This window comes from Plectropomus leopardus, chromosome 19, assembly GCF_008729295.1.
Source record: "Plectropomus leopardus isolate mb chromosome 19, YSFRI_Pleo_2.0, whole genome shotgun sequence".
NCBI classification, from domain to species: domain Eukaryota; kingdom Metazoa; phylum Chordata; class Actinopteri; order Perciformes; family Serranidae; genus Plectropomus; species Plectropomus leopardus.
The window spans coordinates 13,161,382-13,376,971 of record NC_056481.1 but is presented as its reverse complement, the minus strand read 5'-3'; the positions used below and the strand labels follow the sequence as shown (position 1 = coordinate 13,376,971).

The 215,590-nt window shown below is 39.0% G+C and overlaps 6 protein-coding genes across 9 annotated transcripts; 2 read left to right on the top strand and 4 right to left on the bottom strand.

Moving 5' to 3' along the window:
* Positions 1–705: 705 nt before the first annotated feature.
* On the bottom strand, positions 706–85,667 carry atrnl1b (attractin-like 1b). Its single transcript, XM_042507654.1, has 29 exons — positions 84,557–85,667; positions 78,633–78,716; positions 77,848–77,961; positions 76,556–76,684; positions 75,854–76,062; positions 73,804–73,978; positions 71,237–71,324; positions 70,478–70,739; positions 69,174–69,357; positions 68,915–69,069; positions 68,659–68,743; positions 67,753–67,967; positions 67,268–67,386; positions 66,756–66,888; positions 65,090–65,277; positions 62,752–62,965; positions 61,647–61,838; positions 55,894–56,127; positions 52,949–53,086; positions 49,337–49,430; positions 40,053–40,105; positions 37,901–37,995; positions 37,561–37,639; positions 34,063–34,220; positions 29,762–29,823; positions 23,246–23,324; positions 11,552–11,659; positions 3,933–4,047; positions 706–2,817 (listed from the first exon to the last, which is right to left on the bottom strand). The coding sequence occupies exons 1-29, from the start codon at positions 84,805–84,807 to the stop codon at positions 2,693–2,695; spliced, it is 4,137 nt and encodes a 1,378-aa protein (XP_042363588.1). The 5' UTR covers positions 84,808–85,667; the 3' UTR covers positions 706–2,692.
* Positions 85,668–92,347: 6,680 nt separating this feature from the next.
* afap1l2 (actin filament associated protein 1-like 2) lies at positions 92,348–139,065 on the top strand. 2 transcript variants are annotated; one of them, XM_042507638.1, is made up of 20 exons: positions 92,348–93,121; positions 108,363–108,491; positions 114,363–114,428; positions 117,518–117,609; positions 127,872–127,983; positions 129,578–129,658; positions 130,099–130,310; positions 131,614–131,793; positions 131,936–132,022; positions 132,209–132,293; positions 132,438–132,542; positions 133,058–133,269; positions 134,716–134,861; positions 134,973–135,084; positions 135,498–135,752; positions 135,840–136,125; positions 137,291–137,464; positions 137,541–137,728; positions 137,849–138,031; positions 138,479–139,065. In XM_042507638.1, the coding sequence occupies exons 1-20, from the start codon at positions 93,106–93,108 to the stop codon at positions 138,503–138,505; spliced, it is 2,748 nt and encodes a 915-aa protein (XP_042363572.1). In that variant the 5' UTR covers positions 92,348–93,105; the 3' UTR covers positions 138,506–139,065. The 2 variants fall into 2 exon arrangements, with proteins under 2 accessions (XP_042363572.1, XP_042363573.1); XM_042507639.1 differs by lacking the exon at positions 129,578–129,658 and having other exon boundaries at positions 92,349–93,121.
* On the bottom strand, positions 118,064–120,246 carry LOC121958601 (kelch repeat and BTB domain-containing protein 13). Its single transcript, XM_042507640.1, has one exon. It carries the CDS (start codon positions 119,913–119,915, stop codon positions 118,395–118,397), a length of 1,521 nt encoding a protein of 506 aa, XP_042363574.1. The 5' UTR covers positions 119,916–120,246; the 3' UTR covers positions 118,064–118,394.
* Positions 139,066–139,706: 641 nt separating the features above from the next.
* vwa2 (von Willebrand factor A domain containing 2) lies at positions 139,707–153,018 on the bottom strand. The gene is made up of 13 exons (XM_042508119.1): positions 152,964–153,018; positions 149,354–149,428; positions 147,905–148,038; positions 147,700–147,809; positions 145,209–145,406; positions 144,998–145,131; positions 144,723–144,852; positions 143,784–143,839; positions 143,129–143,236; positions 142,473–143,051; positions 141,589–142,140; positions 140,272–140,394; positions 139,707–140,101 (listed from the first exon to the last, which is right to left on the bottom strand). Exons 1-13 carry the CDS (start codon positions 153,013–153,015, stop codon positions 139,971–139,973), a joined length of 2,382 nt encoding a protein of 793 aa, XP_042364053.1. The 5' UTR covers positions 153,016–153,018; the 3' UTR covers positions 139,707–139,970.
* A 6,479-nt stretch (positions 153,019–159,497) lies between these two features.
* On the bottom strand, positions 159,498–175,263 carry tdrd1 (tudor domain containing 1). 2 transcript variants are annotated; one of them, XM_042508650.1, is made up of 27 exons: positions 175,242–175,263; positions 174,300–174,356; positions 173,849–174,016; positions 172,392–172,429; positions 172,211–172,271; positions 171,339–171,453; positions 171,105–171,171; positions 170,448–170,528; positions 170,173–170,352; positions 169,925–170,068; positions 169,635–169,800; positions 169,414–169,497; positions 168,348–168,524; positions 168,156–168,263; positions 167,633–167,803; positions 166,654–166,920; positions 166,245–166,376; positions 165,936–166,043; positions 165,568–165,732; positions 164,372–164,692; positions 164,170–164,286; positions 163,949–164,080; positions 161,700–161,867; positions 161,166–161,582; positions 160,402–160,464; positions 160,242–160,285; positions 159,498–160,074 (listed from the first exon to the last, which is right to left on the bottom strand). In XM_042508650.1, exons 3-27 carry the CDS (start codon positions 174,006–174,008, stop codon positions 160,003–160,005), a joined length of 3,558 nt encoding a protein of 1,185 aa, XP_042364584.1. In that variant the 5' UTR covers positions 174,009–174,016; positions 174,300–174,356; positions 175,242–175,263; the 3' UTR covers positions 159,498–160,002. The 2 variants fall into 2 exon arrangements, with proteins under 2 accessions (XP_042364584.1, XP_042364583.1); XM_042508649.1 differs by lacking the exon at positions 175,242–175,263 and having other exon boundaries at positions 174,300–174,397.
* Positions 175,264–175,837: 574 nt separating this feature from the next.
* ccdc186 (coiled-coil domain-containing protein 186) lies at positions 175,838–214,149 on the top strand. Of its 2 annotated transcripts, none has more exons than XM_042507513.1 (16): positions 175,838–175,938; positions 178,084–179,059; positions 179,482–179,608; positions 181,153–181,281; positions 184,014–184,226; positions 184,573–184,692; positions 185,763–185,867; positions 187,497–187,595; positions 189,655–189,741; positions 189,832–189,974; positions 191,959–192,214; positions 192,510–192,699; positions 195,048–195,128; positions 195,389–195,617; positions 204,430–204,649; positions 209,377–214,149. In XM_042507513.1, exons 2-16 carry the CDS (start codon positions 178,119–178,121, stop codon positions 209,458–209,460), a joined length of 3,024 nt encoding a protein of 1,007 aa, XP_042363447.1. In that variant the 5' UTR covers positions 175,838–175,938; positions 178,084–178,118; the 3' UTR covers positions 209,461–214,149. The 2 variants fall into 2 exon arrangements, with proteins under 2 accessions (XP_042363447.1, XP_042363446.1); XM_042507512.1 differs by having other exon boundaries at positions 195,048–195,146.
* The last annotated feature ends 1,441 nt before the right edge of the window (positions 214,150–215,590 follow it).

Sequence of the window (215,590 nt, the reverse complement as noted above, 5' to 3'; positions counted from 1 at the left end):
GACTAAAAAGACAAAATAACCACAAAAAAATGTGTGAGGACTACAAAGAAATGCAAAACCACCGCAACCACCTGTGTCTTGCACCTAGGTAAGAGAGATAGTGGTGCCCATTGCATATGTGTAATCAGGGGTCCTTTGTCTCATAATACGCCCGTGGTTGTCACGCTTTGACGTGTTGTGCTTGCGATCCACTGCTGGGAGATATAAAAGGCAGTTTGCAGCAGTTAGCAGCTAACTCAAAGAAGAATAACAGTTACCGAAAAAGTCCGCAAATGGGGTGACAATGAGGTCCGGGAGCGTCCTACCCTCTGAGCTGGGGACAAGATCAGAAGATTCTCCCCTTTAAATAACAACTTCATCAAAATACCAGCCATTAGATCATTTCAACACATACATTCATACAAATTTTAAAAGATAAGACAGTTTATCATACTGTGTAGAGGTCTTTCTTTTTTTTTGCAACTTCTTGCACAGGCAAAAATACAAAAATTCAGGTCTGGGTTCTCTCTCAGATACTTTCAGGGGGAATAATTATCTTTAGCTGAGGCAGTCAACCAGTGTTGAGCAGTCGGCTATAGAACACAATTACAAATTGTAGGTTTAAGCTTCAGAGACAAAAACACCAGACAAGCAGACGGAGAAGCATAGAATTCAATGTCTGTATTATATGTCCTACTATGTGAAAAGACTTGAGTACACAAAAGATTTTCAGGTCTGTTTTTCTTTTTATTTTCTGGCATGTTGTCCATCTTTAAAATACACTGAAGATTACTGATATGCAGTTTATCATCTTTTTTCACGGTACAGTGAGACCCTGATTCCTGTGTAATGACACTGTTATAGGATTATTCTACAAACACAAAATAAAAACACATTAGCTGGCATACTAGCCTTATGAAATGCATCGTAACGACCACTTTGCAACAAAAAAGCAAGACAATGCCCATACAGTCCTTAAAGATGCACGATTCAAAAGGAGTTTGACATTAAAACAACTGATTTAATTCAACAACATAATCAAGTTAAATGCTATTACACAGGAATCTGTTAAATATCAAAACAAAAAAATATTAACAGAAATGCTCTTTTCACAAGTGTAGCAAAAGACTTACAATTTATCGTAGATGAAATAGTAACAAGTGACAAGGCCTAAAATAAATGATAATCTCTTGCCATTCTGTCATAAAAACCTGACAAACACAGGAAATCTCAAGAGATAAGAGTGACGAAGACTCACATTTGTTCCAACAAGACACTGTACAGCTCAGGGTGGAGGTTTCAGGGCTAAAAATGGTCGACAGCTTTTAAAATTCTGCAGATCAACATGTCCTCCTCCTTCCATGGAAAGCCAAGGCATTATAAAAAGGTAACGGAAATCCTTGTACTCAAAGATGGAAATAAAGTCATAGCATCAGAGGGCTCTTAAAAAAACTTACAAAACAAATTAGTAAACAGCCAGGGGAGCATGGTGTCCCTGGTCTGATTTCATTAAGCAGATGTCTTTCTCCAAAATCTATCCACCACACCAATCCAAGGGCAAGTTAAAAAACCTAATGTCCAAGTTGCACAGCAAATGACACAATAACAGACTACAGTAAAGAATCGACCAGAACTTCAGTGTTTCTCTGCATCATTCAACGTCTTGTTGTGAGCACACTGAAAGAACTGATCTTGTAACAAATGAAACTTCCAGTTCGCTAATAAAAAATGCATTTAAGTGTTCTAGAGTTTTGGAGTTTTCCATGCTTTAGTTTGATGACTGATGCGTTGTTCGTGCCGCCTCCAGTTTGCACCCCTATGCTGCTGGTAGTAATTGCAGTCTCATGTCTGCAGCATTTTGTATATGTACTCCACAGAAAATACAGACTTTAGCTTCAGCTGGGTGGATGATACATATGTACAGTAAATGCTATAACAGATAATTGGCAGAAGTGGTGTGACAAAATACTCTAGCTGTGAAAACACTGTGTGTGGTCACGGGGTGTTAAAAAGAGTCCTGGCCTAGCGCATAGCTTCCCCCATGAAAAAGGCAGAATGATTTCAGTCCATACAGCAAAGGCTTCGCATAAGAACTAAATGCTTTAGCACCATAGAATACCACTTGTTGGCAAGCAAAAAGAAGAACAAAAACCCCATAGGCAGCATGTGCTGGATGTCTACCAGCCTTTAAAAAAAAAAATCATCTCTTGTATTTCCAACACGTAAGGGAAATTGATTAAACTTTGATACGACGTAACGTACAGATACGTTTGCTTTTCCCACTTGCTGGGCAAATGGATGATGAGGTGTGGCAAAATCTCTACAACTGAAGCTTCAGTGGGTGCAGATCCTCCTGACTTATCTGTCTCTGATGTCACTGATGGCAGGTCCCCTTTAAGCGCAGACAAGTTTTGTCATGATGTCTGCCAAAGCTTATTTGGGCCCAGTAAGGTGGAGGAAAAGTTGTTCCAGAGATTGGAGAAGGATTCATGTGACCAGAGATTGATTTATGCAGATTTGAGCAAAGGGGCAGAAAAGGTAAGCAGGGTTGTGCTCTTGTGGACTCGCGGTAGCAGCCAGATGTAATCTTTTACATGTAGCCATGGGTTGTCTCTGGAAAGGCCTCCAACTGGGACCTGTGGTATATTGGAACAATATGACCTCAGATGGTATAAAAAAGTGACCCAAATGGATTGACGGGTTTGGGTTAGACTCAGACGCAGGTGCCTTGGTGTGCAGGAGGAAGGGCTTTTCGGTTCTTTAAACCCTGGGACTTGTCCTTAAAATCTGTTGGTTTCTGCTGTGAAATGTCTATCAGCGCACTGGCAACGATGAGTCCTAAAGAGAAAGAAAAATGTGAGGATGGTGAAACAAAAAATCTCAAGAACCCAATTTTATATAGAACATATTGCAGCCTCTAAGAACAAATGTTTCTTTTTCTTCCTGTTACGATCTTACATTAGGAATGGTTGTTTTTTATGTTAGCTTATGGTTTAAGCCATTTGCTGTATGTGACATATATTCAGTATAATTCTGGTGGTATACAAGATGACTGTATTTTATGTTTGAAATATTGTATTTTAAATGTGGATATGCTTTTTGAAAAAGGTAATTATTGAATTCATTTACTGGGTCTTGTGACCTGCTGACTCTTATGATATGAAATTATGAACACCAACAGATTTGGGTCACTGAACCGAGCTAAGCATATAGCTGGTAATATACACTGCATTTTTGACTGTGAAAACAGTCTGTTGGTTTTAAAATTATTTATCAAACAGATGATGGTATGTCCAGGCTAAAGGCATGACCTCTAGCTCTCCTTATGTAATAAAGGGTATGCCCCAGGGTTCAATCCCAGGACCACTCTTATTCACAATTTATATACACAGTATTTGTCAAAATGTGCCCCATGTAACTTTTCACTTGTATGCAGATGCTACTGTTACTACTCTGCTCCAACAAAGTGTAATGCTCTTTGTCAGTTCTGAAAGGCTTCTGAGTCTGTACCACAAGCTTTTTTTGAGTTGAAATCTATTTTGAATCCCCAAAAAACAAAAGTCATGTTTATAAAATGAACCTTCTATCTACATACACACACATCCAGAGCAAAAAGGTTAAAAAGTAGTTTATTTGTCAACTAATAATGTGCAACCCAAAGCCAATCAAAGTTTATCGAGAAAAATGAAAAATGAGTGTGGTAAGCATCACTCACTGCAGTAATGTGCTGTTTTTATTGTTTTACCACATTTCACCTTACAGACACACAAACAATATACCTGTGTTAGGTACACCTTAGGTGTGCCTAATTGAAAAATTGAAATCACTTAAGTTTTATAATTCAAACAAAAGTTCCAATATAGAATATATATACATATATTTTTTTTTTTATAAATGTGATAGTTTTGGGGCATATAATTTACCAGTGATGACATGGTTAATGTGTGTGTTACCTGACTGTCCTGGAGGAGGTAAGTCTGACGGTCCAGAGGGCAGACGCATGAGGACAGTCAACACAGCAGCTTTCCCTCCTGAACATGGTTCCATTGCAACAGGTTTAGGTGCACCCTGAGATGAGAGACAAACAAACAAACAAAAAACACACATGTGAAACACAATTTCAAGAAACTAAACTTTTAAAATCAGAAAAATGTTCACTGGTTTATTCAGTTTATTCAGATCTGTATCCTGCGTCCTTCACAGATGACATCAATAATAGTAACTTGTGTTAAGGTGTGACAGAAAGACGCATGATAGAAGTACTTTATTGACTTGATTGGTACAGAAACCCAGTGTCTCTTTGGCAACTAAGCTTAAATCAAAGTGATGTTGAAGTCACACTCGGAAAGTCTTGATAATTGTTTTCTACAACATCTTGTCGAATTTTCTCTTTTGGGGACCAGCAGGCCAACACTCACTGATATTAGCTGCTGGAGTTGTAGCATTTAAGACAAGACGCCCTCCTCCTGAGACAAATGGTTTGATTGGTCACACAACAAAAACACTTGTGTGTGTCCCTGTCAGACAGTCCATGTGTTGAGACAATGACCTACCCTCTCAGTTAATGGCCAAAACTGCTTGTCTCAAGCGTGAAAAACATGTCATCCTGATAATGAATGTCAGGGGTTTCACAGCATGTTTTGGATGAGGGGATAGAAATTGGGGAATAATAACATGTCTGAATAGAATTGACTTTTTTTCCTCAGTGTCTGGCTGAATTTAAAATGGAGATGGAGTCTGCAGAGACAAAATGGTAGAAAGGCAGAGACGCACAAGCACATGCATTAAAACATGAGAGCATCAGGAGTGGGATGTGCTAATTTGTACTACCATGTTCCTCTGGAATATGTTGTATATTGCAGCCGCGCAAACAGGAAAAAAAAAGATGCTAATTTGAGTATTCTGAATGAGGATTAACTCTAAAAGCCTTGATATACTGAATATGAATAAACTGAATGATACAGTCAAATATGCAGATTTCCTTTGATCAAAAGTCAGTGCAATCTTGTTTCCTATAAGGCATGCAGTGTAATTTTCCATGAAACTTTCAATTAATTTTGGCATTTTTTGATGCCATAGTTAATAACAACAGTATGTTTATTAGTTATATGGTGATACTGAAGGTGTTAAAATTGAGCATTAAGGCAACTGAGCATTGTAAATTTACATCCACTAAAAGAGCTTGTTTTTGCCACTGACAGGCTAAGATCATCATTCTAAGTGACTGAAACATTGTGGAAAGGAGCTCTACTGAGACAGACGTTTAGTTAAAGGGTAAGATCCCTTTTTGTTTAACCAGAAACAGCCCTCCCCAAAATTGCCACGGCTAAACTCCCCAGACTCCATTTAAATGAGCAGTTATTAAAACTTGGCAAAACGTACTTCATTCTAAGTCTACAGAAACAAAATTAAATTCATAAGAACTGTCGAGGTTTGTCTTTGCATCGTTCTAGCAATCACCAACTCTAATTTGACTGAAATGAACCTGTAATGCACAATGTGCTGACTCTATATTTGCAGAAATGACTGTTTATTTCAATGGGGTCTGGTGGCTTTGGAAAATACAATTTCAGGGTGGTTTCTGGTTAAACAAAAGGATCTTACTCTAACAAAAAAAAAATCTATCTCTGTAGGGATCCACTCTGTACGTTCAGATACTTAAAATGTGAATCCTGGACTTTCAGTGGCAAAAATAAGTACATTTTGTGAACGTTAGCAGCAGAGATTACATTGCTGCCTGTTTTGCTGCTGCTGGTTTTAGCTCTCTCGTGCAGTACTGCACCAATTTTTCAAACTGTTGTTCACATTGGTCAAGTGGACACAAAAAAAAGTTTCCCTTTATATGAGGAACCTCCTAATACAAAGCTAACCATGGATAATCATTTTATAGTACATGATGAATAAGATGAGAACACTTTAAATGAGAAATGTCATATGTCTTGACAACTTCGATCAACTGAAAGAAACTATTGAAGGATGATTCTTCAAGCTAATGGATTTGTCCTTTCTCAAAAAATAAACCTCTTTGCAGACTTCGAATCATTTGAGGTTATGAATGCTGTCAACATTGGCCCAGGTTATTTTCCATTTGTCTGTACTACTAATCAGCCGGAACTAATACAGAAGGACAGAAAGATGAGGAGAATGGAGAGCGGGACAAAGGTGAACCAAAGTACAAAAAGAAAGTACATTAAATGTGACAGACACAAACTCTAATTGTCAATCAGTTGCTAAACTGTTCGAAGAAGCCCAACATTTAAAACGCTTTTCTCAGGCCATAAAACCTAATGAGAGCACACATTACAAGGCCTAATTTGAAACTACCCTTTCACTAAATACAGTGTATACTTAGCTTTAAAAAAATTTCCATGCAACCCTGGATCAAGGACGACCTAGGTACATTAATTAGTCTTGTTGCCTCTAACCTATGATAACAATAAAAGTAATGCTCTGAGTGACTCAAAACTTTCTAAGGCACCATATGAAAGTGACACGAGGCTATGAGAGTCATACTGCACATACGAGACATGTTTCTATATTGCAGGCAGGCTTGAGAGTGACAGCTTGTTTACTGTGCATGCATCGTTCTCAACCCAATTAGACCACATGATCAGAACACAATATTCTCGTGCATCTTTTTAAGCACAGCAGACCTACATTTGATCTACAGCTGACATACAAGGGCAATTAAACTGCTAGCCATTTCATGACCATTAGAGTGATCCTGCTAATGAATAGCTATATAAGCAATATTCATGCAAGGGAGCTAATTTAACCCTATGCTGAGTTTTGATTAAGGCAGATTCCCCTGCAAGCTACATGGACCACTGGGTAAAACATCATTACACTGTTACAAACAAATTAGTAACACTGAGACCAAATTCTGGTTTGTAAGACAGAAGCCACGATAATGCTGTATAGCATATGTAGAAGTCTTCATCTTAACATTAATCAGTGCAAGGTCAGTTGCTAAGTTATGAAATGGAAACGTCTGATTTAAATACATGGTAAGTAGGACTCTAGGGATAGCCATGATGGTTTGTCAGTCCACCACTTTGGCCCAGACTGAAATATCTCAACACCTACGGAACAGCTTGAGATGAAATTTGGTTAAAATGTTAATGGTCCCCAAAGGACGATTGCCATCAACATCTCTTGACTTTTCCTCTAGTGCCACAAGCAAATGGAAACTTTTGGCTTTTACTGAAATATCTCAACAATTCTTGGATTGACTGCCTTGAAACATAATGTATGAAAATGGTTTGATGTTTGACACATATTCAATCAGACATTTGCTCTTTGTTGACATAAAAAGCAAAAAGAGAGAGCGCAATGTTTGCCATTAAAAATATAAATTACAAATTTTTGTTTGTGTGAAAGGCAGCAATAATAGCGAAGGCAAACTGCCTTCTTTCTTCTTGCTTTTTCTCATTTTCTCGGTGAAATGCTCTTATTAATCTCTGATAATGGAATGATTCCCTAAAATGCAAAAGAGAATAGAAACATTAATAAACCATTTCATTCTATTTCAATCATAGAGTTGCTTTTTTAAAATTGCGTCTCCATTTTAATATCTTCCAAAGGTTTAAACTACCTGTATTTATACAATATGCATTAATCGAGCTGTATTATGCTCATTCATAACCATCCAAGCAACATAAGCATGTGCACGTGCACAAACACACACACACACACACACAAACACGCACACACACACACACACACACACACACACACACACACACACACACACAAAATGTATCCGTTTTCCTCTTCCCTGCTGACAGGTGTCATCCATCATACTCGCTGTCTGTTAGTGGTTCCATATGTTAAATGCCGGCCATAGTGAGTAGAGACATCTGTGGCACCGAGGCCTGGGCCTGCAGTGTTTGGGCCCCGACTGGCTCTCTGTATAACAGCTGCTGACATCTTGGTCACTAAATGTAATGTCCATCTCTTATGGGGTTTAAACTGACCAAAAATGGAGGAAATGGGCACAAAAGCTGTTGTAATTTTCTCTCAGACCAGCTGGAGGGTCTGCAAAGACTTAGCGACAGAGAGCTGGTACTAATTAATGCAGTGAGATCAGCGCTGACAGTAGAATCGGAGAATAGGGTCTTAAATGTTGTGTTGGAATGGGTGTGAGGGGTCATTTTGATACTGCAGCCCCTGTTTCCTGTGTGAGCTGGACCATGTTTTAGTGTGGTTATAATATTCTAAAGCTTAATCCAAACTTTGTCCCTGACATTTTAAACCAACCTCAGACTTCTGAATGTACATATACAGCACTGCAGTTCATGTGTCTGTATATATGCTTATATCATTTATACACTTAATCTTGTGATGAGTGGGTCTGAGTTTAAAGTACAAACAGAGCTGGTGAAACAAATGGGAAACCAGTGATGCTAGCGTGACATCGGTGTCCTCTTTGACATCAAAAATCATTTCCAATAGCTAAGTGGTGCCAGATGCCGACCAATTAACCTTTATAAAAGAGAATTAGGCTTGTTTTATACAGTTCACCTTCAGCTGGAGCCAAGGCATGTAATGGAGCAGTATGCAGTCCAACATATGCATTTGCACATTTGAAACCATGCAGATTTTTCTTATGGGCTCATACACTGACATATTTAAAAGCTGGCAAAAGGCTACAGTGTGCTGTGGCTGAATAACACTCTGTGTTTCTATAGATACAAAGATTTCAGTTATAGATGTAGCTTCCTCATGCAAATCATTTTAACAGCTGGAGACTTAATAATTAAACTTAATTAAAAAAAAAACAAAAACATCACAGTGAGCAAACTGCAGCAAATGCAGCAGCAACTACATGACCTCTGAAAAACACATTTTCAACACAGTTGAGTGTTTGTTTTGCTTTTGTCTCCCTGTAAGGTACGCTTTATGACCTTTCAGTGTATATAAGATATTCATGTTCTATTTGGCTACTTCACATCTAGAATCAACACTCTGCCTACAGTAACACAGGCGTCAGGCATCGTTGAATGTCATTCAGTACCATTCCTGTCCCTCTGGAAGTGAATGGGGAATCTAGCATATATGATTAACCAACACCTAAAAGGAATACTTCACCTCCTAAATGATCATTTGGTAATCAGATACAATTCCCATTTTGTGTTGAATTCTTGAAGAAAACATTTTTCCCACCTGCCTCCAGTGAATTAGGAATACAAAAAAAGAGAAAATTCTAGATAAATTGAAGTCTAACAGGGGTCTGCACTTTATAACTGCAGAACTATATTGAAACATCTGTTAACAAACTCTCATTTAATCTGTCACATGCTCAGTACTTCCCAAACAGACAGCTCTTTCTGACAGGGATGTAAACTAAAGGTGAAGCTTATTTATGCTCTCTGAAATGCCAGAGACCACTGACAAAAACAGTAAATTTACCTCCTTTGACACAGAAGCTGCTGGTCTCCTGTAGCCTTGATCAGGAAGTTTGTTTGTAAAGGGTTAGTTCAGATTTACCAAAGTCACAAAATAACACAAACTAATTAAACGAGGCAGTGGTTGACCAGCAGCTCCTGTGTTTAGGGAGTTAAAATTACAGATTTTTTCAATGAAGTCTGGCTGCGAGTTCCACTTTCAGTTGAGTCCACTGTCGTAAAGGGGTGTCTGTTTAGGAGGTACTGACTTTTACCTGGTCAAATAAAGGATATATATATATGTATGTATATGTAAATCCTAAAACATGGGGTGACTTATTAATAAACAAATTTTCATGTTGGGGGTTGAAGTATTCCTTTAGTTAGGAGCTGCTTGTTGAATTAGATGTAAGGCTGTCTACAGGTTTTTAAAAAGTCTACAATTTTAAAAACCCATCTAGGCAATATACTGGGCAGGAAAATTGTTTGCTTGTATGCTGAATTTACTACTTCATGAGGTGTTACTGAAAAGCATTCAGCATGCAAACATCTGTGAAATCAATTTAGGACACATGTAAATCACGTTTCTCAGGTGCTTTCTGTCACAAAACTTTTATAGTAACTTCTTAAAAAACTGTGCGGACATCTAAGTGAAACTGAAAGTCAAGCATTTGTAGGTTCATTCTGCATCTTGAAAGGGTCAAGAAACAGAAGACTGAAGAGCGTTTTTTTCCAGTTATCATTTCCAAAACAGCTTGGGATATTGTTTACAGCAATATTCTCCAGTGGATGCAAAGTCTCTGCCTTAATGCGCCTTATAACAAGAACACTGCATTTGGATTTTTTGCAGAAATGGGGGGGGCACTACTGGAATAAATTACGAAATTACAGATTGACACACGTGTCCAAATGACAAGTATGTAATTAACATTTTACCTAAATCAAGGCAAAGCAGTAGTCTCCAGAACAATTCAGATTCAGACTGCACCTCCCCTGCTTTAAAAGTACACTCAGAGAGCTGAGAAGCATTTGTTTTTCTCCTCTTTTGCTCTTTACATTGCCCTTCACAACACCATAATGCATGGTGAGTACCACTCAGTATTAGACATTAATAGCTAATGTAATACCTCTTTCCCGGTTGCCACAGTGATTTTATTTCTTTCAGCAGCAGGTGACACAGAGGTGGCTCTGGCTAAGGAAACACTGCTGGTCCTCCGATGTCAATTTGAGAATGTAGCTCCCCATATTGCTCCAAGCTATGCTTTTATCCTGTGTGTCATAGAGCCCTAGACAGTGCTTAGCACCAGACTTCTTCTCTATTTTCTATTTGTATGGGAGGTATTCACACCATAGGAATAAAGAGGCAACTGGACAGATCGTTTCAGATGTGCGAAAACACATGAGCATTCGGGGTTTAATAACAAATGAATACAAATTTGAGTTCAAAATCAACATGAAGCATGTTTCTAGTAAACAACCCAGGAGGACAAATTAGGCTAAATGAAAATATGCACACCGCAGAACAAAGAATAATAAAATGTTCCACGCACGATGTTGACATCATCATTTTACCATCAGAACAACAATCAATTTTAATCTAAATTGGCATCATGACATTACTTTGCTTAAAAGATGTTTCTTTTTTTATAACAATGACCGAAAAATGTAAGCAAGTCTGTAGCCCTGATTGCAGAGGACAATTCATATAAAGAAGAGGGACACAGGAAGAAAAGACCATCACTGGGAGATTTCTTATTGATGTGGGCAGCGGATAAAAGGCTGATATATTGTGGAGCGGAGGGCATGAGCCGGTTGAGTACATCACAATGAGGTTCAATTATGTGGCACTACAAAACTATTGTATGTATGTCAGTAAAAGCACTCACAAATCTAAGGTTGATTGTATCAGATGCCTGTGCAAAGATGACAAGACTTCAGTTTGGTGAAAACATATCTTGCTGCTATTTAGGAACACTGCAGTAGTTAAGATGAAAGAATACTGAGGCATCATTATTAGACATCAGTATAAAAGACTCTTGCAAGATGTTACAGGAATACAGTTGTAGTTACACTGCAACTACATGTTATTGCACACATTATATTGGCATTCATCTGAGAATATTTTGTGTGTGTGTGTGTGTGTGTGTGTGTGTGTGTGTGTGTGTGTGTATTTGTGTAGGACTCACATCAAGCACAGGCTGCAACAGTTCTGTTTCTTCTGTGTTGGCATCCAGTGCAACTGCAACTGAGGCAAATGGACGACTGGCCATCTGCTGACGCTCTCTCATCAGTTGCTGTAAAATCAAGCAAAACATAGAACGCAGTCCAATTAAATAACAGATACATAAAGAAACAAGAGAGACATATGCTCTACTGAAATAATAATATATGAATACATACAAAGTGCTAAATTATTTACATGCAATATACAACATGAATTTATGAATCCTCAAACGTGCTATATTCATAGTGAAGCTGAAAATACAAAATCCACATTTTTAATATCAGCCTATAATAATGAAAAATTTAAAGGAAGTCAGTATCATCCTAAACCACCTCCATTAGATTATTATCATTATTTAGAATTATTATGTGGCCAACTTTACTCACTGAGCTCAAACTCAGGATTTCCAGTTGTGTGATCTTTTATTTTGAATCAACATCTAATAGATTTTAACACAAATATATGTTTGTTTTTTTCTTTTTGAAACTTGAAATTTTTTGTCCATTCACATAAACAATGTATTTAAATTATTCCAAACATGTTTTAATATTGTGCACACTACAGTAATATGACCTCAATGTAAACCAGCACTTCTACAAATACTAGGATTAGATACAGACAAATGTTTTTCAGACTAACATTAAAAACAAAAAACTGGAAATTCATTCATCTTTATTGATCTGATAAAGCAGCCGGCAGTACAATGTTATCTGTAATTTCTTTTCCACGTGCAGCACACCACCACAGAGACATATAAAAACGATTATTTCTGCACAGAAATGCCATGTTTAGCTTACTGCCCCAGAGTGACACTATTTCTGTTTCCCAGACTGAAGGGAAAATAGCCTCTCTTGTTCCATGCTAATCAATATTGTAAAACAACTAGCGCCATACTTTCATCAGCAACGCAGTGTCTAATCAATATCTAAACAGGCCGCCATTTTAGAGCCAAGGACATCACTGATTGGTATTGGATTTGTGATGAGCTTAAGTGTGCTGCATTAGGATCTAATTGTACTTCAGATTACTAAGCACATCAGGGAATGTGATGATCGGCCTCCTGACCTGCCCTTCCTTTGCACTTCTCTGAAGTTCAACAAATATGGCTCTATATGTGCACAAACATACAATTTAATACTAGAGCAATACATTATATCTACATTTTATAGGGTACAGTTCATTTTCTTGATGTTTTGGCGTTGTAACTTTCAGAACTTGATGTTAAAGCTATTGCAAATAGAAATGGTAAACACAAAAAGTTAGCAATTGTCCAACCATAGTTCAGCAACTGTAACGAAACGAGGCAAACATGTAAAGCTTTGGATTTCTCCACATGCCATTTAAAGGGTTCGTTCTCAAGTATTACTCTGAGGATGTAGTGACAGTTTTGGCAAATGTGACAAAGAGTTTTTTTTTTTTTTTTTTTTTTTTTTAAATAATACCTACCAATTACAGCTTTAAAAAGTCAGTCTGAGGCAGTGATTTCAACTCAGCTGGAGCTAATGATGGTCAATTACCCCAACAACACGTGAAGCTTACCTACAGATAAAATCAAACACTACAATAGTAATAAGTTAAATCCACTTTGTCAAATAAAATAACAAATAAATAAAAAATCCAAGTATTAATTTCACTACCCAAGTCTTCAGACAATCCTTTAAAGAAGAAAATAAATCTATGATTTTCAAGTACACTAGACTGTTAAAGCACTTTCCAATTATCTGATGTTCTCCTTCTAATCAAACCTGTGTGTCTGTTGTTTGGGTCAGCTGCATGAAAAAAACTTTGGTGGTCCCAAGCCTGAATAGAAATTTGTCCTTGGTATTGTATTGAACCCTTATATTCTTGTGTCCAGACCCCCCACCCTCACTCATTCTGAATTTAATTAAGTATTCATTAGTCTGGCTATTAATTGGTAAAATTCAGATGAGGTCTGGAGAGGTTGATAGCATTGTTTGAGCGAACAAGTGGGAAAAACAATTCTGTAGACACTTTAAATTAAGGGAATCAATGACTCCATCTAATGTGACGGGTGTAGAGAAAGAGTACGTCACAGCTGTGTTCAGTCTCTCAAATTGTTAGTCCTGTTGCGAGTGTACACAGGAAAACATCAAATTGATGGAAACGTTGGTATTCAATTAACATGTCAAAAACCTTGATTAGATATTTAAAAAAACTAGAAGAGACTCATTACTAGTACTTCCACAGGCAGTTCTTCAACCAGCCTCAATCATCTGTGGCTTTTTATAAAGATTAAATTAAAGAAAGACCCCATACAGGCTCACAAAACAACAAATCAAAACAGCATGTCCTCAAATCCAGACGATATTTAATAGACCTTTTACATAAATGCACTCTGACCTGTCTGAAACTGGCTGAGTCACTTTAACTACAACAAATGCATCTAATTTTAAAGATGATTTTTTGGGGGCTTTGCCTTTATTAGACATGACAGTTTAAGTGTCACTTCCCAACTCCCATCAAACAATAAAACTAGGCAGTGCTGATTGAATATATGCTGAATCGCCTATTTCTTGCCTAAAATGTCTTTAGAAACATGTTTTAGTGCACTGTTTAACATAACAGGATATGGGTGACATATCATTTCCTGTGTTGTGAAAAATGAAGGTTAAAGATTGAATGATAAAACTAAGCAGTGCTGATAAATTATCAACCGAGACTGCATTTTTTCCATAAACATGTTTTCATTAACCATTTAATTGTAATAGTGCAGTTAACTGTATTGATATTATTACTGAAGATATAATATTGCAAACAAAAATGTAATGTTTTTCCTTTTTATTTAAGCCTAAATGTTCAACAGTGATCATTGTAACTATGACACAAGTATCATAAAATGTCTCCTGTTTTAAGGAAGATGCTTTATTTGTCAATCGACACAAAGCATATGTACGCAAGACAGTTTAAACGTAACTCTTCACATTTAACATGTATTTTTGAGAGAGGGAGCAGGGGGCCTAATTTTATGTAATATTTAAAGTGTTAAGAATTTGTTTTTACAGTAGGTCGTGAGACACATGTAAAGCCAAACTGAAGCATTAATCTGTTCATACCGTAAAAGTTTTACATATATTGTATAACATATCTAATAATATTAAGGGCCAGTCATAAGTTATGAGTCATGTCTTTCAAATAAAAGCAACAAAAGGCTAAAATCAGAAATCTGGTGTGTGTGTGTTTTATATGTTCTGTGTTTTATAAATAATGCATTATTTGTGCTGATGATTTTGAACACTCAATCATTCTTTTACAGACTAGTTGTGCAGACTCACTGATGTGAAGTGAGTGAGAAAAAGTTGAGGTCAGTCCTGTGTAAGAACTCTTTTGTCGAATCACTCTGAAAACATTCCCCGGAGGAGGTCAAGCCGAGAAAAAAACAAAAAACAACAGCCATATGAAATTGAGATTGATCACCTGATTGATTTTTCTTCTTCCAGCTCTGATTTTTAAACTTTAAATCTGAGAGCCCTGGTGTTAGATTGTAGTACATCTCTACTATTAAACATCAAAACCTGCAACACCAAAGCGATAGATTTGAGCTGCTGGGCCGCTGCAGGTCAAAATGAGAAATTTTGCCCTTTTCGAAAAGATAAAAGCAGGATGGAGGGCCTGGTGGGGTTGTTGCAAAACAAGAAAACAGCTCACGGCTTATTATGGTTTCCAACACAAGAGCTCCAAGTCCAACAACATTCATCCTAAATGTCAGATAGCAGTAATGTTATTTATCATGTTGCAGAATTCATTTAAAGCAACAAAGCATAAGAGGAGAGCAGAGGCAAAGTCAGGGAATGGTAGCACTTTGCTTTGTGTCCGCCACAGACATTAAAAAAAAAAAGTGTCATCAAAGGGCCAGTATAATACTAAATTAATAACAAAAGGCAAGAGTGAACTCTGCAAAAGCAAGCAACGTTTGTGCAATGACAGACTGATTTTGTCAAGAATACAAGCTGGAGCCATTCACAGTTGTGATAAGGGTGGGCATGCAGTACATTGCTATGCAATTTGATTAATTTGGCAAGTGAGTGCATGAATTATCTGTCTTGTGAATGCAGCATTTCATTCCCTTCACTGGATTCTATAAAAGGGTAAGTGTCACCCCGCCTCTGAGCATATTTTACACCTAAGCAGGTCACTTTGTCCTTTTCAAAGATTGCTGCCTGTCCCCACAAGCCCTGCAGAATAAAATAAATAACTGAAAAAAAACATTATAAAATAGAAAATAAGAGATGTCAAAATCTACTCACGTGCTGGGATTAATGGAGTGAAAATGGCTAAATGAAGATATCCTGTCTTGTAGACTGCCACAGCGTACAACACTGATATGATGTCGGTGAGGTTGAGTTGTTTTGTGTAGGCTGAAGTACCAAGAACTCATTAAAAAATGTAGTATTATTGCAGTAATAAGATAAGTAATGAGGTTAAATTCTAACATAAAATAATCATGAAATGTTACCTTGCTGTATTGCTATAGTTCTGTTTTTGTCATTAGTGGGACAGCTTCTCAGCTTCCAAGGGTAAGCTATATCCTAGACTGAACTTCTAATCAAAGGTACGCTCAATCAACTGTAACTTTAGAGGAAATTATTAGAGTCCAAACTTTAAACTGAACAAGGGACAATCAAGGTGACCAGGGGCTTAAGAGTAGGATAATCTTATTATAGCAATCGATGACTGCTGATTGAGCTCTTCAAGGGAAAAGCAGAACGTGAGACTACACGAGTCTGCAGTGAGACATGAGGATTAGGTGGTTGGTAATGTGCTGCTTTTAGTTTTGTCAATGAAAGCATAATAGAAAATTAGATAATTGACTTGTCTTAATCAAAATGGGTTGTTTACAGTGATAATTTTTAAGTAGAGGCTCACGCTGCCAGCATAAAAAAAAATGTTTTTTTTTAAAAGAAAACACGCCTAAAGCCCATTTGCACACAAGGGGACCATGCTATTTTAGATTTTACAAGAATTTCTGCACCATAGCTGCAATGATCAATTGTTTAAGTTGTCGAAAATTAAATTAATTGGCAATTGATCTGATAATCGATTATTTGGCTTGAGTAATTTTTTGAAGAGAAAAAAAAAGTCTGAGTTCTCAGATTGATTCTAGCTTTTTAAATGTGAATATATTCCGGTTTCTTTATTCCTTTCTGACAGCAAACAAAATATCTTTGAGTTGTTGACCAAACAGAACACTTCATGACATCATCTTGGGCTTTGGGGAAACACTGACATTGACATTCGTCATTACTTTCTGACATTTATTGACCAAAAACACTAATTGACTAATCAAGAAAATAATCAACGGATTAATCTTCAACAAAAATAATTCCTCAATTGCAACCCTTTTTTTTCACAAAACTTATTGGGAATCAGTCCATAAGATGTTGAATGTCACAGGAAAACAGAAATCTCCTGCTGGTGAAGGAGGAAAAATCAGAGGAATACCAAAGTCAGTAGCATTCATCATAGAGGCACCACAAAGGTCTCTACAATCCTTCCGTCAGCTGGTGTGATATTTTAGTTTGGATCAAAAGTATTGGACAGACCAACAAACATCAGCTCGAGAGCCATACTGCTAACAATTGAACTATATCATTATATCAATGATACAAAAGCAGCGACCTCCAAGGCTGAAAAATGCTAAAAACTGCAGTTCCAGTTCTAGCTGCAAACAGACTAATCCCCATAGACCCCCATGTTAACAACTATACAGGAGGTTAATTTTCATAGATGTCACTCTTTTAAATGTTTTTAAGGCTCAAAGTAATGCATATGTCTGTGAGGAGTGAGCACCATCTATGAGTCAAACCTTTGCTCCTCCACAGCTCCACCCTCTTGTCCAAATAACTTTGCCCCCAATAAATCAAGACGGCAAATGCTCATCTTGGGGCTTCAAAACAGGAGTCCACAAACCAATGGGTGACGTTATGGTAGCTATGTGCATTATTTTCCATACAGTTTAGGGTAATACACCATTATAGAAAACACGACTCATCCCAGCCTTTACATCAATGTCTTGTCTACAACTGACACAACAGGCAGATTTAAAGCCATCAGTTACAAACAATTACCAGTGGACGTCTTTGGACTGACAATAGCTTTAAATAAACAGATGCTAATTAGTTACTGGTGAACTCAGTAAATGGCATGCTTAAACTGCCGCTGCTCAATAATAGATTTGAGTGCTTTTAGAGTGCTGGTAAAACATGACAGCTCCACATGCATCCAGTTCATATGTAGTGAGTGTGTATTAATTGTGTATCAGTGCCTGTCTGTATAAGTGTGTGAGAGAGATAAAGAATGAGGCGCTGCATTAGATACATCTACATGTTTGTGTGTAAAACATCTTCCGTGTTGCAGTCTTGTGAAATGTCAGCGCCCCCTCCCTCCCGTTCCCCCCACAGGTAGCTTCAAAGAGGTCAGCCCTCGTCCTCCTCCGTGGCATTTACAGCTGCCGTCATTTCATCCCTTTGTCCTCCCCACTCACGATCCAAGTCTCATCACCTATTCTCAATGGAAATTATTCAAATACAACAGCTGCACCTTTGGATCCAAGTCCTTTCAACTCACAAAAAAGAAAGCCTTTATCCAATTAGTGCATTAGTGTGGTAAAAGATCAGCTTTGTAAGATTAAGTCAATACCAGGAATTACACACTCACCACCTTATGGCTCCCAGTTTCGGATAGGCTGTTAGTGGTTATTATCATATCCTCCAGCCACAGCTAATTTTCAAAATAACAAACAAACAATGCCAACTCGGTATACTCATAGCAAATGTGCTAGTAAAAATCCAAAATTACACAGAAAATGGTTTCATATAAACACATTTTTTATATCTAGCAAAACCGAGAAGTACTAACACAGATCCCACTCCAGGAAGCCAATGAAAAACATCCAAAAGTTCATTCAGTATCAGACATCCATATGTCACTTGGTTGGATCAGTGTCTCATTAAAGTCTCTGCTATCTCTCGTGGCCTCATTAAGACTCGTTTATTCCATGTACTTATGTTAAACGGAGGCTTGTGAGCATTAGATGGCTTTCCGCCCAAATCCTTACAGTCCACATTTGGACGAGCCTTGCCAGTCTATGGTCTGTTTATGAGCCCTTTCAAATGAACCGGACACAGTGCTCAGTGAAGAGCCGATCAGTTCATCAATGGACAAGGTTAGCAGAACCAAATCAGTTTATCTAATATCATACAAGACATAATCACACTCTCATCACGGTAACTTCAGTTGCTATGTAACCTAAAATGCCTACTATTGTAAGCAGTGAGGCAAGTAATTTATTATGACAGCCATCAAAATCTTGCCTTTAAATTATTTGTATTAAAAATGGTTGGCAGATACTGGATAATTAAAGTCTGCTTGTGCTGCTTTGAAAATATTCCATAAACATAAAAGAGTACTCCGCTGATTTAGCATTGCAGTCGTATAATGTCATGGGACTAAGTTTTTATAAAAATTACCAGCAAAGCCAGAGATATCGTCTTTTATATTTCACACATTCTTCTTCCTTGCAGAAATTAACTACATTACAAGGCTAAAGCAACATAAAGGAATAGCATCTTGTAAACCCTGATGAAGTAACTGCTGAAAATCTGAAGTTTGGACTTTCAGCACAAATCTGTTTTGTTTTTGCATATCTAGAATGTATCCAGATTGATTTTAGAAAGTCTACACTGTCTGAATTTGAATTACTACAAAATTACCTCAACTTTTCTTCTCTAATTCAGTCAACTTAAAATTTTAAGGTAGCTCAGACACTAACTTTTTTAAAGATAAAACAAATAGTTTCTTCTTAAAGTGCACATTTACATGATTTTTATTTTATTTTTTTAACATTTATATAGACTTTTGTTCTTTGCATTTTGATCCGCTATTACATCATTTCATTCAAAACAACTGCTGTCATGGTTTTGTTAGCAACCACATCATGTGTTTAAAAATGAGTGCCCACTTTAAAATGGAATATTTTTAACGTCCAGTCTTGTTTGAGAAAAAAAAAACAAAGTAAAGAGATGCTAGAGATGCTATAGAAAGGAGATATTGGTTTCTGAGTAGTTTTTTAAGAGATTAATGATGTCTGCATCTGTCAGACACTGATAATAGCGTTTATCATCAAACAAACGAGTAAAAATTCAAGTTAGGGGTTCAAAGAATGGTTTCACCAGCTATGATTATATGAAATCTATACTAAAAGGTTTTTGGGGATTGTGACCCTGAATGGGTAATTTTCTACCTGATAAATAGTGGCAATGGGAGGCTTGGACCAACATGAAAAGCTTACATTGATTGCTTTATGAGGTGTGCAAACTAAAAGCACTTCTTAGCTGTTTGACCTTATAGCTTCAGCATTTTCAGACACAAGCACTTCTGTAAGTGATTGCGATGAACGCCCCATTTTACACGTCGTACTATTTACTCTACAGAATATAAGACAGACCTTAACTACTTCAGAAATAATCACTACAAATGATTTTACTAATTTGGCCATTATAGAAATGTGGCCGAGAGAAACGCCACATGAGAAGCAGTAAAAGACTACTGGCAGAGCTGAAGCACCCACAACAGCACCGGAGAACACCCTCAGGACTGTCACAGCTTTCAGGAAAAGGTGACCAACGCACAGCTTCTCTGTAAGACTTCTCTTCAAAAGTAGGGCAGCTGAAAATGCCACAACAGGAACCTTAAGGTATGTTTTTCTCAGGTTTATAATGCCATGTGGCAGAAACGTTGATTTTTTTTATGTTGATTTTCAGTATTCCTTTTTGAAATAAAACATGAATAGGGAGTGAAAAACCTTTTGTTTCAACTGCATAAATGAGCAAAATTTCACACTTTACGCTGGTCAGACCTGAGGCTGTATTTACAGGTTTTGAGCATTCTGCACATCAAACCTGTAATAATTTTAATGTTGCAGCCAACAAAGCTGGTAACAGAATCCGGTGGGATTTTAGATTGCATGGTGGATTCAGAAAAATAAGCATAGTAAGGAATGTATGGTTCATGTTTCAAAGAGAAAACAATATTATATCTTTCTACTCCACGAGATAAACTACTTTAACTCAACTTTACACTGGAAAGGAAAGATTTCAGGGAATGTGCATTCAAGCGCAGGGCAATAACTGGAAAAGTACACTGGAAAGGTAGAGTGCCAATCTCAGCCAGGTGGTCATCTGGACGGTTGCAATTCCTTCAAAACAATTCCAGCAGACACGCTGCAACGCGTTTAAAGCACAATAAAGAAGGAAATAACAATAAACCAAACAGGCCTAACCATTTCACTTTGTAGTCTGCATTCTTATGGTAGAAGCACAAATATTAAGGAAAAATGACTAACTCTAAAAATCAGGTAGGCAAACACTCCGCGGTCACAGTGTATTATGATGCCGTGTGGCAGACTGAACAAAACCGGGTCGCAGCTGAAACATGGCACAGCTGCACCTGGTTTGTCACTCCCAGCTCCCTTACAGTTAGGATGGAGGCAAACATGACTAAAACGGTTGACTTGTTCATCTTCATATGTGCCTAACTTTGGTGGATCATAACATATTAGGTATGGAATGAATCTGCACATGCTCCAGTTCAAAATACGACCAACCTTTTCTATATATGTCAGTGTTTGATCCATGACAAAGACAAAAATGTCAACTGCAACAGATGGGAAGGCTTGTTGTTTTAAGCCGAGCTGATTTCAGAAAAAAATGGGCCTCCTATCAGCCAGTTACAAGGAGTGAGGAGTCAGCAGTCAATGGCAGTATTAAACAGTCAGTAAAATATTTTGAATTATCGTAACCATGAGAGGTTCTTGAGCATACAGTCGTTAATGTGCACATAAAATGTAAGGCTGATTGGTCCGGTAGTGTTTAGGATTAACTGCAGACAGACAGATACACACACACACACACACACACACACACACACACACACACACGAACAAACGAACACATGATCCCCTCCAGACTTACACTTTCGGGAGATAAAGATATACAGATAACATATATATATTAGAATGAGTAATTCATTAATTCAAAGACACAAACTGATATGTCATCTGCAAACAAAACTTCTCACAGAATAAAAAGTATTTTGTTTCTCGGGTGACAAAACTTTTCAATCACCTGAAATTAAGAGATGAGAGAGATTTTTATTTAACTATTTATCTATTTTCATGTGGCAGCTGAAGGGCAGCGACAAACAGATGACGGGAATGCCAAGAGCAGACAGGAAAAGTGAGCAGAATTTTAATGACGTGAGCCCATCTGCCTGCATTAATTTTTATTGACTTTAATTCTTTGGATAGGCACGATTCGGAGTCACGGTAGCTATCATTCTTGTTTATTTTCATATATCAATTAGAGGATATAAAATTTGGATCTTATGATTATCAATGTCATCCCCAAAGGGGAAATAAATTGTGGGAGCTTTATTAGTAGACTGCAGGTCATAAGGCTGGATGTGCACCAAATTAAACTTCCTGCTATTGACTATCAAACAGCATCTAGGAGAGTATAGGGTTCAGTCTGAAGAGATGGAAATGATGGTTGCTCGTACAGAAACCAGTAACCAGCCAATGCAGTTTGGGTTATGGGGCAGTGAGATGAATTTACATACATTTGCTCTCTTCCTCAATTTCCTGCACTGTATCTTTTTTTACTCTCTTTTTAATTCATACTGCCAATGATCTCATCTTTCACCCCTTTTCATCCCCATCTTTATTCAACCACATCTTTCATACTGGCACTGAATATTAATGTTTCAATCTATTCCCTTTTCCTTAAGTCATCCACAGCATCTCGACTCACTTCCCACACATTTTTTTCACTCGTCCACTTCACCTAAAGCTACAGTTTTTTCTGAATTATCATTCTCATCTTTTCTTTCTGACAAAATAATCAAACTCTGGGACGTTTTACTTCTTAAAGAAGCATGTGCCATCTGTATAGATGAGGACTTATCTGTCAATATGCATTTTTCTTCAGGTTTCAAGAGTGTTTCAAGCAAATGCATGATAAGCATTGTTTCCATCAAGCAGTCCCGCTCAGTTCTGTTCAGTGGTTACACATTAGAATGATTGTTTTTTATGCTTTCAACGTCAAAGTTGTGGATGGTACCAATATAACCTCTCCATATTGTCCTGTTTTCCGTTATCCCTCTATGGTGGTACATAGCACACTGATTTGATACTAAAATGTGGAGCTAGAAACTCTTCAGTCTGTTAATTGGTTTATAGAGAACTGACACTTTTGTTTGACAAGGACTTAATGCACAAAGCTGTTTTTTTAAATATCCCATGGATTGCGACAGAGTCTGTAAAACAGGGGTGTAATGTTAGTGCTGTAGTTCAAGTAGGGCACCTACGTTAACCATATATGTGCATAGTTAATTTGCTACTCATTTCGAAAGTTTTGCAACCATTATCGTACATAGGCCAGTTTACATGCATCTATAACTATAACCCACTACAGACAGGTTATGAAAGTGTTGTTGAAAACATGGCTGTAATGTTGAACTATGATGTTTGAAGATTTGTAGGCACTTCCGATACTTTTGGAATCATACTGCCGAAGCTGAGAAGTAACTATTTTCCACAGAGGGATGTCAGATGTCAGAAGAATGTGTTTTCTGGACTTACTTCTCTCCGTCGTGAAGCCCAGCAAGTCTGTTTGATCTTCCACACCACTGCCGCCACCAGGAGGAGTGACAGAAAGCAACTGGAATGAAAGAGAGGAAACATTATCAAGTGACATGACTTTAAGTAACAACAGCTGTCACTCAGGAAATGCATACATAGTGTAGTCACTGCATACAGGGAGTAGTCAAACCCTTGGGAATTTAAAGCAACAGTAGATACTGAATATAAACGTATGCAACTGAACCCCCAGGAGAGTTTCATGTTGCAAGAATCCCTATCTTTACATTAGCTCCTTCACCAGCTGCAATTCAATAGTTCTACATACTGTCTCCAGACTTGGTACATGTAATCGAATATATGTCCCGTTTTTTTGCCTGGGATTGGCTTTAACAAAGCATTTATTTAGATTCATGTTATTTAATCAAATATTTGTGTGTTTTCACTTTATTTTCTTGCTATAATAAAATAACTGTATTGAAACAGGGTGGTATTAAATATTCATAGTTTCTCTCTGACATAAAAAAAAGACAAAACGGGAGATAATATGAAGCGGTAGCACATTCATTTCTTCGCAGACTGAATATTTTGGCCGATTACTTCAATTAATAACCCAACAGTAAAATCATTAGTCAAGGGAAATTCAACAAGGCCCGAGCTCTGCTGGGATAGAAAAACATGACTGATTGAGAGCTTCCACTTCATTATCCTGGTGACAGATGAAAGCGTTGAGATTATTATGTGCTGTAGAGACATTCTGCACTTTCTATTAGCTTGTTGGAGCAACATGTGGGACACTGAGCATTGTGGTTAGGTAAAATTAATGACCACCATTAAAAACTTTGGTATCTGTGTCAATTTAACTTCAACCGATTCGTCAGTCATAAAAAGGTGCGTGTAGTATTTTCTAACCTGGATCCTATTTTCTCATGTTTTTGTGTTTACATGACTGATGGGCATAACAATTTTTGAAGTTGTTCCAGTATTGAGCGAGAAGGCTGCAGCTCACAGAAGCGAAACATGTACTAGTGTAACCACTCAAGGCAATTATGCACCATCCATTTGCGTCCAATAAAACAGTTTGTTTTTTTTTGCAACAGACTGGCTCACACTCAGTGTCTTGTCGAAGAGTAAGATCCTTTTGTTTAACCAGAAACAGCCCTGAAATTGCCAACGACACCACTCAGATAAACAGTAATTTTCACATGTACAGAGCAGCATATTTTCACATCTAAATGGGTAATTTGAGGGTTTATTTCAACCAAAAAGTTGGTGATTGTTGGAATAGTGGACAAACCAAGTCATTGTTGTATGTTTTATTTTGTTTCTGTTCAATTTTAATAAAGTGACTTTTACAAAGATAAAATTACAGCTTTTTTAAATGGAATCTGGTGAGTTTTGAGGCTGTTTCTGGTTTTAAAAAAAGGATCTTTGGCTTTTACAAAACGGTCCATCTCTGTAGAGATCGTTTTCAGCTGTTGCCATATACTGACAATAACAATCTGAGCCTGTCAGTGGTCAAAAAAACAATCTCATTTTGGTTATGTATACTGATGTTGCATAATTGCCCCATGTGGTTACACTGCAGCCTGTTTTGCATGTTCTGGCTGTAGCCCCCTCGCTCAATACTAGATGTTGTTCCCATTAGTCACTTAGCCATAAAAATAAGGGCTGAAAAATACCAAACTATCAAACGTGTAATCATTCCCCTCTAATTATTCTCTACTCACAGAATAAGAGGGAAACATGAACCTGTTCCTGATGTCCAGGAACAAAGACGATCATCTTTGGATTTGAAACCCATGCTGTAACATGATCAATGAGCCCTTGTCTTCAGGGACGTGCAACATCTCTAAAATGGTCAGCCTGGTCCAATAAGCACATTTCACCAGAGACACATGACTAGCTCTGATTTCAGAGGCCCGTTTGTTTGATATTTTAACTTGGCTTTCAATTTGCCAGCCACACCTGTTAGATCTATTGGCCAGGAGGATCTTTGAAGAAGGCGATAGCGTCTGTGTGATAACACTTGGAAAAAACAGCTTCTCAAAAAAAGCAAAGAGGGGGCTACCGAGTCGGATTAGAGCGTTGAGTGATGGGAAACTGTGCTTCAAACATCTCGCCGTTGCACATGGAATTTCTTTTAGAGGTGCACGAGCTGGAAACCCTTTCATTCTTTTAGAAATACTTGCACCATCTTAGAAACCTTTGAAGATAACAGTGAATAGAGGGGGGTGTTATGGGGGCTTCAATGACATTTCCATGTGGCAGAAGTGACAAAAATCCCTAGACAGATGTTTGGCTTTCATCATCACTATTTTAGACAGCAAAGAAGCTTAAATCTTCTTTGCTGTTCTTACTACTACAAAAGAAGTTCTGCAATCAGTCTAACGCCCCAAGGTACTGAAGGACAAATATAAAATTTTTTACACAAAGATGCACTCAAGTTTTCTACAAGTAGATGCTGATATGGGATAGGCTGATGTGTAGTTTTAGTAACTGCAGGTGTGAACTTTCACTCACAATAACATACTTGTGACAAAAACAGACAAATGGAAGATGAGTTTACTAATCTTATTGTCATGTGTTTTAATGGTAGACAGCCAAATACATCCATTATTTGATGGTGATAATGTCACGTAATGTGAAACACAAGAAACTTAGCCTTTCACAGAGAAGAAACTCAACTAAACACTGCTTTCTTTTAATTACATGCTCGTTTCTGTAAGCAAAAGGCTACAGTTTCCACAAGGGAAAGAAATCAATGATATCTAATACCTGGTTTCTGCAGGCTCTTTACGCTGCTAAAAAAGAAGCTCTGTATAAAGCACCCTATAACTCTACCACAATGTGGGGACGCTGGCATTTTTGGCTGTAGTGTGCAGAGCTTTAAAGCAAAATTAGGCTTAATTGGCTTAATTAATTTGGTAAGGGAATGCTGGCATGGTCATATTCACAGGGGCCCCTTGACCTTTTAGCTCAAAATATCTAAAATATCTGTAAAAATATCTGTAAATGTTTACACACAAGTCCCCTTTTACAGACATACCCACTTCATACTAGTCCTATGAAGTTTCAGTACAAATGTGTTGCCTATTGTATTTGAATATTTCTGCACATAAATCTGGAGGGGATAAAAAATGCTACCTCACCAAAACACAATGTTTACTATGTATTTGTGATTAGAACAACTTGACACACAATACTGAGCTGCAGCTAAGATTAATCTTCAGGTTCAGGCATATGCCGTTAAGATCCCCTGTCCTTTGTTGGGAGAAGTGGAGTAGAAGAGGCTAAAATATGAAATAATAAGACAGCATTATTTCTTGTTGGATTGACACACTTTTTTTAAAAAAAATATAGTCGGTGATATCTAAATAATGAGCACATGCATGGTTATTAATAAGTGTACTGCTTGCATATATATGGTGTAAACAGTGGGTGACAGCAATGTTCTTGTGTATACACTTACATATTCTCTATACACACACACACACACACACACACACACACACACACACACACACACACACACAGATACACACAAACACACAGATGTGACTGAAAAGACACTTGTTAATTAGTATAAATTAGACCCTGGGGTTCCACTGCAAGTATGGCGAAGCATCCTATTAGAGTTTCTACAGTGTCTAATCAGAACGCATAAAACAATGAGACTCTAATTAGATTACAACTAAGCCAGTGCTGTGCAAGTAAATGTTGTTTATGAAGTCACTAAGATGAAGGCGCAATGTAGAAAATAAGGGAAAAAAATACTTTTGAACAGCTTGTAGTGGAAAAGGTGAGCGATATTTGAATAAACTCAGAGGAGAAAACAACAGTAGGAGAAATTGTTCAGCGCCATGCCGTCATTTCTCCACCCTCTATCTTGCATACAAGGAGGTCTAGAAACCCTGTGGGGTGATATGACATTTAGTCATCAGGCTGATTATGTTTCCCGCAGGTTCATACCCTCAAAACCTCTCTCACACACCGACACACAACTGATTGTGACTGCATCAGGGCCTTTTGCTTTTTCCTGAGTTTATGGGTCAGTGAGAACGGACAACAAGGCTGCAGAAGAGACTCAAAAGAATTAGTAAACCTGCAGGACAGTGAAAAAAAAAAAAAAGAAACAAAAAATACAATGCACACTGATGAAAAAAAAAGATGCGCAACATTAGGCTGGAAAACAGGGAAAGCTATATGCTGTGTAATGGTTTGCTGGGGTTGATCTCTATTGGATTTAAAAAGCAGAAACTTGCGTAAGAATTTGATAAATTGAGAAATGAATTACTAAAGGAAGTAGTGTTTTGTCAACACTGTGCAAACAACAGTTTCCAAGAGAAAGCAGTACAATGTTATGGGAAATAGGTATAGATTTTGGGGAGGATGCGGTAAACATTTCCCTCTCAATATTTTCAACATGTGCATTTGTCTCCCCCAAATAAAAACAAAAAGGTGGCAGAGAACTTTAAATGCTGACAATCTGCAAGAATGACACTCATAAAGGCAAAATTGCCACCTCAAGATGCAACCTCGAGAGCAATTATTGCAATCTGCTATAAAACAGAAAGAAGATGAAGTAACTATGCCTGGCTAAGGCCGGAAATATCGTTACATATCCACCATAAACTGACAAAGAAAAGGCACAAATTGATGCTGAAAAATTCAACAGAATACAGGAAATTTTGTTTGAAATAAAACATTTCTAGGGGGAGGATTCCCAGACCACTCGCTAAGTATGAGTCAAATAAAAAAACCTACGCCCTCATTAAGGACACATAGAAACTGCTCACACATTTCTTGTTTTGAACCAAAACTTTTAGATAAAATGAGCTCCGCACTTCTCCCCTTTCCTTCCAAGAATTCCCGAATTCGGCTATTCAACTGTAATTTGATCGGATGGAGGCAGAAGATTACTGATTGTGTGACAGCTTTGCAGGGAAGTTATTGTGGGCTGGGCAATGATGGGCAGGTGCCTCGGGCTAAGGCTGTCTTCTATTCCCACCTTGACAGCTACACAGATAATATGTTAGTCCATCCAGCTACTATGAGGAGCATGACTTGGAATAATATGAACACAACATATACACAGAAACTGCACCGCCGTTGGTAACTATCAGTGTTAGGTGTGAAAAAAGTTGTCCCCGCCTGTCACAGGGATTTAATGATATAAACAAACTTAAAGCGACAGTTCAACCCAAATAAAAAATACACATTTTCCCTTTTACCTTTGCTATTTATCAAGCTATATTGTGTTGGTATGAGTTGCAGAGTGTTTGAGTTAGTGGCCATAGAGATGTCTACCATCTCTCCAATATAATGGAACTAGATGGCACTCAGCTTGTGATGTTCAAAGTGCCAAAAAAAAAGACATTTAAAAAACTCAACAGCAATTTCTCTTTTCAGGAATTATTAGTCCATTATTCAAGATAATCCACAGACCTTGTTGTGAGCAGTTTCCTTGAGGAAATATTTTCTTTCTACCAAACTACACCTGCCAACTGTATTTCCACTAAAAAGGAAGCACGCATCTATTCATGGACGAGAGGCTCGTTCTTGTGATAGCATGAGATGTAAACATTAATGGAGTCCTCCTTTGCTGAGCTGTAACATCTGCTAGTGCTTTGTGAGCTCACAGCAGTAGATGCAGGCTTCCCTCTCCGTGGTGATATGATAGCGGGTGTAGTTCGGTAGAAAGAAAATAGTTCCTACGTCTAACTGCAAACAAGGTCTGTGGATTACCTTGAGTAATCAGCTCTTGATTTCTGGAAAAAGCCATTGCTGTTGTGCTTTTTAAAAGTATTTTTGCCGCTTTCAGCACCATAAGCCGAGTGCCATCTAGTTCCACCAACACAATCTAAATTGATAAATAGCACAGCAGGTAAGAAGAAAAATATGTATTTGTGTTTGGGGCTGAACTGTGCCTTTAACTTATCCAATTGTGATTTGACTGATTTGGCATGACTACAGTAACTAAAGCTTTGTGCAGAAACTTCTTTAAGAGGGTCGGCATCAAAGCTAATCTTTTGAAGCTTTTTAAAAATGCCAGTATCTAACTTAAGGCATACATTTTTGAATTATACTCTCATCCTCTTAATGTATTCAGACTTTGCAGTGCTTTTGAGAGAACTCAATTGACTCATTTTAAACATTTCAATGAAAAAGATTTCCATCGCAGCTCTCAGGATGAAAAAATCATTAAGAGCCCCTCATATCTTGATCGCCTATGCCTTCTCTTTAGATGGCACTCGCAGAGAAATATGCACCTATTTAAATGGTTACTGGCTGCTTTATTTGCCACTTGAAAAAGGAAAATTGCTGCCTTGAAGACACAAGAAGCATTTACATGTACTCAGTTAACAGGCTCAAGTAACTCAATAAGCCCCAAGAGGCGGGGGCGGAGAATGAAGAGGTGGTGGGCCAAATTCCGGAGGATGCTGTTTGACTGCTGAACAGCTGAATCAAATGACTGAGTGTGTATATTTAAGTCATTTTTATATTTGACTCGCTTACCTGAAAAATGTCACAAAGAACTGGACCAGGTCCATGATACTGTTGTGTTGGGAGAAGGCAATCTATGTGAGAAAAAGGAGAGAAGGACAAATTACGACAACTGTGACAAATAACATGGCAATAATATTGAAAATTAACATTTTACAGTCAAAATGATATGAACATGGGTACGAGGCTTTAGCAGCATTATCAGTCACTACATTTATCTGTAACTCTAACCCTTTAAAAATATTTTCATAGAACCAAAAAATCTGTTAACATTTTTTTGAATTCAAAGAAGAAAACACTTTGACTTCATTCTGATTGAGTTCTCCCAGCTGATCTGTGACAGTGTGAAGGGGTTAACGCAATTTGGTGTCGACAGTTCAAGTTCGCAGTTAAAGCAGAATGGACCGGCTAAAAGGTCACTAACGAGATTTGGTCTGTAAAAGCCTCTGCTTGTGGCGAGAAATGTCTGTTTCAATAAAGTGGAAAAAGATAAAAGCAGGACAGAAAGCTTTCTGTTTGCAGACAATTCACAGCTTCTGAAAAAAAATTGTTTTTCTGAAATGTTTCAGAACATTAATCTATTGATACATCTATTGATTTTGAGTTGCCTCAAATATGTCTAACATAATGCTTTCTGAGCCAACAACAGGCTTTTCTTTAAAGCAGAAACAGACAGGGTTAGGGTTTTTTCAACTTATCAGTATGAAGTAAATGTTGATTGCAAAATGTAATTAGTATAGAATAATGACACCATCAGCATTTAGACTGGTTCCCTATAACAGGGATCCTACAGCTTAATGCAAGTCAGATTTATGGCTTTTTAATACTTTTTTAATGCCAATCAGAATGAAATTTAAGAACAATTTTACACCTACAAAACACGAAGGACAAAACAACGTGAGCTGACATAAGTTACTTAAAGGGCAGTCTTACATCATCAACTACGGCAAGTATATTAGGACCAAATTAAGGGAAAATCAAACTTGCAAAGGGGCATGACAACAATTATAATGACACTGACAACAGTAGACTTTCCTACCAGGACTGTTCCCTGTGTAGATATAAACTGCTCATTCTCAGGGAACGAAAACACAATGATTTTAAGTTTTAGGTGATTATACAGTAATAAAAACATAATAATGAATACTAGAATCAATTTCTACCAATACATCCCCTAAATCCCACATGCTGCTCCTTTTAAATAAAACAACCAATCTGCTGTTGAAGTAAATAACATATAGCGTATTTCTTGAATATCTGATTAGTGTATTTACGTCAGCAACATGGCCAGTGAATAATAGATCAGAAATAATGTTTTACTTTCATTAAAAGAGGCATTACACACAGTCCCAGCAGCTAAATCATATCTGATAGGTCGCATCACAGTGACACACGATATCTACTGTAGATGCTCTGAAGGCATTTTTTCCTGCATGCATTTAGGCACACAAACACGTCATCTGCAGCAGCACTGAGCCCCCTCCGGTTGATAGCACGTAGGGTCGGGTAATAGGGCACAAATTGTGCTGTTAGAGGTAGATTATTTGCGTCATGTTTGATGCTTTGAATGCTGATGAGGCAGAAATTCAAAAAGGTACTTATTTTGGTGAGTCAGTATATCAGTGGCAGCTGATGTATCCGTTCTATATATAGATAAAAGAAGAAGAAAAGTATCTCTCTATTTCCACTAAATTATGTGCAATTTTCAGGCTACGCAGCTGAATATTTGGCTTCAGCAGAATGTTTTAGGGTTATATGTGTTGGAGGACACAGTCTTCACTGAACTGATATTTTCATTGACAACTCCATCATTCTTGCAAACGTCTCCCACCTTTGACTTTTTCAACTTTCGTAAGTAAAAAATGAGAACCACTGATCTGAAATGAGATGCTCACTGACATGACTAACATGACACAAAGCACATATCATATAGATGTTTTGCTGGCTTTTTTAGTATGTGGGCCTTTTCTATTTAGTGTGAACGACCCTGCTTTTCACATAAAATGAGGTCAAAGCAATATGTTTGGGGTTAATTTAATTTCAACTCATCTATCTGAGCCGATCAATGGCATCATTTGAGAATGTACTTCCATTACAAGTGGACTTTTATTACATAGAACAGCCCTTTAGTAACAATTATGCCAACACATGATAATGTAAAGAAAAATCATAGCTTCCTTTTGCTATCTTTACCCCCATTAAAAGCTTATTTTATGGGCTCAGACCCTAAACACAAAGGCTCATAAGTGCATTCTCAAATTCTGCTTTATCTCATCCAGGTCTACACTCTCGCCCCTGCATCATAAAGGCAAGCACGTGAAAGAGAGACCTTATCCTGTTACAAAAGCTATTTGCTGTAACAGCTAGAGCCAGTCCATAATAAATAAGTGACTGTTGGCTGGGAAATCTAATAGAAAACTATTACTGGGCCACCTCCACAGATGGACTGACCCCCAGAGATATTATCACCGGCCTGGTCCAATCATCTACCTTATGAAAGGAAGGCAAAGAACAAATATAAAAATCAATACTTGGAAGTGGACTAATTAGCAAAAAGGTAATTTTGTGCTATCATTAGGAATGATAATTGTATCCACGATGTTTCTCAGTAAAAGTGCATCGCATAAAGGTCCAGTGAGTAGGCTTTAGGGGGATATATTGGCAGAAATTTAATATAACAAGTGTATATTCTTAAGTTTATTTTCACCTAAAACTAAGAATATTGTTTTCTTTACCTTAGAATGAGCTGTTTATATCTACAACTCAAATTCCACCATTGATGCTGAAAGGTACATACAGGTTTTAGAGCAACATATGCTGCCATCCAGATGCTGTCTTTTTCAGGGACGTCACAGCTTATTCCAGCAAGACAATGCTGAGCCACATTCTGCATGGGTTACTACAGAGTGGTTTCAAAGTAAAGGACTGCAGACACTAGACTGGTCTACCAACAGTCCAGACGTGTATCTGTTTGAAAAGGTGAAGCCCATTATGAAGTACAAACACAACAAAGGAGACCCTGGTCTGTCAGGCAACTGAGTTGTATATCAAGTAAGAATAGGAATGAATTTTACTTTCAAAACTTCAACAGTTAGTGTCCTCAGTTCCCAAATGTTTACTGAGTTTTGTTAAAAGGAAAGGTGATGTAACACAGTGGTAAACATGCACCTATCCTAACTTTTTTTTGGAATGTGTTGCAGGCATCAAATTCAGAATGAGAGTATTTTTCATACAAAAAAAACATTTTTAAGTTTGAACATTAAATATCTTGTCATAGTAATGTATTCAATTAAATAAAGGTCAAAAAGGATTTGCAAATCATTGCATTTTGTTTTTCTTAATGTTTCACACAGAGTTCCAATGTTTTCTGGCACTGGGGTTGTACATAGAGAACAGGTCCTCATCCACAGAGACCACCATGTTGTACTTCCATGTTTAACCAGAATCCCAAAATAGGGTAACCAAACACTGGCACTAGACAGGGTCATTCACATTTTCACGTTGGTAACCATATTTAGCAGCCCCTCCACGATGAGCTGAACAGCATTAAAAAAAATAATACTGACTTTAAGAATACTGGTTAGGATTTCTAACTGGGAGTTCACGCTTGGCACACAGGAGAAGTTTCAGCTTATTGTAATCTGCAGTCCTGACGATTAGACACTATTAAATCCTACAAACTGTCCCTTTAAACATAATTGTTGTATACTAAATGTCTTCTATTTAATTTCTGGCATAAATATATTATCACATTTTAGGTGAATATCAAGTTGTTAGCAAATTGTTGCATAATTTACTCATCCAGCAGATATGGAGCAACATTATCATTCATTTTGTTTCCTGGAACGTTTTTTGACAATAGCTTAATTGTTGTTTTCCTGCAAACCCCTAATAACTGATGGCAAATGGTGTTTACTTTTCTATCTGTTGTATTATCACACTGTGCACCACATCAGGGTGAAGGTTATGGAAAGGTTAAATGATGCTTTGCTTTTGCCCGCTTAATAAAAAAAAAAAAAAAAAGAGCTGAGCACCTATGCAAGCTAACCATCGCTCATTAAATCTGTAATTAGAATAAAGTGCACTTGAAATCACCCTTAGCGACAACAACAACAAGCTCTGCATTTGTACACACTGCTCCTGCTCTCTTTACGCATGGTATGTAGGAACAGTTGTTTATCAGTGGGACGGCTATAAACATTCTGTATATCATTTGTTTAAGAGGGCAATTTGAAACAAAGGGCAGAGAGAGGATTAGATCCCTATGTTATCTACTTCATAAGTCAATCCAAGGTCATAAACATAGTCCTTACCTGGATCTTGATGGGCCATGAGAAGTTACTGACGTAGACATAAAAGGTAATATTTGGGTTGCTCCTGAAAGTGAACTTCTCACAGGAGAAACTGTCTCTGTATTCCTTGATGTTAGTTTTGGACACAATGGGCACCTCCTCTCCAGAGATGGTTCCAGCTGTTGGGAGCAAACAGTTCATGTTCAGCATGCTGCCATTTCAGATATCTCATACAGACACAAAGGTGGACTGACTGCAACATATCATTATGAATCCATTAATGGCTTTATCAAGCCATTTGTTACTGGAAGGTTCACATAAGTAATTATTATTATTATATATTAAGTGCATTGAACATCTTTTTGGTTTATAGGCAGCTTGAAGGAGGGACTGCTGTCCATAGGTTATGACATAGTCATTGCTTGAATACATGTCACCACTATCAGCTAATGCATTTAGTATATCTAAGACCTTGAATATAGCAGTTTATGCCCTTGGGACAGATGCAGTGGAGCAACAGAAATCTGCACAAATCTATTAATTCAGCCCAGTCGCCAGAAGAAAATGTTGACATTATACATTTCTGCACCCTGCGAGTATGTTACATTTGCACATTTCATACATACTATATCTACATTTCTAATGGTATCACATACTGTATGAACTGACTTTGCCATCAGGAGGAGAGAGGATGGTGGATGGCATGACAACTAGATGGCTGCCAAGCTGCAGACCACTGTTTGAGAACAACAAACACAAAAAGGTTGTGTTTTCATGAGTTATTGCTGTGTTTCCAGCAGCTTTTAGGCTCCAAACATGAGTGTTTTGTGGTGACCGATCGGTGCGTTTCCATCGACTTTTAGACTCTAAATGTGGGTGTTTTGTCACAACCAGTTGGTGTGTGTCCATCAGGGTTTTGGCTCGAAATGTGGGTGTTTTGTAGCAAACTATCAGTGTGTTTCCATCAGCTTTTTAGGGTCCAAACGTGAGTGTTTTGTAACGACCCATCTGCAGATATAGTGCCATGAAAAATATTGAGTATTTTAGGATCTCTTTTTCTAACCATAACCATAGTGTTGTTAAAATGTAAAATTGCTGTTAAAATGTAAATTGCCACGATATCTGCTATGTAATAACATGTAAATGTAATGTGGTTTGCAGAAATGTACAATGCCAAAATCATTTTCTGGCTATGAGAATGATTATTGATCGTAAATACTTGTTTGGGTCCATTTATATTCAGTTTTCATGAGCAAGGTGTCTATTACTAATACTATTTTACAACAGCCCAAATCTGGTAGTTTATTTCAATGAAATTCAATATGGTCAAGTATAAACTTTAGTGTCTTGCTTATATAAGACTCTAAAAACACATCATAAAAAAAAACTAATTCATTCCCAACAAAAGCTCTTGAAAATTTAAGTCCATTTTCCATTAATCTAAATGCTTTGAGTCATTTCTTATTCTTTCTCGTGTTAGTGGGTCCTCAACATTGACATTCCAACCCACAGCTCTGAAACAAAAGAAGTGAAAATGACAGCTTGAGTGTGTCTACGTGAGCACGTTTATCTTAATTGAAATCACCCTCATCCTCCCACCCAAAGGCGCTTCAACGCTCTTGTCGATTGTGAAGAGGCTACCCTTCCTTCTGAGACACAATATCTTTGCGGGGGGAAAGGGGACCCAACTTCAAATATTAATGATGGTGCTCCGAAAAAGGTTAAGGTGGTGTGTGTGGGGTGGGCGCAGGAGGTTAACGTGTTTTAGTGGTTGGAAAATGTCAGTGTTGTGGGGAGGGAGAATGTGGCAGACGACTTGAGAGGAGGGGAGGGCAGGAGATAAACGGTGGTACTGGACGACTGCAGTGTCCTTGGGTGTCTTTCCTTAGGGGACCTATAATACCCACTCAACAGTGACATAATACACACTAACAAGAGAGGGGACATTATTGTTCTTGTTATAGCCATCATATCAACTGACTAAATTATTTTTTTTCATTATAAAAAAAAAATATATATATATACATAAAACAAAAAAAAATTAGATACATTAGAAACTCAATTTGTGAGGCCTCACACCTCTGAAAAGGGCTCTTAATAAATGAGTTGGCAACCAAATTATATGATATTAACAGTATCATGCAGAAGTGTTTTGTCATTACGTACAAGAAAATGAATGGAAACAATGAAAGGGTCTTTGACACTTGTTTGAATTCATGTCATGTCACAGGTCTTTTTGAAAAGTGTACTATATTATTTTAGTGATTACTGTGGATGATCCAGTTTGCTAATTAATTTTTTTGGCAATGACATTTTAGAAAGTGGGCACCATTTAAACGATCAATAGTGCATGGTCTGAAGTGCACAGCACAAATGCATTTAGGCTGTGTCCAACTCCAACTTTTGTTGCTAAGAGATGCATAATTTGGGAGCTAAGTAAGGTGCAAGGGGCAAAGGTGTTGTATTTAGTTCCTTAATTAATCATGGGTGTTTTTTTGAGCGGATCTCAAATTTAAAAGCCAGGTGCACCTGCAGTAAATATCTTGGGACATTTAACCAGCAGAACATAAAAAAGGAAGTAATAAAGTTGACAGAGGAAACCGATCTCAATTTATAGCTTCTGAAATAATGAAGTTATGATGTTTCTTGTGCATAAATGCTCACAGTGTGTCTTTTAATGGGGGGTTGGACAGCAGCTCTACTCTATTCTCTGCTATGTTCACATTTTGGAAAATGCTATTTCAGCCATCTGTACGTCCCTGTATGTGTAACTAAAGTGCGTAGTGCGTAAACTGCACTCTTTAAATGCGCCAACAAAAACACTCCACCACACTTAGACCTTAGACCTACACACCCATGGGCACAAAGATGGGCGAGAGAACATTTGTTAATCACACAGTGTGGGTGCTGCCGAAAATAACAACTGTGTCAGTCTGAAACTAGAAATAACAGTTGTGCTGTGTACAGCTTTGCACCAGGTGTAGGCTACATTCTGGTAAGTCTTATTAGTCTCCGTCTGAGTTTCACCCGTTGGTATGAATCCCTGTGTGGATAAAAAAAGCTTCTCATTGATGTTTAGGACAAAATGAGAGCACATCATTTTGAGTGATAGTGGCAAATTATGCAGTAGGAGGGTGATCATTTGCAAAAGATAATTCATAACATCCAAATACGACTTGAATTTTACAATTCCACCTTTCGAACCGAATCTCTAATAGCATTTGTGACCTCAGGCATTTCTTAGGTGTAGAATAAAACATTTACTGCATAATTATTTTGCTCTTTGCAGAAATTCGTGCAGAAGACGGTAATGTGTACTTTTACAGACTAGTAGATTAATTTACAACACAGTGAGAAGAGGAAAAGAAAATTAACCAATGAGATGCTGACAGTTTGAAAAATTCATCTACTCAATTTAAATCTGAACTTTCTTAGAAAAGAACTGAATATTCAATGGGGAGAGCACAAAAATATGTTTCTACTTCAAAATAAATGAACTGCTAAGTGAAGTAAAAGTACCTGTTGATCCCACCGACCAGGTGATGTTGAGGTTAAAGTTGTTGGATGCATTAATGGACATGTCCAAGTTCTTGTTTGCCTGACAACATAAAACATGAATGCAGTTAAATATAAAATAAAATGAGAATATCACACACACACACACAAAAAAAAATGCAAGAGTCTCATTACAGTAAAGTACATCATAAAATCAGAAATATTATAAAAAGGTAATTAAATTCAACAAGGATTCAGGGAGCCTTTAAACAATTTATGGGCTGTTCCAGACTTCCTGTTCACTTCTCTGGTGTCGTGATAGAAAAATGATCACCAATGTCGTAGTGTGTGACTGTGTAGTTACCTGCTCAGGTGAGGCCATAAAGTTGATGGCAGTGTAGTGATTATCATCTTCTTGGATGAGACTGAAGGTGAACTGGTAGTCGATCAGGAGGTTGTCTATGTAGAAAATTAGAAATAAAGATAGGAAAGGTTTATACTCATTTGACAGAACAATGTACAGAATAAGGAGTGGAAACTCAGAAGAACTGGAAAGCCTTGGGTTACACTACTAGAGACTACTATGACAGCATAACTATATGTATAAATATGTGCGCTATGTGTAAAGGTTCCAAAGAAACTTACAAGGGATAGACTGACTCATGGAGACTAGAAGTGAAATCAAAATGTCTAGAATCAAATCCAGTGATGGTAATCAGGGTGTACAATTTTCTCATCAAGCTGAGAGCGAGTGGGAATATCTGACCCTGGAAGCAAGCTCTAAAAAATCCCCCTGCAGTGCTTTAAGAAATACTGACAGTGGTCACATATAAATGCAATACATTCTAAGTGAGCATAAAGTAAAAATACACGTAATGTAAATTGGTGATAACATTATTTATTTTATTTATTTATTACTATTATTATTTATTATATTTATTTTCCGTTTGCAAATAATGGGGCAGTAGATGATTAAAGATCTAGTGGGCATAGTTATTTACAATAAATAAAGAATTATAATTTTACAACCTGAGTCTGACCTGTTTGTACAATTCAAACTATTTTGATTAAAATTATATTTTTACTGATGCTCAGGTCAAATTGGGTGTGCACCATTTTGTCTTTGTGTAAAAAACTGCACAGTAGAAGGGTGGGTCCAAACACGTTCCTATTTCAAATTTTAAATATTAGTGATCTAGACAGTCTGTATTGTTGACACCTTAATGTTAAAGAAACAGGTCACCCTAAAATCAAAATACTTATTTTCCCTTTACTTGTAGTACACAGGAAACTGTGAAAAAAACTAATAAAATGACAATATTTCAAATTTGGATTGAGGCTAATGTCTGATCATTTTTGATGCTTTTTATTATGCATGTAAGATCCCAAATTACATATTAAAAAAAGTGTTTTTAATGATTTGGGTTCCCAGAGGCTTTAAAAATAGTGCTACAGGTAAGAGAAACAATATGTATTTTTCATTTGGGGGTAAACTGCCACTTCAAATATCATAATGGATATCTGTGTGTAAGTGGTTGTGACATTCACAAACAAAATTGCAACACATAAACTGTGATTTTTCAGTATTGAAATCAAACTTCAGTTTACTGTTTGATTGGATGCTTATGGTGTATGATGTGTATGTGATAGTCAAAGGGTTTTTATTGAACAAACAGTTTGTGAGATAGCAGAAGCGAGAGGTCAAAATAACACAAACTGCAAAGTAGCTCACACTGAGTGCAGCATGTTAATCCATGCTCAATGGCCTTTCAGATAGTCAGGGGTGTCATGTTTACAATACTGCGTAACAGAGCTCGAGAGAAAGTCCCAGTGGTGTGCAGAGGTTAAAGCGAGCTGCAGGCTTTCAGTTCCTGTCTTCCCCTCATTGAGCCGGGTGTCAGGCTGTGGCATTTCAAAAAGGGACAAAACCTTGGCAAAGGCTCTGTTGTCAGTGGCAGAGCGTTGAAAGAGAGATGTACCGCAGCACCGTGAAGGACACCACATCATGCAAATAAACACACCAAGCACAAACATGTACAGTATACACAGGAATACTGGGCACTGTGGTGTATGTATTTTTTTTTCATGATGCAGCTCTTTGCATCACTCACCTTGATATATTATATTCCTTGTACTTCATGTTCAAATCAAACTAACATTTAGTCAACTTTCTAAATTAATGAATGAGTAGGTGGGTGATTGAGGGAGTGAGGAGACAAGTGGAGAGTTTTTACTCCTCCGTCTCCTTGATTAGCTCAATCACTCACTCCTTCTGATGCACTTGACATTTTCACGACAAGTCATTCTGTCACTGAACAAGCGCCCCTGGTGCCAAAGTGCTAAAATGCTCCATCTGCCCTGAGCGGAAGAGTGGAAGTGGAGAGAGAGAGAGAAAGAAAAGCAGAGACAGAATAGCCAAGAATAATCAAGTGTGTGTGTGTGTGTGTGTGTGTGTGTGTGTGTGTGCATATGAGCTGTCTCTACAGCAAGAAGCAGTCCGGTGCAGAATTACTCACAGTAACAGGTTCCTCTGAGTGGATTGCCAAGGTAACGGTTTTCTGAGTCACATCTGCAGCGAAGAAAACAGAGAGGAGAGAACAAGATGAAGAAGAGCGCTAACAGATTGAGAGCAAGAATGCCTCCTTATCGAGAGTAGTGGATGCCAAGTGCCAGCGCATTAGCTCCTGCTGTTGGCGCCTCATCAAGTCTCTTACTTCTGACAAAGAAGAAATAATCTGATAGTTTGCAAAAGTTAATTAGTTTTTTTTTTTTTTAACTTTTGTTTATCAAAGCAACACAGTGCCATGTAACAAACTTTATGTACCACCTGATCGCAGAGAGTGGCATCTGAAAGTAAATGTAGTAAGTTTAATCCCTGGAAGTCCTTGGAGCAAACAGCACAACTTATGTAAATTAATTCCTACTTGATTATTTCAGATGTGAAAGCCAAATCAAGAAAAAGCACCAATCAAGGTGAATCCTTTTTAAAGAATGCATCAGATAAGGCTGTGCTCAGCTTCAAGTTTCAAGTCAGGAAGCCCAGGGTGAATTTAACTTTGTTTCACACCCATGTTTATCAAGTCAGAGCTTTAGGATTTAGACTTTATAATCAGAGCTAACAGTAAACATCGTCACAACACTTACAGCACATGACTTGTTTACTGTCGACTGGAAAAATGATTGTCCAATTACTTAATTACTTAATTCTCCCTTCAATTAACAGATTATTTTCCTTCAAGAAAATTTGTTGTCAGTCTATACAGGGCCTCACTTAAGTACATAGGTACATAAACACATTATACACAACAACATAAGATACCTTCACATTTTTACACATAACATACCTATACATGTGGCACCTATAGTGCTGTAGCAGCTGGGACAAAACTCCTGTCATAGCATGCTTGTTTCAAGGCCAGACGAATTAAAGGTGGTTTAAGAACCTGTATGGTTTACAGTTTAGTGCCCACAGCCCTGAAGTGCAGAACATCTCTAAAAGGAATACTTCAACTCCACAATGACCATTTGTTTCAATTACTCAATTTGTGTTACATTCAGTTCATGAAAACTTTGGTTTTCCCACATGCCTCTGCTGAACAAAGAATCCAAAAATTGCAAAAATTCCTGTTGAACTAAACCTTTAAAACACCAAAGCCACACAATAACACAAGCAAACTAATGAACAAGGCAGTGGTGGACCTGCAGCTCCTGGCTTGAAAGAAAGCATAGATTAAGTTTCACTCTCGCTAAAATTCTCTGTGGGAAAAATTGCTGTTTGATTGGAGAAGTACTGAGAATACGAACTGGATAAATGACACTTGAATCATACTGCACAAGTAGTGTGAGAGTATTTAAATGTATATTATATATAGTTTAGCTGTTGTTAAAGCTGACCCTTATGACTTCCATTTGTCAAGAATTCGCTCATTTTTTTAAATCTTTGTTCAAAATTCAACAGAATACAGTCACTGAAAAACCAATGGCAATTTGGGGGTGAAGTTCTCCTTTAACAAGTATCAGAATCACTATAAACAATTAGCATGAAAACAAAACCTAAATCAAAAAAACAAATCCTTGTAAAAAATCAACTGAAAAGACAATAAAATGCAATGATGCAAAAGATCAAAAATTAAACCTTAAAAAGAACTTGAACTATTTAAAATACTATAAAATAATCTTGATCAACACATTTGGTCGATGACTTTAGGTTTAAGACCAAAGCACTTCAACAAACACCTTGTACAGCAGCTTGTGATCACGATATTCATGCACACAGGAGGAGGAGTGACAAACATCAGCAGGAAATGAGGCAGGCCACTCTGTACTGTTCTGGGTAAAATTATATGCCATGGCTTTCTTTCACTAAAAATGTGCTTCACAATGATGCACCCCTGCATTTTTAATTATGCCATTCAGTCTGTTAGAGTTACATGCATACAAAAACTAGCAAATTAAAAAAAAAAAATTGTTTTCCTGTTGCATGTATTAATTCATACATGAAGCACTCACTAATAAAGGGCACTAATGGTCTTTAGAAATACAGTTTAATTTGCTGTTTAAAGGCCCAGTGAGGCAAAAAATAAAAATAAAAAGTTTTCAATTCTTATGAAAACACAAATATAAAACTGTGACAAATAAGAAGCAAACAAAAGTAGTAATTTCCAGAAAAAATATATAGATACGGACTATAATTACCCTGTGCTTAACCCATGGATTGTGTTTGTTGCAAGTGTGAAATGACTGTAAGCCCAGGGCCAATGAATCTATAACTCCAGCTAATGAGGGTCCAAACCCAAGGCTAAACATGGTGTGAAAATTGGACAATTACCAGGTTCCATTTGCCTCCGATCCATTGTTGTTAGCTGACAAACACTCTAATTTTAAAGCCTCGAACATCGCCACTGTCCTCACAAATACAAACACTGGCTGATTATTGACAATGAAAATATGCACAACTTTAAACCTTGCCATGATTCACTGCTTTACATCTGGGTTTGTAACCATGATTAATATAATTCTGAACAGCCATAATCAGACTTTTCCCTCTACACTTGTCAAACAAAAGGATGTGAACAGTTTTTTTAGGGTCCTATAAGTTAATGTAGTTTGCTCAAACCCTTGCAGTTTAACACCATATACAAATTTCACACAAATATCATAGCATCAGCCAAAACAGTGTAATTTTTAAATGGAGTGATGCCAAAGAAAATCATTTCACATCCACAGAGTGCCATCAACTGTTCTGAGTGTGTGTGTGTGTGTGTGTGTGTGTGTGTGTGTGTGTGTGTGTGTGTGTGCGCATGAGTGTGTTTAATCAGGCTCAAAGAGGCTTTTAATGAGGAGAAACATATTGCAGCACTATTCATTGTATTACAGTATTCTTTATCTCCCTTTAAATGCATCTCTGTGCAATCTTTAATTGTCTACAATTCACTTTGAACTATCATCCTTCTGCACACATGAGCACTAGAACTGCACTAATACAGTCAAAATGACATTAAACATATGGGATATCTATTATCAAGCTGATTTCATTTCAGAGTTGTTTTATCTCACAGACAGCCAATTAGAGTTGTTAAAATGTGAATATCAGAGGCGGTGTCGAAGAGTCAGAGAGGACACCCAGGGAGGGAGGGGACGGAGGAGTGAACCAGCTGAGAGACACGAATGCCACTGAGGAGGTAGTGGCTGATAGTGATGCTGCTGCGTATGACTCTGCCTCTAAAAATAATGCAACATCAGTTGTTTTGTAGCATTTCGGATTCACAAGACAGACAGTATCACTAGCGACGGCATTACACACACAAAAAAATGTCAGTCAGATGTGGGTGGAGATGTGTTCCAACACCTCAAATATCACCAGGGAGTAATACAGCCAGAAAACAGAGTGAAAAAGTTATATCTTGAGCTCATATTTTAGCTGTTTTCTTTTCCAAAGTGACTTTTGAATTACCAATATTGTTCATGCTTTTATATCTTAAATACTGTCTCTTGTCCCCCACAGCTGTTTCACAGAGAGGCATGCACAGTGAATACATGCTTTATTAATATTAAAGGGTCACGTCTGTATTTTTCAACGTGGGCCTATTTTTCTATGTTTCATGGCTAGGTGACTAGTTAGAACAACAATTTTTTAAATTGGTTCAGTATTGTGCAAAAGTGCTGTGGCAGGCAGCGGAGATACAAGGCTACAATGTAACCAATTATCTGTGATCTATTAACATCCACTAAAAGTGTTTGTTTTGCCACAGACAGACTCAAATTGTTATTCTAGGTATCTGTCGACATTTTTGAAAGGATCTCTACAGAGAAAGAGAGTTTTTCAGTTTTTTTTTCATCATAAAACACACTGAATTTAAAGTCAGCAGAAACTACATATAACTCACAAAAGCCACCAAAGTTTGTCTCTCCACATTTCTGACAATTGCAAACTCTGGTATAGTTGAAATAAATCCTTAACTCACCAAGTTAGATGTGAAAAAATTCTGGCTCTACTCATACTAAAATCACTGTTTTATAAGTTTCAATTCATATGGAGTTTGGCAGGTTTGTTGATAGCAATTTTTTGGGATGTTTCTGGTTAAACTAAAGATCTGTCTCTGTAGGGTCCTTTCCATAATGTTGCTCGACGCTCATAATTACAATGTGAGCCTGTCAGTGGCAAAAACAAGCTCTTTTTAGTGGATTTACATTGATATTGCATAATTGCCCAAAGTGGTTACATTGTAGCCCTCTTGCTTAATACTGGACCAATTTCCAAATTGTAGTCTCCATTATTCACTTACACACAAAAACATGAGGAAAATAGGGTCCAGGTTGAAAAATATGGAAGTTAGCCTTTAACTAACCTCATTAAGAGGGATTCTGACTGTATCTAACCTGAAGGACAAGCATCAGCGCTCTCAATGATCTAATGGGGGCAAGACACTGAGCTGTGGGAAGAGCCAGCTCTGTTGCTCTCACTGTTAATATTAAATAGGTAAGGACAGGGTAGAGTGCTCTTTTACCACGGTACAAAGGATGGAGGACAAATGCTGCCATAGGCTTTTTGAACCTTACCGAACATCACTCCTGGGGCGTTTCAGCCTCTTGGCATTTGCAGATGGCAAAACACACACGCACCCACACGCTCATCGTGAGGTGTATAATGCAACTTCCCTGCACTGTATCTTAATTTAATCTATACCTGCATGCATGCGTGCACACATTTGAACTTGAGGCAATCCCCCTCCACTGTATCTTAATTTGATCTACACTCAACTTGGAACCTTTGTCTGATTTAACAGGCAAAACACACACACACACACACACACACACACACACACACACACACACACAGGGGAAATGTGTTATTACCATATACAATGTCCTTCACACATGTGCCAGCTGGAGCAAGCACACATGTATACAAACTCAGGGCTACTCTGTTACCTCCAGCACAAGAAGAATCCTGAAAAATGTATGCATCTAAATGAGCGCTTTAATAAGAAATATTTCTCTAACTGCTCCTGTTTGACTCATCGCTGTAACGCAGCGTGGACCTCATCAATTGTTTTCAAAAACAATTCCATTCCGCACCGATGTACCCCTCACTTCATTACTGCAGTTATTATTCTGAGGTCCTAATGGCGTCGGTGTTTGCGGTGCATGCATGTGTGAAAGCGTGCATGTGTGTACTGTTGTGTACATTGCGGAAAAGACAGAGTACCCTTGTGTAGAGGTCTTTGTTTAAGGGTTACTGCTGGGGATAGTGCGAGTGAAGTGGCTGACAAGGGGTTGGGGGAGACGCTGATTTCATGTAATGAGATACCAGAAATTACATTACAACAAGGGGGACAGCAAAAACCCCAACTGTTGTACACACACTAATTAAATTACACTTGGAAAATAATGATTAAATGCTGTTTGATTGTGGAAATGCATCTTGATTTTGAGATTAAACACTAAAATGGCAGTTGTTTACAATGATAATCGAATCACAGTCTGTAAATGGGGCTGAATTAGCAGCATATTCTGGCAGTTTATGTCGCTGGCTAAATTTTAAGCTGACAATCAGCAATGGGCTGCAGAAAATCCTTCCCAAAACTGGCTCCGGAGCTGTGCGGGCACATCCTCCCTCTAAATGGTAGATGATGATCGGCCTGCTGGTGCCTGGCCCTGTTCTGATGCACCACTCTGATTTCGTAGACTCTGAGTCGTTTGTGTCAACTGTTAGCCACCTGCTATCTGAGTGTGGCTCCGCAATGTACTGCACTGCGTTCCATCTGGTAGCAGAAATTAATGTGACATTTTGTCATTTGTGCAAAGTGTCATTTATATACTGTCAAAGTCAACAGAAAAGCACCGAGGGCTTTTTAAGAGGTCTCACCGTCCTCTCTATTTCCAATGCTTTGACGTCAACTCCCTGGATTTATCTAAGGGATAAACTTTGTTGATAAACTTTGAGTATCTGTAGGTGATGTACTCGCTTTCTTCTGTTCAAGCATGGTGGTCGTCAGCACTCAGAAAAACTAGAAAGTTTCAGTTCTATTGGCTCCAGTGAAAAAAAACTGCTCCTGACACAAACAGTGTAACAGGTATTGATCCTTGTGCACTTGATTTCTCTGAGAAAAAAAACAGTATCGGCAGACACAGAGTGTTTAGAAGAGCAAATTCATGACACCTGAATACAGCTTAGATACAGCAGTCTATATTGACCATCACAGAGTATAAAAATGTGACCATATGTAAATTCTGTGTATGTTTTTCATGTGACAAGCACATGAGCAGGCTGTAAAAACAAATGACCCTCTGAAACACCAACTTTAAAGTTCCTGTCCACTGAAAATGTGTTTTTCTTTCTTATGTGTTTAACCTAGATTATACGACTTCTGTCTGTGCAAAGTTTTTCACTAGAGATTTTTTCACACTTACTTTCATAAAATCTGAGATTCAAACGTACACTGGGCAAACTAGATTAGATATGTCACTAATACAAAAGCCAATTGCTGTCTAAAGCAGGAAAAACATATATGTTTTTGGATGTAAACAGGATCCTGGAGATTCTACTAAAAAACATAGCAGATTTTATTGTATGCTGCACAACCACCAACACTGTCAGCCACTGCCAGTTAGCCTATAGACCAATAAGCTGACAAACAACTAATGCTAACCATGTTCATCCACAGTGCTCTTACCAGTAGTCACCAGTTTTGCCCTGATATTATTACACTTACTGGTATTTTTTCATATATAAAAACATGTCTGGAGGGGAAGTTTTGCAATTTGCACAGTGTTGACAAAACATATGGTTAGGTTGCTCCTTATGTACATTCATTTTCAGGACTTTCAAGTTTGGTATTCATACAACATTATTTAACCCAAACCAAGGTTGAAGGTACCCAAACAAACACTTTGGGTACCTTTAACAAACAAACACAGTAAAGTTTTTAAACCACCAGTGGTGCTGTGGAGTGATGTTTCTATGAGTGGGTGTTTAGCAAAAGCATGTAGAGAAGCAATCCACAACAGAGTAGCCATATGCCAACAAAAGCAGGGCAGAAGAAGGTTAGCTGTTCTAAAAAAAACAACAAAAAATCAACTTGACAAATGCTTCATGAGGACAGAGATGGATTTAAGATGTGTAAGACCTCAAGGATACACATTGTGTTTTAGTGAGAAACAACGACGTAAACAGAACATTTGTTTGTTTGTAGAAAAACTCTACAAGGGCCCTTTAAAGCAAACATGACTGTGCGTGATTTCTGCCGACTAAAATGTTGTCATCGTACTCAGAGAGGAGATGCCTCGATAGAATCAATAGAACGTCCAAAATCTGACAACTTTAAATGATTTCAATCATAAGACTTCAAATTTATTTCAGTAGTGGGAAGTGTGTAACTGAACAAGTAGAGATGACAGAACCTGAACACAGAGAAAGTGAATACATGAATTGAATCTAGAGATTTGGAGGACATGTGATTTTAGAGACAAAGGGAGCAAGAGAGAAACCTCAAGGCATGGTGTGTGGGTGTGTACGTGCATCCATGCTTGCCAGTGACCCCTCTATAACTCTTACTGCATTAGGGGTATTAAAAACATCAGAGTCCATTCTGCTTACGACTGGGAAAGCAGACAGCTAAGTGGAGATGGTCCTCCCACACCAGGAGGGAATCCACCGCGTCAGCAGAAATCATGCTGGAGGTGGAGTTTCTGGCCAATAATGCCAACTGATGGTTTTCTGTTTTTACACCGCCGAATCATCACAACGTCAAAGCCTCCACATGAGAGAGAAGAGGGCTGCTTTCATGATCAGAAACCGATGCACATCAACTGTGACCTTACAGTCCATGAATCCCATTACTCTGTATAATTTGAACTAAAAGTTTCTGAAAGTCAGAATCTTAATAGCTATTTGATGCGTATAGACTTATGTCACTTTATTGACTCATCCATGATATAGGCTTGGGTGGTGTCAAGGTATTACTGTATATCAGGATATTAGGAAATCCTGCAGGTCTGATTTCAATACCATCCAAAACACAGACTGATGTGGAGATGCTGTATTAAGGCACTGTATTGTATTACACAGGATGCACCACCACAGGTCAGTCTCAGTAGTGTGGATAACTTTACAGAAGAAGACAAAAAAAAGAAAAATGCCTCTGCCCCTGTTTGGTAGTATGGGAATAGTCTCAATGATAAAGGTGAACCAGCAACACCATAAAGCAGTGTGCACTATTTGCCTCATTAAGTTCTGGCAAGCCCCATGATTTTTATTTAGGATTTAAACCCAGCTATCTTGTCAAAGTAAGCTAATTGACCCAGCTCCTTGGACGTAGACTGGCCAATCATAGCGTAATATCAGCCGACTCCATAGACTCTCATGCAATCGTTAGAGTTCTTTATTTTCCAGCTGGTTTTATTGATTTTGAGCCAAACTGTCATACAGGCTGCACTGACTTTAGCACCTCAGCTTTTATATATGCACATATCGTATGTACATATACCATATACCCTGGTGAAATGCCAGGGAGCTATGAATAAATAGATAATGTCCAAGCCTCCTCAAATGCCAAATAAATTAAATACTCTGATATGACAGAATTATAAATGCACTGATCCACTCAGAGGAAAAACAAATCTTATTTAATACTTGTACAATATTAAGGATTTGTTTTGTAAACGTTACCATCTGGTACAAAGAAAAAACTCCTCTGGTTACCTGCCTTTCATTATAATGTATTGTAATTTCTTTCAATGCCATGTTATCATTCATTTTCACAAAATCACAAGCAAATGGCTGACCGATTTTACTCAAGCTCTCTGTTTCGATGCTCTTGAAAATCTCAAGTATTTAACTCTGTGTCATTAACAGATGCTCTGCTCATAAAAGTGTTGAAATCTCAGAACCAATATTCATTTTAAATGGGCAAAATTTAACAAACAGTGCACAACGCCCTCCCATATGTATCTGTCTCACTTGTCAAAATGGGTTTCCTTTAAAATAGCTCCGAGCATTTCATCATGGCTGCATCCCAAGTGATTACTGGCCCAGTGACAGGAAGCCCAGAGACTCAGATTTGATTGACATTACCTCAAGTCAGTAAATTTATGTTGGAACATTAACAGCTTATCTCTCATTTGACCTCTGTATTGCAGATATGAACTTTTGGATACAGGTTGGATCAAACTGACCATGACCTAATGAACTATTAATAAAAAGCTATACTCTGAAATGCTGGAAAATGCAACAATTCAAACGGCTGCGTGGCAATTTGGTTTTTTTTCATGTGTGTAAGCATGTGGTTGGAGTACTCACAGCTGGCACTGGTCTCCTTTGATCCCCTTGGTGGTACAGAAGCACTTGCCAGTTAACACCTGGCACACACTTGCGTGACCATTACACTTACAGGCTGGAAGGGGCGACACAACACAGATGGAAAATAGGAGGAAAAAAGGGAAAACAAGGGGAAGAGAGACATTATTGATTAGCATCAAACAAACCTGAAAACATGGGTAAAGTACAGGTTTGGTTGTGCTTTTACACACGCACATGTTCAGTTTTGGATTTTCAAAATGACTTTAAAGCTTTGAGTTCAGGATCTCCTGAGGGCACAATAAACCTACAAGTCCTGCAACCTGTACCATAATAGTTCTTTTTCTCCCCAACTTTAAAGCAACAGGCTAGAAATTCCCCCACTGCTTGCCGTATTTGTGCTAAGCTAAGCTACCCACATCTTTTCTGCTGTACTGAACACGCAGAGATGAAATTGATATCGATCTGGGTGAAACGGTAAACAAGTGTATTTCCCAAAAGATTGGCTGAACTTCAAAGATCTGAGACATGATGGGGAAAATATGCCCCCCCTAGATAGGACACCGTGATACCTGCTAGGCATGTGTGTGTGGAATATAAACAGTGCAGCCAGAGATGTGTGAATTGGCTCCTTAAGTGCCTCCAGTGTGGCAGCCTTTCAGGTTTGCACTTCTCAGTTGACTGAGCTTTAAAACAGTGAGAAGGTGTATTACAGAGGGGTCAGTGGACACAGTTCTAAACCTCCTCCTTAGCACATTTCCCAAGATGGAACATATGAATATTTCAGGTGACGGAGTTGCTCTTAACAGAGTGTCTCAGCACTTTCTCCTATACTTGTTGTTATTGACAGCTGGTGATACAGGGTTTTATAGCTGTACTGTGTGGAGGTCATGCTGGGACAGGAGGGTTTGCTGTATGTCCACTGTACGAAAACAAACTGTCTTTACATATGAGCACTGTTCCATCTGCAGGCAGCAAACGTGGGACCAAGTCCTAAACAAGTCCAAATGTGCTCTTAACCAAATGTAATGCAATTTTAACAAGAGTAATGATATATCACATTCACAAAAATCATAAATGCTTTAAAAAACATATATTCATATGTTGAAACAGTTGTAATGAACCTGTGCAGTGCTAAAATTGCATTTTCATATAATAAAGTCAATATAAGGAGGGATTTTGAGAACTGGTTCCAGTTCAGAACCGGTTCCATATTGACCGATATATCGAAATCATATACGTGAACTTATAATATTTTTCATATATTATATTGGCAGTTTCAGGCAGTTGTGAATCGTAAAACAATGACGTTAAACTCATGCCCTGCTGAAAACTTACAACGAGAAGGAGTCATGGCGGAGAGGGAGAAACAGTCCAAAAAGCGATTTCGTTTTAAGAAGAAAAATGAAAACAATGCTTTTGTAACATCTGTTAAATGATCATTTTAAGTAAGGGTGCAAACACCAGCAATATGCTGGAACATATTTCCACGCAAAATGGGCTTAAATTCCAGGAATGCTATGTACTTGACAACATGCAAGTGCTACTGCGTCCCTACAGGAGCAGCAAATCCATTACAGAGGGCAAATACACACACAGGCTTAGTGCATTTTTTGGAACTACAAAAAAAAAAAAAAAAAACTAAATAAAAATAAATGTAATACAAATTGTCATCATCTAGATGGATGAAATTAGACTGACTGTTTATGCATTGTGTTCAGACAGAGATAATTGAACAGTTGCACTGATTTTGCATAGCTGTCTACGCCTACTTATTTCACACGGAAAACTGATCAGGAATCAATAAGGAAATCAATAAAGAATCTGACTGATAAGCAGAATTAATATTGATTTTGGTATCAATAAAATCTCATCAATTTCCATCCCTAAGCATATGACACTATTAACCAGGACTACAACAGAAGGGATTCTGTATATGTCTGTCCTACGTTCCTTTTGTATGTTCTCCTGCAACGTGACAGGATGCTGTCTAACTGTTTCAAACAAAGATTATTGGATTATCTGGGAAATCCAGCGTCAACTTGCTGCGTGATGTGATTCAGGAAATGAAGAGAAATAAATAGATTCATAGCACACTTCTTAAATACCATATTTCCTAATCCTGGGGGGAGGGGTATCAAGTGTTTTCAAATTAAAAAGTCTCAGGTCTAAGTAAAGTAATGAGTCATTGGTCGAGGCAAATCTGTGACTCATGTCTGACTCGAGTCCACATCATGTGACTTGAGTCCACACTTCTGGCATGTAGTTAATGGCACATAATGACTTTAAGCCATTTCATCCTTGGGCTCTGAAAAAATAAGAAGAATTTTCCCTTCACAGATGCTCACCTGTGTAGTTTCACTTTACAGGTTAAAGCTCCAGCCTTTGCATTAACAGATGGTATCTGAGACCATAAAGCTCCCAGGTGTGTTTGTGTGTGTGTATGTGGCTCGCTGTCTGGCAATTCAAACAATAAACTTCATGTAATTTCTCAGGAATGTTATTCATGTCTCATAAGGGACAGGGGGTGAAGTTAAATCTCTTCTAATACCGGTTTTCAGTCATTTATTTAATAACAATCTGAGACTGTTATCACATGAACATACAGTCATTTTAGATTTGCTCAAATGGCCATTCCTATGCTAACCGCCTAATGTTTATTCTGCACATTAAATTCAGTGAGCATTATGTGCTTTTGCACTGAAAACAAGAATGCTGTATAAATTATGGGCTGCAGTCACTCCAGAAAATTTATTCTGCATTGAGCAGAAGATAAATAAATCTGCATCATGTGCGACTCAAAAACTCAATCAAACAGTTTTATATGCAGAGGAAGAAAACGGAATACCACACCCTGAATTAGTAAAACATTTAAATCATTTCAGATAGTTTTGTTAGCATCATGGGTTTATGACATCAATGTTTGACGAGGCTGTGTGTATATGCCTACATCTGAAATCAAGACAGATGATGTATTTCTATTTTCAAAGCAGAGCTTTAAGGTGAATAAAAAAGCCACAGTAACACAGAAGTCAGTATTTGACCTTCAGCTTCACCTGCTCTTCCCACATCTGCTCTAACACTCACTCTAATGTCAGGAAAACACAGTTAATCTTGACATTTCACTGTCTTTAGTGAGAGTGCTATTTTTTTCAGCACAGCAAAAACAAACCAACAGAGACCAGATGTCTGTTTTACCTTTACTTGTTTATCTTTTCGCACTTTATGAAACCAGCAGATGGAGGAGTGTTTTCATTAATCACACAGGAAAGGCAAATTGTCTCCAGTTCTAATCGACACACAACAGTGCCCTCCGTTGGTCAAAATGCTGAATTACTTTATCACGCAAGGCACTGATTAGAAGTCATTAAGTACATGATGTTCCCCTTTAATTATCATTTACACACAGCAGGTCTTGTCCAAATAAAAGAGAACGTAATGTGTGTATTTTTTTTAACCTGATGTTGATTGTTAACTGTAGTGAAATGTGTGCAGATGATTAAGAACGTTAGGGTTTACAGTGCATTAATTGACTCAGACAAAATGAAAGCAAGCAAATCTATGAAGTCCTATGTGCGCAGAATAGTTAAATATCTGTGGCGGTGCGGCACTCACCCTGGCATTTGCCGCCATTGGTTGGATCTCCATGGTAACCAGGCATGCAGGTCTGGCAGTGAGGGCCAGTGGTGAGGTTACGGCACTGTTCACACACACTGCCGTTCACACATGTGCTGTGGCCATTGCACTGGCATGCTGAAAAAGAAACAGACTGTAAATTTCACTAATTTAACTTCCTGCCTTTTGGCCACATATTGAGGAAAAAAGTGAATCTTAAAGGGATAGTTTGGAGTTTTTTAAGTGGGGTTGTATGAGGTTCTTACATATCCATAGTCAATGTGTTACTAACGGTGGATGTTAGACAGCTCACCCCCAGTTTGGAGAAGCAGGCTGAAGTGCAACACAGGAGCTAAGCACTTTTCTGCTATTGATGGGGGTCAGAAACAAAATTTATCTTAGTCACCTAAAAAAAAGTTCCACTTAAAAAAATTACATCAGTTTAAGAGTTTGCTTTACTGAGAGTATTTTTACTGCTTTACCTTTCCATCAGAAAGGTGCCACCAAACTCCACTGAGAAAAACAGTCCTTTTTGTCTGCTAAACATGCGAGTTGCTCTACAGTTCATTTGTTAGTTTTTGTTATTGTGTAAATTTGGTATATCAGAACTAAAATTTTAATTGCCAAAGTAACACAATGACACAACAAAGTAACTGTTCGTTGCAGCAGTACACCAGCAGCTCCTGTGTTCAGCCAGGTTAAATCACTGTTTTCCTCAAAGGAGTCTGGCTTTTCAGAGAGCGAAATAACGGCGTCACTTTCCTGAAAATCACAGTCTGACACTAAAGTAAAGCAAAGAAAATACTCTCAATACAGTGTGCACCTAAACTGATATTGATTTTTTTTGAATGGGATTTTTTAGGTGGCTAAAATGCATTTTGTTGGTGACTCCTCCACAGCAGAAGATCGCTTAGCTTCCATATTGGACTGAGATGTGCTGACAGACATGTACTGTTTGTAGTAAACTGTCTATGGATAAGCACCCCATACAACCCCACTTCAAAAAATCTGAACTATCCCTTTAACACTCCGTGCAACTCACGGTTACCACAGTAAATGTAATCTCATTGTGGGTTACACTGGGGGGCAGAGAGCGAGCCAACACAAGGTGCAACTAGCATGGATTTTTAATGATTAGGAGCAGGAAGGGTGAATTTCTGCCAACATGCTGGCAGTCACAATCTCCATCTGTCTGCAAGTCCCACAGGACCCTGTTTTACAGAGCAATATCTGAATAGTTTGTGTCTAAGTCACACAATCGTGTTGATCGTGCTCCCTGTAGCTAATAAACAGCGAGGATTTGACACGGGCCCAACAAAACTTACACCTAGGGTTGTTGTTATTGCTTCCTGGAAAAGCAACAGACCCATTAGAGCTGTCAGTGGCTGGCATCTGGCATGTCATATTAATTACTATTTAATCAGGCTTCCCTTTTAAAATATGCTTTGCAACTTTTAATGAATCTGCATCTATGTGTCCGATTGGAAAATACAAATTAGACATATAATGAAAAAGAATATTAGGAAAATGCTAGCGGTAATATATAGCGATCTATATAGAGAAAGCTGATCACCAGGATTTATTCATAAAAAATGGAAAAGGGTATTTCCAACATGTATGTTAAATCACGGTGGCAAAGAGCAGCTAACATGGAGTTAACCAAATATAACTGGTTAAACATCTGTAGGACACCTCAAGCTCAGATCTGTGGAGGGAATTCATCTGGAAAACACTTTGTTCATCCATTCATTATAACTGCCGATGTAACTGTAGCTGCATTCAGAGACAAATCCCAGTGCAGTGGTGGAGTAAACCATTTTGTGCCTTTAGGGGGTGAGAAGGCCCTCAGAGATTTTTCACTATTTTTCTTACACGAAGTTCAGTCTTACAACCAATTTAATCAGCCAATTTTACTTTGGTTTTGGCACTCATTACTTGGAAATAAGAATACCAAAGCAACAATATCAAACTTTTTATGACAGGCTTTTCAGGGGCCCTAGGTAAATAGCCTCCCCCTGTAAGTGTCCTTACATTTCCTCTTACTGGATAGAAATGGTTACAGACATTAGATCAATTTCAGTATTATGCATTGGGAAAATGTGCCAACTGGAAATGGTCGAGTAAAGACACTCCAAAAACCCCTCAATGGGTAGAATTAATGTATCGCGAAACTTCAATTAAGGAACCATTGACTTTTTTCTCAGACATGTCACTAAAATGTGAAAAATATTGGAAAAACTAGAAACCTTACTTGAATTTAAATCACCTCTCTTTTTGTGGGCATAAAAGACCCAGTCTTTGACACTACATTGTAACCAATGCATTTTTTTTCATTTCTTCTTTTACATACAATTATGTCTGTTTTTCCTTGGTTTGTCTGATCTTGACAAAAACAATCAAAATATCAAATCAAAATAATGTTATAAAAAGATTAGTGAATAAATCTTCTTAATACTGATTTGTTTTTTCCATCCACAGTAAGTATTTCAATAATTCAATAATAACCTTTGAGAATGAAAAACTAATCAAAGACACTGAGATTCACACCTAAAGGCTTAAACCAAGAATATCAAACAAAATATCTCCCAAAACCCCTTTACATGTCACTTTCTCACTGTTGTTACACATTATTGACAACACTGAGGCCCTGAGCATGCCTCACATTCTCACATTCCAGCTAGCACTGAGCACATCATCGTCTTACATGACGTGGCGATATGGACTGGGGCTTGATGACAGCATTATATGGCCCGTGAGCATAAGGTTGCATAGAGTCAGCAGGGAGGGATTAGTTGCATAGGGAAGCTGTAACAGGAATCCTTGATAAGAACATCTTTTAAATTTAAGACGCGACAGTCGATAGGTAATAACAGCCGCTCAAGAAGATACACTTATGACGCATGATGTGTAATTTCAGTAAGCCGGACAGGAAGTGGATCCCTTACCGGGGCAGTGAATGAAGGCCCACTCGTAGCCCTTGTCTTTGGGGCAGCTTCCCGGCTCCAGGATCATGTCCTGGGACTGGACCTGCTGGCCCTGCTTCGCTGGTCTCTTCATTGGCCCCCGGTAGGAGCCCTCCATGCACAGGCCCTTCCCTGTGCTGCTGGGGTCTCCACACCAGCCGCACTCAGGCTGCTCCAGGCATTGGGAACACGTCCGCAGGCCCGAGCAGTTCTGGGCTAAAGGAGAGACGAAGGGTTAGAGATTCGGGTTGCTCTTGTGCATACACACACACACACAGACATGCACACACAGATAGAGGAAGAAATACACATTGATAAACATACATACACACATCCATGAAATCATTCGACAATCATTCCACAATAAAAATGTTTAATCAAAACAAATAACATGAACAGAACTGTACAGTACACTTTACTCTAAATGTTAAATAAACGGAGAAACCTAACCAGGGACAGGGGGCACAAATTGACCTCGGCTATGAATCAAACCTAACCTGTTAATCCATTCAAATCTTGATTGTCATCGCTTTTCTTGTGCTGTGTTGAGATGCCTTTCACAGGCTTTTAAACATTTTAAACACTAAAAAAAACTAAACTAAACTATTTCTTTCAGAAATATGGGAAAAGGGCAAAGAGGAACTTAGCATGAGGTGTCCCACAAATTGAAAGAAATTAGTTGATTTAGATTTTTTTTTTTTGAAAAACAGTAGAAGAAACATTATATATTTATTTTTTAATGAATCGTTATCATTTTTAAGCAGTTTTCCAGGTAATTTCCTTTATTTATTTAACTTTCCCGTTTTGTGTTTTGTTTTGCTAATTTTCAAGTTGCTCATGGCCTTTTTTCCATGTATTTGAAAGAAATCAAGCAGGTATGCATAGGCTTTAAAGGGTTGAAATGTTTGGGGATTTTCTGCATTGAACCTGACGGATACCCTTATACATGAACAAATAAATTCTTACCAGTATCATATTGGAAACGTTTCTACTACTGTTGCACTCCTCTGTTCTTAGTGTAGTGATTTAAACTACAAAATAGTTTGTTGCTTTTATTTATATTTCTTAGCTACATTTGTCCATTTTTTTTTTCATTTTACCATTTGTTTACCGGGGTAGTCACCTTGAAACAAGTAGCAGTGCAAATTGTGAGAAACTGCAAAGCACTAAAAACAAGGCCCAATGTTGTCACAAACAAAAATCTTGCAGGAATTTGCTTTCAGGCTTTTATTTTGTAGGACTGAACCTTTTTTAACAGAAAATTTCAGTAATTTCTTCACCTTTAACAGGCCCTACAGCTTAATGAGCATTAATGTGCTTTGCACTGAAAACACAAGCTGGTTATCCAGCAAGCTGTCAGGACGACAGATCTGAGAGCACATAAGAAGATAAGCAAGTGTTGAGCATTTAACAGTTGATAGAGGGGGAGGGGGGCTATAGAATGACACAGAAAATGTGTCAGCAAGCCGGGGCCAGTGAAAAGTTTTTGATTTGAGCCAAGTTCAATGAAAGGTTTAAATGTGATGTGTGAAGTGGCAGGTCGCTCTAAACTCAGAAACCCAGGGGAGCGAGGGAGCGCTGCTGTTTTGTCAGCTGGGGGACGAACTTTCAGGCCACTAAATTGCTTGACAAGTTTCAGTGCCGCCACTTGCCTGCCAGACAGACACTTCAGAGGGGGAGGGGGGGAATGCCACTACTATTTTAAGGAGACAAACATTGAGTGCTTTTACCTCAGTTTATGTCAAACAAATCTCCAGCTATTCTGCTAATGGATGTGAAACCATGACAACACAAGAACAATCAGCACAAAGTAAGGCCATTTAAGTTTGTTTTGACGGCAGGAGGCGAGTGGCAGATTTCTCACTAACATACCATTTTGAGAAAAGAAGCAGCTGGACGAGGACTTTTGTCTAGCCACAACACAAAAGCATGTTGAAATACAAAATCTGCCATACAAACAAAATCCACATTTATGGCATGGATTTTGACAGATAAATCAATATGTGTGAGCGTGAACGACTCAATCTAATGCCTGGAGCTGTTACATCAGTTGGACAGTGATTATGACTGGGATGCACAGCAAAACACAGTCGCTTCATCCAGTGTTAACAGTTTTCACCAGCCAAGCAAACACAACCTGTAATCCTGGCCCGGATCCTCTCCACGGGTCTGAATTTACTTATGGAAGCTTTTGAGTCCATTTCAAAAAACGAGTTTAACTTCAGTATTTAGTCACAACTGACATCAAAATGTTTTTTTCAAACTAAAACTCTAAAAGCTCAGATTTTATAAGAACAGTTTCTTGTACATCCACTTTGCTGTCGAACGTCTCTGGCGTTTACATTTACTTTAATCTGTGTCTGCAGGCTGTTTCACTGCTTGTGATGTGTTCCTACTGGATTTCTCCAGGATTACAAATATAATTGATCAAATGGTGACTTTACCACTTCAGCATCTGTTTTTTTCCTCTATGTTTTTACATAGGGCCAACAGATGACAGATGTTGCTTTAAGTAAAGTATCCTGACGAGTAAGTGGACTTGTAGAGCCATATGCAACGAATTTTACTCTATCCTAACTGCTCTCCACATCTTAATAAATCTCCTCTCTACTTTTACTGTTGCAACACTGAGGATGTAGTCAAGCTAAGGCGTCTTAAAATATGATGGAATTATTTTTTTTAAGAGTGATGCATACTTGTGAATGTCGTGATGGCAGAGATGCAGAATGATTATTTGCCAGTGCTTGCTAATGACTTAATGTATTTTGCCCCTTTTAAAATTAGCAGAAAAATGTGAGTTACAAATTATTAATTGCCAGAGGTGACATATTGAAATTGCTGAATCTCTCCAATCTACATTTCAAAACACATTGATTTAATTTATTATCATATATGACACAAAAAATATTTGTTTCTGTCTTTATTTTATGTGTATTTTTTATTTTATTTTTTACATTTATGGAGTTGTTGGTACATTTAATGGTATATTAATTTATTTATCGAGACATTTTTTTGTTTCATTTTTATTTTGGCAGGTTCCGTCCTCCATACTAGTCACCTGCAGCAAAACTGCAGGAACTAAAACCACAAGCCAGTCCTTTTATAAAAAATCAAATCAAGGACCTAGAAAATGCTATGAGGAAAAAAGTGAAAGTCAACTTGACCTTGCATGTTTACAATTCTGTCTGAAGTAAATGGAGCTTCGGGGGATTCACTTTTTCTGACCCATGTTGATGACAAAGATAGACAGTGTGTTCATAGCAGATATGTGATGTTGGTGCATTTGGTCTGACTGATTGATCTGATGAGATATGGCTACACAGACACTGAGGAGGTATTTTGGATCGCTGCCTCTATGACAGGTAGAAACCACTATAACTACTGTTGAAGGCCATGAATTAAGAGAACAAACTACTCCCAACTGTTAGTAACTCCCAAACAAAACCTGTTGTGCAAAATCAGATCTGCAAAAGTAATCTATTTTCTACTGAGCGCAACAAATACATCACTGTCTGCCCCTGCATAATGATACTACAGGGCTATTTATCCTAGGTGTATGGTTTTAAGTACATGTATGTAGTGTACTCGGCATGAAGAAAGCCTCTCCATGCACTGAAAATGAGGTGGAAAGAAGTGAAGTTAAATCAGGTAATTTGAGACTTAAGTGGTGTTTGAAACTTTTGGAGTGAAAGTGAAGGAGCAAAGTCAGTCAGAGCAAACAGAAAATACAAAGAGAATTTATAGGATACCCTTCTCTGTCCTTCACGCCGAAAGGGACAAATTCCTCAAGACAAATACCCACAGCGTACAGAAACGTCTCGGGGTTACCTAACACCAGCTGACACAAATGAATTTGAGACTGCACCTTTCAGCTCCCTAAATTTGTTACTTGCTAAACTGATCTGAGATGTTTTTACGATCTGACACCACTATGGGTATAATTCATACATCACGCAGCACAACAGCACCAACCTGAACAGCTCCTCTGACCTTCAGGTGAGGGATCTCTCTGATCAACTTACCAATGTGAGAATACTGTCAACATTTCGATGTGTCCACTTTATATTAAATTCACTTTTTGACATGATAATAAATAAAAAATAACAGAGGAAGCAGATGTGGTTTGTTGCAGTTTTTTTTTTCTAAATCAATTGTTTCGTGTGAATTGTTTATGTGGAATGGAAAGCACCTCTTAATCTGTGTTTTATTAAGAATAAAGAGGTTAGATTACATTATCATCCATAATTTTGAGCTTTTATGTACAAGTATGTACTCTAGTAAACAAACAGGATACTCAAGGATGAAATGGCTTCTAATTGTAAATGGTGACAGAGGTTTGCACCTTTTTTTAAAATTTCAATTTCATTCTCGAATGCAGTGTTTTTCAAATCGGAGTAAGGGTCCTTTGGAGCACTGCAGAAGGTATGCAAGTTTTTTTTTTAAAGATTGAGAATGTAAGATATAGGGTTATATATTGGAAAAATGGAATATGACATAATAAGTATGTTTTCTTTAATGTATAATCACATGAAAATAATAATTAATTGGCTACTGTAGTTCGCAGCCCAGCTACAACCAGAGCGTTGAAAAAACAGATTTTTTTTTTCCTTTTCCTTTTTTACGTAAAACTGCTTTATTTAAAATCACCTGGTCCTCTGTGGACAATACAGTTCATGGTAAAAACTCCTTAAACATCTGGCTCTTAAGTTAACAGAGAAAAATAAAAGTGAGCATAAGTTAGCAGGTGCTAAGCTTGCGGCTATTCTCAGAAATGCTGAACAACGTATAAAATATACTTGAAATATAATGAGCTGAATAAAAAATGTTAAACTACTATTAGATGCCCATATTGACATTTGTTCACTGTATGTTTCTATCAAAAATATTTGCCGCTGGTCAGTGGGTACTTGGATAAAACAAAAAAAGGAGGTACGTTACTGGAAAAGTTCAAGTACAATGGCTCTAACATATAAAAGGTGCCATGGACATGTACAGTCTGTATGTATCTATCTGTAGTACAGTCATCCTTGGAGTATTAACAGAGTTATTTTTTTCAGTGTTTCAGGGTGACTTAAGATTAGTGAACTCTGTTTTTGAATAGGATGGTATATGAGTATTTCAGTGAGTGGGTGTACATTTGTAGAATTTGTTTACTCAGCAAGGGCTTTGGCTTGTTACCTTTTTGCAGCACTTCCATCACTGAATTGCACCTAAGTGGTTCAAATGTGCTTATTTTAAAAACATCCGGGCTGAATCTATTCTTAAATCCTACTCCAACAATTAAAACAATAGAATTAATAGTTGCATTACTGTATGTGCAACCATTCCCATGATGCTTCTCTCTCATTCACAGACTTATTTGTAGGCTGAAACCGTTCCTTGATACGTGACTGTCTTTAAACCACTTAACGCCAGCTAACAGTAAAGAGTCCATCTGCAGCGTGCTCAGCAGGGAAATCTAACAGTTGGGGCGACTATATGCGAGAGTAATTGGCCATTACAAACCAAAAAAAAAAAAAAAAAAACAGCTTCCAAAGCCATTCACAGGAAACTAATACCATTTTACCTCTGACACAAACACCTTCCACTTTAAGCTGTTTTTCCTTCCTTAACCTCCACTTTGGCAGTGATGAATATTGACTGCTTACAGAAGCCAATCCGGTAAAGCTTGTTGCCGGCCACCTTAATGCTGGACTATAGACTCATCTAGATTAAGTTTAGTAAAAGACACTTACCCACACAATCTCCAGTCTGCCACTCCAGACACTGGCCATAGGGAAAAGAGATGACATAGGCAGTTGAGTCGACACAGCGCTGCACACTGCCACACCACATACACTCCATGGCCTGGCTGGTACAGTTGGCACAAGTGGTGTGCAGCGAGCAAGGCTTCTTACAGGACGGGCGGGTGCTCTGATTGGGGTTTCCTAGACATGAAAAGATGTGACAGAAGTAAAGGATATTTTCAAATCAGACTTTAATTCTTGCAGTGGTGGAAGAAGTAATCGGATCCTTTACTTAAGTAAAATTACATATACCACCCTGTGAAAATACTGTGTCACAAGGAAAAGTCCTGCTCTGAAAATGGCACTTCAGTTACAGTGAGTATTATCAGGAAAATGTACTTAAAGTATAAAAGTATAAATACCCCATGAAGATAATCTGGAAAAAAACCCACAAAAAAATATTTGGAAAGAAAATACCCCAAACCTCAAAATTCTAAATAAAGAAAAAAAGACACCCCCAAACTCAAAATTATTAATAAAAGAAGAAAAAACATTTAAAAAATCAAAATAGAAAAACACAGCCCAAACTTTCATTTACATTTAAACATTTAAAATAAAAAATAGCCAAAAATTAGAAAAAGGAGAGGGAAAAACATTTTTAAAAACCCTAAAAATTATAAACAAAATTGAGTATAACACCCCCAAAACTAAAAATTATTTAAAAAAGATAGAAAGAGACATTCATTTTTCTTAAAATGGCTGGCAGCTGAACTATTATAAACTTGTTGGTAATGTTATTTCATCTAATTCTTATGTTTTTATCCAAAAACTTAAATTTACCTTTAAAAGTACCTTCAGCTAACAGATAAGTGAGTGCAGCGAAAGTAAAAGTAAAAAGTGCATTCCCTTCTGAAATGTAGTGGAGTAAAAGTATAAAGTAGCATTAAAAAAAAATGAAAAAAAAGTAAAGTAAGTAAGTAGAGTACAAGTACCTCAAATACATACCTAAGTACAGAGCTTGAGAAATGTACTCAGTTACATTTCACTGCTGAATTTTTATAAAACGTTCCAAACATATTCATGTAACGTACACATGCATGCGAGTGTCTCTCACCGGTAGCTTTTTCACAGATGAGGCCGTGGGCAGTGGCAGTACATGGATTGGCCCTGAGGCCTGACACCTGAGGCTCCTCCAGGTAGGCACAGAAACCAGAATCACTGGGCTCGCCAGGCAGCCAGCGCAGGCTGCTGTTGGTGAAGGGAGACATGTCCTCCCAGCCCCAGTATGACACGTTGATTTTCCTCAGGCCCACCCAGGGAGACAGCCGCTGTGGAGACATGGCAAAAGACTAAACACATATACATGGGTATTTAAATGTAGGATAACATATCACAACTCTGCCTCCCTTTCACCCCATCATGTTATTTAAGAAACGAATAACTACTGCATTCACACCTGGGAACCAAGAATGCTATTAAAAATCTCCCAAATATAATTTCACAGATGTGATTACTTATTTTCCTTCAGGATTCAGCTTATAATGTAATGGGAAAATGATGGGAAATGGCATGTCAAGGTTCTGTTTGGAGCAAACGTGCGAGTTTCAACCCAGCAGACTGACAACAAATGATATCTTCATAAATACAGCAGGCATGACCAAACTTAAATCATCAGTAGACTCCACAAATTTATTTCAGTGCGAGGTGGATGTGTCGCTGTGACGAGATGAGAGACAGAGTGTTTGCCCAAAAGCACATTTCATCATTTCCATTAAAGATGAAGAGGCTTGAATTATGATGTTGTTAGGAAAATTTACATTTATTTATTTATCTATTTTTTAGACAAATCATAATTATGAGTTACATTTCTTGAGCTGTTCTCAACTGTATTGCTGGGCAGACTGGACATCTTAAGGTGTAACATATCACAGCAAGGGTTTTAAGAATTTGGAGCTTAGTAGCTCTGAAAAGTATAACAAAAAGATAGCCGAATTCCACAAACTGACACACACATTTTGAATTTATGTCAGAGATTTTCATTAATGTGTTGATATACAGTGTTTGTGCTTGTTAAAAGGGTAACTTTGGTGTTTTTCAACCTAGACCCTATTTTCCATGTGTTTTTGTCTTAGTAACTAATGGGAACAATGATTTTTGAAACTGACCCAGTAAAGAACAAGGGCACTGCAGCCAGCAGTGATGAAAACAGGCTGAAATGCAACCACTCAGGAAATTTGTGCACCATCAATTTCCGTCCACTACGAGTGCTTTTTTGTTTCTGAAGGACTCTTATTATTGTAAGTGTCTGAAAACTTAATGGAAAAGATCCCAACAGAGGCCTTTTTGTTAAAAAAGTAAGATCCTTTTTGTTTAACCAGAAACAGCCCCAAAAATCACCATCATGAAATTCACCAGACTTATGTCTGTTGACTTTGAATGAAATGTTTTATCTGCTGATAAAATTACTCTTTATTTATATGGAGTCTGGCTGAAGTGACAATGGCAATATCGTGGCTGTTTCTGGTTAAACAAAAAGGAACTTACTCTTTAACAAAAAGGTCCATCTCTGTAAGGTGCTTTCCATAATGTTGTCAGACACTGAAATAACAATCTGAGTCGATCAGTGGCAATAACAAGCACTTTTAGTGGATGTTAACTGATGGTGCACAAATGACCCAAGTGGTGACATTGCAGCCTGTTTCATTGTTTCCATGAGTCACTTAGACACAAAAACATGACAAAGTAGGGCTCCGGTTAAAAATACAGAAGGTAAACTTTGACTACGGATTAGAAAACTTGAAATGCTAAACATGAAACTAAAGGAATTCCTAAGTTATACTGCGATCAAAGTGAAAACTACAAGCGAGCCAGACTCAGCAGGCTTCTCCTTAGAAAGGTGCCTCTGATTGTTCCTACAGACAGTGAGTCATGTGGCCCTGGTTTGTTATACAAAGGAGAAAGAAACTGTGACTGTCTTACAAAGGATAAAACAATTCAAACAAGGCAAAACAAAACTAAGTGATGTGTTGATTATCACAGTCTGATTCATCAGGTGCAGCATCTCGCAAACTAAAGCCTAGCATTGTTGTCTACTCGTAATTGCGTCACAGTCAAAAACAAACCATACGCTTTGCGGCAGAGCCAAGTGGAAAACAATTTGATGAAAAACGGCTGAAAGACAGGAATTACATGAGCTAAAAGCAGGGCCGCAATCAGAAAACAGAAAACAGCAGCGCATGAGTACAAAACTGATCAGGAGAAAATCATCTCAGAATGCATAACTCATTACTATCAGGCTAAAGTAGCAGAGAATCACTCCCTGTTCTCTTCTGTCAGCTAAGCTGTAAGCTGCATACCCAATCAGCCGGCTTCTGAGTATACCTGTGAATATTTCTGTCTGAGTTGGATATACAGTATTTACTGCGGGCATGACCCACAAAATTTATACGTACCTTGTCTTGCTGATGGAGCTTCTTCAGCTGCTCAAGCACAAAGTCCACTTGTTTAGAGGTGGTGAGTGAGGCAATGTTTCCATTGAGGTTCTTGCAGTAGTGCTGGGCATTGTCATAACTCTCGCGGCTGGAGTTGATCCTCAGGCAGGCCTCCCCCACCTGGCTCCATCCCTCGCTGCACTGCTGAGCTGGAAAAACAGAAGAGAAGATGTATGATGAGCCAAGACAGTGTCAGATGTTACAATGTTAGTAAGAAATGTTAGTGTATTTTCCTCAAGCCTTTACACATGCAATACTTTGACAAGACTTTTATTCCTGCAAATTTAAAAAAGCATGACACAGAAACATTAATCCTGCAATTTATTTATGTATTTCATGCCATATCAACTTAACCTTTTAAGTTGATATGGCGAACCTGTTAGCAAATGGTTGCTTATTATCGAGCAACATTAACACCCATGTAGAGTTGTGCTTCCAGCCACCTGGGGAATAAAAGTCTTATATTCACTCTCTTTTAGCTCAGCATTTGCTGATTTTGGTGATTTGGTGACTTTATATGTGATTGACACTTTACATTCAATTACACTTCAAATCATCAGTTAAGCACTGCTCAACAAGGGGGAGCCATATTCTAAGAAAAAAGGCTGCAAGTAGAGAACAACTTCGTGAAATTAGACTAGAGGAAGTTTGCTTTCTTCCAAAACACATGGGACTAAAGATTAAAGATTTGTGTGTGTGTGTGTGTGTGTGTGTGTGTGTGTGTGTGTGTGTGTATGCGTACATGCGTGCTTGCGTGCATGTGTATGTCACAGATATAGCAGGACTGTAGTTTGCAATTATTTGTCTTTGACAGACAGAGTGATTTTTTGACGACAAATTGCTAATTGTTAATTAATGCTTCACATAAAAGTACGGTGGGTGCTCACTGACATGTATGTGTGTGGAAGTGCACGTGCATGCATCCATTTTGTGTGTGCAGATCGTGCCTCCTGAGATCGACACTCCCTTTAAAGCATCAGATATACACTCTCACTCTCACACTCTCACACTCTCTCTCACACACACACACACACACACACACACACACACACACACACACACACACACACACACGATTTGCAGCTCCCACTGCTGCAACAAGCCCTCGAGCGACAAGGCTTCACAAACTGAAAATTATGGATAAAGTGACAGCCACAATTCTTCAGATTTAGCCGCAGTCAACATTTGGGAGGGGGAGAGGTAAACTAAATAAACTGCCAGACCTGATAAACAACATCAGGATGACATCTTGAAAGTACATCTCTGCAAATACCACGAGCTGTCTTTAAATCAGATTTACAATACAATGTACAAATCCTAATGGCTAAATGTAATGAATATCTGCTTAAATATTCCCTTCAGGTCTGAATGTCAGAGGAGTCATTCATTACAACAAACACAACATCATCTCACAACACAAGTGACCGTTTTATGTTGAATTTGATCCATGACATCAAGGATAAAGTTCATGTACAATCATAAATTCTGCACTCACGGTGACAAAAAAACAATAACAGTGAATCTGACCCTTTTCTCATGCATGTGTGAGGACTGAATCCAAAGCCTTCGATAAGATGTGTGTTGTTGTGCAAGGAAATGCTCTTGGGGCGTCCATCGTCTATCTTACCAGGCAAAGCGTGGCACTCTGACTGATTCTGGTCCCACTGACAGTTGAGATTCAGAGAGCAGCTCTTGCAGTTGGCAAGCTTGCTGCACACCTGCTCGTTCCGCACTGGACACTCAGTGAAGTTCCTCACGTTCTAAAAAAGAAAAAAAAGGAGAGAAAAGAACAGACAGGATGGTCAACAGAAGCTCTACCTTCAAAACAGATCATAAGCTGTGAAGAGAACTCATGTGAGTAAATATCTTCAACCTCTATAGCACAGTCCTGCTTCTACTGTGATGCAGTTAACTACAATATGCCACATGCAGACAGAAGCACAACAGTAAGCACTCCTCCTAAACAGAGGCACCATAATCCTCAGTTAAAACCAGAATTATCACTTCATTCCCTAGTGATGATGCCCTATTATCCCCAGCTCGCAAAGTCTCAAGGAAAAAGTGTGTATCTGTGGGAGTGTTTCGGGGAGCTGAACAGAGAAGCAGAAGTGCTCTGCCACCCCCTGGTGGAAGACTCACAGAAGTGCAGTTGCTGGAGGCAGCGATGCACTTCTTGTCATCGCACCACTGGCACCCGTTGGTGTTCGCTGTGCAGCTGGCGCAGTCTGAGAACCGGAAGCACCGCTCGTCCACTGTGACTAAATATGAAGTGAGACAACAGAGTGAATATGGTCCAAAATAATACCTGTCCTGGAATACAAAAAAGCATTTATTTACAAGTAGACAGACATATAGTATTTCCAGAAGAATTAGAAATAAAATAATGTTGTAACTCTCAGCTTGCATATAACTAGCTGCTGACTTATAGCTAATAGGAGGATCACCCTGTTGAAGCAATAAAATGTTTAATCTATTATTATCACTAGTCAAAGTTAAAACCAGTATAGCAGACATTATGAATATCTGAGAGCCAAAATACCTGTATTCATTCTGAAAAAAATGAGAGGAGGAATCAAATAAAAATCTCAGATAAAAATGCAGAAAGATCTGGATCACTCTCTCACCAGCTTTTGGGGGGCAGAATGGGGCAGGAAGGAGGCTTCCATTAGCCATGCTGGGTTCCCAAGGGACACAGCGGCCTCTGCTCCAGATGCAGCGGACCCCTGGCCCAGCCTTCACGCATCCCTCCTCTGCCAAGAAGGCCTGGCAGCTGGGGGGTCGGTAGACAAGCACGTCGTTGAGCAATACACCGGAGAAGCCCCCAAACACATACATGGACCTGGCAAAGAAAATGTGGGAACAGAGTGTAAACAAGAAGCAGCCAAACAACAAAAACTTCTTCAGAAGGGAAAAAATCTCTCAGCAAAAAGTGCAGCAAAGTACTGATAACTAAAAGACAGAAAAATTGTTGTCTGGACCTTGTTAATAAGCAGCTACAAGATAGATTTAGTTAAACTTTAACAAGCATTTGAACAATTTCAAATTAAAGCCAAATATTGCCTCAGGAAACAACAAGTCTTGGAAAATTAAAGACACACTGCTGCTGAGGCTACTGAAAGTGATAATAACTGAGTAATGAAATTCAAAGACATACTAAGCAGGAATTTCCTTAAAAAAACAGATTTACAAGTAATCCCTCTCATTCGTCACTTATTCACTACCTTGTAAAAGTGAATGGTGGAGTATTTTTCTCCAGGAACTTGGCACTTTGGCTGTATTTTCAGATTTTTTCCTTATTTTATGATAAGAACATTTGTGAGTGTGCACCCCACAGCGCTCAGGTGAGGTCAGGGCTTTACAAAAAGGTAGCAACCAGGTGCCAGACTGTAAGCAGCATGCATTCAAGAGACACAATGTGGGAATAACACAAATGCCATACCAAAGACTGGTGCTTGAAAGCTGATTTAAGTGTATGACGGGTATGCCCAGTGTGTTTTAGTCTGAGTGCAGATTCTGGTAAAGAGACTCACCCATTGCTGACCACAGCAGAGTGACCAAAGCGGTTGACATCCCTGTGCAGGTCTGGTTTAGGCAGGAGCCTCCACTCATCACAAGCTGAGAAAAAAACATGACGCCATATGTAAGTGAAGCATTTAGTTCATCTTTGTGCTTATGACATAGTGATGAGAGATGGTTTTCACAAATATTATTCAAGTTGCTAATCACACCACTGGGGAGGTCACTATTTTAAGTGTGGCATGACGTTAAGAATAATATGAGTCTCACCGATGTCATAGGCAAGGAAATCGGCGGAGAAACACTTGGCCCCGTTGCTGAGCGATGTGTCGTTGTGCGTGTTGCCACCAAAGATGAGCAGGGTGCCGCTGAGGAGCACAGCAGAGTGCAAATACCGTGGAAAGCCGCTCTCTCTCAGAATAAACCTAGAAAATACGACAAGCTCGTCAAGGCCAAGTGCAACGACAAAACACGTAACAGTGTCATATACATACAGACATGAAAATATAATAAATACGTGTTGATTTACCATGTCCGTGTGTTAATGTCATAGCGGTAGAGGTCATCAACAAGACCGTATTTGTTGGCAGGCAGCGCCTTATAGCCTCCGTGAACATAAACACTACCACTGGCGCTGTCGTACGTGCTGCTGTGGCCGTAACCTCCCTGGGGAACGGCACCTTTGGTCTCAGGCACCAGCCACGTGTTGGATCCTGACAAGAGCACACACAGGAGGCTTTTAATACAGAAGAAAGACAATGCAAGGAATAAAATAATACATTCAACTATTGTATCCTCAATTATTTGAAGACAGCTGCGCTCTTCACCGTGAAAGTTTGTTTGCTTCAACTTTTCATTATGAAGTAAATGTTGATTGCATATTATAATGGCTTTAGAATAATTACATGAATGGTATGACGTGAATGGAATAATAAGGAATGGCATTTAGATTGATTCTCTTTAAGCCTCTCTTTCACAATGCAAATCTGGCTGCCACCAAGTACAGTCTCCCAGGAAATAAAGGCTCGAGTCACAACACAAAGGAAGCTTGTCAACCACTGTGCAACCAAAACAGGAAGATGATGGTGCTTATGTTGTCGCTGGTAGCCTCCCCTGTTACCAGAGAGCATCAATGTAAGTTCTTTGCAGTAACTATAAGCTACTTTGTTCAACTGCCTCTTAGGCAAATGCTCTGAGTGAATTTAAGTTTCCTCTGGTAAACAGTAAGGCAGTGTCAGAAGGGATAGCTCTGCCACTGACAATGTGGAAAGCAATTAAGAGTTTGCCACTGTGGTTCAGACTACTGAGACAGGCTGGGTGATCTGGAGAAAAAGGTAAACTTGAAAAGATGTTCTTAGTCTTCATATTATTTGGATTAAAAAAAAAACATATTGGCATCAATGGTTAGCATTGGTTTCTTGTGTGCATTTTCTATGGTCTCATCGGTTTTGAATTTCAATTTTTCAAATTTTTACATCTCACTGACAACAGAAAAACAGGCCTGGCATTATAAAACTCATACCTCTACAGGTTGTCTGTTCTATCTATGCTTGAATCCACTATGATGCCAGTGTTTTTTGTTTGTTTGTGGTTATTTTGGGGATCTTCTTCAGATTTTAGTATTGGTTTGCTATTTTGTTTCTTTCCAGTATTCCTGTAGATATTTGTACCATGAGATGAAAGCTGATGTGAATGTCTTGTCTAATAAATGGAAAAATCTCTGTAAATACAGAATAAAAAAAGAATTCCAAAGTACTCTAGAAATAACTGCCCTTTCAAAACCCACGTATATTTGGTTTGACTTTTGTGGCTCAGCCTAAAGCTGTGACTCACTCAGGTTGTACTCCTGAACGTTGCTGACATAGCTGTAGATGGGGGAGTAGCCAAAGATGACCAGCATGATGGCCTCGCCCCCGTCTAGTGCGACGCAGTGGGCTGAGTGACCCTCCACTGCGTAGATCTGAGCTTGAGTTGGTGGACCGACCACAGGGTTTCTCCGTTGCCACGTCCGGCTGGGTACGTTGAACACCCACAGCTCGTCTGTCACGTTTCCCCAGCCTGCCTCGAGCTTCCCACCGAACATATAGATATCATCCTGTGGAAAAAAAGAGTTGGGTGTTTAAACAAGTACACAGAGAAGCTGATGCATGCTGTAATTAAAGTGAAATGAAAGGCTTAATTGTGTCAAAACATGATGATATAAAATGTACATTTTCAAACAAGCCTATTAAGTTGAAAAGTGTTCAGTTTATAGCGCTATAAAGCTTGCTCATCTTAAAATAGGAATATTGCAGACTTAAAATCGGATTATCGCAGATTTATAATAATAATCTTTTTGATATATGGTCATGAGAAAAAAAAACATGCCTCTAAGCTTTGTGTTTGAAGACATGTAGTTATTTGAAGATGACCCGTTAATACTGATAATAAGCGATTTCCCTTTGAAAGCGACAGCTGTGGTTTCCTTCGTGTGTGAGCAAACTTTTATTGCTTCTTCACTCCATCCAATTATCCCTCCCTCCTGCGAACAGTTGTGGTCTCCTAAATTCCATCTGTACCCAAAGAGGTTGAGGCGTATCTGTGTGTGTTTACCTGGTAGGCGGCGAGCGAGTGGCCGTATCTTGGCACAGGGCCACTGTTGATGGGAACTGTGTTCCAGATGCCACTCTCCAGGTTGTAGCTGCGGAGCAAAGCAACAGAACATTAGACTCTAATGCTTAAAAACTTGTGCAGAACATGAAACGTATTTATCCCCTGCATGCTAGCTCATTTGTCCCTCGGCATCCATTTTTTTACCTCATGATCAACTGATTTAATCAAGACATGCAAAAGGTTGCATATTTCTTCATTTAATGGCTTTTCACACCAAGGACAACACGAAAAAATGATCGCAAATATGGAATATTTGTGGATGATTTTTCAATCTTCAATTTTCATCTGATAATATTTTTCCCCCCAAAAAATTGTACAGCAGTTTATATTACAAAACATACATCCAGACAGACACAGTTTAGTTTCCCCTGCTGTTCAGATTTTTTTCAAAACTTAAGAACTTTGTACAATGCGGGGGCAAACACAAGATGTATGAAAAATATGTCAGGCAAACACTTGGGGAAAAAAAATTAAATAGCATTCAATGTGGTTTGCCGAAATAAAACAATATAATAGTGTAATTTATCTGATACCTCCACAAAATCTGCCTGTAAGGGGCTTATGCTGCTTGGTCCAGAATTTAATGAACAGTTTTTTCTGAAGATAAAGTGAAAAAGTTATCTTTTATCATTTACTATATTTATCCACTCTTTAATTGTGAAAGGTTCACAGAAAGGCCAGTGAATTGTAAGGTCAGTTGTTGCTGCAAGCATGATTCAAAATGCCATATATTTACATATATTCGCAAATATACATTCATCAAGACTCTGCCTGAAAATCAGCCCGTCCTATTGTAATCTTTATCTTATTTTTTAAAGACGACACTATTTTTGCCAGATATTCATACTGTTATGTAATAACATGAAGACAAATGTGACATTGAAACTAATTATAACGCAGTCATTACTTTATTGTTGAGCTTTTTTTTTTATCAGCATCAAAATTTACAGAAATTAAAACAACTGTGGGGAAAAGAAAAAAGCACACTGCTGTGAACTAACATTTCAGATTTGGATAGGCTTATAGAGATAGATGGGCTTGAATTCTTAAACTGACATGCAATTCATTGGCTTGAATAATTCACGATTGGTATGAAAATACCTTAAAAGGTCTCGTGTGTAAGCTTTAGTGGCATATAGCGGAGAGGTTGCAGAACTGAACCATGACTCCTTTTAAGGTTACAAAAACACAACAGTGCTCAGTTTTAGGAAACTAAACTAATGAAAACAAAGTTATTAATATTATATCCCATTCCTGCCAATAAACACTCCTAAATCCTGCACACTGGACCTTTAAGTCTTCCATTTGTAAAAAGTACTTTGGTTTAGCTTGAGGTTTTGCACCCTGATGAACACAATATCACACTACAACAGGACACCTGGTCTTGTCATCACACATCGGTTCATTATTCAAAATACTTTTGGAGCCCAGGAACAATTTTCTTGAGGAATCACAGCACCTGATGATGAACGAACAGATGGAGCAGATGGAGTGAGTCGGTCCAGGCAATGAAGATGAAAAACTATCACCTAAATCTGAGCCAGGACATGACTCAGCAGCACAGAAGTCACTTTTATCCAAAGAGTCATCCAAGCACACTTAATGCTAAATTCTCAATTTAGTTAAGTGAATGTGTTACACTGTCACAAAGCACATCTTAACTTGCCAGTTTTGACAAAATGAAAGAGGTAGGCCTAATGCTGGGTTAGGTTTTCTCAGGGGAATCACGTGACAGATGGTATTCTGAGAAGCCACCAGCTTTCCACACTTCCTCCTTTTAAAAGTTTTTGCTTAGATATTTATGTGAACCTTCAAAGTAAGGGCAAGGTAAGGACTTAATCTGAGACTGGGGCTTTTCATGGAGTAAAGAAAAAACAACTCAGGCTATCAATATGTAAATGGCAGTGAAGACGATATACTTGGTGGACGTGGCGCGTTTTCTTTGTTTTTTAATCACCACTGTGTGGTGGACTGGACAAACTGACCCCTTAGGGCTTTTTCATACTGGGTACAATTGAAATGTAACATGCCCGAATGCATTTGCCCACCTCCCACTCCTGCACTGCTCAGCTTTCACATTAGTAAAATTGTTCAGCACCTAAGTACACTTGCGTCATCATTTTTGTGACATTTGTTTATGTTATTGCTACAGTGTAGAAAAGAGCTCCGATAGCAAGATCCCAGCACAAACAGCCCAGTCAACCTTTGCATTATGACGACTGTGGTTGATATATGGAAAACAATGTCAATAACAACCCGGTTGGTTTTCACACCTGATGTGAACTGTACCAGAGTGCACGTGAACCATAAGAGAGGGGACAGTAGTCTATTAATTAGTAGTTGTAATGAGAGCTTATTTTGTGTCGATAAGAGTGTCCCAACTGACTCCGCTCTCCCTTCCTCGAGACCACCTTTTCCAGGAAACATCCAAAAACACACAAAAAGAAATTTTGCTTGTGTAAAAAAAAAAACAACAATACTTTGGGACACAATATGTTGTGACTTACTTGAGAATCATCTGGAAGGAGCTGTAGTTGAAGGTGTATCCGCCCACCACCCACATGACCTTTTCCTGCACCACGGTCTTATGGGAGGCTCTGGCAAGTGACGTGCCGAAGGGCTTGACGCTTGGTAAGACCCAGAAGGACTCGGTTGAAGGGACGGTTAGAGAGCAGTCTGGGCCTACAAGACGGGACGAGAAAGAAATTACACCTAAGAGCTCATGTTGAAAATATACAACAATGTAATCTCAAGATGTCAAGATCTACTCAGTTAAAAAAAATAAAATCTTGTCATAGCTGCACTATTTAAAGGCATGGAACTACATTTATCTGATGCTTTATCATATTTTCATCATAACACACTAAAAGATTGAGGAGTGAACATGGCGATCTCAAACCTAAACAAAAGCCACTCCTTAACCGAACATGACAGGCAGGGAGGTGTGAATATGTTAAACTGTGTGTGAATGAAGGCCGTGCTGAAAAAAGCGCATGCCCCTGCTAATGATTCTGTCAAGTTTCATCACGTGAAAGCATTTGGTTCCCTCCAGCTGGAGGCACATAATAATAACGCTCTGTCACAGGGCTTATCTGCGTGTTACCGATCAGCATTATGACACAAAACAACACAGCTGTTCACACTTGTCTGCTAACACGGTCTTCATTACATCCCCCTGCATAATCAGCACAGCAGACACGGGAGGAGCAACAGCATTTTACAACCTGTGATCGCAAAAGTTTGTTGCATATGATTCTTGCCTCACTGTTTTGAATGTGGTGAATGATGGATAACGAAAGGTCACTGCTGTGAGTTAATATAGCTGAAAGCTGAACCGTAACAGATTTGACTGCATTTATTCATCTAGATTTACATTTATATTACATTGCGTACTTAAGATTACAATGTGACCAGTTTCTTTCTCTGGGCCATAAGCGAGTGTAACTCCAACAAGCACTGAATGACCCCTCACATGTTATATGATGACTGTCCTTTCAGAGCAAACCCACTGGATCATGTGCAATAATAACGTATATGTTAGTGCTATAAATACTCTCTTCTGCAAGAAGAGATTGTACTCAACTTGCTTTACCCAGGGGACACTCTTCACAGAATGACAGGAGGCCAGGGGCCAGTTTCTAAATAAACATGTAAAATCAAAATAAATGAATTAATTAAAACTATATTTTGATAGTTTTTGACCTGTTCAGACACCTTTGACATACATTTAAACCTTTGAGACTTTTGTAGTATTTATTTATATCATTTAATTGTATCTGAGGCTTTGGCAATATTGTTTTACAAACATTCATGCCAATAAAGCAAATTGAATTGAATTGAGAGAATTTACTCTAAACTCTAAAAATAACTTTAAAATATGTTCCGAAAACTATTATTATTAATATGATTATTATTAACATTTTTATCTATATATTTATAATATTTGTTTTTTTGCCTTTTTTTGCTGAAATGCACGACTTCTTCCAATGTTTTTGATAGAAATCAAGTCAATTTGCTCAAGTATCAAAGGGTTGAAGCACATTGACAGAAAAATTTACTTACATAATGAATTTCGATAACTGTCATCGGGTCATTTCGTATCCCATCATAACTCGGCTGTGAATGTTTGTTTGCATCGGCTGTTTTGCTTTTTTCTTGTTTTCCTGCATGTTTTTATTGCACTAATCTGGTTGGATTTCAGCTGGCAAAAACTTTGTTAACATTTGCTGGCAGACTTATGTGATTTTAAAATGACTAAAGTAACCCATTTTTTCCCCAATATCAGAATAAGGTTTGAAGTTTTCACTGATAAGGAATTTGCCTTGCTGATTGGCGCATATGAAGTGCTGCAAAATAAAAAATAAAGAATGGAAAAATCACAATGAAAATAAGAAAAATAAGAACAAAAATACTATAACATGAGACAGCTGTGCGGTTTTGTTCAGGAGAGTTAAGTTATACAGATAATTATATATGACTGTATTTATACATAAAATCAATCGTTTGGATCTGAAAGTTTGCAAACATCTGCTGGGTTTGAACAGTGCTCGATGTTACCTTGCCAGCTGTCATTGCAGACACACAGCTTCTCCCCGGTGAGGTCGCAGTAGCCGTGATCGGGGCTGCCGCAGTTGTTCCTGCAGTAAGGGATGTCACAGGCCTCGCCTTTCCAATACTTGTCGCATTCACAGTACACTCTGCTGGCGGCCGAGTTACCAGGGGTGCACTTCCCATGACCGGAACAGTTATTGGGACAAGAGTTGATCCTAGAAAGAAAAATGCTTTCATTTAGCCAACACTGTACTTGCTCTTTAGGCCACTAACAGACCTTTACCGGGAGACTGAGGAAGATTAATGAGTATCATCTAGTGTTCGACAAAGGCGCGGCGTATAAAGATATTAGATGAAAAACTCAGGTTACCGGTCATTAACAGTGATTGCTGCTGAGGGATTTATTCCTGCAGAAAAGCACTTGTACATGTCTTTTTGTTGCTGAGGTCAAACATGTTACCATCCATCAACAGGCAGGAGAAATAAATGGACCTGAAACCGCTCCACTGTAGCTTACAATAAATTAGACATATCAGTGAGAAAACCTAAAAAAAAAATGTCTTTAACACAGCTGTCGACCTAAAATACAGCCTCAGTGGAGCTGGTTGTGGCTGAGGATCCAACTCGTAGAACATTATCAGTGTAAGGTTTGTAATTTCATTTCATTTTCTTGTAATTTAATTTCAAATGTAGCTCCGGGACACTTACGAGTAAAAGATTTCAAATCCCGTCAGGTTATAGGCAGCATCGCTAAAAAAGTGTAGTAGTGCGTAGCCTGAAGTTGTCTCAACCTCAGGGACCGTCTCATTTCCTCGGATCTCTGGGACGATGAGACCGCTGAAGAGAAATACAGAAAATTCATTGTCATTTTTTTCTCACAACTCATATCAAATTACAGCGACAAAACCATAATAACTCTCTGCTAAATCAGAATGATAAAATCAGCAGGTGTGTCAAACATACAGCCTGCAGGCCAGCACCAGTCCTCCAAAGGATCCAGTCCTGCTCAATGAATGACTTTGCACACTTTATATGGATGCAAGTTAAAAAGTCAGTAGCCTCCTTAAAATAAAATGCTACCTCAAAGGCTTTTCTACCCCAAATTCAGTATTTGACAATGTATATCAGATGTTTATCTGAAAACAATACAGCTGGAACCCCTCTGATAAGGCACTGCCAAAACTGCCATGTCTTTACACTGGCTTTCAGTCTGTCCAAGAATCAATTTAAAAATACCATTGTTGGTTTATGAAGCAGTGAATGGTTTGGGGCCGAAATATATTTCTTAATTTCTGCTAAACTATGACCCGTTGAGACCTCTCAGGTCTTCTGGGACAGGTCTGCTTTGAGTTCCCAGAGTCAAGACTAAACACGGGGAAGCTGCGTTTAGTTTTTATGAACCATATATCTGGAACAAACTCTGAGAAAATTGCAGAGGATTTTGCTGTTTGCTGCTGCATGTTATAAAATCAAAAAATGTATTCATTTCTTACACTTCACTAACTTTGTTTTTGTTTGTTATATCTATCTCAGATTTTTTTTAGCTTGTTTATTTTTGATTTTTTAGCTCTTCAATTAAGTTTTTTTCTTAATTGCATTTAATGTCCTTTTGTGATGCGTTTCTTTTGCACTATGTCTCTATGTAGATAAACTTTGCTGACATGGATGTAAGGTTAAATTGCTTCCTCAACAGCTTCCACTTTAGTTTGGTGTGGTGATGCCAGCATTACTACACAGGAGTGGACATGTATGTAAAACTGCACATGTAATGACAGTGAGTAGTCAACTGACTGAATGTGGAAAGACTGAGACATATTGCTGATTTTGCACATATTTTTCAAAGACATGTCAACAATTTCAAAATCTATTTTTTACACTACAAGAAACTTAAACATTTTTGAGCTTATGTTATGTACAGGTTATTATGTAATGGATTTAGTGGTTTGGCCCTCTTGATTTCATATCGAGCTGTGTCATATGTGGCTGTGTGAGTTTCTCACCTGAAAACAGCAACCAGAGGGGCATATATTGAGTCTCCATCGTAGACGTACATATGATCCCAACTACATTCTGTGGCGAAGTGGTTAAATCTTAACCGAAGAACCGCATTTGGACTGCAGAGGAAACAAATAAATAATGGTTTAAGTTTCATAGGTGAAAATTTGAACAACGTACATTTTTTTTTTTCAAGTGGAGTTTTAGGACATACAGGCCCTAATTCTAAATGTAGTGGTATTCATGGCTAAAAGCACTGATGGATCTTCTTTATTAAAGATTTTATTAAAATTTGTAATGTAACTCTAGGTTACATGCAGCCTGTCAGGATGTAATTTGAGTACAAACAAACGTTAACCACGCTGGATGCTGATTAACATTTAACAAAAAATAAAAACAATATATCTTTTTCCAAAAAATGTTTTTTTTTTTCCAAAAACAGAGACCCATACTGGTGCCATTCTGGCATTTTCCAAACAGCTCTGTCCTCACAGTGCCCGTGGTTGCCATGACCATTAAAAACATCAACAGCTACAGGGATTCTTGCTCTCTTTGGATGACTGCCGATTAAAAATAGCAATCAAACTCAGCTCAACAGATAAACATCTGAAACCTTCAAAATGCTCGACCGCACTTCACATTATACAGTGTAAGAATCAAAAGCACACTTCCTCTAACAGAGACGCAGAGCGTTTCGTTTCAATTGCTTTAATTAGTTTACACTGCATAATTAGATATGGCCATGCGTGCTATGCTTCAGTTGAACATATCAATTTATAAAAGTACTTACTAGCCCTCGATGAGCCAGGTGCACTTTGTTTTGTACTTGTAGTTGATTGGACCATCGGTGAGGTATCCTGAGGGCTCCGTCAACCTGAAACATCACACAGTGAAGTCTGCATTGTCAGAACAGTTATGTGTTGCCTCGTGTGTGAAGTCAAATGATAGACATGCATTTTAAACGAAAACAAACAGTTTTCTGTAAGGCCTGTTAATGGATTTGTATGCATGTAAGAAGAACACGTAATGGGCTTTACACCAGCTGTGATGTTGATGCCAACTGCTGTCAACTCAAGGTCATTTTTTTCCAAAACATAAGTGATGCAGTTAAGAAAGCAGCAGTCCATGTTAAAGCTATAAAAGTGAAGGAGAACGTGAAAGTAAAAAGTAAAAAGAAAGTAAATTATATTTTTGTTTGAAATCTGTTCTTGAAGAAATAATGTTTCATGACTTGAAAATGTAAGCTTTGTAATACTAAGCTAATGTCAGAAAATTAGGGAGTACAGTAAGTAGCCTGGCCTGAAATATGTCTCTTTCAATCTTTAACCTGCATTTTTTCCTGTTTTTATGTCCCTGAAACAACAGTCAGCATCATCATACACAATCAGTGATCATCTGGTGATCGAAAACAGGTTGAAAATCCAGAAAATGTTCTAGGTTGAAATTATTACATTCTTTTAGTTCAGAACCAGCCGCACTGCTACTTGCAATGTAGGTCAAGATGTAACGACACAAACACTTTGTGTACCTGTGCCTGCAGTTAGAAGAGTAATGGCTAAACTTGTTGGCACCAAACATTGTTAAGTCCTATAGTTTCAAATTTTTTACAGTTTGCAAGTAAAGAAGCTTACTCATTAAGTATTTTCAAGAGTTTAAAAGTTCAACGAAAACTGAATTCCCTCTGTGAAACACCCAGCTCTTTAGTCAAGCCAGCTCTCCTGTTAAAAAGAGTTAAAGCCATAAGAGTGGAGGAAACGAGAGTATCTTTGATCACAATAATCATCTTATTTGTTGTGTTGCCTAAAAGACAAAAAGACCTCCTCTGATACATCAAATACATAAATTAAACCACATTTATGAATACTTTTGTTTGAAATCTATTCTTTCAGGAGTTGCATTTCATGAATTGAACATTTAAGCTTTTTAACAGTGAGCAGATGTCAGAAAAATAGGAAGTAAGTAGATTTGCCTTCGTCTGTAAGTCACTCATTAAAATTATCCCCCCCTCAGACTGAGCTTTAGACGTGACAATCTTTTAATCTTCCAACTTGCACCTGCATTTTTGTCCTGGTTTTTATGTCCCTGAAACAGACAACAAGATGACAACCAAACAGTGGTCTGGTGATCAAAAATAGTTGAAAATTCAGGCGGTTTTCTGGGTTGAAAGCATTTTGCAGCTCGGATCTTGGAAGAGAACATCAAGGTGCAACAACACAAACTTTTTGTGCATCTTCAGCTGCATGGAGAAGAGTCATCAAACATTAGACTCGTTACAAAGTCATCTGATAAGTAAATTTCAAGTAAATGATCTCACTCATTAAAAATCACAAACTTTTTCAGAGTATAAAAGTTAACAAATGTCAACTGCATTTCTTTTTGAAATAATTTTTAAACAGAGGTCTCCCAACTCTGACAATAATTGATCCAAATAGTTTTTAATGAGATGAACTCTTGTCCAGGTTCAAAGTCTTCTCTAAATGTGAAACCATGTGTCTGATTGTAGTGTCACACACTGTATTAAGTTCCCAATATTCAAGATAAGAAGCCAAATAGCTGTCAGTCAGGCCCAAGGTCAATCCCTGCCAACCAAAAGATTCAATCATTTGTCTCTTAGAAAGTTTCCTCTGCTCCTTTCTGCCCACCTCAAGTCTGACACTGGAAACAATTTTAAACAAACTATCTTCTTCACATTACAGACTACCGTTGAGTGTTACAATGATGGATGACTTTTAAATGGGCATTCATCACTGCCCCATCTCGGAAGAAATTAGAGTTGTATGTGACCCACCCACAAAACGGTGCCATCACACTCACAATAGATTGAAAATGATGAGGAGACAGATTACCAAAAATGACTTTCTTGACGCAGAGAGGCATCTTCTGGTTTGCAACAGATTGATAGGAACTTATTTGGATGTCAGAGTTGACAAAAATAATTCATGAATCCACAAAATGAGTATGTCAGTTCAAGCCTCAACAGACTGAGAGCTCTGGCTCTTTTATTTCTGACTTTGGAAGCTGCACAAATATATACTGGGCTGTCGTGGGTGGTCTGAGTAACACAGAAACTGAATTCCCTTTTATGTGCACGGCAGTTGTTTCAGATGCAAAACATGATATCAGATTACTTTCCATTTTTGACAAGATAAAGGACCGAAGATGGGTTATGATTCCCATAAAGGCATGCATATAAAAAGATTCAATCTTGACGTGTACCTTAAAGGAGCAGTGTGTAAGATTTAGGGGGATTTAGTGGCCCCTAGCTATAAAGATTGCATATCACAACCAGCTGAAACTTCTCCAGGTTAGAATTCCTTCAGTGTTCATTATGACCCCAAACAAAATTCTCGCCGCAGATGGGCCTCTAGGCCAGCACCTGCTAATGTGTGCTCACCTTTGATAACATAATGTGTGCTCATCTTAGTTCTGATCCAGAGATTGTTACCAGGAGCAAAATAATCGACAGAAGTCTCTTCTTCTAAAAAACAAATTGACCAGATGATGTAAACCAATTTTTAAAAAAAAATAAATAAAGCAATTTCAGATCAGTGTTTCTCCAACACTGTTCTGCATGCTGGAGATGAGCCGCTAGCCTAGCACCTGCCAATGTGTGCTCATATTTTCTCTCCAGATGCAAGCGTTCAGGAGGTTTTTACCAGGAACCAAATTATCTGCAAATGTCCTGGTGATATAAACTGGTAAAAACACAGAATAAAGCAGTTTCACATATAAAAAATGTGTTCTTACAATATCTGGCTCATGGCAGCGGGGTAGCTAACTACAGTGGCTGATGCAAATATTTGACTGGCCCTATCGCAAGCCAGTATTTGGTTTGTTCATACTATCTTACCGTAGAAACAGGTATTAACGGCTAATTATATGGTAACCAAATACGACTTATTTATTTATTCATTATATTATACTCAATTTCTGCTGATATATCCCACAGTATCCTACACACTGAACCTCTAAAACATTCCCCAAAACATGATTTTGGTTTTTGATTGCTACTCACATCATGAAAGCATGTGTTACAATAGATATGCTTGAAGTATCAATAGACTTTATGCAAAGTAAATTTATTGAGGTACACACTTAAGATATTAACACCTACGCAACCAGCAGTTAGTTAGGGCGGTGTATTCATCCAAGAGTGATGAATTTTTCATGCCGCATTTTAGACTTCCCAGAGTAATACTATCCCGTGCCAGAGTCTGTCCCTAAACAATTCAAGACTCTGTGTGACGTTCAACCCTTCTCCATTTAAAATCAGAGATTATATGGCATGATAAACAAGAAATTAATCTTCAATGCTAATTTAAACTTTCCAAATGAGATTTCACACTTTCTTTTGAGAGGAAGCCACTATTTGTTTAAGCAGCAATGTGTTAATTGGTCATGTATTAACTCAGGGTGCATGTCTCCACTCCACTGTGAAGCTACCAGTTAAATTCTCACATTTCAGCGGTTTGTCTCGAGGTGATGGGGAGGTTATTTCCTGACAACAGGCCTGATGACAACCCGTCCAAAGCCTCAGACACATTGGGAGCAATGGTAATTACTGTGATCAAAGCTCTTCTGTAGCTCAAAGTGCACCTCAGATATACCGACAAGCCATTAGATGCTCCTGTCAAGAGTTGCACTCAAGATTATTGTAGCACCTCGACGTTTATTCTTTGGTCACTTGCCGTTATTTCCCTGCCTTTTCCAAATTACTACCTATGTGTGCAGAAAATCCTTAACTCATTGCGACTATTGGGGGGTAAACATTGCATTCACCTGTGCTGATCAACAGCCAAATACATTAAATTTAGGAACAATACACATATTGCACATAGGCTGAAAGGCATATGAAGACTCAGTAAGTTGCACATATTTACCCAAAGCCCCTGCAGGCTTATTTCTCTGGCAAAAGCTACAGGATTTCATTTGGAATCAATGCAAATGCATTAGACTGTAAGTCAATATATGAGTGCATGTTAGAGTCTTGGTTTTCTGGTCCATGTTCACATGTGCACACTGGATTGTACAAGATAATGGCGCTCATTCTTTTCTCATCAGTATCAAACATGTGGGTTAATACATGTCCTCTATCTCCAGTGAACGCAGACAGATTACAAATAAGTAATTGAAGGACTGAGCGAGGCTGCAAGCAAAGTGAGAGTTTTTCACGACATGATTAGTTGGATAATTAATTAGTCAATCCAGCAAAATCTAATCTGCAACTCTTTTTGATTAGAAATCATTCTTTTAAATAAAAATGCCAAACACTGAACAGTTCCAGTTTCTTGATTGTGAAGATTTGCTGCATTTCTTTGCCTTTTCTAAAGCTACGCTGAATCTCTTTTAGTTTTAGACTGTCAATTTAAATAAGTCACCTTGGGGTCAACTTGGGGATTTAGGAAATTGTGATGGGACTTTTCTTATATTTTATAGACCAAATGATTAATCAAGGATATAATCGCAACATTAAGCCAGTGGTTCTCAAACTGTGGAGCAGGCTCCCGTGGGAAGGCATAGACCAACTGAAGGTGGGGATGGATGACCAGGGGACACATACTGAGTGAAACAATGTTGAATGAGGAGAAAATAAACAAGATTTTTTTTCTACACTATCTTGCTGGCATTTATTTCACTTAAATCCAACATAGATCCTTTCTCTCATAGTTGATTCTCAAATTATTGTTAATGATTGCTTAAAGGTCCTATGTTGTAAAAAGTCAGATTGCCATATCTTTTTCACAATAAAGCATGTATGGAAGCTTTATAATTACTGTAACTGTATCAAAATGCTCAGTCTGTGTAGAAATGCGCAGTTTGTATTTGGAAACTGTGCCTTTAAACGAGTTGTCAAGATTTATGTGAAGTTGTGATGTCACAAATATACTATATAGACTGTGTTAAACTTGAAACAGGGGGTTTACAAAGACAGGTCAACAGATTATTATCCTAGCCAGTTATTGGGGTGATTATATGACATTTTGCTGATTATCTGTGCCTGTGTTTTATTTAAATGACCGCCGATCAAATTAATTAATTAAAAAGTGCAAAGAAAGTGTCAGCTTGGGAGGAACTTTTACTTAGTTAAACCTCAGAGAGCTATTTTTATTTATTCATTCTTTATTTAATATTCACTTAAATGTTTTTTTAAAAATTGCTGGGAACTTGCTGTATTTGATGTCGAAAGTCTCAGTTTTGATTAAACATTTGCCAAAGACATTCAAACAAAGTTTTTGATTGCTACTTTCCCAATTTTAAATATTGACAAAAAGATTTTCATTTTTATTGTAAATGCATATCGAGTCCAAATATCGATTATCGGTCTCATTAACTAATAATAATCAGTATTTGTATCGCCCTGAAAAACCAATATTGGTCGACCCCTAGTACAAAGATTCCACATTATCTTACTTAACATATTTTTTAAAAGAAATATAGCAGAGAACCACAAGAAGTTATAACAGTAACACTTGAGGTCATCTGCAGAATTATATTATTAAAATTTTAGGTCGGTTTCGAGATAACCAACCAAAAAGTGTCCTAAATAAACCTGACTCCATCCTATTTTTAATGAAAACCAGACACTACTGGATCATCTTTGATCCTAACCTACTTTGAGAGGCTCAGACTCTTTCAAAACAATGAAAACAATGATGCTACAACTACTCACAAGTTAATCACAGATGTAATAAGGTTTGGTGCATGACCACTTACTTGAACCTCCCTTGGCAGTGCTGACATTGGTCTCCAACCCATCCTCGATCACAGATGCAGGATCCGTTGATACATTTTCCAGAGAGACAATTCTTGTCACAGGGTTTCGCCGGGGAAGCGTGAGTGAACAGTACGAAGTAAAACAAAACATAGACCACCAAGTATCTGTTGATCCCCCGCAGGTCGCTGTGGGTGGCTACTTTGGGTCCAAAAAGAAAGAGTTCAGTCTTACATTTCCCCCCTGGATCCATTTTTTGCCAGGTCGACGAGTAAAAGACCGGGGCCTTTAGGTATGCTTTGGAAGAAAGCCTCGGCTACTCAGGCTGTTTCAATTAAAACAAAGAAGTCCTGCATATTCGCTGAGTGTTATGCATACTCACGAGGGCTTAGCTAAGCCTGTTTACAAAGCTTTGGACAAAAATGGCTAAGAAAATGCAATGTTAGCTATGTTTTTTTTAAAGGCTGCTTGTTTAACCGCATGCATAGATTTGGAGTGGGAGGAATTCCCTTCACCCTACCTCTTGTTGGAAGAACCTACCAAAAACCATCGATAAAAGCTAATTTTAAAAGCTAACTCGTTGAGCTAAAACATCAATTAGTTAGCCTGTGTAGCTTATTTGGCCTCTGCTAGGTTAATGTAACGTTACTGCATTGATTCAAGACCACTCTCTTCCAAATGCCATTTCAGCAGCCATTTTAACGCGTAAACAATCTTTCAGACTCAAACTGGGATGTACATTGTAACATGCGATAGTCCTTCCACAAACCGCTACAATTTGGCCGGATCTTTGCCACAGAAGAACAAAGGGGTTGTGGTGTTTGTAGCCCTGGACCCAGTGCGAAGGCTGCCGCAGTCAACATGGATGTGGTGTGATGTGGGAACTGGAAGGCTATTCTTGCCGACTGGGGGGCACTGAGCGAAACGCTTTGAACTGTTGTTGCTCCTTCTGGTCTATTCCCACAGCAATTAAAGCACCTTCAGGCGTAGACTTCGTTGACAGCAGTGTGCGGTGATGTCTTCACGTATTCCAGTGGGAAAAAAGCACCGCTGTTTCTCTGAAAACATGACAAGAACTGGCAGCGCTGGATTTGCTAGCGCAGCGACACTAGACAGTTCCTCAGGTTGGAGAAAACTAAACACTGGCTGCGCATGCGCACTGGGATAGGGTTCTATTTAAAGAGACAGTGTCAAAAAACAAAAACCAACCAAATGATTTTATGCGGCATTTAAAAATTGTTTTGTTTTTGTTTTTTTCCAGGTCAAAGAATACCAAACATGTTTTCATAAGAACATAGTGACACATTTGGCGATATCTCATAAGAAGATGTCAATTTTCAATAACTTCAGGGGTACTAACTTTTATCATTTGGTTAAAATTACAGCTTCCTTAAACAAAAACTACATCTTCCTTGTTTTTGCACAAATAACATGTTGGTCAGACTTTCAGTTTAGGGACTGTTCTTTATTTGTGAGAGGGGAGGGGTCAAGCTATCACTGGATAATCCTAAATTAATTTCTAATTGGAAAATGATAAAAAAAAAAAAAAAAACGTAATTCTGTAATAATAATAATGAATAAATCCAAACCAGTCCATTTTTGTTTTTGGTAATTCCTTTTTTCCTTATTCATTTTGGATTAAAGAATGAATCAACCCTTGTAGTTGGTCTAGGTGCAAAACGGGAGAGGCATTTCGAATAATTTTAAAGCATTGGGGAGACATGTTATGTTATGTTTTTTTATTTGTTTTTTTTTTTTTTGGGGGGGGGGCGTTTATTTATTTTAAATATCCTCAGTTGTTTTCCTTAAATACAAAATCTCAAAATCATATCATTTACCCGTTATCCTCTTTCTTACTGGGAGTTTACTCTGAGCATACTTGCTGCAATTTTCACCACTAGATGCCACTAAATCCTACACATTGTTCCGTTATTCTGTGTAAATAAACAAAAGATAAAAACTAAAATGTTGTAGCCTCTTTTGTAAAATGCATAGTATAAATATGGTAGGATGTGTAGGCTATGCTGTGCAAAACATGCCCTTTTATTGCTAACCTTTTTTAAAAAGAAAATACTGACTGCAAATTATATATCTTTCTTATGCTGGTAAACTTTATTTGGCCAATACATCGAAATTAGGGCAATAATTAAAAACATTTACAGAAATTAGTTGTGAGTGGAAAATTGCCAATGTTCAACATATTAAACAATACACTGTACACAGATTATATGTATATGTAAATATTGGATATCCCTGTGTTGCAAATCTGCCTCTGTGATGTGTTAGTTAAAACAAGAATCTGCATCCATCTCCTAACATTTCATTTTGTAATCTCAGCTCTAAATGGCACATAATTGAACCCTATAACCAGAGAGATGACAGCGAGGATGGTAAAAGCTGTCTACAAATAATAATAATAATTATGTCACAAAACAGTCCATAATTTTCACGACAATTGCCCTGCTGAAATTGACCAAAGCACAGAGGCCGAACTTCTGCATCTGCATTTGAAGTGCAGGTGATTTACATGTCAATTTGTTTGCGAAAATGATGCTCTTATCTGACTCAAGGTCCTGGCACATCTCAGAAAAAAAATTCAATAACTGACACCAATAGTTGGGGAATAATTCTGTGACAAGGTCAAGGAGGGACAGGCGCTTTTTAATAAAGTCTCTTGTAATTCATGTGTTTGAGGATGCTCCATTGTGACTATACCCTAACATCAGATGCAGTACATCTCGCTGAGAGAGCAGTTATCTTTGTTTGAGACACAGCTTGTCGGGGTGCCAGCAGCCAGGCTGAGGACTCTGACAGATCGAGGCTTTGGTGGGGTTGTATGAACCAGCAGAGCAAAGAGAAATCTGAGATGTGCTTCTGTTTGTGTCCATCATACACATAATGATTCAATGGCAGATGGAGCCTGGCAAAGGTTTGGATATGAAAAAATCCTTAACTCCTCTGCATTTTTGTATAATAGATCATGATTTTGCTAAACATATAAAAAGTCATTTATTTGAAGCTGTCTACACTTCTACATCTACACCTGCAGGTGGCAGTGCTGCACAGCCACAAGTGCACAGATCCTTAAATGTAAAACAGTGATATGCAGACACATAATATATACAAAAACTAGATAGATAGAGCAGGAGTGACTGAACAGAAGTTTCTGTTCTGACTGTTTCATGGTCATAGCACAAATGTTACTAAAAACATTAGTGATGGCTCCCTTTTACTCAAGTGTCCCAGTAAACTATGACAGTGTGACAGTGAGCCAGCATTCACATACCAAGACCTTGAAACTGAAGCAGCCAAATGGAATTTAGCCAGCACTTATTTTATCATTTAAGTGTGTTTTTTTTTTTTTTTTTTTTTGTGAAATGTCAAAACGTCTTTTCAGTAAAAGGCACAAGACTGTAACCAATGATTTATCGTATTCATAGGCCAAAGTTGTCACATTATTGTTCCACTGTGACAACAAATCTTGTCATGAATACCCATCCAACTAGACGGGATTTTAGATTTAATCAATTATTTAATTGTTATTTACACTAGATCAGTAGTTCTCAACCAGGGGTCCTCCCACAGCTCCTTGAGGGAGTTCCAGAGGGGTCCCCAGAAAAAATTGGGAATCATTATTTAATTCAGTATAGAAGTGAACCTAATGTGTGTAAGTGTCATATGAGTGACTATTCTGAACACAGTTTTCACTTCCTCCACTATTCTCCCCTAAACTGAGGTTGAAAACCACAAAGTTTTGGTCTTAGTCATGTCAAACAACCAAAATCTTTTCACTTGAAGGTCCCAAATGAAATCTTTTCATATGATGGTCTGTCATTTAACATATAGCCCATCAGTTTAGAGGTCCTTGGCATGAAAAAGGTTATGAACCACTAGGAACTGTTGGGTCTATCGCCATATATGTCTCTTGCGATAGAGCACAGTTGTAGTATTAATAAAAAACGCAGACCTTACAATTTAGTGTAGGGAAAAGAAGAAGGGAGGAAAGAATTTAAAATTAAAAAGATTTGTTGATTTAAAGGGACAGTTCATTCTAAAATGTAATTTACATGCACTGTTCCATTAATGTGAACTTTACATTTCAGTTCCTCTTGCAAATTTAAACCAGTCAATCCATGAATAAAGACAACCCAGAAATAAATCCTGATGCTGCACTGCAGACATAGTGACAGCAAATAATGGAACAACTGTGACACACAAAGTCACATGTTGTCATGTCACCCACGCTGATTCTAGTGGGATGTAAAGACTGTTTCTTTTGGTTTCACAGCCTTTTTCTGGATATAAACAGCTACAACAGTCATCTAAAGACTTCTGCTGTGATTGTACATATTAGAGAGACAATAGACTCTGATTGATAATGTTTAAGACAAAATAACTCCAAAACAGTTAGTACAGAAGCATAATGCTGCCATACCAGAAAAAAAGAAGAAAAAACGGATCAGTAACAGTATGCTCTAATGTGAAAAGTTAGTTGTTATAACAAGATGTTTTTAGATTAGTACAACACACAAAGTCATCAGTTCAGTCTTACAGGAAACTTTAACTGTAATAACAATATACTGTTTTGTTATGAAATGTTTCCTGTTATCATGTTATAACATAAAATGTTTCACGTTATAACAATATAAGTGATTATAGCTGCCATATATTAATGACAAAGAAATAAAATAAGTGTATGGTATGCATGGTTTATTTAGGTATTAATCTAAATACCTGTCCTCCTCTAGATCATATTTAAGACATGACTATGAGGAGACCAGACTGCTAAAATCACTGTTCCCCAGACAAAACCTACCTGGCAGGAAAGATTTAAGCTGCCACAAAAAGTATCGCCTACACATTTTCTCAGCCTTCACATGAGTCATCGGTGCACACGTTGAAATCTGAAGAACCGGTGTTTATTTTCCACACAGGTTACCGTGAACCCGAGCACACATGAACTAAAAACAATATTATCACGCTATGACTTAACACTCTTCTACTAAAGCCACGGGAGAGCCTCTTGGCGTTTAGTCAGGTGCACACACACCTCAGTGGTGCTGGGGAAGCGAGCACCATCTTTACACAGTGTAGTGTGTCTGAAGCCAGTGCCCTCTGCATTCTTGGTCTAAATGTTCTTAAAACAACAGGGAGGTGCAGGAGAGTCAGTGGATTCGACTTTCTTTGGAAATTCCCAGACGTAACAGTAAGAGGGGGTGCACGGTTTAGACTAGATTAGATGGAAATACCTAAATAAATGGGGGTCTTTTTTCAGAGTGAATTATCTGAATATGTCTGCAAACATGGGAAAGGCCCCTGAATCAAAGAGGGTCCAGTGCTAATTTGGAGTTGAGTCAGTGACCTTTGTCCTCTGATTCACAGCTGAGGAATGCTCTTTGTGCTCCAATCAGCAGCAGAAAGGAGGAGAGGAGCCCCCTCTGAAGTTTGCACCTTTGACTCAAAAAATGTAATCTCATAAAAGTTCAAGTGTGTCTGACTCGCTAAAAAACTCTTAGCACCCTTGTTCCACACCTACACACAAATACCTCACATAAACGGACAAGCACGATGACCCGAAAATGATCTGAAATATTCAAGACCTGAAACCACCCGTACAGCCAAGGGCTTCCAAAGCTCTGCTGCACAAGAGGAATTCCCCTGCAGGATTAAGAGGACAGTTCTTTTGCTGTGGACAGACAGACCAAGAGAGACCACCCCTGTTTTTAATTCATGCTGAGCCATCAAGCCTGACTCACATTCACACTTTCACCACTCGCTCAAGGCTGTACGATAAAAGTCTAGAAAAACTGTGACATCACCCGTTGACTTGACCCATGAAGTCTGAACATAGATTCAGACCAATAGACGCAGCTTCAAGGCTAAGAATAATTGCCATAGCTTGTGTGTGTGCTCTAGAAGAAGGTGAAAAGATTCACCGAAGTGCAAATTTCCTTTTGTATTTGTGTACAACAACAAAAACAAAATATTGAGCCAGGAAGTTCATTCCTGGCCTTTGACACACAGAGAAAAAGAACGAAAAACACCTCTAAGTCCCACTGGACTGAATGAATATCAGCTTTTGTTACAATAAATGAAAAGCCAGGCATTTCTACAGAATGAAAACAAGCTCTGCCAACATTTTGAGGCAGCTTACCATCCTGGAAACAGACCCTGAGGAGTTTTGATTTAGCTAAAAACACTTATGCAGAGTACATTCAACCAAATCCCAGCTGAATAGTGGTCTATTATTGCTCTTACCAGCTTATCCTACAGTTTTTTGACTATAAATTAATCCTAACTGACAAGTGCATTGATTAATATTCTATAAGCTCAAACTTCATCCTATGTCGGTTTAAAAAAAACACAACAGAGCAATAAGGACTTTACTTTAAATCTTTTTAAGTGCACCTTTGAGACCTCCACAAAGAACCCAGAGCGAGCTTACATTGTTGGCTTCAATGGCTACCAACTAAGGATAAAATTGACTTTAAAGGTCCAGTGTTTAGGATTTAGAGGGATAAACTGGCAAAAATGGAATATAATATAATAATATAATTATAGTAATATAATTCATATCTATAATATAATGTTCTTTAGTGTATAATCACCTGATAACAATCATGTTTTCGTTACCTTATAGTGAGCCATTTATATCTACATCGAGAGCTGGTTCTCGTCTGTAAGAGTCGCCAGGTTGCACCGCCACATTTCTACAGTAGCCCAGAATGGACAAACCACACACTGGCTCTAGAAAGGGTCATTCATGTTTTTGTCAGGCACAGTAGTTAGCAGCCACTCAGAAACTTCTTTATTCTGTGTATTTGCCAGTTTAAATCACCAGGTCCATTTGTTTTTGAGACCAACAGAGCTCTGCAGATTATTCAGCTCCTTATAAAAAAACTCCTAAACGTCTGGATCCTAAATTATCAGAGAAAAATAGTGAGCTAACATTAGCAGGTTTTGGGGTTGGCTGTGCCTATATTGACTTTGGCTCTTGACTTCGTCTGACCCTGATGACTGGCAACTTCCTCAGGGTGCCCTCTGACCATTAGAAGCAGCAGCACCCTTTGACCCTGATTGTAAAAATACAAGATGTGTTGAAAAGCTGAGCCCTCCATCATGACAAGAAACTATACTTTAAAGGGACAGTTCAACCCAGGCGTCGGTCGGCAGAAAGAAAATAGTTCCTATATAAAACCGCTGGCAACAAAGTCTGTGGAGTATTTTGGTCATCATTTCTAGAAAGAGACATTGCTGCTGAGTTGTTATTTTTTTGGCACTTTGAGCACCACAAGCCGAGTGTCATCTAGTCTTTTATATTGGATAGAAGGCAGACATCTCTACAGTTATAGTTGGATATCTCCAAATTGGCACCTTGCAGCAAAATTGAAAAATAGCACACCATGTTGGAGGAAAAAAAATGTTTTCTTAACTTTTGGGGGTGAGCTGTCCCTTTAATGTAAAATAGGTTAAGTGTGACCAATCAAACACATGTTGTCTTAACAAGGGATCACAGAGGGACACTTTGAAGCCAACTGACATGACTCAAAGTCATATGTAATGCCACATGTGAGTTAAGTTCAACAGTCACAGATCCTGGAGGACCCTGCCTGAGAGACATTTCCAATAGGAGGTCCCCACCCCACCCACCCCAGAGAGTGTATCATTAACCAGCATCAGATGACATCACAGGACTACCACCTGCCTTATTTTAAAGCTGCAGCCACTTTATCTTGGGCGCGACTGGTGCAACAACCGTGACCAAGTGGTGCTTCAGCCAAAAGTGGAGACTTAGTTCAAAACACTCGCATGCACGCGTTTTAATCATCCTGTCAGAGCATGTTGCGTTACTCTGCGTGACATTCCTCTCATACCTCCACCCGGTCACGGTTCTCCCACGGAGGTGCGCGGTTGTTTGGGCAAAAAACTTCCTTTTTTTCTCTTGCGTAAAAATACACGATCAATGGTTCGTTTCCGTTTCTGTCTGACCTGGCACACTTCTAACTTGCGGATGAACAGACTTGTAATGCAAAAGTAACCCACATGTCTGACCAAAATCGCGCAATTCTTTAACAGTCAGAAATCTTGTGTGTTTATTTTAAAAACCAACGAGGATTTATGGCAGAAAACAAACCAAACAGAAAGTGATTAGAGCATAACGCACGAAGCAAACATCCTCTCAGTGTGATAACTTCTTTACAAGTGGTGAAAAGTGAACTATTCCTCACTGGGACCCATGGGAGCCTCTGAATGACACCTGAGGGACCCTTACTTTGCAGGAGCCGCAGTGTGGATGCTGCATACGAGAGGAGGTGCGGCAAAACAAGATTAGGAAGACGAGGAGAGCGCTGTTGTTCCGTCAGATCTTACTGTGTCTGAGCCCAGTCAGCCAGTCAGTCAGTGCGCATTGTTGAAAACAGGGAGAGTCGGGCTGCATTCCGCAGACTGTCGCCGTCTCATCACCCAGAAACTTGTCAGCAAAAACTTTTGGGATTGTTTTGATTGTATGACAAGAGGAAAGCGACGGGTAAGAAGGTGAAACAGCGAGGGAATGGAGAAGCACAAAGGTAAGGGGAGGATTGTTTCAACTCTGTGTCAATAACATGAGCCGCTGCGAGTGTCATCGCTGACAATGCATCTTTTTATGAAAATGACTGCTTCAAAAGTAACTCGCGACAGTGTTTGGCGCTGAATGTTTAAAGAAATACACTAAAATATGACATTTAGAGATTTGAGGTGTCATTGCAGTTCTTTGCATGCTGCCACTTTTTAAGTTTTGTTTTGCTTACAAGTTTGGGATGCCACCAAGGGCGTAGGTTTAGTCTCAGCAATAAATCTGTTTTGTTAGGGGGGCCCCCACCAGAAAAACTGAGTATCAGACACATAAGTACTTGCATTTTGGTGAATGTTTGTGTACTGATTTGTGCAATTTCTGCATCAGTTTATGGATTAATGGGGGGGGGGGGGGGGGGGGGAGTATCTCTTTTTTTAATTTTATACATATATACAGAAATAATACAATCAAATGCCCTTTTCAGTCCACTAGACACAATTTGCTGCAATAAAAATGACTAAAGTGAGATGAACAGACCAAAAACTTTATCTTTTAGATAAAACAGATGTTGACACAGTTTTGCTATTGGGGACATTTAGCAGTTGAAAAAAGGTAATAAATTGCAATATATCGCAATGTATGTTATCGCAATTCGCAGTATATCGCAATTTGCAGCATAGCGAAATACGCTTAAAATTGTAATAATATTGTGTCGGGACTTATATATGGTGATAATATCAGATCACAGGGCCCCTGGTTAATATCTTTATCTTTGTCAGATATTGTTATTTTTGTGGTATGTACTGGGGATCTACCTCTATAGATACTACCATGAACACATAAAGGCATCTGCATATTCTGATGTACTTGATGTAGTTGTGGTTGGCCTGTGCTAAGTGGACACACTGTTGCATACAATGGATTGGGTACTGGACTCTACTACTGATGATCAAAATTCCTCTGGAGGTGGGTCATAGGTTATCTACCAAAATAATCAGGCTGCCATGTCAAAGGTGAGCTGCCTTTGGGCAATGAGTCCTCAGAGTCAGAGTTATATGCACGTAGTGTCCCTAAGAATATGAAGATTGGTGGTTTATCGCTAACCGCCTCGCCATCCAAGTGGGCTCTATAAAATAGTTTACACTGTGGCCACTGATGAATTCCAATAGCAGCAACATTGTTCTCACGGCATTCCTCAAATTCCTGTGGTTATTTGCCCATGGGGGATGAGCAAGGCCGTTTAATACTTCCTGATTGACACAAGCAAAGAGTTTGAAAGTAGCCAGTAGAGTGATTGGCTGTCACCTTACTGTCAGATCATCTTAAGAAAACAAGCACAGTATCAGGGGAAGTTAGTCATCTTTGGCTCAGCAATGGTGGGAGAAACTCGACTGTGTGGCCCCTAAGCACACTGTGAATCCCCTTCACCGTCACTGGTCGGAGGAAGGCAACTGGGTGAAGGGGTCTGGTGGACTGAAAACAATGAGCAACAAGTCTAACTGGAATGGGATCACCACAATTTGAAAATCTTGCTGCAGCATTCTCCAACTAACCAGACATCCCAGTCTGTTAACTCCCACGCTCTTGCAGAGTAAATAGCCAGTCTTGCACTTTGTTCATTTATCTGTCATCAACGGTAGATCTGAGACAAAAAGTCTATGCGTTTAATAGGTGACTGACAGTAAATTAATCTGCATGTTTGAGTCCTTTTCTCTGATTGAATTTTGAATATCTTTGCATCTGCAGAATTGTGATTGGCACACATTTTCTGACCTTTTATTGACTGAACCAATAGTTGACTGAGAAGCAAACACTAATTGACAATGAAGAGTTGCAGCCCTGATCACATGCACTATCTCAGTAAACCTTTATTTCGATAAAATGTAGGGGAGCGATACACCTTCCTGTCATGTTTCAGCATTTATGAGATTACACTGACTGTCCACCTGGGGAGATATATTCTTCACTTGGCTGTATCTGTATATAGATTGTCTATAAACAGGGGCGGAATATTAGACAATGGGGTCCTGCCCACGGATATGTAAAACCCTCCCGTCACCTCTCCATAGGAGCAAAGATACATACTTAATAGTTGTTTGGCCTCTTTTTGTGTTGCTGTTTTGCATCTCTTTGTAGTTGTAATGTATTTTTTGTTGTTTTATGTCTCTTTGTAGTTATTTATGTCTCTTAGAGGTAATTTTATATCTTTTTGGGGTCATTTTGTATATTGTTGTTTTGCCCCGTTTTAAGTTATTTTGTGTCTCTTTACAGTTCCTTTGCATCTCTTTGAGGTCATTTTCAATCTCTTCATGGTCAGTACGTGTTCAATTTGAGTGACATTTTGCGGGTGAGGTTCAGGGCCACCCGCTTATACTTTCAGTCCCGGGGCCTGTGCCCAGTAGGCCCATTCAGTTATCTTTCCATGCATATGCAGCACCCTGAGCACTCTTTAGTACAGCACTTATCAGTATATCAAAAACTACAGTGGTCATTACCTGCAAGCATCACAGCTTTGTTTCTGATCAACTATTTAGGCTTTCGAATCTTGGAGAACCGTTGCACTTTACAAATCACCACTACTGGTTTAAGAGAGGAGCTCCAATTATAAGCCAAAGACATGTAGTAATGAAGATGTTATTCTTAAAGGGGAGGTGGAGTGATCCTACACCTGCAAGTAAGAGTGCAGAGAATGAGTCGCTGTGTGTGGCTGAAATAAGGAGTGGAGTGAACTCTTTTGGCATCTGTAAGCAGCAGCACCAGGACACTAAATGAGATACTAACAGCCACAGGCAGCCAGCAGAGGAGGTACAGTAAAGGGAAACCTGGGAAAATCCAGGGAGGCCAATGACAAGGGAAGGCATTGTTTAGTATTCTGGATGTGCTCCGTGTTTTTTTTCCTCCATCGTGACTCATGCAGGTTTCTTTTCAGAACAACAACTTTCAGCAGCTCTTGTCACCAGTTCTCACACCTTCTGCCACAAATGAGGATCAAATTAGTGAAACCACCTGAAGCTTTATTTGGGCTGAAAAACCTTTGGGCTGTGATGGGACATGTTTGCAATGCATTGTAACAGATGTGAACACACTTAAGAAGGTGATTGGAGCTTTTTTTCTTTTAGTTGGCTCATTGATAATTTACACCGTTTTTTAGATTGATGGCCTGTAACAGACACATCTAAATAATATAAATATGCATAGACATAATTAAAAGTGCAATTTCCCTAAATATCCCCATAAAAGGGATGGAGATGTTTGTTTATTATTACTATTATTATTATGATGATGATGCAAGATCTTCTCCAGTATTTATTATCTTGGTTTGCCTGTCAATTAGTGCCTTCCACCTAATGCCAAAATAAAAAAGACACATGGAGGCAGTATGATAGATGTATTGATGGACAGTTTTGAAGTGGATTATTGGCTTAACACACAAGCAACTACAAAAAACGACTGACTTTAATATCTGGCAGAAGATAGTGTCTTAAAAAATGAATTTATTTATTAAAACTATAAAAGAGTTTCCTATGGGTACGCTTTCCCCTATGTAAGCTATGTCCTTTCCAACGGCTGGGTTTGAGCCCTCATAAAATGCCAAAAAGGTAATAAAAATAAAATAAAATAAAATGGTTTCCCGCACATTTATTTATTTGTGGTGGCCTGCCACAAATAAAACATCTGCCACCAAAAAAAAAAACAATTCTATTTTTGGAGCAGCACCATTCATTAGGTGCACTGTTGAAATATACAGTATGTAGCCTACCAATCAATTATTCATTGCACTGCACTGTCGGAACATAGAGTGCACTCTGGGCACACATGGAGCAGTAGTATGTCTGGTGCATTAAAAATGAAACATACCTGTTCATTCTGCTGGGTCTTAACATTTGCATTGACCCACAGCTGCTCCTTTCATCCACTGATCTGATCAGATCAGCTCTTTACAGACTGACAGATCAATTATCCACCCCGCGAGATACAAACTGCTGCTGAGGAAATAAAGAACTCATGAAGAGCTCCACCTGCCCTGCATTCACACACCCACAGAAACCTCATAATTTACAGAGGGGACACAATGATTCTGTGTGTCTTTTATTCATTTGTCTGTAGGCCTGTTGATCCTCTGTGGCAGGAAGTTTTGGATCAGATTCAGCCTCTCAAGCATGAATAAAACATAGTTCAACTGCAACTTTCAACCACAGGCTGCACCATTTTTATGGTTTCTACCCATAAAATGTTTGTGTGCACTGTATTACTTGATGTAGTGTCAAAAACCACTTGTTTCTGAAAGGTTATTTTCACTTTTATTGTATCCCAATGCTGGCAGTTCTTTCACAGCTGCTATTTTAATAGCCTACTACAGTCTGCAGGGATCACGTCAATCAAACAAATTGTGCAGTTCGAGTAATATCAGTTAAAAAGTAGAGTTTCAAAGGTGCTTTTCAGTGTTGCATGACAATGTGACAGAGTCAGCGGGTTTAGTGGGTTTGACCTCCTGTAAGCTCAGCAGAGGCTGGCTAAGATGAAGGCCATCAGGGCCTGCATGGGGTCTCCCAGTTCACTTGTGTGTGTGTGTGTTATTGTGTGTGTATGTGTGTGTCAAGAGCAGTACTTGCCAACGGGGAGTAAGTGGAGTGCGGGTAATTCAGGAAGCTGGACTGGACTATAAAAATGATGAAAAGAAAGACGGTCTTCCTGATCTGTGGCAGTGCAGCGCTCTGCGTGAGTTTGGCCCTTTTCGCCCTCTGGGTCTCGCTCCTGTTGGTTCACAACACATCAAACGTGGCTTTGTTTATTGGATACAGGAGCTCTGGATCAGACCTGTATTGTTTTTTTCTCACCTGGTACTCTTTTGAAGGAAACAGTAGAACAAGCGCTTACTTTCTTGTAATCACACACATATGCACACTCACTACTTGTTACTCTCCTTGCAGCCCTCCTGGCCACTTATCTGTGGGATAATAACTAAGCAGAGAAGCTTTTATGTGGGCGACTCTGAGGGGGCATTGCTACTTAGTTTTTATTTGTCAGCAGCTGCCTCTAGTCTGTCGCTTTCTTTCTCATCAGCCCAAGAAGGTGAAGCCTTGTAAAGCTTCACTTTTACACCAGCATGCATCTGTTTATCACTATACTATTTATGCTGATAGAAAACACACAGAGGGGTATATACATGCATAAAGACCCCCGCACACCTCAGGATATCCAGAGGACAATGCCTTGGACTGTTTGTAGGGTCCTGTGGTGTGAGGGAACTTACAGTAAGGAGAGAAAAAGATGTGGGAGGGATGTAGGCATGTTGCTGCATTATGAGGAGGAGGTAGGAGCACACTTGACCAAGGGCTGACAGATTTGTATTTTATTTTTTTAATCTCTGTGTGTGTTTGTGAAAAAAGGGGGAGAAAGCAAGAGTTATAAGCTTTTTGAACTAGTGTGGAGTCACAATGTTACAGTTGTTCCCTGGTAAACTAGATAGCAACTTACATTATTCACATATACATAGTTTTCTGCATGCTGTATTGTTCTGCACAAATCAATTACTGCTGTTTTAATATTAACCTATTTTAGATTTAAAAATATATTTCAAGGGACAGTTCACCTTAAAATAAAAAAATACACTTTTTTTTAAATTACCTGTAGTGCTATTGATCAGTCTAGATTGTTGTGTGTCGCCGAGTATAGATATCACTCATATAGATGTCTGCATTCTCTCCAAATAAATAGCACTCTGCTTTTAGTGCTGAAATTGCCAAAAAATATGCATTTTAAAAACTCAACAGCAATGTCACTGTCTAGAAATCCTGCTGCGGTTCCTCAAGGTAATCCAAAGACCTTGTTGTGAGCAGTTTAATTTTAGAACTATTTTCTTTCTACCAAACTACACCCATGCATTGTGCAGAGGGAAGTGTGCATTTGCTGCTTGCTGCTTTCTTTCATTTGTCTTAATAATAGCTACTTAATATTTAGCCAGCTGCAGAAAATCTTCCTATATTTCTTAAATTTGCTAAAAAAAATTAAAGCATGTAATTTGTTAAAATTTGAAATATTCATATCAGTATAAATGGCAGATTCTGGCATGATTCGATTCTTTAAACTTTATTTTCAGTCTGCTCTTTCTCTCACTTCCCAAATCTTTAAAGTTACACACAAACTTCATGTCATCAGCTAAGCCAGAGTGTTGAACCTTCAGCTCAAGCCTTCGTCTGCAGAGACTACAGTAACATGCGCTGCATCCTAATTGAGATGAAGTTGCTTAAGAAACCCAAGGCCCTCTCCTAAAAAAAAAAAAAAAAAGATTGAGTTGGATTTTTAGAGCCCATTAGCATGTTTCAGCTATAAAAACGGCCTGATTTCTCAGAGGGCCGGGCTGTAAGCCTCGATATCACTGACACAGCACAGATCTAAAGAAAGAAAAGGGTGCTGGGGAAGATAAAGCGTGAGAAGAATATAGGCGAGATTTAATAGTTTGGGCAGAGGGAAGATGAAAGAGGAAAAGGTTGAAAAAGAGTGGAACTATGCTTATAAGTCACTCCATCACAGCTTGAATATTTGTAACTTTATGAAAGCTAACACTTGACTCTGTGGCTCAGCATCTTAGGATGAATGCTTTTCACAGATTTGCTCTCTAATCTTTCTTACTTGCAGTGTTTTAAGTGTATGCCTTCACCATTCCCTCTTATCTGTTTATTTTCCTGTTGCTCTAATCACATTGATAAAACTTGGTTAATATTTAATTGTGCCATAGCAGCACGCTTCAAGCATATGTCAAAATGAGGAAAAAGAAATAACAACCCCCATGGGAATCAATAAATGAAACTGTAAACATAGGCTGTAGTACAGTAGTTCATTATGAGTTGTCATGACAATACTGCAGGTTTTCACTTCACTCAAACATACAACAACCAATTCCACTGAGTTCCTCTTCTCTAGTCAAAGACTTGGTAAATACTGCAAGTGCAATGAGCTGCTGCAGCATTAAAACCAGCAGAGTCTGCAGGCTCTCTGTCCATTTGCCCAAATTTCTGGACAACCTCAAACTCCTCCTAGATCACATTTTTCCCACAGTGTAAAAAACACTTCCTGTCATGATTATATGACCTCCTTTCTGACCTCAAGTGACAACAATACTGACACAGATTTTATTTCTGAACCAGCATGCCAAAATTATTTCCATGATTTGTATAATGGAGAAAAATTAGTAATTAACGATTCATTAATTGCAACATTTTACTTTATTTTGCATTGTCTATGGCAGAATGAGTCCTTGGGCTTAAGACTAGATAGCAACAAAACACAAGTTAAGCAATAATGTATTTTATTCAGCTTGTCACTCAAAAAAAGACGCAGAAGTCCACCTAAAGCCCAGCAAAGCAAATAATGAAGAAAATATGTCCTTGAACTTAAAACAGAAGGCCGGTCTCTATTAACCCTCAAATTGCACAAATTGTTAAACTGTCCTTGGTGTTTGTTTCAGACAAACGTGTGATACTGATATTTGCTAACTCAAATTATGGGTGAGTGGGGAATGCTCTATGAATGCTGTGAAAAAAAGGGATTTATGTGTTTTTACCTGTAAGGTTTAATACCATCTACCCTCAGTATATTTTGACTCCTCTGTTTTGTTGCTCTGTCCACTACTTTCCGAAGTTCCCTCAGTGCTGCTATCAGACACAAGCAGCCCCTTCTCTGAAATCATCAAGTTGACACCCCCTTTTTTTTATTCAGGTTTCTACGGCAATAACACCAAAACACAGCTTGGATTAATCCAGCCATGTCCATGCAGACCCTGCCCCACAGCTGAACCCAGCATGCAGCAGGGAGACAGAACCCTGGCTGCCAATAACGATCAACCACCAGTCAAATGTGTTTTATCCGTTATTCAGGCCCCTACCATCAGCCAGTGATCTGCCACACTCACCAGAGTCAGGCCAGGCTGGAAGAAACCAATCATTCGTGGCTCCTTCCTCCAGTTGCGTGCACTGAAACTGACCCAAAGGTTCAGTGTCATTTGTGTGTTTTTCCTCTGGAAATTTGATGTGGAAGAGTCAAAACGATAAGAAGCAAATCTGTTGAGCTTCTGTCAGTTTCTTTCCTGCCTACTGAAACAGAAAACAGCTTGACTCTGTCTGTGTTTAAACCAAACATTTTACTGTTTGGCTCCAATTCTTCACTGCATTTATCTGGCAGCTTTAGTTTCTTTGATTCTCACACAAAACATGTGATCAACTTAATCAATATGATGCACTGTAATACATTAAGGGCACACATTCTTGGAAGAAACCCTAAAAATGCGAAAACGCAAAAACATAAATGGCCCCATCTAGAGCCGGCGTTTGGTTTTTCCGTTCTGGGTTTCTGTAGAAACATGGCGTTGCAACATAGCGGTGCAACGATTCTTTCTAAGTCCTGCACACTGAAATTTTAAGACTGGGATTTGACTACTTTTCCCATCGCTGATTATTTATAATATGTGTATCTTTTGCAGTTTGGAATATCTTATGCATATTGTTTGTTGAGCTAGCTGTAAATCTGTGACACTGGGTCAAAATAACTATTTTATTTTATTTTATTTATTTTTTTATTTTATTTTTATTTTAGATCTGAGTTATTAAAAAAAGATATAAATCAAAATAATAATCAAAGCACAGTGTCCTAAATCTGCTGTCCTTTCGTAGAGGATACTGGGGCAGCTGCACAACTGGGGTGCCAAACAGATGAAGTCACATTCAAATAAAGTCCCAGTTAATCTGTTTCATGAGTAATGGTGATAGTTGTGTTGTAAACAAGTTTTATGAGCTCAGAAAATGCTTGCTCAAGAAAGAGAAAGATGGTTTTGACGTTAGGTAAGCCAGTTAAGATTGATTTAATGTCCCTTCATTACTTAATCATATTAAACAAGCAAACACTGTGGTTGTTTGTTGGTTGCCAGTGCGAAGTCAGCAGTGTTTTCAGATTAATAATGGGTTTTTAACTGGCGTGTATGACGTACAACTCAGTCTGCATTAGACTGTAGGAAAAACATTGTAGGAAAGAGTTTGACGTTTTCACTATTGATCAAAGACATAAACATGCTTGAAAGCAGCATAAATGTTGCATCTGTGAAAAACTTTATATTTCCTTGAGCATAAATTGATATGCTGGAGTTGTTTTGAAAGTAGGACAGATGGAGGGAGATGATGTAAAGAAGAGAGGAAATGTGAAAACGGGGCCAGTTTGATTGAAGAAATGAGAAAAAAGACAAAAAGTAAAAGTACACACCAGTCACAGATTAAAAACTACGATATAGTTAAGATTTGTGTTTGCTTTTGCTATTTACAAAGACTTGGATGAGAATTTAAGGGTTTTGTGAACATGTCATGATGTCAAATTCACAGTGATACCCAAAGTCACCACTTCAAACATCAACTGAGCACAAGAGAAATGCCTGACTCACTTTAGTGCTGAGGTGTTGAGCAAACACTCGTCACTGCTCAGTGTAGGTACTTCCTGCCGCTGTTGGAGAGACTCCACTTGGAGGGAAAGCTAGTATGATTCATGTAAGATAATATTGGCTGAAGTGATCCCACTATTGAGTAGAATTTTATCAGCAAACTCATCTAACCAGGAAGCAGTCTGGTTGAAATGAGAAGCCATGTCTGTCTCATTCATTTAATAAAATGAAATGCTATCACTCATCTCTGCTAAGATTTGGTCCATCAGTGTTGATACAGGACCTCAAGCCTCTCAGAATAAGAAATACTGCCAGAATCCTGACAAGACCCTCTTGTTCAGCAGATTTGTTCAAATTTAAGATGGAAAATTATGGCACAGACCTAAGTTCACTGAAAAGTTCATGAAAAGTCCTTACTCAGAAATGATTTTGACTTGGACTTTTGGAATGTCTTATTTTTGTTCATTTCATTCCTTAGTTGGCCAGTTTTAGGACACGTTCAGTTAATTTTGGTTTGGGATACTCTCCAAAAACCATTACAATTCTAAATAATTACCCGTCTATGCAATCCACAACCACATAACCAGGAAATACTGTATGTTGCACTGTATGTTTCTGCAAACTACGGATAAGTTACATAACATTTTGGTGTTGTTATGAAACAAACTGAAACTTTATGTTCCAACATTGATGTGGTTAAAGTAGATAGGGGGAGGCACAAAAACCACTTGGCTGATTAGGAAAAAATTATGTTTTGATTTAAAATACCTGGTTTTGGGGGCACAATCCACATTAAAAAAACAGCGACAGGTGACTACAAAACACCCATGTTTGAGGACTAAAAATTTGCAGGAAACAAAGCAATAACTTTCTAAAAAAAACAACAACCCAGTTTTGTTGTTTGCTGGTCTAGAACCGTGGTCTGCAGCTCTGCAGGCGTCCTGCCCTTTCTTCTGGTGACTGGGCTCATTTTTGTTTCAAGATGCATGAACACATTTAATTTATTTTAAAAAGCTTTTAGTAGGATCTTCCTTCTCAAAGCCTGGAGGTTAGCTGCTGTGCTTGATGGCTGTTAAAGATTAAAAAGAAGTTTTATCATTTGTAGTCCAGATGCACACGTTGATAGACATGCAAGCGAAGATATTCATAGATTCTATTGGTTATTTCTGGAGGGTTAATGAAAAACATTTCAGGCAAATCGAAAGAATCAGCATTTTTTCTAGCGACCACAGTCAGGGTCAGGCGAGGTAAACAGATGGAGACGAGCACTGATAAAAGACTCAGTTGCTTATAACTAATACCGCACCAAACATTTGTTAAGTATAATCTCAGCCCTGTTGGCAGAAGAAAATTTTGGCAGTGTATGTTTTTTGCAAACCATTAATGTTGTATTTGCATGTTTCATAAGTATTATGTCAATGTTTCAAAGTGACATAGTTTAGGTTGATTTGACTCGTATGAAGGCGGAGAGAGATGGTGGTGGAGGATGGTGTCACATCTAGGTGAAATGCTTTTCAAGCTGCAGACCACTGTTCGAGACAAAAAACTACAAAACTGATTGTGATTTAGCAAGTCACTTTTGTGAATGTTTTGTAGCAGCCCGTTTGCTGTGTTTCCAGCAAATGTTTAGGCACAAAAAGCGGTTGTTTTTTGCAGAGACATCATGCTTTTGTGGCTGAAATAGTGGCATGAAAAGCAGTTGTTTTGTATGGTTTTTACCAAGACATTACTGCTTTTCTTGTTGGAATTATGCCCCCAGTACTTGGTATTTTATGCCAAAACATGAGGTTTTCCATCATAACCAAGTGGTTTTTGTGGCTAAACCTAACCGCACCTTAATCAAAGCATTGTTGAAACAAAAGGTTTCAACATAAAGTGTCAGAATAGCCACTACATAATAACTTACAAATGTAACAAATCTGTGGTTTACAGAAAGGTGCATTTTTTTCTTGAGACTGGGTTAATAATCTTTGATATGATCTTTTTGTTGATATATGTTGTAATATAATAGTGAAAAATTACAGTAAAACAGCAAGAGTCCAATATGACTAGTCAGACAACTTGAACATTTTCGAACAGTCTTAGTTTAAAGGTTAGCCTTTCTTTTCAGTTTTGCACTTCCGTCTTGATTCAATCAGGTATTACTAATAAGCCTTACTAATCTGCTAATTTATCAGAGCACTATATCAAAGACATTATGAGTGGATATCTAAAGTGTGTGAGAAATAAAACAAAACCTTTCTTGTTGATAAGGTAAATGAGGAAGTACAACCTCAAGTATGAGGAAGAGAAATTCCTCTAATGCACAATTGTGTTTGAAAGCTTCAGATCAGCTGATTATTGACACAAACGTTATGCTGTTCAGTGTTTACTTTATTCCTACCTAACTTTTTAATGTGTTTCAATTGTACCACAATGATATATTACTTTAGCTGAAAACACTGCAGCTCTGTAGCTGGCTGATGGTCTCCCAGATTCCTTTTGGCTATTCTACAGAAGTGAATTGTTTATGCTGTGGAGGCTGCGGTCACTCACTGGATGTGCAGTGGGCGTCCAGCCAACCCGTAGCCCACAGAGACGGCCTGCTACAGACCTCCCTGTCCTGTCAGCTGACTCCGTTTCCCAGGGTCCCCCAATCCAAAAGGCCATCAGAGTCAATCTCTGCAAACACACAAAGAGGAGAAGCTGGAAAAATGTTTACATTCAAACAGAGCAGCCAAACATCAGCGGCTAAACAGCTCGTGGAAATGTAATGAAGAGTTTTAATCATTATAGTTACATTTCATTTTAATTACATCCCTGTTTCTGTGTATGTGTGTGTGTGTGTGTGTGTGTGTGTCCAGAGCAGTGATGTTTTCCATGGTGCAGGTCCTCCTACCACAGGGCCTCTCAGCAGACGTTGACTCAGCTTGAGCAGGAGTCATTAAAAACAGCCCAGCCTGCAGCAGCTTTGGGAGAGCCTCTCGTCATCTCTGAAGGGCAAAGCTTACCAGGGTTTGACACCTTATTTTGCAGAAATTTCGCCCCCCTTTGCAGAGGTGCTTTGATGTGTGGGAGTGTAGGAAGGAGGGGAGAGAGGGCATGAGTGTACTCCCCTGCAAGGCCCGGTTAGCGATCAGTTTGAGCCGGAAGGAGTCACTAAAACAGACTGCTGACAGTTTTTAAAGAGTTTAAACAGAAAGTGGCTGTTTACTTTTCTTGTCATAGTTGTGAGATTTTTAAGAGATCTATCCTTGAGTAGAGTCACATGATGTTTATGTAATAATGGTACTTTTTGTTTCTGTTTTTCTCAAAAAGATTTTTTTTTCTTTACATCTAACTTTGGTCAGTCTCAATTTTAGTTATAGCATTTTGGTTGTTGTGGGTACAAAGACTCCTGGCTTTGTAATCCAGTGTTACAATGATAAGGCAGTTACTTCAGGTGTATACTGGTATGTATCAGTTAAAGGGACAGTTCACCCCAAAATCAAAAAGCACAAATAATGCCTCTTACCTGTTGTGCTGTTTATCAGTCTAGATTGTTTTGGGGTGTAATGCAGAGTGTTCCAGACACTGGCCACTGAAATGTATGCCTTCGCTCAGACTTAATGGAATTAGATGGCACTTGGCTCATTGTGCCGAATCACACTCGCCAATCATATCACCGTGCAGGAGGAAGCCTGCATCTCTGCACAAGATGCTCGTGCTTGTGACAGTGCAAGATGTAATCTTGTAATTTAAGACAGCTCCCTCAGTGGTGCGTGATGAGCTAGCAGTGGATGTCATAGGATTTTATAATAACTAGATTACAAATGGCAAGATGACCTATTCATTCCGATTGAGTTGCTCACCTGGCGCATACAATATGCAGCCCACCGAACATGCACAGTGGTGTTTCTCCAGCTGGCTCAACCCATGAGTTCCCTATTGGCTCATAGACTTTAGATTGTTTTCACATCACAGATTTTTGAATCGTTTTTCTCGGCACGAGGAAAGTTTTACAAATATTAAGCCTCCATGGATCAAATATTCATAAAAGAAAGAGTCACAAGTGACCGTTTTTGCAGTTTGAGGTGTCCTGTCAACAGTTTTATCTTTTAAAATGGTAGTGTTTGGTGTGGAAACCTTTCTAGTTGTGTCTCCATCATGTGGAGATTAGGAGAATCCTGTGACAAAAGAAAATAATTGGAGGCAATAATGATATGCCCAATCAATATGCACCTCTATTCAATCATGCCGACATGGAGAGATGTCTGACACGTAGACTCAAGCACAGCAGAGTTCTCTGACTAACAAGCTTTGCCATCTACACTTAAGACATATGGGTGATGCTAAAATGAGAATGTGAAATCAACACATAAAAAAAGCACAATGATTACTAAACCTCACAAAAATCCCCTTATTCTTATCATTAGGGAATAGCCAAAGAAATGTCACTACATACACACTAATACACAGTGGTTACAGATCATAAGATGTTTGTATACTCATAAAGTCACACCTCAATTTTGTGGTTTAGGCAGGTGGGCAACATTTTCCAAGTAAGCTTCCTTTACACAGAAACATAATGTCATTAGATACAAACATGATGTTATATACAGTATACAGCTACGTGAGTGATGTGCCACGTTCAGTAGTTGTGACCTTAAGATACACTTTACTGCTTCATTAAAACATTGCACCAGCTGCAGCTGTATTACGCTTCTCATCTAATTCAGCAATTGAACAGTTTATATTTTCAGACTATTAAAAAAATGTAAATCAGTAAAAATTGTTACAAGTCATGGCTGTTATTACTAGTGAGCCAAATACTTAGTATGTCATGCAGTGCTGGTTTTGATGCTAATTAAAGATAGTGCTGCAAAACATTACTTATTGACATTTTTAATTACATTTTACCGCAGTTTTATGTACCCTTGACTGTCCTCTGGGTTAAATTTGTGTCTATTTTTAAAATTAGCCCAGTGGAAGCTGGTTGTAATACAGAGAACCATGTAAAAACATCAGAAGGTAATGGTGTGCATTCAGTGGGTGATTTCATACATTCCAGCATCTAAGAGCAGTGTGACATCCCCTGATATTACCCCCACCTTTTCCTTTAGTAAAGTCCCTCTTCTTTATTCGGCTTCTGTCTCATCTTTTGGTGAAGCGCTCACACACTGGGGCCCACTGTAGCAAGGGGCCTATTCATGAGGCCAAGAGACAGTGAAGGGAAGCACAAAGAGCTCCCCACACACTGGAGAGGGCTGTGAGCTCAGCGCTGACCCCTGAAGGATGTGTGTGGGCTGCACCCAGACACAGAGGCCCGCCGACTCCAGGGCCCAAGCTCCTCCCCTCCTCTGGACTTGACCTTTCACTAAACCCGTGCAACTCCCAAAACAACCTCAAACAGACTGTCAATAGCAACTGGATGAGAGTAATGCCTGAATGACATAAAGTCTGAATGGTTATCGACTTGTTGCCAGCTAAAAAACCTCTAAAGAGTCTCTCCCATGTTAAATGCTGGCACACGGCACACAGCTTGAGGCACAAAAGCCAAGCGGTGAGAATGAAATAGCTAACAAAGTTGCAGCTGAATTTTGTGTTAAAAGACAAGTCGTTGAGTTTAATTCCCTGAGCCATAAATTAAACTATAATATTTAGACTATTTCTGCCTGGAAACTTCACAGACTTTATACTGCTCGTAGCTCTTCTCTTTCTTGCCGATGGGAACTGTCACAGTTCTGGTCCAAAGCCATTGTTTTAATGCTCCTAAATATTTTCATGCCAAGAAACATTTAACACCATTTAGCAGAAAGGAATTTTCATTTCGCTATACGTCTGAGACCCTTTTGTCTGTGTGTGCTTGCAGTGCTGGACCAGCTCCTAATGGAGCTCCACCGCTTCCTGCTCATCCTGGACAAGGAGACCCTGAGTGGGAACGCCACCATCCAGAAGGGCTTGCTCTCCGATCTCCTCCACTCCTACGGAGCATCCAATGGTATGAAGAAAAAAATCCTTCCACACTTTTCAAAGTGTAGTGGATATATGTACAGTGGAGTACTCATCTGCATCAAATAAATGTAGATCAATCGGCTCACTGGCTTAAGCTTCGTTTATACTCCTGCGAGACACTGTGTCACAGGCCAGATGGGCTGCAAGCTACAAGCATGCACGGAAGTGTTTATGCTCAACATGTGTTCATTGCAATATGCTCCAAAATACCAAAATATTCTGTGAATAAGCATGAAGTCATAGTGTTGCCAAAAAAACACTAAAAGTAAAGTAGGCTGCCGGGCAACAGTAGTAAACACAGATGTTCCACCAGACATTGCAATTGTGTACAGTAATTATTCCATAGGGCTGCCCCTTGAAATTTGGAGGCTCGACTCATCAGTCAGAAACCCTCACTCAACTGAGATTGCTTCAGTCAATTAATCATTTTTTTCTGTGCGGTGTACTTCTGGGGACGCTGTGGTCCTCAGAATTTGCTGCGGAGGGAATGCTCTTGACTTTCACTCCTCTCTTTGCAGCTGCAGACATGCGGCATGCATGGACGAGAGAGAGAGACTGCAACATAAGGTGACAAAATGGTGAATTTACAGCTCACAGCAAGTTAATTCCATACCAAAAAAAAATGGATTCCACACCAAAAAAAATGGATGGATGTTGAAAATTTGTATCGAGCTGCCAAATCTAATACAACTGGCATACTCCTGAATCGGGTACAGCCCCATAATCAGCTGTTAACCTTCAAGTTCAAATTCTATAACACTTTGTTTTCCCCAGGTAGCCACTCGTACTGTGTCCTTGCTGTCTCGTCCCCGAACCGTCGGCCATCAGTCAGTCAGCTCGCTTGCTTCAGCACTCCATTGACAGTTCAATTGTAGACATTAAACATGTTGACTATAACAGAAAACAAAACTTCATGGGTAAATGATGAAACTCCACTGTCCATTTTCCTCGCGGCACTCAGAAAACATCTTTTCTCAACTGGGCTCCACACCTGGTCTGAATCTGCTCTCTTAATTACTTCCGGCCCCCCCTTTCAGACTCACACAGGCTCTGCCCTGTGGTAAGCCCAACCCAACTAGCCTGACAGCTTAAAAAAGCACAGCAGAAAGCATCTGAATCAGCCTGAATTCAGTGAATAGTTAGTGCCACACCAATCAGTAAACTATAATACATATATCTCTACATAATAACATCACTCACCATATTTTTAAAGCCCCTCAACTATACTACAAACGTTAAAAACTTGGTGTTGTTAAGGAAATACAATTCTCAAACAGTATTCTCACTTTGAATTGATTGAGGAACTGGTTTTGGTGGATATTCTAGGGGAAACTTTTGGTATTTTTTGACACATGCAACTAAAAACAAAGACAATTAGGAAGTGAAAGGTTGGAAAGAGATCAGACACCTCATCACATGAAATTAGGAAAATTACAAAATACAGCAAAGGAAGAGAAAGCTGCTTTGCCTGGCTTAGAAATAAGTGTTTTGATGCTGTATATCTTAAAGTCTGTAGCAACGCAAGCAATGAAACTTTATCACAAATACCCCTAAGTCACATGTGAACTGAGAATCGGTCTGTGCTTTTTCCCAGAATGTTGTTTGATTGTGTAAACCACAATTTTTTCTTTGGTTATTTTACTGTAAGACCATCTTCAATTTTCTCAGTGTGATAAAATCTTCCCTGCGCTGTGTTATGAGCTGACATTTACCCCCCATGAAGGCTATAGAAAGAGTTACTGTAAACTTCCAGCTCTGAGAAATATTAGTAAATCTTTGTATTTAACATAGCTGTTGGCAAGCTTTCAGTTCCCATTGTCAGTTGTCAAATAGGGATGTTACAGTGTTCTTTATTTTTATTTCTTAATGTTGTGGTATCTGTGATTACATGACAGTTACATTGGTTGAGGTTCAACCACAAATCTTTAAATATGGGTCATTCAAAAGCTGTTGACTTGCAGTTGGTCAGCCTTTATGCAAAGCACCTTATGTAACTCGTGGTCACCACAATTCAATAAGCGTACATTGCCGACTATGAAGCAAACCACTCTGGCATTCTTTTGCTATTTTAAACTCTCAGTAACCACCATGTAATAATTATACTCTTGCAGGCTTTTATTAACAAATACATTTGGGGTCTTTTATCCCATTTTGGTGAGTGAAAACCACACTGTGGTGGCTGGATTAAATACTTTCGCCTGCATTCCTACTTCCCTTGCAAAATCATCAGATTGACCTTATGTTTGTGGTTATTAGTTTTACGCTCACAAGCAGGATGTAAGCACAGTGCCTCTTGCATCATCATTAAATGATCAGAGCCCGTTAACGTGTCCTGTCAAACAGCTTAAGACGAGTTTGTTATTCTTACTCACTGGTTCTGACACTCAACATGAAAATGTGGAAACTGCTTATGGGCTGATGATTTATGATTCCTAGAAGTCAGTTAGTTACGATGTGAACCAATGCTACACTGAGCCACATCCAAGCCTCAGTCCACAGGTGTAGGATTAATTGGGGATAATAAATGGCAGCTGCTTCTCCAGAAAGCTTTGTGTTATACGAGACAGTAAAAATGTCCAGTCTGGGGCAAAATCTTTACCTCATACCAGAGATGTGGACTTGAGTCACGCCTTGGACTCGAGATCGCCCTAAGACATAAATTTGACTTTAGATTGGACCTAACAAAACCAAAAAAGACTTGCACCTTGAACACCAATGAAACGTGACTTCACTTCTATTTCAGCCTTTTGACTTGAAAATACTTGATACATTGCCCCATGCACAAAATTTAAAGTATTATTTAAAAAGTTGCCATGAATCAATCTATTTCCCTTCATTTCCTGAATCAGCTAGCATTACCTATATTTATTTCTAGCAAGTCAACGTGAAATTCCTGAATCTGACAGCATCCAGATCCCAAAGATGGCTTCAATGACATACAAAAACTGCGTAGTAGTGAACAAAAATGAATTGTAGTTTGCAAAACATGCTGGTCAAAAATTACAGACAGAGATGCAACAATTTTTAACGTTGTTCCACACTGAAAGTTGCACAAAGAAAAGTTATTCAAGGCTAATATTATCGTAGTTAATGATCGAATGTGTAGCTTACATGATCTTAACAGTTAAGTAACTTTTTAACGTCTTGTTTTGACAAAAAAATTTTAATTTAAAAAGCCTCTGTTTTTTTGTAAATGTAATATTGGTATTAGTCTACATTTATTGAAGATCACTTTATGACTTGTTTAGGATGTTGGTATTTGACTCTGGACTCGCCTGTCTTGACTTGGGACATTGGTGCAAAGACTTGTGACTTACTTTCAGTGACACAGTTCTTTCACACTCACAGTCATTCTTCGGTTGAAAGAGCCAAAATGAGTTTTTCCACTCCCTCTCTGTCTTCTTTCTCTCTCTCTCTCTCTCTCTCTCACACACTTACAGACACAAGTGTTCACCACACACACACATACATACACACACATGCACGCGCGCGCACACACATACGCACACACATACGCACACACACCAGCAGTCATGCTTTTCCATGTTCAGGTCCTGGACTCGTCTCTCCGTACTTCCTCTCCTGGCTCCAAGCTGTATCATTTTTCCGAAGCTGCATTTATCCTCTGGGGAACGTTCACTTCCTTTGAGCAGCAGCTTATAAATAGCATTTCAACTCTGTTCCCCGAAAATCTGTTTTCACTGTGCAGGCAAAACATAGTTTCAATCTGCTGTTGTTTGGTTTCTCCTTGCAATATCTATTTCAAAGGAGTAAGCTCCTCCTGAGTAAAACTCAAAGTTTGAGTCTTGTTTGATTTCCTCTGGGGGTATAATCTTAGTCAGCTAAAATATTTAATTCAATGAGATGACCTTCTTTAAAACTGTGCTGCAGCTCCGGAACAAATTCCCATAACAGGTTAGAGTAACCAGATGGAGCCGAAAACCACAGGGTTTATTGTTTGAGGAATTACTTTTTATTCAAACTGTTTATGTGGCAATGTTATGGCGACGTCTTCGCCAGCTTGTAATTACTCCACGCGTAGATGCATGTAAACCAAACACAGGCCTTTTCTCACCAAGCTGACTTTAGCATTGGTGTATGACATGAGATTTCATCATCTCTGCTTTTTGCCTGAATGACACAATTTCTCACACTCACCCATAAATATTTACATTTGAGTGCAAAGAGAAGTTAAGTTCAGTCTCTAATGGCAGCCCTGATTTTAAGAGCCCTGACACACAAAGCCGACAGTTGGCAGTCGGTCAATGTTGGGCTGTCAGTAAGCGTCTGCCGCCCTGGTTTTTAAGGCCCAGACACACCAAACCGACATCAAAGAAACACTGTAAATAAAGACCAACTATTACATCACCTCACGTCGCCTGTGTCTCCGCCAAAAAGTTCCACTGAACACAGAGCAAAGACTACAGCCAAAAGCCAACAAGCACCTCAGTTTTGTGCACGCGTGAGAGAAAATAACTTTCCACACTAGAGGGCAGCAGTGGACTGTATTTATCATTAAAAAAGAAAAACTGGAAGACCGACAGGACCGATGTTGAAAGAACAACAATTACATCGGACCCAGTGGAACTCATCAGTGCATGAAATCAATCTGACTGGCCAACTAGCATCTTGAATCTATCCTGTTGGTCTTCCAGTTTCCCTTTCTGAATGAAAAATACAGACTACCAACACCTGCTGGTAGAGATCGGTATTTCCTCTACATGCATGCACTGAACATACATGCTGGTTGGACATTGGCTGCATACCTTGCAGTGTGTTAAAGAGCAACTTTTTGGTCAAGGGACAGATGACCTGAGGCAACCAAACAGTCGGCTTTGGTTGGCACTAGTTCTTTGTTGTCAGTTTGGTGTGTCTGGGCCATAACTCCTCTCACTGTGTGAAGCACTTCCTAATCACTGTGTTTTTATTGTTGTCACAGCCAACCACAACTATGACAAAAATTACTGTTTGTGAATATAAATTCTATGCCACTGTTGAGTGGATGTAAAATTTCACTGGACTGTTCCTAGCAGTCCAGCTCCTGAATGTGGGTCCATCATCCACGTTCAGGTTAGTGGTACGATCTTTGAAACTTAAAAGATAGAAGTGACACAGTGCTCTATCTGTGCAGGCAAGAAGCTTTCTGACTAATGTCCGATGAATGCCAGCCACGGTGAGAGTGGGTGTCAATAATGGTCCCATCTGTTTGCACAATAGACTAGTTGTTTTGGGTGAAGTTCCCCCTTTAATCCTGGACTTTTTACAAACATGATTAAAGTTTGTTTGGCACTGAGGTGGAGTCGGATTTTCCCATTGGTGCTACAAGTAAATTCCATCAGAAGCAAAATGTGCACGCTCTTCTTGTGATTGTATACAGTTAAGTTACTTTGTGGGAGAGGTCTATCTCAAAGATACTTACTATAGTGCAAGACAACTTTAAAAACTTAAGTTAAGTGTCAGATTTTTGAGATCTGCACTGACACTTTACATTACAGCTTATAAAACATAACATATTAATGTATTATATACCCCAAAGTATTATATATCATTAAAATAAAATTGAATTTGATGATGAATCATTCTAAAGCAGTACATTTGTCCTTTTATCTCATTTAATTATGATCATTATCAAAAGTAGAGACTTTAGAAGACAGTTTCTAAGAATACTCTAACTATTTAGTGCATGCATGCACTTTGGCACATATGTCGGGTGTTCTGTCGTGTGGTATTCAAATGACTTCTTCTAGTTTCTTTAGTTAAACACATTGTTAGCGTTTGTGGTAACTACAAAGCAGCACTGTCTATGCTGCAGTTCACTGCAGTCAGCCATTAACCACCCTTTGCTGTCTCCTTGCAGGTGCTGATGAGGAGTATATCTACATGAACAAAGTCATTGTTACTGCGAAGGACAAAGGCGGCAAAGGTGTGAGTTTCAAAAGATTCCACTCCAAAGTGTGAAACTGATACATGATGATGATTTCTCTTTTTCTGACACGTAGGTGAAATTTAATCTATAAAGAAAGGAATTTTATTCTTTTTGTTGAAAACAATAGACTTAATATAGAGGCATGGCTCAATGAATGATAATGTCAGTCACATTACCACTTTGGCCCACACTAAAATAATTTTCGGATGGACTGCCATGAAATTTGACCAATGATTTTATCTTTTGCCACCAACAGGTCAAAATTTTACCCAATCAGCCTCAGCTCTAAATTGTGCTCGGTGCTAATTAGCAAATAGCACAAATTGCAAAAATAAGTTCCAAAGCTCCTATGTTCCCCTGGTTCCAATATTTTTTAGGGTCCTATGTGCCAAGGGTCCTTTCATTCCAAGGTCATATGTTCACACATTAACTCTCATGTCTTATTAGCACCACTTTTTCACTCTCTGTCCCTAAAATAGTCTTGGTTTACTCTGCATATCTATACATAAGACATCAGACAAAGAGCCATAAATAGATTAAAATGTAAAACTAAATTGACGCGTCAAGGTTTTAGACCCCCTTTCCAGGTCTTTTTTCCTAACCGTAACCTGTTTGGAGATGGGAATAGTCAGGTGTTACAGATATCTCAACTCAACCTGACCTTTGACCCTTTTCCTGACCTTAATCTGTTTAAAAATTGAAATTAACTTAAGCTATAATTTTTTTAATTCCTTAATTGTTCCGGATTTTTTTTAATTTCTTGGTCTACAACTCATTTTGGAACTGTTCTCCAAACAAAATTTTTTTTTCAATTTTATCTCATCAAAGACTTGTGCCAGTACATTTTAATCACTCTCAGATTTATTATTTTAGTTCCCTAACCTTACCAATGTCATATTAAGTGAATACATATGTAAGGAACATCTTTCTCAGGTTCCCATTATATGCTATATAGATCTGGGTAACATAGAACCTCTGGGAACATATGAATGACCCCCAGAGCTGCCAGCATGGCTATAGACTCTTATTTGAAGACATCGATCCATTTAAGCAGCATTTCATTGCCTTGACTTGAAATAAGTAACAAAGCAAATGTTCAGTAAAACATTTTTTTATGTTACTGTATCCATTTACCTAGTGCATCAATCCAGATATGATAACTGAAATCCCATCATGTCAAATGTAGCTGGATCAAGCTCTGGATGTTCTCTGTAAAGGATGTTTATTGTGAAATCATGTGAAGCCTGGAACTAAACTTTGGTATTTTGAGGTTGTCCAAGTAGGTCAAACACCATTGCATACTTGTGATGTCATTGCATCTTATACTCCTTAATTTGTCATGATTCAAATGAGTAGCAGACATGAGAATAAGCTGCCACAAGCAGCAACCCCCTCAGCTCCCCTCCTCTACCCCACCATTTCCTGTCTGTTTCTTCAGAGCTCCTCACCATCTGAGGCTGACCTGTTTTGTTTGGACAGTGTTGAAGAATGTGGTTTCAGTGAGCACTAGACTTAACACACATATTTTCAGCAGCGACGCTAGCAAAGCCACAAGCTGTCTTTCACAGAGACTGATGGAAAGTGGGGGCTGAGATGTGAGAACTAAGGTTTCTTAATCACTGATCATATGGTAAACCTGAGCTTTCTCTCTCAGCTAAAGTGCAAGAGAAGACATTTAAGCACTTAACGGCTATATGACATAAAGATATCTCACTGGTATTACATGCACAATCCATGGGAAAACACTGAAAACAATTTAGTTCAACTTGTTCCCATCTCCATAATTCCCTGAGCAACAAAGTCATGTGCTCCACAGGTCCAAGCTTTTTTTTCTTTTAGCTGTCCAATGCTTAAGTATGCTTAGTAGCTTAGTTCATATTTGAAACAGAGAAAAATGCATTGATAAAACTGAAGGAAATGATGTTGCTCTGCTGATTTAATGCTTGGCAAGAAATGATTATTTGCATTATTTTCGCAACGACCTCTTTAAAGGACAAGCATGTTGGATTTAGTGACATCTTGTGGTGACATTTCAGATTGCAGCCAACTGAAACCAACTTTGGTGGTCAATGCAAAAATACAAAAACACAAATGGCCATATCTAGAGCAACAAACATGGCATAAGGTAGTCTAATGAAAACACAAGTATTAGTTTCAGGTGATTATGAAATGATGAAAACATAGTTATGAATGGCCTATTGAATTCCATTTCTGCCAGTATACCCTCCTAAATCCTACACACTGGACCCTTTAAGAAGCACTAATGATGTACATTAAAAGAGCTGTATGCAACATTCAGAGTATATCTATGATTCAGATTCTGGAGTTGGATTTTCTACACATGGCTCTCAACATAGGTTGTGGATAGGTCAGTAAGGGTGCTACTCAAATGCTTTAACAATGGCAGCAGTGCTGACAGGCCCACCATAGTTAACCTGGGAGGGAATTGGAGGGTAGACGCTACGCTTCCACAAGATCACTGTCCCGATATAAGTGGTAACCGCCCTATGAGCACAGTAATGAGTAGCTTGGATCAGCTAGCCATTAGGACGCATTCACAGAGACTCCCATGTAGTAACATGCACTGAGAAGCTTGGATTACAACACACAAACAGTAAAAGTGTGACTTCATTCTCAGCTCTGGAAATAGTGGTTTGCTGCTATATTAATGCCCTGAATGCCATACAGCTCCTTTAAATGCTGGCCATCATTAATGAGAAGGCAAATCCACTGAAAACCATAATTCTTAAATATCTTATGTAAAGTCTTCTTTGATGCTCTTGATCCTGCACTGTGGTGTGTGTTTTGCATAATAGGGTTGTTGCTACCATACAAATGCTCCCTCTTGATTTGGGATATGCGGTCACTATAATTTAACAATGAAGGGTCTGTGCTCACAGCGAGGGTTAAGGATACCAGGAAGCACTGAAATGTATAGAAGACATCTGGACATCTGGAAATAACATTGAATTAAAAAAAACCCGACAGAATTTTGACGCACCAGTTTCAATTATGCCTTAATTGTATATATATTTATTTATACCTGTTATTCACTGACCTCCCTTCGCTGTGCTTTCACGACCTAGATGACAGATCAGATGCCTTGGTCAATGGAAAAGCAGCAAAATATGTCCCCGTCCCACAGAAGAGCCTTCCTGACCTGCCACCCCCCAGAGCAGTAAGTGGATTTAAAGTGGATTTACATGTGAAATGATTTTTTTGAGCCCCTGCCAATGTGGTGGGAATGGTAGCAGCATGATTGACCCCAGTAGGACTGCTGAACTCAACAAAGTACATGGGAAGGTTTAGTGGAAATCATGATTTTCAGCGGTATGCAAAAGGAGCCCAGAGACAAATTCCAGCACTAAATGTAATTGACAGCATTTTAGTCCTTTGTTACAACAAGAACATCACTGAAAAACATAGGTATTCAAGCTAAAGTACTATGGATTCATATTACATGTTGCCAGAGAATTCCATCAGTTTTTAATATAATAAAAACATTGCCGTCTGTGGTCATACAAGCCAAAAACATTTCCCACAACCCTCAGAGACGCAAGCTTTAGGCTATGTGAAATGTACTCTCCCACAGAAACAGGTATTTAATCACTCAAACCTGGGGAAGTGAGTATCCAAGAGTGTGTGGTGTGTTTTATGTCGACTGGGAGGCCGGTGGCTCCTGAATTGGCCCAGTGTGACTTCAGGAAAAACGTAGAGATCGAGAGGTTTAAGAACATCCCGTCAGTGCCTTTGAACTTTACACACACAGGCACATACACAGTGGCCTCTCCTAATATAAACTACAGTAGCAGCTGTTGTTAATCAGAACAAATGCATAGCTTCAGCACATGTGTATTAGTGTGTTAATGCATGTGAAAGCGACTGACACTATGCAGTCATTTAGTGTCTTTTTTAATTCTTACACTTCCAGTTTAGAAACCCTAAAAGACAAAACATTGTTCTTCACAGTTGTGGTATAGCTTCCACAAATCCCTCAGATGTGTCTGGCAAAGACATTTCTTCTTCCTCCCCTTCTGTTTCCAGCTGTGGTGTAACTGGTCCCGTCTTGGGAAGCCTGAGTAAACACGTCCACAGTGAACCACTCTTTGGAAATCCCTTCATCTGCCTGCGGGGCTTCCATCCACCTCCAGTGATGGTGTATTCAAGAGTTAACATGTGTTTCACTGTGAACACAGAGTCCCCCCTTATCATTGCAGAGAACAGCGCCCCTTTGCTGTTGATGTAGTGTCCTGGCATGGCTGTCCACTGGCCTGTCGTGATGTTGTAGCAGTCCATTAGACAGCGCAGAAAGTCATCACAAGGTCCATTGCGCATCACGTACAAATTGTCCCGGTGGGCTACCATACAATGGCCGTAGCTTTGAGGTTTAATCATAGTGGTCACAAGTTTCCACTCGTCTTTAGCTGGTATGTATTCATATATATCTGTTGTGTCTGGTGGTTTCCAGAAGCAGACAAACATCCGTCGTCTTGCAACAGCACAAGCTGCAGATGCTACAGGTCTTGGTGCGTGATGTATAAATGTCCACTCTGCTTTCTCAACATTGTAACTCTCTGCTGTGGAAATTGTCCGTTTTTGGAATTCGCCCCCAATAGCATAGAGTCGGCCCTCGTGCCCCAGCAGAGTGAAGTCATATCTTAGTTGCTGGGGACCAGGAAGACTTGTCCAAACACCTGAGTCCGGGTTGTAGCAGAAGCTGCTGTCCACTGTGTCCTTCCCATACCCGTAAACTCCCCCTACAATGTACAATCGGTTGTCAAGCACTGCCACTCCAGCCATGGAGGTACTGCAGAGAGTTGGGAGGTTTGTGAGATGTTTCCACTCTCCCTCTTTTTCATCAAGGTAACAAACAACCCTAAAGGAGTCCTGTAGCAGCTCCATTGAAGGAGAGTGTGTGCCTATAGCTATGTAAGTAGCCGGAGAAAGTGATTGAGAATACCGAAGGAGGTCTTCAGGGATCATACTCTCTGCTGCGTCCTTCAAATCATCGAAAGCATCACAAAGAAAAAGAGCGGCACAGTGAAAGAGTGCATGCACCCCAAAGATGGAGGCTGCATGGTAAAGCAAGAGGCAGTTGTCTGAGTCAATAATGTCACAAAGATACTGCACCAAACATGCAACCTGCAGGAAAGCAGCACACTCTACGGCTTCTACAAGCTCATCCGGGTCACTGAGAGAGGGGGACTCTCCTCTGCAAACTGCAAGGGCGATGAGGAAACCCCTTGCACACACACCACCCTTTAAATAAAGCTCTTCCTGGTGACTTTCTGTCATCCCGGAGTGAAAGAGGGCGCAGAAGTAGTTGCTGCACCTTGCAAGCAAAGCACGCTCCACAGTGAAGCAGCTCTCTTCCACCCTCACTCTCACCCAGCCCGCCTGGTGCTGCTCTCTGTCCTCTAGATCAAGGGTCGCATTCTCTGCATGAATATCCCGGTTGACTCCCAGGCCTTGGGGCACTTCCATGATCTTTTAAAGTCTGTTTTCTTCCTCCAATAGGCTCTCAAGTGACAATGCAGCGCATGACTCGAGCATAGAATAGCCATTTTTTCCCTAACACTGGACGGTAAATAAGGGTTTGTGGGGCTTCCATTGCGTCCCGTCTGCATGGTCTTAAAATAGTGGCACTATAGATAGCAGCTGTGCCACTTGCAAGCGTCAGGCAGGGAAAGGAAAACTGTTGACATGCACACTAAGCGGTAACGTGGCTGCAGACAACTGGTGATTATCATATCCGCAATATAATTGGCTAGAATAAGTATTCACAGAATTATTCATGATTATGTTATCTGCCAGAGCTGCCCCTTTAAATCCAATTTTGTTTTGCATGACTATTTTAATTTTATGCATGTATATTTTCTATATATATAGTTGAAGCTTGGAGGGAAAACAAAGCTTTCTTATTTTTAGGAGTAAAAATATGAACACTTTAGAGAAGGTTAAAGTGTTCCCAAGAAGACAAAATAATGGCAAAATAAATACACTGTGTGCAAAATTTGTGTTGTCTTTTTTTTCATTTTCTTTCTGCTTAAAATATTAGAACAGTGTTTCTAACCAAAAAGTTGTTTTAAGTGTTGAAGAGATAGTAAAGGCCCATAGAGTCCTCCTGAATCTGTTTTTCAAACACTGATTACTTTTATCAATACCTTCTCCTCTTCTCTGAGCTCCCAGCTGTGCGGGCGTGCGCGTGCGTGTGTGTGTGTGTGTGTGTGTTTTCACTGTGCCTTATTCTTGGCATGGGAACCAGGGATTTTCCATGTTCCTCTGTCTGTTCGTTTTTTGGGCTCTTTTTCCCACTCTTTACTCAAAGCCCCCTCCACCACACCCCTACTCCTCCCCCTTGCTTTGTAATTTATGCTCTGACTCTTCGATCCATTCCTTCTACCCAATGTTTCTGCGGTGAGGTTGTGTGTGAGAGAGAAGTGAAAGAAAGGGGGCTAAAGGGACTACCAGAGAGCTGGAGTGATTGCCGAGTCTTCTTATACACTTACAGACAGACACCTGGCATGTTCTTAATCTTTCCCCGTCTTGGTTTAATATCAGTCCAGCTGGTCTGAGGAATGGCTCAGCGTACTCCTCTTTAGCCTTGGCCCAAACAACAGTTCGTTTTTTGGAAATGAGTGAAATAGAGAGAGAAACAGAGAGAAGGGAGAGATAAGGGTGGGTGGGCGGACAGGGGGGCTGCTGCTGCAGCTCTGGAATGCCTGGCTCTTTGTTTTAATTAATAACAGATGCCTGAACTGCTGTTTTTTCACTGTGGAGCAGTTTACACTGTTTGTGCTATCCTGTGTGTGTGTGCTTGACAGTGTTTTCTGCAGAGAAATAACTTTTTCTTAGGAAGTTCCCGTCAGCTCTTGAGCTTTTGTTACGGTTTCTCTTACTTGTAGGGGTCATGGTCTCAAAAATCTCTTTAATGGTCATTCAAATAGATTAGGTCTAGTTTCGTTCATATCAAAACCAAAAAATGACACAACACATACCCTGTTCTCGATGTTTCTTCTGATTTAGTTTCGAGTTTAGTTTAAAGTTAAGATGCATTAATCTTCAAGTATTTTGTTAAAGTCAGTGGCACATATTTGTTTTGATCCCGTGATCTGAGGGCTTGTTTACTCCCATCATTGTGAAACTGGCTTCGTTTTGTGCCTCTGTGATCTGTGGCATCGTCCATCTTCCTCTGTCTAGGCCTGGGTCTGAAAAAGCCAATTAAGTGCCCCTATTTAGATTATTTATGAGGCTCCATAGTGTTGGTTCTTTTGTATTGTGGTGCTAAAAGGGTTTATCTATGCATCCCAGGGTCTGAAGTTAATATTTCAACTGAGATGCTTTGATGCAAACACAGCAGTTAGAGCCAAATAAATTAGTGAAAGTATAAACTTCCTCCAGGCAGACATTCTGTCTTGTTAAAGGTGTAACTGATATCGTTAGTAATGGCTCTGTTCCACTCAACTGTTAGTGTACCAGTGAGTAAGTATGCAGCTATTATTACTTACACACCAATGTTTGACAAGCCTGTTCAAACCAGGGGAAAAAGTTTAAAGGGACAGTTCACCCCAAAATCAAATATGCTCTTACCTGTAGTGCTATTTATCAGATTGTTTTGGAGTGAGCTGCTGAGTGTTGGAGATATATCGTTCAGATGTCTGCTTTGTCTCCAATATAATGGAACTAGATGGCACTTGGCTTGTGGTGCCAAAGCACCAAAAAATAATAATTAAAAAACCTTTTTTTTTAAAACTCAATAGCAATGCCTCTTTCCACAAATCATGACCTGGTAATTCACTTACAATAATCCACAGACCTTGTAGACCATATCACTGTGCAGAAGTAAGCATGCATGTACTCATTGATGTAAGGCTTGTGTGCAAGATATAAATATTATCCTTGGCTGGGCTGTAATGTTAGGTAGTTCAGTGGTGATAGGAGAGCTAGCAGTAGATGCATGCTTCCTTCTGCGCAGTGATACTGTTGGTGGGTGTAGTTCTGAGGAAAGAAAATAGTTCTTACAAGAAACTGCTCACAACAAGGTCTGTGGATTATTTTAAGTAACTGGGTCATAATTTTTGGAAAGAGACATCTTTGTTGAATATTCAAATGCATTTTTTGGTACTCTGAGCACCACTAGCTGAGTGCCATCTAGTTCCATTACACTGAAGAGAAGGCAGACATCTCTACAGCTGATATATCCAACACTCAGCAACTCACACCAAAACAATCTAGACTGATTAAAAGCCAGTAAGAGGAAAAATATGTATTTTTTTATTTTGGTGGTGACCTTTCCTTATAAACTGTTCTTTTTTTGTACTTGTTTCTTTTAAATGGCTTGACATTGCATCATTCTGAAGATATAAGTAAGATAATAGTCTGACATTTGTATTTGCTGACACTTGCATTATGAAAAATCTTTAACAGCTGCATAATGTAGAACTGATGTTACCCTCCTTAAACCGCAATGATAACATCTCCGTCCCACTCATTTCTTTGAGGATCTTTTCCTCTACTCTCTGGCATGCAGGCTAATCACACAAACAAGACTCTTCGTCACTATGACTGCATGCGCACCGTGACATGACGCCAGTTATTATGACAGCTTACTGCATCTGCTATGTATTACTGGAAATGTGGCAGATGTGATATGGTGGGAAAAGAGCTCACAAGCAGGGAATTCCCTTTCTACTTGGATCCGACTGTCTCTGACAGCCAACATCAGAAATTATGATTATGTGATTTTATACAGATTTGTTTTTCAATATTTTGTCGGTCTGTAAATCTAACCAGTAACTTAATTACAGCTATAGGGTGGTATCTGAAGACCCACCACAGGTTTTATAATCACAATTGTTTTACAAACACAATAAATTACTGCCTCACTTTTGGCACAAATACACTTGGACTTAATGATGATCTGATTAGACTTTGGTGGTCATAGGTCAAAGGTCAAGGTCAATGTGACCTCGTCTGTCTTATTATTTTGATCACGATATCACAAGAACACATTGAAGGATTTTTTAAAAAATTTTGGCACAAACGTCACATGGACTCCATGATGACCTGATTAGATTTTGGTGGCCAAAGATTAAGGTCACTGTGACCGTGCGCCTGTCTCATTATCATGAACGCAATATCTGAGGAAGGCCATGAGGGAGTTAACTCAAATTTGGCACAAACATTCACTTAGACTCAAGAATGAACTGATTAGACTTTGGTGGTCGAAGATCTGAAGTGAAGGTCACTGTGACCTCACAAAACATGTTTTGGCCATAACTCGCGAATTTATATACAAACTATGACAATAGTACATGTATAATAGAATATATTGATGAAATGAGGACGTTATATCCGAAAAGTCAAAAGTCACTTCACTGTGACATCAAAATGTTCTGCAAAATCCCTTTTCTGGCTTTTCAATGTCATATGTCAGGGACAGATGGAGAGACATTTGATCAGATACTGAAGTGGTTATACTCATCTTGAAACTGTGCTGACAGCATAGATCTTTTGTTTTGCTGGGTCTTAGATGTGTAAAAAGCATCCTAGTTTTATATTATGTAGCTTTTTTGCAGCAACATTTGAAGCATTTCTTACTGTCTATGTCTTGACAAACATAGATGTAAACTGTAACTGCAACTTGACTGCTTGGCATACAACCAAAAGGGGGTATTTCTAGTTATTTCAGAGAGTAAGCATTGCTACAAACCAAACATTGTCAAACTCCCAAAATTGATTTCAGAGTTATATTGCAGCAGGGGAATAGCAGTTTTGACCAGCTGATCTCCACCCTTAATTAAACAAACTCTGATCTTATGAGATGTTCAACTCATGCTTCTCCACAGAGCCAGCCTCCCCTCGGGCACAGTTTGCATGATATATGCAGCTTTTCTGCTAAAGAGGTTATATTCCTTATTTCTGTGATCTTGCAGAAAATGTGACAGCCTTGGGGGAATTACAGAGTATATGACAGAATACAGACTGCGTTCAGATCAGTGGTGGGAGGAAACATAAGACATTGTTAAGAAATTGCTTTTTGTCATTCAACTGTTAGGGTTTCATAGAGTTCACTTTGAAAAAAAAACTTTTTTTAAAAAATATATCTGGCAACTTCAGACTTTTGCAATATTAATATAAGCTGTGTCCTTGAGTGACTTATCCCCCATTGTTTTGCCTTTGTTCCACATTGACACAACAGTTAACCCTTTTACATAATCATCTTTAAAAGTCTAAACAAGTTCTACATCTTTCTTCTGCATCCGCTAGGGAAGTCACTCTCCGTCATCCATCTCTCTCTGGAAAGATTACACAGATTTCATCTTCCAAGCAACTGACGTTTTAGGGCTGGTATGTCATCTAAGTGTGTACCAAGAAGAAACTTGCATATATCAGATCTTCTGCCTACCACTGTAGATATATCACAGCTGGAGATGTGTGGTCACAGGTTAAGGAAGAGATTTCAACTGATGGGAAGTTTCTGTTTAAACAAATGGTATGAGTCAGAGAGAAGGTTTGAATGTCTTAAAGCTGCTTTTTTGATTTTGGATGTCTGACACATTCAAGCTCTTCCCACATGAGTTCACACAATGCTGACTTTCATGCAGTATACCTGAAAAGGATTCCTTGTGTATGTGGCGACTTTCTCGTGCTCTTATCCCAGAAGTTACAAGGTTCACGTAAAAAAAAAACTGAGCTAAAAGGGGCAGGAAGGGGAACAGAACAAAACTATGCAGTTGTAGCTCAGAGTATAGCAGTAAATCATGTGTCCAAGAAACGTTTCCGAATTAGATGCTCTAAATAAAAAAGAAATCAGGATGTGGGGGAGATTGGGAGGATTTACCTGTAGGCATACATCATAAGCACATGTTGTTAGTGTTTGAGTTATTACTTGCATTACTTAATTTAAATGATTCAATAATTCGGTGGGTTTTTTTTTGTTTGTTTTGCATATGTTGGTAGAAGACGGCGCACAATTGCGCAGCGCAAATACCAAATACCGCTGAGCAGGACCAACAATCACCAACATTGAGTAAATACGCACGCCATGCGTAAATACATACAACCCACAACCACAGCATGACCAGCTGCGCTGGCACAATTACACATCAGCATGACCCAAACCACTGCGAAAAGGCACGTAAATATGTACCCAAAACCACCATAGCAACAGCTTTGTATACACTAACCCAACCAGCTGAGCGCGGGCAAACAAATGCACACAATACAGAGAAACAGCACTATAATCAACAGCAACAAACAGCAGACGCCAGATAAACATGAAAACAGTCTACTCACCTTCCCAGTCAGTGCTGCTTCGCTCCGTGTTGATACTAATAAAGCTAAAGACGCCGTTTTCCCAAGGAATGGAAATATCCAAAACACACAGTCCTTACACTCGTGCTTGCATTTCTGTGTGAAATCCTTTCCGAGTTGAATTAAGTGAGCTTTGCGCTGATAAAGCACAAACGTTTTTCAAAACAGAAAATAAGCTAGCAGCTGCAACTTCTAAGCTAGCTACAGCAGGTACAGGTGTTCAGCGGCTGCAGCTCTTTCTCCTGATATGTCCTTGGTTTGGAAACATTTTCGTATATCAATTTTGAATTTTAAAACAGAATACTGCTACTGAAAGTTGTTTTCTAGTTTACACAGCTGCCCTAGTTTCTACCTGTTTCAATACGTGCACGTGAACTGGGCGGGCATCGACGTCAAATGGGCGGGACCAGCCTGGTCTGGACCAATCAGGACAAAAGTTATCTCAGGACACTTTTCATATAGAGAAGGTCTGACCATAGCCTGTATATAAACATGTATGTCTTATTATATATATCATTATGTAAAGTCTATGGTCTATGTCATACTTTTAATACACAGAGACCCAATAATTAAACACACTCTCACTAAGAGTAAGCACATATTAGGCCCCGAGCATGAAAGTGCCCTGGCCCAACATTCTTCAAAAGTGTAGTAAAAGTTCTTTGTTTTATATTCTGTGGAACTGTGCAGGATGTTTCTCAAACAAAAAACTAACTGTATCCATGGTGCAATTGGACGTGATGTGGTTTTCTCAAAATTTCTCCAGAAATTACATCAGCAATTGACAGATGGGTGGCTGTGTAACACCTAACATAGACATGAGCAAAATCTGTTGCTATCTGATAGATGATGAAACACAGTCAGGAAATATGCAGTGTAATTGTCTAGATCTGTGATTCTAAACCAGGGGTCCCCAAAACAACTGGGAATTGTTCATTTTTAGTATTTCATTCATTATAGAAGTTAGCTAAATGTCAGTAAAAGTCAAAATAGTGACTAATCTGATCATAGGTTTATCTCCTCAGTTGCTGATGATAGGACTGCAAACAGTTAATTTCCGTATGGATTAGTACGCCCTTTATTGTCTTGATTCATTGATTAATCATCTCATTAATGAAATGTCAGAAGATAGTTAAACACATCCTGTGTAATTTCCCAATGCCTACTGTGATGTCTTTAAATGTTATGTCCAAAATCAAAACTATTTGGTTTATTATCATATGTGACAAAGAAATGAATCAAAGTACAAACCACTAAACCAGGAAATGTCTGGCTTCTTTGCTTAAAAAAATATTAAAAAGATTATTCAATTATCAAAATAGTTCCTGATGAATATTCAGTCGATCTAATCGATTAATCAGCTACTTTTTGCAACTCTGGATAACAGCAATGAAATTCTGATCTTAATCATATCTAACAACAAAAATCTTATCAAATGGGGGTCCGTAACCTAATGTGTATCAATGCAGGGGTCCTTGACACAAACAAAAGCTAAGAACCAAAATTCTTCAAAATTCATAACTTAGCATCCTTGAGAAAAGCGAAATGAGAAAAGTGATGACAGATGTCTTTAAACTGTATTTTGGATCACGTAGCTCATTAACTAAATTCACTTGAGTATTAAAGTAATGGAGATATTCTAAATGAACTGAGTCAAGCAGCCAAGCAGCAGAGAGCCTGGTGGTTTCCAGCGGCAGCATGGGAAGGGGCCGACAGACAGTCTTAACCACACAGGAGATGAGACGAAAGACAGAAGTGAGGCCAGACTGCTGCTGATTGATTTCAGGAAAGCCACAGGGCCCACACACACATTAAAATACAAGCTTTCCATCTCTTTTCCACACTCACACACATATACACTCTTCCCTGAAGGCAGCCATGTAACTCTCAAGTGCAAAGGGTCATACGAGGATTGGTTACACGAGGAATTCCCTTCTTACTCCTGAAGTGACAGCTGGATTAGACACATGTTTAGCCCGAGGGAGGAAGCGCGTCTGTGTGCATTAGTGTGTGTATTGTTATTAACCTGAAAATTTTCCTCATCAGGGCATTGGATCAAGATACATAGATAATGATGTGTTTAATCCCTCACCCTCTTTTTCTCATCTTCCTCTTATCTCTCAGGGTTTGGCGGGTCGGGAGCCGTTCCCTTTACCTGGCGTCCCGGCTCCAGCCTGCATAGACACGTCAGAGAGTTACTACGAGGAAGCTCAACCATATGAGGAAACTTTCAATGGTAAGAGCTCTCCTTCAGTGTTATTTTACTTCTTCTTCATACATGTTTCACAGACTTTCCTGTGAAGAGGAATTCCTCATATTTGACTGTGAAAGTGTTCGCCCCACGTCATTTGAGGCTACTTCATCATGGAAATACTCATCATGGTCATGACTAATAAACCTTGAAATCTCCACTTGAAAAATTAGATGAGTGTCTTTTCCTGTTCATATATTTTTCAGCTGTATTTTCCAGCCCAAACCAGTGAGGTGGGTGCATTACCAGGCCAGTCATCTGCTCTGTTGCATATCTTGTTCTTTAGAAAACTTCTGAGCCTGAGCTGTTAACCATAATGGAAACAGGCTGAAACAATAGTGACGCTTGCTTGCGTACATATGCTCAACAGGGAAAAAAATGTTTTCTAAGAAAGCGGTTTCATGCACCCTACGCCATGCCAAAAACAAAAGCCTATCATGCGCTTAAACACCACGACCACATTCTAGAAAAAGCTGTGTTTTTCTGTAACAGTGCAGTAACACGGTATGTTGGGCTGTGGTAAACAAGCGGCTCTAATTGCTCAGATGTAACAGTGAGAATGCAACGTTCGGTGCAATGCTGGTGTCTCTTCAGAATTCATACATTGGTTAAATATCATTGTACCACTGCCACCTTGTCATGGATTGGCCACAGCAAGCATGTTCATAACTATTGCTGACCTGAGCAATAAATGTCACATTTCATTATTGACAGGTTTTGATTATTTCGATAGGGCTGTCCCGTAAAACTTTTGGGCATCAAAGCATCAGTGAGAAATATCAATCGCAGCATCGATGAAAGGGATAATGAGAGGATATAAGCCAGAAACATCAGTTTTCAGTCCATGAACTTAAAATAATATGACAGTCAGCATACAGGTCACAGTAACATTAGCCATAATACCTAGAGAACAAAAAAAGAAATGACAGCTTAACTGTTACTTACAGTTTTTAGGTGAGCTGGCTGTAGATTTCTGATATACTAGTTTCCTTTGGGATGGCTGGCACTCACTTTTTGGAGGGGTCACCTTCACAAATTTTTGACACTACTCCAGACAGTACTTTTTTGACATCTTGCTATTGTATCTGTAAGCCTGTGGTGGAACCATAGACTGTATATTAAGAAGAGTAACATGACAGCTCCCCAAAAGTCGAATAAATTATTCCCAGAGATGTTTTTTGGCATTTTAAGTAATTCTTATCATGCTGATTACTGTATTAGATTAGAATCTGAGTCACAAAACTATTATTAAGTTTAAATGTCCTTTTCTGAGAATAAATGATAAAACTTGATGTTTGATTTCTTATATGGGCTATCTGGGTGTGATTATGTAGATAATGCATATACAGTCTACTGTATGTAAATATACTGAGCATTGGGGTAGTGATTTGGACGTCAGTTACCATGGCAACAACTGAAACTTTGAGGCATTCAGGTCTGCCCTGTATTTACTTTAATGTAATTTGTAACAGTGGACTTTTAAATACATTTATCTCAATACATTTTCCATTTGGATTTATTCCAATCTTGCTGCTTTTTTCTTCTCCTTCTTCTTCCTGTTTCCTTTGACGTCGTGTAGATCTGGACTGTTTCGGCCTCTCAGGGCCCTGGATGCGAGTACAGAGCTCTGACAGTGTGATCTATGCTGTTATCAGCAGGGGTAGCTACCTCTCTATCACTGGATGCCTGTGTTTACGTGTGGCATGTGCACGGGCCAATCAGCATGCCCTCGGTCCTCACTGTCCAGCATGACCTGTGTCTTGCATGCAGAGAAATGACGTCATGTCAAGACCTTTGACAAGAGTCATTAATCAGTCTCATCTTATCAATTTCCTCCATTTTGTCGTTTTCCTTTATTATCTTTTTCCCGTCACCATCTATAATCAATACTTTAACAGCTCATTTGCAGCCTGGCTGTTGTGAGGAAATCCTCTTCCATTGATGAAGGTCATCAAGATCAAGGAGTCGCTGACATCATTTGGTCCCTCATGCTCATTTAACAGTGTAACTGTGTGTTGCTGCTACTCATGCCTTTCCACCCCCCTCACTCTGCGGCTGTCCCTCTTTGTTTTAGTTTCTTATCATTTCTGTGTTTTCTAGATGATGGGGAGGCAGTCAGCAGTTCGTATGAGTCCTACGATGAGGAGGAAGTGACCAGAGGGAAGTCGCCATCGGCGCAGCACCAGTGGCCGTCAGCAGAGGCGTCCATTGAGCTCATGAAGGATGCTAGGATCTGTGCCTTCCTGTGGAGGAAGAAGTGGCTTGGCCAGTGGGCCAAACAGCTGTGTGTCATCAAAGACCATCGCCTGCTGGTGGGTACAAGATTGCCTGGAAATCTGAATTAAAGCCCCAGTGAGGGTTTAGTGGACAACAATGAAGGTCATGAGCACAGAGCGGTTAATTAAGGGTTTGTTTATCACAACAGTTCAATGTAACTTAACATGGAAAAAGATTAAAGGAAGAAAAACCTCAAAATAAATTTAGAACTCCATGTTTCGCTGTCACGTGCTTTCCCTGCCACATATTTTTAGAGTGGAAAACATGAATCCAATAAATCAACCTGCGGACAAATGAAGTAGGACAGTCTGTTATGGTTCTCTCCTCATTTGGGCTGAGAATGATGAGAAAATTTAGATAATGCCAGCAGCCAGTCTTTGTACAGTTTAAGTGTGTGTGTCGGGGGGGGGCACTATAACTATATTTAGAGTATTTTTCCACTTTACCTTGCACTCAGAGAGCCCTTTCTGACTTTCTTTAAAGCCACCAGACTCTATTAACAAAAACAGTTATTCTGCAGTTGCTGGTCTATCGCTGCCTTGATCAGTTAGTCTCATAGATTGTATGAATCGACATCTGTATTTCGCCTATCCCCATCTTCGTTTTTTTGGAGTCAGTAGTGACAAGAGCCTGGAGCTGTGCAGGAATGAGGGGCTGATCTGGCTTACAAACTGTAGCAACGCCTCACAGACCGCCTGTCACTCAAGCAGCTCTGCCGTTAAATTGTATAATTTTGGGCCTTAATAAAATGTAAATGGGTGAGTTAGAAAAAAACAGCATTTTTTGTACCAGGCTGTACACACATTATTCCTGCTTTAAAGTTGGACGTTTTAAGACGGGGGTTGGACGTCTGCTTGTCTTATTGTGTGATTATAGTAAATGTGATCTCATCCTTTAAAACACAACAGGTCACACAATAACATAAACAAAAACTGAGGCAGTTTAGACGAGCAACTCACGTGTTCTGCGATGTAAAATTATTAATTTTTTTTTAGTTTGGTGGTTTTGAAGAGAGCATAGATGGATATAACAGCCTCAGTTCCCTGTCAGAAACGGGCTGTCTGATGGCTAGGTAAACTGGTAAAAAAAAAAAAAAAATACTCTGAATATACCACTTGAACAGATATTGATTTATTTAGGTGGCTAAAATACATTTTAATGTTGCCTCATAGCAGTAAGAGGGCAGCGTCTGGGTTCCAGACCAACATGACACTAACTGTTAGTGACCTTGTAGGGGATGGAGAGGGATTTAACAAGGTACAATCATTTTGGTCATTTTGCTGACAAACCCTCCGTCAAAGTACCTACTGAGTCCGGTGTTACCTCTGCCTCTCTCAGTGCTATAAGAGCTCCAAGGAACAGACGCCTCTGCTGGATGTGAGCCTGCTGGGCTGCACTGTGGTCTACAAGGAGAAGCAGCTGAAGAGGAAAGAGCACAAACTGAAGGTCATTCCAGTTGGAGGGGAGGCCATCGTGCTGGGCCTACAGAGCAAGGAGCAGACAGAGCAGTGGCTGAGGGTAAGCCAGTGGAAAAATTAGCTAGTGTCATGTTTTTACTATTATATGCACGGACTCATTTTTAAAAGTTAATTCTGCAGTTTTGATAGTGATTTCATAAAAATAAAACTATGTCGACACTTATCAACCACTTGTACATTAGGTGATTCAGGAGATCAGTCCCAAGCCGGCTGAAAACTGTGACAACCAGCACTCTGTGTCCGACTCCCCGAGGCTCATCTGTACAAAGGTAAATTAACTTCAGACTTTAATGCTTTAAAGTAACCTGTCGTTCCATGATCAGACAACCTCTGGAGGAGGTCTAAGCAGCTTTTGATTGGCTTTACTTGAACTATAGGGCTCGGTAACAGTTTTTGTTTTTGTTATGAGTTGATGAACGTGCCTTTTAAATGCCTCAAAATGCTTAAACTTTCAGGGAGAACTGAATGAGAGACACTCAGTGGCTTCAGAGAGTGGAAGCAGCACTGACAGCCACGCTGAGACTCCCGAAAACAAAGATGGTGAGACTTTTTTATTTTTCCGCTTCTACGCAGGCTTGAGTCAGTCTAAAATAATGGGATTTGGCACATTATGCAGCTCTAAGTATCTGACAGTAAAACTGTTCTAGAAAATCATGTCAAGAATTCTTCTCTTCCTATCCACAGTGAAGAAAAAATATGGGGCAGGTTTGAAGTTCAGCAACCTCATGAACATTGGAAAGAAGAAACCCTCCTCATTAGAGAGCCCAGAGAAATCCATGGACACCTCAGGTGAGATCTGCTGTGCATGTGGGGCCAGATTAAAAAGTCCCAAAGCATGAACTGTCACTCAGGCACAGTTCCTATACTCTTAACAGTTACTCTAGATTTGTACCAGTGAAAATGTCTAGTATTTCCACATATGTAGCCTTAAAAAAATAGACATTGTTACACCCCATTCTTGGGCAGCCCTACAGGGCAAACAACACCCCACCACTGCCCCAAATCAGCCACTGGAGATTTTTGTTGGATTTACTAAGAAAGACATACAAACAAGATGTTTTGATATAGTTTTGCTGTTGTTAAATGTGGACCCCTATGACATCAATTCAGTTTTTGGATTCCTCATTTACACAAAAGAAAAAAACAACATTGAACTTATTACATGGTGAGTAACTGATATACAAATGGTCATTTGGGGGGTGAAATATTCCTTTTAACAAATGTAGATAACCGTTGGTGAGGTATAATGATCATGTAACTTACAGGTGCATCATGTTTAAGTTACCGCCTCTTTCCTTTGTCAGGCTACCTCAACGTGTTGGTGAACAGCCAATGGCGGACCTGCTGGTGTCTCATAAAGAATGGACAGCTATGGTTTTACCAGGACAAAGGCAAAAACAAAGTGAGCCAGCCAGCTGTGACACTGGGGGGCTGCAGCGTTCTGCCCGACCCCAGCCCCGAGCACCTGTACTCCTTTAGGATCGACATGGACGGCACACAGCTGGCAACCCTGGAGGTAAAAAACTGCTGCAGCACACTTCTGCTGCTTTGCAAACAAATGTTTTACATCTGAATAAACGGTTTGACACTGTTTAACACATAATAGTTTGACACTGTGACGTCTTTCACCAAAGTGAGGGCTTTGAGTTGTAGTGGGGTGTCAGACTGCGTTCCTAAAGATGATTGAAAATAGAAATATGGTGGGATGCAGCACTGTGTGTTTCCAGTTACATCACAGTGTCTCTGTAGGGGAGGACAGGTCACTGTTGCCCTGAGAAATAACCAGAAGTCAAGCAAGAGAAAAAAACAAATGTCAGTATCACTCCAAAAGAAAAATGGTGTACAGCTACCTATAGGAAACATGTCCTCATGTGGAAATCTCTTTCTGCTGACATCAAACTTAGCCTGAGTACTATATGTGTGCACACAAGGGTGGTCTGCATGTTTGTGTGCATATGTGTGTGTGAGTGAAGGGTGTGGGTGTACTGGGATTTAGGGGACTAATGCTACGCCCTTTTCATTAGGTTTTCAGTACCACCCTGCTACAGTGCATATTTGGTCGTAGGCCAGTGGAGTTTAATGTTTAGTCTTGAGGGCTCTGACACATTTACGGTTTGTTTTCTTTCTTGTTATGATTGTTTTTTTTTTCATAAATTGAAACTTTTCCCTGTCCAGTATTTACCAAAACAAACAAAACACCTAAAGAAATGTATCACCTTTTTTAATTCATGTGTCCATCATGTGTTGCCTCACACAGTTCTATTAGATGAGCCATTTGAACCTCACAAAATAATAATTGGTTGTGAACATTTCTTTTTGTGAAATTGTCTTATTATGGGTATAATTTTGCCTGGTTATTGAAAAGAGCTGTTTTATCTGTATCAGTCACACTAACTGCTATTTTCAAATGGCAAAAGACATCATTGTCTGTCACAAAACTGCAAATTGCTATCGCTTCTTGGATCAGTCGAACTGCTCAGCTGAGGATATTCGACATTTCACTTCTTAAAAGGTTTTGCATATTTATATACTGCTGGGAAGCTATGCACCAGCAATAGCTGAGGTGGAAGCATTATGTTTTTGGGTTGTCCGTACATACGTTCTTACATACATACGTCTTAGTAGTGAAAGGTCAAGGTCACTGTGACTGTGCGTCCCTCTAATTCTCAGGATTGCAATATCTCAAAAAGGCCATGCAGGAGTTTCCTCATATTTGGCACAAACGTCCACTTGGACTGAAGTATGAACAGAATTTCACACGTGTGTAATAAATTATAATCATAAAGTGATGACATTTTATATCTAAAAGGTCTAAGGTCAGCTGTGACATCATATTGTTCTGCAAAAACACAGATGGTATGCAGCATAAACCAAAGGCTTGTTTTGAACTCATGATGTTTCAAGTGCATGGTATGTACTGAATGCACTTTGATCAACTCTTTATCTTCCTCACCTCTCTCAGGCTAAGACATCTGCAGACATGGGCCACTGGCTGGGCCTGTTACTGTCACAGACAGGGAGCAAGACGGACCCAGAGGAGCTGACGTATGACTACGTAAACGCTGAGAGGATCTCCAGCATCGTCAATGCTGCCAAGACTTCCTTATAGTAAGACCCTTAATTTCTGTCCACTTTAAGGGACTCTGGTCCGACTGTTGCATGTATACTTCTGCACATTATTCACACTTTACCCCTCTGTGTATTCCTGTGTCTCTCTAGCTTGATGCAGAGGAGGTATTCAGAGCCAAACACCTACATAGACACCCCACCCTCCATCTCTCACAACTCTGATGAACTGTATGATGATGTGGCGTCTATAGCTGATCCAGAGGTACGTTATCTAAAACCAAAAAATTGAGACACTTAATCTTCTTCCAGTATCAATGCACTACTCCTCTGTATCACTTTAGCCCTGGAAACTCAGCTGTTAAATTTGGTAGTGCATGTTCATCCATAAACCATAAAATATTTGTGAACTTTTGCAGAAAAATTACACTGACTAATTATCAAAAAATGAGTACTGACAGACATGGATGTAACCGCAACTTGACTGGTTAGCAAAGGCATTCAACCGTGAGGTCGTTGTTCTAGTGACTATTATTTTTCTTTTTTGAATAAGGAACCTGCAGCCACTCTGCTTGGTTTTGTTTTCTTATTAATCCTCAATTTCACTTTCACTGTTACAAGGACTCACTCAATCTGGCCACTTTCCATCACATAACTTCCGACTCCTGTATAATACAGGATGCTGAGGAAAGCGGCCTGCCAGACAGCGAGGACAACAATCCTCAGGAACATAATGAAACGTCCGTGCAGGACACCAAGGACTCAGTGGAAACAGAGCAGGACACAGACAACAGGATTTACCTGGACCTGGTCCCTGTTCGCTCCTTCCTCCATACGTCCTGTGGGGGTAAATCTCCTCCTGCCAAAGAAACCTCTAGACATTCCCCAGTTCCAATAGAGGAGCAGAAGGAGTCCTCATCTCAAATAAAAGAGGTTGGTAACACAGAAATATCTGCTGTATTTTAGGCAAATAGCTGTTCACCACTGCATGGAATTTATGTTTTGTGCTTTAATATCCAGGTTGTTTCAACTAACCGCCCTGAGCCAGAGTCAACACCTGTGATAAATGGAACAAGTTCCACATCTGTGACCAGCAAACCAGAACAAGAGCAGCCCCCGACTCCATCACAGCCACAAACTCAACCAGTCAAGACGTCAACCCAAAGCCAAGAGACCCCCAAGAGGAGCAATGTAGGAATCCCACAGGCTTTCACCTCCTCCGGGGGACAGATCCACAAAGGCCAGACGCTTTCTGCTGGATTCCCTCACAGTCCTCACCCTCAGCGGCCCAAGGCACATACCATAGGTGAGGACTTATTTGTAAATTATTAACATTAAGTGGAAAATGTTTATAGATTATTGAGATGAACTGCTTCCCTTCCTTGGTAATGTCACAATACCACAGCGCCCTCTAGTGAAGCGCTGCAGCCCCTACAGCAAAAGGCACAGATTCAAAGTGGATTGCAGCTCTATATTACAATTCATATAAGCTTTTTGAGAACAGCGGGCAAACCTTAATATATAAAGCACAATTCATACCTGGTGGAAGCAAAATGTGCAGCACAGCATGTGAGGTATAGTGATGTCAACAGTACAGAAGTAGGAATAAAAACTGAAATAATTAACCAAGGTTTTTCAAAGTGACAATTAATAAGACATTAAAACCACTTAAAAAAATAATTGAATTAAATCAAATAATAATTAAGACCATAATAACAGACCAAAAAACAAGAGAATTGAGTTAAAACCAATTAAAGAAGTGAGCGGTGAAGATAAAGTAATAACCAAGACCAGCAAGCCAGACAATTGACAGGTGCAGCTAATGATGACTTCTCAATGGATTTCAGATTTCAGATAAATTTCCAATATAGAAATAAAATCATGATAGTTGTACCTCAGTTGGTGCATGCCATCTCAGTCTGAGCTGTCTTAAGTCAGTCTATTTTGTGTCATTTCGGCTAAATCAAATATGTTTAATATTACAAAAATTTGAAGTCTTGACTTATGCAAATGCTGAAGTTCTCCCATTAAAATAGCACAGCTAACCAACAGAGGCTGGTAGCGAATTGGGGCGACAAAATATTAAGTTTTTAAGCAGATAAAGTTGATCTTTTTGGATTATATTGATACTAAAATGACAAGAATATTATCAACATGTTACGCCTCTTATCGTTTCTAGAGTAACTTAGTGTTTTTGTGGGCATGTAAGAAATTGTTGAGGTGTCATATTTCTTAAAGGAAGTTTGGCACAATGTTTTCCACCAGAAGCAGGATAAGAAATATTATCAAACGTAATCTAGTTGTAGTCTTTCACAAAGTGAACCTGCAAGATCTCATGTCTTTGCAAAATCTTATAGTGTAAATGATGGTAGCACTGGAGCACACATGATTCATCAATTTTCGTGGAGACTTGCGGTTGTTTTACTTATGTATGAGCTAAAATACATAAAACTTCTACCTTTAATTCCCAGGGTGTCCCGGTGCAGTAGAAGTGAAACTGGGCAAGAACCGCACAGAGGCAGACATGCGGCGGTACATCGATGAGCGCGACCGTCTGGAGAGAGAGAGGGAGGAGGTGAGGAGCAGTCTGTCAAACCTAAAGAAAGAGAGGAGGGAAACCAAAGAGGAGCTCAGTGCCTGCCAAGGTATGTCTGCACTTCCTGTGACACATTATTGAAGACTGTATCTGATGTGTGTGACTCACAGCTGTCTCATCCTCAGATACAAAGCAGCAGGCTTCATTAGAAGCCCGTTTGAAGCAGAAGGATGAGGCGTGTCGAGAGGCAGAGCGCCGCAGGGTCGAGGTGGAGCTACGGTTGATGGAAGTGAAGGAAAGTCTGAAGAAGGTGGAGGCAGGACCTTTCACACTGGGGACCACACTGGACAGCAGCCTCCAGGACACACCCACAGTGAGTGTACACGTCATCCGGGTGAACACAGGAAATTGATTTATGTGAAATATTTGACATCCAAGTCAGAGCTGCTGGTTGCTTCACTCCCTAACTACATCTTTAATATTTCACCCTCAGGCTAAAGCAACAACCCACCCTGCTACCCAGATGACATCATCATCATCATCACCATCACCATCCCAACCCTGCAACAGCAACGTCAGTGCAGAGCCAGGCTCCCCAGTCAACTCTGCCTCTGCACTAAAGAACAGACCTGCCTCCATCATGGCCACCAAAGGCAAAGTCCTGCAGAAAGCCATGGTGAGACCATTTACTGAAGTACTGTACTTAAGTACAAGTTCAGTGTACTGGTACTTTATTTGAGTATTTCAATTTTATGCAACTTTGTACTTTTACTCCACTACATCTCAGAGGTGGATATTGTACATTTTACTACTCCACTACTCTTTGTTGCTGTAAATGCTATCAACATCTTACAGAATATGATGCATAGCTTATGACTGAACTACCCAACAGTATAAAAAGGAGTTAAAAAGAACACAACCATGAACATCTGCGGCAGTAAAATGCAGCATACACATAAATGCAGCAGATATATTAAAGGGAAACATCTATATTTATCGGCCCGGATCCATTATTAAATGAAACAAGCTGCAATGTAAGCATTACGGACAACTGAAAACCATCCATTTACGTCCAAAAGAATGTATATTATATATCTGTATATCTATTTTTTTGTATTAACAGGAGTGGGAGAAGAAATCCACCACCTAGAAGAAAACATGAATTCCCTTTGACCTCCTAAATTCATGAGTTTCTCTTGGTCCGGTCGGCTGTCCACAACTTGTCTTGCTTCAGCAAGGAACTGCCAAGTTACCAGACCAGACGGTTAAATCAACATCCTCCCTTCTCTCTCTGGACGCTTCATCTTCCTCACCTCCCTGCCAAGACTATAAAGAGCCAATCAGAGAGATGCACGAGCAGTCTTCTCAAACACCACTGGATAATCTCAGTTTCAATGACTTTTTACCTTGTCGCCATTTGCTAGAGGGAGGACATTGAAGTAGCAGCATTTTGGCCAGTCTAACAATTGTTCTAGATAGCGATGCACAAATGGGACATTTGAAAACAGCCAAACATTTAAAACCACTGAGACAGAAAGACACCCCTCTAACTAAAATTGGCCATTTTTGTACACTCTAGATTGTAGCTTGGTTCATATATGCTGGTAGCCAAGATGTAAATATATTTACACCATTATTCAGCCTCATGTGGCTTGTATTGCTAGCTAAAAATGCACTTTTTATTCAAATAAAAATGTACTGACGACAATACTGGCTTGAAATTTGTTTGTTTTGGCCCTAAATGTTACACCAGCCAGTCAAGCTTGTCTGTTGAAAATGGACCGAAGCTTCACTATGGTAACAATGCTTTTTGCGAAGGATGCTGGATCAACTTTTAGTTGATCATTAAAATTACACGTCACTTCAGTATACCCTTTTAAAGCTTCTTAGCTGTTGTAAAAGTGGAATAATTCTCATTTCTTAAAAGACACTACTGACTAAAGCTGGATTGACAAATCATGCATTATGGAAGTTTTTTCCTCTTTCCACCAGAAGGGATATTAGTATAGGGTAAGTTAAAGTATAAAAGCTGCCTTAGTTTTCTCTATTTTTTAGTACTATGTATGTATGTATGTTTGTATGTAATATAACTAATAATAAAATCACAATAATGAAATACATATATACAAATATTTATACAATAATTTTGTTCATTTGTTAGGAGAAAAAAATCTTTAACATTGAAGAACATGTAAGGAAGGGCATATTTTAAAAACTGTAAATATAGTATATTATATTAATACATAAAAATAGAGCACTTGGTGTGAAGCATTGTTTTTGGCACAAATTGGATGTTTCTCTAAGTTTGAAGGAGATAACGAGGTTATGGTGATAATAAAAAGATACAAGTATACACTATAATATAAAAAAGTTTACATCTTTGAATAAACAAGAAAACCATGTTGAGACAATTGCAAAACAGTGAGCGCAGTAACAAACAGTAGAAATACACACAGTTTGAAGGCACTTATTGAAGTTTAAGTTCATGTTTAAATACTAAAACAGTAACCTTAATGTTTCCCTTTTACTCCACTGTGGACCGGCAGACGTCCTTGTTCTCTTAAGTGTCCATAAGCGACTTGGTTTTGTGTAAAGTATGTGTGTTTATGTGTGTATCAGGCAGTGTGTCTCCTACGGTGTAGTTTGTAGAGATGCAGGAGCTCCTGGTGACTCTTCTTCTGCCTGCTCTTCTTCCTGAGACCTGCAGGCCTCGGGAGATCTCCTCTGGATGAAGACCTGCTGCTTCCTACAGACAGAAAAGTCACATGCACATGCAAATTATGCTTTTACTGCAAAGACTTTTGACTTGAGAGCAAAGGTTCTATAGAAAGGAGTAAGGATAATAACATTTTTCATGGCAGGAAAGTGGAAGCAAATAAAGAAAACAAGGAAAGAAGACTCATTATTGCCACTGACTTGTTTCACAGTGTGGTCCTTCATAGCCTCGGCACTGACAGCGGAAGCTCCCTCCAGACAGGATGCAGGTCCCGTCATTCATACACGGGTTGGGCTTGCACAGGTTTACCGGCTTTTTAACCTCTAAGAAATGTTATCAGAAATCAGCTTGATACCATACCATTAAGTTCGCAAACTCATATTTTGTACAGGTCCCTTTCTTAATCAACCCCTTCTTCCTATCGATAGAGTAGAGCTTTCAGTCTTCCTCTATAATACTATATAATATATAAGGAGATGATAGTGGACGAAGCAGGGAAGGAACTGCACTCCCTTAAAATGAGCCGGTACTCTCTGGAGAGGGACGATAGCTTCAAGTACCTTTGTGTCCTCATGACAGAGGGCCTGACCTGGGCGCTGCACACTGACTCAGTGATGAGAACGGCAATGCTGTTTCACCTCAGATGCTTGAGGATCTTCTTGGTATCCCCTCAAATACTGAGGAATTTCTACTCCTACACCATCGAGAGTGTCAGGGAACCTCACTGCCTGTTACAGAAACAGCACTCAACTGCATCGTAAGGCTCTGCAAAGAGTCGTTTGTTTAGCTGAACATAAAATGGGGAGTGCTCTACCCTGCCTAAAGATTATTTACACTAGATGCAGCGAGAATAAGGCCAGGATTATAATTAAAGAAAACCACCACCTGGATGACAGCCTTTTCTCCCTGTAGAGGTTGGGAAGAAAATACCAGTTACGCCTAGGCAGCACTGAGATTCCGGAAAAGCTTCTACCATAGCCCTTTTTTCATATTTAATACGCTGTATACACAATGTTATGTATTGCTAAATTCATTGCCACCATTAGCTTGTGGTTGTTACAGGTTCTGTCCACTAGAAGGCACTCCAACATTACCGATCAGCGTTTTCATTTGGAAATTTGATAGCTTTCTTTCTTAGTAATAATTAAAGGCACGAAAGACATGACAGCTTATATAAACTTTTTCAATCCCACATTTTCTCTTTTCAGTGGTCAGGAGTGGTCATCTCTGTGGGTGCATTACTTTCTGCCATTTTTGGTATTGTAATGTTAGAGGTTTGCTCACTGAACGTGAGACTGTGATTCAGAAAACTTAAAAACTGGATATGGTAAATTCAGAGCGCTACCGGAATAAACCTGTAGGTTATTCAGAGCACCACGCTCCCGGAGCAGCAGAGCATACTTCAGACAGCAAGGAAGGCAAGAGGAGCGAGATTCGCTAATGTAGCTGACACATTTGTAAAAAACAGGACAAGCTGTCCTGAGAGGGTTTGGTAACAAGAATTTCTGTAGTCTCACCTGAACACAGCATCTGCACCAGAACATCCTCAAAGTACTTGAGATCTTCGTAAGACGGCACCGCGATCATGTGTTCCTCTGAACCAGCAATCTGCTGCAGCCTCTCTCTCTGTACATCTCCAATGCCGATCACAAACAGCGAAACTCCGTTATCTTTAATCTTTTGAGCTGGAACAACAGCGTCATCACTGCCTGAACCGTCTGTCACCACTACCACGGCCTTGTTGACTCCAGGCCGTGCACCTTTGGCCACCGTGAGGACGTTGGAGTGAACGTGAAGCAAAGCTGCGCCAGTTGAAGCCATTCCGCCCATGTAGTTGGCATCACCAACAGCCTTGAGGATGGCAGAACCAGTCTCGTGGGTGTCCAGGTTGAAGACGGTGGTGGCTCTCCGACCGTAGGCCACGAGGGCCACTTGAGCCACGTCACGGTTGATGTCAAACTGGACAGTGAGGCTGCGCACAAAGTCACGGAGGGTGCTAAAATTATCAGGGCTGACACCACCTGAGGCGTCCAGGGCGAACACCAGGTCCACTGCTTGGCCCAAACAACCTGAAAAACAAAAAAGACAAAAAATTATGTTGTTAAAATTTACAGACAGTGATCACTAGTGGAAACATACAAAACAGGATTTAGAAGTGCTATAGAAGTGCAAGACCCTAGAGATATATTTTTTTCTGCAAATTCCAGAGGGTTTATTAAACATCATGTTATAGAAGGGAGATCTGAAGGATTTGGAGATGTTTTGTTACATATTTAATGCATTTCTTAGATGACTGAGCATGTCTCCCTTTAAGAATTAATTACTACAAAATAACACTGTTATTCACATGGTAATTTGGATATTTTATTAGGTATTAACTAGTCAGTCTATCAGTCAGTACCTTGAGTATCCACACTGCAGATCTTAGCCTTCAGTTCAGGGATCTTGGCACTGAACTCAGGTGGCGTGTAGGTGATAGTCCTCTGAGGATTCCCTGTGATATTATTCAGTTGTCCCCTTAAGTAGTCTGGTCCCACCCCTATGAGGAAGATCTCTCTGTCTCGTGCGTATTTAGAGGGCTCTACCACCTCGTCCACAGCAGGAGTGGCAGTGAGCAGCACCACCACACGGGGCAGGTCATCTGTGACATCCGCAAACACTGGCGCACTCACAAAGCCGTGACGTGTGACATAGCGAAGCGCCTGGCCTGTCAGGGTTTCGCCGCCTATTGGCTCAAGTGCCTCAACGGCCTTAAGCAGACCTCTCAGATCCCCTTTGAAGTTGTCCACTGGGGCCTCGACCTTGGTGTCTCCACCAAACACAGCCAGGCCGACTCTACTGGGGCTGTTGGACCCGATCACAGTGCGCAGGAAGCGTTTTAGGAAGGACTTGAGGTGGAGGAAGCCCTCCAAGGTGAGCGTGGCAGAGCCCTCCATCAGGAACAGCAGGTCCACGGAGCAGTCCAGTGATAATGCAGGAGCTGAGGAGGGACGGAGAGTCAGGTTAGAGATAGTATGCAACCAGCTGGAGGACACTAATATTTCAGTAAGTACAGACCACAGTGTGGGTCTCCTCCATAGCCAGGTGGACATTTGCAGTGGTAACCCTCTGGACCTTCTGATACACATGTTCCACCATTCAGACAGGGCTGAGAGTCGCAGGGATCTACAGCGTAGTAGAGAAAGACAATAGCAGGAAGTAGGCTTTATAAATGTATATGAACAGGCGTAAACACAGAGTTTGGGAATTATGGAATAAAAGAAACAACATTACATATGAAAAATACAAAGTATGAGTAACTGTATTCTGTTACAGTTTAAACTGATGGTATTCTGTATATACTTACTGTAAAAATAGATTACTTGAAGGGATTGCTTTGTTTTGTTTGATCTAAAATTCATATGAGGCATATTGGTACATTTTCAATTAACTGTTTTTTTCAAAAACAAATGCAACAATTTGTGTGTGTGCAGAGCACCTGCCACAAAAACAAATGAGCTCAGCAAGACAATTTTGAAGTATTCCAAAAGTAATCTGAAGTATTAGCAATACAATACTTTAGTTCAATAATCTAAAGGAATACATTACAGGTTACATTTTAGGGCATATATTCAGCAAGTGGCAGTGGAATACATATTAAAAGTTAGTCTGTCAACACTGCATGTACACTACATCTCAAAGAGAGAAAGAAAGAGAGGACAAGAGTTGTTACCTGGACAGATAGTCCGATGGCAGACTGTCTGGTGTCTCTTGTACATCTTGTTGTACCTGCAACACACACATTTGAATGATTTGGACTAACACAAAATTAAATTGTTGTGTGAGGTTGAAAATGAATAAAAAATGTAGTATTTTGTGAGAAATAATTTTCTTTCTATCCACTATCGTATAAACGAAATTTCCATTTTCAAATTGGCTCTGTGTTGGTCCTCCCATGATGTAAATAAACACTAAGCTTTACAACAAAGAGAGGCATTATACATATTCTGACCATTTCTTTATTTTGCAAACATGTACGTCGGATCATGCTATCTATCATTTATGTGAATCTTAATTTAAATGGATATTACATAGATCCATTTTACTGTATTTAACAAACAGCATTCCTACTTTGTGCTGTGACTAAAAAAATCAGTTTTTGTGAAAATAATTTGCTTGTCAGTTTAGTGGATTCATGAGAAATGTGGAAGATCAAATGGAAACGTGATGGTTCTTCAGCAGTGAGCTCTACTTGGCTTGGCCATTTCACTGTGGTGAGGCTGCAGTGTGCTGTGAAATTAAATTAGCCCCCTTTAATTTGCCCTGGGAGGCTGTGGCAGAACTGCACTTGTTTTTTATTAACACCCTCGGACTGACACAGCACATTAACACATCGGAGTTGCCCTGTTGATTGACCCCAGTCTTGTGGTGCATTGAGCAATGAAAAACAAGTGTAGAGAATGAGAATTTCCTCCCCTGGATATTGACACATTTTACGCGGTTAATGCTCATACTCATTAAAAAAAAAAAAAAAAAAAAAAAGTCCATTATACGATCTGGATTCATATCAAGTAATTATCTAGAATTTTGAGTCTGAGTACAGGTTTTTCTCTTGTAAAAGTGCATAAAAAGACAACAAGAATCCTTTTTTCATGCGTTCATGTCCACTTGCCTGTAGTATGGACAGAGAGACGTGTGTGGTGAATACCCCTTGGAGCCTTTCCAACACATGTAATTCCCCTGCAGCTCTTTCACCGTCTCCAGTGTTTTCCTCTCGCAGGGAAACGACTCCATCTGACAGCCTGGGGAACGGTACGGGAGGTTTGGGTAGGGATGTGTGTGAAATGGGGATGTGATGATGGAATTGAAAAAAAAAGAAACACAAAAAAGTAAAGAAGAGAGGGAAAGGGCGGACATAATTGCCATAAAAGTGAAAAAGTCTTGCACCTGCAGGTGTGGCATTGCAGACAGAAGAGGTGGTCAGTGTGGTGTAAAGGCCGTTGACAGCATCGAGGAAATGCTCTGCGAAGAAGACGTGGCTCTCCATTGGCTCACTGGCCAAAGCATGTAGCTCCTCCCACCTGAAAAACAAAAAACTTTTCTAGAGACTGAAAAGAAGTCGTTTAATATATTATCATTGTTCAACCAGAAAACATACTTGGGGTAGCGGATGCCCACAGCAAACACAACCACGCCGGTCTCTCTGAGCTGCTCCGCCGCCTGCACCACGTTGCCCTGAGACTTCCCATCTGATAAGAGGATGACAATCCGCACTGCGGCAGAGGAGTTACGGCTGCCTGGGAAACCCTTCCTCAGCACGTACTTGAGAGCCAGGCCTGTCTGGGTGCTGCCTCCCCTGGGGGTTCAGATATTTTTTTAATGATACCATTGAACGAAAACAAAACAGAACAATTAGAGAATTTGTACTGCACTACAGAAGCCAGCAGAGTTAATAGTAGCCTGCATGTCACTGCCAAAGTAAACCACAGACCAATTTTGATTGAATTCCTGTTTTAGTTCTTGGACTGCGAATGCATCTGTAATTGTCTGAAGTTTCATCACCCAAGGGCTCAAAAACCCATTTAAAAACGATGACACTTTTTTTCAAAAAGACATAAATGTCAGTTTGTGCAGGAGCCATTTTTCAATCTCGCCACCTGCCAAAAAGAAACACGTGAGGTTGTTAGGAGACTCAGCAGCTGAAACCTAATCAGCGATGTACAGGTAGTGAGGCATTTAGATGCCATTATATCAGATTTCCCATTCTGATTGATACTTTTTTTCCAGCTGTGAAAACAATGCTATGTCTTCTTAGAGCACTGAACCTACAAAATAATACCATGAAACTTTCAAAGGCCTTCAGGCATGATTAAAATACCTCAGCTCCCTTGACCAGATTCATTGTTAACAACACAAGGTAATGGTTTCTGGTTTCTGCTAAAGAAATTCCATCCACACAAGCGTGATTTTATAAAAAATTTCCATCCAAATGAAACTGCGAAACCACAATTGGAAGCGCTGTCAAGAGTGTACCAAACCAACAAGCGGAGCGTTCAATTACTTAGCAGTGACCTCCGCAGCGCATTATGATTCCTGACGCCTCACAAAGGAGATAATGCAGCACACTCTGTGCATCAACATAGCTTTTTGATAATCTTCACCTTAAACAGGGTTTTATAAAAGGTCTGTTTTCACTGACCTAAAACCCAGTTTGTGAGTGAATGAACAGCCAAAACGCACAGAAAAAGCCACATTAAAAAAAAAAGAAAAAAGGAAAAAATACATGAACAAGTGGACGATACCTAAATCCTTGAAAAAGCAACTTTAACTATTTCAAAAGAATGAATTGAGCCACTGAAAAAAATCTAATTATTTTGGAGTCTGTAACATTTTGTGTCTAGCATACTTTACATTTTACTGTTTACTGCAGTGTTGTCATAAGTAATCATGCACATTATCCATGTTTCTAGTCATATTTTTGGTCAGGAGTGGGGAGAAATAATGCAAAGTAGGAGTTTTAAAGCACAAAATAGTATTTTTTGTGATGTAAATTATACAACATTTAACAAAAATAGTGGAGTGCCAGTTATGCATGAATAAACATACACTGACATGGCACTCCAACACTTGAACTCTCAAAGGTATTAGTTTGATGTGAGGTGAGGCGACAGCTAATAAGTTTAAAACGTGGGTAGCCATTTCAAACCAGATGGTGTGCCAAACTGTGAACACCACAGACACACACAAAAAGACACACAGACACACACACTTGGCCAAATTATCTTTCTCGGCTTATGCACTTATCTAATATCCAGTGACCACCTGTGGTGTGCCCCTCTAATCTGAAATTAATTTGTTTTCCTCTCCAGGGAGCATTTATATTACCTCTGAATGTGTGTATATTTGTGCGTTTTGTTCTCAGCACAAGTTTGAACAAAATCTGCTCCATTTGATCCAGATAACTTGTCAAACATAAATCAACCCTCACCTTTATTAACTCCCTATTTTGCCATTATTGCCAGCTCTTTCATTAATGTTATAAACCTGAAACCACACTAGAGAATTTTGAGGAGTGCATGCCAAAAAAGTTGAAAGCATGAAGATTCTCAAGAAACTTGTTAGTATAATTTAGCACATATTTATGTATTTGTAAGGAAACTGCTGTGATTTCTGCCCATGTTGAAACTAATTCCTACTCATCGCTCATATGAAAATGAGCAATTGTCCCAATGACTTCCAGGTTTTCAAAAATGCTATTTAAAAAAGGGAAGCACTTGATATATATATATATATATATATATATATAGATATATATATATATATACATATATATCGATATATATAGATATAGACAGTAGATAGATAGATAGATAGATAGATAGGTAGATAGATACATTTATAAAAATAAATTTAATCGCCTTCTTGAATAAATGGGACTTGCTCAGGTGTCACCAACATAGAATAAAAATTTGTGACCTATCCATGCGCTGGTATATCATCTTCTCAGTCATTATTTTTTCAGTCATTTACCTTTAGCAGTATAAAAAAAAAGCTGCCGCCCTTCCACGTACTCCAAATCACACTATGATATAGTCTTTTGCATCCTAAAGCATTATCTGTCTCAATGTGAGATGAGAGGAGAAACACACCTGTAAGAAATCTTCTTCAAGTGCTTCTTCAGCTCTTGTTTGGTGGTGTATGAGTCCAGGGCGAACTCCAGCCGAGGAGTGGAACCAAACTGAATCAAGCCGACTCGCACCTGCACCAGGGTGGGATTACATGGATGACGATTGATATGAGAGAAAGAGAGAGCTAGAGAGGGGAAAGAGGGAGAAGAACAGAAAGAAAACTAACTTTGTCCGGTCCGATGTCGAGTGCCTGACAGAGTTTGATGGCGTAGTGTTTGCACCTCTCAAAGCTGCCCTTCCCCACGCTGTAAGAACCATCCATGAGGAAAAGGATATCCATGGCTGCTGAGCACATCATCACTTCCCATGAAAACACACACACACACACACACACACACACACACACACAGTTAAACACACTGGAAAAGTAGATAAAATACATCAAAACTAATTAATTGTCTTCACTGCATTTCTGGCAAACAGCTCCATTTCTTTGTTCTAGTTGGACATTATGGGATTATCCTGGTTAGCGATAAAATGGGATGGAGTTGATGAAAATAATACCCTGACGTAATAAGAGAAAAACAGTTTAGCGTGCCGGCGAGCTCATTTTCCTTTCCCAGGAACACACTCACAAAACCATCACCGAGCATGTTTGTGCTCACTGGTGGCATAAATAATCTGCAGTGTTGCTGTCATGTCAGAATGTGCAGCTGATCATGAAGAGGGCTATTAGAGACAGTGAGTGTGCCGTCTGTCTGCGTCTGGGAAAGTCACCTCCAAACACTTCTCTCTGTGACACAGACATCAGGCTAATGAGACCACCCACCGCCTCAAAGGATTCTTCCAGTCTTCTACTCATTCTATCTCACAGTTTTATTAGCTATTCACTGCAACTTCATTATTCTTCAAACTTTTTTATAACCTCGTCTACGTCAGTCCCTGCACATTCTGTCACTTCAGCCTATACACACCATGCCATTATTTGTGGATTTTTGAAAGGGCCCACCAGGCTGAGGCCCAGGGGCCCGAAGTGTTAGCGCCCCCTCAGGCCTTATCCTACAAAGGATCCACAACGAGACACAAAATAACTACAAAAAGGGACCAAACAACCACAAGGTGAAAAAAATACTACAATTAATTACCAAAAAGAAACAAAATGATGTCAAATAGACACCAAATTATCTCATAAAGACAAAATGACTACAATATGACCTCAGAGACACAAAATGTATACAGAGACATACAAGATGACTACAAAAATGACAAAATATCCAGTCAAATAGACACAAATGACTACAAACGGAAAGATAGCTACAAAGAGACACAATATTTCCTCAAAATGACTACAAAAAGAGGATAAATAACCACAAAATTACCAAAGAGACACAACATGATGTCAAATAGACACCACATGGATACAAAATCACTACAATATGACCTCAGAGAGACACAAAATAACTACAAAAGGACAAAAACTTGTGAGATAGTGGGGCCTTTTGCGTTTCTGTGCCCATATATGTGCCATCATGGTTTAGTTCAAGCGGAGCACCGAAGTCATGCTTGCATCATTTAATTACTAACATACAATTACATGCATGCAGGTGTATGTCACGGCTCCATCCAGTAACCACAACCTCTTTGTTATGTGTCGTTTTTTGGGTAAGTTACTTACTTTCGCCTGCTGAATTGATCTTGATGATGTTTTCATGGCTGGTTTGGATCTCCTGCACTGAGGCGCTCTGCTGGACTAGGAGGGACAAACAACATAGAGGTCAGTCACATTGTCCACACATACTGTATGTGCATACATGGCTCCAACATAATGGTATTAAGATACAGTAGTTAGGCCACCAAAACCATCATTTTGAAACAAAACCTTATACAACATACATAGGTGCTGTATTGGTTTTTTTTTTCAAGAATAACACAAAAAACATACTTTATTATGAAAAAAATGTTCATAAATGTGTCTAGGCTACCTTAACTCTTAAACAACATTTTTTCCCATTAAAGTTTTTTTTTCCTGAAGCGAGGGTGGAAAAGGACAAAGGGTGTTGTATGCTTTACAGACTGTTAAGCCCCTTCAGGCAAATTTGTAATTCTTGACGATGGGCTTGAAAAATTAATAAAATTGACACCTGAGGTTAAGGACCGCCTCAAGATAAATCTGGGGGGTGAATGATGATTAACAGGAGGGGAAGTTAAAAAGAAGGGAAAAAACTCATGTAAGAAACACAAATTTATGCACATATTTAAAAAGTCTTTTTTCTCGTTTGTGCTTTATTTTCTAATAAATCACAACTATGAAATTAGGATAAAAAATTATGCAAGAAAAATAGTCACACTGCTCTGTAAACCTCAGCTGTTTTCCATTTTATCTAAGTCTGTTCAGAGGCTTTAAAAAACATCATTAGAGCCTTCAGAAGGAAAATTAAATAATAAATGAGATGTTGTCCATAAAGCCAATACAGTTCACTGACTCCCACTTGACCCTTTCTGCAATGGACAATTAAGTATTCAAAGCTAATGTGAGTGGACAAGTGAAGAAAACCATTCTTTCCCACTATTCACTGAAAGGATGTCGCTCTATTCAGGCACACGTACAGCCCTGAGAGGAGCGAGGGGCATGTGATTTCCTGCTCAGAATACCCATGTGAACACGCCTTGTTGCCCCTGGTAACCCCAACGGGTCAAAGAGGCATTTGTCCGGCGCGGAGACGCAGCGCTTGAATGGTTTTACATGTATCTCCACATTAAACAGCTTGCACTCTCTGAATAGCACAGTCATTCTCTCCGATCACAACACGGAACAAAATTGTCAGTTTGTTCCTGTTGCTGTGATGCTTCAGGCTGTTCGCCTCGTGCTGATTTAGTGTCTGCTAAATAGGCGAAGGTGAAGAAGGACGGTCACATCAAAGAAAGGTTTCAAGTACAAAAGTTCAACAGAAATAAGAGGATGTCTATGTCGGAGAATTTAGTGCTAACGCTGACTTTATCCTCCTACTCTACTCATCTTTCTGTCACTGAAGCTGTGAAGTAGGGTTAAGGGAGGAAGAAATATGACTGACAATAATATGGGCTGACAGTAACGTGTAAATGAAACCCATTTTGCCAATGACAAAAATTGCAGTGATCACATTATAGGATTAATTCTGAAAAAGTAGTGGACTAGTTGGTTTGGTGTCTTTCAAGAATCCGTCTCCGAGGCTGAAAAATGAAGCCAAAGCGAAGTGCCGAAAACTGCAGTTTATTGGTTTATTGAATGGCCACTTCAGGCTGGCTCCAAAACAGAGCAAATCCCCATAGACCTCCATGTTGAAATGCCCAACATTACAAAAGAAATAGACATGTTTACAGTATAGACTTTATAATTAATAGATGTAGCTACTGTGTCGTCACATACTGGCCTCAAGTTTGGCATTTCAGTCATCCCCATCTCAGTTTTTTTGAACCAGAAGCGACCATATTTGGGGAGCTGTGGAGGAACAAGGGATGGATCTAATTGGAAACCGAGGACACTTTCAGCAGATATCCTATCATTTAAGCAGCACCATCCTTAAATTTGCATAACTTTAGGCCTTAATAAAATGTAAATGGATGAGTTATAAAAATAATTCACCCCTTGTACAGTTGTCATCTATGTTAAAATTAGCTACATAGAGCAAAACCGTTTTTGTACCAGGCTGTACCATGTCGGTATTGCGTAAGTAACCCAATTTCTTTCCGTTCTCACTTTGTCACCGTTCCCAAACACCATGGTGGCCTTTTCCCTCTCTATTAAGTGTAACTGCTCTTTTTTTTACGCTTTTGTACAAATGCCCATTAAATCCAAGTCTTTACATAAAGTTTTCCATCATCAATACACTAGAGGAAAGAAGCCAACTGCATGAGGTCAGGGTACATTTAAGAGTTAAATCAACCCCAAACATAAATTGAAGTACCACCTGCAAGTCGGAGGCCTCCGTTCCCACCTTGTCTCAATCCTGACCCTTTCATCTGTCCCTAATACCAACGTCAGCCAAAGCTCTCCTGACAGCTGATGGTGAAAGTTTTGGGTCTTGGCAAGCTGCTTTCTGATGGTCAGCGGGGCCTCACTGCTCTGAACAAAAAGCCTGTCTGTTCAGCCAAGTGCCTCTTGTAAAATGACTACGTATCTTTATTTCTGTAAATTAAAACAGCGGGAAAATCAGGAGCAAGATAATAAGCATGATTCTTCAGGCCGAGGAGTCAGTTCCTAGTTGACATTAATCCCACCATAGCCTGGGAGATATTAGGAATATTACCTGGAAATCACAGTTAAAAGTAGAATCGGCTTCCTTTCTTGGAATTTTAACTTGACAGGCTGGATTACAAGGATATTTAGCTGGTGAAGCACTGCAACATGTTATCCATCTTGTCAGCAACGGGTGGAAAGAGGGGCGTCTTGACAAGGTGAAACAGTCTTGTTTGCTCAAGTTCAAAGTCTTAAAATGGTCAGTAATAAATACTTCAGATGGTGCTGAAGCTGTCATTTTTGAAAACAAGTCTTAGATTATATTGCCCCATGACTCCCGCCTCTCCCCTCAGGCAAATACCTGTACTCTCAGGTCTGAGAGAAAAAAACTGACGATATGCTATAAAAGTGATGCAAAATTTGACTAACCTGGAAACAAGCAAGTGTTTTAAGTACAGGAGGAAATCACTTTGAAGAGAAGATGACGGGAATTCTTCAGCATTGGAGACTTGATAGGTTTAAGACGTAAAATAGCTTGTAAAAAAGTCTTAGGTTGACCAGAAGCGAAAAGGTGAAGCATCACACATTTTCCACCTTAAAATGCACAAATTTATACCTCAAATATGCTCGCAAATGCCCACACACTGAACACTTTAATCACCGTATTTGTGAAAAAAATTACTCAGACTTCAGTCTTTCTCTCTACAAATACTTATACCCATCAGTATATGATATATATTAATATTCATCTGCCTTCGAGTCAAACAGTTACCTTGAAATGGCACATTTTAAAGCCCTGAAATTAGGCTTTGCTAACTGACTGCTAGCTGTTGCATCATATTTGCTGTACAAAAGAGCGGTAAACTTTCAATCTTCTCATCTAACTCTTGACAATAAAGTGAACAAGCTTAGTGAAGTGAAAAGGCTGTATAGTATCACATTAGTTGTATGCACCAAATGATTTTTAAGTGACCCTCCAAAACTGTAGACTCTGAATACCAGAGAGATACAGGAGGGCACTCCTCAACAGAAACTAAATGCAAAACAGTTATAAAACAAACCAACCGACCTTGAAGAAGCAGCAGCGTTAAGAGGAGGGAGAGATGGATATCAGGGTGCATGTCGAGAGACCTGGAATGATAAACAAGGGAACACATTTGTTCAAAGAAGCAACAAAATACACCAAAGAGCAGAGGACAGATTGTGTGAGAGCTTAGTGAGAAAAAATGTGAGTGTGTGCAGCAGTGATTCCCAACCTTATGTAACCTTAAAATAAACATGAATGAACACATGCTTGTAACACCTTATCAGAGGTCATGGTGTTACTGTGGACATGAGAGCAAGTTTTCATTCATATATTATTTATTTTAAGTTTTTTTACAGGCTTGAATGGGTAAAATGTTACAATATTTCACAAGCAAGCAAAAATTCTGAAAGTATTTTTTTCTTTCTTCCCCCTTTAATGATCCTGTGACCCAACAAATGTATATTGGTACCCATTGGGAGTCCTGATCCCCAGTTTGGGAGCTACTAGTGTATGTATTGAAAATATGTGCAGCAGCCAAGAAGTTTGAAATACTACTTTTTTCCATTTTGGATGCTTGTTTTTGGATTATTTCTACAGGAAGACTTGTGAGCCAGTTCAGAAGAATGACAAAATAAGGTTTGTAACTCTGGAGGTGTTGTGCAGCGGGGAGAGTTAAAATGACAGAGGGAGGTGAAGTGAGGTCAGTGTAGTAGTAACCCGCCTGGAGCACCCTGCGTGCTCCCTCACCATGTTTTCACAGCTACGTGAGGCTCGAGCCCTGACCTTTCAAAGAGGACTGAAAGAGGAGATACTCAGTGACTGACGGCTACCACAGAGGAACACCAGGATGCTTGTGTTTTCTAATGAAACTGCACCAGGTGTTATATGTGGTAAAAGTTCTGCACATCAGAATGATTTAGTTAGAATTCCCCACAGACCAATCAAATAGTGGGGAGAAATATGTCAATTTGTTCAATAGCAAGAATCACAAAATTTGACCACAATATACACACATTGCAAGACAATGTACAAAAGGTGTATCAAAACAAAGATGTGCACATGGATTCACAACATGTGGGCCATTCTGGTTTTTGTCTGGGTCAGAAAAATAAGCAATATCAAGTTTTCATCTCCTTTTGATGCATGTGAGGTGAGGAGCCCTAGAAGGAAGCACGATTTTTAGAGGAATGTGTCAGACCATGTGTATGTGATGAGGGCTGTGTAAGTGTGCGAGTATGTCCATCACAGTGTTCACCTGGGAAGTGGGTTACCAGTGTGAAAGCCTGTGATTGCAAGAACAAGCATAGATTTTGGGGTGGGAAGCAGGGGGCATGTTCTCCTCGATAATTAGAACATATGCATTTGTTTTCCCCAATGAAAACATGAACAGGGGATTTTTTTTAAATGAAGACATTTAAACTAACTATACACACACTCAAATGCCCCTTTTACACTGCCTATTTAGGGTGGGAATGTAATCGCTGTTATGACCCCTCGCTGTTCAGTATTAAAGGTACGATTGTGGAATGAGGGGACAGAGTTGTCTCACCTTTCACACGGCAAGGGAGGTAGTAACAGCATCAAAATGGTGTCTGTGTAAATGGGACAGGACCATGGGCTGAACGGGTGTGATGTTTGGAGGACGTGTTATGTGTGCGACCCTCCGCAGGAGATTTAAAAAGTAACTAGCAGCAGTTAGTGCCTGACTCAAAGAGAAAGAACAGATGAGGTCAGCTGTTATATAACAGAGAAGATAGATGTATGTTACATGTCACTAGAGGCAGACGCTGTTTAGTTAAATGTAATATCTGTAACGCCTCTTTTACTTCCTCGATGCCAGCATGCTGTCTAAAATCAAACACTGGAGTGGCACGATGGCACTGTTGTTTAGTTCTGTGTAAAAATGCCAAAGCCGGTGTAAAGAAGGGACTTGGTAGAGGCCCCAAAGCGCAATCTCTTTGTAAAAAGGGCTCAAATTTGCAGAGGACCCCCAAAACTTCTTTTAGATATGCGCCCCCCGCAAAATACAGAAAGTGAGAAGAAAATAATTCAAATCATTTATTTAGACACAGAGTTACTAGTTTATTCGGCACACAATCCTATTTCTGTCAGAAAGGTGTTCCTTCAACTTTATGGTCTTTTTGGTGATTGTGATGATGTTTTAAATATTCTGTTACCCTCCCATATGTGAGTAAGGGTGGACAGAAAAATGTGAAAACATCTACCAGGCCAACACATTTGGTAAGTATGACCTCAAAAAAATAAAAAGTTCTCACAGTGAAAACAAACTATTAAAACTAAAACCAACTGTATAAGCATCACAAAGATAGGACTTAATTAAATTCCATTCAATCACACAGGTGTGTAACTGCTAATTGAGTGAACATCTAAATCAAAGATTAGCAAACTGCTTTATTGTGTGTGTTCACTGCTGGGTACACACAAGAGGGCCTGCAGATAAGGTTTGATTAACTCTGGCTGCTGATAAGCTTGGCCATAATATCCTCTGTGTGTGTGTATGTTGGGGTGGACTAAAGAGGACGGACGTGCCAGAGAAACCCTTCCTCCAGGTAAAGCTGTGTGTACTCCTGAGACAGAGATAGAATTGTGTGCAGGACGGAGCTCTCTTTAAGAGGAGTCTGTGTGTCTGCGATACAGATCTGCAGAGCTGACATGCGGTGGCTGTCTGAGAAGCCGCCGACTGATAAACATCACCAGGGTCTATTGATGCTCTATTTGTGCACTCGCTGGTACGTCGTGAGGACAAGAGATTTCATTACAGCCAGGGGACACACACACACAAACACACATGCTTGTAGGAGGAAGCAGCCATGCATGCCTACATATAAAACGCACACGTGCACTGCACACACCTGTCTCGAAATTGGCTCCCTCTTCACAAGCATTCTTCTGAATCCTTCCACCCCTAAACTTTTTGTCTTCCTCCCATTCTGACACTCAGTGTACAACTTTATGCTTTGTTTGGCAGAAAGTTAAACTAAAAGTCCTATCTTACTGTCAAGATTCAAAATGTGTCACTAAAACAATTCAAAATCAGTTATCAGCAATAAATGTCAAAGCAGGGTCATTTTGTGAGTTACAGTTTCAGTCATTTCTGCCTTGAGACGGTTAACCCAACACTTTGGGCTAGTCCTTATCTACAGTGATGAAAATTAAAACTAGAATGGCTAACTGCATCAATCCTAAAAATTAAACCACCTTTAAAATAAGGCTGGCCTAAGCTATCGATGTGCCGTCTGCTCTGATTTGGTTGGTAGGTTGGAAAGTGCCTCCGCTCTGCAGTCTATAATTAGAAAGGAGTGCTCGTTTTCGGACTAACTTCATACAAAATCCACAGATCTCCTAGCCTGTACTTGGAGGTGTGAAACATCCTTGAAATTATTTCAGGGTGAGTCACCTGCAACAGCCACTTTTAAATAACATAAGAACAAATGTGGAAACTTTTTTCCCCACAATGTGACAATTGGCTGATTAAAAGCCACAACTTACTGTAAATCAAAATGTCCGTGTGTGCATTTGAGCACGGGACTGTGCTGCACAAGCAAACTGGAACCACACGATGTAAAGTCCTAATCTTCACAAGGAAACAGAACTAAAATCCCAACATAATGTACTAAAACTTTGCTTTAACTTTGAGTGGCAGCTCCTCAATTCATCAATAATTTGTCTTCAACATTACAACACTCTAAATTAAAAGTTTGTAGATATTCAAGACAAAGCCATGCAGACTCATACACACAGACATTCTCTTAAAGGGATAGTTTGGATATTTTGAAGTGGGGTTGTATGTGGCACTTATCCAGAGTCAGCGTATTACATTCAGTAGATGTCGGTCAGCATTGCCCCCTGAGGGCAAGAAGCAGGCTGGATTTGGACAGAGAAGCTAAGCAATGTGCTACTATGGATGAGGGTCAGCAACAAAATGTACTTCAGCCACCTAAAAAAAAGTCCGCCCTACAAAAATCAATATAAGTGTACACTATTTTTAGAGTAATTTCACCACTTTACCTTTTCAGCCCATTTACAGCTTCAGTTTTCCATATATGCTATGTCACAACCACCAGGATCCTGAGACAAAAATAGTAATTTTAGCTTGTTGAACACTAGAGCTGCTGGTCGGGCGCTGCTTTGATCAGTTAGTTTGTGTTATTGTGCCAAAATCACACAATAACACAAACAAAATAACAGTTTCAGACAGTGGAAAACAAGTGGCTCCTTTATTCAGCACTGTTTAAATCACATTTTTTCTCTGGCTTTGAAGAGAGGAACATCACAGCTTCGTTTTTTTCTATTGGAAATTGCTGTCCGTCACAAAGGTAAAGCAGTGAAAATACAGTCAATACAGTGTACACTAAAACTATTAATATCTTTCAGTGAGACAATTTTTAAGTGGCTAAAATCAATGTTGTTGTTGACTCCTCCACAGAAGTACATTGCTTGGCTTCCATGTCGCACTCCAGCTTGCTTTTCCAAACTCGGGGACTGACATCTACTATATGTAATATACCGTCTATGGATATGTACCTCACAGAGCCCCAATTCAAAAAATTTGAACTATCCCTTTAGGATGTCACAAAAATCTAATCAGTTCAAACATGTTTATTTTCCCCCTTGCAGCTTAACTTTTAGTCTGTTATCTGCCAACATCTGGTCACTCTTAAATGTGTCAAGGGTCGAGGCAGGCTTAAGATGGGGCCAGAGGTTGTGACCCTGACATGCAACAGTAGAAGAGGTTTGCTCAAGAAGCCAAACAAAGTGATGCCTGTCAGCCTACTTAAGTACTAAGTAGGTAGATGGAGGTCAAGAAAAGCTTTGTGCTGCTTTTAGAGGCTTTGTTTTGCTTTTAGACACTGTTGTTTATGTAGTTGGCTGCACTTTTTCTCTAGAGTCGCCTGTAATAACCTCTCACACATACTGCTGATCCTACATATAAATGCATGGCAATAAAGTGACCTCTTCTTGCAATGCATCACACCACTTACTTCATCACTTTTTTCAACGTAGAAAAGTATGACAATACATCGATAACAATACAATATTGTAGATTTGTCATCTCTTTTAATAAGAGAAATGGTTTAGATTCCCAAAATAAAAGCCCAGTCCATCCAAAACTGACTCTCTGCGCTACTTCTGGTTCTGCCCTGAAGTACACGCTCTCATGCTCGTTATTTTCACTTACCATGCGCTGTGCAGTGCTCAAAACCTTCACTATTTTGTCTTTCAGACAGCCGTCCTCACAGCCTCCTCACACCTATGCGTGTCCGCACTGGTCTGGTCCACCGGGGCTCTCTGCTCCAGACAGGAGGGAAGCAGCGACCCCACCTACTCGCCATGCCCACCTCTGATGTACCTGCACCGGTTGCGTATAATTTGTCCTCCTCTTATCCTGCAGTATGGAGACAGGGGGTGACAAACACGACGCACTGTTAACGGTCGCCATTGGTTTCCCTGTAGGAATTTTCAAATTCAGGGACAAGAGAATATGTTTTTACAACATTTTAAATTGAACTTTATATTGTAGGCTATGTGTATTTACATTAACTTATCATTCATGTCGTGATAGAGGAAGTATTTAGCTTCTTTGCTAAAGTAGCCTATTGTTCACAGTGGAAAAATACTGTTTCAAGTACATTTAAATTTTCACTTATAAACCCCATTAAGTATGATTTAGGGAGATATATTGGTAAAAAATGAGTAGAACTGTGTTTTTCTGTAGTTTATAGGCACCTAAAACTGAGAATCGTCGTGTTTTTGTTACCTTTTAAAGGAGCCGTTAACTTCGATGAGTAGGTCCTCTTCATGTTGTTACTACAGGAGCTCAAAATGGACAAACCAAACTGCAGCTAGACTAAATATAACCATTACCGCACCAGCGACCGTAGCTCTTAGTCATTTTTTGTTTTTTGAGAGGGGCATAACACTTTAAACGGTTTTATATTGCAAAAAACCCAAATCATATTATTTATCCCAGCCAGAAACTTTCAAACTGATATTTTCACAATTTCAGCTGTCTTTAAAAGCATCGTTTTCAGGAGGATTTGCATTTTGCTTAAAAAATTAACAGGGCACCCAGTAGACAAAGGCTTTGCTGCAGTGGCTGTGGTTTCACTTCCAGCTTGTAGCCATTTGCTGTATATCATCGCCTATCTTTGCCCCTTTCATGCTTACACACTGTCCTGTAAAAAAAAAGGCCAAAGCCAAAACATAATCTTTCAATGCTTATAAGTGTTAAAGTCAAACTGTCAAATAAATGCTGTAAAGTACAAAGTGCAATATTTCCCTCTGAAATGTAGTGGAGTAGAAGTAAAAAGTGGCACAAGAACATAATATTCAAATACAAGTATCTCAAATTTGTACTTGAGTACTATACTAGGGCATATGTAGTTAGTTATATTCCACCACTGCCTATTAGGCATTTAATGTTTCTATCTCAGAAACGTTTATCTTTATCCGAATATATTATGAATGTTTTTGAAATGAAAGCAAAATTGTCCAAAGAAGTTCTGCCCCCCCCAAAAAATCCCAATGAAGTCACGTCACTGTCACAGAACCTTTATGTAAAAACTGTAACACATGTCAAACATAAGTCAATCAGTCTGGACATCCCACCTGAGCAGATGATTACGACTGAACAAAGGAACAGAAGGCAGCACAGCATACAACAGCACAGAGACAAACACACCTAAACAATTGAGGCTGAACATCTTTTGCTGAGTTTTCTGAGAACTTTAACAAACCTAATAAGTGCATAATGTATTTTTTTTTTTATAAACACCTCCAGATAATTGTAAAAAGTGATTGGAACTTTAAAAATTAAAATAATAAAAGCCCTGAACAGAGTGGACAATCAGGGACAAGGACACAAAATTAAAGTTAAAAAACTAAAATGAAGTTGAACGGCAGCTTCTGCACAAAGCTGACAAAATTAAAATCACAAACTGGGTGGCTGCTTCTGTAGACCACATTCAGTAAACTTGTTTAAAAGAAATACAGTCAGAAAAAACACAACGGGCTTGATTCTAACAAGCTGGTGAACAAGACTATATGTAATTGGTAAATCTCATTTTGTCTGCCCCACTAACTGTTTCATGAGAGAAAGCTGCAGCTGCAACAACTGTTCCAGGTGGTCGATCTGTGAAAGGCAAACAAAATGTTACCCATTTGCACTTCAAAATTCAAGATTTTGCGAGATGCTTCTTAAATCATAACTTGATAAGTATGACATTATGCACGTACAAAGATGACCATTAACTCCTAGCTTTACTAACTAAAAACAATCTTCTCCAAGATAACACTGACCTTGGTCATCAGGTTCAAACAGCAGCAGCCTGAGGTCTTAGGATCTGGGATTCAAATCAAAAGTCGATGTTATACCATCTTGATTAGTTACAAACTAACTGTGATAAAAGTTTTAATTTAGGCGGTCACAGTTCATTGTTCTTGTTTAAAGCATACGTACCATCAGTTTTTGTGATTTTGCACAGAGGCTCCATTTGCTTATTAATCTTCTGTACTGGATCTTCTGAAAAACAAGATATGATTACAGCTGCTGCTTGGTTTCGGAAGTAAAAATATTTGACACATTAAAATGAGCTCCTTCACAGTCATATTCATAAGTGGAATTTTGAACTAATTCACACCCCAAAAAATAAAAAAGTTCACATTCATGTCTTCAATGTATTAATTTGTTTTTTTATTTAAATAAAATTAAATCTTATAAGAGTCATTCACTCCAAGATATTTCCCAAGACTAGCTGGATGCTTCAACCCAATGTGTCGTTTAAAATTTGTTGCAGATGTGGTCGACGTTCTAATTTGTTTTTTCAGACTCCGCAGTACGACTGGCACTAGCCACGCTGGTGCTGTTTTAGCCAAGTGCCACAAAATCTCAGTTGCCGTACAAATGAGTGTTGCTAAATGTTGCTAGAGGGTACGATGCTCATGTTTACGTTCCTAAGTTGCAAACTGATGCATTCAGTTCACCAAAACTATGAGCGTGTTCATACACAACACTGAAACTTACTGTGTACAAAATATCATTACTTACTGCTCTTCTTTCCAGTATTTTAAATCCAAATAAGCACTTACAGCAAAGCAATATGATGCAAACCATAAATTGTGACGATATAAAAAGTATACTGGGTTTACTAGGGTATTTTGTTGGATTTATATTACAGTAACTAGCATTTAAATTCAAAAAACACACAGCGAAATGAGACCAACCATTGACTGACACAGCTGAAGAGTACATCTTGTGCTGGGGAGTCTGCAGCACTGGCTCTGAGGCGATGGTTAGGCCGGTGGCAGCTGTTGTATTATTCACACCCTTTTGGGTTTCAGGTATCGACTTGGGCTCGGGGCAGACGGGTTCAACTGTGGTGCTGGCGGCAGATGTGCTGCTGTCAGTGTGGCCATTCTTCTCTGTGGTGGATGGACTGGGATTACTGCTGGCTTGAACCTGTAGTGCATCCAAGATCATGGTGGTGAGGTGTCCCCCGCCCCTCTCAGCGGGCAGAGTGAGTGAAAGCACATTAGCAGAGCCATCGAAGGACTGGACCGTGGCGACGACGCCATTCAACAGCAGGCTTTGAAACATCTGCTGGACTTCTTCAGGGAACTCTTTAGGAAAATGTTCCTTGCCTAGAAGTAGAGAGAGATGGGGGGTTAAAGGGATGTACGAGGGAGTGAAAAAGCAATTACAAATTATACTTTAAGTCTGAAAAAATTTCAGGTAAGATTAAGGCCCTTTTGCCTCACCAGTCATGGTGCAACGAGTGATCTGAAAGGGGAGCTGAAGCAGGTTCCTAGGGATGGGCAAGATCCGGGAGAATGGCACCTTCTCAGTGTTGCCGTAATCTGCGTAGATGATGCTCATCTCATTCTCGCTGACCTCCAGGACCACCGCACGGTACCAGTTATTATCAACTGAAAAAAAGTTCAAACAGGGTGTTCAATATCATTTATTGGCAGTTTTTTTAGCATCACCATATGCTAATTTAAAATTCTGACAGGGATATCTGTTTACCTCGATGTCACCACCAATAATATAAACTGGATTCCTCATATTCTCATATTGCAACGAGTTTGAAATTGCAATATCATTGAATCGTGACCTAATTAATGTGATAATATTGTATCATGGGGTCTTTGGTGATTCCCACCACAAAATTCCATGACTTTTCCCAAACTTTCAATGTTTTTTATTAATTCCATGACTTCTCCAGGCCTGGAAAATAAGATTGTGAAGTTCCATTACTTTTCCAGGTTAGGTAGGGGAACCCTGTATATGATATGCAATATCAGAATAAATGTGAATTTATGTCCAAGGCCAGAATGTGCACAAGTTCTATGAAATGTCTCTCGTGTTCCCTCTTCCTGATTTTGTTAATCATTAGGATTCAAAGCTACCAAAAAAAGCCTCTGCCTACACAGCTACCCTTAAATATGGACGAGCCTTTACCAGCTCTGAACCTACAAACAGCACCGAGAGCTCCATTAAAACAGACCCTGTTGTTAGCCGAGCTGCGGAATGTGTGCCAGGCTATAGTCTGCTACTTGCATACTGTGTTTAAAGAAGAGCCGCTCCTACGCTCCGCTGCACGCACGCTGTGTAATTATATCTACGAGCAGACACAAAATTACCATCTTAGGTCTACAGGGGCAACAACTGCAGGTGGGGTCTCAAGAAGAGTCAGAGAGCAAACATAAAAAGTGGATGGAAGAAAGGGAAGTCATGGTGGCAGATTGTGTGTGTGTGTGTTTCCTGACTGTAATAGCTCAATGATGGATCAGCTGGTCTGTCCTCATGCGCTCTCTTGCCTGTAATCATTAAACGATGTGTGGGAATGACACAGCCTGAGTGATTGGGTTTTCCCCGGCTGACAGTATCTATTAAACTCTGGAAGTAACTTCCTCATAAAACACGATACAATGTTGAAAACTAATCCATCTTGCAAAACTCAACTGCAATCCTTTGTCACATACATTTACATAAGATTACAATGTTTTAGCCTAAAAGCAAATACTAAGTCTAGATGAATTAAGTTTCAATATTAACATTATTAGCTAATATGTATGTCTAGATTTTAAGTTGAAATTATTCGGGTTTTTTTTTTTTAAATAAATTTCTCTATTGAGAAGCTTAATATAATGATAGGATGTGAAACAGCTGGCTCATAAACAGTAGTCATTCATTTATAATTTACCTGACTGACACCTAGTGGCTTCAAGGGGTTATGACAATGCTTACAAGCACTGAACTAACCTACACGTCCACAGTGGCCTTGTCAATAGTCATGTTCACTACCTGCAACAGCTGTGATGGTTTTACAGATATTAGTTATTTCTAGATTGCGGACAACTAGTCAAGAAGTGTGAAAAAAGTCTGGTGGAGGGTAAGTGAGCAGTGGAGGGATTTGCTTTAAAAAGAGCTGCATGCATCTCAAAGTATACAACAATACCCTTCCTTTTAAAAAAGTATGGTATTGCTAATTTTCTCTTTTATTTTTTGTTCATTTTTATACTGTAAAAAAAGTTACAGTAAAAATCCTGTGGTTCATAAATATAATTGTTATTTTTTAACAGATTTATTTTCTTCAATTTTTAATAACTTATTTCTTGGATATTTTTATCGCTCTATTACAATCTTTACTTATCTATGATATTTAACATTACTCCAGTTTTTAATCATTTCTTTATTATTATTTATTTATTTAAGTATTTTTTAAAACTTTTTTTATGGTCACCGTTACAATTTCTTCACATATAAATGCATATACCTACTTACATTTGCTTATCCCAAACTGGGAAATGAAACTTTGACACTCGTGCACACCCTGTAAATTTCAATAAGGATAAATGTAAAGACCAAAAAAAAAAAAAAAAAAAACAGCTGCCTGTTATAGAACAGATTGGGCGGACACATTGTCTATCTGGCCATGTGATTGAGAGTTCACAGATTAAAAGTTTGTTTCTGGACTTCATGAAAAAATAGGAGTGTTCCTCACCAGAGAATTTGGCGCAGCAGGCAGCCCCGGGAGCTGGTCTGCTCAGGACAGCGGAGGATAAAGAGGCCTGAATGTTGCTGCTGCAGTAGGCAGCCAGCTCAATCATCACCTCCTGAAGCTTCTGCTGGTCAACTGCACAACAATACAAAGCAATTATGACCAGAAGCAGCATCACAATTTCCCCATTTGTGGCAGAAAGAGACAAAAGTGAGTGTTCTGACTCTGGGTGGGACCGAGCAGGTAGAAGAGGGAAGGACTGCTGACAGCTGCGATGCAAGGCTCAAAGGTTTTGCTGAGAGGCAGCTCCACTGTTTTCCAGTCCACTGGGAAAGCTGGGGCTGAAACAAGATTACAACACACAATTTCAACTGGGATCCTCAAAACATTTAACACTGCATTTCATCTTCAGGACACCTAGCTGACCTTCTGATGGCACAGCCGTGTGTTCTTCAGTTGGTATCTCTTTAGAGCCAGCTCCAGTCTGGCTTTGGCTGTGCTCATTTCCCTGTGTTTTCTCTTGGTGTCCTGTGGTCGCATGTGTCTCCGTGGGACTTGCTCCAGGAACTTTGGCTAGTTGCGCAGAAATGAGGGCAGCCGCCACATTCTGCCCTCTGCTCTCCAGCTCCACACCGTAGCCTTGTTCTGTGACAGAAATGACGCGTGCAGAGAGCTGCTCGCCAGACACCACAGTTTGAAACCACAGCTGGGCTTCACTGCTCCACTCTGATCCAAGGGGCTCCACACCTGAGTCCAAACATACACAATTTATAAGAAAGCCTGTTTTGTGCACCTTTTATTCAACTTTGGGATAAAATCCATGCCTTCTATTACTTAAAATTTGTCAAAAATGTTAGCCTGGTGTAGTTTAAAGTGAATAAATGCTCACAAAGTGATAATACTTATCAACTGGTTGAATATGCTCCCAAAAACATCTCACATGGTCTATAAATATTTGATTTGTGATTTCTGCCAAGTATTAAAAATGGGTGACAGCAAATCCTGAATAAAGAATAAAAAAACATCAGATACTCTCTCATGGCGTTTTCAGTCTGGAGGAACTTAAAAACCCTTTTTGTTGTGCCCGCACAACAAGAAATTGGAACAGTCATTGTTCTCAGAACACCATTTCAAGGGACTTTTTTTTAGCTCCTATTACAGAGTAGGTACTCTTGCAGCACAAGAGGAACCATGAGTGACAAGTGTGGGATGACTGGACCAGACACAGGCGTATGGTGACTGGTCAAACACAGCCTATGTAGCACTGGAAACCCACATTTTTAAAAACCTGTTAGCTGTGTAAATGACAGACAGCGCAAAACACAAACAACAGCTCGTGATGAAAAAATAAAAGGAAGAAAACACTGACAGATGGACCACCAGTGAGTTCCAGGCTTTCCTGAGCCTATATGTAACAGTGGAAATATAATGCCATTTTCTTTTCAAAGCAAAAGTAACATTGCCATACCAACCAACGGCTGGCTTAAAATAATGCATCACTTCAGAGTCCACAGTAGTTTGGTCCAAAAACATTTTAACATCTGTATAAACAAAGGATTTTATTTGCAAAAATTTTCTTCCCTCCCCTCTCTCTCTCTCTCACGCACACACACACACACTACCTGTGAGCCAGCAGCGAACTGCCTGGAAAGGTAGAGTCAGGAGTTGGGGTGTTGTAGGTCGAAGGCATTTCTGTTCCACTTTCATGCTATAACCGTAGTCTACAAAGTTTACAGACACTTCTTCAGCCAGCTCGTTCACCATAGCCCGATACCACGCTCCATCACCTGGGGAACAATAAGCACATTATGTACAGCGAAAGCCACCCACAAAAAAAAAAAAAAAAAGGAATTTGATCACACACTTGCAATTTTTTAATAAAATTTACTAATTCCTGAAAGCATAAAAAAATCACGACCAATGAATAATTTGTTCTGACCCGTATGCCAATGCATCGAGTCTACCGTGTTTGAATAGGGAATAGTCTTACCAGGAAACATGGCACAACAGGGCTCTCCGACTTTGGGCACAAAAGGTGAGAACGTTGCCTCACAATGTTGTTTCAAGTCAGCGCCAAGCTCTATCAGCCGCTGATGGTCTGAGAAACACACACATATACACAAACAAAGAGGCAGAAGAAAAGGTCACATTAGAGCATCAAATATAAGAAAGTCTCATAGGATTATCTCAAACTTTGATAACCTTGGTATAATATCAAGCACACTTCAGTGCTCTCCATAGCTTCTCAAGTTACTTGCATCATACTGGGAATGTCAAAACATAAATACTTGAACAGTACCTGCAGGATTGTTGATGCGGCAGTAAAACTCTCCAGGGTTTTCCACGACACTGGCTAGCAGTGCCACTGTTTGGCCGCCACAGGGAAGCTCAGTCCCAGACCACACCAGAGGGTCAGTGGCTGGGGCAGGCACTAAAGAGAACGAACACACACACACACACACACACAATGCACAGGCTTTGTATTTTACAACCAAAATAATAAAGCTATTCATTAAATTCTCAGATGAAATTAGCTCCAAAAATATGCTCTCATCAATGTTCAATATCCTCTAAAATCTTAAAAAGGTAGGAACAGTCTCAAAAAAGGAACAATCATAGCCTTAGCGTGAATTTTTTCTATGTTTTAGACAGAACTTCATATCATTTTCATATCAAAGGAATCAAGATTAATGCCAAACACTTCCCACCATGTGCTTCCACAGCAGGGGCGGATGTCTGCTTGGCCTGCTGGTCACTACTGGTGGGAACCGGAAGAGGAGCAGGTGCCGCGAAGCCTGCAGAGCTCAACAGCTCGGCTACATTGGCCTGAGGATCACTGGCCTCATCAATGAGGGCCACCAAAGCCTTGCCCTCATGCGCTCCCTGGATCTCAATGCGCAGTATTCGGTTCGATACCCTTCGCTGCAGGGCCAGCAGGCACTCCTCTGACCAGCTCTCCCCAACAGGCTGCACCCCTGGAAAAGAGCCCAAAGACAGACGCTTGAGAGAGTGTGAGAGACAACTTCATAAAGACATAAATGTGCACTTTCACATTTGGGTAAATTTGCAGAAAAAAACTCTTTGCAGTTTGCAAAATATTGAAAAATCGAGCAGCTTTAGGGATTGATGCTACTCTTTTGGTCTAATACAAGGAATGTATCATTCATTAGGGTTGTTTGAGATAAGCCAGACTTGTGCAAGATCAATCACTGCTGTATGCACCCCTGTGAAAAATATTTAAAAATACAGCAGTGTATTCACAGCCGTAAGAAATGCACTGAATTGAGGTGAACCTTATTTTTAGTCTTATTTTTGACGCAAAGATTTGTTAATTAGCAGGAATGTAGCACAACATGGAAGTGGAAGCAGTGCTGTGTTGATTATAAATTTGAAAGTGAAAAAAAAAAAAGTCACAAAAGAAAATGAATAATCATGATAAATAATAGTGATCTCAATACTGATAAAAAAATGTAGTTATAATTTTGGCCATAATACTGCAGCCCTATTGTCCAGGTATAACCAATAGATTAGAGTAGTTTTGGGTGGCTATCTTTTCAAAAGTTGAGTAACATTATAGGGTAAAGAAAAGGAAAACAATTAAAGAATTTTAAGGCAGATCCCTTTCAACAAAGTTAAATACACTTCAGTTAAGTTCTAACCATTCAAAAGTCACAGTGACTATAGTACCTGCTAGACCACATGGCATGGCCTGCATGGGCAGGGCCAGTAGTGAAGTGCTGATAGGCTGCAAGTGGCCTAAATCCACCTCCTCAGAGTTGCCAAAATCAAGGTAGCCGACACAGACCCGTTCCTCTGACGAATAAGCCAGAACCTTAGCCCTGTACCACTGCTTGTCCTCTGGAAGAAAAACACAAAGGGTCAGAGTTTGCATTCACAAAGCAGACGTACCACAGGAAACTACTAATTTGGTATTATACTGTGTCACATCATTTTCAGAGCTGAATGCAGAAATGTTTTGAAATCTGAGGAAACACACTTCTTTTATTGACTCTGTTGGAGCACCTTTCAGGCTGAGGCATTTTAAATCATGAAAACACATTTATAAAGGAACACACTAATCTTTGCCCAAAATGTCAGTAGAAGTAGAAATTTTATTTAGCTCAACCAACTGGGCATATTCTCAAACTGTCACAATCTGTAATGTATGTTTAAGGGAGTTGAATTGTCAGTATGTAAATCTGTGTTGCACCTGAGAACTGGGCGCAGCAAACTGTGCCAGGGGCTGGCCTGAAGTTTTGGGGGGTTCTGCCCTGACAGCGGTGTTCCCTCAGCTTCAGCTGCAACTCCTGAATCACCCCTGCAAACCAAAAGCTCTCAAGTTAAAGATACATGTCTAAGTCCAGAGCTTTAAACTGCATGTGACAGATCAAATGCTAATTACCAGCATTCTCCACCTTCTGTACGATAATGTCATCGGGTGACTGGAGGTGGGTGACCACAACAAAGAAGGAGTCGCCTACTGCCTGTGTCAGCGGCTCTGGTGGCTGAGCCCAGCTGTTGTCATCCTTCCCATCAGAGAGACGCCTAAAGTTTTCCAAGGATGCACTCATCATAGCGCCTGAAAAACATTAAAATTTTAGTATATTAACAATTATATAAACACCAGTCAGCCAAAACCACTGAGGGGTGGGCTGTGAGCTGAGGTGCCAGCATGTCCCACAGATGCTTGAGCAGATTGGGGACTTTGAAAGGCCAGCTCGACACCTTGACCTCTTTGTCATGTTTTTTGGGCAATTTCTGAGCAGTTTCTATGATGTGGCATGGTGCATTGTCCTGCTGGGCTGTCCACTGTCATCAGGGAGTGCTGATGTCATGAGGGGGGTGTTCTTGTTCTGCAGCCGTGTTTGGGCAGGTGATATGTGTCAGGTGGCATCCACATGATTGCCAGAACCAAAGGTCTGCCAGCAGATCATTGCATTGTAACGGGATCATCAATCAGGGTTCCCACACATTTCCTTGGACAAAATTTCAAAACTTTTCCATGACTTTCCAAGAAACGATAAACAAACTGAATGACCACTAAAAATGTATAAGAGGAACAGAGGTGTATGGTATTGTTTGCTCCAAATGTTAATTATTTTATGAAAACTGCATAAAAGGTTATCCACAGAAAATTACTGTAACAATTAACTTCATTAAACATTAAAAAAATCGATGACTTTTCCAAAACTTTCTATGATTTTTCGTGATTCTATGACTTTTCCAGGCCTAGAAAATAAGATTGTGAAATTCCATGACTATTCTGAGTTTTTCATAACTGTGGGAACTCTGATCAATGTTTTTCACTTCATCTATGAGTGGTTTTAATGTTGGGGGTGATCGGTGTTTAATATATGTATCTTGCAATTCTCTAAACATTCCAAATTGGCAAAAAAAAAACACAGCAATTCCCGATGCCCCACAATCTCACTACATGTTGGATGGAAGTACAAATGACGCCGGCTTACTTATGTCTTGCTCAGTTGGTAATACGTTGACCGTTTCTTCTGCTGCATAACCATGCTCAATGAGGAACGTGCTCAACTTCTTTCCTAAAAGACAAAGGGAGATAGTTGTCTCAATTGGTTTAAACTTCTTATTCTTTACCCGTGTCTCCCTATCAGAAATCACACTTTAACCATCATAAACAGATCTCATTTTTCATCTGTCCCGATTCCATGTAACCTACCCATGGAGAGGAGGATATCCACAGCATGGATGCGACCATTCTCCAGTGTTTCCAACAACCTAACAGTCACAGTCTTGCCGAACAACATCTGCTTCACGGAAAGACAGCACTCGCCTGACCAGTTGTTAACCACTGGCACCACCCCGGTTATACAGCACTCCAATGCCTGGAAGTAATAAGACGCAATTGCTAGTGTCATCACGCCAGCTGGAAAACACTGCAAACTGACGGCATGAATGTTATATAGTAGAAAACTTTAATATTTTTAAAAACTAATAATTTACACTCACACATGGACAAAACAGCTGGCTATTAGCAGCCAGGGGCTTGATTCTTTCTGCAGGTACATCCTCTTCATTGCCAAAGTCAATGTAAAGGATATGAGCTGTCTTCTGGTCAGCAGCCAAAGTCTGGACCAGTCCTCGATACCAGTTCTACAAACAAAAAACAAAGGCAAACACACAGGAAAGAACTGAGCCAATGTGCTCATTTAAGACATGTTTCTCTTATCAAACATCTTCAAGAGGCTTTTGCTTACCAGATCACAGGAGAACTGAACGGCGCAAACCTCTCCAACATTGGGCACATGTGACGTCGCTGGTGAGCAGCTGTACGTTTTCTGAAGCTCTGTGCTGATGCTCTGCAGAGCTTCCAACAGCTCAGGACTTTGGGGAAGAAGGAAAAACCTGCCAGGGCTGTAAAACTCTACAACAGATGCCTAAAAGCCGCACACAATTACAACAAAGACACAGTTAGTATTTAATAACATTGACTGAATCACTTCACAGCTAAAACAAATTGGTTATGTTTTACCTGGATCTCTGTTCCCTTAATGATTTTCGTCAGAGGCAAGTCCTTCAGATAGACCCTCTGGAGGTTGGCTGCATCACCATGCTTTGATAAACAGGTTAAATATAGATAACAAAACAAAAATCATAAAGGCTTAACATCTTTCCAAACATTAAATGTTAAAGTTGGACTTTTTACTTGTATTAGGGACTACACTTCATTTATCAGAGGAGGGGTGGCTCACATTTTCTTTTTTCCTTGACGCTCCCCAAAGTAACAAATATTTTTCCTTGACTGTGGAAAAAAGCATGAGCCTCCCATCACTATAAAAAATTAAGTGATTTTGATGAAATATCACTTATTTAAGCATGGATTTAGTAATCTTTCGGAAGAAACCTTTGTTAAGCATGTGTCCAAGGACTGTTGGAAATTTTATCTGATTTTTATACAAAAAATACCTTTCATACCCACCAGCAGGTTTTGGTGTTTGGAGGGTATTTAAAAGAAACACATAATACAACTATTTACAGTGGTATCTCCCTTCCCTAATCCAAAATAAAAAACACAAGTACCTCTCCAGTGCTAAATTAACATGACATACCTCTCCCATTCTGCACCACCCCCTCTCCTTTCATAAATAACAAACAGTCCCTTAGAAGATCTCCAAATGAATGCAGTTACCTTTGACTCAAGCAGGCCGGTTCTGTTACCTGCCAAAGGCGAAGCTGTGGTTTCATTCAGTTTCTCTCTTAGATTAACAGAAATAAGTGAGAACACATTATTTTGGGGGAATTAATGATTCAACTCGTTACTTGTACATCACAAATTCATTGGTTTTGTGTTGGCATTTAAAAAAAAAAAAAAAACATATCACAGCTGACAGTCAGTGGTACTCAGGAGGTTGATCCAGCTTACTTTGTGGGTTCAGGATCAGTGCACTTGCATATGTGCCTGTGTGCCTTCCAGTCTTCTGTCTGACACGCCACAGAGCAGTAAGGCGTCTTCTTGCAGCCCTTGCACCGGAAATTTCCTGTCAAGTGAATACTAGTTACTTAAAAACTGTTATATGCATCAAATTAAAGTATTAAGATGCTCTGAAAGGAATGCTGATTCACAAAACCTCCTACAAGGAATCTGTTGCACAGCATACACCATGGTATCAGAAATCAATACATAAAGCCATGGCACACTCCAAGACTATTTTTTTCTTACTTTTCTAAATGCTGGAAAGAGATGATCTAAAAGGGTCATCAATTATGTAATTAATTTGCCTACGTCATTGAAAAGCCCCGGACCCTTTTGTTTATCACCATCACCAGAAAACATCTTGCAAAGGCAGCGATAATAACATTATATGAAGACAAAATCCTCACATGTACGAAACCAAAGGTCAACAAATAGTCAGCATTCTGCCTTTCATGCGTTTATAAAATATTTATGTTATAAGTTGTTCAAAAGTACAATGTTTCATGTGATTTTTGGAGTATGTAATGCTCCAAACTTTAGCAATGCCACTGAGATGTGGGATCAGCTTTGGTGAGAAAAACAAAGAAACACAACTAAAAATACACCTTTGATTGCAGACTTAGTTTAAAAAAAGTGTTACTGCAAATTAATAAAGAGAATGTAAATGTTCTAGAAGTTGTCCCTCAGGGTAATTTTCACAGTGGTTTGATGGTAGGTGGATAAACGCTTGTAAACAGTTGGCACACAGAAAAAGGCTGCAGGAACTTTACTGTTCATAGCCCTTTACATGGAGTTGTGACATTAATGTTAAAAAAAAATACCTCGCTGTCCACAGTAGTTGCAGAAATATACAGTCAGTGCTGGTGGGGTGGATCCTAACACCTATGAAAATAAAACAAACAAATAAAAAAAACACTGGCAGTATTTTCATGATTTGAACACCTCTAAATGTCAATGTTCACCAGAACACACTGATTTTGCCAATGATATACTGTTACATACTGGAGATTGATCCCTGCTGACTGGAGAATTTGAAGGGCCTGCAAAAAATTAAAAAGTAATGATACGGGTGAAATCATAAGGTCCAAGGTTACATTTAACAGTAGCTAATAATACTTCCATGTTCTAGGATCATATTGTAATGTTGTTTAGTTACTGTTCATATTGTAAAACTGTCCAAATTTTAACAAACAAAGGTTATGCTACATAGGTTTGTCCAGTAATGAACACCAGTTAGATAATGATAACTTCTAAAAGAATGTGAACAGGATCATACACGTATAAACAGGGTGAAAAAGGAAAGCTATCCGAAACTCCTCTGATGGGGGGATGCCAGTTCCCCTGTTTAAAGGGCTATCAGACTGTTACATCGGACAATACATGACAAACAACCTAGAGCACAGCCAAACAAAAACATCATAAACAATAGAAAGAACTAATGGTAAAAAATATATATAAATAATAAAAAACAGAAGAGGCATGTCAATGTCATGTCATGTTTAAACATTGGGGAAGGACTTATGTTTTTTACTTTGGCTTAGAGCAGCAACATACACCTTTAAATGGTTCTATTTTGTATTCATTTTTAATATTATGTGAACCCCAAAACCCACTGGCTGGTTTTTCTATTAAAATCACCAAATTCCATGATTTATGATCACCAGAAACTGTAAAACCAGAAATATCTTAGGCTTTTCAAAATTCTGACAGTCCTTGGACACATCATGCACAACAAACACTTCCATCAGGAAACAACATAACTAAATCTTTGCTTAGAATCGTGATATTTCATAAAATTCACATTATTCTACATGGCTCATTAAAAATCTAGCCAAAATAAACCATTTGTACAAAGCTACAAACACACAACTCGTGTAATAATGACACGATTTGTAAGGAGAATTTGCATTCTGCTGAAGAAATTAGCTGTCTGTTTGGGTGATAACTCTCAATCCCATGCTGTTTGCTTGTTGCATTGCAACTACATTTGGTGTAAATATTAAAAAAATATGTTGAGGGCCTATTTATGGTGGAGGGAGGGGTTATGCATTTTCCACCTGTCACTCTGGGAGTCCCAAGGAAAAATATTTGTAGATTCAAGGAGTGTCCTCATAAAAACTAATTAAGAAAAAAAAGCCGCAGCCATCTTTCTATTCTGATAAATAAAGAACAGTCCCTTATTTGTTAGGTTAAACTTTAGAGGCAAGGGACAATCTTTACTTTACTCCCAATAAAATGTTGCTGCAGAAATAGCAACCATGTTGTGCGGAAACAACGCCCTAATTCTGGAGTTCATACCTCTATGAAAGGAAAAACAAACTTTACCTAAAGGAGATTAAATTGGATAAGAGGGTAACTGTCAAATGCAGAGAGTGTTTGACGAAATAACACGTACATACCAGATGGAATCGCTTGAAAACTATAGAAAATTCTTGGGGGTAATGTTGACATTTGTTTACCGTCTCCGATGGCTCCTGATGCCGGGCGCACAGGTGTTGCACCGGGCACAGTGCCATGTCTCGGGGTAACAGATGGGGTGGAATGAGCCATGGGGCTGGATGATGGTTTCCTCAAGGGCAGGTTAGGCCGAACCAGGTTTGGAGAAAATGAATGGAACATGGCGGCAGCTGTCAACGTTTTAAAGTTTATTATAGTATAAAGAAAGCATGAAAAGTGCACGAACATGTCGTTTTTCGCGACAAAAGCAGCGCATTAGCTTGCTAATCAACGATGACGCAGCTAAAATTCCACAGGATGATATGCAAGCTAATACAAACCGCGACGATCTAAACAAACTAACGACGACAAACTTAAATAACGTTACACTACGAGACACAAGTGAGCATATAGACTCAAACAAATAAATACGTCTATAATTTTGGGTTTTATATCGCGGAGCTATTATCTTACCTGAGTGCACGTGTTGGTGGAAGAGGTAGAACTATTGCACATGCGCAGTTCCCTCGACTGCGAATAGGTCAAAAGGTCGGGATGAAATTGCAAGTGTTGTTGTTCAACAAAAAATACACTCTTAAAGGGAATTAAGAGCAACACTAACAAGGGAGGATACATTCTTGAGAATCTTAGTATTAGGAAATAAATCGAAATTAAGTCAACTTGCTGGTTATACTACATTATTCCTTAAAGATAAATATGAAATTAAAAAAGCGGTGGCATGTATTGAAGAATGCTGTACATTTTAAAAATGAACACGAACATGAATAGCGAATCTGTCTTCTTTCACATAAGGAGCATAATAAGACAGTATAAACAGGAACTTGGCACCAAATTCTGGGCCCTCTGCAAAGCACTCTCTTTTGCCCCTCTGCCCCTCCCCTCTTTATCCATGTCTCTCAAACACTTTTTGCAGTTCTTGCTTTTATACAAAAGCAGTTTGCTTTCTTTCTTTCATTGATTTTTTTGGAATCCCAATTTCCCTTTCATGAAGAAACACATAACAGTGTATGTTGGCCCTCCAGCGGCATAAAGAGTCACTAACTCCGCTCTAGCTGCATTCAGAGATGAATCCTAGTTCAGGGGCAGACTGAACCATTCCTGTGTCTTTAAGGGCTGAGAGGGGCCTCAGAGAGCTTTCTTTTCTTTCTTTAAAAAATCCAAAGTCCAGTCTTTGAACATATCAAGCTGATTTTACTTTAATTATGGCACTAATAATATATATATATATATATATATTTTTTTTTTTTAAAAACAGACTTTTTATTCCAGACTCTTCGTGGGCCACCCCAGTTGTAATTATATGTAGTTATGAACAACAAAGGAATATTTTGAATTTATACCAATTGTCAGAAGAATTAAAAGGAAATTTTATGACTGGCTAAAAAAATACAGCACCTCAGCTAGACCCCTCTGCTTGTGCTTACTGTCTTCTCACTCTGAGGCAGCAGCCTAATCAGCATCACTGGACACAGCTGAACCTGGTGTGCTCCATGCACATAATACGGACCTCCTCATCACTCATTTGCTTTCTGTTTTTGCAGCACAACTCCACCACTCTGTACAATACTGGCTCTGCAGATTCATACCAAATTGGTTTAATTATTTTGATCATTTTTAATAATAAATAATTTTATTGGTTAATTTACCCGTGTGTCTCCCTTCATTTGTCACAACCAGGCTCTTGGGTTGTCCAAAAGACAGAGACACACACGGGTAAATTAACCAATAAAATTATTTATTATTAAAAATGATCAAAATAATTAAACCAATTTGGTATGAATCTGCAGAGCCAGTATTGTACAGAAGGTTTCAGACAGCTTTTAGGCTTGAAGCTGTAATAATATTTAATTTGCAAGGGAAAAGATGTGTACCTGTCGTGTGTTTACGTCATACTGACGTTATTTCTCCCTTTGCTGCCATTCGTTAATTTCGCCTCATCGTTTCGGTTTCTCTCCCCGCAGTGGCCATATTTGTTGATGTGTCATATCAAAGTGACTTGTTGGGGCGATCAGCTGGTAAGGCAGAAAGCCTAAAGTTAGCTCTTAACCTGGCTCTCTCCGTATTGAACTACATCATGCCTTTTTGGCATTCGGTGGGTGACAATATAGACATCTTTACTAAGTTTTGTTTGTCATTTATGTCGGGTGCTAGCGTTAGCTACGCTAGCTGGAGTGTACTTGTAGCAGCCTGGTTGCAGCTAGCTAACGCCTCTCTTATTAAGGTTAGCTTAGCCAGCTAACGTAAATAGTTTCCACAATATGTCAGCGTATTATGCGTTAAATCTATGCCAACTACCCATTTTAGTTTGCTGTGTTTTACGCTACATGATGTGTTTTTCTAATGGTTTGTTAGGGCTAACGAAGAGGCTAATGTTAGCGAGCTTAATGAGCATTGCTAGGGCTAACGTTAAATGGACCGTAGTGTTAACAAAACGGCTGTAAATAAAAATGGCACATCGGCCTGCTGTTTGCTAACTACACAGTGACTAACAGATGCATGGACACTGAAATGGCACGTCTTAATAATTCACGTTGTTGACGATACGGTTACTACTTTTGACAGTGTAATGGTATGACACCTGTCGCAAGAGCATCCACGCCATTGTATGGATTTAATCTGATGTGCTCTCCCTGCTTCTATGAGTAAGTCGATTGTGTTGCTTTGCGTAGCTATGATACACTTTAGGTGATATTGTAAGTAAAATTGCGAGCTCTTTTTGTGTGACAAGGCAGAAGTGGGACAAGTGTAGTGAGTATGGATGAGATGGTACTGAAAGAAGTATGACAAGTAGTGCTGGGGGGGGGGGATTTTGTGTGAGGAAATGCGGTGTAATATATCATACTAGAAAGACGACAACCTAGGGAGCTGTATTAAAGTCGACTTTGCTTTCAACTTTTTCCAGGCACCTCTCAGTGATTGATAACACAGCAGATAATGTACAAGCCATTTTCCATCTAAGGAAATAATGTGTAACCGCTGAATTTTTAATTTAAGATGTTTAAGCCAGTAACGAGTGGCCCAAACTAATACATTTGTGTATCAATCTTTTCCATGGCTCTAGTGAGCACAGACATAGAGGTTTGTTAATTTTATTCATATCCCTAAGATAAAGTGAACAAGAAAAATCTTATTCAAGCCAAGTACTATACAATAATGTTGTATTACTCATTCTTATACAAAAGTAAACATGAAAACAGAGCTATGGGCTTGACCATCCCTTAGGACAGTGGTTCCCAACTGGTCCAGCTCCAAGGACCAGATCCTGTCCTCAATCATTATTTCAAGGTTCACACAGAAGATAAATGACCACATATTCAATTTTATTTTACAAGTGTTTAGAACACAATGAAATAAAACCTATTGTAAGAATAAAGTGCAATTACTTAAAACTAAGTAAATAAATAGCACTTGAGCCAAAAAACTGCATATTATTGCTTCATGAATAGTGACATAAAAACATTGTAAGCATGTTAAGTAATAGGCCAAGTAATAACAAGAATGAGGCAATAAAATAAGTAGCTGAACAGTGGGAAACTGCACTTCAAAATAAAAGCCCTGGGCCAGATATTCAAAATAAAGTGTATTCTTTACAAACTTGACATGTTCGATACACTTGTGGCCCATTCAGAATGTACCAGCGAACCACTTTTGGATCACGTCCCACCAGTTGGGTGCCACTATCTCAGGATATGCCTCATTTTTTTATATTGTTTCATACTAGATACAGTCAGAAACGTTAACTGAAGTCAAGCATTGTATAGTCCTTTACATAAACGTTAGCTCCTCCCAGGTTTGTTTTCCCATGACGTCTGATTGGATTGGTTCTATTTTTTTTTTTTTTTTTTAAATGCAGTTAGGCTGTGTAGTAACATCAAATACTTATGAGTTGTATGACGTTCCGCCCCGCTCATTCACAAGTGTAACTACATCTCAGGTGTTGACACGACCACACCTCTCAGTGTGTGTCTGTTGGGCATGTCTTTTTAGTAACAGATACATTTGCAAATCACAAGAGAACTAACACAAGGAAATATGAAGCTTATTGTTGGTATTTGCAGGGTTTGCAAGGAAAGAGTGTGCCTTATGACCTGTAAGATACGCCATGCAAAAAGCACATGGCTGCTGTATTGGTAACATTCAATAATTTTAGACTGTTCACAGAAATAAGTTTGTCACTGTTGCTCCCACTCAGTCTCCCTGTCTACTCTGTGTCTGCTCCTCAATATGTTTCTGCCAGATTTGAACCAGAGAGGTCCCGCCTCAGAGACACACATGATGGAAGGATCAGAGGTTGAACCCGTGTCAGAGGGATCGCACCCAGTTAATCAGTCTCACAACAGCACGTCTAATGTAGAAGAGGAGAAACAAATGTCTCACAACAGTGCAGACGAAGCAGAAAAATGCAGTAAGGCAAACAATGAAGCAGAGCTTGACAGTGAATTAATCACGACGGATCTTCAGACAGACACAAAGACAAAATCTCAAACATGCAGTCAGAAGCATGTAGAAGGGAGTCAGCTGGATGCCAATAACTGCTGTGATAGCAGTACAGTTTCCATGGAAGGCGGTGCTCCTTCACTTTCAGATGAGGCTGGTGGAGTTTTGGTAGTCACCACTTTAGATGATGTAGTAGAAAACTCCCCTTCTGTTCTTGAAGGGACAATAGAAACGTTGACTTTGGATGAAGTGAAGGACTCAAATACCACCCCTCCAAACAACAACAAGAAGCCATCCGTTTTGGGTACAAATTGTCCCGCAGAACCATCGCCTGCTGATGATAGTGGTTCACCTGACAGCCCATCATCCTCTTCCGTCCAAAGCACTTCCAAAACCCCCACTGACTCGACAACCACCTCTGGGATTTGTAATGGCCCCTCTACCCCCAGTTCCGACACTGTCAGCTCCTCCCTTGCTTCCAGCCCGCAAACCAGTGCCAACCTCTCGGCCTCCTCGCATCCCTTGTCAAGTCCATATGACACTGATTGCAGCCGAAAGCTCATCTCCCAGATCCAGCGCTCGCTGTCACAGGAGTCGCTGCTGGATGAGCTAGAGTCAGAGCTGTTGGCATGTCAGCTGCCTGAGGGTGAAAGTGGGGGTGAGAGCAAAGGGAGCCCACCTGTCAACGGACTCCCTGCAGACCAAGAGGACTGCATGGTGGTCTTTGAGAAGTGTGTGCAGTACAAGTATGCACAGCAGGAGAAATCTATTCAGAGGTAAACTACTATTTCGTCAGTTGAAATGGATGCACTGTGGTGTCATTTATGAATTGAATCAATGTCTCTGGCTTTTCTGTAGCTGGTGATCCCCCAGGCCACATTCATCGCATTATTTTAAGCTGCTATTTGTATAATACTATTATAATGGGTCAGTTTTGTAAAACATTAACCTACTTTCTGATTGCTATTACTTTTCTTTTCTTTCACCTTAGTTGTATTAAATCTGTCTCAATTAAGCTGACACACAATAATTATATTATTTAACATCCAAACTGGACTTTTGGGCGAAATGACACAGAAAAACATACAGATTTTCCTATCCTGCTCTGTTTGCCAGCCTTAATGACAAGTCTACATGCTTCAGCACAGTGTTTGGCCTTGACCTAAATTGCATGCTTGTGTGTGATGCTTCTGCACAGGCTGCTCGAGGAGAACAAGAGGCATCAGGAGCTGATCTTAGGTATCTGTTCAGAGAAGGACAACATGAGGGAAGAGCTGAAAAAGAGGGCAGAGACGGAAAAGCAGCACATGACCACCATTAAAAAGGTTTGTCTTATTCTCAATTGTCTGTTCACATTGTCATGGCACGGACTGTTTTGGTGGAGAAAAAACAGAAGTGATGTGGTCTGTCTCTGTCCCCCGATCTAAAACAAGCACGTTCTAAATAATGGGCTATGTTTGTCCTGCATGTCTCTCCAAGCTATTTGTGAAACATTTTTGAAAACAATGGAAGTCTATTCACCACATGTTTTTCACTAACAAGGAAGTGCTCCTCTGAGATGTTTTATCTGACTTCCTGCCTGTGGTATGGAGGACCAAATCTGTCATAATGAAAAATACTTAAATAAATGACTCAGTAACTGAAGCAATAAAGAAAGAAATTAAGAAATCTAAATCTCAATTATCTAATAAATTAAATGTATTTATTTGACAAATTATTTTTGTATTCATTTGTTTTCGTATTTAATATTTCCTAATATGTTCTTGTCTTCTTACATTTAATTTTCATTTTATTAATTTCTCTGTTTCTCTCCTTCCCTACTTATTAATTTCTCTATTTATTTTTTCTTTTATTTAATTCTGTATTTCAGTGACATGTTAATAAGGGGTTGTGTCTTCATGTATCACCTAATAGCCATTGATTAATCTCACAGAGTTCACAGATCAGTTGTACTTGTCTTGCTCCCCTCTGAATGCCATAAGTAAATTATTTGTCAAATAAATACATTTCTTTTAATTATTTTTGTATTTATATTCATATTTAATTATTTTTAGAATAAACCTGCTTATTTATTACATCATTTAGACTTTCCTTTCTAAATTTTGCTTTATTATTTCGTTTATTGACTTGTCTATTCATTGAATTATTATTTATTATGGCAGATTTGTTTCTCAAAAGGGCAGACATTGCCTTCAGCTTGTTCTAATCACGTAGCCCTTGAATTTGCAAATATTTTCATTGTTGCACAATGTGTTGTGTTTGGGACCGTCACTGCTTCAAGAAAGGAAAACAAATTCTCTACAGCAGCCTTAAACACGGATGGGTTATCAGAGCATTGCTCTCAACCAGCTTCTTCCGGGTGTTTTTAAATGTCTTGTGTCCTTTGTTTGTGTGTGTGTTTATATCTTTTGATTTTCAAAGCTGACCGTCTACCCAGCCCTTCAAAACACAAGTAGTTCTCAATTTGTTGGATCTGGTCTAGCATCTCTGTTGCCATAGAAGGAACAATAATTGATAGGTGCTTTCTTGGTAACGGTGTTTGTTTAAGCATTGTGCAAGCAGAAGGCTGTAGGAAGGATTTTTTATTACATGCGCTCATTGTATGGTTTGATCTCCTCTAATTTTTCTCCAACCAAAATGTGTTTTTTTTTTTTTTTTTGCCAGAGCTGTTTCTGTCTTCATTGACAGTAAAAGTCTCTAATTTCCAGGACTGAAAAAATTCCAAAAGGCATTCCTCTTCCTGTGCTGTCTCAATTTATTTTGCCTTCAACGTTTTGTATCAGCCTGTGAGGCAGGTTAGCCCAGGTGTGGCCCAGGCTTACATGTTGCCCAACAAGTTGCTAACCCTGTATACTCCCTGTGTCTGCAGTTGGAGGGCAGGGTGGAGGAGCTGCTAAAAGAACTGAAGGAGTCGCGGGATAAACTGATTCACCAGGACCAGGCAGCAAAGGCTGCCCTCCAGCAGATGCAGAAGGAGATGTCCTACAGGCTAGAACAGGTAACTGACACCCAAAATACTGTGAGAGTCTTTGATAAACAGGTCACACAACATAGTTTTACTCCAGTCTGACCCTTATTTGCATGTCTGGCTTTGTTCCAGCTTAGGCTGTCACAGTACTTGATATTTTGGCAAGGCCATGTTTGTCACATTAAAAAAGTTCAATATACCCATTCCAAGGGCACTTTTGTTTTTGGATTTTATTTTATTTTTTGGGGAAATGAACTGTGGAGGATCCCTTAACAAAAGAAATAATAGCTATGCTCTTGCATTAATCCTGTCCTGACTGACTGAAGCTGAAATGAAGATGATAAAGATCCTCTGAGTTTAACAGGTTACACCAACAGAAATTACTACCAAATAGTTCAGGGATAATTGAGCTTATACATTTAACATAAGATGGTATGGGATACTCAGTGTGAGCATTGTTGATGTATTGACATGAGCTCAGCTCCTGTGATCAGAGATGTTCTATAATGAGGACATTTCAGACCACATCACAGCACTCTTTCACAGCAGACTTTTAATTATCCACAACACACACAGCATCAATACTTGTATTTGTTAATGCTGTATATAAACAAGAAAATGGATTTCAAATATTTAAGCAAGAGAGTTCTGAGACAATAATCAGTGATTTAAAATCTATTCCAGATTTGCATTCACATGCACATTTTCATTCGAGAGTGCATAACTAAATGGTGTATATATTCTAAGAGCGCTCTTAATGAAAGGTCCTGCTTCAAAAATATAAATCAGTTTGGAGCGGTAAATGTTTTAATAATGGCAGACTGGCACAAATACATGACTATGTGGGAAACCCTTTCATAACAAAAAAGAAAAGGCTATTGGGTTTACAGTCTCTGTCCCAATTGAATGGTTTGTGCATTGAGTCCTTGTAGGACAAGAGTGCCCATTCTCTCTTGACTAGTCAACAGACTGCAGTATTTCTAGCTCCACCTTTTAGTATCTTTAATAGAATATTATTTGTGTGTGAGGTACCTCAACAGCAGGACAGTATGGAACGGTTCTCTTGGTACCATTAATAACTTTTGACAAAGGAAACTTAAAAATAACCGTTCTAATTTGTAATGAACTGAACTGGACTGCCTGGTGGATATCAGACAAACTGCAGGCTGAGTATCTTCCTCTACAGTGTCTGCAGTATCTCGATCTATGCCTATGCATCAATATCACTGTCACTGAGTAACTTGTACCAACTTACAGAAAGAAATGTTGCGTTCATTTTTAGCTAAAATAAAGGCCAAAATTACCAAAAGGGCATGCACAAATCTTTGAAGATGTTTGCACAAAACTAGCAGCTGAACAGTCAGGGTCTTTGCACACCAAACTCTTGTTATTGCAGATTTAATCACTTGTTAAACGAATAGTGCAGGAAAGCACTTTTTTTTTCATCCAGTAATTTCCACACCTGGTTAAAATCATGTAGGGCACTTTTCTCCTGACAGTTTTGTCACACTTTTCAATTTTTAATTTCACTGTTCAGTGAACAATAAGAGTTACATTTTGCACTCAGTGGTATCTTTTAAGCCTTCTCCTTTTATCAGTTCTCCCTTGTATTAAGATGGTGAGCCAGTCCTAATCAGCTTTTGCCCCTGAGGTTTAAAAGATTTAAATAAGTTGTTTTAAATAAACTCTAGTATGTGCCGCCTAACTGATAATATCTTTCTTTTCATCTGTTAATAAGTTAATTGTTTAACAAAGTTAATTGTTTCACTGAATATTTGAGACGAGATGGAGCTGTTGTAGGGAAAAGTGACAGCGGTGTGAACTGGCTTGTCTCAGCTTGACTTGAGCTGGCTGACAGTGTCCCGTGGGACTCAGCTTGTCAATGGTCAGTGGCTTGTCATAGAAAGTAAAAGTAAGGCATTGTTTCCACCACCAATCAGCTTGTAGTGAAGTCAAAATGAGTTTGGGTGTGCACGTTTTTCTCAGTAGCCAAGTGCTGTAGCTCACCTGGCACCAAGAAGCACAGGGTTATCATTAGCCATTCCCCTCGTGAAATTATGTCTTGATAAGAAATGTTTTCTCTCCTGACCCTCTTGATTTTCCACATTTTTGCCATTTCTTCACGGCTATTTCAATGCACTACAAATAATATCTAATTACAAAAAAATATGCTAAAAAAGCTGGGAGTTACAAGGGAAGTACAGATGGTTATTGCTATAGGGACGATACACTGTTTTGTCCAGTTGCATTGGTGTAAACTGGCAGGCTGTAAGAATGTTGCAGGCCATTTTCAACACATTTTATTGTTAATATTTGGTCTGAACTAGGCTTTATACAGTTTCTCCTTCTTTTCCTTGCACCCCTGAAAGTCCAGCTTGTTAGAGTGTACAGTGAAGATTGCACACGAAAGTTTAACCTGACAAACTAAGAAATGGAACATCTCATAGACATGAGGAATGAACTCACAGGTGTGAGACTAGCCGTGTGTACCACAGTGTGCCCTGGTCTCAAAAGTGCCAGGATAATGAAAGAAGGATTGATAATGAAAATCATTGTTAGTTTCAGCCCTAGGTAGTGTATTAAAACTGCAAAATTTGTGTTTAGGAAAGTCTGAGTCCAGGTTAAGGTTGCAGCTCCTATTAGTGATTCCTAAGGAAAACATGACTTTCTTGTGATCTAAATCAGCACAAGCAGCTCGGTGACTAAAGAATGTGGGAAGTACATTCAGTAGACCTGTTTCATAATATGAACAACCATTTCAGGTGGGCAAGAAGTCTGATGAGGCACGCCAAGAGAAGGAGGCCATGGTGATGAAATATGTGCGGGGAGAGAAGGAGGCCCTGGACCTGAGGCGGGATAAGGAAGGTTTGGAGAAGAGGCTGAGGGAAGCCACCAAGGAGGTTGACCGCCAAGCCCTCCGAGGAAACCAGCTGGCTCAGGAGAAAGGTCGGCTGCAGCAGCTGTATGACGCTAAGGTGAGTACTGTGTCAGCTTTAAGTGCCTTTTTTAATGTGGTATGCAGCAGATTGTTTGAATATAGCTTAACTTGCTGCAAGAGATGGAAAAAGTATACTAACTTTTTCCTGCACATTAGTTGTAAAAATGACTTCACATCAGTATTTATTATTTCTTTCACTTTATGGAAGATGTAGTGAACATTTTTTTGGTGCATACAGATTTTCTGCTGGTCTTTATTACCCTGGTTTGAATCTTTTGTCAGCAGTAAATGTTGGATGCCGCACTTGGATTTGATATATTTATCTGTTCGCTGTCCCGTCCTCCAATACTGTTCCCGCCTCACCCATTTCTCTGTGTTCTCAGGAAGGCGAGGTTAGCAGGTTGACTCGAGAGGTGGAAAAGTTGAAGGAAGAGATTAACTCACATCTCATCAAGGTCAAATGGGCCCAGAACAAACTCAAGACTGAGGCAGATACTCACAAGGTAAAGTAGTGCTATTTATAAAGTGCTATTTTTGTCACTTATTAAGCAATCCTGTTGAGATTAAATATATTTTTTAACAGAATTGTTGTCCAAGTGGAATTTAAAAGTCTAAATAAGTCTTAAATATAACTTGTCTCAAGCCAGTGGTTCCCAACCTTTTTTCCTAAAGGGACCACTTTTCTATTATTGAGTAAATGAATGACCCTAACTGAGTGAAATATCTCATAGATATTTCATATTATATTCACAGGACAGAACATCCAATAATCCGCACAATAAACTTAAGTTGTGAATGCAATAACTGCAGTTTGTATTAAACAAGCGAATTTAGATACATTTTGAGCAGACTATTTCCTGTAAATAATCCATCAGGAATTTTTTATGCTATTGTCTGTCTCTTTTTTTCTTTTAAACAATCATACATGCTTAATATTTTTCTTCTTTGACAAATTCAATTGATGCATTGCCCATATCAGATGTATATGTATATACTTAAATTCATGGTCAATGTTGATTTTCTTCATTTGGTCTAGAAACCATGCCTGTTGTTTGTCAGACATTTGTGTCTGCTGAGTATTTCCAGGATACAAATGACAACCTCTTCAGTCATTTTATATCTGCAGCCGCTCCATAAAAAAAACACAATTAGATGAGAATTTAAATTTGGGGGCGAAATGAAATGGAGTGAAAATGGTACAGTAATGATCCTGCAAGGAAATAATCATTAACGCTATTTTTGAAGATGTCTATTACGAAATAATGGTTTTATTTTGAACTGCCTCCAAGCAAATACACAACGATAAACAGTGGAAGAAGTCAGGAGTGTCTCAAGGCCACAAGATCTGAGCTACTAATGTTTCTCTCTCTGTGCTGGTTTGTGTGGTCGATGTGTGTGTAAATCACTCTGTCTGCACGAATTATGTAAGCATCTGCCAGGAAAAGAAGTCACAAACAGAAACCTTTTGCAAATCTCTAGGTTTATACAGTCCAGGCTTTGATTTAAAGCGATGTTGCCTTTTTTTGAGTGCCATAATTACAAAAGCATGTTTTTGTTGTTTACCTGTGTGCAGGAAACTAAAGACAAACTGAGAGAGACCACTTCCAAATTGGCCCAGGCCAAAGAGGAAACTGAACAGATCCGCAAGAACTGTCAGGACATGATTCGAACATACCAGGTCTGTGATATTATCATATTGATTCATTAGTTTGCGTAGGGCTAAGAATATAAACAAATAATATATATCTGCATCTGAGAAACAGTGCATGTCTGGATTTGTTGGATGCTGTTACAGATTGCATGTTTTTGTTGAGCTGTAAGTATTAGTCGATTAGTAGATTGACAGAAAATTAATTGGCAACAATTTTGACAAGTTAATAATCAGTTCAGTCCTTTTTTTAAGCAAGGAGAACATTTGCTGGTTTTATGCCTCCTCATATGAAAATGTTATGCTTATATACATCATACATAATAAACTCAATAGCTTTGGATTTTTGGACTTCTGGTCGCATATTACAGGCACTATTCAATATTTTCTGACATTTTAATGACAAGATGATTAATCAAGAAAATAACTAAGAATAATTGATGATGAAAATTAGAGTCCTTGTTTTTTGGTTTATTACTCTGAGTGAATTGAGCAATTGGTCAAATAATTAATTAACTGGAAGGAGGTGATAAAACTTGCCGCTGTATCTCATATTATGCTTTCACAAGGACTGAATGACGCTGTATACATGTCATAAATTTTTTGCTGTAGAACACAAAAAGATGCGATTCCGTGAGATGAAATTGAACTTCACTGATTCTGCGTCATGAGAATGGCAGTTTTCATTTATACCTTGTGATGGTGGTAAAGAGCTGCTGTAGTTTTCTCTCTGTGGCGGAAATATTTTGTGGTACTGTCTACTGTCTTTCACCAGAAGTGTGTTATCAGAGCATACACTGCACAGTGACAGCACATACAAGAACAAGGCATTAAATAAGACAACATCTGAAACTAAAAAAAAAAAAATAGAATAAAATATTTTAAAATAAAAATATAAATATAAACGCAACACAAATATAAGTATTGATAGCATGTTTAAAAATATAAATATACTGCTGTAACTTACACCATGTAACTAATAAGAAACAGGGTTGAACTGAACTAAAACCAAAATGAACCCCAGACAGGTTTACTGTGGATCCTTCAAAAGTATTGAAGTTAATTTAAAAATAAGGCCTTAATTGGTATTAAAATCTCTCTAAAAAAAAAAAATTCTACGACATGGGAAGCAGGACTTTGTGAACTCGGTTTTTCTGATGTTGGATTGTAAAATCTGGATACCAAATCCCTTTCACATTATTGTCACCTAGAAAGTCATGTTTTTGTTACAATGAATATTTGGACAAAATTTTGTGTAACTCCACATATTGATATGGGTTTATGTTTTTATTTTCTCTAATATTGTTTTTTTTTGTTTGTTTGTGTTTTTTTTTAAATTGGTCTTTAATTTAATTCTGTGTGGCATTACAAATGCCTTTAAGCATCTCTAAAAAAAATCTTAAATCCCACTTGCCATAAGCTATAGGAACCCTGCCACATATATTTGTTGCAAACTTATGTTTTGGTGTCTAATTGTTCTTATCAGTTGCTTCCTTTTTCCCATGTCTTCTTTTAAATCACAAATCCCCCTTTCTTCCAAGTTAGCCACTTTCTTATGTCAGCCCCTCTTTTACTGTTGTTTTGGCTTCTTCATTCTCCCTGTCACCCTGGCTATTGTCTTGTTTTTGACTTTCTTTTATCTCTCTCTCTCTCTCCCAGGAGTCAGAGGAACTCAAGTCCAATGAGCTGGATGCTAAACTGAGGGAGACCAAAGGAGAGCTGGAGAAACACAAGCAGGAACAAACAGACCAATTAGAGGTGCCAGCCACTGTGCACACACACATACAAACGCCTTCTCGCACACATGTATCCTTGCAAGAAGTCATTAGTGTGTATACATTAGCTCAAAGTGACCAGTGCGTGGGCACTTAGAATCCTGGACAAAATGTGATGCTAAGCAGCTTTACCACAAACAACAGTAGTTTATACCTTTGCTGCAAACATATGTGCTGGTGATTTGTGTTTCTATTTGTATCTATGTGATGATCATCAGAAAAAAACCCAAATAAACACTAATAGAGGTTTCCTATTAATTTAAAATTACAGATTCGTTTTGTCCCGCCAGGCCAGTCGTCAGCCTTTTATCGATGGTCTCAATGCCAGCACTTCTAGTAAAAATGTTTATTTTCAGCTGTTTTCATCAGTTTGAGAGGTGTAATTGCTTTAAGTAGGAATGAGTACCAAACTGGCACATAGGCTCTACAGGCAGACACGCATGCACACTAGCACAGACGTGGACTCAATCCAAACACAATGGCCTGTTTTTCTCTCTGGCTCATTCTGAGGGGAATCACTTTAAAAATACACGGCCTAGAAATAATCAATATGGAGGCTGCGGGTTTAAACAGCAGCCCAGAAGACATCACCCATTTCTCGCCATCTTTCCACAGCTTGGTTCCTTTCTCCAGAGTTTTCACATGTCCTTAAAATTAAGGTCACAAATGTCAGGCCTTAAATATGAATTTTGATGTATTAAGATTGGATGAAAGTTTTTTTTAACCCCTATCTATTTAAGATTTTTGTCAGATTTTTAGTCTTAAAAACAGGGTTCCCACAGTCATGGAAAAAATAAAGTCATGGAATTTTACAATCACATTTTACAGGCCTGGAAAAGTCATGGAATAATTAAAAATCAATCATTCTGCCAAAAAAAAAAAAAATAATTTTGTTGTGGGTAATAAATTTTACAGAAAACTTTTATGGATAGCATTCCATGTAATGTAAAATAATGCCAAATTTATTTTCTGTAGCTGGTGATTTAACGTTATATGCATTGATGTCTGACAGCGTTTTACCATCATATGTTTCTTAATTTTCTCCCTGTGTTTTGTCTCTCCCTTCATCTATATCAGTTAGCTGAAATCATGTTTAAATAGAGGTTTAATCTGATATGATTTAAAAAACGCTAGGTAAGTTTGACAAGAAAATATGAATTGTTATGGGTCCTTGAAAAGTCATTGAAATGCTTTTGAAATTTTGTCTATGAAAATGTGTGGGAACCCTGTTAAAAGATTAATACAGTTAACTTAAACACCGTGGTGTCAGAGATTCTGTTATACAGCACATCTTCCAGCTGTGATATACAGTTATTGTAGGTCTATCACTGAGCAGATTATTTTTAGGAGCGGTTTTACAATGTAGGATCTCAGTTTTGGTAAATATTTCTGACCTGCTAATGAATAAATTGGCCCAAATCTGTGTTTATTTTAATATATGTGTTTTGCTCAAGCTATGATGCAGCTCAGTCATAAATAATGCAAACAAAACAATTGGGTCTCCATTTCTGTGTGGGTGTTAAAATGGGATGAGAAGGGATGAATGGAGGAAACAAACAGTACATTTGCCAGCATCATCATCATTACTCACATGTTGTCTTGGATACTAATAACTTATTGGAAAACTGGAGGTTGTACCTTTATTGGCTTTGTTAAAAAGATCAGACAAAACATTATTCAGCCTTTCTTTGGCATGTGTAATGACTGCATAAGCAAAGTATTGTTAATAAATGTCAAACTTGGATTGTCAGGAAATGCATCAGCAATGAAATGATGCAACTGCCTGATTTTTTGAAAAATGTGCCTATTAAGTATGACTGAGGGTTAAGTTGATGGGTAAAACCATTGAACTGAATTGTCACTGTGTATTAAGTCTTAGTCATCACACTCAGAACTGGCAGATCATTAAAAAAACAAAACATATCTTTTTCAATTAGATAAAATTACAGTTGCTTTTATTAAGAGGCTCAAAGTTAAAAAAAAAAAAACAACAAAAAAAACAGTGGATGCATAGCTAACATAGGACTTATTGTATTTGGCAGGTGCATCGAGTGAAGGCCAAAGAGCTGGATGACCTGAAAAGGAGTTACAAAGAGGGCATGGATGAGCTCATCACTTTGCGAACCAAGGTTTGTCATACAGATAAGTGCTTGGACATCAGTGTGTGTGAACATGATACCAGCAGGTTTTGAGGTTAATTAAGGGCATGTCTTCTGCAGTTAAAGTGTCTGGAGGACGAGCGTCCACGCTGGGAGGACGAACTGAGCAAGTACAGGGAGATCATCAACCGTCAGAAAGCTGAAATCGGACGCCAGAGAGAAAAGCTTGAGGAGATCACCGCGCTCCAGGAGCAGAGTCAACGGTACAAACATGCACTCTCACAGCGATCATGCAGGACGAGGGCTAATAGTAAAGCTCAAGCACTGACACATTGCAGCAGTAAATGTAATAATCCACACTTACACACGCTAAAGAGCGAAGTCCATGATACCGACCTTAGTATCAGTACTGTATGTTTGTAAATTTGCATAGTCAAATGTAGAGGTCACATACTTTGTTTTGTTTCAAGGTGTTACCCCATCATAACTACAACTGCAACTAATGATTATTTTAATTGTCAATTAACCTGTCACTGATTTTTCATCGAAAATCGATCAGTTTTTGCCTATAAGATATCAGAAAATTGTGAAAAATGTTGATCAGCGTTTCCCTAAGCCCAATATGAGGCCTTCAGATGTCTTGTTTTCTCCACGACCCAAAAATATTCAGTTCATGGAGGAGTAAAGGAACCAGAAAATATCTACATTTAAGAAACTGGAATCTGAGAATTTTCACTCTTTTCAAAAAAATGAGAAATTCCTCAAACCGCCTAATCGATCATCAAATTAATTGCTGCAGCTCTGATCACAACAACATCATTTTGTGCTTCTGTTCAAATGTGGAGATGGCTCTGAGTGTAAAACTCATTTCCTGACATTGTTTTTTTGCTAATTTCTCCTCTCAGTTTAAGATGTGTTTAACTCTTAGAAACCTGGATTGACATCACTTTTCTTTTGCTGCTCTCAGATGCCAAAGTAAATAAATTTTTGAGCCAGAGTATACTGGTTTGATTTCGTTCAGAACATGGGGAAAAAAGGCAATGAGCAACTTGGTAAGATATGTCCTCCTAGTTCATTTATAAATTTTAGTTTTTGTTTTTTTACTTTTTACTTATTTCTTGCTCATTTTTGGTTTCTTATTAAGTTGCTCATTGCCTTTTTTCCATGTTTTTGAAAGATCTCAACCCAACTGGCTCAGTTTTCAAGGGGTTATGTAAATTCAACTGTGTGTGGTGTAGGTTAACTTTCAGGCCAGTGTCAGTTCTTGAGATGTGCATCTGTATCAGCGCGGTTCTTATCCCTTTTTTCTTTCTTTTTTTTCAGGTACATTTTCGCAGCATTAAAGATAGGCCAGAGACAGATATAGCACACAGGCAGGAGGAGACTCAGGTCCCTCTGTGGGTGTGTGGCTCTGCCGGCCATGTGCAGATTACTTGATAGAGAAACTTTTCTTATTGAGATTCTGCTTTCTATGTGAGCCAGAGTACCATAAGTAGGTGGCGCCAACCCAATTAGATTTATGCAAAAGCTTCACTCATTTTTTCTGGCTGTCATGTTGAGCAGCAGGACTCCCCCCCGCCCCCACTCGCAGCAACATTTTTAGTTGTTGGCAAAGAAATAATAATTGATGCCACCAGTTCTGTGGTCCACTACCAGTGAAGATTGTGACCTTCATCCTGAAACTTTATCTTTGGCTCATTTTGCTAGTTATTTTGTAAATCAGAAATTAACTGTTTCAGCTGTAAACAAACGAATCATCCCACTCAATAGTGCATTGATGTTTGTTTTTGATTTGGGAATTTATTTCAAACATGTAAAAAAGAAAATAGAGAAATTATCATACAAACATGCAGACTGACAGATATATTTACAGACAATTGAAAAAAACCCAACCTACTCTACCTAACCCACAAGAAAAATAACACACTTGATGACTTGGTTTACATATTTAAAAAGGAGTGAGAGGAAGTACAAACTTATTTACATATCACAGTGTATGAATAACAAAAAATAACTACTCTAGCTGAGGAAATGACTTAAACTAAAGAAAATTATTTATATTATGATTTAACAACTTGGACACTCAGTTGCAGAGTTAGAAATCACAAAGGTGCCAATTGTTAAATATAATTGTCTGTTTACTGTGCAATTTTAATGTGTAACTGTACCGCTATGCTACGCATTTGCATTTTTAGTGTGAGTTTTTGTCTGTATTTTCACCTTGCCAATCATTTTTTTGTCCCGCAGTGATAAACAGGAGATTATTTCTCTTCGTGAGGAAGTGGACGGCCTGACCAACCAGATGGCTGACCTCCAGCGGGATGTACAAGGCAGCAGGGAGCGTGAAGCTGAGTTACTGGGCTTCACTGAGAAACTGAGCAGCAAGAACGCCCAGCTCCAATCAGAAAGTAACTCACTGCAGACTCATCTGGATCAGCTCAACAGCAGCTTTACAGAGCTCCAAGCAAAGCTGGAGGAGACCAACAGGCTACTAGATGATAAGGTCAGTGAACTTTAATCACAAAGTGACAGAGTGAGACATAGCAGTGGTACATAACAGCTGAGTTGTCTGATCTGGAACATACAGTGTCCTTGAACAGGGACATTTTTGGGCTTGACATTTGGGAGAAAACCTTAAAATAATGTTTTCTATATATATTCTTTCTCTATTCAGCCACAGGTTGCTAGGCTGTGAATTTGCTTTCGAAAGCACTCATAGCTATCGTGTCTTACAGCTCTATCATGGCTGTTATTGCATCATTACTCTGACCCCCCCCCCATCTCCATTAATCCTGCAGTCACGGCTGCTGAAACAGGAAGAAGTGCTGAGGCAGCAGGAGGTACAGGGCCTGCAGGAAGAGCGGGCAGCACTGCAGACAGAGGTGGCCCAACTAAAAACCAGAGTTGAAGAGCTGAGGGATGAGCTGGTGACTCAGAAAAGGAAACAAGCTGCCAACATCAAGGACCTGACAAAACAACTAACACAAGGTTAGAAAAAAAAGTGTACAGTATACCTCTGTAGTTCCTTCATGGTACAGTACCCAACTTAATGTAATATTTCATTAGCAGACAGGAGGATTACACCTTATAAGACCCATTTAGAGTAGGGCGCTTCTACACCAATAGCTCAGAAGACTCTGTGTGATTGGAGGGATTAAGTTCCAACATTTTTGCTTCTTTCATTTGGTTTGTTTTTTCAAGAGCACCAAACACTATAAAGTATAATGAAAAGAAAACTTGATACAGTCTTGTAGTTGGGGCCTAGTTCATTCCTATGACAGTTGGTGAAAGACGTTCAGTGTATGCGAATGATTGGAACTGCTTTGACACTTTAAGGTTCATAGAGCAGGCCGACCCAGCTGCTTTCGGTTTAGCACTCTGCTCTCTCGAATGGGGATAGAATTCTTCGGTCATGTGGCTCTTTTTGACTTTCCAAATGTTATCAGACCAAATGAATCAGTTTTTGATTGTGAGATGAGTCAATTAGCAACAAAAATGTGATTTACAAATGTGTCTTTGCATGCATTTTCAAAATGTATCTTTTCTGTTTAGAATGTGGAGAATTTATATTAAACATAGTATCCAAGAAAAAATTCACCTCTATTTTTATATTCCGGCGACTCTTAGCAATTCGTAAACTACCATAGTCAGTATCCAGCAAGTTTTTGCATGTACTGTAAGCTACCATATATGCAAATAGACTCATCAGTTCCTCACTGCAATTTGTTTGCTGCTTGGAAACATCACGGTTGATATTCAGGTCCAGCACATCGCATTTAAATTAATGTATCTAAAAATATAGGACATAAAATTCAGTGTAACATCATGAAACATTAACTTGAACATTTTCTTCTGAACTCCAGTTTTGCTGTGGCAATTCAAAAGTGTGTGATTCTAAGAAAAGCAGATAATATGTTTAATAAGTTATGAATAGAATTGCTGTAAATTAGAGAAACAAGGGCATTCAGCAATGTTTAGAGAGCTAGTGTCCCTCTCATGCTAGTATTATACTTAACAGTGTGAGTCAGTTTCCCCTGCTTGGTTCTCTGGGCATACACAGTAAGCACAAGGAATTAAGTTCAGCAGTGCCGTTATCTCATTAACAGGAGCTTTTCACTTTTTGCATGTAGGACAGACAGACATATTTATTAGGAGAGCCTGTGATCATTCATCAGTTTTGCCCTTACAGATTTTGACTGCAGCACAGTCATTTTAAGCCTTTGTTGATGCAAAAAAGGTTTGCTGAGCATGCACTCTTCTTCTAAAGCAGCCTGCATCACCTTAATTCATAGAGACACCTTCACAGAGCAAAACTCAGCAAGTTTAGTCAAGCGATAATGCTTAGCGCCACCTTTCATCTCACATTTTTGTGGGCCTCTGCCTCCAATAATTTGTTTGTAAGATTTCATTTTTGCATGCTGTTTTTTAAGTCTAAACCCCAGTCAGTATTGTCTATTGCTTTGTGTTGAAGTGATTAGTTGAGAAATCAAGGTGATCAACAGAAAATCTGTTTCCTACTTCTGACAGCTTTGATATCAGTTGATTGTCTATATAATAGGAGAAAATACCAAATGTTCCTTGTTATAGCTTTTTAAATGCAAAGAATTTCTTGCTTGTCTCTACTGATATATTTGAACTGAATATTTTAAGGGCTTTATTGACTGTTGGTCGGACAAGCAGTGACATTTTTGGCAGCGGTTTTTATCTACATTACATCTGGGCTACCTGCTTGAAGATGTGTGTTTAACTCACGTACAGCTTATCTTGAGTGATGACGTTTAGAAAGCAGCAGGCTGATCAATGGCTTTAGTTCCATGCAACAACAGCTGCTTAACAAGCTCTGATGAAATGGTCTGGAACCGGCACTTTCTTGACTTAATGTCCTTTATCAAATTCCCGATTATTATGCTTTTTTATAACATTTTGCATGTTTTTATGTCATTGTTGTTTTAAATGTGTTTTTTTATACTCTTTTGTACTAATTTGTGCAAAGCAGATTCCCCTTGGGGCAATAAAGGTTTCATTCATTCCTTCATTCATTCAAATTTCACCTTTTTTTTCCTGATACATCTCTGGCTGTTCATCTGTTTTAGTAAATGGATGAATGTTTCCAAAGTGTTCTTGTGCTTTTCTATCCCAAAAGAAACAGAACATTAGAACATTATGGATTTAGTTAGTTAGTTACAGGTCATTATGCAGTGGGTCCACTAGTTTGGCCCATTTGAGATAAAACTGGGCTTTATGTGTTCCATTAGCTAAAATGATTTTGAAATCACGCAGACTTATTGATTTTAGTCTCTCTGTTTGACAGTTATTTACTTTCTCTTCTTCTACAGCCCGAAAGAGACTGGAGCAGGTTGAAAATGGAGGCGGCGACCGAGATGCCAGCAGTATGGGCAGTCGCTCAAGCTCCTCAGGTACTGCCACTGGATTTGGTTAGTATTTAACACAAATGGAATTCATTTGATAAAAGTATTCTGTTTTTCCAATGTTGTTCCTGTAAAGTTTCTTTTGGGTGGCATAAATATGCCTTGAAAAACAGGTAGTGTTTAAAAAAGGCAATATAAAGGGTATTTGTTCTTTTGTTTATAAAAAATTATAGCTGGCACGTGACCAGAGACAGAATAATTAAAAACTCTCTAAGTTAAGGTTGATATCCCTGCCTTCCATTTCCCAGGCTCCTTGAACGCACGCCACGGTGGGAGCAGTGGTGTTGAAGAGCGATCACCAGAGAGCCAGTCGGGCCCTTCAGTGGTGGTCGTGGACAGCTTCCCAGAGGTTGACAAGACTGTGCTGGTGGAGCGCATTGTCCGTCTGCAAAAAGCCCTGGCTCGCAAGCAAGAAAAGATTGAGTTCATGGAGGATCACATCAAGCAACTGGTGGAGGAGATCCGCAAAAAGACCAAGTGAGTGGCATGGACCAAAGTACGGGGAGCAGAGAAAGAGAGATGGCGAGAGCATTTTCATTATTTTTATTTTTTTTTCTTACAGCTATATAAAATGCTAAATTATTTTGTTTTCAGCAGCAGTTTGACTCTAAAATGCAGGGTGTTTAGATTTCACCCCGGCAGAGGAGGATGGTCTATCCTGCTTAAACGAAACTGACAGATGCATTAAGTTATAGACACAGTGTTTCAGACCCCGCCGCAGTTTTAATGCATCAGTGCATTAATGACACAGTTTTGCTAAAGGTTGTCAAGCTCTTAGCACCGTGACTTGTATAATACATACAAAACAGCAAGCCACAACCAGCAGATATTAAACGACACAGGAGGAGTCAGCGAAATATAAAAAGTCGCTCACTGAAGCGAGATTCAGCGTGCTCCACTACCACTCAGTGATTACTCTTACAAAGTTCAAGTAACAAATAGTGTGTGTTCTGGTGCTCTGAAACATCCTGTAAAAACTTGTTGGGCCACAATTTGTGTGACCTTCCTTAAAGAAAAGTAGCAACACCTTGTGAAAAAGCCTTCAGTGTAGCACAGGAGTGAGAGCAGTTTCTTGTGGCTGTGTGAATGTGTTAAAGGGAAAAAAGTACTATAGTCACGCAGTGTGTTTTCTTAGTTCCACATGTCAAACACAGCTCTTAGCATGTGGGTTCAGTTTTGCAGATAGGTATAGTGAGCTGATACCAGGGTTGAGTGATATGTTAAAATTTTCCAGCTGGCTGTCGTCACAAGCTCTTTGCGCTTTTTAAATCTAATAAATAAACATAATAAACTATAAACTACTATAAACTACAACTATTTTACTCATTTAACTGAAAAAAACAACCCTACACCTTCTGAATTCAATTTTTTCTTTTAGCAAACTACAACTAGCGTCAGCCAAATTACCTTGTTAGGTCATTGCAACACACACTTCTTTTAAACTTGACCAGAAAAAACTAGATACCATGTTTTGATGGGATTACTTCAGCCACAGAAGAGGAATCTGCATTCTAAAGCAAATGTTGGGTCATAAGTGCAAAGTGAAGCTTCGAATGGCCCCTTCCCTGCTTCGTAATCCACTACTTCTGTCCCCTTTCTGAGACCACACCCATCTTCGAACTTGGCATTCATTAAGATCTTAAGTAAGCATCTTGCATAGTTGTGATGCTATCATGTTGACAAAATCTGCCCCCAGACAGACAGAGCTATGAACACCTGGCTAAGTAAAGCGCCTCTGTGGTTGTTCCCTCTACAGTCGGTCTATCAGATCCACATTTTACAATGATGACACACACAGACTCGCAAGGTGAAAACATTACCAGCCGTCATGACGCTGTCGTAGCTTGTCTTGCATAGCCAGACCTATCCCCACGCTGAAGTCCCATCGCCTAACCTTAGTACCCTGAAATGTTCTGTAGAAACTTTTACAGACACAATTTGTGTGACCTGCTTTAAAGAAAAGTAGCAACACCTTGTGTACAGTAACATCAGTAGTTATTTCAGTGTAGCACAGAAGTGAGAGCAGAGGGAAAAAGCACTTAATGCAGTGTATTTGTCTTAGTTATACATGTTAAACACAACTCTTATAGTACTTGGTTGTAGTGTTGCAGATACAAGTTTTCTTTAAAATATTTCAACACACCATGCCTCACTCCCTGGTGTGCTGCTGCTTCAGTTCACCTTGACAAAACGCTGTATGCTTACACACACAGTTTATGTCCTCCTACCCCCCACTGTGTGTCTCATCTTGAGATTCTAACTCATGCGCCGCACTTCTGAATCGTGACAAACTTCACTCGAAGCTATTTATAGTCAAGCCGATCAAGGGAGGGAAGAATGCCTCAGTATGGATCCTTAATGAGGACCTATCCATATTCATGGCCATCACCTAAACTAAAGAGACAGTGCAAAGGATGTTAGAGCTATCTTAATCACATCACTGCGTTATGTATAGGTAAGGCCTTGAAGTAGATTGGGGAACAATGTCAGGAAAAAATGGGGTGTGGATATGAAATCCAAAACATAGAATCTCCTAGGTAGAATCAAAGGGATGCAAGACATGTTGACATGTTTCTGTAATGAGAGAAATCTTATTCATTGATCAGTACAGCTCGCTCCAAACAATCATTAACACTCTGCATCACGTTGCCAGATGATAATCACAATGCTCAGAGATATCCAATCCTCCCTACTTGATTCTTCTTGGATCATTCCACTTCTCACTTGTTTCCCAGCTATATGCTTGTATTGAATCCATTAGCCTCAACCTACATTACAAGAGTTAAAATTGAGGACGAATCCCACGGTTGCTGGGCTAAATTTAGCACTGCAAAAATCTCAGCTAAGCAGCGGGTGGTGGGGTGGGGGTGGTATTGCACTACCCTGAATGTGGATGTGAATTTGTGCCTTTCTGTCCCTATCCCTCCAGGACAGCCTGGTGAACACTGATGAGTTAACTGTAAGCCTGAAGCAGGTGATGAATGAAGACACAGAGATGTGGAAACAGGAGCTTAGTGGATCTTTGATAAAGGACAGTTAGTGAAAACAAAGGCTCACGTATGATTTACGTTTCCACATTTGTACCACTCTGTTGTATGACCATAGCGTGTTTTTGCATCTTTAAGCTCATTTATTGTTAATAATTGGAACCATTTACTACTCACGTGTAGCCACTACTTTCCAAAAAAGATAAGAGTTGTGATGTAGGGGGAGCTATTACCCCGGGTACAGAGAGTAAAAGTTCCAGGGAACTTGAATCTTAAAGGGGAGCTCTTATGATTTTTGTTACTTTGTGTCATTTAATATTACAATGCCAGGTGTTTAATTGTGGCTGAGTTTTAAATATTGAGGTAAATATCTATAAAGGTAATCCCTGCAATCAAAAACTTGAGGCATCAGATCATATTCCTGCTGGAACTTGTCCTGTTGTGAAGACATTTGGTTTAGAAGACTTAACGGGTGGTGATTTTTACGGTAGAAAGTGCCGCTTCCTGTAGTCATAGTGAGACTCTGAATCTCTGAAAGAGCTGCGGCAGAGCTGTGCTTGAGTTGGAGCGTTTCATTAAAGCATGTAAACATGTTCTAATAGAAACGCAAAATACAATTATGAACCCAAACTAAGTACAATAGGTCCTCTTTAATTCAAGGGACACTTGGATAGGTGAATTTTGTATTAATTCAGCAACTCTGGTGCTGGTTAGTTCCCGACTGCAACGTTGAGACACTTTGAATTTTTCTGCACCTTTGATTCACACCTCTGACTGGCTTCTTTCCAACAGTGGCTGAGACTCATGGGTATTGGAGTTTCTAAAGCTGTCGGCCATGCCAAATTGACTCGAAAAACATGATTCTTTTGGAAACTAAATTGAAATAAGTAGAACTGATGACAACAGCATATAGGATTGTTACTTTGTTGGGAAAACTCTTGTGGGAGTGGAGAAAAACTCTATTGCTGAATTGTCTTTTTAACCTATCATGCAGCCATTCATATTATGCGCTGCCAGGGAGTCAAACACGGGTCAATGGCTACAATGTTTATACAGTATCTGATTTGTAATAAATGAGCTAAAACATGCAGAAACAGCAGCATCATCCTTCAAGGGCAATGAAGTCTGTCCTTCGGTACCCACACCTGGTTACTATGACCATTAAGCCTAAATGGGCCACTCATGTGACTTGAATTAGAATGATGCTGATATAAAGCAGACGAGAGCAAAGCAGGAGGAGGCCTTCTGTTCAGGAGATTTAGATGGCTTTTTATCTGGAGCGCCCCTCCCTTTATGCTCTGTTTTGTTGTAATCACTGCTAAGCAAGATAAGCTCTGTTTTAAGCTATTATGGATCCACACCTGTGTTCGGATATATTATAATGGATCTTTTCAAAGTCATCTGGGATATCTGCCAGTCAGGCTTTCATGATGATTTTGATCGTAGTTGGCATGTAAGCCAGTGCCTGTTAAGTTTTGTAAAAAACACAGAAAATGTCATCAGATTTATCTAGATTTTGATCTAAAGTACAGTATCTACATTAATGTAAGTGTCCCCAGTCTGATAACTGCCTTTAAATTCATGGTTTAGCATTTGTAGTTCTGAGTACAATTAAGATAAAACAAACAACCACAGGCATATCTTTCTTTCTCTGCATCTTCTTTTGCCACTTTTTGCACACAAGATTTAGTCACCTTAAGAGCCAACATTTGTACTGTAGGGTAGTCCGACACAACAGCCAGAATTGCCACCTCTCTTATGCATGTTTGACTTGCTGCCCTCATTGCTTACACTGTCTCAGCTGGGAAAAAAGGACGTTACTCAAAAATTAAAAAAAAAAAAAAGACATTGTCTTGCTCACATCTCTGCCCCCTTGCCGACCTGTGCATGCCATTCAGCACACCATGTGGCCGCATCTTTTAATTTCTGTCACTTTTTTGTTTTTACTAAACACTGTCGTGATGGAACTGGGGTCCAAATATGGACCCTTGCAAGATTAGTCAGAGGTAAGTCTCATTTTATGTCTGTGCAAGCCCAGGTGGTGTGTTTGTGTGTGTGGATGGGGATGAGTTATGATGGTGGCTTTTTTTGTAGTGCTTACATAGCAAATGTATCATTTAAATATGTACTTTTTCTTTTTTTTTTTGCTCCATAGACATTTTTGTTTTGTTCGTTGGTAATGCATACAACTGCAATATACAGTTTTAGGTTTATGTAGTGCATAGACTTTGGGTTGACTTCTGTGAAAGACAATACCAAGACAAAAAACAGATTCATTATACAATAAAAGATGGGGCTGATTTTTTTTCCCACATAGAGTGTATGTAAAAGTCAATAGTGAATATAAGTATGAGTTTTATCCTCTCTCCTTCCGAGTAGACTTATGATGTATTATTTACTTTAGAGTTATAAATTTAATATCTCCAAGGGATGCACTGTTTGTGAAATCATGGACTGACACCTAAGTTAAAAAAAAAATAATTTAGCTGATAACTGATTCCAATGTTTTTTTCTTTTTGTTGTTATTTAATCCCCCTTATGTGCCAGACCTCATCACTAAACAACAGCTGTAACGTCATTCAGCCTGTCATTAGATAGACAGATAGATAGACCTTTACTGTCATTGCATATTATACAATGAAATTTTGTTGGAGCAGTCCAGCTTGCAGCACAAAATAAAATTTAAACACTTACAATTCCTTTTAATGAGCACAAATCCAATCATACACATTTGTGAAACATATTTTCATATAGCTCTTCACATGATAAATATCTTTATAACAAAACTCCTAATGGCTTTTTACTACATATAACAAAGCATAATTCCCTCTCTAATATCTATTTCATGTTGCTGTGAAAACATAAACAAATTTCTCCTTTAAACAACTGTGTTCTTCAAGTTTCTCTCCAAAAACTGATTTTTACAATATCACATTTGAGCACATCATGATAACATTACAATTTACCTTCGCCCAATACAAATTTTTGCTGAATTAGGCTTGAACGCACCATAATGTATTTCAATAGAGTCTCCTCTAGCTACATGTTCAGGCCACCGGCTGCTAACAGCTAAATTCTCCTGCTGCTGATTTCAACATGGATTTATTGTTCACAATGAATGGGGTCCATCCCCTGATGCACATGGCATGTTTAATGTGTCCATTCGTTTCGAAGGCATCCCATGAAAGATCTCTGTTCATTCCCAAAATGTTGCAGAGACGACGGGAAAACATTAGTCTCCAGCCCGGCTTTTTAGCCTGAGCAAAATAGATGTGATACAACAGAAAACACTGGATACTGCCAACAATGTTTGTCATCTTATTTGCTGTTGGCGGTAAACAAAGCGATTATCAACTGATGCCAATCTATGGTCGATAAATCGGTGCATCCCTTCATTTCTAGTAAAATGCATTTACATTTCAAGGAGGTCTGTGACCCAAGTGTCCCCAAGCTGCTGCATACCCAGTTGTACGCACAACACATTTCAGCTGTTTTATCTTGGTATTTGGACTAATGCATGGCGTATTGTGAATTGTCTTAAACAGAAGTTCCTAGCATGTTTTCAACCCTTTTGAGATCTCTTTCACAACATGCCCACTTAAATAAAATGCCCTCCCTAGCAGGAATAGTTTAACATCAGGCTCTTTTTTCAGTCACTTCAGTACCCAATGAATGAATGTAAAATCTTGGTGCTTAACATTTAAAGAGACCACTTGAAGTCTGTGTAATTCTCTAGATTGGATCCATTAAGTTATTAATTTATTAAAGACATTAATATAGTTTATCTGCACAGAGCAGTTCTATCTGGCACATACAAAGAATTGCAGAATAGACGTGCATCAAGAGACCCACCCGCCCCTCTCTCTCTCAAATTCAGACCAAACTACGCAGGACTGATCAATTGTAAACCAAAATTATGTTACTGCACTGCCTTTTTCTTGCCTCTCTGCAAAAAATGTTTTCAGAAACATTTTTTAATGCTCTGTTTAACTGGAATAGCAAGAGTTTGTGAACAGGCAGTGGGCGCCATACTGCTTTCTACACAGTGAAAATGGAGGCTGGAAAAACTAAACGGCTCCAATAAGCAAAATTCTGTTTCTGAATTGTCTGTTTATTGCCTCAAATGTTTTTAAAAAATGTTTGCATTATGTCACTTACCTGCAGGAGCGTTTTTTGGGCCATTGCAGTGCAGAGCATTCTGGTAGTTGAAGGTTTTCTACCTTTTTGAGCAAAATTAATCACCACAGTCATTTTACTGTTTTGTCAGCACCAGTTTTTAAAGTACTTGCATCTTTCTATTGCATGGAGAGCCTAGTTTTATGAAAAGCAGTGAAAAGTAACAGTGAAATACATCTTCAAGGATGTAGCACACTAACAGTTTTCATTTTCATTTGTAGCATTTTTGTGTAGCACTTTGGCTTGAGCAGAACATATTTTTTCATACACTCTTGACATTTCACTGGGATATACAATATACATCGGTATTTGTGTGCAAAACAAAAACAAAACAAAAAAAAGGTTGTAAAAGCTAAGCTGCTGGTGATTTTAGCATATATAATATGTTATTGTCTAACCAACAATGCTGTGTTCTTGATGTGTAATTTGCCTAGACAAATCTTGCTGGGTTTAAATATTTCAGGCCTATAAAGTAATGAATAGATATGAAATAAGTGCCCTTTTTGCAGGAATACCATGTGTGTTGTATAAAATCATGTGGCTAACAAACTGCATTTATAATTGGAAGATGTCATATTATGATAAAGTTAAATACTCCCAAACAGGTGCAGAGGAATTTATCTTTTTTTCTTTTTTCTTTTAAACCAGTCCTGTAACGTTATCCCCACCACTTGCAGTCGCCATCTTTCTCAGCTCAGCTGCCTGTTTCACTGACCTCTTGTGGTGCATGCTGTGCACTACAATACATCACCTTAATACACCATCCCTGTATCAGTTTAATAGAAAGAGTAGCATTTGTATTTTTGAAAATCATGCCTTCTTTCTAACTGCCCTGGTATACCCTTACACCTTAATACCACCCATGCCCTGTAGCAGTAGTAATAGTTAGAGTAGAAATGCAACATGTAAGTATTCACCTCCAATATATCTACACGACAGTTATCTTTTTGAATCTTCTAATAAGAATCTTTTGTGTTCACGTGTTTCTGTGGAGAAATGCTGATTTTCAAAGAGTGAATATCTTAACTGCAGAATCTCTTTATTATCAAAAGCATCCCTTTGCTTAGCCTACAGTCACCCACCTTCAGAAATCCACTCTCAGACACACTCTGAATTTGAACTAAACAATGCCAGTATGGGGCTGAATACTGTTGTTTCAAGTCAGTGCTTTAAGTGTTCAGCTGGGTTGAGAGCAGGTTTCAAATATTGATTACTGGCCCATCTCAAGAGATTTACAGGAGGCTGTTGACCTTTTCTGTAGGGCATTATCCAACCATCTTTACCTGCCACCACACCAAGCCTTAAGAGAAAATTAAGTTGCAATTTTTTGTCGTTCCAGTCCTGTATGTGTTAGATGAAGTCTAGCATGAACTTTCTCTTTTTTTTATGGCAGTAGACATGCACAGACAAAATGTTATGAATGAGCTTCCCACACTAATTTCCTTAACCGTCACTTTTATCTTGAATAGTGCCTTGTATTATTCTGCCTCCTCTTTCGCATATTAAGAAAAAGATAATAATTGAGGACGCAGTAATGAATTTCCGTCACAATAGTGCCACTGTCTGGGTTTGTTTTCCTCTTAATAGAAACACACTGGCTCATCAGTGTTCTCGGGGCTGCTCTGGGAAAATTGGACAACAGGAAGTTTAGAGCTGTTAAGCTAATGAATGCGCTGCTCTCCCTCTCTCTGACACAAACATAGCTTAACCTCGACACTGTGTTATTATTCAGATGAAAATGTATTATGAACATGCAGATTTATCTCACTTTCGCACACACTCACACACACATAGTTGATTAATTGAATCCTGGCAGCCTATTCTAATGCCGCCCTTTTTCATTACCTTTCCTGCTCTCAGTGGCACAATAATAATCTTTTTAACTATGACTGAAAGTATCAAGTGCTCATGAGTTCAACAAGTCATCCCACTTACTATTCTTGAAACGTTTGCTACTGGAAAACGTTTTAATAGCCTTGTAGGAGCTCTCCATGCTCCAACCTATAAATCTCACTTTCTCAATTTTCTTTGCTCGACAGTCTGCAGCTGATGCCACACGTTCACGTCATTTTCCGCTCTTTCTAAAGCACACTGTTTGATTCCTCTCCTCCTTTTTCTCCCTGCAGAATTATCCAGAGCTATGTGCTAAGAGAGGAGTCAGGGGCCCTCTCATCGGAGGCATCGGATATAAACAAGGCCCACCTGAGTCGACGGGGAGGCATCATGGCTTCGCTTTACACCTCCCACCCAGCGGACAGCGGGCTGACCCTGGACCTGTCGCTGGAGATCAACAGGAAGCTGCAGGCTGTGTTGGAGGACACACTGCTGAAGAACATTACTCTGAAGGTAAGTTGACCCCCAGGAGGCAACACACTTCATAAGTATTGAGCTATAAATGCAGAAAAGCTGGTTTGCATGCATTGGTAATATTGATGATGTGTGCAGTTTCCTTGAAAGCCACTTAATTTGCAGCGAGTGATTTATTGTTTCGAGCGGATAATTAATTGGCTGTGTCAGTGTCAGGCTCCACCTTGACTATTAAACTGTGCAGGCGCTGCCATCACCATTAAAAAAAAAAAAGTTCATGTCAGGTTGTGGATTCACCTTTTAGTGTGTTACAATACACGTAGATTAGAGGTACAATGTATAATAGTATGTCTTTATTCATATACGTGGATAATTGTAGCTTTCCTTTGTGTTGGCAGTTTGGTTTATTTGCTCTTATTGCACAGATAGTAATCACTATTGTACAGGTGTAATCTGCCACATTTTAAGTGTTTTCACCTCTTAATTTTTTATTCAAGAATTTCATCTGTGCCTTTTTATTAAAAAAGTATTTTTTAAGCCAGCTGGAAATTTCATGCACTGCACTTGATTGGGTCCTGTTCAATAAACTTGGACGCAGTTGCAAAAACCACTTAAGGTAAAGTTGTCCCTAAATTATCATCTAAGGATTCCTTATAAGAAAATGAGTTGCATAAAATCACCATATTAATTTCCTAATGATATTGTAAGGGAAAACTCTTTGATCTCTAAGTGTTTGCCCTTAGCTACTCAAGTATCCCCCTATGTATTTCTAGAAGGTCTTTAGTGACCAATTCCCTCAGAAAATTTTAAGATCTAGTCTCTTTAAGTTAAATAATCAGTGGAATATAAATCATGGCTGAATTTAAGATGATTGAAGAGGATGAGGAGATGCCAAGAGGTGTCTTTCAGGATAAAGAAAACCAACTGGACACTGTATGTGTTGCACAACTTGTCAGAGAGTATATACCAGCAGTCTATCTTCAAAATATTCACTATAAGCTAGAACCGGACCTTGAACACCAAACTAGTACTGAGATCCTCTGCTATATTTGGCATCATGTTTCACTCAGCTGAACTCCGATTTCATCATCATCAAACCATTGTTTATTCAGGGAATATTGACTGAGTATTAAGCTCTTTTACAGCAGTGCCCTGAATTCACATAAATGGGCTAAAAGGCTATATAACATATGGTAGCGATTGCAATAATATGATGAATTCTGTGAAAAAACATAAGGCTAGCAATGTCTGTCAAAAGTTATTAATAGCAATAAAAACGCTAGAAAAGATGAAAAAGTGAAATCAGAATAAATTTGCCATCGGTGAAAAAATACATTACAACAATAACAGAAAAAATAAAATGTTGAAAATAAAAATAATAAATAACGATCATGTCTGTGAATTAACCAAAGATAAAATGATCTATCGACACATACCTGTCTAACTTCACTACCTCTTGTAACTTGTTCCATTTATTTGATGCAGAAAAAAAACCCTAAAAGCTCATTTACCAATCTCAGTACTGATCTGAGCATCCATCACATCATCTTGGAAATATCAGATTGTTGACTTTACACAGAGCTAAATTTGATACTGAATTATGTTTAGATGTTTTTCATGTGAGTGAGTGTCTGTGAAAACATCACAGCACGTAATTAATGCAATTAGTGTCATAAGTTAGTATGGCAGACTTACTCAGTAGACGTAGATAAAGACATGCTTGACACCGTTGCTGCACAGAGCGCTGTTCCCTTGTTAATTCAAATTTTATTTACATTGTCGCGTGTCCGAATCGCACTAGATTTCACACCACGTGTCCTTGGGTCCCTAGTCCACCAAGTGTGAAGTAGATAGCATAGATGATTCTGGAGATATGCGAAGGACACAGACAGACAGAGATTCCTTGCTTTATAGTCGGATGACCTACTGTACTAGTGTCCCAAGCTTATGCTTGCATAATAATAATGACTTTTTTTTAGCATTTAGATTTTTTTTTTCATACTGAAATTTAGCCCACTTCCTCTAAGTCTTCACACCTACACCAGCCCAGAAGACTGCAGGATCCCTGGATGCCTCTACTGTAACACTTTTTCACAGTGCATGAACTGCTCATGCAGAATACTGATGGGGAGCCTCATTTAGTTCTTAGACCCCGCAAAGTGATCATGCTCACTGGTATCATAGCCAGCCTCCCCGTGCAGAGGCAGTTGCTATTCTTGGATTCCTCTTATCCTTATGTCTTCAGACACTTTCTTTCACTGATCTAAAACATTACCATTAACTTCAGCAAATCCTAATGTTTTTTTCTGCTGTATTTTTTTCTAAAATTGACACCATCTGCTTAATGCTTGTCAGAGAAATTTAGTTGAAGGAATTTTAAATACCTAAGCTTGACTGATAGCAAGTATTTTTTGTTGATTTAAGCCTCAGTGGCTTAAAAAATCAAACATTAAACCATTAAGTTTATGAAATCCCACTTGTTTTGCTTTTGTAAATTAGGCACAACATATCAGTCAATTAATAACAGCTTTTTTAAACAGTAGAGGGATGGTAATAAAATACTTAACTAACGATACACGACACTGTGGAGGTGGATTAAAAGGGATTTTAATCAGAACAGCGGGAATATCATGACAGCTGCAGATTTCTTTGTCCAGTGAAGTTGTCTGAAATTTGCGTTGAATGTCGACAAGCTTTACAGTCAGCTACAAAAATGGATCACATCATCTGACTTTTTTTGTCTTATTTGACATGCCGTCAGTCCTGTCAGGACAGTGTGCTTGTCAGGTTGTCTATCAGCAGTCACTTTTTAGAGAGATGACATAGAATCGTGGTCTAATTCAGAACCTGCATTATTGATGCTCTTGCCAAGTAAGGAAACTGTGACCCACTGTAACTTAGACATGCTCTCCTGCTCACTAGTTCATAATCTGAAATTGTGGATTCAAGCCTATATTCTCAGAATGTGTATGTGAGCTTTGTCCCGCCTCTGCACCTGTGAGTCATTTGATAATTTAATTGAATTAAGATTTCAACCAAACCAATATTTGGGTGTGTTAGTGTTAAATGGAATCCGTTCCACATCTCAGCTCGCGGTTTATAACAACAGCCTGTCTGAAGAGATGATGCAGTCAGATGAGACACACCGGAAAATGTAGTGCCAGGACGGCAGCAGCCTGTGGTGACTAGGCAAAGCAAGTTTGTTTTGAATGTTAAAAAATAACATTAACCATCCAGCTGGAGTATGTGTACATTTTGAGGAGTTATGAGATGTAGATGAGTCTAAACTTATACCAGTTGGTGGTTTTATTTTAGAAAGAATGAATAATTTTAGTTAGTTTAACCTATTTACAACTCTGTTTGCACAGGAAGTGTGCGATACATGCTTTATGCACTGTAACACAACCAACCTATTCTTCATATTTTTCTACTCACCGGACAGTGTCAAACGGATGTTGGATCCATGCCAAAGGCAGTGGGCGAAAAACTGCTTCCAAACATGCCAACAAACAGGCAAAGTAACAATAATAGGAAAAAACATTAAATATTCTAACGCGCCCACATAAACAAGGTGAACTCTAAAAACGTGTCATCATACTGCCTTCGTGTTTTGTTGCAGCCTCTTTGCCTTTTTGCTCCGTGTGCAGTTTTGTTGCTGTTGGCCCATTAGATGCTTGCAAACAAGCAGCTTCATATTGTCTTTATTTTGTGTCAAACCCACGTAAAAACACAAATGAGAAAATAAATTGTAACGTGGGAGGATTTTCTGGCAGCAACTTTTCTTTGTGTGGATGAAGGATGATTGGCAGTAAGCAGGGAGTAATGATATAAAAACACTCAACATGGCAACAATAAATTGACAATAAAACAAAAGACAAATTAAGGCTTTACGCTTGCTTTGATGGATAATTTAGCTTTAGTCATTTTAAAGCTTGTGATGAGTTTTTTTTTTTTGTTTTAGCAGTAGTACTAGAATCACTTTATTTCTATGCACTGCTTTGAGTTCTGATATTAAAACTATAAATGTCACACTTTAAAACGCTGTTTTTGTTCTCTACTAAGAATATTTTCACATAGGAAAAAACTGGAAAAAGGCAAAAATGCTTGAACATATTTTCCTTTTTTCGTGTGTTATTGCTGGTTCACAGCAAATTAGTCCCTCTTATCTAGCGTGCATTGTGTAAAATTTAGGGGGATTTAGTGGCATCTAGTGTTTAGGATTGCAGATTGCAACCAGCTAAAACTTCTTCCTTCAGTGCTAATGTGTGCTTCCCTTTTTTCTCTGATAACTTAAGATCCAGACATTCAGGAAGTTTTCTCATTGTGCAGAATTATGCACAGAGGATTCTTCCTCTCAAAAACGAACGAACCCGGAGACTTAAATCGTTAAAACACTGGGTGAACACTTAAATCTGTGTTTTTCTGGCGCTCTCATTGTGGAGGGGTGCTAACTATACGGTGGCCGATGTGGAAACACAAAACACGAATGGCCCTATCTAAAGCCAGTGTTTGGTTTGTCCATTCTGGGCTAATGTAGAAACACGCCGGTGCAACTCCGCGGACCAGGATCCGCACCCTATGTAGATATAAACGGCTCAATCTAAGGAAACGAAAACACAACAATTCTTATTTTCAGCTGATTATAGACCAAAGAAAACGTACTTACTATATTATATTCTGTTTCTGCCAGTATCTCCCCTTAAGTCATACACATTAGACCTTAACATGTTGTATTTCAGTCTAAAAGTCTTTATGGTCTTTAACAGGAGAATCTGCAGACTCTGGGGGCTGAAATTGAGAGGCTCATAAAACAGCAGAGAGATCCTGACGATGGAGTGAGGAGGAAGTGACGCAACGACGTCACAGGAAAGAGGAGGAATAAAAGGACCAAGAACGACTTAAGGAACCTCCAACCCAATATCTTATGAAGGGAGAGCAAAATTTGAGATTCACACACAGTGATTCTTCTAACGTATGAAGAAGCAAATTGAATGTTGTAAGTGCCAGTAGCACCTCAGGCTGCTTTTTGGTCCATTTTGGAGAACGTTTCTGAACTTACTTGAACTGTCGTTAATCCGTCCACATTGTACCGCCTCCCTTGACAAAACAAATCTTCCTCTGGCCAATGTCCATCTCCTCCGAGCCTTGCCAAGATAAACTCCTCAGGCCAGTTTCTTCAAGCTAGAGAGACTAACTGCCTTGTAGACTAATTGACTGAGGATGCCATAATTATGAATGTATAGCAAATTCTACCGGGGAAATTCTCCAAAACGACAAAATCAGATTTGCCAATGAAATAATCTTATTTAAAAGAAAAAAAAGACTGTTCTGGTACAGTTGTCTCCTCACAGCTCTGTCCACCGTACAGTGAGTAAACTGAAATGAGATGATCATCGCCCAGCATGCTCTCCGCTTGTCTTCTGATGTCCGTCTGCCAATAAGCCAAATGTATTTTTTGAAAAGCTGCTGCTTCAACTTGACAACACAGCACTCCAAGAAGCAAAAGTAAAGAAAAAAGATCAGCCCTGGCTTGTTGGAGAGACCTTGTGTGCCACCTGCACATTTTTCATCAACTTTTGCTCCGCACAGCACTTATGATGAAGCTGTTGTAGCAAGGTGCCTCGCATCAGCAGACCCACCCATCTGTGTGACACCGGTGCTAGACTGAAGGAAGCAGACTTTGTCTTTGCAATGATTCATGCAGCCAACAGCACTGTACTGTCAGCGCGAAGTATCCCAATGTTAAGCTGTCGAAAACTGAAGAAAATGTCTGAAGTATATTATCGTGTTAAAGGTGCTGTATGCGACATTCAGAACATTAATGTAGAAACAAACAACTATTTGCTATGTGAAGATGGAGTGCAGTAATGATGTCCTGAGCAGATAATGTCACGCTCCCTGTGTGTGTGTTGTTATCCGAGTGTCTCTGTGGGTTGTGGTAGACGGTCTGGCTGCTTCCGTGCATGTGAGCTGGCACTTTTGTGCCGTTAGCATCGTTAGCTGCTCGCTGAGCTCAGCCACCTCCATGTTGAAAGCAGGGTGCAGACAATGCCACCCCAGACTCTGAATTATAGATATGCTCAGAATGTCGCATACAGCTTCTTTAAGGCTGAAATGTGGCCAATTTTGAATGTGATTATTTATTTTCATTTTTGTTTGCATAAACATGACATTTTATTTGTTGGGTTATCCATTTTTATTTTTATCATCATGCATTTTCACTTCAGAAAGCTTTCTTTTAGAGTTTTGGCCTTTGCTTTTAATTTAAAGGAATACTTCACCCACAAAATGTCCTTTGTATAACAGTTACTCACCGCGGGTCAGGTTGAATTGGTGAAGTAGACGTTTTTCTCGCATGTGTCCACGATGAATGAAGAATCCAAAAACATAAAATTCTTGATGAACTCAAGTAAAAAGGGGCCATGTTTTACAGCAGCAAACTTTTATCAAAACATTTGTTTACAAACCTTCACATAACTCATGCAGTACAATCCAGATCTCATTTATCCAGTTGTGTCCTCTGTACTTCCCACACATGCATTTTGTCATTAACAGATGAGTGCTGCATCTTTGCAACTCTATGGATTGCATGAGCTCAGTTGCACTTGCCCATACAGTTACCCTTATGCAGAAATATTTAACATGTAAGGTTTTAGCAAAAATGCATGTGTTTGGAATTTTTTTACAGATTTGCCAAAGGTAAACACGGCCCCCTATGACTTCAATTAATCAAGAATTTTCTCAGGTTTTGGATTATTCTTTCACCCTGGTGGCACATGAGAAAAACATTTCTTCCTGAATTCAACTTCACACAGTGTGAGTAACTGATACATAAACAAATTTTGAGGGTAAAGTTTTCCTTTAAGATATTTTTTGACTTTCCTACACTAATCTTTGTTTAGTACCAACTGGAAACAGATTCTCTTAATCAGAAACAAGCGTCTAAAGTTTATTATTCAGCTTCCCTAAAAGTGGTTTGTTAGCATCCTCATTCCAAACAATGGGTGCAGAGATGCTAATAGCGTGCAGAAACTTTCTTTGCACCGTGCACACACAATATGATCTGTGAGAGGAGGAGGAAAAAGACAAAAATGTTAAGGTATTCCTTGCCATATTTTTTTTTTTTCCTTGTAGTGTCACTGAGTCCGTTGAAGTAAATCAAGTGTAGAAGAATCAGAGGGACAGGAGATGTGTAGCTGTAGCTCAGGAAAGCCAATGGAACCTACAGAAATATATCCAGGGACAAAGTGCAATGCTGTTCCTTTCATTGATTTTTTTGTTTGTTTTTTTTTTCTATTATTTTTTTTTCTCGTTCTGAATGCGTTTGTGCACAAGTGTGCTGTTTTTTATGTCGGCTTTTATGCTTGTGTACGTGCAACATGCGACTGTGCAGGTGTCTGAATATTTAGAACTGTCCAACTTTGTGTGTTTGTGTGTCTGCGTGCATGGCTGCATGTGTGCCTTTTCTTTTAAACCTCTCAAGCTCTTGTGTTTACACCTTGTGTGCATGCTTCAGCTTTCAGGGCTTGTAAGCTTTCACCGCATTGACCGTGAAGTTTGTTTCATGTGGAGGTGTAAACTTAATTTGCATTTAGAGCAGAGTCTGCCACACACACACACACACACACACACACCTGCAGCTTTTCTCTCTCATTCACAGATGTTTAGTCTATTGTAGAAACACACAGTATGAAGGGCACAGAGCTTGATTCAAAATCACTTAAGTTTCCTTGGCCTCTGCAGAAGCTGTCACAAAACATAAAGCCTCTATCTCTTTATTTCCACTGTCAGAAACACTTTTATGGGTCATGAATGGTTACAGCTTGATCCCTTCCCGTGCATCCCGAGGTGAAGTAGCAGTGGCCCACTACGTGAATAGAGATGAAACTTTCCAGGATTGAGGTCATGGAGTCCTTAAATCTTTACTTTTATTTCATTCAAAATTATTTATTTGCAATGTGGGATCAGCATGTAAATGTACAAAGAGTAAATCTGGAGATTACAACTTTATTCTCCTTTATATTGTAATTTAGTAACCTTTTAAAACTCAGAAGGTTCAGTAAGGTTGTAGTATGATCACTTTACATTTAGTTTTCTCTTTCTAACAAGCCAGTTGATTATTCCAAAATGAAATTTATCCAGATGTTTTCATGTGAAAATAAGCTGCTTGCTGCTGAATAGGTAAAAAAAGTGACAGTTGTTGTTTTTGCAGTCTGTTAAATACAACCTATGCAAAACACTGGCATGGGATTTCCTAATTCCTCGTAATTCTCAGAGGCATGCTAATACGCATCTTCTGTTTCGGTCACAAGCTTGTCACCTGTAAGAAAAAATTCAAGCTGATCTGAGATTTCACACTTTTCCACAGCCCCGAAACGAAGCCATGCTGCAGCAGCATGTGGATGAATGAATCATGTGTTAGTATGTAGGTATGAAGAAATGCTGTTCAGTATGTGTGAGTGTCAAAATGTGACATCTAAGGGTAACTTCAGTTTTTCAACCTGGACCCATTTTTCCATGTTGTTGTGTCAAGATCACAACTGGAGACAAAAGTTTTTGAAATGAGTTCAGTATTAAGAGCCCTGCAGCTTCCAGCATGGAAACAGGCTCATATGTAAACACTTAGGGCATTTGTGCACTGTCTAGTCGCTTGTTTTTGCCACTGACAGGCACAATTTGTCATAAGTGTCGGACAACATTTTGGAAAGGATTCCCACAGAGATAGACATTTTCGTTAGTAAGATCCTTTTTGTTTAACCAGAAACAGCCCCAAAATCGCTTTCACCAAACCCACCAGACTCCATTCAAATTAACAGTAATTTAAGCATGTACAGAGTCAGCATATTTTGACATCTAATTCATTGAAACTGGTTGACTTAAGGGTTTACTTTAACCAAATCAGAGTCAGAGATTATTGGAACAATGGAAAGACGGAACAAAGACAATTTTTGTTGTTTTATTTAGTTTCTGATGACTTTTAGTTATTTGTTTCGTGGTGATAAAATTACTATTTATTTGAATGGAGTCTGGTGGCTATGGCAGTAGCAATTGGGGCTGTTTCTGGCTTTACAAAATCTTAATTTTTAACAAAAATGTCTTATCTCTGTATGGATCCTTTCCAATATTCCCATTATGTTTTAAGACACTTAGAATTAAAACCTGTCTGTCCGTGGCAAAAACAACTACATTAAAGCCTGTTTTGCAACTGCTGGATGCAACAGTCTTGTCCAATACCTGACAAATTTTTAAAAAACTGTTTCCTTCATTAGTTACTAAGAAACAAAACATAGGGAAATGGAGTCCAGGTTGAAAAATACCAAAGTTTCCCCTTAAATGAGAAGTTTGTCATTTTTCTGTTTTCTTCCTGCTGTGCAATGATTCTCCCCCTTCTCTTTTTGTGAAATATTCAAACTGTGATTATAATATACATTTGTAAATATGTCATTCTGTAAAATTATAAGATGTTTTTAAAAATAATGATTCTGGATTATGTTTGTATATATGGTGTTTCCAGGGAATAAAAGGAGATGAGTCTTAAATTTCTCTCGAAGGTCGTGCAGTGTCTCATATCTTCTTTTTTTTGCTCTAGTATTTGTTTTTCAGTTACAGAGTAATGAAGTAAAATTGAGGTTCATTTTGCACAAAGATAACCTCTCACACGAGAACTCTTTGTGGCATGCAGCTTTATGTCCCACTTCAAAAGTGGCAGTGTCAGCAGTGTTGAAGGTCATGGACATCACTGCACTGCTGTCAGTCAAACCAGGCAGCCCTTCAGATGATTTAAACCCAACGATGAGGGAATACTCCCAAAATCCAAATGAAAACAAGTCAAGGGTGAACTTCTCTCCAAAGCCTGTCATTTTAGTGTCAGTGAAGGCATAATTCATGTGTAAGTGACCTAGATTGTCAAGGACACTGGAGTTACATTTACCAAAATGTATACATTCAAAAGTAACACTGAAAGATTCAAAGGAGAGCTGCAGCAAACAGTTATTTTCATTGTCATTTAGTTGTTCACTGTTTGCGATGAAATGTCTGAAAATATTGAAAAGTGTCCACTACAGATCAAAAGAGCCCTAAAGAGCCCCAAAAGTTTTGCTTGTTTGGTTCTACCAACAGTCCAAAACAGATATACGGTTTTAATATCACATAAGACAAAGAAAAGCAACAAATCTTAACATTTTTGGTATTTAAGTCTTTGTTCAGGTATGTTGTCTGTGTTTAAAATATTGAATGTTTGCTTTTTTATGCCCTTTTGCTGTTGATTTCCATGGGAGAGGGGCTCAAGAAGCATAATTTACGACTGACGGAGGGTTTTGTTATTTACATCTTTTGTCAGAATAAACTTAGAACGCCTCCAACATATCCTGATGGCCTCTTCATCGAAACACAACGCTTAACATTATAGGCTGCATCTGCATGAGACTAGCAGCTCGAGGCTACATTAGCCGCTAGTAACATAACACACCTGAATCCTGTACTGAAGTGTCAGCAGTCAAATTGCATTGTGGGTAATGTAGGCACCAGGTTTTGACATAGGCCAGAGAAAGAATACATGCAAAAAAAAAAAAGCCGATGCATCGATTTTGATCCTGTTTTATGAGACTTAATTGTCAGTTTGAAATTGTTATTGAAGTGCAATGCTACATTGGTGGAGCACTCGTTATATGTTATTCATTTTTGCATTTTGCTCTATGTCACAGTCTTTTCCCCTGATTTGTTCTGACTTTTGGAAGATGGATCTAGTGTATAAGGCGCATTTAGGTCCCCTTTAAGCAAATTTTGTTATCTTGGTTTTGCAGTGTCAGTTTACCTCTCCCTCTTTTATCCATCTACACACCTGCCCTATATCAGCCTCATTATTCCCTCCATGCCAGTCAGCTCCCTGCCTGTTATTAATCACTTTATTCCCCTCACCTGAGCTTCTCCGCCCTATTTCTCCACCTGCACTTCAACTGCTCATCAGTCTAGTTTGTATTT

Bases quoted from the DNA above. Each gene is read 5' to 3' on its own strand.
- afap1l2 (XM_042507638.1), top strand. The intron at 134,862-134,972 runs GTAAGACCCTTA...GTGTCTCTCTAG, and splicing joins GCTGCCAAGACTTCCTTATA to CTTGATGCAGAGGAGGTATT. The intron at 135,085-135,497 runs GTACGTTATCTA...TGTATAATACAG, and splicing joins CGTCTATAGCTGATCCAGAG to GATGCTGAGGAAAGCGGCCT.
- vwa2 (XM_042508119.1), bottom strand. From the start codon at position 153,015: ATGCACCCTGATATCCATCTCTCCCTCCTCTTAACGCTGCTGCTTCTT. The intron at 144,853-144,997 runs GTGCAAGACTTT...ACCGTTCCCCAG, and splicing joins CTGCAATGCCACACCTGCAG to GCTGTCAGATGGAGTCGTTT. The intron at 143,840-144,722 runs GCAAGTGGACAT...TGTGTGTTGCAG, and splicing joins TCTCTCTGTCCATACTACAG to GTACAACAAGATGTACAAGA.
- ccdc186 (XM_042507512.1), top strand. From the start codon at position 178,119: ATGATGGAAGGATCAGAGGTTGAACCCGTGTCAGAGGGATCGCACCCA. The intron at 184,227-184,572 runs GTGAGTACTGTG...CTGTGTTCTCAG, and splicing joins AGCAGCTGTATGACGCTAAG to GAAGGCGAGGTTAGCAGGTT. The intron at 189,975-191,958 runs GTACAAACATGC...TTTGTCCCGCAG, and splicing joins CTCCAGGAGCAGAGTCAACG to TGATAAACAGGAGATTATTT.
- tdrd1 (XM_042508650.1), bottom strand. From the start codon at position 174,008: ATGTTCCATTCATTTTCTCCAAACCTGGTTCGGCCTAACCTGCCCTTG. The intron at 170,353-170,447 runs GTAAAACATAAC...TGCGGCTTTTAG, and splicing joins TTAAGGGAACAGAGATCCAG to GCATCTGTTGTAGAGTTTTA. The intron at 164,693-165,567 runs GTAGTGTGTGTG...GTTTGGACTCAG, and splicing joins AGTTCGCTGCTGGCTCACAG to GTGTGGAGCCCCTTGGATCA.
- LOC121958601 (XM_042507640.1), bottom strand. From the start codon at position 119,915: ATGGAAGTGCCCCAAGGCCTGGGAGTCAACCGGGATATTCATGCAGAG.
- atrnl1b (XM_042507654.1), bottom strand. From the start codon at position 84,807: ATGGATCCAGGGGGGAAATGTAAGACTGAACTCTTTCTTTTTGGACCC. The intron at 76,685-77,847 runs GTGAGAAACTCA...ATTTCTCTTCAG, and splicing joins CCTCTGGTTGCTGTTTTCAG to CGGTCTCATCGTCCCAGAGA. The intron at 69,070-69,173 runs GTAAATCAACAC...CGTATTTTCTAG, and splicing joins GACATTAACACACGGACATG to GTTTATTCTGAGAGAGAGCG.